Source organism: Gorilla gorilla, chromosome 10 (assembly GCF_029281585.2).
Source record: "Gorilla gorilla gorilla isolate KB3781 chromosome 10, NHGRI_mGorGor1-v2.1_pri, whole genome shotgun sequence".
NCBI classification, from domain to species: domain Eukaryota; kingdom Metazoa; phylum Chordata; class Mammalia; order Primates; family Hominidae; genus Gorilla; species Gorilla gorilla.
Window position 1 is genome coordinate 128,531,641 of NC_073234.2, and position 280,503 is coordinate 128,812,143.

Here is a 280,503-nt window from a genome sequence, read left to right on the forward strand (position 1 = left end):
AGGTCTCACAGTCAGTAACTGATTTGCCTTCCAAGGGTTCGAATCCTGGCTCTGCCATTTGGTAGCTGTCTGGACTTGGGTAAGCCATTCAACCTCTCTGTGCTTTGGTTTGGTTTTCTCATCTGTTGAGTGAGGATGACATTGCATTTCAGTCACAGGATTTTGAAAGAATTAAAAGAGTTAATGAAGATAAAAGTCTCAGGACAGTGACAAGTACCTAATACACGTCCAGAAAGTGTTTGATATTCTGATTGTTGTCTTTTGAGGCGTGGCCCACACGTCACCTCTCCTGGGAAGGCTTCCAGGATGCCCTTCCACTCCGGTAGAGATTTTCTTTCCTTTCTCTCTGCTCCAGTGGCTCCAGGTTTGTACATTTTTCTGATTTTAAATGAGATAATATGACAGGCAGGGCCTGTCCCAGAACAGATCCGTTCACACACTTATTTCTCCCTGTGAATTCATTGTTGACCTGCCCAAGACCTCTTAGAAAGGCCAGGCACCAATGGGAGTGCCCCTGCAGACTGAGTGCAGGAGCCAACGCCCAGACTGGCGGGACCAGGAGTGCCCTGCCTGGCTCCGCCAGCAGCCCAATGGTCTGCTTCCCAGTCTCCCTTCTTGACTCCCCACCCAGCACCCCAGACAGGCTGATGAGGAACTCAGAGCCCTGGAATTCCTTCCCCAGCTGGTGGCTGCCTGGTGAGTCTCTGACCCACCAGAGATGGGGTCTCAGTTAATCCCATCTGGGAAATGGATCTAGCAGAACAGGCTCCAAGGCTTAGAAGTATTGCAACATCCTCAGCGGGGCATGAGGGGTAATCCAAGGTTAGATCCAGAACAGTAATAGCCCCAAAGGAGTCATCCCACTGTGATTTTTTTTTTTTTTCCCAGCTGGAGGGCAGGGCTCGATCTTGGCTCACTGCAACTTCCACTCCTGGGTTCAAGTGATTCTCCTGCTTCAGCCTCCTGAGTAAGTGGGACTACAGGCACCCACTACCATGCCTGGCTAATTTTTGTATTTTTAGTAGATTTCTATAGTTTGTATTTTTATATCACCATGTTGGCCAGGCTGGTCTTGAACTCCTGATCTCAAGCAATCCACCCACCTCAGCCTCCCAAGTACTGGGATTATAGGCGTGATCCACCGTGCCTGGCCCACTGTGATCTTTATCAGTTACCCCAGATTCTCTCCAAAGAAAATATACCACCTAAGGTGGTGGGGGGAATGGTACTTAAGGTATTTGCTATGTAACTGAAGCTTTAAGACGGGAATCCTGCCCCCCGCCCCACACCGCCCCCCACCACACACATTTAGTGGAAGCTACTGTTTGAGCCTTTTTCTTCTGTGAGCCTGCAAAGACCGCAGACAGGCCTCCAGACCCCCAGGACCCCTGTTGGAACCCCCTGATGATGGAACCTAAGGGGCCTGTTCCTCCAGCCCCCATGGGATGCCAGCCAAACTGCCACGCAGCCATCTTGGCCCACCTTCCAGAGCTAAGCAGGAAGTCATATACCCAAACACCCTTCCCCAGCTCCCCATGGGGAAATACCAAGGATATAGACTGTGCCAGCTGGACCTCCAGCAAGCCAGCGCTGTCACCTGTCCAATATCTGGAGGGTGACCCCACAATTTGCCTGGGGCAATGGCCACAGTCCCCAAACTTTGCACATGTCCCGGCCATTTCCTGTTGTTCTGAGAATCTCTGACCTGAAACTAGCAGGGAGTTGGAGGTTGCCTAGGGCAGTCCATGCCAAGGGACCGAAGCGGGAAAGGCAGACCAGAGTGTGTGACCTGCGCAGGACCATCCAGCTAGGCAGGGAGAGGGCAGGCTGGTGATTCTCCCAGGGTTATTATGAGAGTTAATCTCGAGGGCAGCGTAAGGCACTTAGCATCATTCCTGGCACATAGTAGGTGCTCAAGAAATGGCCAAACCCCAACCCCAAGCTCCTTAAAGGTAAATTCATAACCATCTCTTGCAATACCCATGAGATACACACAGCAGGTGTTTCTTAAAGACTTAAGTGGGAAGAAATGCTGAGCTCAGGGTTTACCAGAAGAGGGTTTAGCATCAAGCTGACCTAGGATTGAACCCTGGCACCTGTACTTCCAAGCCAAGTGTTCTTGGGCAAGTGAGTTACTCTCTCAGTGCCTCAGTTTCCTCATCTGTAAAGTGGGGATACTAATAGAATCCACCTCTAGGATGAGCATGAGGCTGGAAAAGAAATAAGTGCCAGGTGTTTAGCACAGCCTGGCATACTACAAGCACTCAATAAATGTCATGGCCATTGTGGGACGTCCTGTGCCTGATACTGAGCCCCATTTGGTGGCTTAGCTCTGAGGCTGGGTCCTGGGGACATTGCCCAGGTAGAATGCAGGCCCAGCCCCAGATTCCAGACATGGATGAAGGCCCACACTTCAGTAGCCAGGGCAGTTCCAGATCTCTGAGCTGGGGGAATCTGAGGATTTTCATCCTGGCTGAGAAATCTGATAGACAGCTTCCAAGATCAAGGCTCCGGCCTCCCCTGTGGGCCCTCTGTCCAGGACAGGCTGAGTCTTTGCTTGATCTGAGATGCTGGGCCCTCTGACCAGGACTGGCTGAGTCTCCACTTGATCTGAGATGCTGGGCCTGTGGCCCAGGGAAGGCTCACAGACATGAAGGAGAGAGGGCTCCTCATCCCAGAAGAGGAATCGGGCCTGGGCATGGTGGGGGTGTCCTGGAGCCCGCTCCCATCGGCACTGGATTCGACTGTGCACAGAACTTTCCAACTCCATGTTTAGCCACATCACATGGGAACTTGAAATTGACTAGGGTAGGATTTACAGTATGGAAACTGGCAAATGCTACATTTGTTTTTGAGAGTCAGTTTACCAATACGCTACTGGGCACAGGAATCCCCAGTCACATAACTCTAGACACCGTTCCTGAATTCAACACCCTTAAGACTTTTCTCGTATTCTCCCAATCTGCTCCCCCAACACACACTGCCTTTGCTCGATCAGTCATTTCCCTCAAGAAGGCCTTTACAGGGCCAGACATGGTGGCTTACCCCTGTAATCCCAACACTTTGGGAGGCCAAGGTGGGAGGATCGCTGAGGCAAGGAGTTTGAGACCAGCCTGAGCAACATAGCAAGACCTCGTTGCTACAGAAAATTTTAAAATTAACCAGGTATGATGGCTTGCACCTGTAGTCCCAGCTACTCAGGAGGCTGAGGCAGGAGGATGGCTTGAGCCCAGGAGTTCAAGGCTGCAGTAAGCTATGATAGCATCACTGCACTCCAGCCTGGGCAACATAGCAAGACACCGTATCTTAAAAATAAATAAATAGGCTGGGTGTGGTGGCTCACACCTGTAAACCTAGCATTTTGGGAGGCCGAGGCAGGAGGATCACTTGAGCTCAGGAGTTTGAGATCAGCCTGGGCAGCATAGTGAGGCCTCATCTCTATTATAGAATTCTTTTTAATTAAATAGGTAAATAAGGCTGGGCATGGTGGCTCATCCCTGTAATCCCAGCATTTTGGGAGGCTGAGAGGGACAGATCACTTGAGCTCAGGAGTCAGAGACTAGCCTGGGCAACATGGCGAAACCCCGTCTCTACTAAAAATATAAAAATTAGCCAGGCCTGGTGGCATGTGCCTGTAATCCCAGCTACTTGGAAGGCTAAGGCACAAGAATTACTTGAACCTAGGAGACATAAGTTTCAGTGAGCCGAGATTGCACCAATGCACTCCAGCCTGGGTGACAGAGCGAGACTTTCTCAAAAACAAATAAATAAATAAGTAAAAGTCCTCCCAATAGGTTAATAAAGATTATAAGAGATGGTGGTGGGGGGAAGTAAAGCACAGGCATCAGTGTAAATGAATACTGTATGGCTCTTTCAAAAATGTTCTCAAGGAAGATTAAATGACAAGAAAATACTAAAAAAGCATAAATGGTGAGGAAAAGGTGTATACAACCATATACACAGTATGAGTCTGAGGCCATAGAATATTCTATGTATGAATATATAAGATCTTTTGTTGAACAAACGTGTATTCAGCGCCTACAATGTACTAGATGGTAGGGATATAGCGAGGTTCAAGTGAAGGATAAGATGGCCCCGCGCTGCTCTCCTGGGGCTCTCAGTAAAATAGGAAAGCAGACAAAAGTAACACAGCTCAATAACAAACTCCCAGAGAGTAAAGAACGATGTGAGGATGATGGAGCAGACATGGGGGTACAGCTGGAGCTGGAGGGATTCCTTACACAAAATAGCATGTACTTTTTTTTTTTTTTTGAGGTGAAGTCTTGCTCTGTCACCCAGGCTAAAGTGCAGTGGCACGATCTCGGCTCACTCTGTTGCAGCCTGGGTGGCTGGAGTGATCTTGGCTCACTGGGAGGTGGAGTGGCACCTCTGCCTTCCAGGTTCAAGTGATCCTCCCACCTCAGCCTTCCAAGTAGCTAGGATTATAGGCATGTGCCACCACGCCCAGCTAATTTTTTGTGTTGTTGTTGTTGTTGTTGTTGTTGTTGTTGTTGAGACAGACTTTCACTCTGTCGCCCAGGCCAGAGTGCAGTGGGGCAATCTCGGCTCACTGCAGCCTCTGCCTCCTGGGTTCAAGCAATTCTCCTGACTCAGCCTCCCAAGTAGCTGGGATTACAGGGGTCCGCCACCACACCTGGCTAATTTTTGTTTTTGTTTTTGGTTTGTTTTTGTTTTTGTTTTTTTTGAGACCGAGTCTCGCTCTGTCGCCCAGGCTGGAGTACAGTGGCGTGATCTCGGCTCACTGCAACCTCCACCTCCTGGGTTCACGCCATTCTCCTGCCTCAACCTCCTGAGTAGCTGGGACTACAGACGCCCACTGCCACGCTTGGCTAATTTTTTGTATTTTTAGTAGAGACAGGGTTTCACCGTGTTAGCCAGGATGGTCTCGATCTCCTGACCCTGTGATCCACCCACCTCGGCTTCCCAAATTGTAATTTTTGTATTTTTAGTAGAGACGGGGTTTCACCATGTTGGCCAGGGTGGTCTTGAACTCCTGACCCCAGGTGACCCTCCTGCTTCGGCCTCCCAAAGTGCTGGGGTTATAGGCATGAGCCACCACACCCAACCCCATGTGCTTCTTTTATCATCAGAAAAGGATTCGTGGTCCCTCCGGCTTCTAAAAGAACCACTGTCCCAAGCCATGTGCTCCACAGGCCATGTGGCAAGAGGGGGTGGCTGCTTCCAGACCCCTGATCTCTCCAGACTTGTGGCCTCTCCCACGGCCCCAGGTACAGGTGAGTGGCTCTCACCTCTAATCCCAGGACTTTGTGAGGCTGAGGCAGGAGGATTGCTTGAGCCCAGGAGTTTGAGACCAGCCTGGGCAACATAGCAAGACCCTGTCTCTACAAAAAATAAAAATAAAAAGTTCGTTGGGTGTGGTGGCACACATCTGTAGCCTCAGCTACTCCAGAGGCTAAGGCAGGAAGATCTCTTGAGCCCAGGAGTTTGAGACCAGCCTGGGCAATGTAGTGAGACCCCGTCTCCATACATAAATAAATGGAATAGTTGTCCTTTATTTGTATATCCACAGTCTCTGAGAAGCCCTTACAGAGGAGTGTGGAGGCAGAGATGCTCCCCCAACCCCAGGCCCCAGTGGCACCGCTGTGTGACCTTGGTCTCTTGTTCCCTTATTTCGTGGCAATTTACATGCTTCTCTTACCTTCTAAATGTCAGGGACAGTGTCTGATTCATGTTGAGCCTCCCACACAGCTAGGCACATAAGAAAGACTCACGACACGCACACCGGGCTAAACAGAATTCAGTTCCCCTGGAGGGCTGGAACCCGGCCTCTCTTCATGTGATAACAGTCATATTATTTTTTCTTCCTCCCTCCCTACAGTGCCTAGGAGGGCAGCTTCGTCATTGCCAATTTACCACCTGCCCAGTGTACCTACACCTTCAAACCAGGAGGCCTGTGTCCCCTCCTGGGAAGTGGCACCTTCCATTCTGAGGCCAAGACCAGGGCAAAGCAGACACGGGCCCTGGCCTAGGCTGGGGTGACGGGTTGTTCTTTGTCTCAGGAACACAAAGCCCTGTTTGTGATTGCTGGGCACGATTCTGGGCAGGGAGCCACGTGGGACAGGAGGCAGCGGTGGCAGGAGTGGGCAGGAATTCCCAAACCCCCTCCTGCGGGCTGGCTGCCGAGGTTCCCTCCTCCCAGGGCCTGAAAACAAGGTGTCTGTCTTTCAGTCGGCACCCCCACTTCCTCCTGCCTCAGCCCCACTCCCCAGAGTTCTCCCCGCACCCCACCTTGGAATGGAGAAGTAGAAATGGGGAAGGCACGGAAGCGTGAGATGGGCGGGTTGGGGGATGTTTCCAGAGCTTGTAGGTTTTCAGCCAAGGGCAAGGCCGGCTGAGCTGTGTCCTGCTGTCACTCAGCATCCCCACCCTCCAAGAGGTAGGGGCAGAGGCATGAAGGAGGCTGAGCTGGCAAGAAACTGGGACTCCCACCCCAAAGCATGGCGGGAGGGCTTGGGAACAGCACCCCATTGAACAGAGAGGAATGCTGAGGCCTGGGTAGGCAGGGGTATTAGCTGGCTGCAGAGCTGAAGCCACAGCCCCAGCCTTCTAAGAGAAGTGGTTCGTGCAAGGACTTTCTTCCCTTCCTTAAGCCATGAGCAGCTCCAGGAGAGGGAAGTTGAATGATTTTTTTTTTTTTTTTTGAGATGGAGTCTCTCTCTGTCACCCAGCCTGGAGTTCAGTGGCATGATCTCGGCTCACTGCAACCTCCTGGGCTTATCCCTTCCTCAAGGAGGCCTCCCTGCCCCTGTGCATGCTCTCTAGGCCTCTCCTCCTAACCCATCACATATCTGTAGGGTGATTTGATTGCTCTGACTTCTCCACTGGCCTGTAAGCCCGGGAAGTCAGGTTTTGTCTTGTCCCCTGCTATATCCTTAGCATTGAGCACAGTGTCTGGCATAGGGTAAGATGCTTAATAAATATTTGCAAAAACCACTTCTAAAAGAACATAATGGCTGGGTGCGGTGGCTCATGCCTATCATCCCAACACTTTGGGAGGCTGAGATGGGTGGATCACCTGAGGTTGGGAGTTTGAGACCAGCCTGACCAACATGAAGAAACCCCCTCTCTACTAAAAATACAAAAAATTAGCCGGGCGTGGTGGCACATGCCTGTAATCCCAGCTACTCGGGAGGCTGAGACAGGAGAATCACTTGAACCTGGGAGGTGGAGGTTGCAGTGAGCCAAGATTGTGCCATTGCACTCCGGCCTGGGCAACAAGAGCGAAACTCCGTCTCAAAAAAAATAAAAATAAAAATAAAAATAGAAATTGCTGGTGTGGTGGCTCACGCCTGTAATCTCAACACTTTGGGAGGCTGAGGCGGGAGAATCACTTGAGCCCAGGAGTTTGAGACGAGCCTGAGCAACATAGCAAGACCTCATCTCTACAAGAAATTTTAATAATTACGGCCACACACGGTGGCTCATGCCTGTAATCCCAGCACTTTTGGAGGCCAAGGCAGGCGGATCACCTGAGGTCAGGAGTTTGAGAGCAGTCTGGCCAACATGGTGAAACCCCATCTCTAACGCCTGTAATCCCAACACTTTGGGGGACCGAGGTAGGAGGAGGCCGAGGTAGGAGGCTCTCCTGAGGCCAGGAGATCAGGACCAGCCTGGGCAATGTAGTAAGACCCCATCTCTACAAAAAAATTTTTTAAACTTAGCCTAGCACGGTGGTGCACACCTGTAGTCACAGCTACTGAGAAGGCTGAGGTGGGAGGATTGCTTGAGGCCTTTAGCCTGGGTGACAGAGTGAGACTCTGGCTCTAAAATAAATAAATAAATAAATAAAACTCAACAGTTAAAAACAATCCAGTTAAGACATAGGCAAGAGGCGTTTCACTGAACTGAACATATATTTTACTGAGGAGGATATACAGATGGCAAACAAGCACATGAAAAGATGTTCAACTTCATTAGCCTTTAAAGAAATGCAAAATAAAAACACAATGTGCTATCACTACATGCCTATCAGAATGGCTGAAATAAAAAAACAGTGATCACAGCAAAGATACAGAGACACTGGATCATTCATTTTTTGCTGGTGGAAATGTAAAATGTGCAGCCCCTATGCAAAAGAATATGAGAGGTTTTTTTACATTTTTTAATTTAATTTTTTTTTTTTTTGAGATGGAGTCTCACTCTGTCCCCCAGGCTGGAGTGCAGTGGCGCGATCTCAGCTCACTGCAACTTCTGCCTCCTGGGTTCAAGCAATTCTTCTGCCTCAGTCTCCCAAGTAGAGTAGCTGGGATTGCAGGTGTGCACCACCACACCAGGTTAATTTTTGTATTTTTAGTAGAGATGGAGTTTCACCATGTTAGCCAGGCTGGCCTCGAACTCCTCCTGACCTTAGGTGATCTGCCCGCCTCAGCCTCCCAAAGTGCTGGGAGAAGTGCTTGGCTCGCTGTGTTGCAGCCTGGGTGGCTGGGAGAACGGCGTGAGCCACCATGACCAGCTGGCAGCTTCTTTAAAAACGAAATGTCACTTACCATACAGCCCAACAATTTCACTCTTGGGCATTCATCCCAAAGAAATAAAGGCATAGGCTCACACAAAAAGTAGCACATGAATCTTCATGGCATATGTATATATTCTTTATATATATAATTTATTTATATGTATATATATTTTATATATGTATGTATATATTTTGGAGACATGGTCTCGTTCTGTCGCCCAGGCTGCAGTGCAGTGATGTGATCACAGCTCACTGCAGCCTTGACCTCACAGTCTCCTGCCTCAGCCTCCCAAGTAGCTAGGACCACAGGCCTGTGCCACCAAACCCAGCTAATTTTTCTTTTCTTTTCTTTTCTTTTTTCTTTTCTTTTTTTTTGTAGAGACAGGGTCTCTCTATGTTGTCCAGAATGACTATGAACTCCTGGGTTCAAGAGATCCTCCTGCTTCAGCCTACCAAAGTGCCAAGATTACAGGCATGAGCCACTGCACCTGACCCAGCTTTACTCTTAATAGCTTTATTCTTAAAAACTGGAAATGACCCAAATGTCCTTCAGCCTGAATGGTTAAACAAACTGTGGTACACCCATACCAAGGCATGCTGCTCAGCAATCCAAAGGAACAAACTATTGATACATACAACAACCAGGATGGATCTCAAGAGAATTACGCGTAGTGAAAAAAGCCAATCTCAGAAGGTTACATACTGAAAGATTCCCTTTCTCTCCCCTCCCCTCCCTTCCCCCACCCCTGCTCCCCCCTCCCCCTCCTTCCTTTTGAGACAGGGTCTTGCTCTGTCACACAGGCTAGAGTGCGCTGGCGGGATCATGGCTCACTGCAGACTCTGTCTCCCAGGATCAAGTGATCCTCCCACTTCAACCTACCGAGTAGCTGAGACTACAGGCATGCGCCACCACGCCTGGATAACTTTTGTATTTTTTTGTAGAGACAGGATTTCATCATGTTGCCGAGGCTAGTGTCAAACTCCTGGGCTCAAACGGTCCTCCTGCCTCGGCCTCTCAAAGTGTTGGAATTACAGGCGTGGCCACCGTGGCTGGCCAATTCCATTTCTCTAACATCCTTGACATGTCAAAATTATACAGATGAAGAACAGAGGAATAGTTGTCAGGGCTTAGGGAGGGGAGAAGCGGGAGACCAGTATGCCTCTAAGTGAACCTTGTGATGAACGGTTCTGTATTTTGACTATAGTGGTTGTCACATAAACATACCTGAGGCAAGGCTGCATAGAACTAAATATACACACACACACATACCCATGAATGCATGTTAGAATGGTGAAATCCAAGTGAGTTCAGTGGGTTGTATCAATGCCAACTTTCTGATTGTGATATTGTACTATAGTTATGCAAGATGTTACCACTGGAGAAAACTGGGTGGAAGGGATATGGGATATGGGATCTCTCTGTATTGGTCCTTAAACTGCATGTAAATCTACAGTTATCTTAAAAATTAAAATGTAATCTAGGCCGGGTGTGGTGGCTAACGCCTATAATCTCAGCACTTTGGGAGGCAGAGGCAGGCGGATAGATAGCTTGAGCACACAAGTTCAAGACCAGCCTGGACAACATGGTGAAACCCCACCTACAAAAAATCCAAAAACTAGCTGGGTGTGGTGGCACCTGACTGAGGTCCCAGTTTCTTGGGAGGCTGAGGTGGGAGGATGGCGAGTCTGGGAGGTAGAGGTTGCAGTGAGCCAAGATCGTGCCACTGCATTCCAGCCTTGTGGTAGAGCCAGACCTTGTCTCAAAAAAAAAAAAAAAAAAAAATTAAACCATAATCTATACTACAACACAACTATTAAAATGACCTTTTTTTTTTTCTTTCGAGACAGAGTCTCACTCTTATCACCCAGGCTGGAGTGCAGTGCTGCAATCTCAGCTCACTGCAACCTCTGCCTCCCAGGTTCAAGTGATTCTCCTGCCTCAGCCTCCTGAGTAGCTGGGATTACAGGCACATGCCCCCATGCCCAGCTGATTTTTGTATTTTTAGTAGAAACTGGGTTTCACCATGTTGCTCAGGCTGGTCTTGGTGACCTCAGGTGATCCACCTGCTTCAGCCTCCCAAAGTGCTGGGATTACAGGCATGAGCCACCACACCCGGCCATAAAATGACTTTTTAAAAAACTGACAATACCAACTGCTGGTGAGGATATGGAGCAACTAGAACTCTCTTAATGGAGCAGCTAGAACTCTTGTACATTGCTAGTGTGAATATAAAAATAGTACAGCCACCTTGAATAACAGCTTGCAGTTTTTTATACAGTTAAACATACACTTACCATACGACACAGCAATACCACTCTGACATATTTACACAAGTGAAATGAAAACTTATATTTGCACAAAAACCTGCACATGAATACAGCCTGTATTTGCAAGTGCCCAGAACTGGAAGCAACTCACCTGTCTTTCATCTAGGGAATGAATCAACAAACTATAGTATTCATAATATAATGTACCCAGCAATGAAAAAGAATGAGCTACTGATACACGTATCAATATGAATGAATCTCAAATGAATATTACTAAGTGAAAGAAGACAGACTCAAAGGGCTACAAAGTGTATACCGTGATTTCATGTATGATATTCCTGCAAAAGGTAAAACTCGAAGGACAAAGAATATGTAGAAGTTGCCAGAGGCTGGCGTGGAGGGAAGGGTTGATTATAAAGGGGCACAAGGGCTTTTTGGGGTGATGGAAATGTTTTGTATGTTGATTGTGGTGGTGATTACATGACTTTATGCATTTGCCAAAATCCATAGAACGGTATATGGAAAAAGTGACTTTTACTTTTTGTAAAAGATACCTTTATCTTTTAAAAAATTAAGAAAAAAATGAAGCCAGGCAAGGTGGCTCACGCCTGTAATCCCAGGACTTTGGGAGGCTGAGGCGGGCAGATCGCCTGAAGTCAGGAGTTCAAGACCAGCCTGGCCAACATGGCAAAAACCCATCTCTACTAAAGATACAAAAAACTAGCCAGATGCGGTGGCGCGCACCTTCAATCCCAGCTACTCCAGAGGCTGAGGCAGGAGACTCGCTTGAACCCAGGAGGCAGAGGTTGCAGTGAGAGGAGATCCTGCCACTGCACTCCAGCCTAGGTCACAGAGCAAGACTCCATCTCAAAAAAAAAAAGAATGAAGAAATGAGATCATATCTTATTGTAACTTCACATCAGTTTGTGCAGAAGGACAGCATGTCCAATTTAATTTTTAAAAATGCTCAAAGATAAAATGTACATTATTTTAGTTCTTTTTAATTTCTTAGATATTGATTGATTGATTGATTGAGACAGGGTCTTGCTCTGTTGCCCAGGCTGGAGTGCAGTGGAGTGATCATAGCTCACTGCAACCTCAACCTCCTGGGCTCAAGTGATCCTCCTGCCTCAGCTTCCCGAGTAGCTGGAACTATAGACACATGCCACTACCCCCAGCTAATCTTATTATTTTTTTGTAGAGATGGGGTCTCTCTATGTTACACAGGCTGGGCTGGAACTCCTGGGCTCAAACAAGCCTCCCACCTTGGCCTCCCAGAGTGCTGAGATTACAGGCATCAGCCACCGCACCCGGCCCTAGTTCTGTTTTTTAAAACATGCTCTAACAAAATCCTTAGGAGTTTTTTAAGCAATGTAGGATTACAAGGAACTATAGGTTTTTGAAACAGCATTGCTCTACATTAAGAAAATACATTTCTTTGAAAGGAAAATAAATTATTTAAAATGGAAAATAAAATGACCGGAAGCAGGGAGGACAAGATGCTAGTGTTTGTTGCTTTGAATTGAAGAACCCAAGGGTACTTTTTATATTACTCTTGGTACTTTTCCCTAGTACCATCCACCCCCCACAGGGCTGTCTTAGGGATTAATTTAGATACTATAGAGTGCTGAGCATAGCATCTAACCCACAGTAAAGCCCAAACTATTGGCCAGGTGTGGTGGCTCACGCCTGTAATCCCAGCACTTTGGGAGGCCAAGGCAGGTGGCTCACTTGAGGTCAGGATTTCAAGACCAGCCTGACCAACATGGTGAAAGCCCATCTCTAATAAAAATACAAAAATTAGCCAGGCCTGGTGGAGTTCACCTGTAATCCCAGCTACTCGGGAGGCTGAGGCACGAGAATCGCTTGAACCTGGGAGGCAGAGGTTGCAGTGAGCCGAGATCGAGCCTCTGCACTCCAGCCTGGGTGACAGAGCGAAACTCCATGTCAAATAAATAAATGCCCAAACTATCTCAGCTTCTCCCATCACCCCATCCCCCAAGTCCAGACCATCCCTTCTAAGCTGGTCTCCACTAGGAGGTCCTGATGGTCTCCCTTTCCCTAACCAGGCTGGGGGCTCCCTGAGAAATAGCCAGAGGAGCCCCATCACCAAGACAGGGAGTGGCGCCTCAAAGGGCTGGGAGTGAATGACTCCACCCAGGGCCTGGCTAGCAGTGCGTGCCCAGTAATTATTCTTTCGAGCCATTAACTGAGTACACACAAGCGTGGCCCAGATAGTGAGGCTATCCCACCCAGCCAGGAAGAGGCTTGGCCAAACGTGGGGCACTAAGAGAGGCAATTTCTTGGCCAAGGGAGCCCCATCCTCTCCATTGCACCCCCGATTTGATGGGGTGTTACAGGCCTCTCCAGGAGGGGCAGAGGTGCTCCTTTCCTCGCAGGCCCCTCCCTCTCCCTTCAGGCGGCAGCTAGGCGATGGAATGTTGTGTGGTCGGTTGCCAGGCAACCAGAGCCTGCTGGTGGCTGCCTTCTGGGCCGAGCTGAGCAGGCTTCCACACCACGCTCCACAGAACCCCCAGGGTCTCCTAAGCTTGTGCAAAACTCCAGCTGCTGGAAAGAAAGCTGGGGCAACTGCCAGAAGGATGGCGGTGCCCTGGGAGGAATATTTCCGACTGGCTTTGCAAGAGAAACTGTCTATGTGAGTGGGACGTAGAGGGAGGGAGGGCTAGAAGGAGGGCGGGAATGCGTGGGCTGGCCCATCCCTTCTTCCTCACCTCCTGGGTCCTGGCTTTGGGCAGATCATAGTGGGGGTTATTGTTCCCACTTCACAGAGGAGGAAACTGAGGCTCAGAGAGAAACCGAGGCATCACCATGGTCTCAGGGATCGTTCCTGATCCCCCACCCCTAGCTGACATCCGGCTGAGATTAAATCATTCAAACCAAGCTGGGAAGGAATTATTCTATGAAATCCTGCTCCCCAATCCACCCCCAAAACTGCATTTTCAGGAGGAACAGAGGAAGCTTGTTCTGTGTCTCCTTCATGTTCAGCAGCATGGCCTCAAGTCCCAACCTCAGTATCAGCATCTGTAAAATGGGGAGGGGGGTTTTCTCCTGGACCACGGCTGGGAAAGCCTTGCTGATTACACATTAGTCATTCTTTCTGCTCTCCCTTTCTCCCGGGGCGCTGGACTCCAGAACCCCACTGCCTCCTGGGCCTCTCCCTGCAGAGGTCTCAGGCATCTCGGGCTTGGCCGTAGTAGGGAGCTGCTCTCCCCCACCCGACCTGCTCTCCTGCGGCCTGCCCTGGCAGTAACATCCTTCTGGCTCCTGGGGTCACCTCTGACCCCTTTCTCACTCTCCTCCCCACTCCATCAGTTCTGCTCTCACCTCCTGCCACTGCTGCCCTGCTCAGAACCACACTATCTCTGGAATATCCCGTGGCCCCACCACTGGTCTCCCGCAGCTGCCCACTGTCCTTGCCCCTCAAAGCAGCCAGAAGGGCCCCTCCTCTGCCCAAAACACTCCCTCCGCTCCCACTTCACTTAGAGTCAAGGCCAAAGTCTCCACTCACCATGGCCCACCGCAGTTGGATTCTCAGCTCCTCCCTGCTCCCAGTTCCCATCTTTTTCCTCCTCCCTCCCTCCTCTGCAGCCACCCTAGCCACACCAGGGTCCTAGAATCTGTTCCCTGGAGATGTCCACGTGGCTTGCTCCCTCTTCTCCTCCAGGTCTCTGCTCAGATGCCACCTCCTCTGTGTTGAAAGATTCCTTTAGTCCACTTAATTTTTCATCTCAGTGCCTACCATGTCCTGGCATTCTTTATTATTATTATTATTTATTAGCTTGATTTTCTGTGGCTCCCAGAACAATGCAAGCTCACGAGGGAACAGGGATTTTTGTCTGTCCTGTTTACAGCTGCACCCCCAGTGCCTACAAGGGTGCCTGGCCCAGAGTAGGTGCTCAGGACAATTTGTTCAATGAATAAAGAATTCAACCAGGTGCGGTGGCTCACACCTGTAATCCCAGCACTTTGGGATACCAAGGTGGGTAGATCACATGAAGTCAGGATTTCGAGACCAGCCTAGCCAACATGGTGAAACCCCGTCTCTACTAAAAATACAAAAATTAGCTGGGCATGGTGGTGTGCGCCTGTAATCCCAGCTACTTGGGAGGCTGAGGCAGGAGAACTGCTTGAACCTGGAAGGCGGGAGGTTGGGTTAGGGTTAGGGTGCCACTGCACTCCAACCTGAATGACAGAGCAAGACTCCATCTCAAAAACTATATAATAATAATAATAATAATTCAACCAGATGTGGTGGCTTATGCCTGTAATCCCAACACTTTGGGAGGCTGAGGCAGGAGGATTGCTTGAGTCCACGAGTTCAAGACCAGCCTGGGCAATAAAACAAGACCTCATCTTTACAAAAATAAAAAAATAAAAATTAGCCGGGAGTGGTGGCACATGCCTGCAGTCCCAGCTACTCAAGAGACAAGATGGGAGGATCGCTTAAGCCCAGGAGTGAGCTATGATGATTAGACCACTGCATTCCAGCCTGGGTGACAAAGCAATACCCAAAAACAAGTCTCAAAAAAAAAAAAAAAAAAAAAAAAATTAAACAGCCAGCAGATGGCTAATGGGGCACTCCAGACACACTGGTGAGATGTGGGGCCCTGAAACATGCTTCCTTCACCCCCGCCTCCTACTTGAGCCTCTTCAGAAAGCTGCCAGAGCAGGCTGAGGATTATGTCCCACCAGTGCTGCGTCTCCTGGAGAAGAGGCAAGAGCTGGTAGATGCAGACCAGGCCCTGCAGGCCCAGAAGGAGGTGAGCCCCCACTACTGTAACGAGGTGGTGAGCTGGTGGATGGGAAGTGATGGAGCCAATTTATTAGTGACAAGGTCTGAGACAAGTCATTTCACCACTCCAAGCCTTGATTTCCTCATCGTCAAATGGGGATCAAATGCGACCAGTTGTTGGTGCAAATAAATTTGTGTGCATTGAGCATGTGCTGGGCACTGCATTAAGACCTGGAGGTCTTACGATGGTCCGTGTCCTTGTGGGGCTCACAGTCTAGACAGGAAAACAGATAAGTGTTCAGGTGGTGACTGCTACAGGGAAGAAGCATTGGGCAGGGGCTGTGGAAGCCCAGAAGTCCCTACCTCCCCGTGGGGGTGGTCAAGGAGGGCTTCCTGGAGGAAGTGATGTCTTGGGGATTGCTGACGGGCAAGTCGGCTTATCCAGCAAAGGTGAAAGAGATGAGGAAGGAAAAACAGGCAGAGGAAAACCATACACAAAGACTGGTTGGAAGGCAAGAACCAAACACAGGTGGTTGAGTGGCTGGAAGACAGAGTATGGGAGGACAGAGGGTAAGATGAGGCCTGAGGGAAGGGCAGGGACACTGGCATTCGAGGGCTGGAGGAGGGTGTTTGGGCTTCATCCCTGGGTGATGGGATCCCCGGATGGGTTGAGCAGGGAGCAGCCACAGATCAGGGACAACAGGTGGAAGGGGTTAGGTGTGAACCTAACAGCATGGGAGGACCCGGACCCCCGAACCCACACAGACAACCCACTCCTCACCCCCAGGTGTTCCGCACCAAGACGGCAGCCCTGAAACAGCGTTGGGAACAGCTGGAACAAAAGGAGCGGGAGCTAAAGGGATCGTTCATCCGCTTTGACAAGTTTTTGCAGGTAGGTGGAGCCTCCTGGGGGGGAGGCGGGGCCTATGGGTAGCAGCTCACACCCCTATAGGGGCCCGGCAGGTAACAAAAAGAAAAGAAGTGGTTTTCGTCATGCAAAAGGAAACGGCGGGAAACACACACGCACTGCCTGAAGCAACCAATTAAAAAAAAAAAAAAGCGGGCGGGGGAGTGGGGTGAAGAGCCAGCTTCCGAGCCAGGCCTGCTGGCCGCCCCTGGTTTTGCGAGCGAATGTCAGGGCAGGATGGAGGTGCCGAACTCCCCGCCAGCTCCTGAGTCCTGAAGGTCGTCTTCTCCCCACCGTACTCCCCAGGACTCCGAGGCCCGGCGCAGTCGCACGCTGCGGAGGGCGGCGGAGGAGAGGCACCAGGCGGGTCGTCGGGAGGTGGAGGCGCTGCGTCTGTGGACCCAGCTCCAGGAGCTACGGCGGGAACACGCGCGGCTGCAGCGCCGGCTTAAGCGCCTGGAGCCCTGCGCGCGCCTGCTGGAGCAAGCGCTGGAGCTGCTGCCCGGGGTGAGTCCGGGGCAGGAGGCTAGGAGCTCGGCGCCACCGCGTGGCGCTGAGTGGCTCAGGGACGGCTTCGGACCGGCGAACTACTGGTGCGCTGAACTACTGGAGATCTTGGCATGCATGCCGAGAACTATCACTTATGGAGCGTTCACTGTAAGCAAGGGATACGCTTTGGGTTTTGTGGTTGTTAGTTTTGGAGTTTTTTTGAGACAGTGTCTCGCTTTGTCACCAGGCTGGAGTGCATTGGCGCGATCACGGCTCACTGTAGCCTCGACTTCCTGGGCTCAAGGGATCCTCCTGCCTCTGCCTCCCAAGTAGTGGGACCACAGGCGCACGCCACCACGCCTAGCTATTTTTTTTAATTATTATTTTTAGTAGAGACGGTGGTCTCTCTATGTTGCCCAGGCTGGTTTCGAACTCCTGGGCTCAAGCGATCCTGCCACCTCGGCTCCCAAAGTGCTGGGATTACAGGTGTGAGCCACCGCCCACGCTTTGTTCTTGAATCCTCCCCAAAGTCCAGTGAAGTAAGTCCTGTTATTGTCAACTGTCCACCCCATTTTACAGATAGGAGAACTGAAGATTCAGAAAGCTAACTCTGGCCGGGCACGGTGGCTCACGCCTGTAATCCCAACACTTTGGGGGGCCAAGGCGGGAGGATTGCTTGAAGCCAGGAGTTCGAGACCAGTCTGGGTAACATAGAGTGACACCTGTCTCTACAAAAAATTAGCCGGGCGTGGTGGCGTGTGACTATAGTCCCAGCTACTTTGGAGCAGAGATGGGAGGATCGCTTGAGCCCAGGAGTTCAAGATGACAGTGAGCTATGATCGCGCCACTGCACTCCAGCCCAGGTGACAGAGCGAGACCTTGTCTCTAACAAATGGAGGTTGACATTTAAGTCACTTTCCAGAAAGATTATTCCAATAATAAGGAACGCCGGCGGCCAGGTGGGATGGAGAGGGTAAGGCACTGCAGGCCCATGTGAGTCCCTTCCCCGCCCCCGACTCTAGTTCCAAGAGGTTCCGGAGCTGGTGGCGCGCTTCGACGGCCTGGCCGAGACGCAGGCGGCGCTGAGGCTCAGGGAGCGCGAGCGGCTCGCGGAGCTGGAGGCGGCGCGAGCGCGGCTGCAGCAGCTGCGGGACGCCTGGCCGGACGAGGTGCTCGCACAGGGCCAGCGGCGGGCACAGCTGCAGGAGCGCCTGGAGGCTGCCAGGGAGCGTACGCTGCAGTGGGTACGACCCGCCCTAGGTGGGGGGCGCTCCGGACCCCAGGCTTCCACAGCCGGGCGGGGAGGAGCGCCAGGGCTGATGAGGACCGATGGGGCAATGCTTACCCCAGAGGGTCCGCTGCACTAAGGAGGGGAATCTCAGGCATCACCGAGCCCTTTCGGGCATGAGGCCCCGCCCCATCCGCCGGCACGAGGCTCCTGCACCCCACTCCCGAGAGCACCTGACTGCCTGACTGGCAGAGGTGGATGGGAAGAATGCCGGGCGCGGTGGCTCATGCCTGTAATCCCAACACTTTGGGAGGCCGAGAGGGGTGGATCACCTCAGGTCATGAGTTCGAGACCAGCCTGGCCAACATGGTGAAACCCTGTCTCTACTAAAAATACAAAAATTAGCCAGGTCCACTGGCGGGCGCCTGTACTCCCAGCTACTCGGGAGGCTGAAGGAGGAGAATCGCTAGGCTCTGGGAGCCGGCGGTTGCAGTGAGCTGAGATCAGGCCACTGCACTCCAGCCTGGGCGACAAAGCTAGACTCCATCTCAAAAAGAAAAAAAAAAAAAAGTGGCTGGGAAGAGGGGGCAGCCCGCCTTGGCCCAGTTGCCATAATTGGGAGTGGGGCGGGTGTTCTCCAGGAATCCAAGTGGATTCAGATTCAGAACACAGCAGCGGAGAAGACTCTGCTCCTGGGACGCAGCAGGATGGCTGTGCTCAACCTGTTCCAGCTAGTGTGCCAGCATCAGGGGCAGCCTCCCACCCTGGACATCGAGGACACGGACGGACAGCTAGAGCACGTGAGGGCCCCTCTTTATGGCACCTCCAGCCCCCAAACACTCCCTCTTTGGAAAAATGAGGTACCTAAAACCCCACAGTTAGTGACACCTTCTCTGGGTTAAGCATGGCCCTCTAAGGTCAGAGCCCTTGCCCCAGCCGTGGCTCGACTGTCGGGCAGACACCCGGTCTAGGAAGGATTCCTGGGTGCATCTTGGCTCTGACAGTGGCCAGAAGAAAGCCATGCCCCTCTCTGCGACAAAGCTAGACTCCATCTCAAAAAGAAAAAAAAAGTGGCTGGTCTCAATGCCCTCCCTCTACCAGGAAGGCCAGGGTTTGTGCTGAGTCCCTCTTTTCTCGCAGGATCCAACAGCCCACACGGGTCAACACCTGTAAAAAATCATGAGGTCCAGACTCGCTCTTCATTAATCTCTGGCCCTCTGGCTCCCTGCTTCCTGCACAGAGAGGCCTCAGCTTCCGCAGGGAGGGTGAGGGTGGGGTTAGGCTGAGTTGTGCGGTGTAGAATGTGTCATAGGCTTTTTTTTTTTTTTTGAGACAGAGTCTAGTTCTGTCACCTAGGCTGGAGTGCAGTGACACGATCTCGGCTCACTGCAACCTCTGCCTCCTGGCGATTCTTCTGCCTCAGCCTCTCGAGTAGTTGGGATTACAGGCACACACCACGGCACCCGGCTAATTTTGTATTTTTAGTAGAGCTAGGGTTTCACCAGGTTGGCCAGGCTGGTCTCGAAATCCCAATCTCAAGTTATCCTCCCGCCTCAGCCTCCCAAAGTGCTAGGATTACAAGTGTGAGCCACCACACCCAGCGTGACATAGGTTTACAATGGAGGGAGATTTCAGACTTCACACACTTCTTTTGTTTCTAGTGGGTATACCCAAAGCATGGTCCCTTTGAGAACTGGAGGCAAAGTAAAGGTGTAGCAGGATGAGCCGCAGACAAAACTCCTCAGACACCAGATTAAAGAAGGAAGAGGTTTTTATTCGGCCGGGAGCTCGGCTCTTAAGACTCGAGTCTGCCAATGCTCCCAGCCGAATAAAAACCTCTTCCTTCTTTAATCCGGTGTCTGAGGAGTTTTGTCTGCGGCTTGTCCTGCTACAAAGGGAGGCATCCCACCTTTCCCCCAACCGATTCCCATTCCTGTTCTACCCAATGGCCAGGATTCCAACCGAATGCCAAGATCTGGGTCCTGGGAATCCGCTTCGCCCCTCCTAGTTGGTTGGATGCATCGATGCCACTGTTCTTCCAAGCCTGGCCTCTTACCTTGTGGCACATGAGACTAGCAGAAACACAGGCTTGATGTAAACAGGCAAAAGTCAGTGCCTTTTCTTTTAGTCCAACTGGAGTAGTGGAAATTAAGAAGAAACAAAATCTGCAACCGGTTGTAATTAATTAGTTGTAAACACCACTGCACTAGGACCAGACCATCTCTTTTCAAAATCAACTCTCTGCCCCTCAAGGAGAAAGGCTCCATGGAGGGACATTATGCCTTTTCCCACCTCCCCTAACACTCCCTGGCCTCCAGGCCTGGGACTCACACTGTCCTGCGGCTGCCAGAATTCAGTAACAGCTTCATTTGTTCATTGCATTTTCATTATTTTTCCAGTTGCCCCCTAGTTATGACAAGGGGTAACTATTTTTTTCCATTTTTGGTGGAGATAAAAAGTTTCCTTCTCAGCTGTTGATACGGTGATGAATATGAGGGGGAACCCACAGATGGTTGTAAGTTCACCCTCAAGTTCTAGTTTTTACAATGGATCCATGGTATTTATTAAGTTCATATTCATAAAGAAGTTAATTAAAACAAAAGGAGAGCCACCCACGGAGATAAGAGTAGGTCACAAACCAATGAATATGACTGATCCAGTTACAAGAAAATAAAGCTGATTGATGTAAATGAAAATACTAATTGGATAGTGCAGGTGACAGCAGCGAGGAAGCTGTGAAGGTGTCTGCTCACGCAGCAGTTGGGAAGGTTGGCCTGAGGCTTTCAAAACCCAGAACGGTTTAGGATCTCAGTCACCACCTCTGGGAACCACCATCATCACTGTTCTTTTAATGAGGGGATCTCCAGTCCCCGCCCTGCCTTTCAGCCTCCCCGCGTGTTGAGGGGTGGGGGCTGGACAGTGACTCTGGGGCTGGGATGTGACTTCGTGTTGGGCCCCCCCAGGTGAAGCTGTTCATGCAGGACCTCTCCGCCATGCTGGCCAGCCTGGGTCAGGCTGAGCCTGCAGCCCCTGCCTCCTAGCCCTGACCCAGGTGAGCAGCGGGAGTGGGGACCCCTGAGAGACCCTGAGATAGGAGGGCCCACATTTCCAATGGGGTGTGGACTGAGTGGCTCTTCCTGAATCTGTTTCCTCATTGGGAAGATGGGAGGGCTGTGCCTGTTCAGAGTGCTGTGGGCCTGCCATGAGGGGCACATAGCAAGCACTCCATAAATGCAGGCCCTGATGAGGAGGTGATGGGAAGGTCAAGGAGCTATGTGTGGGGCAACTGCCTCTAAAATGAGATCAGACCAGGCCCTCCCTGCCAGGGTGGTTGGGGCATGAAAAAAGCTCTTTGTCAGGTCTCAGAACAGGGTCCATGCTAGATGAGAGATCACCAAGGCCCCCTCCACTATGGACTCTGCCAGGTGAGGGGCCCAGCCTGAGAATCCAGCTGCTGGGGCTGCCCTTGACCTTCTCAGAACCTCAAACAGGGGGTGGGTGGCAAGAAGACAGAGGACAGGCCAGGTTCTGACCTCCAGGTGTGGAGGGGCCGCGTTAACCTCTTCATAGCCAGAGGGGAGCAGCTGTGTCCTTGCCCCCTGGGCTGGGCATCCTGTTCCCCTCCCCCAGCCCACTCCCAGCTGCAACCATGTCCAGTGGGAGGAAGGGGGACCAACTCCCGCCTCTGGCACCTGGTTTGTGCTCTGAGCTTCACTTTCCTCATCGCTAAATGGACAAGGCAGCAGAACTCACCCTCGGGAGACCCGCAACTCCTCTGCCACGTTAGCTGGGATTTTAGTACCCGGGTCTCTCCATTCCAATTCCCCAAGTAGACCGCACTCCTGGCCACCAGCAGTGCTCAATAAAGATTTACTACATTAAAAATTCCATCGCCAAACCCTGAGGCACTCAGGGCTCTGACCGGTGCAGCCATGACCTCTGAACCCAGAACACATGGAAGCAGCAGCAACTGAGTTGCCAACTCAAGTCTTGGCCTGCCTGGCTTTGCTGGCGAACTCCTGCACACCCTTCAAGGCCCTGCTCAAATGTCTCTGTCTTAGGCTGACACAGCTGCTGCCCTTCTGTGGCCATACAGTGCTCCTTTTCACAGATGATGGCTCCTGCAGGGAGTGCCCCCAGTGCCCAGCACAGGGCCAGGCACACAGTGGTGCACGGGAACGTCTGCTGATGCCCACCCTAAGGCCAATCAAGGAGCCACGGGGCTGGGTCCTGGTCCTCACATCCTCTTCCGCATCTTGCCCTTCTTGGAGCGGGCACCCCGGCCGAAGGCGCCCTGCTGCAGCTCCTGGACGCGGCGGCGGTTGCGGGCAGAGAGCTGCTTGAGGCCACCACGCTGCAGGAAGCGCAGCTTCTGGGCCCGGCGCCGCTGCTTCAGGATCTGCTGCTTGGTCTTGAGTTCCGGGCGGACTCGGCCTGCAGGGGTGCCTGGGGCGTGGGGCCGGGATGCACCTGCTGGGACAGGGATTCAGGGAGCTTAGCTGTTGGGATCACTCCCAAGATCCCCTCCTCCCAGAAGCTCGCAGACTCCTCCCCTGCCCCTACTCCTGTTCTGTGCTTATTGCTGTGGCCCAGTGTCTGTACACAGTAGGTGGCTAATAAAGTTTTAGGCAGCCTCATGGAGTGGTCAATAACACGGGGCCAGAACCGCTGGGGTTCAAATCCCAGCTGTGACCTCTTGGACCGTGGGCAAGAAGTTAACGGCTCTGTGCCTCAGTTTCCCCATCTGTGAATTATAAATCACAGCACCTCCCTCATGGGTGAAGAGTAAATGCATTTCCATGGTGTAAAGTGGTCAGAATTTCAAGGCCTGTCCCATAGTGGGAGCCTTTTGGGCATGACTATTACTATTAAAAATTCTCCAACCAAGGAGTGTATGTCTCCACAGCACACCTACGGCACGCCAGGCTCTGAGGCCTCCCATAGTAACCGATACAGACCTCAGCCTCTGTCTCCATGGACACCATGCTCTAGGCTTGTTAGATGAAAAAAGAGTGTAGATGAACCTTCCTTTAGGTGGGAGAGGAATCAAAGAAGGCCAGAGAGGGAGAGGGACTTATCTGAGGTCACACAGCAAAGCAGCAGCAGCAGCAGAGGTCAGTGACCCTTCCCCAGCCCCCCAGGTGGGCATCAGGTAGTCCATTCTTCTAGTTCTCTGGGAGGCAAGCACCACCCTCCCTGGCTCCCACTAAGCCCTGTGTCCTCCTCCTCCTCTTCCCCATTCATAACAGCAGCCTCCCCAGGGCTCCTAGAGGGATGACCATTAAGCTGGTCCCAGCTGTCTCCAGTGGAGCCAGGGTGCCTCGCAGGACCTATCACCTCCAATGAGGACAGCAAAGGAAGAACAGCTGCTTTTTCCCAAAGCCCACAGGTCGCCCCCGTCTCCCCAGCCCCTGCACGCCCACTGCACGGCAATGCTCGCAGCAGAAGCTGCTGTTTCACCCAGGTAAAAACAGGCTGAGAAGTGAGGTGTGGGTGGTCCCCACCCAGCCATGCTGACAAGGAGACACTCCCACAGATGGGAGAGCTGGAGAGGGAGGAGCCACAGAGAACAGGCCCAGGCAAATGCACGCAGGCTCACAGAGACACCCAGGGGAGGCAGTGACCAGCCCCAAGAGGTGGAGGGACACAAGCAGGGGCGAAGGCCATCTGAGAGAGACCCAAGACATGGTCCCAAATTCCCCTCTCCCCAGGGAAGACTCCAGGTGGGAGCCTTGGGCAGCTGGGTGACCCAGGTTCAGTCATAGCCCTCATAAGGCACCTGTTTCCTGGCCTGTAAAATGGGTATTCGCAGTCACCTTGCCTCCCAGGTCATGTGTGGCCTTCCAGGACAGAGCCTGCCTGCACCCAGCAAGCGGGAGCCCCTCCCTGATAACAGCCCTTAAGCACAGGCTCTGGCAGACAGAGCCGGCTTCAAATCCACCTTAGCTTGTTACTGGCTGAGGGACCCAGGCCAGATCAAAGAGGTCCAAGTCCTCAGATGACCAAATGTACCACTTGCCAACCCACATTTCAAGGAAGTATCTTCCTCAACATCCCCTGTGATCGCCTCCTCCCAGAACCAAAGCTGCTTCTGACTGCGTCTTTGGTGACATGAACTTCCCCACAGCATTGCTAAAAAGAACGTCACTCCTAAGGATGCCACAGGGAATCAATTCATGCTCACTGTCAGGTCGAACCACATGCAAATGCCATTTTTGCAGGTGAAAATGGCCTGCATTCGCACAAGGTTCCACCTCCCGAGTTCTCTAGGATTTTACACAATCGGCTTAATTAGGTGAACAGGGCATCTACCAGAAGTTATCCCTGTAGCTTCATCTGTGAAGTGGAAGGGGGTCGGGGACAAGGCACCTGAGGGGCATGGCGCTTCCCAGCGCCTGTCAGGCGGTGTTCGTGACCATCAGAGGCCGGGACAGTAAGAAGGGGGAACCTGTGGGTGTGGGGGTTGGGTGGGGGGGCGGATCATGGAGGGACCCAGGGTTTTGGCAGCATACCCCAACACACCCAGCTCTGGGGCTCTGCAGTAGCCCCTGCACCTGTGCCTCAGCGTTACCCTAATCTGACCATAACTGCTCTGCCTACCTGTGCACCCACACTCCCCACCCTGGCTCTCACCTTGGCCACGGTCTCGCTTCCCACCTCTTCGCTCTGGGCCTCGCCTGTCAGATGACCCTTCTTCGTCCGAGTCACGATCATCAATTTTCTGTTTCTGTTTCCACTTCTGATAGCTGGGAAACCTCGTTAAGGAAGCTGCGTGAAGCCCCTGGGATGGGAGAAGGCTCCTCCCCACACTGCCCCAGCAGACAGAGTTCCGTTATCCCAGCCGCAGCTGAAGCTGCTCGGCCCCGCCCCCAGCACACAGGTCCCACTTATTGGAGATGCTGTTGCTGAAGCTGCTCGGCCCCGCCCCCAGCACCAGGTCCCACTTATTGGAGATGCCGCTGCTGAAGCTGCTGGGCCCGCCCCCAGCACAGGCCCCACTTACTGGAGATGCTGCTGCTGAAACTGCTCGGCCCCGCCCCCAGCACACAGGTCCCACTTATTGGAGATGCTGTTGCTGAAGCTGCTCGGCCCCGCCCCCAGCACCAGGTCCCACTTATTGGAGATGCCGCTGCCGAAGCTGCTGGGCCCCGCCCCCAGCACAGGTCCCACTAGTTGGAGATGCTGCTGCTGAAGCTGCTAGGCCCCGCCCCCAGCACCAGGTCCCATCTATTGGAGATGCGGCTGCTGAAGCCGCTCAGCCCCGCCCCCTCCTCCAGGTTCCACTTAATTGAAGCTGCTGCTGCTGAAGCTCCTCGGCCCCGCCCCTCCCCAGCCACGCCCCTCAGGATACAGGTCTCGCTTGTAGGAGCTGCTGATGTAGCGGCCGCTCTCTGTCTTAATCTTCTTCTTGTCTTCCTGTCCTGACTGTCCCACAAACCGCTTCTTCTTACGGTCCCTGCAGGAGAGGGAGTTGGGACGGCTGCCGTGGAGGGAAACCCTTGGAATGCCGGCTGCCGCTCGGGGCCTGTCTCCTCACCCGACCCTCTTGTCAGGTTGTTGGAGCATTAAAGGAAAGCAGTGCAGCCATGTCTGGCATGCAGTTGGCGCTCAATAAAGGCTTCTTCCCTATCCCTCCTCACCTCTCCCTGCAGTCCAGGTCTCAAAAGGGAGTGCGGAGGTCAGAGCACTGCTGCCAGCACTGGGGCCTGGCTCAGGGACAAGGGCCTCCTGGAGGGTTTCCAATCCCCTCCCCCTGCCCAGCTGTGACCCTGGGTTGAGTCACATACATTCTCCAGACGCTAGAGTCCTGAACGAATGGGTCCTGAGCCCTGTCTAGAAAGACTTGCCAGCAAAAAGAATAAACGGGGTCAAGATCTCTGTGGTGTGTGATCAAATCAAGGGGACAGCACAGCCAGGGGCCATCACACCTGCTGTGAGTGGTCACATGGGGGACAGCCAGGCCATAATCTGGGCTGTGCAGGATCAGATGGGAGTGAGGACTTCAGGGAGCTCACCCTGCCTGCCGGCATGGAGGGGCAGCTCACTCGATCACTCACCCTGGGCCTGGAGGGACGGCTCACTTGCTCACTCACCCCAGGGAATGGAGGGGCGGCTCACTCGCTCACTCACTTCAGGGAATGGAGGTAGGGGAGGCTCACTCGCTCACTCACCCCAGGCATGGAGAGGCAGCTCACTCTCTCACTCACCCAGGGCCTGGAAGGGTGGCTCACTCGATCACTCACCCCGGGCATGGAGGGAGGGGCGGCTCACTCGATCACTCACCCCAGGCACGGAGGAGCAGCTCACTCGGTCACTCACCCCGAGCACGGAGGGGCGGCTCACTCGATCACTCACCACTTGAGCTGCTGCCGGCCCCTCGTCAGGTTCTGGGCTTCATCCCCCATCAAGTCCAGGACAGCGCCAGCTGCCTGCTGCTCGAAGGCTCCCCCTTCCCCGCTGATGCTCAGGCTGCAGAGGGAGAGTGGGAGACATAATTGGATTGATGGGACCCAGCGGACCCGCCTGCCCCACCCAGGACCCAGCCAGCCACTCACCCCCGCTCGCTGTCAAAGTCCCTGGGCCGGTAGGGGATGTAGAATTCCTGGTCCCGCTGCCGGGCCTCCTCCCTCCGCCTCTTGGCTCCCCTGTTGGGTCCTGACCGCTGCCGCTTCTGGCCCACGACCTCTGAGAAAATGTCCTGGCAGAGCACAGACCAAGGCCCAGTGTCATGCCTGCTGCCCCCTGGGGAGTTCCCCCAGCCTCCCTACCCACCAGCCTGGCCACAGTGAGGGGCCAGTGGCTTCTCGGGGACTTTCAAAGCTTCATTTTGCCATTTCTTAGCTGGGTGACAGTGTCTCCTGTGGGACCCTCAGTTTCCTCATCTGCACACACAGCGCAACCCCTGCCTCAGGGACCAGCAGAGGCAGGACAGCTGGGTGAGGAGGAGAGTGCCGGCCGGGGGAGACCCAACTCCCCATTCCATCTCCGCGCCCCAGGCTGTGTGACAGCCGGCCCTGCCCCTCTCTGCGCCTGGCCTGCTCTGAACAACGTGGACTAGGCCAGGGGTCTCCAACTGGTCTTCTTGGCTACTGAACCCTCTGTCCAAACAAAACATGAGAGAGGGACATCCTGGGGGACACACAGGCCCAGGACCCGCCCACCAGGTGAATGGGACACTTCATGGTCCTCCCTCTGAGTGGAGACCTACACGTCTCACTGCAGAAGCCCTGATGTGTTTGGTGGCTGGTGATGCCCTGGACCACACTGAGGGTGTCATGTCGTGCACAGCTCCTCAGGCTAAAGATCTGGCCCCAGAGTTTTAAACGAGGGATGGTGGACAAGAACCATGCCCCGACTCTGCAGATGGGAAGCTGACTGCATCCACCTCCATCCACTACTCAAAGATCCTAGGACAGCCTCATGGGCTGCTGGGACTTAGCCACCCCTTCCCCATACCCCAGGTCCAGGGTCCCCAGGGTGGAACCTGTACCTCCACACTCTCTCCCACCTCCTCCTCCTCCTCCTTCTCAGGCTGCTTCTCCTGCAGTGCTGGGCGGCTCGGGGCTGGGCCCACTGGGCCCTCCTGCTGCTCCTGCCGCCCCTGCTGTCCCTGCTGGAAGCGGGCGATGGCCTTGCGGTCCTTCTGCCGCTTGGCACGCATCACCTGGCTGCACAGGTCTCGGCTGGAGGCGTTGATCTCAAAGATAGTCTGTGGAGGGGACACCCAGTCCTTTGCCCACTGGCCTTCTACCCCTAACCCCACCCTTACCACTTGGTGGGCTTCCTATGGGCGTTCTTCCCCAAGTCTTCCCCAGTGTCCATTATCTGCACTTCACAATTAGATAGACAGACCCAGGCCAGGTGCAGTGGCTCATGCCTGTAATCCCAGCACTTGGGGAGGCTGAGGCGGGTGGATCACTTGAGGTCAGGAGTTCGAGACTAGCCTGGCCAACACGGCGAAACCCCATCTCTGCTAAAAATACAAAAATTAGCTAGGTGTGGTGGTGGGCACCTGTAGTCCCAGCTACTTAGGAGGCTGAGGCAGGAGAATCACTTGAACCCAGAAGGCAGAGGTTGCAGTGAGCCGAGATTGCACCACTGCACCCCAGCCTGGGTAACAGAGAGAGACTCCATCTCAAAAACAAAACAAAACAAAAACACAAAGAGACCCAGGCCAGGCACCGTGGCTCACGCCTGTAATCTCAGCACTTTGGGAGGCTGAGGCAAGAGGATCACCTGAGCCCAGGGGTCTGAGACCAGCCTAGGCAACATGACCTCATCTCTACAAAAAATAAAAAAATTAGCTGGGTGTGGTGGCATGCACCTGTAGTCCCAGCTACTCAGGAGGCTGAGATAGGAGGATCATTTGAGCCCAGAAGGTCAAGGCTGCAGTGAGCCATGATTGCACCATTGCACTCCAGCCTGGGTGACAAAGCAAGACCCTGTTTCAAAAACAAACAAACAAAAACCCAGAGAGGGTGAGTAACCAGCCCATGGTCACATGCTAGGAAAAACCATAGCTTGTCAACCCAAGTCCATTTGACTTCAAAACCGGTGCTCTTAAACATGACACTCTCTCCAGCTCCTCTCCTGATCCTAGCTGGCTGGCAGGCTTACTCACTCCTCAGTAGGTCTTTCCTTTTGTGCATCCCCTTCCATATGCACAAGACGGGGTGCCTAATGGGAGTCAACAGTTGGGAAGGAGGGAAAGAAGCTCAGGAAAGCCAGCTCTTCAGGCCTCTAACAGACCGGAAGCATGTCACTTCCCCTTGTGAGCCATCTGTAAGTGCTAGGGAATGGCTGCCCCACAGGACCTGCTGTGGGCCAGCAGGGATGGTTCCAGAACAAGGTGCATCTCAAGAGAGGCTGTCAGAGCCAAGGCTGCAGGTTAAGAAGCTATAAGCTCAGATGAAAATCCCTGCTGGGGTCCTGCTGGGGGTCAGGAGTGCAATCTGAGTCCTGGCACCACCGTTGTCACTGTGTGACTCCAGGCTCTGGGCTCCACAGAGCCAGGACTCAGAGCGTGGTCTCCACCCGGCCCCACTCACCGCCCGGGAGCGGTAGTTCTTTATGCTGTCCACCAGCCTCAGCCGCTGCAGCTCCTCCTCCTCAAAACGCGAGCCTGGTAGGAAAGCAGCAAGGTGTGAGGCTGTGGGTGGGGTCAGCAAGGGCCACCTGCCACCCCCTGCCTTGTAGAAGGACTCACTGAAGAGGGGGTGCAGGCCCAGCCCCACAAGGTCCATCTCCTTGGCCCTCTTGATGGACTCGGGCGAGGGCGCTGGGCGTGAGCGCACATACTGCTGCTGGGCGTTGTCGGCAACGCGGGCCAGGCCCCGTAGCTCCAGCGATGCCTCCAGGGTGCTCTGCAGACCACTGTCCTCCTCGTCCACCACACTCTGTGGCACCCGACCCAGCATGCCATCCACACCGGCCACACCTGCACCCCACACAGCACCTTGTCAGAGGTCTTTCAGCCTGGCCCGCCTGTCCACTGCCCGACCACCACTCCTGGGCCTCACCCTGACCCCTGAATCACAGGTAAATGGCTACAAAATAATCACTGCAAAGAACACCAGCACTCAGGGAGGAGCTAGAGAGCCAGACACTTGAATACACTGACAGGGGTCAACAAACTGCGGCTGGCCGGCCAGCTGCCTGCTGCTTCTGGAAATAGCTCTACGGGAGCACAGCTCACTACTCGCTTATGCATGGTCTCCGGCTGTTTTTGCACTACAAGGCCAGGGTTGAAGAGCCACCCTGGATCACACGGCTCACAGAGCCTAGAATATGTACTATCTGGCTCTAAAAAAAAAAACTTTGTTGGCCGGGTGCGGTGGCTCATGCCTATAATCTCAGAGTTCCAGGAGGCTGAGGCAGGAGGATCACTTAAGGCCAGGAATTGGAGACCAGCCTGAGCAATGTAGTGACACTCCATGTCTACAATAAATTTTAAAATTAGCCAGGCATGGTGGTGTGCCCCTGTAGTCTCTCAACTACTCAGGGGGTGACACAGGAGGATCGCTTGAGCCTGGGAGCTCACGGCTGCAGTGAGCCGTGATAGTGCCACTGCACTCCAGCCTGGGTGACAGAACAAGACTTCGTCTCTCTTAAAAACAAAAAAACAAAAACAAAAAACAAACAACAGCAACTTTGCTGACTCCAGCATTAGAAATTCAATTTCCACAGCAACGCTGTTCTATAGATAAGAAAACTGAGGCTTAGCGAGGTTCAATTACTACCAGGACTGTCAAATGAGTCAGTTGCAGAGACAGGATTCAATCTAGGCAGAGTCCATACTAACAACAGCGATACTTATGGTAATAAGTAACAGCAACAGTTAAGAGCAGAGGATGCCGGACACAGAGGCTCCCTATGTGTAAGCACTGTGCTGAGTCCATCATCATCATCTCCTTTACCTCACACCAAACCTATGAGGAAAGTACCTGTTTTCTTTTGTCGTCATGTTCTAACTTTTTACTACAAAATATATACAACAGTAAGCCAAGCATGGTGGCTCACACCTGTAACCCCAGCACTTTGGAAGCCAAGGCAGGAGGATCGCTTGAGTGCAGGAGTTCAAGACCAGCCTGGGCAACATAGTGATACTCCATCTCTACAAAAAATTAAAAAATTATCCAGGCATGGTGGCACCTGCCTGTATTCCCAGCTCCTCAAGAGGCTGAGGTGGAAGGATTGCTTGAGCTTAGGAGGTCAAGGGTGCAGTGAGCTGTGATTGTGCCACTATACTCCAGCCTGGGTGACAGAGTGAGCCCCTCTCAAAAAATAAAATAAAATAAAATAAAAAAGCAAAACAATGAAAGAAAAAGAAAAAGCTGAGGGAAGAGCATGATGGACCTCATGGGCCCATCACCCAGCGTTAATTACCAACATTTGGCCAATCTTGAAAGAAAGGCCCTGATGAGTCCCTTTTAGAGATGAGGAAACTGAGGCTCCTGGAGGTTTAGAGATTTGCCAAGGGGCACATGGTAAGGGTCAGGGTCGGAAACCAAACCCTGCACTGGGTCAGGAGCCTGCCCTCTTCCCATCTCTCCGGATTAAGCAGGTGCTGGGCCCTGCTGACCCCCGGCTAGCTCTGGAGCAAATGCAGGATGTCTCTCCCTAAAAGCTAACTGCACCAGGGGTGGTTTCTGCCTAGACATTGGGGTAGGCTCCTTCCCTCCCTCTGCCCCTCCCACGCCCATGCACAGCTCTCAACCCAGGAGGCTGCAGATCTGTAGAGCCTGTACAGGGCTGCGTGCTGCCTCTGGCCCTGAGCAGGCCCTGGGCGCAGGGTCCATTTCCTCCTGCTCCTGCCTGTCACTGGGCCCCTGGGGCTGCCGGGTGGGGCTGTGCTTGCATCTCCCTCCCTTGGCCCTTGCACTCTCAGCTTTGCCCCCAGGAAAATGCTTTGAAATGCCCTTTAGGCGCCCCTTCCAATTCACCCCTGCGTGGCGCCCAACTGAGGCCTCCACCTCCAGTGACTGCACAGGCCGCCCCCCACCCTGGCCAGGCCCCGCAGCCCTTTCCTGTGCCCTTGCATCTGACCCCAGACTTTCCGCTGCGGTGTCTGCTTTCCAGCTGCCTCCAGGCATGGGCTGGGACACTGCAGGGCCACATGGTCACCTGAGGGGGCCGTGGCCTGGACAGAGACCACCACTGGCAGCCAAGAGTGAACAGCCGAGGCAGAGGGGGCCCGGAGCTCTGAGGGCTGCGCTCTCTGCTGACCACTGGCTAGGCTGTCCGGAGGAGGCCGCCTCAGCTCTCTGAGCTTGAGTCTCAGGGCTCTGGGGGGGCCTGAATCTCAGCTCCCCACCTCCCTGCTGTGTGCATGCGGGTAGGCCTGTCTCTCATCTGTGAAGCAGAGGTGATGACAGCCCTCCCTCTAGCACAGATGGACAAACGAGACAAGATGTGTCCAGGGCCCGGGAACCAGCAGGACTGCAGGTGGAGGCCCATAGTTGGAGGCCCACAGATGGAGGCCATGGTGATTGCTATTGTCTGTCCCATGCATTCCCATTCTAGGATGTATACCGAAATGTCCTGTGGGCGGCTGGGCACAGTGGCTCACACCTGTAATCCCAGCACTTTGGGAGGCCGAGGCAGGCAGATCACCTGAGATCAGAAGTTCAAGACCAGCGTGGCCAACATGGTGAAACCCTGTCTCTACTAAAAATACAAAATTAGCTGGGCGTGGTGGTGTGTGCCTGCAGTCCCAGCTACTAGGGAGGCTGAGGCAGGAGAATTGCTTGAACCCGGGATGCAGAGGTTGTGGTGAGCCATGATTGCACCACTGCACTCCAGCCTGGGCAACAAGAGGGAAACTCTGTCTCAATAAATAAATAAAAAATGTCCTGTGGGCTTGGTCTGAATGAGCCTCAGCCTCTCTCTCCCTCCGCTGCGCTCCCCTGAAAACTCATCAAGTATAGGGTCACACACTAGATGCCTGCAGGGGCTGGGCAGGCCACACTGACAGGAAGGGGAGGCAGGCAGGGGCTGCAGGGGACCAGGAAGCCTGTCTAACGGGGGTGCCACAGCTTAGCACCCAGATCCAACCGTTTCCCAGTAGATACCACAAATCTGGATTGTTGTGGGAAATCCTGAGTTTAAAATAGAGGGGTTAGCCAGGCACAGTGGCTTGCTTGAGCCCAGGAGTTGGAAGTTGCAGCGAGCCATGATCGCACCACTGCACTCCAGCCTGAGCAAGAGTAAGACCCCGTCTCATTAAAAAATAGAAGGAATCAGCCCGGCGCAGTGACTCACGCCTGTAATCCCAGCACTTTGGGAGGTGGGCGAATCACTTGCGGTCAGGAGTTTGAGATCAGCCTGGCCAACATGGTGAAACCTTGTCTCTACTAAAAATACAATAAAAAATTAGCCAGGCATGGTGGCAGGCGTCTATAGTCCCAGCTACTCGGGAAGCTGAGGCAAGAGAATGGCTTGAACCTGGGAGGCAGAGGTTGCTGTGAGCCAAGATCGCACCACTGCACCCCAGCCTGGGCAACAGAGCGAGACTCTGTCTCAAAAAATAAACAAAACAAATAAAATACAATAAAATAAATAAAAGGAATCATCTTCTGCTGGGGTCAAACCCAGCCCCACCTCCTCCCACAGCCAAAACAGGGCCCATGAACTCCACGGGGACCCCTATCCCCACCCAGCCTCCACTCACCTGAGGGCTCCTCGAGGGGTCGGGAGAGGGTGAGGGAGCGGCCTAGGAACAGGTGCAGATCCAGCAGGTAGGGGATTTCATCAGGGGCCACCAAGGAGTAGGCTGTGCCACTTCGGCCAGCCCGAGCCACACGGCCTGCAGCAAGGAGATGTTCAAGCTTAATTAAGCAAAGAAGGACCCAGACCCAGCATGAGTTCCACAGGCCAGACCCTGAGCGGGTGAGCCTGGCCAAGCCTCGAACCTCACACAGCTGCTGTCCCCACCTACGCACAGGGAAGTTTAATCCCGGTCCCTAGGTTGATCTGTGAGAGTGTGCCTGAGCTGACACAGTGCTCTGGGAGACTAGCAAAAATACAGCAAGGCCCTGCTCATGAGCATGATCAAAACTCTTCAGTGTCCCCACTTTTGAGAATTCCCCGCAAAGACGCAAAGATTCACACACAAGGAGGTTTAGTGTGGCCCTGACTAGGACAGCCCCAAGTTGGAAACTAAAGTCTCAAGGATAGAGGACTGGATAAGTGAATTAGCTGATGGCCACACAGTGGGAATTAAACAGCTCAGGAAAAGAGTGGGCAAACTGCAGCCTACAGGGCCAGGCTGGTGGCTCACGCCTGTAATCACAGCACTTTGAGGGGCTGAGGTGGGAAAATCACTTGAGGCCAGGAGTTCGAGAACAGCCTGGGCAAAATAGCAAGACCCCATGTCTACAAAAAATGAAAATTAGCCAAATGTGATGGTGTGTGCCTGTAGCCCTAAGTACTTGGGAGGCTGAGCTGGGAGGATTGCTTGAATCTGGGAGTTCAAGCTTACAGTGAGCTATGATCATGCCACTGCACTAGAGCCCAAGCAACAGAGTGAGATCCCGGCCCCCTGCTTGTCTGTGTAAATAAAGATTTATTGGAACACAGCCACACTCATTTGTTTATATATTATCTATGTAAATGAATAGGCAGCAGTCACACGACAGCAGCAGAGATGAACAGTTAGGACAGAGACAGTATGGTCCACAAAGCCTAACGTTTCATGTCTAGCCCCTTACAGAAAAGATGTGCCAACCCATCACAGAATGACATTTCATAGTAAACGAAAAACATTCGTGATGTATGGTGATGTAAAAAGAAAAAAACAAAAAGCCAGTTATAAAAAAGAACACCCAATATGATTGCAATTTTGCATGAAGTACCTAAATCCCTACATAGCATTACATTTTGGTTTGTCTCCGTATCTTGGGAAAACAAGGTGTTATGACATTTGGAGATTTCATTTGAGGTTGTCTGACCGGCACTGTTGGTCTTGTGAGGCACAAGAAATTCCCTTTGGGGGCGTCCTGGGGACCTCCCTAGCGATATGCAGAACCAGCTCTCCACACAGCAACAGAAACTAGGGGACAGCAGACAGCAACAAGGGGGAAGTGCACCCACCACATGACACTTATGAATTAAAAGAAGGCAAAGAAAGTAGAATAACAGTTACCAGGGGCTGCGGGAGGGGAATAAGGAGATTTTGTCTGACGGATAGAGCTTCAATTTTGCAAGATGAAAAAGTTCTGGGGCCAAGCATGGTGGCTCACACCTGTAATCACAGCACTTTGGGAGGCTGAGGCAGACGCATCACTTGAGGTTAGGAGTTCAAGACCACCTTGGCCAACATGGTGAAACCCCTGTCTCTACTAAAAACACAAAAAATTAGCTGGGCCTGGTGGCGAGCACCTGTAATCCCAGCTACTCGGCAGGCTGATGCAAGAGAATAGCTGGAACCTGGGAGGTGAAGGTTGCAGTGAGCCGAGATCACGCCGCTGCACTCCAGCCTGGGGTACAAAGCAAGACTCTCAAAAAAAAAAAAAAAAGTTTTGGGGACAGATGGTGGTGACGGTTGCACAATGTGAACAGACTCAATGCCACTCCACTGCACACTGGGAAATGGCAAAATGCTGAATTGCATGCTATGTCTACTTTACCACAACTTAAAATAGAAACATCAGAAGAATGGACACACACCAAAATGACGGCCATGTCATCAGAGAGCAATGGGGGACAGTGATCTCTGAAATGAGACCACAGCTGTTCCGTGACTCACGAAGGGCTGCGTCTCAATAAACCCAATAGCCGTCAAAAACACACACACGGCACCTAACCCACTAAACATTGCAGCTCAGCCAGCCTGCCTTGAGCATGCTCCAAATACTTCCATTAGCCTACCCTTGGGCAAAATCATCCCACACATAGCCGATTTTAAAATAAAGTGTTGAATATCTCATGTAACTTATTGAATACTGTACTGAAAGAAAAAAATAGAACAGCTGTATGGGTGCTATTGTAAAGTCAAAAAAACCATAAGCTGAATAATTGGGTTGTTTTTTTTTTTGGTTTTTTTGAGACAAGATCTTGCTCCGTCACCCAGGCTGGATCGCAGTGGCACGATCGGGAGTTTGAGACCAGCTTAAGCAATATAGCAAGGCTCTGTCTCTAAAACAAAGCCCACAGCCACCCCATGTGCAGTGTCAAGAGTTAAGCCTTGTACCCTCGGCTTCTGCCAGGATCCGGCACCCCTGCCTGCCCCAGGGCCAGCCACGGGCTGCTTACCCACGCGGTGCAGGAAGAGCTTGCCCTTGGCGGGGAAGCTGTAGTTGATGACATTGTCCAGCAGCGGGATGTCCAGGCCTCGGGCGGCCAGGTCAGTCACAATGAGAGTGGAGCACTTGCCAAGCGTGAATTTGGCGAGGTTGATCTTGCGGGCTGTCGGGTCTAGGGCACTGTAGATGTGGGCGCAGCTCACCCGCTGGGTCGTCAGCAGCTGCTCAGAGCAAAGATGGTAGCAAAGTGAGAAGGAGACTTGGAGGAGAAAGGAAAGGAAGCCAGACCATGGCAGGGGACGGGCACTGAGGTGCAGAGACAAGACCACGGGTTCTGGAGTCTGGCACCCTTGGTCTGAATCCCAGCTTGCTGGGTGATGCCAGTTTGGGGAGGAATGGAGCTTACAACACCTCCCACCTCTCTGCAGGGTTGTCTGAGGATCAGAGATGATGTGTGCAGAGGGCCCTCTCAGGGAAGCTGCAAATGCCACCTCAGTGCACAAGCCTTATCCGGATTCTGCTACAAACAAGCTGTGTGACCTTGGGCAAGTTATCAAACTTTTCTATGCCTCATTTTCCTCATCTGTAAGAATAACTGCCCCTTCTTTGTGCCTTATTATGAGGATCACATGAGTCAGTATACACTGTGCTGAGAACAGAGTCTCAACATGGAACACTCATGAGAGTGCTAGCTGTTCTTTACAGATTACTATTTAAACTGGGCATGGTGGCTCACGCCTGTAATCCCAGCATTTCGGGAAACCAAGGCTGGAAAATCACTTGAGACCAGAAACTCGAGACTAGCCTGGGTAACACAGCAAGACACCATCTCTACAAAAAAATAAAAATAAATAAAAAATGAGCTGGCATGGTCAGGCATGACTTGTGCCTACAGTCCCAGGTACTTCGGAGGCTGAGGTGGGTGGATTACTTGAGCCCAGGAGGCAGAGGTTGCAGTAAGCCATGATCATGCCAGTGCACTCCAGCCTGGCCAAAGGAGCAAAACTCTGTCTCTAAAAAAACAACTGTTTAAAAATTACTATTTTGGTCTTATTCACTGGTGACCCCAGCAGCTGCACAGAGGGAGCGTTGTTAACTGTGTGTGGAGTAAGTGAAACCCAGTGAACCATGTCCTCAGATAACAGACCCAGGTGTAGCTGACAGGGAGGCAGGCACCGACGGAAAGGGGCCCCGCTGTCTTCCGGGGCACAGCAACTCCCCAGGCTCTGACCCAGGCGGGGGTCACACAGGCATAACACATATGAAAAAAATCTTTGAGCCACTCACACATGCTAACAGCGCTTCACACAGCTTGCTACATGCAGGTCATGCCTCAATCTTAAGAAGTCAAACAAACAACACACTAAAAATCTACAGGAAAATAATAGGATGGCAGGGACAGGCTTCAAAATAACCCGGATGTAAGGGGAACTAACGGATGAAGGTCAAGACCAGCTATCAGCTGATAACAGTTGTACCTAGATAACGAGTACCCGGGGTTCATCATATTATTTTCTGATCTTAGAATTGGTTTGAAATTTTCTCACAATAAAAAGTTTAGGCCAGGCACTGTGGCTTACACCTGTAATCCCAGCACTTTAGGAGGCTGAGACGGGCAGATCACTTGAGGTCAGGAGTTCAAGACCCACCTGGCCAACACGGCAAAACCCCGTCTCCATGAGAAATACAAAAATTAGACAGGCATGGTGGCGCCTGAAGTCTCAGCTACTCAGGAGGATGAGGCAGGAGAATCACTTGAACCTGGGAAGTGGAGGTTGCAGTGAGCTGAGATCGTGCCACTGCACTCCAGCCTGGGCGACAGAGTGAGATACCATTTCCAAAAAAAAAAAAAAGAAGAAATGTTTTCATAATCCCAGTACTATGGGAGGCCAAGGTGGGAGGATCACCTGAGCCCAGGAGTTCAAGACCAGCTTGGGCAACCGAGTGAGAACCTGTCTTTACAAAATATAAAAATAAGTAACAAGTTAGTTGGGCATGGTGACGTGTGCCAGAAGTCCCAAGTACTCGGGAGGCTGAGGTGGGAGGATTGTTTGAGCCTGGAAGGTCAAGGCTGCAGTGAGCCATGATTGTGCCACTGCACTCTAGCCTGGATGACAGAGCGAGGCTCCGTCTCAAAAAAATAAAAAATAAAAATAAAAATGACCATCTTGAGCCCAGGCCCAGGCTCCTGGTCCGCTCTCGTGCTGCCCTCTAGTGACTGCACAGGGAACTGCAGCTCCAAACTCCAGCTGAAGGAGGTGCTCGTCCCACTCAGGACCCTGCTCACCTCAGTGAGGTACTCGGCGTGGTGCTTCGTGGCCACAAACACCACGGTCTGGTCCTGGGGCCGCACCACGTTGCGCAGCAGGTGGAGCAGCACGGCAGCCTTGGTGTCCTCCCGCACGAGGAAGAAGGAGGTCTGTGGGGAGAGGGCATCACGGGTTGGCTTACGGGGTCCTGGCCCAGGGCCTGCAGGGCCCACCTGGACACACCCTCCTGGGATGGGACAGGTGCAGCCTCACCTTCAGCTGCTCGTTGAGCTTGGTATCCACGTCAAGCCGGATGAGCACGGGCTCCGTGAGGCCTGCAGGAGACATGGGGGAAAGTGGGGGAGTCGCAGAGGGACTGGACCCCCAGGCCCCAGCCCGACCCCCAGCCCCCATCTCCACCCCCAGCTCACGCACCAGCCCGGGCAAATTCCACCAGCAGTTTGGGCAGAGTGGCGGAGAACAGCACCGTCTGGTGGCCCCCGGGGAGGCGGGCGATGATCTCCTGCAGCTGCTCTGCGAAACCCATTTCAAAAAGCCTGGAAGGGTAGAGGGCAGGACTGGGTCAGAGGGGGCCTCCACTCCCTGGAGTTCCAACCGCAGCCATCCTTGTCCCCACAACTTCTGCGGTGTCCCAGGGCTTGCCTCACTCTAACTCAGCCCACTCACACTTATCACATGACTTCATCCTAAACAACAATAACCTTGAAATCTGGAATCTGTCTTGGTCATGTTCTTACAAACTCATGCTGAAATAAATGACAGCAGCCCAGGCTGGCTGCAGAGGCTCACGCCTGTAATCCCAGCACTTTGAGAGGCCAAGGCAGGAGGAGTTCAAGAACACCCTAGGTGAGACCCCATCTCTACAAAAATAAAAAATTAGCTGGGGCCGGGCGCAGTGGCTCAGGCCTGTAATCCCAAGCACTTTGGGAGGCCAAGGCGGGCGGATCATGAGGTCAGGAGATCGAGACCATCCTCGCTAACACAGTGAAACCCCGTCTCTACTAAAAATACAAAAAAATTAGCTGGGCGTGGTGGCGGGCGCCTGTAGTCCCAGCTACTCGAGAGGCTGAGGCAAGAGAATGGCCTGAACCCAGGAGGCGGAGCTTGCAGTGAGCTGACATCATGCTACTGAACTCCAGCCTGGGCAACAGAGTGAGACTCCGTCTCAAAAAAAAAAAAAATTAGCTGGGCATGGTGGCGCATGCCTATATTCCCAGCTACTCAGGAGGCTGACATGGGAGGATCCCTTGAGCCTGGGAGGTCGAGGCTGCAGTGAGCCATCATCACACCACTGTACTCCAAACTGGGCGACAGAGCAAAACCCTGTCACCATCAATCAATCAATGATAGCAGTCCCTCCCCACTTCCCCCACATCCCCCTCCCCAACTCTGCCAGGGAGGGTTCTAAGTACTTTACAAGTATCAAGTCTTCTGGTCCTCACAACACCCCTGTGAGGTACGTGCTACTTTATCCCCATTTTGCAGTTGAAGCAGCCAAGGCCCAGAGATGTCCAGTGATTTGCCCAAATTCACAGAGCTGAAGTCGCAGAGCTAGGACTTGATCCCACTCCTGTCTGGCTCCTGAGTCCATGCTCTCAACTTTGTGCTTTTAAAAAAATCTCTTTGAAATCCCATGTTAGGGGCCGGGTCCCGTGGCTCGCGTCTGTAATCCCAGCACTTTGGGAGGCCGAGGCGGGTGGATCACCTGAGGTCAGGAGTTTAAGACCAGCCTGGCCAACATGGTGAAATCCCATCTCTACTAAAAATACAAAATTAGCCAGGCGTGGTAGCGTGTGCTTGTAACCCCAGCTACACAGGAGGCTAAGGCAGAAGAATCACTTGAACCCGGGAGGCGGAGGTTGCAATGAGCCAAGATCATGCCATTGCACTCCAGCCTGGGTGACAGAGCAAGACTCTATCTCATAAATAAATAAATAAATAAATAAATAAATAAATCCCATGTTAGATGTCCTATTATTCATTTCAACACTCCTGAAATGCAAAATTATAAATATTGGTCAGAGAGCCCCAGAGATGAGCTCCAGCACCACTTATGAGGAGGTCTGCAGCCCACATCTGGGAAGACACTGCTTCGATCTCGGCCACACAGGGCTCTCCTGGCAGAGCCTTCCTCTGGTTGACCTCTCTGCCTCTGCTTTCCCAGTTCAGACACAAGTGCTCAGGGCTGGACCTGCAGCCTTACCTGTCAGCTTCATCGAACACCACGTATTCCACACTCTGCAGCTTCAGGCTCATTTCCACAGCCACATGTACCAACCGTCCGGGCGTGGCAATAATTCTGGAAGAGGGTGCACAGGCCAGGTGACCCCAGGGCCAGGGCCACCACCACAGTTCTCTTACACCCCCACCACTGGGAAGGGACCTCAGGGAGTCATCCCCAATCCACAAACTCACATGTCGGGATTTTCGTGCAGGGCTGCAAACTGGTCTTCCATCCTAGAGAGGAGAGAAGGGGTTAGCTTGATAGAACAGGTCTCTTTGGTTTCCCTTCCCATAACCAAATGTCCAGGCAAGGCTGCACACCCCATCCCCAGGAACACAGACCCGAGGCTTGGAACTGAGAAAAGGCCAGTGCTGAGGTATGAGGCAAAGGCATTGCCCTGACAAGAGATACAAGCTGAAATATGCAAAAGAATGGTTACAACACAGTTCCTCCGAAGAGATGGGCTCAACTACAGACCTCAATTCACTCCTTCTGTTGTTCCAGATAGCAACAAAGCTGCCTTCCACCCACAGTGCCCCCAGCAACTAACCCTGGAACTACCAGCCCCAACTAGAACCCAGGTTCCCTGGATCTCTATCAGCTCCCGTCCTTAAACCCTTTGGGCACAAATCCCTAATTTTAGCCCTCCTCTGCAGCACCCTTGAGATACCTGTAGGAGCCAGGGTAGTCCTGGGCCAGGACTAGCCCAGGGAGGCCTTTCTGACAATCACAAACTTCAGAAAGAATAAATGACAATGGAGACAAAGGCACTGAAAAGCAAACTCTCCGAGAATCAAGAGTGTTAATAGCGGCATCCTTAAACTTTCTCCCTTAAAGGGGCTGCCCTTTAAGGGATAAACTGTGGGATAAGGCATGGAATGAGGCAGGAGACTGGATTCTGATCCCAGCTCTACTATGGAATCATTGCCTGACTCTAACCTGTCACTTCCTCATTTTGCCCATCTGTAAAACAGACGTGGCACCTACTACCTAGGAAGGGTGGTAAATGAACATCAGGAGATACTACATCTTATGAATCTGAGCTATTACAAACATCCCTTGATTCCTGTGCTTTCTGCTTTCTAACAGCCCACAGCCAGGCGTTACGCCTGTAATCCCAACACTTTGGGAGGCCAAAGTAGCAGATCACTTGAGCCCAGGAGTTTGAGACCAGCCTGAGTAACATGGCGAGACCTCATCTCTACAAAAAATACAAAAAATTAGCTGGGCGTGGTGGTGCACACCTGTGGTGCCAGCTACTGGGGAGGCTGACGTGGGAGGATCACTTGAGCCCAGGAGGTTGAGGCTGCTGTTAGCTGTGATTGCGCCACTGTACTCCAGCCAGGGTGACAGAGCGAGACCCTGTCTCAAAATAAACAAACAAAAAACAAAAACAAAAACAAGCCCACGATTATGCATCTTAAAATAGATACACCTGTCTGTCCTGTGAGCTGACAACTCTATTTCAGGAGCATCAGAACTTCTGAGTGGCAGTGCTTCTGTGGGCAATTTATTTTAATATTTTATCGTATGATTTCCCTTGTTGGTTTTTTTCTTAAGCCAGTCAAATTTAGCAGTGAAGGGGGTTGTATACCAACTTTAATGATACTAATGTTGGTAAGTTCTGATAACCTGCTACCACTGGACCAGCCTTCTTGGGTTTTTGTTTTGTTTTTTCTTTTTCTTTTTTTTGAGATTGGAGTCTCGCTCTGTTGCACATGTTGGAGTGCAGTAATGCCATCTCGGCTCACTGCAACCTCCACCTCCTGGGTTCAAGTGATTCTCTTTTCTCAGCCTCCATTGTAGCTGGGATTACAGGCATGCGCCACCATGCCCAGCTAATTTTTGTATTTTTAGTAGAGACAGGGTTCTGCTATGTTGGTCAGGCTGGTCTCAAACTCCTGTCCTCAGGGGATCTGCCCACCTCGGCCTCCCAGAGTGCTGGGATTACAGGCATGAGCCACTGGGCCCGGCCTTGTTGGGTTTTTTGAATGAGCACAGAAGCTGCTATTATTAATAAGCAACACAGCTTAAATCGAACTAATGTCCTGGAGACACAGAGATGTGCCTGCATGGTGGTGACCCTGGCATGGGGTGCAGGGACCTTACCTGTCTCCACCCAGGATCAGGGCAGTCTTGAGGCCAGTGAACTTGCCTAGCTGAGAAGAGAAAGTGATTGAGAGAGGGCAGGGGTGAGATGACAGCACACTCGTGGCCTCTGTGTCCGGTCCCAAGTCAGCCCTCGCCTCCAGCCTCTCCCCAAGCTCAGACACACCTCCTTCGTGAACTTCAGGGTCTGCAGGGCCAGCTCTCGGGTCGGCGAGAGGATGAGGGCGCGGGCCCCGGTCTGGGCACTGTGGGTCTTGAGCCGCTCGAACATTGGGAGGAGGAAGCAGGCTGTCTTGCCACTGCCCGTCCGGGCCATGGCCACCACGTCCTTGCCATCCAAGATCACCGGGATGGTCTGGAGAGGCACAAGCAGGGAAGTCAAGGTCAGCTCCTCCCCAAACACCACGTGATCCAGAGCTTCAAGGCCCTGAGGAGTGGGCATGCTATAGATCTCAGTGAATGGGCAGGCACCCGTCACCCAGCCCTGAGCCTATTCTTGCCCATTCTTTCAAAAGCCTGTTAGCATGCCTCCAAGGATGAGCGGCTCACTACCCCAACTCTTTCCATTGCTGGAACACCCTTCTTCGGAGGAGCCAGACTCTACCTCCCGTCTAGTCCTCCTCCTCAGAACCCCAGAGAAATGGCTCCCACTGGCGAAATGTCTAAGAACAATAATCACAAGCCCCCGGTGATAATAGGTGGCTGGGAGCTGCCTGAGCTGAGGTTCAGCTGTGGGCAGCCTCCAGGAGGCTCAACTGGCAGAAAGGCCCAGAGTCTCTGCTCGGCTCGGCCCAACCTTCTCCACCTAGGAAGTGGGCACGCTAGCTGGGGCTTCAGCAGAGTAAAGGGGGCAGGAGATGTGACAGGTGGGACAAGGGGTGGCTGTCAAGGGGCCAGAGAGGAGGGCCATGTCACTCCTCCCTCGCCCTCACCCGTCGACCGCCCCACCCCTCACCTTCCTCTGGATGGGTGTTGGCACCTTGTACCCCTTCTTCATGATGCCTTTGAACACCGGGTAGCTCAGGCCTGGGAGAGACATGAAACGGTCAGGGGGCCAAGGGAGTCCCCACAGCACCAACCCCAGAGAACTTTACAGGACAAATGACAGCTTCATCAACAATAAACAGCAAGGGAAAAAAAAAAAAGCAATAAAGCACAAACTGAAAGGTGAAGTGAGACTTAGGAGACAGATCTGACTGGGGCACCTGAACCTCATCTGATTCTCTGATGTGAACCCACTCTTGATGTCATGAGACAGCAGGGATCTCTGAACACTAATGGGGTCTTAGGTGACACTAAGAAGCTGTGCCTTCGTTTTAGGCATGGTAAGGTCCTGCGCCTCTTGGAAGTGTGTGTGGACACAATGAGGATGTCTGGAATGAACTTCAGAATCACCCGGATGGTGGGGAGGGACTCTTGTCCCTCTTGGTGATGAGGGCATGGATGGGAGCTCACTTTGTTGCCCAAGCTGGACTTGAACTCCTGGCCTCAAGTGATCCTACCTCTGCCTCCCCAAACGCTAAGATTACAGGCATGAGCCACCGCACCCAGCACTCATCTTGATATTTAAATCCTTGCTCCAGCTGCTACTGATTTGTAAAGAGTAACAGAGTCAGGCTTTATTTCTGGCCAGCCAGGTGTCCCCACACCACCCACCCATTCCATCCTTTCCCTCCTTCTGAAATGCCCCTCTGCATGCAATAAGTCCCCAACTGTCTTTGCCTGTTCCTGCATCTGCATTGCCTTTCCTGAGGCCTGTTCTAACTGCCCTCTCCTGTGTCAGGCCTGCTGCCCCACTAGAAGGCCCTGAATGACTGGGAGACCAGATCTGCTACCCCGGTCTACCCAACCACAGTGCTGGGCCCAGAGTGGACATCAGTGATGGAGTGCAGAGGCGGGGTTGACCTCCAGCTGCCGCTCCCGCAGAGTCCCCGATGCCAAGTTGCACCCACCCATGGACTGGAAGCCTCCAGACTTCTTCTTCTTCTTGTTCTGGGCACGCACCATCTCCCGGGTGTCAGGCTCCACATCCGAGGTGCATTCCGAGGTGGGGAAGGTGGGCAGGGGTCTGCCAGGTCCCAGCTGGGAGGGAAGAACAGAGAGGTGGTGTCACTCCAGGCACAGTGGGACCACAGGGGGCAGGGAAGGGGGCTGTGCTGTTGCCCTCTCTCCCCCATTCAAGCCAATGATGCTTCCGCCAGATCACGTCACTTTTTTGCTAATAAGTTCTCCTTTGGCTGGGCCAGGACAGAAGTTTAGAGTGGGGTCTGCAGATAGACTGTCTCGGTTTGAATCCCAATCCCAAAAGTAAGTACACGTTTTTGGTTTTTTGTTTTTTTAAGAGACAGGGTCTTACTCTGTCACCCAGACTGGAGTACAGCAGTGCAGGCATGGCTCACTGCAGCCTTGAACTCCTAGGCTCAAGTGATTCTCCCACCTTAGACTTCTGAGTAGCTGGGACTACAGGTGTATACTACCACATCTGGCTAATTTTTTTATTTTGTATTTATTTATTTTTTTGGTAGAGATGAGGTCTTACTACATTGCCCAGACTAGTCTTGAATTCCTGGCCTCAAGTATTCCTCCCTTCTTGGCCTCCCAAAGTGTTGGGATTACAGGCATGAACCACCACACCCAGCCCCTAAATACTTTAAAGAGCCAATCGAAATGCCTACTATATGTGAAGTACTAGACTTTTCCAAGATCTCCTGCCCCCTACCCCCACCCCATCAGCCGCCAACCAATCTCCTTTCTGATCTCTGGTCTGTCTCGTGCCTGGCCTCCTTTCTGCTCACCCAGGACCCACTTGTCCTGGCACAGCTAAATCCAATCCAGACACCTCCTCTGGGGAACCTTCTTGGACTACAGGGCTGTCCCCTTTCTCTTAAAAATAGCATTAATGGCCAGGCGTGGTGGCTCACACCTGTAATCCCAGCACTGGAAGGCTTAGGTGGGTGGATCATTTGAGCCCAGGAGTTCCCAGACTAGCCTGGGCAACATGGTAAAGCCCCATCTTTACCAAAAAAAGAAAAAAAAAAAGCATTTACGGAGCAGCAATTCATAAGAGTGGCTGAAACTTACAAGGTATCTACTATAAGCTAGGTGCTGCTCTGAGAATTATACAAATTAACCCACTTAATCCTCACAACAATCTGATGAAGTGGGTACTATTGTTCTGTCCATTTTACAGAGAAGAAAACTGAGGCACAGAGATAAAGTGACGTGCCCAAGGTCACACAGCCAGCAGGTAGTGGGTGAGGGATGTGAACCCTGGCTTCAGAGACTGTGTTCTTTTCACTGTGACCCTCTAAGATTGACTACAATCCTCTAGGGCAGAGCCATGGCCTGTCTTGAACAGTCTGTGAGTTTAGAACGGTTTTTACTTTTTAAAGGGTTGTAGAAAAGAAAAAGAAATCCAACAAAAAAGACAGTGATCTTATACGGCCCAACAAAACCTAAAAAAAAGATTTACCATCTGGCCCTTGATAGGTCTGCCAACCCCTGCTCTAGGTACATGAAAACAAGGTGCCTGGGACACACAGGCGCCTGCAATAGCTACTGAATGTATGTATGAACAGCATGTCCTTTAGTCTTCTTTTTTTTTTTTTTTTTTTGAGACAGTCTCGTTCAGTCACCCAGGCTGGAGTACAGTGGCAGGATCTTGGCTCACTGCAGCCTCCACCTCCTGGGTTCAAGCAATTCTCCTGCCTCAGCCTCCCAACTAGCTGGGACTACAGGCACACGCCACCAGGCCCGGCTAATTTTTGTATTTTCAGTAGAGATGGGGTTTCACCATGTTGGCCAGGCTGGTCTCAAACTCCTGACCTCAAGTGATCCACTCACCTTGGCCTCCCAAAGTGCTCGGATTACAGGCATGAGCCACCACGCCCAGCCTCCTTTAGTCTTTTCAACACTTTTTTTTTTTTTTTTTGAGACAGAGTTTCACTCAGTCTCCCAGGCTGGAGTGCAGTGGGGCAATCACGGCTCACCTAGCTCAGGTGATCCTCCCACCTCAGCCTCCCAAGTAGCTGGGACTACAGGCACACACCACCATGCCCGGCTAATTTTTGTATTTTTTGTAGATGCAGAGTCTCGCCATGCATGTTGCCCAGGCTGGTCTCGAACTCCTGGCATCAAGTGATCCTCACTCCTCGGACTCCCAAAGTGCTGGGATTACAGGCATGAGCCACGGCACCGGGCCAACAATCTTTGAAACATATATAATCATTTACTTGCCTTCTACGGATGTAGAAATGGGCACAGAGAGGTTAAGCAACCTCTCCAATGTCCCACAGCCAGTGCAAGGTTGGGCCACATTTGAACACAGGGCAGTGCCGTGAGAAGCCCTTGGTCTGAACTACACTTAGACTCCTCTTCTTTGGTAATAACCACCTCTGCCCACCTGTGCTGTTCATTACCTTTAGTAGTTTCTCTACATTTGTTGAGCACCTACTGTGTGCCAGGCACTGGCTAGGCTGGAAGATGAGAGAGGGACGGTGGGATGAGGTCTCTTCTAGTTCCTGCCTTGGAGTGTGATCCTTTCTCTTCATATAAATGCCCACTTACTCATCTTGCCCTGAGCCTACCTGGTGCCAGGCACCCGCTGGGAACAGGACTGTGGGAAATAATGGGCACAGCCCTTCTGCCCCATTGGTGCTCATACCCATCCCCTCATGTGCATACACGTGACATTCAGTAATGGAAACGGCACAGGCCTTGGAATCAGACAGTCCCAAGTTTGAATCTCCTGGCTCTTGTACTCACAAGCTGTGAGGTCTTGGTCAAGCTTCTTTCTCTCTTTTTTTGTAAAGATGGGATCTCCCTCCCTTTTTTTTTTTTTTTTCTTTTTTTGGAGACAGAGTCTTGCTCTGTTGCTTATGATGGAGTGCAGTTGTGTAGCCACAGCTCACTGTACTCTCCGCCGCCCAGGTTCAAGTGATCCTCCCACATTGCCTCTCCAGGAGCTGGGACCACAGGTGGGCGCCACCAAGCCAGGCTAATTTTTATTTTTTGAGACAGAGTCTTGCTCTGTCACCCAGGCTGGAGTGCAGTGGTGCAATATCGGCTCACTGCAACCTCTGCCTCCCAGTTTCAAGCGATTCTCCTGCCTCAGCCTCCCGAGTAGCTGGGATTACAGGCACATGCCACCACACCCGGCTATTTTTGTATTTTTAGTAGAGACAGGGTTTCACCACGTTGGCCAGGCTGGTCTTGAACTCCCGACCTCAGGTGATCCGCCTGCCTCAGCCTCCTAAAGTGCTGAGATTACAGGCGTGAGCCACCGCGGCCATCCTAATTTTTTAATTTTTTGTAGAGATGGGGTCTGCCTATGTTGCCCAGGCTGATCTTGAACTCCTGACCTCAAGCAATCCTCCCACCTCAGCCTCCCTAAGTGCTGGGTTTACAGGCGTGTGTAGCCACTACACCAGGCCTTTTCTATTTCTTAACCCTCTAGGCCTCAGTTTCCTCCTGTGGAAAAATGAAGATGACAGTTGCTGGTGGTGTTAGCACAGCGTTGGTGTGAGGATTAAATAATAAGGCTCATACAGCTCTTAGCATGGAGCCTGGCACATAGTAAACGGTCAACAAACACAAACTGGCCGGGCTCACGCCTGTTAATCCCAACACTGGGAAGCAGAAGTGGGAGGACTGCTTGAGGCCAGGAGTTCGAGACCATCCTGGGCAACATAGGGAGACCCCCGTCTCTACAAAAAATTTAAAAATTATCCGGGCGTGGTGGTGCATGTCTGTGGTCCCAGCTACCAGAGAGGCTGACGTGGGAGGATCGCTTGAGCCCAGGAGGCGGAGGCTGTAGCAAGCCGTGGCTACACAACTGCACTCCGGCCTGAGCAACACAGCAAGACTATGTCTCAAAAAAAATTGTTTTAATTCGTTTCCCAGAGGTTTGGAGGCGTCACACTGTCTCAAGCCACGCAGTCCGGCCTCCCCTTAATTCAACCTCCCAAGAACGCTCCAAACTCTCAAAGTCAGATCTTCTGCACCCGCACTTTTCATTGGGCGAAAGGGAGCCAGGATCCGCCCCACGAGCAGGAGGCAGCCAATGAGAGACGCGCAACCAAAACCCGGCAGGAAGGCCCGCAGGCTCCAGCCGCGGGATCCCAAGGCTCTGGCCGCGGAACCCTGAGCCTGACAAGCCCCGAGACACGTGCTCAGGCCGGCGGTCCCAAGACCGGTCCTCGGGCCGGCAGCCTCCCTCCCCACACTCTGCGGAGCCCAATCCCCAGCTGGGGAAACTGAGGCCTCGGGGCGCTGCCCGGAGCCGGGTCTCGGGCCCCAACATGCGTCCCAGCCCCACGCGCCTACCTTCCGGGCCCGGGCGTCATCTTCCGCCTGGATCTCAAACTCGCCGTCCTCCGAGTCGCTGCCGCGGGCCTGGGAGGCCGCGCCTCGGCGCTTCCGGAGCCCTTTCTTCTTCCTCCACTGGGCCATGGCAGCTCGCGACCGAGGTCCGGCCGCCGGCCGCTTGTCGGCCGCCATTCGGGCCGCGCGCTGGGAACGCAGAAGGGGGCGTGGCCTGAAGAGCGCACCAACTGCGTGGGGGGGGGGGGTAGGTGCGTTGACCACGTGACCTCCGCGGCGCTTTCGCCAGTGCCTGCGGCCCTCGGCGGCCTAGTACACACGCCCCTGAGTGAGTGGCACCAGAGGCGCCTCTCCATATTTAGGGACCTCCTGGGCCTCAGGAGCGTGGCGCCCGCCTCTGGGCGGACTCCCCCCATCCGCGGGCGCGAATGGTCCGGGCCGCGTCCGCAGTTCTGCTGGCTGCTCCCTGGTTGCTGGGTGCTAGGTGCTGGGTTCTGGGTTTCTGGATGCGCGGGCCGCTCACACGTAGCCTGTGCCGGCTCCTCGGGTGAGTCCGTCCGCGCGCGGTGCCCCGGGACGGCCTAGGCTGCCGGGGGTCCGGGGCCCCAGGCATTCCGGGCTGCAGATTGACGGGGATCCCGGATGCACCGCGCGCCCCCGCGCCCTCACCGACGGGTCCAGACCTGGTGGGAAGAAGGTGCGGGGAGGGGTCCCTGAGGATCCCGATGCCTACGAGCCAAGATGCTCAGGTAGGAGAACAACTCAAAAATGCAGGGACCTCGGGCACTTTTTAATCGGGTCATTGATTTGGGAGTCGCAGAATGTGGGGCGGTGGGGGCGGCGGTGATCTCCCGATAGCAGTGTAGCCAAGTACACAAGCTCTGGACTCAGATTTCACTTCCACCGTTTTAGCTTTATAGGTGTGACCTACACATGTGACTTCACCTCAGTTTTGTGATCCGTAAAATGGACAAATTCGAAGCTACTTCACAGTGCTGTTGAGAGGATTAAATGAAACAATGCTTGTAAAGCTCTTTGCAGGAGGTAGGCATGGGATCCACGCTGGCTGTCATTGCCCCCACCCCCATCAGTACACATAGGATATAGGAAGGTGCCTGTCTCCCCTACCACCATAGTGTGTTTTCTGGTTGGTGCCTAAATAGGCACAGGTGTCATCTCTCCTTCACCGCCAGAGTCAGTCTGTAAATAATTGCCAGTAGCCCCCCTTTCACCACCATTATGACAACTAAAAAAAAGCCAGAGAAATTTCCAAAATGCCCCCTGAAGTTGACAGCTCCCCTTTGAGAGACTGGTTGAGAGAGGACTAAACCCTTGGGATGAGAACTTCAGACACTACCGGTCTTCCTCCATTAGCACTGCTGTGGCTCAGGGGTGCTACTCTGACCTCCTCTCACAGGGAGCCTCGGAAGCAGGGCCTGGCCGGCAGAGCAGACCTGCTGTCACCAGGGACCACAGGCAGCATGAAGACCCCCGTGGAGCTGGCCGTCAGTGGGATGCAGACCCTCCGCCTTCAGCACCGCTGCCGAGGTGGCTACCGGGTCAAGGCCAGGACGTCATATGTGGATGAGACTCTGTTTGGCAGCCCAGCAGGCACCCAGCCTACCCCACCAGACTTCGATCCGCCCTGGGTGGAGAAGGCTGACAGAACCAGAGGCATGGGCAAGGAGGCATCGAAGGCCTTGGGGGCAAAGGGGAGCTGTGAGACCACCCCCTCAAGGGGCAGCACCCCGACCCTCACACCAAGGAAGAAGAACAAATACAGGTAATGGGGTAGGGAGATGCAAATCCTGTACTCAATGCAGCCACCTGGATTCCAGTTACAGCTCTGGTGTTCACCTGCTCTGTGACCTTAGGCAAGCATCTTGACCTCTCTGACCCAGTTTACTCATGTGGAAAATAGGACCAATTATTCCTACCTAGGGGGATTGTTGATGTTTTAAATGAGAGAGGGGTCTGCAGTGCTTCGCACAGTAACCTAATACTTAGAAAGCTGTCAATAAATGGTAGTGTTGATGGTTGTGATGGTGAACTCCCTATCCCCAAATGTCACAAACTGGGCATCTGAGGCCCAGAGGAGTCAGCTGAGGCATAAGATCACAGAGAAATTTGCATAAGGTTATTAATATTAATGTGTTCGATCCTTGAAATGACATAGATGTGGTGTTTCTGAAGTCATTTTGAAAATGGGTTTTGGCCACGTGGGGTAGCTCATGCCTGTAATCCCAGAACGTTTGGAGGTTGAGGTGGGATCACTTGAGCTCAGGAGTTTGAGACCAGCCTGGGCAGCATGGTGAAACTGTGTCTCTATAAAAAATGCAAAAATTAGCCAAGTGTGGTGGTGTGCGCCTGTACTCCCAGCTACCCGGGAGGCTGAGGTGGGAGGATCACTTGAGCCCAGGAGGCAGAGATTGCAATGAGCCGAGATCACGCCTCTGCACTCCAGCCTGAGTGACAGAGTGAGACCCTGTCTCCAAAAAAAAAAAAAAAAAAAAAAATTGAAAATGGATCTTGCTGCATTTTTATGAACAAGTTAGAAAAATAGGAACTAATGCAAATTGTTATTGTTGTTAATTAATTAGATTAGAATTAGATTATTTGGACTGTTTCAGATTAATATCAGCCTGGAGGGAGGTGTCTAGTGGTGAGCCACAGGGCTCTGTCCTGTTTATTGTTATCAGTGGTTTGGACAAAGACACAGAAGATTAGCACAGTAGTTGGCTAGGGCCACCATGACAAAATACCACAGACTGGGTGGCTTAAACAACACAATTTTTTTTTTTTTTTTGAGATGGAGTCTCGCTCTGTTGCCCAGCCTGGAGTGCAGTGGCACGATCTTGGCTCACCACAACCTCCACCTCCCGGGTTCAAGCGACTCTCCTGCCTCAGTCTCCTGAGTAGCTGGGACTACAGGCACACGCCACCATGCCTGACTTAATTTTTTTTTTTTTTTTTTTTTTTTTGAGACGGAGTTTCGCCCTTGTTGCCCAGGCTGGAGTGCAGTGGAGCCATCTCAGCTAACCTGAACCTCTGCCTCCCAGGTTCAAGCGATTCTCCTGCCTCACCCTCCCTGGTAGCTGGGATTACGCCACCATGCCTGGCTAATTTTGTATTTTTAGTAGAGACGGGGTTTCTCCATGTTGGTCAGGCTGATCTTGAACTCCCGACCAGGTGATCCACCTGCCTTGGCCTCCCGAAGTGCTGGGATTACAGGCATGAGCCACCGCGCCTGGCCACAACACAAATTTATTTTGTCACAGTCTGGAGGCTGGAAGACCAAGATCAAGGTGTTGGCAGGTTTGGTTTCTCCTGAGGCCTCTCTCCTTGGCTTGCAGTTGGCCACGTTCTCACAGTGTCATCATAGGGCCTTTTCTCATTTTTTTTTAATCCTTCAATTACATGCAAGGGCCTTTTCTGTATACACACACACCCCTGATGTCTCTTCCTCTCATAAGGACACCAGTTCTATTGGATTAGGATCCCCTACCCTTATAATGTTATTTAGCCTTAGTTACCTTTTTTTTTTTTGAGATGGAGTCTGGTTCTGTTGCCCAGGCTGGAGTGCAGTGGCACCATCTCGGATCACTGCAGCCTCCACCTCCCGGGTTCAAGGAATTCTCCTGCCTCAGCCTCCCGAGTAGCTGGCATTACAGGTGTGTGCCACCATGCCTGGCTAATTTTTGTATTTTTAGTAGAGACGGGGTTTCACTGTATTGGCCAGGCTGGTCTTGAACTCCTGAGCTGAAGTGGTTCTCCTGCCTCTGCTTTCCAAAGTGCTGGAATTACAGGTGTGAGCCACCATGTCTGGCCAGCCTTAATTACCTTTAATTAATCTAAATAATTAAGGCCAAGTGTAGAGACATTTGGGGTTAGGGCTTCAACATATGAATTTGGGTGGGCACAATTCAGTCCATAAGAACTGGCCAGCTAAAGTTAGGGTTCATTCTGAGCCACAGGGACATATTTGAGATGAGAGAAATGAAATGAGAATGGGAATGATGCCTATTATAAAAACAAGAATCAGTTATTGCCAGTTCTATAGACAAGGCAGGGTCAGGTGGAGATTAGCAACACTGATACCTACAACATGGCTGAAAACACTGAGGTAAAGATAGGCTGCATTAACGGAAGTATGGTGTCCATGAAAAGGGAGGTGACAACTCCCTGCTCACCTGGAGGGTGGAATTTTCTTCTGGATGCCAACAGGTAGAGGGTGTCAAGTGAGGGGTTGCATAAGAGGTAGAGAAGTTATTGAGCAAAAACCTTGGCACCAGACATATACAGGCATTAGCCAATGTGGTTTGAGCAGCTAAACCAAGTGGCAAAAGCTTGCCCTTTCAAAGACTTGCAGTTTGGGGATAGAAGCACTTTCAGTCCTGGCCAAAAAAACTATGGGCGTGGAATCTTGCACGTATGCCATGAATATCTGTTGAAAAAAAAAAAAGAAGGCCAGGCAGGCTGACTCAGGCCTGTAGTCCCAGCACTTTCGGAGGCTGAGGTGGGAGGATCGCTTGAGCTCCAGAGTTTGAGACCAGCCTGGGCAACATAGTGAGATCCCTGTCTCTACAAAAAACAAAAATATTAGCAGGGCATAGTGGTGCATACCTGTAGTCCCAGCTACTCTGGAGGCTGAAGTGGGAGGATTACTTGAGCCCAGGAGTTCGCAGCTGCAGCGAGCTATGATTGCATCACTGCACTCCAGCCTGGGTGACAGAGTGAGACCCTGTCTCTTTAAAAAAAAAAAAAAAAAAAAAAAAAAGGCCGGGCGCAGTGACTCTTGCCTGTAATCCCAGCACTTTGGGAGGCCGAGGTGGGTAGATCATGAGGTCAGGAATTCAAGACCAGCCTGGCCAACATGGTGAAACCCCGTCTCTACTAAAAATACAAAAATTAGCTGGGCATGGTGGCACATGCCTGTAATCCCGCCTACTCAGGAGGCTGAGGCAGGAGAATCGCTTGAACCCAGGAGGCGGAGGTTGCAGTGAGCTGAGATCGCACCACTGCACTCCAGCCTGGGTGACAGAGCGAGACTCTGTCTCAGAAAAAAAAAGAGAAAGAAAGAAAAGAAAATGGGCACGGTGGCTTACTCCTTCAATCCTAACACTTTGAGAGGTTAAGGCAGGGGGCTGCTTGAGTTCAGGAACTCAAGACCAGCCTGAGTAACATAAATCTGATCTCTACTAAAAATCAAAAACAAAAAAATTAGCTGGGCTTGGTGGCACTGTGCCTGTAGTCCCAGCTATTAGGGAGGCTGAGGTGAGAGGATTGCTTGGGCCCAGGAATTTGAGGCTGCTGTGATCTGTGACTGTGCCACTACACTCCACTTGAACAACAGAGTGAGAACGTGTCTCGCAAAGAAAAGAAAAAGTGGAGGCTATAAAGACTAAGGTTATACTAATTGTGACTCTTGATTGCAAGTGACAGAAAACTTATTCAAACTGGCTTCCCCAGGAGAAGGCATTTGGGGCTCCTGTAACGGGCTCAAACTGTGGCTGGAACTGTCTGTCTCCACCTTAGTGCTGCTTTTCCCTGCATGCCCTTCAATCTCCAGTAGGAAGGAGATAGCCACAAGCTGCTTTGGGCTGACATCCTATCAGCTTAGCAAGAAGTAAAGTCAGGTGGCAGAAAGACATCTCCTTCCTAGTAGTTTCTGCAAGGTCCTAAGGAAGATTCTGATTGGACAGGCTTGGGTCATCTGGCCATTCCTGAACCAATCCATGTGGCCAGGAGGATGGAATATGCAAATTGTCCAGGCCTGGGGCACATGTCTGGGAATGGGGTCAGGATGCAGGGGCAGTGGATGTTTCACAGGGAAAATCAGCAGAGACTGGGGGCAGTGGTGCTTCAGGAGGCTGTGGCTTCGCTGTAGGTTTCAGACTGGGAGACAGGGACTCCTGGGATCTGCAGGCAACCCTCCTCTGCTGCTGCCATCCCAGGGTGGGTGGGAGAGCTGTTAAAATTTTGAGGGGTTGTTCATCCCCCAGCTCATGGCGTTTATCTTCCGTTTGCCAGACCCATCAGCCACACCCCGTCTTACTGTGATGAGTCGCTGTTTGGCTCCCGATCTGAAGGCGCCAGCTTCGGGGCCCCGCGGATGGCGAAGGGGGATGCCGCAAAGCTCCGTGCTCTCTTGTGGACGCCACCAGCTACCCCCAGGGGTAGCCACTCGCCCCACCCCAGGGAGGCACCACTGCGAGCCATTCACCCAGCTGGTCCCTCCAAGACAGAGCTGGGGCCAGCGGCAGACTCCCAGAAGTTATCCATGGATGGGTTACACTCTTCACGCCCCCTGAGGCGGGGACTTTCCCATTCCCTCACCCACCTGAATGTCCCCAGCACTGGTCATCCAGCCACCAGTGCCCCCCACACAAATGGGCCTCAGGATCTCAGGCCTTCCACGTCAGGGGTGACCTTCCGGAGCCCCCTGGTTACTTCCAGGGCTCGCTCAGTTAGCATTTCAGTGCCATCTACCCCACGACGAGGTGGGGCCACCCAGAAACCAAAGCCCCCTTGGAAATGATACTCTTTCATCAGGGTTGCCTATGGGGCCACGGCAACAGGTATGGCCCCTTGCCAGGGTAGGAGGACATTCATCACCCAGGGAACCCCAGGTATTAAAGAAGCCCCTGTGGGGGCAGACAGACATAGCAGGGGTGGGCAGTGCCTCCCTTTATCCTGACAATCTCTGGTCGATTCTTGCCTTTTTCTCCCGATTGCGGATTTGGGGGCCACCTCTAAGTTGCCTCTCTCCAGCCCTGTCTCAACCATACTCCAAATTAATGCCAACCCAGGGGCCTGGCACCTCCCACATCATCCATTGTGTTGCTGCCAAGTGCGAATAAATGGTGTGATTGCTAACCTGGAGGGTCCCCTCTTCTCCCTTCAAGCCAAGCTTCCTGCTCAGGATTAGTTTCCAGCTGAGTCTGCAAGCCCTAGAGGAGTTTTTCCAGGCTGTCTATGAAGCCTGGGGAACACAATGGCAACTGGGAGATTTGTGAGTGAACACTGTTTCATCTTAATATGCTTCTGTATTTATTTTCATGTACTAAATAGATCAGCTCATCAAAGCCATGAATGTCACCTTTTTTCCCCCTTAGGGTAAAGGCCATTGTTAGGCCTGAGTTGATTTAAATAACAAAGTTAAATACAACAGATAGTACAAGGATGTGGCAGACAACATGACAGTGGTGAGTGGGTAACTGAAGTTTGGGAACCTGGGGCTTCGGGAAGCACTGGACTCTTCCTCCCATCGGCTTCTGGCTGATGCTACTAACTTGTGGTTGGCCGGCTCTTCCTTAGCTCAAAATACAGACAATAGTATTTTTTTAGTTTTGTTTTTAAGTTTGTGTGTGTGTGTGTGTGTGTGTGTGTGTGTGTTAAGGTGGGAAATAAAACACAATGGCTAGGACTTTGCCAAGTGGAGGGTCCAAGAAAGCCAGACAGTGACATGTGCGTCTGCAGAGCACTTAGGATGCAGCCCAGGACTTAGGAAAAGCAACAAAGCCTTTGCGCAGCTGGAATTGCACCCAGATTGGGCAGTGTGGGCTGGGCTCTGGGCCTCTCCTTGCCCCCGTCTTCCTGTAAGGCACCTCCAGGAGGCACCAGGATTTTAGGGAGTCCAGTTGGAAGCCACATCATCTGGTTGGTACGTCTGCCTTGGGGCAGGGAAGAGTGGACACTGCTGGGGAAGGAGACCTGCAGTGCCCAGGACCAGTGACACACAGAAACACCTGTGGGGACAGGCAGGCCAGCTGCGCTCTCATGCAAACATGCTTTGTTTTTTGTTTGTTTGTTTGTATGTTTGTTTGTTTTTGGTGTTTCTTTTGTTTTGTTTTGTTTTGCTTTTTAAGACACGGGGCCTCGTTTCCTTGCCCAGCCTGGAGTGCAGTGGTGCAATCATAGCTCACTGCTGACTTGACCTCCTGGCTCAAGCCATCCTCCCCCTCAGCCTCCTGAGTGGCTGGGACTACATGCATGCGCCACCATGCCTGGCTAACTTCTTTTAAAAATTTTTTTGGACCGGGCGCGGTGGTTCATGCCTGTAATCCCAGCACTTTAGGAGGCCGAGGCGGGCAGATCAGGAGGTCAGGAGATCGAGACCATCCTGGCTAACACAGTGAAACCCTGTCTCTACTAAAAATACAAAAAATTAGCCGGGCGTGGTGGCGGGCGCCTGTAGTCCCAGCTACACGGGAGGCTGAGGCAGGAGAATGGCGTGAACCCGGGAGGCGGAGCTTGCAGTGAGCCGAGATCGTGCCACTGCACTCCAGCCTGGGCGACAGAGCTGGAAAAAAAAAAAAAATTGTAGAGAGGGATTTCATTCCTTCCAGTAAGAAACAAGAAAAAAAGGGAAAAAAAAGAGACACGAGTCTCCCTATGTTGTCCAGGCTTGTCTCAAACTCCTGGCCTGAAGTGATCCTCCCGCTTCAGCCTCCCAAAGTGCTGAGATTACAGGTGTGAGCCACCTGGCCCAGCTGCAATGTGCATTTTAAACATATAGAATGTTTAAGCTTCCTGGAACTTTCACTAACAATTAGTTACTCACACTCACCTCAGTTTTTCCTGAAACATCCATCTCTCTTTTGCCTTCCCATCTTCCTCTTTGTTTCCACAGACATAGGCCAGAAATAACCTCTCTTTCCTGGCTGGGCATGGTGACTCACGCCTGTAATCCCAGCACTTTGGGAGGCCAAGGTGGGTGGATCACTTGAGGTCAGGAGCTTGAGACTAGCCTGGTAAGCATGGCAAAACGCTGTCTCTACTAAAAATACAAAAATTAGCCAGGCATGGTGGTGCATGCCTGTAATCCCAGCTACTCGGGAGGCTGAGGCAGGAGAATCGCTTGAACCTGGGAGGCAGAGGCAGTAGTAAGCTGAGATCCAACCAGTGCACTGCAGCCTGAGCAACAGAGCAAGACTCTGTCTAAAAAAAAAAAAAAAAAACAAAACCTCTTTCCTCCTCCCAACTACAGTAAAATCTGGCAGTAGCCCAAGGTGACACTAAAGGGTAACGGACACCAGGCTGTGGTGTATGTAAGGCAGTTGGGGGTGGTGAGGACGGGGGCGACTTACTTTACCATCTAATGGGGGCTGCTGCTGCTGAGCCCTAGAAGATATGCAGACCTGGGGTATCTGGATGATTAGATTTTTTTCCAGAAAAGGGAGAGTGTTGGATTTCTACATGGTAGCCCTCAGTTTTTTAAATGCTGACAAATAATTTAAAGATAATTGTTCAGGCCGGGTGTGATGGCTCATGCCCGTAATCCCAGCACTTTGGGGGACCCAGGCAGGAGGATCGCTTGAGGCCAGGAGTTCAAGACCAGCCTGGGCAACATAGTGAGACCCTGTCTCTACCTACCTTTTTTTTTTTTTTTTTTTTGAGACAGGGTCTTGCTGTGTCACTCAGGCTGGAGTGCAGTGGCACAATCTCAGCTCGCTGCAATCTCGACCCTCCCAGACTCCAGTGATCCTCCTGCCTCAGCCTCCCAAGTAGCTGGGACTACTGCCGTGTGCCACCATGCCTGGCTAATTTTTTAATTTTTTGTAGAGACAAAAAATAAAACATGGGGTTTTGCCATGTTTCCCAAGCTGGTCTCAAACTCCTGAGCTCAAGTGATCTGCCTGCCTCAGCCTCCCAAAGTGCTGCGATTAGAGGTGTGAGTAACCACTCCTGGCCTAAAAATTTTTTACATTAAAAAAAAAAAGTTGTTTTAAAAAATTGTTCAGCTCCCTGGAATGTGAGGCTGAGGGCTGCTGTGACCTCAGGACTCCCTCTGAGCTTTCACAGTGCTGGAGCAGGGGAAGTTGCAGGCAAATTAATCCCAGAACAGGGTTAGGGGCAGCCTGAAACCTGAGGCCCTGCTCCTCCTGGAGTTCCCTGCCTGCTTCTTTGACCGCTATGGGCAGCTGTGACCCACACCCCGCTGCCCTGGTGAGTGATGTGTCCATCATGGCCATGGCAGCTTCCGGGCTGCAGCTGGGGTCTGGTTTCCCACTAAGGCTGAAGTAAGGAACCATAATCTCTGGGCTGACACCCCAGGCTGCGCGCTTCTCATGGAAACACCATCTGTGAGCTGGACACACACAGCCCACAGCCCACAGCCCTGGGTAAAGAGATTTATTCGTAGAGCGTTCCCTTCAATGTGGCTTCAAATACTTTTTAATTTATTAAATAAAAACATGAAAGCCGTGAATTTAGTGCTCTCCATCCCGGGCCTTCCTGGCCTGGTCTCTGGGAAGATAAGGGTCAGGAGTGGGCTAGGTGGAGAGCTCATTTCTTGCCCTTGCCCTTCTCCTTGCCTTTCTGCTTGCCCTTCTCCTTGTGCTTTGCTTTGCCCTTGCCCCGCTTCTTCTTGGATCTGAGCAGGGAGCGCACCAGATAGCCCTTCCATAGGGCCTGGATGAGCGTGGCCGCCCTTACCATGCGCACCATCTCCTGCTCCGCCTCCATCCTTTTCTTGGAGTTGATCTCCCGCTCTTCCCGGATCTGCGCAAACTCTCCCACCAGCACTTTGTGCCTCCGCCTGAGCTCCTCCAGCGAGATCTTCTCCTCCCTGTGAACAGCGTCCAGATCCTCCAACTCCTCCTGGGGTGAGGGGTGGGGCTGGGGTCACCACACATAGAGTGCCTCCTCCCACCCTCCTCCCTGAGGCCCCCCTACCCTTCCCAAATGGTCTTCTGCCCCAGCGATGCCCCTAAGCTAAGCTGTTCAGCATCTCTCGGTCCCAGTGACATGGATGGGGAGAGGGGATGGGCTCCATCCTAGCTCTAGGAAGGACCCAACTGAAATAATTTCAGGAACAGGAAAAGAACACGGGCTTGTGAGTTGGGCAGACTTAGTTTTAAGTCCCAGCTCTGCCACACCTCAACTGACTTCACCTTTCAGGCCTTCGTTTTTCCTCATCTGAAACATGGGGACGATTCCAAAGCCAGGGGCTGTTTCTAGGATTAAATGACCCGATGGACACAATGTACTGGACATGATGCCAGGCACATAGTGGGGACACAAGAAATGGAGGCTGCTGCCATGAAAGCAGTCTGTTCCACAAGACACCAGAGGAGAAGGAACTTTCTCAGGCCTCAAACGGAGTCCCAGAGTTCTTCCTTATGTCTAACCATAGCCTCTCCTGCTGTCATTTACACCTGTTTTCCTTCCTTCCACTGATGTTTTCCCAGCATCTACAAAAAGCAGAGCACTGCCAGAGGACACAGAGCTGGGTGGACAAAGTCCCTGCCTGCAACCAACCCACAACCCTCATGGGACCCAGAGAAATGAGAGCCCCAGCCTGCAAAGCTCCCCTCTCCAGGCCCTGATGGTTGCCCAGGATAAGGTTCTGACTTGCCCTTCTCTGAAGAGCACACCTGGCTTTGGCTCACTCCAGCTCATATTACCTCCAGTGCTCCCCAGTCCTCCCTGGCCCCTGGGTTGGACCCATGGGCCACCAATGTTATCCCAGTGCTGGGTGAAGGGTTTGGGGATGTCTCGATTTGAAGGTTACCACCCCCTAAGCACTTCCTCCAGGCCAGACCCTGTGCTGGGCACACACACTTGCAGCCATGGTGTCTCACCGAATCACCACCATGGTCCCAAAATGGGAATTACTGCCTTTGCTAATCAGATGCAGAAACGGGCTTGGGAAGGTCAAGTACCTTGCTTAAGGCCACACAGCTGGCACATCTCAGGTGCTCAATAAAAACTGGCTGAGTGACTGAGTGACGCAGTGGAGGCAGGCTCCCATCTGAGTCTGTGGGAAGGAGCCCCACCTTGTAGGGGTGCTGGCAGGAGCCCATCCAGAGGAGTATGGGATGTGGACACTAGATGGAGCCACGATCATTAGGCCCAGTGTCAGGCCCTTCTAGCCAGTCGCTTTTTTTTTTTTTTTTTTTTAATTAATAGAGACGGAGTCTTGCTCTGTTGCCCAGACCGGTCTTGAATTACTGAGCTCAAGCAATCCTCCCACCTCAGCCTCCCAACGTGCTGGGATTACAGGCATGAGCCACCGCACCTGGCCTTGCAGCTTCTGGCTCTTTTCTTTCCCACCTCTGCCCCAGGCTGGACAAACCGTTTAAACAAAGGGAAGTGCTCCCTGCAGAGAGGCTCAGAAGTTTGCCCACTCCATGGACCATCCCAAGGCTACTCTTCCCATTCATCCCATTCCTAGAAGGTCTTGGGAAAAGCATGCGAGAGAGAGACTTATTCAGCGACAAATACCTGCTTCTCACCCATCTCTGTATCATATTTCTGGATCCAGTTCTCGATTTCTGTTTCCACTTTATATTTCTTCTAGAAAAGATACAATTTGTCATTGTTTGATGGAATATATTAACAATCAACAGCACTAAGCACTCTCTGCATCACTAGGCTCTGTGGCAGGTGCTTGACATGCCTTGCCTATTGAATCCGCACAAGGAGGTTCCCTTTTCTCCATTTCACAGGGGAGGGAACTGAGGCTCAGACATGCTATCTTACTTGCCCAAGGTGACAGAGCTAATGGGTGGCAGAGCCTGAATTTGATGCCAGCAGCCTGGTTCCAGGACATCCTAGGCAGAGAAAGCAGCAGGTGCAAAGGCCCTGAGGTAGGAACAAACTTGTGCTGTTTAAAGGACAGAAATCAGCCTGGCGTGGTGGCTTATGCCTGTAATCCCAGCGCTTTGGGAGGCTGAGGCAGGCGGGTCACTTGAGGCCAGGAGTTTGAGACCAGCCTGGCCAACATGCCAAAACCCCATCTCCACTAAAGATACAAAAATTAGCCAGGCATGGTGATGCACACCTGTAATCTCAGCTACTCAGGAGGCTGAGGCAGGAGAATCACTTGAACCCAGGAGGCAGAGTTTGCAGTGAGCTGAGATCATGCCACCACACTCCAGCCTGGGTGACAGAGCGAGACTGTCTCAAAAAATAAAAATTAAAAAAAAATTAAAGGACAGAAATCAAGCCAGTGTGACTGGAAGGGAGTGGCGAGGAGGAAAGTGGTCCCCAAGAAGGTCCAAGGAAAAGGCTGTGTCACAGAGGGAGTGTCAGCAAGAGGAGGCTGTATTCTCAGGAAAGGGTGAGGTGAAGCCACTGGGTGATTTAGAAGCAGTGGAGGGACATGATCTAATCTTGTTTTTAAAAGATTATTTCCACCATAAAAAGCAATGAAGCACTGATCCATGCTACAACATGGGTGAACCTTGAAAACACGGTGCTAAGTAAAACATGCCAGACACAACGGCCACAGAAGATTCCATTCATATGAAGTGTCCAGAATAGGTGAATCCACAGAGACAGAAAGCACATTAGTGATTGCCAGGGACAAGGGGAATAAGGGAATGGGGAGTAACTTCTTAATGGATATGGAGTTTTATTTTGAGGTGATAATGTTTTGGAACTAGATAGAAGTGGTGGAAGTGGGGGTGGCACAACGTCGTGAATGTACTAAATGCCACTGAATTGCTCATTTTAAAATGGTTTTATATTATGTAAGTTTCACCTAAATTAAAAATAAGCAGGCTGGGCCAGTGGCTCATCCCAACCATTTGGGAGGCCACGGTGGGAATGGGAGAATTGCTTGAGGCCACAAGTTCTAGATCAGCCTGGGCAGCATAGCAAAACCCTGTCTCCACAAAAAATAATGCTTTTTTTTTCTTTTGAGATGGAGTTTCGCTCTGTCACCCAGGCTGGAGTGCAGTGGTGTGATCTCGGTTCACCGCAACCCCCACCTCCTGAGTTCAAGCAATTCTCATGCCTCATCCTCCCAAGTAGCTGAGATTACAGGTGCATACCACCACGCCCGGCTAATTTTGTATTTTTAGTAGAGACAGGGTTTCACCACATTGGCCAGGCTGGTCTCGAACTCCTGACCTCAGGAGATCCGTCTGCCTCAGCCTCCCAAAGTGCTGGGATTACAGGCGTGAGCCACTGCTCCCAGCCAACAATAATAATTTGTAATTAGCCAGACGTGGTGACATGCTCCAGCGACCCATGAAGGCTGAGATGGGAGGATCACTTGAGCCCAGGAGTTGGAGGCTGAAGTGAGCTATGATCACGCCACTGCACTCTGGCATGGGTGACAGAGTGAGACCCTGTCTCAAAAATAAATAAATAAATAAATAAATAAACCCCTTAATCCTACAGAGCAAGAGCGCTTAGCTTGGGCACCATGGGTAGGCCGGCTTCAGGGGGACTGGGCTCCCCGGGGAACTGTCCACCAGGATGTGTAAGTGCATCTGTGCCTTCTTTCTCGGGGAGAGGCCCGTGGCTTCCATCAGATGCTCAAGAGTGTGACACTAAGAGACTGGAGACAAGTATTAAAAAGGGTGTCTTTTACGAGGAAAGAGATTTGGAAGTTGGGTGTGTGCTAGGCCTGGGTCTTGGCTGAGATGATGAAGGAGAAGGCAAATGAAGGTTTTGGGTTTTTTTTTTTTAAGAGACAAGGTTTCACTCTGTTGACCTGGCTGGAATGCAGTGGCGCAGTTAAGAGTTCACTGCAGCCTCCAAACTCCTGGGCTAAAGTGATCCTCCTGCCTCAGCCTCCCAAGTAGCTGGGACTATAGGCACACATCACAGCGCCTGACTAATTTATCTTTTATTCTTTGTACAGACAGGGTCTTGCTGTTGCCCAGGCTGGAGTGCAGTGGTGCAATCACAGCTCACTGCAGCCTCCGCCTCCTGGGTTCAAGCTATCCTCCCACCTCAGCCTCCCAAAGTGTTAGGATTACAGGCATGAGCCACCTTACCCGGTCAGAAATGATATTTATTGAACACTTACTATGCACCAGCTCTCTCACTACCATCTCATGTAATTCTCATGTAACAACCATTAAGACCAATGTTAGCATTTTCATTTCTGAGGTGTGAAATCGGCAGCTGGGCAGGAGTTGAGTAATTAGCCTGAGCTTTACATGCTACTTCTTCATTCCTTTGCACGGCACCCAGCCTCTGACGATGTGGGTATTATCCCTGTGGGGTCTGAGGAGTTGAGGAACTTGCCCAAGGTCACAAAGCTGGCATGTAGCAATGCTGGGACAGGATCCCAGTTTGTCCCCTGTCCCCAGGCCTGTGTGCTGCCCCTTCCTGCCTCCCAGGAGACACTGGCTTGGATTTGGGCCTTCCCTGCTCCTGTGCCCTTCCCCTCCACCAAGCCACTTCCTGAGTAGCTGGTGCAGTCCCGCCCTGCCCAACACTGCTGGACCTCCAGGAGTGATGAAACAGTCCCACCCATCCCCCCCACCAGGGGCCCCCTCGGCCCATCCTCGCCGCTTCCCGGGGCACCTTCCTCAGCGCCTGCTCTGCCTCCCAGTTCTCCATGACCAGGTTGTAAAACTGTGACTGCAGCTGCAGGATCTCCTGCTGGATCTTGGCCACCCTGGCCTGTGATGCCCGGAAATCGGCCTTCTGCTGCTTCTCAGCCTCCTGCTTAGTGCGAAGGAGGCTGTTCTCTGAGAACTTGAGCACCTGGTGCAGGTGGTTTTTCAGTTCTTGGATCACAAAGTTCTCCTTTTCCACCTGAGCCAGGAAGAGAAAGGGCTCCGTTAATACCTCCATGCCCAGCCGGGCACAGTGGCTCACGCCTGTAATCCCAACACTTAGGGAAGCTGAGGTGGGTGGGTCACCTGAGGTCAGGAGTTTGAGACCAGCTTGGCCAACGTGATGAAATCCCGTCTTCTAAAAATACAAAAATTAGCTGGGTGTGGTGGTGCATGCCTGTAATCTCAGCTACTTGGGAGGCTGAGGCAGGAGAATCACTTGAATACGGGAAGTAGAGATTGCAGTGAGCGGAGATATCACACCACTGCACTTTAACTTGGGTGACAGAGTGAGATTCCATCTCAAAAAAAAAAAAAAACTCTCCATATCCACTGACAGTCACCAGAAGCTGGCACCACTGCATCCTCCCTCAGGGCCAGGCATGCCACCTGGGTTATATCTCTCTAATCACACCCCCAACCCCACAATGGAGGTCAGGGACAGCCTGATTACAGACAAGACAACTGAGGCTCATGGAGGTGGCTTCATCTGTCTGGGGTTTCCCAGCTGAACTGGGGCCTGAAGCCAGGTTTGTCTGACCTTGAGCCCACGTTCTTGGCCACCACTTTCTATTTCCTTGCACGAGTGAAGGGTACAAGCTTGTTGGATTGAGGCCGCAGGGAAGGACTGGGACAGCGGCGATGCTCCTCCTGGGGACACAGCAGGGGAGGCCCAGCTGGCAGAGACACTTAGTGGGGTGCATGAAGGTGTGCGATGAACACAGGCTGCAGGGATTGCCACCGGGCTCTTTCTTGAGGGCCCATGTCTGGCTTGTCCCCTGCCTTGGGTGGATTCTAGAACAGGAATGGGGGTGGAGGATGAGACAGTTTTGTAAAGAAGCTCTCAAGGCTTCTCACTACACTAGAGTCTCCCTCTGAGCACAGCGGTGCTATGGCTGCTCACGCCACCATCTTGGGCTTGGGTCAGCTGGTAGCAGGCCCGCCGGGCATCTGCTCACTTCCTGCACACTGGGGGCAGGGAGGCAGTGCCTTTGGGGCAAGCCCATCCTGCAGGCAAGGCTTTAGGCACCAGGCGCTGGGAATATGATCGGCAGTCAGAGCTCTCCTTGTAGACTCCCCACACATGCCTGATTGGTGTCTCCCCTCACTGTACACTGAGGTTCAATGACATGAAATTTGCCCACCTGGCAAAAATGGCATTTGACCCCAGGTCGGTCCAAGGTGAAGCCCCAAGCTGGTTCTAGCACCTGAATGAGACCAGCAGGGCCACCTGTGTCCCTCTGCCTATTCCTAGATGATGCCCCTCCCACCTTACTAGTAACCTCCCTGCCCCAGGGCTCAGCAGCCTGTCCTCTGTCCACTCAGCAAGTATACATCATGCCCCTCTTTTGGACAGGCTCACTGGGGACACAGTGGCAGGCTGAAAGAGACAAGGTCCCCCTTTTCTTGTGGAGGAGCCAGACCCCTCAAGACCACACAAATCACACACAGATATGTTATCCACAAAGTCAGGTGAATGTTATCCACAAAGTCAGGTGAATGCTTTAAAGGACAAATTCAGTGAGAAGTGCCCAACCCAGCACCAGGGAGGGGGCTAGTGAATAGTTTCCCAGGGCCTTGAACCTTTCATCAGTGGTGGGGGATAGAAACAGAAGGGCCTGTGGCAGTGCAGCCTGGCTACCCCCATGTCTGCTCTCCCCAGAGAGGCTGTGGGGTAGAATGTGGAGCATAACACAGCCCCAGTGACGGGTGGTCGGTCCTTCCTAGCACTTCTCTCTGCTGGGTGTGGCTACAAGATATGCATGGAAGTTCTGTGTGCCACCTCCACATGTGTCCTTAAGGGGCAGAACCAAGCCCTCTCCTCCCCTTTCCTCCTTCCTGCTGGCTAGACCAGGGGCCACATGATGGGGAAAGCTGGAGCAGCCATCTTGGCCCACAGGCTGAAGTCCCATGTTGGGGACAGCAGGGAAGTCACATAGAAGACCTCTGACAAGTTGGGGAGCAGAGATGCCACACCAGCTCCGGTGTTTCCACTACAGAGAAATACACTGCCGTCTTGACTAAGCCACAGCTATTTTGGGTGTCTCTGTTATAGCAGCCAAATCTGTACTCATACACCATCTCACAGGGTTTTTGTAAAGATTTAGAGAGAAAATGTATGTTAAACAAAATACACTGTATGTGTGCAATATGACAATTATTATTAGGGTTTGGGATCATGCTACTGTTTCCCTTTTTTTTTTTTGAGACAGGGTCTTGCTCTGCAGCCCAGGCTGGAGTACAGTGGTGCGATCTCAGCTCCCTGCAACCTCTGCCTTCTGGGCGCAAGTGATCCTCCCACCTCAGCTTCCTGAGTAGCTGGGACTACAGGTGCACACCACCACGCCCAGCTAATTTTGTCTTTTATGTAGAGACGGGGTTTTGCCATGTTGCCCAGGCTGGTCTCAAACTCCTGAGCTCAAGTGATCCACCTGCCTTGGCCTCCCAAAGTGTTGGGATTACAGGCGTGAGCCACCACACCCCCATTTCCCTTCTTAACAATTCTTCTAACTGGTGTGGTATGCCTATAATCCTAGGTACTCAGGAGGCTGAGGCTGGAGGATCCCTTGAAGCTAGGAGTTTAAGACCAGCCTGGGTAACAGAGTAAGACCCCTCCCCTCCCCTCCCCCCCCTTCCCTTCCCTTCCCTTCCCTTTCATTGAGACAGAGTCTCACTCTGTCGCACAGGCTGGAGTATGATGGTGCAATCTAGGCTCACCGCAATCTCCACTTCCTGGGTTCAAGCGATTCTCGTGCCTCAGCCTCCCGAGTAGCTGAGATTATAGGTGCACGCCACCACACCCAGCTAATTTTTATATTATGAGTAGAGATGGGTCAGGCTGGTCTCGAACTCCTGACCTTAGGTGATCCACCTGCCTCAGCCTCCCAAAGTGCTGGGATTACGGGCATGAGCCACTGTGCCCAGCTAATTTTTTGTAATTTTTTTTTTTTTTTTGTAGAGATGGGGTTTCACCCTGTTGCCCAGGCTGGTCTTGAACTCTTGACCTCAAGTGATCCATCTGCCTTGGCTTCCCAAAGTGCTGGGATTATAGGTGTGAGCCACCACTTCCAGCCAGACACCCCATCTCTAAAAAAAGAAAAAAAATTAATTAGGCAGGCATGGTGGCATGTGCCTGTAGTCACAGCTACTTGGGAGGCTGAGGCAGGGAGATTGCTTGAGCCCAGGAGTTCGAAACCAGCCTGGGCAACATAGTGAGACCCTGTCTCTACAAAAATGTAAAAAATTAGCCAAGAGTGGTGGCGCATGCCTGTAGTTTCAGCTACTCAAAAGGCTAAGGCAGGAGAATCGCCCAGGAGGTCAAGGCCGCAGTGAGCTATGAACGTGCCAATGCACTCAAGCCTGGGTGACAGAGCAAGATCTTGTCTCTAAAACTAAAAACTTCTAGAAACCAAATTCCTTGATTAGGCCTCAAAGGCCCTGTGTGATCTGTCTCCTTCCCCTGCTTTCCCAGCCCATCTTTGTCCCTTCCCTCTAGCTCACTGGCATTCTCTGGGTTTCTGAACTAGCCAGGCTTATTCCTGTCTCATTACTGAGGTGCACTCTACCCTCCACCTGGAACAGGGGTTGGCAAACTATGGCCCACAGGCCGAATCCAGCCAGCCACTTGTATTTGTAAGTAAAGTTTTGTTGGAACACAGCCCATTCATTTACATATTGTTTGTGGCTGTTTTTCCCCTATAACAGTAAAGCTGAGTTGAGTAATTGCAACAGACCATCTGGCCCACAAAACCTAATGTATTTACTATCTGGCCCTTTGTAGAAAAAGTTGGGGCCAGGTGCGGTGGCTCACACGTGTAATTCCAGCACTTTGGGAGGCTGAGGTGGGAGGATCACTTGAGACCAGGAATTCAAGAACAGCCTGGCCAAAATGGCAAAATTCTGTCTCTACTAAAAGATACAAAAATTAGCCAGGCGTGGTGGCACGTGCCTGTAATCCCAGCTACTCAGGAGGCTGAGGCACAAGAATCACTTGAACCTGGGAGGTGAAGGCTGCAGTAAGCTAAGATCACGCCACTATACTCCAGCTTGGGCATAGAGTAAGACTGTCTCAAAAAAAAAAAAAAATAGTTTGCTGATCCCTAGCTTGGAAGGTTCTTCCTCACTGCACTTGCTTGGGTCACGCCCTCGCATTCTTCATATCTTGGCTTCAATGTCCCTGACCCTTTTGGTGTTAAGTTCTCCTGTGACACTCCCTTTGAGAAGTACATTGTACTTCTCAAAACTGTAATTAAATGAATTCTTTAATTCCTACCTTCCTTACTGTGAACTCCATGAGGCTGGAACCACATGGGCTTATTTATAAGACCTGGCACCTAGTAAGTACTTACAATAATTTGTGGAGTAAATGAATTTAAAAAAAAAAAAAAAAGCTATTTAGGTGAGGTGCAGTGGCTCACGCCTATAATCCCAGCACTTTGGGAGGCCAAGGCGGGCAGATCACTTAGGGTCAGGAGTTCAAGACCAGCCTGGCCAACACGGTGAAAACCCATCTCTACTAAAAATAAAAAAATTAGCTGGGCATTGTGGCAGGCACCTGTAGTCCCAGAGACTCGGGAGGCTGAGCCAGAAGAATTGCTTGAACCCAGGATGTAGAAAATGAAATAGAGGTTCCTCTTCAAAGGGACTTTCCTCCCAGTCTAATTCAGAATAGGTAGTAACCTCTCTTAGAACCAAAATTTACTCAAAGACCTGTGTTAATATTCTTCAATTCTGCTAGCTGTAATAAAGAAATCAATAGGCCGGGCGTGGTGGCTCACGCCTGTAATCCCACCACTTTGCGGGGCAGAGGTGGGCGGATCACGAGGTCAGGAGATCGAGACTATCCTGGCTAACACGGTGAAACCCCATCTCTACTAAAAATACAAAAAAACAAATTAGCTGGGCATGGTGGCGGGCACCTGTAGTCCCAGCTACTCGGGAGGCTGAGGCAGGAGAATGGTGTGAACCCTGGAGGCGGAGCTTGCAGTGAGCCGATATCGCACCACTGCACTCCAGCCTGGGTGACAGAGCAAGACTCTGCCTCAAAAAAAAAAAAAAAAAAAAAAAAAAGAAATCAATATACTCTGTTCTTAGCTCCCACATTTTAGCTTAGATATTTGCCTTGGCATACCTGAACCGGTCCAAGCAAGCATTAGGTCATAGCCTATTCCTCTTCCTTATTTGGAGGTGTTTTTGCCTCTCTCAGCATTCCAGGAGTTACTTGCTCTCTTCCTTTGTTCCCCTCTGCCTTTGCCTCTTTTGGGAAGTTCTAAGTTGCTAGCCAATAGGGTTGAGTACAGAATGTGAGGTCCTGTTCCAGCCAATGGAAACTGGACACAGCAGTAGGGTGGATGCGTCAGGTTATAAATGACCCCGTCTCTTTTGTTCGTGTGTGCTCTTGTGGCAAGACTGCTAGCAAGCAGCACCCTTTCTGCAGAGAGTAAACTAGCCTTGCTGAGAGATCCTTTGTCTCAGTGTTGATTTTGGCGACACTGAGCACCCATTCCCAACACAGGAGGCGGAGGTTGCAGTGAATCAAGATGTTGCCACTGCACTTTAGCCTGGGTGACACAGCAAGACTCCATCTAAAAAAAAAAAATCACTGGGGAGGCCGGGCATAGTGGCTCATGCCTGTAACCCCAGCACTTTGGGAGGCCAAGGCGGAAGGATCTCTTGAACCCAGAAGTTCGAGACCAACCTGGGCAACGTAGCAAGAGCCCATCTTTACAAACAATCAAAAAATTAGCCAGGCGTGGTGACACACACCTGTAGTCTCAGCTACTTGGGAGGGTGAGATGGGAGGATTGCTTAAGCCTGAGAGATGGAGGCTGCAGTGTGCTGTGATCATGCCACTGCACTCTAGCCTGGGCAACAGAGTGAGACCCTGTCTCAAAAAATCAGTCAATCAATTGGCCAGGCGCAGTGGCCAGCACTTTGGGAGGCCAAAGCAGGAGGATCACTTGAGGTCAGGAGTTCTAGACCAGCCTGGCCAACATGGCGAAAACCTGTCTCCACTAAAAATACAAAACTTAGCCGGGCGTGGTGGCATACACCTGTAATCCCAACTACTTGGGAGGCTGCGGTGGGAGAATCGCTTGAACCTGGGAGACAGAGGTTGCAGTGAGTTGAGATTACACCACTGCACTCTAGTCTGGACAACAGAGCGAGACTCCATCTTAAAACAAAAAAAAATCAATCAATCATTGAGGAAAAACCCAACCAACAAAAGATTTGTGTGGCTTCTTCAGTAATTTCAGCAATACTATGAAACAATACCTCTGCATTCCTGTTCTTCATTCTCTCCGCCAATTCCTTTTCAAGAGTATCAATGATTTGTTGGTTATTACTATTCTGTCTACTGATATCCTGTAAGAACTGGGCCTTATCCCTCGCTTCCATGGGACTAGTGAGTAGTTTTTCAAACAGGAAACCACGGAACTCTATCAGGCTGTCAATAAAATTCTGGGCTTCTGCACTTCTACCCTGTGTCTGCATCTGCAGGAGCCTAGTAGCCTGGGGGTTGCTGAGCAAGAGTCTCAGGACGTTCTTGGTGGAGTCTTTGATCTGCTGTGTAAGTGGTGAGAGGCTGGATTTCTGCAGCTCTATGGAAAGGAGGCGGTCTCTGAGCCACCCTTTCTCCTCAGCCTCTTTCTGCTCCAGAAATTGCCTTTCTTTCTCTTTCAGGCACCTGATGTTTTCAAGGAAGACCTGGCAGAGATCCTCATGCTCTCTCACTGCCCTCATGACGTCCTCCCCCAGCATCCCCTCCATATCCTCTCTGTTGGATGCCACATACGACAGCAAGGTCACCAGCTCCACCTTGCAGATCGCCTCATCCAGGATGGACATGATCCTTTTGGCCTCAATGGTGGTGAGTTTTGTCCTAGAGAGAACCAAGGGTTTTAGTGGGTCAGCTGGCCTTTTAGATGGGTCTGTCTTTGGCCCTATTCTGTTGATGGCAGGGGCCTGATACAAAGGGGCCATGGCGAGAATGTCTAAAGCCATCTTGTGAGCAGCCCTCTGTGCCTCTGTAGGTCCGCAGAGATGGAGACTTCAGTAGACTACTTGGGTCTCGTGCATTTATTGTCTCTGGCCATCCTGCAAAAGGAAGAAGTAGGTGTGAGTGCAGCTGTGCTGACATCTGTGTGGTTAGTGTGGCTGCAGAAACCACAACTGTTGACATCAAGAGTTCATCTTAGGTCCTCTGTCGCTTTTACACGGAACCTTTCACTGGAAGCAGTTTTCAGCTTTGTGAGGGTGTTAGGGCCACAAGGGCAGGAAGACCAAGTGTGGAGGCATCTCAGGCACATGTGTCAGGCAGGGACCAGCCAGGCATACAGACACCATTCTAAGGATTTAAAACCAGAGACTGGTTACATCAGTGATGGGAGAGTTGAGAGGCCAACCAGGGGAAGACAAAGCCATCCCGCAATTGTCAATGGCAGGAAGCCACCACATGAAGAGGTGGTGAGCCTGGGGCCCAGGGTCACCCAGGGGAAGTTTGAACCACAGCCATCAGTTCCCAGAGGAGCTAGAGACATTGCCGGAAATGCAGATTAAAGAAGGGTGGCGGTGGGGGGAGGAGAAATACCCTGGTTTCTTTCTACTGCCCTTGGCCAAAACCAGCAGGAAACCAACTGACAAGGAGCCTGGGCGACGGAACCACAGGCCTCAGCCTATGTCTGAGCAGGACAGGGACAGGGCAGAATGCGGTGTAAGTCTAACAGGACTAGGAATGGCACATTTTCACTGATTTTAAAGTTTTTTTGTTTGTTTATTTGTTTTGAGACAGAGTCTTGCTCCGTCGCCCAGGCTGCAGTGCAGTGCCATGATCTCGGCTCACTGCAACCTCTGCCTCCTGGGTTCAAGTGATTCTCCTGCCTCAGCCTCCTGAGCAGCTGGGACTACAGGTGCACACCACCACGCCTGGCTAATTTTTGTATTTTTAGTAGAGACAGGGTTTTGCCATGTTTGCCAGGCTGTTCTCAAACTCCTGACCTCCCGTGATCCACCTGCCTTTGCCTCCCAAAGTGCTGGGATTACAGGCCTGAGCCACCACGCCTGGCCATTTTTAAGTACTGATTTTAAAAATTGGTGGGTGAAATATAACTTTGAAATACAATTTAAAAAACTGTTTCACTAAACGTAATGTTGTATTCTGGATTGGGTTCTGGAGTGGAAAAAGGACATTAGTGGAACTGGAGAAATCCAAATCCAAATCCAAATCTAGTCTAAAGTTTAGTTAATAGCATTGTACCAACATTAATTTTGTAGGCGCTCTGTTACCCTGGCTGGAGTGCAATAGTGTGACCATGGCTCACTCCAGCCTCGACCTACTGGGCTCAAGTGATCCTTCTGTCTCAGCCTCTCAAGTAGCTAGGACTACAGGTGCTCGATGCCTAGCTAATTTTTTAACTTTTTATAGAGATGAGCTCCACTATGTTGCCCAGACTGATCTTGAACTCCTAGGCTCAAGCAGTCCTCCCACCTTAGCCTCCCAGTGTTGGGAATACAGACAGGAGCCACCATGCTGGGCCTAATTTTGTGGTTTTGACAAACACATCAAGGTTATCTAAGATGTTAACATTAGGGGGAGCTGAATGGAGGGCATACAGGAACTCTCTGTACTATCTTTGCAACTTTTCTATAAATCTACAATTATTACAAAGTAAAAAGTTTAGTTAAAAGACTGTTTCAGGCCAGGCATGGTAGCTCACACCTGTAATCACAGCACTGTGGGAGGCCGAGGGAGGTGGATCATCTGAGGTCAGGAGTTCAAGACAAGCCTGGCCAACGTGGTGAAACCGTGTCTCTAATAAAAATACGAGAGAATGCCAGGCATGGTGGTACGCACCTGTTACTCAGGTTAACCCCAGTTACTCAGGAGGCTGAGGCATGAGAATCTCTTGAACCTAGGAGGCGGAGGTTGCAGTAAGCCAAGTTTGCATCACTGTACTCCAGCCTGGGCAACAGAATGAGACTCTGTTTCAAAAGATAGATAGATAAATAAATAACTGTTTCAGAAAAATTTATAGGGCAATCAGAGATCAGTAATTTATATTGCTTTCATAGTACAATGGCTAAAAGTACTAGCTTTGCACAGCCCCACTTGGGTTCAAATCCTTCCTGGGGGTCTCTCGGCTGCTCATTTAATCCTCCAGAGCTTGGGCTTCCTCAGCTGTAAAACAAGAGTCCTCAGGATGAATGAGAAGCTTCCAGCACAGGGCCTGCACGCTGTAAAAAATGTTCAATAAATAACTAATAGCATTAACCCAGGAAAACAAAAATCCCAGGTCCAGGACTTTAATGATTTCTGATGCAACTGTTGAACGAACACCTACTGCCTTGGCCAAGCACAGGGGCTCACGCCTGTAATCCTAGCACTTTGGGAGGTTGAAGTGGGAGGATCGCTTGAGCCCAGGAGTTCAAGACCAGCCCAGGCAACATAGCAAGTCCCCATCTCTTAAAAAAGGAAAAAAGAAAAAAAAAAAAAAAGAACACCTACTGCCCAGGATGTCTGCTCACCCCCCAACACCATGTCTCAGATGGACACCCCCCATAACATCCCCATCCCTCACCCTGATTCTTCTTCATCTCTTCCCCCTTATCCTGTTTGTTCTCCAGGTTAAGTATCACCATCTGACATCCCTATATGCACCTGTTTATTTGTTTATTGTCTGTCTTTCCCCCTCTCCTAAGAAGTAAGCACCAATGAAAGCTGTAAGTTACTACTTACAGGTTACCTGTGCCACTTTTATTTTCATATTGTCTGTAGACGTGAGAAATGTTTTGAAGAAAGAATCATTAGGACTTGAGTGAAAGAGTTTTGAGTTTGGGTGACTGGTAGAGAAAGATGGGGCCCTTAAGAAACTATGGCAGAAATTGGGAGAGGAGAGGACATTTGGAGGGGAGGACAATGAGCTCACTTTTAAACTCATTGAGCTCTAGCTGCCATACTGCAGTGGACAATGGTGTCTTGGCCTTCCCATGATCCAGGGAGTGCAGTGGCACGATCATGGCTCACTGCAACCTCGACTTCCTGGGCTCAAACAGTCCTCCTGCCTCATGCTCCCGAGTAGCTGATACTACAGGCATGTGCCACCATGCCCAGCTAATTATTGTATTTTTATTTTTGTAGATAAAGGGTCTTGCTGTGTTGCCCAGGAGAAGGAAGTGACACTTGAAGCCACAAAAGATAACTTCAACTCACCAAACCAAAGAACACACCAAGAGAATGGCAGGGAATCAAAGAAACACCCAAAGTGACTAAGAACGAAAAAGAAAGGCAGGCCAGATCAGGTGCTAAGGATGTTTAGTTCCTTGGCAAGGCAGAATGTATTCAGTATCAGGTCAGGTATCATGGTTCACGCCCGTAATCCCAACACTTTGGGAGGCTGAGGGAGGAGGATTTGTTGAGCCCAGGAGTTTGAGGATGCAGTGAGCTATGATCAGGCCACTGCACTCCAACCTGAGCAACAGAGTGAGATCCTGTCTCTTAAAAAAACAAAAAAACAAAAAACAAACCAGAAGCCCCTTTGGGAGCAGAGGATTGGGAATTATCTTCAATCACTTTGATTCACACACACTTCCTGCTCCCTAATGAATCTCATGAGATCCTTTGAGGCTTTTCCTGAAGACAAAGTTTTAGGAGGCTGGGCATGGTGGCTCACAGCTGTAATCCAAGCACTTTGGGAGGCCAAGGAGGGAAGATTGCTTGAGCCCAGGAGTTCAAGATCAGCGTGGGCAACAAAATGAGACCTCTACAAAAAGTTAAAAAAAAAAAATTAGCTCGTCATGGTGGCAGGTGCCTGTAGTCCCCGCTATTTGGGGAGCTGAGGCAGGAGGATTGCTTGAGCCAGGGAGGTTGAGGCTGCAGTAAGCCGTGATCGCACCACTGCACTCCAGCCTGGGTGACAGAGCGAGATCCTATCTCTCCTCTTTTTTTTTTTTTTAAGCTGGAGTTTTGCTATTGTCACCCAGGCTGGAGTGCAATGGTGTGATTTGGGCTCACTGCAACCTGTGCCTCCCAGGTACAAGCAGTCTCCTGTCTCAGCCTCCCAAGTAGCTGGGATTACAGGCGTGCACCACCACGCTAGCCTAATTTTGTATTTTTAATAGAGACAGGGTTTCATCATGTTGGCCAGTCTGGTCTCGAACTCCTGACCTCAGGTGATCTGCCCACCTTGGCCTCCCAAAGTGGTGGGATTACAGGCGCGAGCCACCACGCCCAGCCTAGATCCTATCTTGTAAGTGGAAAAAAAGTTTTAGGGACAGCCATGGAGATTTCTCAGCCTCTCTGAGGATGAAGGATCTTTGCCCATGGCTACAGGATGAATGTGAACAAGGTAGTTAATTAATGCAATCCTCTCCATTGTACCCCAAAGCTCTCAGGCATAAATCAAAATGCCTGAATTCTTCAGAGTGTGCAGCTGGAAACGCAAGGTTACATGAAATGTTTCCAATTTGCTTTCAGCCAAATTACCTCTTTTGCTTTAAAGGGCAAACTTGTTTTCTTTGATTATGATGACACCCATCAGTTCTTGACAGCTCATTTGGGTGAACAAGAAAAAGCCCGTGGAACTAGGATTGAGGGGAAATGCATCTGACTCTGACGACAAAAATGACTGGAGAATCTCTTTTCCTTGAATCCTAATATGATCATTTCATGTCCTTTTTAATGCCACCAACCTTAATATTTAAATCATTTCCAACTTAAGCATCTCCATTTAAAATTCCTGCCCTGAGAGTGAAGCAAATTGTTAATGGATGGGAAACTTTAATTGGATATTCCCTTTATTTGTCATTAATTCTGCTGATGAACTTTATAAATGGAAATATATCTTTATCATGCAAATTATACCTCGTCTTCATTCAAACAGGCTTGTTGGATATTTTATTAATTTCGCTCTTAGAATATTTTGAGGAAAAAAAGATTTGAACTAAATTATATATTTTTTCCTCCTGGAGAGAAGGAAAAAACCCAACACTTACAACTACCCTACAAATCCAAACTGGCAAGTGGAAAAGTCAGAGGGTGCTAAAAAAACAAAAAAAACAAAAAAAAAACAAACAAAAAAAAACCCCAAAACAACTGGAGTGTGGGAAATGGATTTCTCTCTCTCTTTTTAAATTCACTCTTAATTTAGGTTCGGGTTACATGTGCAGGTTTGTTATATAGGTAAATTTCATGTCATGGGGGTTTGGTGTACAGATTATTTCATCATCCAGGTAATAAGCATAGCACCTGATAGGTAGTTTTTCCATCCTCATCCGGATCTCATTTTAAGGAATACCATTTTAACATTAGCTAAGTAAGTTCTTGAGAACTTACTGTGTAGCAGACACTGTTCTGAATGCTATATACGAATTAATTCCTTTAATCCTTGCAACAACCCTACGAGGTAGGTGCTATTATTACCTCTATTTCACAGATGAAGAAAGGGAGACAGAGAGAGAGGTTAGATGATTCTAGTTAGTTTACAGCTAGGAAGTGACAGGGCCTGCACCCCATCAGCACTATTCTGTCCAGTCTCTTGATTTTAAGATTGATTTCTGGCCGGGCGCAGTGGCCCACGCCTGTAATGCCACCACTTTGGGAGGCTGAGGCAGGTTGATCACTTGAGGTGAGGAGTTTGAGACCAACCTGGCCAACATGGTGAAACCCTGTCCCTACTAAAAATACAAAAAATTAGCTGGGCATGGTGGTGGGCACCTGTGGAGGCTGAGGTGGGAGAATTGCTTGAACCTGGGAGGCGGAGGTTGCAGTGAGCTGAGATTGCAGCACTGCACTCCAGCCTGGGTGACACAGTGAGACTCTGTCTCAAAAAAAACAAAAACAAAAAACAAAAAAACTAAGGTCTTGCTACATTGCCCAGGCTGGTCTTGAACTCCTGGGCTCAAGAGGAATTTTCTTTTTAGCCTCAGAAAGATCTCACTACCCTCCAAACCTCTAGCTTTCTTCCGAACTCTGTATGTTTTATCTGAGCCTTTCAAGTCTAGGGAGGGGGAAAGTGAGGGGCTAGAAAGAAGCAACAGATTCATGATGAAACCTGCTATCCCAACCAACTACTATACAGTAGGTGCTCAATAAAGAAATCACTGTTGCAGTTGGGCTCGGTGGCTCACACCTGTAATTTCAGCACTTTGGGAGGCTGAGGCAGGTGGATCACCTGAGGTCAGGAGTCTGAGACCAGCCTAGGCAATATGGCGAAACATCTCTACTAAAAATACAAAAATTAGCCGGGTATGGTGAAACATTCCTGTAATCCCAGCTACTTGGGAGGCTGAGGCAGGAGAATCACTTGAACCAGGGAAATGGAAGTTGCAGTGAGCTGAGATCACACCACTGCACACTCCAGCCTGGGCGACTGCGTGAGACTCTGTCTCAAAAAAAAAAAAAAAAAAGAAAAAGAAAAAAAGAGAAAAGAAAAAGAAATCACTGTTGAATAAATGAGATGGCAAACCCAGATTTACCAACAGGCTTGTCTCCTCACTGGGAGATGCTGGCATAATAGGATAATGTTGTTTTGCAAAATATATATGTCCTGAATTGGAGCCAGAAAAGAGAGTCATATTTTCATGATAGAACTGTAGGCCAACAACTGGCCTATGAATTCTTTTGCATCCCTTTACTCAGGGCTTGGAATTTTTTAAACAAAAGTTTTAAATGAAATGAATTTTTTACTTTTTCATAGTTGAGTGGTTTTTTTTCTTCTTTCTGTGACTAATTTTGAACTATTACCCAATCCTCCTCTCTTGTTCTTTTTGAGAACCTGTGTTTTATGGTTTACAACTGGTCTGTAAAAGATTCCCAGGCTAGGGCTGCAGCAATGAATGCTGGAGGTATTGACAGTTGGGACCCTGTTTGTAATGCTGGTGGGGTGGCTGCAGGCTCCAGGATTATCTGGTGCTTTGGAGACAGAGGACATGGGATAGTGACTCAGATTGGGAGGGAACATGCCCCCCGGGACAGATTTCTATGTTGCTGGTTATGATGAAATACTTTCCACTGGCCACAAGCTATATAGCCTTGGGCAAGTCCACTTGATCTTCTGGGCTTTCATTTCCTCATTACTGAAGTGGAAACAAAAAACACATTTGGAATGCAATTCCAGTGTCTCACCACTTCCTGGCTGTGTGGCTTTGGGTAAGTCGATGAACCTCTCTTAAGCCTTGACGTTCTACCTGTGAAATGGGGACACAGCACTGTTGAGGGAATGAAATGAAATCCTTGCTCAAAAGTGTTAAGCTTTTATGACTTTTAGTACTACTTCAAAAATTATGTTAATATCAACACTTTAATGTTTCTTAAAATAGATGTACTTTTCCACAAAATAATATGGTATATATTTTTGTATCAAAGGCTTTATAAAAAGTCAAAACAGAAGCAGTTTTTACTCCTTTTTACTATTTTGTTTTTAATTTTGCTGGTTTCTACATTATTCATGTTCTCCTGTTAGTGACCAAAGAAGACCAAGTTCCCTTAAATCACTCCCCATTGTCCAGTCTCCCCTCCTTATCAATCAGTTCATCAGGAATTTTAATTCCTCTTTTGGTGACAGTGTCACTTTAGAAATGCTTATTTCTGGTTATATCTAAGTGTAGACAGCATCACTTTGGCAGTTTCAGACAGAAGGAAGAATTTCCTAGTAGTGAATTTAGATTATTCTATAATCAACTTCTCCAACTTGAAAAAAATATTTAACTACTACACACCTATCAGAATGGACAAAATCTAGAACACCGACAACTCCAAATGCTGGTGAGGATGTGAAGCAGAAACTCTGTCATTGCTGGTGGGAATGCAACATGGTGCGGTCACTTGGGAAGACAGTTGTTTTCTTACAAATTTAAACCTGCTCTTACTGTACGATCCAGTAATTGCACTCCTTGGTGTTTACCCAAAGGAGTTGAAAACTCATGTGCACACAAAAACCTGCACACACAAAAAGCTTGTGGATATTTATAGCAGCTTCATTCACAACTGCCAAAATTTGGAAGCAACCAAGATGTCCTTCAGGAGCTGAATAGATAAACAGTGGGGCATCCAGACAATGGAATACGGGATTATTCAGTGTTAAAAAGAAATGAGCTGTCAAGCCACGAAAAGACATGGAAGAAACTTAAATGCATATCAGTAAGTGAAAGAAGCCAATGTGAAGAAGCTGCATATGGTATCACTCCAACTATATGACATTCTGGCAAAGGCAAAACTATGGAGATAGTAAAAAGATCAGTGTTGTCTAAGGGCTAGGGGAAGGGAGGGATGAATAGGCAGAACAGGGAGGATTTTTAGGGCAGTGAAAATACTATGTACCTTACTACAATGATGGATACCATCATTATACATTTTGTCCAAATTCACAGAATGTACAACACCAAGCGTGAACCCTTATCCCTTATGTAAACTATGGAATTTGGATGCTGATGATGATGTGTCAGTGTAGGTTCATCAACTGTAACAAATGCACCACTCTGGTGGGGGAGGTTGACGGTGGGGCAGGCTGCGCATGTGGGAATAGGGGGTATATAGGAACTCTCTCTACCTTTCTCTCAATTTTGCTGTGAATGTAAAACTGCTTAAAAAATAAAATCTTAAGGTTGCAACCCTTTACTGGGCAGTGAAATCAATTTGCCAACTGGGGCTAGCGTTAAAAATAAATGAAACAGGGTTGGGTGCGGTGGCTCACTCCTGTAATCTTTGGGATTACAGGACTTTGGGAGCACTTTGGGAGGCCGAGGTGGGTGGATCACCTGAGGTCAAGAGTTCGAGACCAAGCCTGGCTATCATGGTGAAACCCAGTCTCTACTAAAAATACAAAAATTAGCAGCGCATGGTGTTGGGCACATGTAATTCCAGCTACCGGGTAGGCTGAGGCAGGAGAATCGCTTGAACCCAAGAGGCGTAGGTTGCAGTGAGCTGAGATTGCACCACTGCACTCCAGCCTGGGCAACAGAGAAAGGCTCTGTCTCAAAAACAAAACAAAACAAAAAACAGCCTATCTCAAACCCCTCCTGCTCTCAGGCACTAATGTATAATGTTCCTTTTGTCAGAAACCAACCCCCCAGGAATAATTTCTCCCTAGATTAACAATTTCTCATTCTTTAGGTCTTAGCTCAATGGCTACCCCTCCTCAGACTGGAACAGACAGCACTTTACAACCTGTGGAAACTCTCTCACCTTTCCTGCATAGTACTAATCACACGTGTAATTTTTTTTTTTTTTACAGCTCTATTGAGGTATAATTTACATTACCATAAAATTCACCCATTAAGTGTAAAACTCAGTGACTACTTTTGTAAATGTATCTGAAGTTGCCACATCACTACAATCCAGTTTTAGAACATTTCTATCACTCCCCCAAATTCCCATGAGCTAATCTGCAAACAATCTCTGTTTCCACTCACATTTTTTGTTGTGGTTGTTTTGTTTTTGAAACTGAGTCTCGCTCTGTCGCCCAGGCTGGAGTGCAGTGGCACAATCTCGGCTCACTGCAACCTCCACCCTCCTGGTTCAAGCAATTCTCGTGCCTCAGCCTCCCAAGTAGCTGGGATTACAGGTGCGTGTTACCACGCTTGGCTAATTTTTGCGTTTTTAGGAGAGACGGGGTTTCACCATGTTGCCCAGGCTGGTCTTGAACTCCCGGGCTCAAGTAATCCACCTGCCTTGGCCTCCCAAAGTGCTGGAATTGCAAGCGTGAGCCACTGCCCCTGGCCTCCACTCATATGTAACTTTCCTGGATAGTTCATATAAATGGGATCATGCAGTATGTAATTGTTTGCATCTGACTTTTTGCTTAGCACAGTGGTTTTCAACCTGGGGCAACTTTGCCCTCCAGAAGACATTTGGCAATAATCGGGAGATGCATTTGCTTGTCACAACTGAGAGAGGCTACTACTGGCATCTCGTAGGTGGAGGCTTGTAATATTGCTAAATATCCTACAATTGGCAGGATAGTTCCCCACAACAAAGAATTTTCTCACCCAAAACGTCAATAGAGCTGAGGTTGAAGAATCCTGACTTTTTTTTTTTTTTTTGAGACGGAGTTTTGCTCTCATTTCCCAGGCTGGAGTGCCATGGCGTGATCTCGGCTCACTGCAACCTCTGCCTCCTGGGTTCAAGTGATTCTCCTGCCTCAGCCTCCCAAGTAGCTGGGATTACAGACATGCGCCACCACGCGCAGCTAATTTTTTTTTTTTTTTGTATTTTTAGTAGAGACGGGGTCTCTCCATGTTGGTCAGGCTGGTCTCAAATTCCCTACCTCAGGTGATCCGCCTGACTTGGCCTCCCAAAGTGCTGGGATTTACAGGCGTGAGCCACCGCGCCCGGCTGCCTTTTTTTTTTTTTTTTTTTTTTTTAATAGACAGGGTCTTACTCTGTCACGCAGGCTAGAGTGCAGCAGTGCAACCATGGATTACTGTAGCCTTGACCTCCCCAGGCTCAGGTGATCCTCCCACCTCAGCCTTCTGAATAGTTGGGACTACAGGTGCATACCACCATGCCTGGCTAATTTTTGTATTTTTTGTAGAGATAGGGTCTCACTTTGTTGCCAGGCTCCTAGGCTCAAACTCCTAGGCTCAAACTAGGATCCTCCTGCCTTGGCCTCCCAAATTGCTGGGATTACAGGCGTGAGCCACTGGCCCAAAAACCCTCAACTTAACATGTTTTTGAGGTTCATCCAGGTTGTAGCAATTATTAGTATTTCATTCCTGAATAGTATTTTATTGCTGAATAGTATTCCATTCTATGGAAATATCATGAGTTATTTATTTATTCACCTGTTGATGACATTTGGGTTGTTTCCAGTTTTGGGCTGTTAAGGGTGATGTTGCTAAGAACATTTATATTTAAGTCTTTGTGTGGACTTATGTTTTCACTTGGGGGGAGGGGTAACTTCCTAAGAGTGGAATTGCTCGGTTATGTGTAAGTTTATTTTTTGTTTTATTTATTTATTTATTTTTGAGACAGGGTCTCACTCTGTCACATAGACTGGACTGCAGTGGCACGATCTCGGCTCACTGCAACCTCCACCTCCTGGGTTCAGGTGATTCTCCTGCCTCAACCTCCCAAATGGCTGGGATTACAGGGACCCGCCAGCATGCCCTGCTAATTTTTGTATTTTTAGTAGAGACGGGGTTTTGCTATGTTGGCCAGGCTGGTCTCGAACTTCTGACCTCAGGTGATCCACCTGCCTGTGCCTCCTACAGTGCTGGGATTACAGGCTGAGCCACCGCGCCCAGCCCTCAGCCTCATTTAATCATCACAAGAAACTCTCTGTCTTCAGTAGGTACAATGAGATCACATCTTAAGGATGCAGATGGGAGTTAAATTCCAAAGTTAGGATAAAGGCAAAAGTGGTGTAATAAAAATTACCTAATTTATTTATTTATTTGAGACAGAGTCTTGTTCTGTTGCCCGGGCTGGAGTGCAATGGCGCGATCTTGGCTTACTGCAACCTCGGTCTCCCGGGTTCAAGTGATTCTCGTGCCTTAGCCTCCCGAGTAGTTGGGATTACAGGTGCGCCACCATGCCCAGCTAATTTTTGTATTTCAGTAGAGATGGGGTTTCACCATACTGGCTAGGCTGGCCTAGAACTCCTGACCTCAAGTGATCTGCCCGCCTCGGCCTCCCAAAGTGCTGGGATTACAGGCGTGAGCCACCATGCTCGGCAAAAACAACAACAACAACAACAACAAAACAAACAAACAAACAAACAAAACTACCTCATTTAAACACTGAAGTGAGATTGCCTGCTCACCGAGGAACGTATGGCCGTTGGGTGAAATGGGAGGGGACTTATAAACTCCCCTCCCACCCACAGCTCCCATGTTTGACTTGAAATAAGTTAACTACGATATGACTCTGCTTGACTGTTGTCCTCCTCGTTTTAGGGATGAGGGAGTGGGGCCATGAAGTGGGCAGGTAGAAGGGGCAGAATGGAGGCCGGCTCCCTGCAGGTTGTGGAGCGAGAGGTCCAGACTGAGGCAGGAGCTGAGGGACAGGGTCCTGAAGCTGAGACGAGATCGCAGCGGGGGCTTCTAATTCCTCAGGGAGCCAAAGGACAGAGGGCTGAACCCTATTCCACATCTCCCCCGATCCGCGACCCTTTCCCAACTGGCTACTCACCTGCTCTGACCGCTCCAGGTTTCCCTAGCCACAGTTACCGCCGCGGTCCCTGCGTTGCTAGGTTACCCGCCAATCTCAGAAGGCGAGACTCGGTGTCTGACTGACCTTTCTTTTCACCATTCAATTTATTGTTCCGCTCAGTTGTCCCCACCTCCTGAAGTCTGACCAATCAGAAGCACCGCCATTTTGACCTTTCACCAATGGAAAGACTTGGGACTCCCTCTGGGTTGGACTCAACGAGTAAGGCGGGGAACAAGGGAGGAGAAAAGGGCGTGGATTCTTCGTCCCGCCCCTTCTTAAGGAGGCGGGCAGGGAGTACCGCATCGACTGCGGGCGAGACCTGCGGAAGGACGTGATGATTGGCCAATCAGAGTTCATCACGATAGCCCAGTTAGCCAGTAGGACGCTGTGAAGGGGAAATGGGGCGGGGCCAGCGGGGTTGAGAGGACGGTAGGCGGCGGATAGGAGAGCTGGCGCAGCTGCTCTGGTGGCAGTGGCTGAAGTGGCGGCGGCTTCGGCGGCTGCGGCGGCTGCAACAGCTTCGGGCTCGGGGTTTTGGCGGCGGCGCCGGCGGGCTGGGCTGCGCGGTGCGGACCCCGGCGCGCGGTCCGGGTTGCTGGGGCGGCGCGTGTAAGAATCCGAGGGATGCGACGGCTTGGCCCGAGGGAGAGGGCAGGGATCAGGGGTCAGAGGACGCGGAGTAAGGGGTTGCGGCGCAGCACTCTGGTGTGGGAGGTGGGCCTTACGGGCCCAGAGGGGGCGCGGGGAAGTCTCCACCGCGCTTCTCTCCGTCCAGCCCGGGCCGGGGCTTTGCACCCTCTCTCCTCGCCCCCGACTTCTTAGGGCGACCCTCACGTGGGCTCCCAGCCAGGGGCTGGGAGCACGTGGAGCTGGAGCCAGCTCTCCTGCCTCCTTCTTCCTCCCTCCCTCGCTCTTCTCCCTGGCGCCCTCAGGTGACCCCACAGGAGTCTCGTGCCTGGGTCAGGCTGCCCCAGCGGACAGCGGGATGGTAACTGAACCTCTTCCCCTAGGCCCTTTCCCCAGGGCTGGCCAGTTGGGTCCTCTGTAGAGGCAGAAGCAAAGCCCACGGAGGGAACACTGGACCAGGACACAGGAGTCCCGGGTTCTAGCCCTACTCCTGCACTGTGTGACCTTGGGCAAGTCTCTTCCCCTCTCTGGGCCTCATTTTTGTCTGTCTGGAAAAATGACGTGTTTGAATTCAAATCAGGGGACTGGTTCTAGTCGTAGGTGTATATAGGGTAATGGTTAAGCAGGCAGGGTCCCTGATTCAGACTGCCTGGGTTGAAACTTATAAAAGGCAAGTTAACCACTCCAAGCTTCAATTTCCTCATTCCTAAAGTGGGGATATTAGCTAAGATAGGATTTTTCAACAGCAGCTCAGTTGACATTTTGAGCCACATAATTCTTTGTTTCGGGAGGTCTCACCTGTGCATTGAAGCAAGTTCAGTGGCATACCTGGACTCCACCCACCAGCAATCCCTCCACTCCCAAGTTGTGACAGTCAAGATGTCTCCAGACATTGCCGATGTCCCCATGGGGGCAAAAATCACCCCAGTTGAAAGCCAGTGGGCAAAGGCAGTACAGGCAGGCAAGCAGTCATATATTAAACAGTTAAACAACCGTGTTGAAGCATTTGAATGCGAGGACTTTAATCTATGGTGGCAGATATCATGAAAATTATGCATGAACCACCCCCCTGCCTCTTTTTTTTTAGTTCATCATTAATGGTAGTGTATTTTATGTGTGGCCCAAGACAGTTCTTCCAGCGTGGCCCAGGGAAGCCAAAAGGTTGGACAGCCGTGAGTTAAAACATAGAAACCACTAGCCATTATGATAATGGTAACATTAAGAAACCTCTTCTCTGTGAGTTAAGTTAATAAATTCTCCTGCCTTCGAAGTAAACATGGGAGATAATTGTCAAAGCTGAGTAATGGATACAAGGAAGTTCACGTATATATTCTCTGCACTTTTGAGAATGTTTGAAAATATCTGTGGTAAAAAGTTAAACCAAAATGACAATACAACCATAATTCTTAAGACTGCCAAATAGTAGTGTCTCATCTGGGATTTCCTCTTCTGCCTCTCCACTGCTGAGATTTAAAAGCAAAATAAATCCCCAGATCTGGAGGAAACTTAAAAAAAAAAAGACTCACAGGAAGTGTGCTGGGCAGAGAGCTACGGGCTTAGCAGCAAGTAGAATGATGTTTACTTTCGCTGCCTTGTTTCAAAACGTTGTACTGTTCCCTGTGGATGCACAAGGATTTGCTTGGAGTTGTTCCAATGATTCGAGGAAGAAGTCAGTTGCTCAGCTGCCATTGACTAGGTCAGTTGGGAGGCAAAGTGGGTTGAGCCCAGAGCCCACAGCTTGAGGAAGGAACCTGCTGCTGTTTGCAAGTTCAAAGGTCTGCAGTCAGATCTGCTGAGTCTTTTTTTTTTTTTTTTTTTTGGTCCTTCTCAGCGGAAATGGGAATGTGCATAAATAGGAGCTGTAACAGGCTAGCTCGGAGTGTTTTACTTATTTAGTTATTTTTAAATTTTTAGTTTATTTTTTGAGATGGAGTCTCACTCTGTCGCCCAGGCTGGAGTGTAGTGGCGTGATCTCAGCTCACTGCAACCTCTGTCTCCTGGGTTCAAGTGATTCTCCTGCTTCAGGCTCCCCAGTAGCTGGGATTACAGGCGTGCACCACCACACCTGGCTAATTTTTGTATTTTTAGTAGAGACCAGGTTTCGCCATATTGGCCAGGCTGGTCTCAAACTCCTGACCTCAAGCGATCCATCTGCCTCGGCCTCTCAAAATGTTGGGATTACAGGCATGAGCCACCACTCCCGGCTGCTCTGAGTGTTTTAAATTGGGAGTTAAGGATGAGCACTTTTACTGTATTAAAAAATAGTCACCAGTTAAAAAAAATACTCTTTTCCCCTTCCTCGGACACCTAAATCTAAGAGAACAACTCCTATATAAAAATGATATAAAAATCATACATTTTGGAAGTATGTTTCTAACTGTTCTGAGAGGCTGCATGGTAAAGCTGAAGTGAAAGATGTATTTTAAATCTGTATATATGGGCAAGTATATATTGGTGATTGAAGCTAGGTGCCGCCTAAATACATGGCCCAGACTTTGAGGAATTATAGTGTAATGGCTGGGAATACAGGTTTGGAGTCACACCGTAGAGCTGAAAGCTTGGCTTTTATTTAGCTGTGGGTCCTTGGGCAGGATACGTAATCTGTCTGTGCCTGAAGTACCCACCACACCCATCCCGTAATGGGGGGATAATAAGCCTGCCTATCTCATGGGGCTATTAAGAATTTTCAGTTAACTTTTACTTATGAAGTGCTAGTAGGGTCCCTCATACATAGTAAGCACTCATTGAGTATTAACTATTATTATTATTACTATTTTGAGACGAGTCTCGCTCTGTCGCCCAGGCTGGAGTGCAGTGGTGCGATCTCGGCTCACTGCAAGCTCCGCCTCCCGGGTTCACGCCTTTCTCCTGCCTCAACCTCCTGAGCAGCTGGGACTACAGGCGTCTGCCACCACGCCCAGCTAATTTTTTGTATTTTTAGTAGAGACAGGGTTTCACCATGTTAGCCAGGATGGTCTTGATCTCCTGACCTCGTGATACGCCCGCCTCGGCCTCCCAAAGTGCTGGGATTACAGGCATGAGCCACCACGCCTGGCCGAATATTAACTATTATTTTAATGGTTGTATTTTTTTGTCATTTAATTAAATTAAATTAATTAATTTATTTATTTGAGGTGGAATCTGGCTCTGTCGCCCAGGCTGCAGTGCAGTGCACCATCTCGGCTCACTGCAACCTCTGCCTCCTGGGTTCCAGTGATTCTCCTGCCTCAGCCTACAGAGTAGCTGGGATTACAGGCGCAAGCCACCACACCCAGCTAATTTTTGTATCTTTAATAGAGGTGGGGTTTCTTCATTTTGGCCAGGCTGGTCTTGAACTCCTGAGCTCAAGTGATCCACCCGTCTCTGCCTCCCAAAGTGCTGGGATTACAGTTGTAAGCCACCGTGCCCAGCCTTTTATTTTACTTTATTTTTTAGAGACAGGGTCTCACTCTGTTGTCCAGGCTGGACTGCAGTGGTGTGATCATAGCTCACTATAACCTCCAACTCCTGGGATCAAGTGTTTCCGCCACCTCAGCCTCCCAAGTAGCTAGGCCTACAGGCATATGCCATCATACCCAGCTAATTTAAAATTTTTTATTTTGTAGAGATGGAGTCTTGCTACATTGCCCAGACTGGTCTTGAACTGCTAGGCTCAAGCAGTTCTCCCACCTTGACCTCCCAAAGCGCTGAGATTACAGGTGGGAGCCACTGTGCCCAGCCTATTTTTTTCTTTGAAGTCTTTACAAAACTTACAAATAAATGTAAAGAGAAGTGGAGGTAGGACATATTAGCCCTAATGTCACTCTCCAGACAGAATTACCCTTAACTTTTCAGTATTTGTTCTTGCAGGGTTCCCTCCCTCCGTATTTTAATGCTGTTATACTGTAATAATGCTTTTATTCTGTTTTTATTTATTTATTTATCTTTATTTTATTTTTTTGAGACAGAGTCTCGCCGTGTCACCCAGGCTGGATGGCTCTATCTCGGCTCACTGCAACCTCTGCCTTCCGAGTTCAAGCGATTCTCCTGCCTCAGCTTCCTGAGTAGCTGGGATTGCAGGCACGTGCCACCCCGCCCAGCTAATTTTTTGAATTTTTAGTAGAGATGGGTTTTCACCATGTTGGCCAGGCTGCTCTCGAACTCCTGACCTCAGGATCCGCCCGCCTCGGCCTCCCAAAGTGCTGGGATTACAGGTGTCAGCCACTGTGCCCGGCCTAATTCTTTTATTTTTTAAGAGACAGGATTTCACTCTGTTGCCCAACCCAGAGTGCAGTGGTGCAGTCATAGCTCACTGTAGCCTTGAACTCTTGGGTTCAAGTGAGCCTTCTGAGTAGCTGGGACTACAGGTGTGCCACCTGCCCAGCTAATTTTATTTATTTATTTATTTTTGTATGTTAAATATTTATTTTATTTTTTTCTGTGTGTATGCTTACCCAACCGGCTTTTTTTTTTTTAATGTTTTATAGAGACAAGTTCTTGCTATATTGCCCAGGCTGGTCTCAAATTCCTGGCCTTAATTGATCTTCCCACCACAGCCTTCCAAAATGCTGGGGTTACAGATGTGAGCCACCCCACCAGCCAATTTTTTTAAAAATTGAGTTTTAATTTACCATTTTATTATTTTTTTAATTAAGATATAATTTACCATTTTATTATTTATTTTGAGACAGGGTCTCTGTCACTTAAGCTGGAGTGCAGTGGCATGATCTCTGCTCACTGCAGCTTCCACCTCCTGGGTTTAAGCAATTCTCATGCCTCAGTTACCCGAGTACCTGGGATTACAGGCACCTACCACCAAGCCCAGCTAATTTTCTGTATTTTTAGTAGAGATGGGGTTTTGCTATGTTGGCCAGGCTGGTCTTGAACTCCTGGCTCAAGTGACCCACCCACTTTGGCCTCCCAAAGTGCTGGGATTATAGGTGTGAGCCACTGCGCCTGGCCCTAGTTCACCATTTTAAAGAGTATACTTGAGTGGTTTTTATTCACGAGGTTGTGCAACCATCACCACTATCTAATTTCAGAATAGATTCATCAGTCATGGCTGTATTTTAATAATTATCTTTTATTTTTTTAATTCCCAAACCCTAGAAGATGCCTCTAATGGAGGAGTTTCTGAGCAGCACCCCTGGCCCAGTGGCTTTGAGAGGGAGCTCAAACCAGAGACTATTTCAAGCCCTGGATATCACATCCTGAGGGCCACAGGAGAAGAGAACATGGCTGTGAGTTTGGATGACGACGTGCCGCTCATCCTGACCTTGGATGAGGGTGGCAGTGCCCCACTGGCTCCCTCCAACGGCCTGGGCCAAGAAGAGCTACCTAGCAAAAGTAAGATGGTGGCGTGGGCTGGGGGGGACCCCAGCTTTTCTGTTTCAGAGGCTGAGAGGTGATAAGCGCTTTGTGGTCTGATAGTAGGGGTGTGTAACTTGTTGCCTGGCCCCACATTTGAGCCCCAAGTTCTGATACAGAAACTACTCCTGGGAGGCTGTGTGTTTCTCCTTCCACACCCCCAGCTTGGCAGTGTTTCTGGGGGCCTAGCTGCCCCTCTTGGTGCCCTCATTCCCTTCTCCACTGCCTGCCTTGCACCTGAGGTACCTTGGCCTGCCTGTGGATGCTTGGCGGGGACCTCAGGCCAACCTACTTTGGCTGCCTTACCTGCCCCATTCCTTGTTAAAAAAAGAAACAGATTTCAACACCAGCCTCCGTCTGTCCCCATCTGAAACCGTTGGCAGGAAAGCAGCACTGCCCTCGTCTCTTTGCTCCATCTCAGTCCCTCCTTGCCCAGGACAGCGGGGAAGAGGGCAAGTGTTTTGTCATGATCCATTGATTTGAGGGCTTGGGGTTTTGCTTTGTCTTCCTCTGAACCAAAGCCTAACACAAAGTGAACCCAAGTGCGGCAAGGAGCTTTAAATTTTTTAAATTTTAAGTGTGTTTCTGGCAGAATGAGAGGCCTTGAAAACCTTTCTGGTTCTCATCCCGAAGCCATTTGTTTCAGTTGCTCAGGCCTTGGGCTCAGGAGAAGCTTAAAATAACTCGCCTTTTCTGGAGGGTCCTAAGACATCGGGAAGCAGTGCTTTAGGGTCTGCTTAGCAAATGGATGTTCCACCGTCTCCCAGTGCTCCCCAGTCAGGGCAGAGATGTTTGGGGCCAAGGAGAGACAAGCCAGGCTCTCCCGTCTCGTTTGTCCAGGGAGAATGCAGTTGAGTTGCAGGGAGTTTGGTGGCCTCCCCTGGGAACTGATGAAGGAGAGCAGTGTTTCCAGGGATGTGAGTGTGGTGGGGAGCCCTGGCTGCCTAGAAACAGGCCTCTCTTTGCTTCACTGTGTTCACCCTCATCTAGGGTGGCAGAGCTGGATTGCCCAGAAGGATTCGAACATAAACTTGATTTTTCCCCAAGTGCCACTCAGGGATGAGAAAGCAGTGGCTCTGATTTCAGACTATCTGTTTTCTTTCTGAAATCCCTTTGCAAGGCTAGGCAGTATTATCCCTATTTACAGAGGAGGAAACTATGGGTCAGAGAGGTCAAGTAACTTGTCTGAAGTCACACGGCCAGGAAATGGTTGAGCAGAGATTTGAACCCAGCATCGTCTGACTCCAGAATTCCTTCCCCTTCTCCTCTTCCTTCTTTTACTTCTTCAGCTGCTCCTCCCTCTCCTTTTTTCTTCATCACCCTTAATAAATATGAGCACAGGCCAGGCATGGTGGCCCCCACCTTTAATCACAGCACTTTGGGAGGCCAAGGCAGGAAGATCACTTGAGCCCAGTGACTTTGAGTTCAAGACCAACCTGGGCAACATAGCGAGACCTCGGCTGTACAAAAAAATTAAAAACTTAGCCGGTTATGGTGGTGCATGCCTGTAGTCCCAGTTACTCAGGAGGCTGAGGTGGGAGAATTGCTTGAGCCCAGGAAGGTTGCAGTGGGCTATGACTGCACCACTGCACTCCAGCCTGGGCAACAGAGCAAGACCCTGTCTCAAAAAAATAAAAGGTGAGTACAGGCCTTTAGCATTTATGTTATCTCCTCATATAACCTCAATATAGGGTTGTTATTATTATCTGTATTTTACAGAGGAGGAGACAGGCTCAGAGAGGTTAAGTGACTTGTCCAAGGTCACACAGCTAGTAAGCAGTAAAGCCTGTCTTATCTTTCCTCCCACACCACAGTGGAAGGTGCTTTGGGGAAAGGGATGAAAGTGATTGTGGCTCAGTTTCAGCTTTAGAGAGGAATGCTGCCTAGTGAGGGAGGGTGGTTGGCCTACTAAGGGTGTGGCTTGTGTCTGGAAATAGCCAGGCTTAAGATTCTAAATGGGAATCCTGGCTGTCATCGTGAGTGTCACTTTTAAGTCCCTCCAACATGCCCGATCTGATGGTGGGGTGTCCAGCTTTCCTGTGGGATGAAAGGGGCAAGAGAGCAACCCAGTCCTGTGTCAAGATCAGGCTTTGAATGTTGATGAATAGGAAATAGGCCAGAGACACAATAAGACTCCCCTTGGCTAGGCCACTAGCAAGGCTGCTTTTATCTTGGCAAAGTCAGTGGCTTGCTTTGGTTTGTTTCTCAAGAATAAAGAAATGTATAACTAACTGCTGGGGTCCAGGGACATTGTTTTTCCTGCACAGCACATTAGTATCTTAGTTTCTTCTCTCAGCTTCTTACTGGGTCATTTTTTAAAACCTCAGTGACTTGTGGGTGTAATTCACCAAGCCTGGCTGGGAAGAAGGGTAGGACCTGTGCAAGTAAACATGAGTTTTCAGAGGAGGCCTGCTCTGCCTTAGCATAGTAGGCCTTTGATATTTCATGCTTGGATTTTGGCCTTGACCTTCTACCCCAGCCTCCCCCATCCCTGCTGTCTGAGGAGCAGTCTTTCAGTCCTTTTTTTTGAGACAGTCTCGTTCTGCTACCCAGGCTAGAGTGCGGTGGCACAATCTTGGCTCATTGCAACCTCCGCCTCCCGTGTTCAAGCAATTCTCCTGTCTCAGCCTCCCAAGTAGCTGGGATTACAGGTGTGAGCCACTACACCCGGCTAATTTTTTTGTATTTTTAGTGGAGACGGGGGTTTTACCATGTTGGCCAGGCTGGTCTCGAACTGCTGGCCTCAAGTGATCCACCTGCCTCGGCCTCCCAAAGTGCTAGGATTATGGGTGTGAGCCACCACACCTGGCCCTGAGCAGTCCATCTAAAACACAAGCCCAACCTGGTTGTTTCCTTGTTTTAAAGCTTCCTGGGACTTTCCCATCCCTCTGTGGGGGTTGGGGAGGGCAAGCTCTTCAGCTGGCAACGAAGCCTTGCGTGTTTTAGTGCCTTCTTGCTTGACCAGTCCCATTTCCTGCCTCAGTCCACAGCATCATACTGCATTTAGTTCGGTGAATCCCCTGTGCATTCTTAAACCTTTCCACCTTGCTGGCAAGTCAGTCTAGAATCCCTTTCTCAGCCTCTTGTTTGCTCGTGGCCTCCAGTTCTGTCTTGAAAATCCTGCTGATAACACCATCTCTTTGAAGCCTTCACTGAACTTCCCCTTCCTGACAGAGCTAATTACTCACTACCCTTTTCTGCTTCGGTATCTTGATTAGGCTTCCATTATTACAAGTAGATTATGGTGGGGTAATTACACGTAGATTATGGTGGGGTAATTACACATTTAACCATCTGATCACCTACTAGGCCCTGAGATCCATTCATCTTTTTTTTTTTTTTTTTTTTTTTTTTTGAGATGGAGTATCACTCTGTCACCCAGGCTGGAGTGCAGTGGCACCATCTCAGCTCACTGCAACCTCCACCTCCCAGGTTCAAGGATCCTCCCACCTCAGCAGCTGAGACTACAGGCATGTGTCACTACGCCCAGCTAATTTTTTGTATTTTCAGTAGTGCCTCTTTCCTTGGCTCCCAAATGGTTACCTTCTTGCTGTGTCCCCACGTGATTGTCCCTGAGTCTGTGTGTCTGTCCTCTTCTGATAAAGACACCAGTCCTATTGGATTAGAGCTCATCCATATGACCTTGTTTTACCTTAGTCACCTTTAAAGGCCCTTTCTCCAAACACAGTCACATTCTTTCACCATGTTGGCCAGGCTGGTCTCAAATTCCTGACCTCGAGTGATCTATCCGCCTTGGCCTCCTGAAGCGCTGGGATTACAGGCATGAACCACCATGCCTGGCCCATCCATTTGTCTTTGTATCACATAGCTCAGTGCCCACAATATGCAGGTACTCAAAAAATAGTGGTCAGAATCAACGTACTTGGATTTCTGGGGCCTCGCAGCTCATGGGAGTGGCAGTGTAAGGGCCCGAGTTAGAGGTGGGCAGCCTCCCTCCTGCCGCCTCTCCTCACCATTGCTTTGAGTCCCATTGCTCTCAGCACAGCTGAGTGTCCTGGTGGCTGCCATCATTGACCTTTGTCTTTGGTTGCTGTAAACCTTTGAAGTACTAAGGAGTTGGCAGAATGCAGATGCAGGCCATCCGCAGAGTTGGCAACGACATGAGCATGGGCTACTGGGAACGAAGCAAGCTTTCTAAGGCTGAGTCACCATCAAGCCTGGCCTTTGTTTTGGCCCAGCAGCTGCTGAGGCCTTCTCAGCACTGTACCTCCACGCTCCATGTCTGCTTGGGCACCCCTAACAAAACACCATGGACTGGTGGCTTAAATGACAGAAATCTAATTTCTCACAGGTCTGGAGGCTGGAAGTCCAAGACCAAGGTGTCAGCAGGTTTGGTTTCTTGCGAAGCCTCTTTCCTTGGCTCGCAAATGGTTATCTTCTTGCTGTGTCCCCACGTGATTGTCCCTGAGTCTGTGTGTCTATCCTCTTCAGATAAGGACACCAGTCCTATTGGATTAGGGCTCTTCCATATGACCTTGTTTTACCTTAATCACCTTTAAAGGCCCTTTCTCCAAAGACAGTCACATTCTGAGCTACTGGGGGTTAGGACTTCAGCCTATGAATTTGAGGGGGACACAGTTGAGGCCATCACACTCCTACCCATTCTTCAGAGGCAGAGACTGAGGAATCTGGCTGTGCTGCCTGTGACCTTTAACCCTATGTGAGGGCCTTATCCCTGCAGGAAACTGGAGGGTTTGGGTTTTTCTCCTTATATGGGCAATTGTGGATTTAGTCCAAGACTCAGACATCTTTGGGCTCTAAGTGCGGCTGCTGCAGTGCTAATGAATGACTCACAGGCAGCATGGTGTCAGGTTGATAAAGGAGGCAGGTATGAGCAGAGGTATTTAAAGCCTGGAAACTAGGAATAACCTTGAAAACAGTCAGCGGGGCCACTGTTAGAGCAGTGTAGAGACAGACCACAGTCCACACCGCGTGGCAGGCGGTGGTCTCACCCACCACATTCAGGGAATCAGGACGAGTCTGAATGTAGTGGGCAGTCCAAGGAATTTCCCAGGGTAACTCTGGTCACACTCAGCTCTGCCTTCTCCCTGCCTTTAAAGCCAGCCGCTGCCTAAGATGGGCTGGACCATGTGCCTTTTCTGAGTGAAGGAAGGATTGGGCTCGCGGGGGCTGGCTGAGGTCTGAGCAGGATGCTCGGTCTCTGCTTTGGTGCCGGGTTGTTTATGGTTTTCAGGTGACAGGTCCTGCAGCTAAGGCCCAAGGTCACAGCGCAGAGAGCTGACCTCTCCCTCCTTCACGCCGATGCCTGGCACATCATCGGGAGTTCCCTAGGACACAGTGCAGCCTCAGCAATGTGGAGGATCCCTGCCCCCTGGCAGGGGCCCCCATGTGGCACCCTGGTCCCCTTTTCAGGGTCTTCATGCAGCCAGGGCGAGTTGGCACCAGGCTCAGTCAAGGTGGGCCAGAGCTGTTGGCTGCATGGCCGCCGTAGCCAGGAGGAGTTGGGAGAGATCCTCGCCGGCTGGCACCAGAGGATAGTCCACCCCGAGGCGTGCGCTCCATCACTGATGTCTGTGCCGTGGCTCTGCCTCTGGCCAGATGGCCCCAGCATACTTGCCAAAGAGTGAAGAAGCCCAAGGGGCTTGCACAGCTTTTGTCACTTGTGATACCATGGTGAGTGGAGTGGTTGAGCTGAGTATAGTGCTTAGCTGCTCCAAGCCTCAGCCTGCTCATCTGTAGAATGTGACCATGATGGCATCTACCAGTAGAGTCGTCGTGGGGGATTGAGTGAGAGCATGTGTGTGATCACATGGTCAGTGCTCAGCCGGTCGTAGGCATTATTATCATGGCAGAAACTGGGCTTCCTTGGAATATCCTCCATGAGCAGAGGTCCTGAACCCAGGCCACGATTCAGATCCTTCTTGCCTCACTCCTGGCACAGCAGGTGGCCCCTGCCAAGCTGGGATGCCTCCGTGTAGCAGCTGGAGACCAAGCAGCAATTAGATTTTCACAGGCTCCCACCGAGCTTGGGCATTTGGCTCCGCTGGAGTCATTCCCCTGGCTTTTTCAGGGCCTCACCAAGGCAGAGCGTCGGGTGTCACCAGACCAGCAGTGGTGCCGATTAAAATGAGTAAGCATCCAGCATGCTGGGCGGGAGCCTTGCAGCCGAGCCTTGGAGCTTTCACTTCCTCAGCCCTCCACATCTTCATGGGGGGGATCCTGTCTGTTGCCTCAGGCCCCCTGCCATGAGATGCCATCTCTTCCCGTCCCCCTTTCCCCGCACACAAGACGCTGCTGCTCTAAATGGCAGTCGTGGCAGCTGGGTGCAGGCTGGAGCACCTGCCGCTCTCCTCCCCACTCGCCTGGGGGAGGGCTGAGTTCACGTTTCCTCTGAGAGTGCTTCATGAGCCAGAACCGTGAACTTCTCAGCTTCCCCATCGGGGAGGCAACATGGGAGGGCTTGGATGGCTCACAGCAGCGTGCCGCTGGGGGCATCTGGTTGCAGTGCCCTCTGCGGGGAGGTTTCAAATGACAGCAAGGTAGCCCAGGAACAAACCTGGAGTGACATCAATCTTGAGACAGCCCCCACGCCGCCTTCCTGCTCCAGGAGCCCTGGGCGGCTCTCCATTCTTGCCCTTGGCTAGAGTGAATCCTCTGGTTCGGACATCCTCTGACTGTCACCCTTCTCCCCGCAGTCAGGTATGCCTGGGGAGAGGATGTGCCTGGGTCAGGGTATGTGCAGTCATAATCATGGCCTGTGGGTGTTGAGCCCTCGCCGTGTGTCAGGCGGTATCCAAAGCACTTTTGTGCTGCTATCATTTGGTCCTCCCTCCCAGCAGATTTGGGGGGCCGTTACTTTCAATATCATCTTAAAGAAGAGGAAACGGAGGCTCTCAGAGGTTGAAACTTATCCAAGGTCACAAAGCCACTTTGACTTCCTTTGAACCCATGTCTGGTGACTCCAGAACCAGTCTCTTACCTAGTATGCCCCCCTCCGTGAGGTAGAGCTCTGTGGAAGAGGTAGCATTTTAGGCTGAATTTCTTTGTTTCCCAAAAGGAAGTTGGTTTCTATCTTTATCCTTTTTTTAAATTAAACTTTTATTTCCTCCAAGGCAATTATTCTAAATGGAGTTCCATACCTGGAGCTCCCTTTCATATTGTAAAAATAGCACAACTGATGGCGTTTCACGGTGAAGCTGTGTTGGATCATCCCAGAGAAGCTCCGAGACAGGGCAAGTGAACACCAGACCACAAAGGACAGCTACGGTGTCACCATCTGTGGAAACTAGGCTTTTCCCCCATGCACGCCTTTTCCTGATTCTTCCTCTGCATAGAGACATTTGGCTACTTTTTCCATTATGGTGGTTAGAACAAGAAAATTTGGGCGGAAAATGGGAGTTCTCAGGAGCCAAGATTTGGGCCTGGGAAAGGAAGGATGAAGAGGAGCAGTTTGGAGCGGGGCATGAGGTTAGACTCTCAAGGCCAGGTGGGCTTGCTGAGGGCAGTGACCCTCTGAGGTTGTTGACTCCCAGTGGCAGGTGACCCCTTATCGGGACTTGCCTGGTAGAAGTCCCTGGACTGAGCCAGATAACCAAATTGGGACCATTGGTGCTTGTGTTGCCTTTTGTACCGGGTACCCTTTACGCCTTGTTTGCTTTTTGTTGGAGATATTTATCTCCTTGTAAAAAGTGCAGTTCTTTCCCTACCCCAGTCATGAGGCTCTGGCTCAGAGGAGGTACAAGATCGTAGCAAAAAATTTTGAGAGCTGGGCCGCCCTGGGGCCTGCCGACCCAGGGGCATACTGGGGCCAGTGTGCACTCTCTGAAGGGACAACTGTGACTTATTCTGGCTAATCATTGTCGTGTAGGATCACAGGCTGATTGCTAGCACATTTGCCAGTTTTTCAAAAGAAATTAGAACCTATATTTTTAATCAAAAGTCTTTTGATTTGTAAATACTGGCAACCAATTCATATATGTCTTCAATGTAGCCAGCTGAGTGAAATCTGGTCAGTACGCTGCCCCTGCTCTCTCTGATGTAGAACATACCGATTCACCCTTTGTTTTCTGTTCAGAGCAGACTACTTCAAATTAAGGAAAAGAGTACAAAACCAACAACAAACTCTCCATGGCCCCTGAGGTTATCTTCCTCTTCTAGTGGCTTCCAGTGGGAATCAGAACAGGTCAGGCAGTCTCCTCTTTGCCACTAAATGCTTTGCCCAAAGAAAGACCAGATTTCATTTGGCTTTGGGATCAAAGCTGGGGCTGGAGGGTGGAGGTGTCAAGCCAGGCCAGGCAAAGGGAGATTTGAAGCCAGAGCAGGTGGGCGCATCTCCCAGGAAATCCCGCATCATTCTTTCCTGGTGATTCTTTCCTTCTTTGTTATGGTTCACATGAGTCTATGGAGTGCTCATTCTACATTCTCCCTTCTTATCTTCATCCTATGCAACTTTAGACCGCGACCGTTTTTTAAAAGTGATTTGATTTGGGCTGTAACCTTTTTTTATTGTTGTTAGCTTTGACTTTGAAATGTGTAATAAAGATTCAAGTGAGCATTAGAAGTTTTTTTAAAAGTAGTGGTTAAAAAAAAAAAAGAAGTGATTTAATAGCTGGTCTTCTTTTTTCCTTAAATCGTCACTTTCTTGTCAACTGAAAAACTAAGTCGAGTTACTAAAATGGCCGCACATTTAGGACTTAGAACAGCTGCCCTGGAAGTTAGAAGAAGTGTGTCAAGTATAGTTATAGCTTGGTCTGGTTGGCAGTGAGATGAGTATAGAACATGCTGCTTTTGTGGTGTATAACTCTAGAAGGGTTTAGGGGAGGTGGACATGGCTTCCCAAGAAGGTGGAAGATGGGGGCAGGAGGAGATGGCGTGCTTCCTCTTGGTGAGGGGTTGGGGTAGCATCCAGATTGGCTTTAGAGATCAGATTAAGCTTGAGTGTGCTGAGTGTCTAAGGAGATGAACAGGAAGTGAAAGACTCTCCCAGAAGAAAGGAACAGGGGAGGAAAGGTATACATGTGCTGGAGTGGGTGGCATCTGAGTCAGAGGGTTGGGGAGAAGGGTTGGATCCAAATCTTGAGGGTCTCCTTGCCTGCACTCCTAGAGCCATACTGAAGAGGAGCTGGACCTTCATCCTGGGGTGGTGGAAAAGCCCCGGGCACTTTAAGCAGGGGAATGACCATTGTTTTTCAGGGTAGTGTCTGAACATTCATTCATGCTGCCCTGGCAAGAGCAGTTGGCAATGATGGCAAGACCGGGCAGTGTGGGGGTGGCCCAGGGACACGGGGTGCCTGCTGTGTTTTGCCTGAACTGTGTTTTAAGAGGCTGCATAAGCAAGCAGTTGCTGTGCACGTACAGCTTGGCATCTGAGTCTCCCACCCCCCGGCACCCCATGTTTGTTACCTGCCTGGTGCCTGTAGGCATTTGGGTTTGTAGCCCCTGGTTGAATTCTGACGGTACAGCCGTTTGGCTGGAGACCATGCAGCTCAGCCAGGGGAGTAGCAGAAGATCAACTATGGACAGGTGTGACTTAGGAAGAGGTGGAGTTTGGGGTGCTGGGGAGAGGGACCGAACATCCCAGGGAGGGGAAATGACATAGGCTGAAGTAAGGAGTGGGGTTGCAGTGAGTCGAGATTGCCACTGCACTCCAGCCTGCCTGGCTGACAGAGCAAGACCCTGTCTCAAAAAGAAGTAGGAACTCTTCTGAGACTCACACGCTGGACGGGGCCAGAGACTAGCATGCTGGGGGCAGATTGGATTTGGGTGTGGTTACATGCACTCTGGGGTCAGACCCACTGAGTTTGAATCCAGCCCTGACTTCTCCTGCTGGGACTTTGGGCAGATGATGTAACCTCTCTAAGCTTTGATTTCCTCATCCGTAAAATGACACTAATATTAGTATTACCTTTTAGGACTGTTCTGAGGTTTATACAAGATAGCATGCCTCACACAACTAGCACAGTGCCTGGCTTATACAGAATGAGCATTGGGTGGATGTCAGCCATTATAATTAGGGTCAGGGGTCAGAGCAGGCATATCTGTTTTACAGAGCGCCTAAAATGCTGATGGCAGGAGTTTGGACCTGGTTGAGTTGGGCATGGGAGCTGCTAAATGTGTTTGGGCCAGAAAGTAAGTGATGACAGAGCATCTTCCTGCTGACATCTTGCCAGCTCGGGATGCTGTCTCTAGCCAACTTGATAAGCCCTGAGCTTAGAAACCCTGGGGTGGGTCAGCCCTGAATAGGGGTTGCTTTTCCCTCTGGAGACTGAGAGGTGGATGGAGAGGAAACTGCCAGGCTATTCTGCAGTAGTAGGAGCCAGATTTGGCATTTTTCTCTCTGTGTCTGTCTCCCTGACCAGTCACTGAACTTCCCCAGGTCCCGGAAGCTCAGCTCAGTAGCTCAGTTCCTACTTCTTTTTTTTTTCTTCTTGAGTCAGAGTCTTGCTCTGTTGCCCAGGCTGCAGTGCAGTGGCACAGTCTCGGCTCACTGCAACCTCCGCCTTCTGGGTTCAAGCAGTTCTAGTGCCCCAGCCTCCCCAGTAGCTGGGATTACAGGTGTGCACCACCACACCCTGTTAATTTTTTTGTATTTTTAGTAGAGATGGGGTTTCACCACATTGGCCAGGCTGGTCTCAAACTCCTGACCTCAAGTGATCTGCCCACCTCAGCCTCCCAAGGTGTTAGGATTACAGGCGTGAGCCACCATGCCTGGCCAGTCCCTACTTCTTAAAAGGCACTCAGGAAGCATCTGGACAATGCTGAACAGATGAGGACTTTCATAGGCTCACCTGGCCTGGGGTCCGGCCCAGGAGGGTGCTCTTTGATGAGAAACATCCCAGCGGTATTGGGCATGGAGGAAGCAGCTAGTGAAAGAAAAGCAGAGCTGATGGGAGGAAGATGTTTGACTGTGCCCAGCCCTGCCACATATCTCCCACTTTGCCCTCCCTAATCCCACCACACCCAGCTCTTAGGATCAGAAAGTACGTTGAAGTTCCAGGGCCACTCTCCTGAATAAAAAGTGTGGCTTCTGTTTCCGGCAGATAAGTTCCTGCTTTTTTCCAGTGCACTGACACAGTACCCTGAACAACCCATCTCGGGTTGATCAGGAAGTTCTTAGTCTGTTCAGACGGCAGCCTACCTCTCTCATTTTATCATCCTCCTTCACGATAAAGCCCTGATGTTCTGCCTTTCCCACTTAGTGGAGAAACCTATCCTCATAGCCACACTTCCGGTATTGAGGAATTGGCATCTTGGAATACAGCTTGGGTATTTGGATGACAAATTATTAAAAATATTCTGATCTCTTTGCCCACATATTTTAGCTGTAGAAGCAAGCAGAGAGCATCATGTTACTGCAGCAGCAGTGCCGCTTTTTTTTTTTTCCTTAAAAAACATGATTTAGGGGTCCTAGTTTTGGTGGCTTCCTGCTTCAGCAGCATTTGGAAGACTTGCAGATATCTAGACTTGCAGATATGTCCTGTGAGTGCCACGTGGGTGTGACCCCTGCTCCTTGGCCTGGCAGCAATCCAGTAGCTGTATATTAGAGTGTCCTTTTTGCTACCTTAAATGACCAAGTCTTCCCCAGAGCCATTCTTGCTGTCTCTTACTATCCACCTGCCTCGGCCTCCCAAAGTGCTGAAATTACAGGCGTGAGCCACCACTCCTGGCCCTTCCTGTTTATTTGGCTGAAGGCCTTGAGAGCCTTCCCTAACCCTTGAGGATAGTGGTTGTGTTTCCACAGTCTCTCATTCTCCAGGTATGCTGTTTATACCTCTTTCTCTGCTCTTCACGGCACAGAGACCCACTCGCTCCCCAGCACCAGGATGTAATCGATTTGATGATTGAATCAGAGTTTGCTTTGTGCCATGATGGATTGTGAGAAAATGGAGTTTTGATGAATTAGGTAATTTAAAATACGGGTGGGAGCCAGGCGCAGTGGTTCACCCTGTAATCTTAGCACTTTGGGAGACCAAGGCGAGAGGATCACTTGAGGTCAGGAATTTGAGACCAGCTTGGACAACATAGTGAGACCCCATTTCTAAAAAGAAGTTAAAAAAAGTTAGCCAGGTGTGGTGGTGCACACCTGTAGTCTCAGCTCCTTGAGAGGCTGAGGCATGAGGATTGCTTGAGCCCAGGAGTGAGACTGCAGTGAGCCATGATCACACTACTGCACTCGAGCCTGGGCATAGAGTAAGACCCTGTCTCCAGAAATACATATATACATATATATTTCAAAATAAAATATAGGTGGGAGGGCTAAGTTTGGCAAAGAATCCTTTCGTAGTATGAATAATACCCATTCTGTTCATCCAGCATCAAGCAGGGTTTTGTGAATCCTGCTCCCCCCAGCTAGGGCTTACCTGGTTTGTGAGTTTCTTTCTTGTGTCTCCCTGATGCCTGTTTGAGATGACTGGGCAGGGCAGGGCAGGAAGGTAGAGGCCTAACCCAGTGTAATGCCTGGGTGTTAATGGCTGTTGTTTTAGGTGCTGATGTTTTACACAGCTGTGCCTCTTTCTGGTAGTACAAGTTTTGCAAAGGCAGGGACCACGTCTCTTCTACACATATTCTGGGCACAATAATAGACATAATAGAAGTTGCATATCTGGGAGTGAGTCACCGGTTTCCAAAAACATCCAGGGTCCCAGGTGACTGTCACAGCTAAACCAGCCCCTGGAGCCACTGGAGGGTGACAAGGAGACTCATTCACATGTGATCAGATCAGAAGTAGCCCAGCAGGGCATGGCGTTGCTGCCCCTAGGAACAGCCTACTTTTTGGATGTTTGGGTCTCTGCTTCCAGCTTTGAATGCCCCAGGAGCCCACACATGTCCTGTAATAGCCATATTAGCCCTGGGTGCTCAATCCCAACCTTCCTTCCATCTAAGCTTCCCTGTTGCCGCCCTACCATTTGTAGACTGCCTGTCTCTCTTTTTTATCTCTCTTTTTGTTAGATTGGGATTTTATTATTTTTTTTTTCCTAATTCTTTCAGCACTTGCTGAAAACCAGCTTGGGCAGAGCGACCTGTGCTTAGTGCTGGCTAATGGCTTGGAGCTGCTCCAAGCTGCCGGCTGCGCTGCCTTTCACTTGTGGGTGGTCGTCGACAAGCATGGTGTCTTCTCTCTGTGACTCTCGAGGGGCCTCTCTTCTTGCGGGCTCGGCTGTTCACACTTGGCTGGCCTGCCTGGTTGTTTGGAATTGCAGTTTTTACTGCACAGCCTCGAGCCAGTCTGGTAGCTTCAACAGGGCGCAGATTTTATGAGTGCTAAAGTCCACTCAGCCTCCAGCCTAGTTGGCCCATTTGATTTTGTTGCATGTTGTTTTTTGCTATTTCCTCTTGGAGACCAGACGCCGTCCAGAGTGTATGGGGACACAGAAGTCTATAAATGGAGGTGGCTTGGGAGATTCTTAGGCTGTGATGAATGTGTGTCTATTGAGGAGTGATGGTACCTGCTGGTGTCTACAACGGTTGAACATTTTCTGAGTGTCGCTCAGTCTGCAAAGGATGGGGTTGAATTTCTGGCATCGTCTCTTGATAGCTGAACATCCTTGAATGAGGAGCTGAGCTTGTTTTTTCCTAAGTTGCAGTTTCTTCATCTGTAAAATCAGTATATGATTGTCTACAGTCAGAGTCTCAGCCCATGAGTAGGTAATTGAAGGACTTTCTGCATTGAGGATGTGAACCTTTCCTCCGTTCTCACATTCTTCTGGTTCCTCTTAAGGGATGTGAGTTGGTAGTTTGCATTTTCTGAAGTGTTGTACCAGTTGAGGGACAGTAGTTAACTTCCTTGACTACCATTCCTGTTGTGTTGCAGGGAGAATTAAAAATCAAGCAGCTCCATCTCCTACCCATTCTTTTTTTTTTTTTTTTTTTTTTTGGAGACAGAGTCTCACTCTTGCCCAGGCTGGAGTGCAGAGGCACAATTTCGGCTCACTGCAACCTCGGCTTCCCAGGTTCAAGTGATTCTCCTGCCTCAGCTTCCCGAGTAGCTGGGATTACAGGCATCTGCCATCATGCCTGGCTAATTTTTGTATTTTTGTAGAGATGGGGTTTCACCATGTTGGCCAGGCTGGTCTTGAACTTCTGACCTCAGGTGATCTGCTCACTTTGGTGAGCCTCCCTAAGTGCTGGGATAACAGGCATGAGCCACAGCTCCTGGCCACTCCTGCTCATTCTTTAGGGTGGCTTCTTGATTTCCATTGTATTTTCCTTTATTCACAATGCTCCTTTTGGGCTGCCTTCCCCACCAACAGAAAGGGAAACTGAAGCAAAAGGACGGGAAGGCTGAAAGCAGTGCCTGGCCATTAACTGCATAGGAATTCAGGGCCCTGGAGAAGTGGCAGGCCTAGGCCATCAAGCTCTCTGTGGGATGTAGCTGTCCCCCAGCTGTCACTTCCCCAAGGTGCCCATGCTTGCTTCATGGCCGCCTCACCTCTTGTTACTCTTCTTCTGAACAAAGCCACCTGCAGCAGCAGCAGCAGATCCAGGTGCTGGGGCGTGGCCAGTGTTCATGGAAGCCTGGTCCAGCCAGCCCCCAGGTGTTTCTGGTTAAGGACTAGAGCGGACCTTTGATCTGTGCTGAGTGGATGCCATCAGCTGACACATCAGTAGCCTTCATGCAGCTTGAGTCTCAAGCCAAACTTGTTCTTCCGAGCACTGGCTTTCTGCTGACCTCTTGCAGGGGAACCAGAGCGCACCAGTGCACAGTGAAAAATGCCTTTAATCTCCATTTGCTCTTCTCCGGCTCCCTTCCCTGTCCCTGGGTGTTTCACAATTAGCATTTCAGATGCTTCCAAGTGAATATGGAACAGATGTTCGCACAGGTGCTGTACTCTTCACTGGGTAAACAGTGGCATTTGCGTGCCTCTGTGTGTGTGTGTGTGTGTGTGTGTGTGCGCGTGCGTGTGTGTGTATGAGACAGCAGGAAGCATAGGGCCTTTACAAATGTTTTTTAAAGCATCTGAAACACTTTACACATGATGGGTACTCAATAAATACTTTGTGAGTGAGTGAGCAGTGGCAGGGAAAGCCCTTTGTTTCATAATCAACCCAGTGGCATGGGAGCAGGAAGTACAATTCCAAGTTGGGTCTTGAAATTCATGGACTAAAGAAGAAGTCATGTCCTGCCTCACCAAGAAATTACCCGTGGACATCTGGCAAACCGTGGGGCATGCTGTAGGGACAAGACACAGTTCTCCATCTCAGGAAGGAGGATTAGACAATAAAAATGACCATGGCGGCCCCTGGCAATTTAATCTGCCTCACGAATGTGAGCTGGCCACGGCTGTGCTGGGAAAAGGAACTTGCGGTTTTGCCCATGCAGAATGTTTGCAGATGGGTTAGGGAGTTAGCCAGGACTGACCTCCTTGGGTGTGTTTTTCCAAGTAGCACACCTGATCAGGTTGCTCCACACCATTAGTCCCCAGTGGCTCAAGTCCAGGCCCTCAGCATGGCTTTCCGCCTGGCCTACAACCCCAGCCTTGCGGAAACAGTGGAGGGAAAGGCGAGGGCTTGGCTGCCCGTCATTTCCTCCCTCTGTGACCTTGGGCAAGTCACTCAGCTTCTCTGGGCCTTAGTTTCCCCCTCTGTAAACTGGGGATAATAATCAAGTCTTGTTTGTAGGGCCTTTGTACACTTAGAAGAATTAATTAACGTAAAGCCCTTAAAACCGTGTCTGGTGTGTGGTAAATACTGAATGCGAATCGTGGCTGTTACCTTTGCCCACTGCGTCATCCTGGTCACTGGTCTCTGGCACTTTAAGCTTCAGAATTACAGAACCCTCTGCAGTTTCCCAGACGTGCCCTGCTGTTGAAGTCTCTGTGCTCTCTGAATGACTATCCTTGTTTCTGGAATGTGCCACTCACCCCATCCCCATCCACCCTGTGAATACCTCCTCATCCCTCATCCTTGAAATGCCAGCCCTGGCATTCCCCTGAGTTCCTCCCTGCCACTGGCCACCAGCCCCCACGGAGGGCCCTTGTCATCCCAGCCCATTTTAGATCTCAGTGCACCAGAGTCACGATCTTTCATTACCTACTGATGGAGAGTTCCATGAGGGTGAGGGCCATGGTTTCACCTTTTCTAATCCAACACCTAGCACAATGCCTGGTATACAGTAAGTGCTGAATAAATGTCTCCTCAAATTAAACCATATGTGTTTGCATGTAGGTGGTCAGTCTTTTAAAACTACATCTGGCCGGGTGCGGTGCCTCACACCTGTAATCCCAGCATTTTGGGAGGCTGAGGTGGGTGGATCACTTGATGTCAGAAGTTCAAGACCAGCCTGGCCAACATGGTGAAACCCCATCTCTACTAAAAATACAAAAATTAGCCGGGCCTGATGGCAGGCGCCTGTATTCCCAGCTATTTGGGAGACTGAGGCACAAGAATCACTTGAACCCGGGAGTTGGAGGTTGCAGTGAGCCAAGATCGTGCCATTGCACTTTAGCCTGGACGACAGAGTGGAACTCTGTCTCAAAAAAAAAAAAAAATACTACATCCTCCCTTTTTCTCCCCAAAATTATCACGTGATTTATTAAGACTAGAGGCCAGGCACAGACTCATGCCTGTAATCCCACTCCATGGGAAAGCGTGGCTCATCCCTATAATCCCAGCACTTTGGGAGGCCGAGGTGGGTGGATCACCTGAGGTCAGGATTTTGAGACCAGCCTGGCCAACTCTGTGAACCCTGTCTCTAATAAAAATACAAAAAATTAGCTGGGTGTGGTGGCAGGCACCTATAATCCCAGCTACTCAGGAGGCTGAGGCAGGAGAATCACTTGAACTTGAGAGGCGGAGGCTGCAGTGAGCCGAGATTGTGCCACTGTACTCCAGCCTGAGCAACAAGAGTGAGACTCCATCTCAAAAATAAATAAATAAAAATAAAAATAAAATAAAAAAAGATTAGAAAGGTGTTCTCAAGGCAATGTTTGCAACCTTAGGATGTCTGCTGTGTGTTCCTCATGTGGACAGTTAGGAAGTGGGCATCTCAGGCTGCAGTCACTGCCCCCGATGATTTTGATGTGCTAATTTCCCAGCCCCTCTCCCTGCCTACATTCTCCTCTGTCCCCTAACTCCCAAGAGCCTGTTTCTGGTCTGCACCCCTCCTCCCTTTCCATGTCTTTCACACTCCGTTTATAGAACTGCTCTGCGCTTCCTTGCCCCATCCCCTGCCAGTTCCAGGCTCCCTAGGCCTGGCCTCATGGATGACAGTGAACCCCTCTGGACTTGGCCACTTAGGTCCCTTTCAGGTGGCTGGAAACAGAGTTGGAGGAGACACAGGGCATTATCCTGACCACTTTCACACCAGAGTCCCTCCCTCTAGAACAGGGCTTGACCCGTGGTACTGCCCCGTTGAGCCTTTCTTTTTCCCTTTCCTCCTTTGGCTTAAGCCTTTGGCAGGACAGATTTTGGGCTGGAGGCCAGCAATTCAACTGGGAGGGCTCTGTGCCAGTTCTTGCCTTTCTGGAGGTCGGTACATTTGCCCAGGGCTCTGCTTGGGTTTGGAGCCTTTACTAACGTGTGTCAATAATGCGGGTCCATCTTCCATACCATCTTGCAACCAATTATCAGAAAGAGAAGGCCTGAGCAGGGGGATGTGCGTTTTGCTTTCTTTCGGCGTAGCATCTCATGCTAGATTTTTATCTGGGGGCCTTTGAAGAGCCAGCCGGCACAGAAGCATGGTGGCAACGCTGTGCCTGGAAAACTCATCAGTGTCACTCTGGTTTATTTTCCCCTCCTCTTTGAGCTCTTTCCCATGGTGTGGGGCTCTCAGTGACAACTGGCAAGCGGCGGGGCGGTTGCTCATTGTCATTCTGGTAGGCGCTGGTTTCCGGAGGGCTCCGAGTGCTTTGTGAGTATTCACATTTGTTTCTGAGATGCCGGGAGCACGGTTGGCACTGGTCCCAGTTTCTGGATGAAGAAACTGAGGCTCTGGGGATTAAGATCGTGAACTGTGGGGAGGGGAGGAGGCATAGCTGGAGTGAACTTGGGTGTCCAGGGTTCTGTTTCATCTCACAGAGGATGTGCGAGGGTGTGTGTATGTGTGCATTTGAGAATGTGTGAGGTTGTGTGTGTTTAAGAAAATGAGAATGAGGCTGGGCACAGTGGCTCATGCCTGTAATCCCAACACTTTGGGAGGCTGAGCTGGGTGGATGACTTGAGCCCAGGAGTTCAAGACCAGACTGGGGAACATGGTGATGAAACCCTGTCTCTACAAAAAAATACAAAAAATAAGCAGGGCATGGCAATGCATGCCTGTAGTCCCAGCTACTTGGGAGGCTGAGGTGGGAGGATTGCTTGAACCCAGGAGATAAAGGCTGCAGTGAGCCATGATCGCACCACTGCACTCCAGCCTGGGCAACAGAGTGAGACCCTGTCTCCAAAAAAAGAAAGAAAGAAAATGAAAAGGAGAGAGGTTAGAAAAGGGATAGGCCCCTCAGTATCACCCTTCCCGAGAACAGTCATTCTCTGCTTTTTCTGATCAGAGCTCCCTCCCAGGAGGGGCCCTTTTATCCAAAGCAATCTCTGGCCCAGGCAGCAAAGAAAGGCCCCAGTGGTTTACGCAGCCGGGCTGCCCCCTGCGCCTGCTGGGTGAGGGGTGGGTCGTGGAAGCCTTCCCCTCCTGCCTGTTCATTCCTGCTCCTCCCCAGTGCATCTTTATAGCTGGCATATGGAAACTGTTTCTATTTATCTGGCACCACCAGGACGCTGCTGCATGCTGTGCTCCAGCAAACGGAAACCTTGGATTCCCTGCAGGGTCATTTCCGATGTGGCGTGCAAAGCAGCCAGCTGTTTCGAGGGAGTGTCTGGGCCCTGTGACATCAGCATGTGGGAGTGTTACCGTGTGTGCAGACAGGTCATTCTGGTTTGTCTGCCTGTCCTCTGCACCGGGATGTCTCTCCTGCTTCGAGTCAGAGTTTGCGTTGTTGTTTTGTATTCTCATGCCTGTCAGTTCAGCTGTTTCTTTCCACTCTTTCCCGTCCTCTGAGTGGTTTTACGTTCTCTCCTCCGGGCTGATTGCCAGGATTCAGGGAGGGAGGTTAAGGGGCTGGTGCCACATAAATCTTTAGTGGCCAAAGTCTGCAGGCCTGCAAGGCTGCGCCTGTCCTCTTGGTCTGGTTTTCCCAAGATAGCTGTCTGCCCAGGGCACCAGAAGGGCAGGACAAAATGTTTCCCTTCGTGGAACTTTCCCCAGAGGCCCAGAACAGAGATGCAGAATACAGTCTTCCTGGTTGCCAAGAGTGTTCCTGGTCAGCCTCCTCTGGTCCTTTCTGAAACCAGCGTGTGGAGCTTGCTGGCTGTGGGAGCCAGGGAGACTGCAAATCCTGCCCGCCTGCCCACGCTGCTGCTCATCTCCCTCCCTCCTATGTCCGGCCGGTTGCCTCCCAGGAAAGGTAAACATGCAGAGGCAAGGGCTAGCTGCCGGCCTTCTGGAGGAGGCAGTGGAGGGCCAGCTTCCTGACAGCCCCGCGGTGAGGTCGTCCTGTCTTCTCAAGCTGAGCCCCTGCGACATGCCTCCGTTCCTGCCTTTCCAGCTGGCCTGGAAGAACCCGTTCTGCTCTGGGCAAGAACAGTGCCAAGGTCAGAGGCCAAAGGTGTTGCTTCTTCCGTGGTCCGTAATGAGCACCAGTTGGAGAGGGCCAGCCCCGGCACACAGAGGAAGGGGCTGGACTGGGGTGATGCGGGGTGAGCCTGCCCGGTCGCTTTGTTGGCTAGGACGCTTCCTGTGCTTTCTGTGCCTGGTACTCCAAAGATGCGAGTGCCAGTCATTGACCTGGAGGTTCTGCCCAGGGTCTGTGAGCAGTAGGAGGTCAGAACAAGGCACCAGGCCACTAGAGCAGGTGGGTGCAAACAACTGTTGGCATTCGAGGCTGCCCAGGTAGAGGTCCTGGAGTGAACCCAGTGGGCACGATGGGCTTCAGTGGGGCAGAGTGTCCTCTAGCTTCACACACAGTGCTGATGACTCAGGCCAGCTGGGGGCCCCTGTACATGCTCTTACTTCCCACGTGGAGGGTATTCATTTCGAGGAAGCTGGGCCTGCCGGGATTGGTTCCCCAGCAAGCAGGAGCTCATTCTCCCAGAAACCACTCCATCTGCACTCACATCCTGACTCACCAGGCTCACACCCTGACTCACCAGGACTTGCCTGTCAGCCTGTCCTCTTTGATCTGCCCCTTCTGCCCCCTGCCTTCCCGCTTTCTGGGCCTGAAATGTCCTCAGAAAGCTGCCGAGCCTTCAAGCATACCTTCTGCGGGAACAACGCAGCACTCCCATTGTCCCTTCAGCCACTTCTGTAACCTCTTAAGTGGGAAAGAGGGTTAGACAGCAGACAGGGCAGGGGATTAGCACTCCACGAGGTGGCCCAGCCCCACCCGGCCCCTGCCGTGCCCTGGTCTTGGCTGGTACAGCTGCACTGCTGCGTGAAGGCCACGTACAAAAGGAAGAGAATGGAACTGTGGCTCCTTGCCTTCCATTTGCACCCTTTCTATAATCCCTAAATATGTAGCCCAGTCGCTCATGCCTTGATGTGAAGGAGGCCCTTTGCGATCACCTGTGGCTTTCTTGAAAAGTCCCTGAGTGGCCAGTGTCACCCCAGGCCTTCCATCCCTCTCTCCGTGTGGAGAAATGAGCGATCGTGCTTTGCCTTTTGGGACCACATGAGCACTCCAAGTCCTGTTTTCTGAGGTTGAGTGGTTAGAAGCACAGAACAAAGTCCGTCCTGGGAGGGGGAGAATTCACTGTTCTTTCACCTTAGCTCTTGAGTCTTATTCTCCCCTTTCCCTTACAAGGTTCTACCCTGAATTACTCTTAACACAAAACAGCCCCTCTTCCGCAGATCCTTAAAAGAAAGGTTTTTACAAATACAAACTTACCACGTCACACCCCTTCCTAACACCCTTTGGCGCTGCCCACTGCACCCCGGGTGGAGCCCGCCCTCTTGCCCGAGGCCTGCCAGGCCCCACGGATGGCTCCTTGCTCTCCGCCCTCCAGGCCCTGGCCATCCTTAAGTGCCCCATGGGGGTGTGTGGAATCTTCAGGGCTAGCAAGACCTTCTATTTCACTTCAGTTCAGACATGTTTGCTGACCACTTACACATTGTGTACAACACTGTTCTGGGGCCTGGGAACACCACAGTGACCAAAACAAAAGTCCCTGCCCTCTTGGAGCTGACATTCCAGGCGGGGAAACAGGCCCACGAGTAAACAGATACCCTGTCAGGTGGTGACAGCCCCAGGAGGAAGCCTCAGCGCTTTGAGGGGACGGAGTGATGTGGTCTCACCTTATAGGGGAGGCCAAGGGTAGCCTCTGATAAAATGTTTGTGGAAACTGGAAGGTGTGAGAAAGCAGCCAAAGATCGGGGAGGCAGAGGCCCCAAGGCAGAGTGTTCCAGGCACGTTTCAGAACAACAAGGAGGTTAGCATGGTGGCAGCGAGGGGCAGGCAGGACGAGGTGACTTGGAGAGGTTGCGGGTCAGGTTCCACGAGACCCTCTGATCAAGGGAGGCTGGGGCACGTTTGGGGCAGAGGAGTGATACCATTTGGCTTAGTGTTCTTTAGGATTATTGTTATATAAAACAAAAAAGTTACCTAAAAACACACACACGCACACACACACGATAGAGGATTTCTCTGACTGGTGTCAAGAATAGGCCACAGAGGGTAGAACAGAGAGTAGGAAGACAGAGAAGGGATTGTGCTAGTCTAGGGGAGAGCTGTTTTGGGCCACAGTGTGGCAGGGGAGCTGGTGAGAGTGAGGTCTCGTGGGCCAGGTGCAGCACCTATTTGTGGGCCTTTCAGCTGATTGTGGGAGAGGAGGAGCCTCCTGATTCCTGAGGCCCCTCCTGCCCCAAGATTCTCTGTTGGTGCAGCTGTTCCATTCAGCACCGGTATGGCCAGGAAAATGTGGTCTCAGTCACCCCAGGGCCTTCTCCTGCCCCTAGTCACTTGTGGCCCATAAGAGTGCATCCCAAGAGCCCTGGCCAATGGAGGGACCGTCTGTGCGAGAACCGGCCACGTGTTCTCTTTGATTTGGGTCATAGATGCTAAGCCTGTTTCACAGCTGTATGCTGTCCATCAGAAGAGACAGTGGCCAGCGTACCCCACGGCAGACAGTGGGTCAGCGGAGCCACCCCCTACATTTCTCTAGTGAGAGATGAGTGGCAGATGATTGTATGAAGGAAAGCTCTGGATGGGGAGCCAGGAAGCCTGGATGCTAGACCTGCCGCTGTAACTAATTGGCCCTATACCATGGGGACATCACGTTCCCTGCCCTCAGTTTCCCCATCTCTAAAAGCTGGGCAATGAATTAGGTGGTCTCTAGGATCTGCTCCTGACCTGACAGTCGTTGCTTCTAAGACAACAGCAGAAAGTGCCTACAATTCACGCAGGAGAGCTACGCAGCAGCGCTTCCCATACTCTGCAGCAGAGGACCTCTACTTCCATAAAACACAACAAAAACGAAGTACTAGGAGAAGGAAGTGCCACACAGTGCCACCTGTGGTGATGGCCTCTACACGCTGGCTCTGGTTCCTGGATGGTTCTCATCCCCGACCATGGCACACCATTAATGGACTGTGTAGACCATGTGGAATAACACCGCCCACAGTTAGGGTGGTTCCAAGCACAGACCTCATTTATTCTCCAGCTCCGTCACTTTCTAAATGTGGGAGCCTCCGGGCAAGCTGACCAATCTCTGTGCTTCTCTCCCATCACCCCTCTTCTGAAATGGGGATACTGATGGTATCCACCTCCTAAGGTTGTTGCGAGGATGAAGTTATTTCACATATAAAGTGCTGAGAGTAGTGCCTGCCTCACAGAATTTGTTCCGCAAGTGCTTGTGTGTGTTATTTTAGCTGAAGCTGAGCTGCTGAGATTGGGGCTAGATTTGGAGGCTGCAGTTAATCGGGAGGTGGGAGAGGGACGCATGTGCTAAAAAAAGATGCCATTGCCCTCCCTAAGCAGCAAGGAAGTGTTTGTGGAAGGCTTTTGGTGCCAGCAGGATCTAGGCAGCTGGGCCCTGCTCAGATTGTGGCACTGCCAGCTCTCTGGGGCAGCTCCGCAGTTTGGAGCTGCTTCTGAAGCCATCTGCACCCACCTGCCTGCTCCCCTTGAAGTCACCACATACCTGTAAACATGTAGATGCCACAAGCTGCAGGGGCAGCTAGTTCAGCTGCTCACTGGCTGGTGAACCTCTTCTCTATTGAAATGTCCATAACCAATAGCTATGGAGCCTCTTTTTGAGGCCACATGGTGATGGGGTATTCACTGCCTCTGTAGACAGGTGCCCCTGGAGGGCAAGGGCTGCCTAGTTCCTACAGTCCCCACTAAGGGCCCAGCACCTAGGAGCTGACCTTGGGCAGGGACAACCCTGGGAATGTCTGCTAAACAAAGGAGTAGATGAACAGGCCAGTTGTTGGTCTTAGAATATTTTCATTAAGAATTATTTCCCGGCCAGGCGCGGTGGCTCATGCCTGTAATCCCAGCACTTTGGGAGGCCAAGGCAGTTGGATCAGTTGAGGTCAGGAGTTTGAGACCAGCCTGGCCAACATGGTAAAACCCCGTCTCTTCCAAAAAATACAAAAATTAGCCGGGTGTGTTGGTGCACGCCTGTAGTCCCAGCTACTCAGGAGGCTGAAGCACAAGAATTGCTTGAACCTGAGAAGTAGAGGTTGTAGTGAGATGAGATTGCACTGCTGTACTCCAGCCTGGGCGACAGAGCAACTATGTCTCAAAAAAAAGAAAAAATACATAAAAATTAAAAAATAAAAATAGAAGAATTCTTTCCGGCCAGGTGCAGTGGCTCACACCTGTAATCCTAGAACTCTGGGAGGGTGAGGCAGGTGGATTGCTTGAGCCTAGGAGTTTGAGACCACCCTGATCAACATGGCAAGACCCCATCTCTACAAAAAAAAAAAAAAAATTAGCTGGGCATGGTGGCACATGCCTATAGTCCCAGCTACTCTGGAGGCTTAGGTGGGAGGATGGCTTGAGCCTAAGAGGTTGAGGCTGCAGTGAGCCATGATAGTGCCACTGCACTACAGCCTGGGCTCAATAAAAAGAATTATTTCCAAATGGAGGCCAAGGGGAGAGGATCGCCTGAGTCCAGGAATTTGAGTCTAGCTTGGGCAACGTAGTGAGACCCTGTCTCTAAAACTAAAGCCCTCTGTGCCGGTCCATCATTTCTAGTTATTACAAAGCCCTTTCAAATCTGGCAGAAACACCCTGTGAAGTCCATTCCCGAGTTCTCGTTCCACCACTGGCAGCACTGCTACGTGTCTGCCCTCACCCACCAGCCATGTGTGGTCTGTGGCCACGGGGCGCATGTTTTGTCTCTGTGGTGCTTGCTGTCCCATGGTGGGGCTCCAGCCAGCTCCCTGCATCCTTGGTGCTCCATGGTCACCTGTTGCCTTCGGTGGCCAGCCCGTGAGGCTTAGGCCACAGCCCCCCTGCTGTTAGGAGTTTGGTACAGGAATAGGGAAAAGGGAGAGGGATGTAGCAGCAGCCAGCTCTAAAGATCCTCTCCCGTTGTTCCAAGGAGTCAGTCTTTTTCTGCAGGCAAGCCATGGAAGGATTTTAGGTAGTGGAGTGACACCGTGAGACTTCGGCCTTACCTGATTGATTCATCCTGCCTCAAGGCGTCTGGGTCAGGTGGTCAGGAAAGGCCTGGACAGTGAGAGTGAGTCCAGGTTGCTGCAGGCTTTTAGGTGAAAGACAAGAGGCCCCAAAGACCTCTTCAGTAGAGATGAGAGGGATGAGACCTTTCCAGACCTGGTGAGTTACAGGCCATGAGGAGTGAAAAAGAAGATTGGGTTAAGATTTCTGGCTCTGAGGACTGTCCTCCCAGGGCAGCCAGAAGTTTGGTCCTTCCTGTCTCAGTGGTCCTTGTGGATTTCAGTTGAATGGAACTGTCCTTTGTGGCTTTGAAGGGTTATGTATCGGGGAAGAGGGACTATCTCTCACCCAAACCAGGACACCTAAAGATTAGCAAAGGTTACCTGCTCCCAGGAGAAACCTGTTGCTGGGAGTGTCAGTGAGGCTTGTTAGCAAGGAATGGCCTGCACCGTGGGACGCGTCGGGCCACCTGGTCCCAGGGATGCTGCGGTATAAGTGGTAAGGGATAGGGGAGGTTTTGAGGAGGACCAGACGTCGTCTCCCCACCAGGAATGGGCTGAGAGAGCTCCTGAGCACAAGGAGGAAGCTCCTGTCAATTCGAGGAGACCCCTGTGTGAGAAGAAGGGCGGGAAGGCTCCAAAGGGGGTCTTCACGGCAGCTGCTCACATAGACACTCGTGTCTAGTGTCAAGTGGGAGGGTGGCACTAATGGCTGCTGCCATCTGTGCCAGCTAGCAGCTGCCTGCCCCGCTCCATCATTGTTATTTATGTTACCTAGGACTCTTCTGTGTTGCCGGTGCCAGCCCCTGCTGGGGCATATGGAGGTCATGGAGGACAGGGCATGGGCTCACGAGGACGCAGCTCCATCCAGCTGCTTGCCTGTGGCTTTTTCTGCTCAGGAGTCACGTTTTGGCTCGGGCTTCCCTGATCCACATGAGCAGATTGAGGAAGGTGGTTTGACCTTCTTCTGTCTCTGCCTAGGGCTTAGTTCTTTCAGAAATGAGCATTGGGATCAGGGTAGGGAATGCTGCTCTGTTGCTATTGGGAAGAGAAGGGTCAGAATTACCAAGTTCAAACTGCACCCAGATGTCCCACCTCCTACTTGCAATTCCACTGTAGTGATGGAAATGCTAGTGTATTTTTGGTCCTTTTGGCACTAACTACCCTGTCATGCTTTTGGAGTTTCTGATTCTTGAGAGGCAAGTAGTCTACCGATTGGGAGCTAGGCAGCCTAGTTTGGGATCCCAGCCCCGCTTCTCACTAGAAGCATGACCCGGGGAGGTTACTTAGCCTCTCTGCATCTTAGTTTCCTCAAGTCTGAGGTGGGAATAGTAATATTACCTACTTCGGAGGGCTGTTGTAAGAACTAAGTGGGTTAACAGATAGATACAATGTATTTAGATAGGTATCAGTTATCTGTTGATAATAATATTACCTACTTGGCAGGATTGTTGTAAGAACTAAGTAGGTTAATAGATACAATGTATTTAGATAGGTGTCAGTTATCTGTTGCCCTTGTATCAAATCACTGCCCCAACATAGTGCCTTAAGATAGCAACATTTATTTTGCTTGAGTTTGCAGTTTGAGCAGGGCTTGGTGGAGTTGCCTTTTTGCTGTTGTATGTAACATCTGTTTGGACAGCTTAACTGGGGCTGGAGGATCTATTTTTGAGATGGCTCCTTGATGTGGCAGAGAAGTTGGTGCTACCCCTTGGCTGGGTGCTCAGCTGGGCTGTGAACTGGAGCCTTGAGTCTTCTGTCTCCACCAGCTGCTTGGGCTTCCTTACAAAATGGTCGCTCGGTTCCACAAGTAAGTGCCCCAAGAGAATAAGGTGAAAGTATTTTTATAACCTCAGAAGTCATGAGGTTCCCTGTTCTCTGTTAGTCATAGCAGTCATAAAGGCTCACCTGATTTCAAGAGGAAGAAACACAGCTTCTACCTGTGTGTGGAGAAGCGGCAAGGTTCCAGAAGAGCATGGAAGGTGAAAGATAATGCGGTGGCCATTTATGGAAAATAAAATCTGCCGCAGGATAGGTTTTGGCATACAGTAAACCTCAATAAATGTTTGCTACCAGTAGTTTAAAATCATCATCTGCATTCCTCATCCCCAACTCCTCTTCCTTAGAGAGGCGGTAGTATAGTGCAGTGGTTAAGTGCATCTGCTCTGGAGGCAAGCTGCTAGGGGCCAAAGCCTGGCTCAGCCCTTATAGCTGTGTGATCTTGGACAGATTGTTTAGCCTCTTGGCAAATTTCTTGAAAGATAAACAAACCACCAAAGCTTTCTCAATAAGAATAGAAAACCTGAGTGGCCCTATATGTACTGAAGAAGGTTAATATGTAATAAAAACTTTCCCAGAAAGAAAACTTCAGGCCCAGATAGCTTTCCTGGTGAACGGTATACATTAGGGAAGAAATAATACCAATTTGACACAAATTCTTCCAGAAAATTGAAAAGGAGGAAATATTTTCTAGCCCATTTTATGAGGCCAGCGTTACCTTGATACCCAAACCAGCAAAGACCTCACAAGGAAAGAAACCTTGGACCAACATTCTACATGGATGTAGGTGCAAAAAATTTAAACAATTTTGCAAATGCAATAATATATAAAAAGGATAATACATCATGACTAGGGGGACTTAGCTCAGGAATGCAGGGTTGGTTTAATGTTCAAAAATCAATCACTGTAATTCACTATATTAACCAAAGGAAAAAGAAAAACCATATACAGGTTGAATATCCCTTATCCAAAATGCTTGGGGCCAGAAGTATTTCCGATTTTTAATTTTTTTCAGATTTTGGAGTATTTGCATTATACTTACTGGTTGAGTATTTCTAACCTGAAAATCCAGAATGCTCCAGTGAACGTTTTCTTTGAGTGTCATGTTGGTACTCAAAAAGTTTGGAATTTTGGAGCATTTGGATTTCAGATTTTCGGATTAGGGATACTCAAGCTGAAATCATCTCGAAGTAGACACAGAAAGTGTTTGACAAAATCCAACACCCATTCATGGTAAGATCTCACAACAAACTAGGCATAGAAAGGAATTTCCTCAGACTGATAAAGGATATCTATGAGAAACTTCTAGCTTACATCATACTGAGTGGTGAAAAACTGAATGCTTTTCCCCTAAGATCAGGAATGAGACAAAGATATCCCTTCTCATCATTTTTATTCAGTATTGTAAGGGAGGTTCTAAACAGTGCCATAAGGCAAGAAAAACGAAAGTCATCTGGATTAGAAAGGAAGAAATAAAACTGTCCTTATTCTTAGACAACATGATCTTCTGTATAGAAACGCCCATGACATATTTACAAAAGAGGCCACTAGACCTTTTAAGTGAGTTTATCAAAGTTGCAGGCTAGAAGGCCAACATATAAAAATCAGCTGTATTTCTGTATCCTAACAACAAACAATTGGAAATTGAGATTAAAGGCAACTTCATTTGCAACAGCATCGGAAATGTGAAAGACTTAGTGATAAATCTAACAAAAGATGTGTCAGGTCTGTATACTGAAAGCTGTAAAATATTACTAACAGAAATTTAAAAAGATCAAAATAAACTGACAGATATACCATATTCATGGGTTTTTAAGATGTCTCCCCAATAGATCTGACATAATTTCAATCAAATCCCAGCAGGCTTTTTTTTTTTTTTAAGTAGAAATTGACTAATTATTATTATTAATTAATTTTTTTTTTTTGAGACAGAGTCTCAGTCTGTAAGCCAAGCTGGAGTGCAGTGGCGCAACCTCAGCTCACTGCAACCTCCACCTCCTGGGCTCAAGTGAGTCTCATGCCTCAGCCTCCTGAGTAGCTGGGACTACAGGTGCATGCCACCATGCCCGGCTAATTTTTTGTATTTTAGTAGAGACGGGCGGGGTTTCACTATGTTGCCCAGGGTGGTCTCGAACTCCTAAGCTCAGGTGATCCACCTGCCTTGGCCTCCCTAAGTGCTAGGATTACAGGCATGAGCCACTGTGCCTGGCCTGTTATTATTATTGAGACAGGATCTTGCTCTGTCACCCAGGCTGGAGTGCAGCAGCTATGATCATAGCTCACTCTAGCCTCGACCTCTCAAGCTCAAGCCATCCTCCCACCTCAGCCTCCTGAGTAGCTGGGACTACAGGTGCAAGCCACCATGCCCAGCTATTTTTTATACTTTTTGTTGTGAGGTCGTAGTATGTTACCCAGACTGGTCTTCAACTCCTGACCTGAAGTGATCCATCCACCTCAGCCTCCCAAAGTGCTGGAATTATAGGCACATGCCACTGTGTCTGCCTAATTTTTTTACTTAAAAAAAAATTTTTTTTTGTAGAGATAGGGTCTCACTATATTCCCCAGGCTGGGTTTCTATTGATTGATTGATTGATTGATTGATTGATTGGACTCTTGGATTAGGGACAAAGAAACTGACTAATTCTAAAGTTTATATGGAAGTTCAAATTTTTTTACTTTTTAAATTTTTTTTTTTTTTTTTTTTTTTTTTTTTTTTTGGTAGAGGTAGGGTCTCACTATATTCCCCAGGCTGGGTATGCATGTATGTATTTATTTATTTATTTGGACTCCTGGATTAGGGACAAAGAAATTGACTAATTCTAAAGTTTATATGGAAGTTCAAAAGAACTGGGCTAGCCAAAACAACTTTGAAAAAAATATGAACAAAGTTGGAGGATTAACACTACCTGATTTTAAGACTTATAAAGCCTCAGTAACCAAGACGTCGAGGTATTGATGTGAAATCTTTGTTTTTATTTTTCTTTTTTAAAGACAGTGTCTTTCTGTGTTGTCCAGGCTGGCTTGAACTACTGGGCTAAGGTGATCCTCTCGCCTCAGCCTCCTAGGCACTGGGACTACAGGCTTATACCACTGTGCCTTGATGTGGAATCTTTTTTATTTTAATTTTTTTGTAGAGACAAGATCTCACTGCATTGCCCAGGTTAGTCTTGAACTCTTGGGCTCAAGTGATCCTCCCCACCCTAGCCTGATGTGAAATCTTTATGACCAGGGGTTAGGCAAAGATTTCTTAGATATGATATCAAAAGTATTAATCCATAAAAAGAATAAATGGATAAGTTGGCCTTCATCAAAATTTGTAAAACTTCTGTTTTAGTGACCTTTGAAAGGCACTATTAGAAAAGAATGAGAAGACAAACCACAAGTGGGAAAATATTTGCAAATCATCATGTATCTGATAGACTTGTATCCAGAGTGTATAAAAGAGCTCTCAATTTAATAATAATAATAAAAAAGAAAAAGGTGAAAGATCTGGACACTTCAAAGAAGATAGACAGATGGTAAATAAACATATGGAAAGATGTGCAACATTATTGTTAGGAAAATGCAAATTTCAAGCATGAACATGAAAAACAATGATATACCACTACCCATCTTTTGAAACGCTTAAAGTTGGCCAGGCGCAGCAGCCCATGCCTGTGATCCCAACACTTTGGGAGGCCGAGGCGGGCAGATCACCTGAGGTTCAGAATTCAAGGCCAGCCTGGCCAGCATGGTGAAACCTCATCTCTACTAAAAATATTTAAAAATTAGCCAGGCATGGTGGTGCGTGCCTGTAATCCCAGCTACTCAGGAGGCTGAGGCAGGAGGATCACTTGAACCCAGGAAGTGGAGGTTTCAGTGAGCTGAGATGGCACCACTGCACTCCAGCCTGGGCGACAGAGTGAGACCGTCTCAAAAAAAAAAAAAAAAAATGCTTAAAAAGAGTGAGCATATCAACAGTTGGTGGAGATGTGGAGGAACTGGAACTCTCATAGACTGCTAGTGAGAATGTAAAATGGTACAATCATTTTGGAAAACAGTTTGGCAGTTTTGTAAAAAGTTAAACGTGTGATCTAGCTATTTCACCTCTAGCTTTACCAAAAGAAACAAAAAGTGTACGTCCACACAAAGCTCTGAATGAATGTTCATAGCAACTTTGAAATAACCCAAAACTGGAAACAATCTTAACTGTTCATCAACAGGTGAATGGATAAACTGTGGTATATTTATTACTCAGCAAAGAAACAGAATGAACTGTTGGTACACAGTGCAATGTGGATGAGTTTTTAAATAATTATTCTGAGTGAAAGAATCCAAGCAAAAAAAAAGAATATATACTGTATTATTCCATTTATATAATACATCATGTAAATATATATATTATATGTAATAATAGATGCAGACTCATCTAATAGTAACAGAATGCAGCTCAGTGGTTGCCTGGGCATGGATGGGCAAGGAGGCACGGGAGGGTGATAGATATGTTATCTTGATTGTTGTGATGATTTTATAAATATGCATGTAGGTCAAAATGTATCAAACTGTATTGTTAAAATATATACTGTTTATTGTGGCACAACTTAGCGAAACGGTTTTTAAAAATGGGTAGGGTTGGCCAGGCACGGTGGCTCACATCTGTAATCCCAGAACTTTGAGAGGCCCAGGCGGGTGGATCACTTGAGGTCAGGAGTTCAAGACCAACCTGGCCAACATGCCGAAACCCTGTCTCTACTAAAAATACAAAAATTAGCTGGGCATGATGTTAGGCACCTGTAATCCCAGCTGCTCGGGAGGCTGAGGTGGGAGAATCACTTGAACCTGGGAAGCGGAGGTTACAGTGAGCCGAGATCACGCCATTGCATTCCAGCCTGGGTGACAGAGTGAGACTCCATCTCAAAAAAAGGAAGAAAGAAAAAACAAGGGTGGAGTGGCTGGGCACAGTGGCCCACACCTGTAATCTCAACACTTTGGGAGGCCAAGGCAGAAGAATTGCTTGATTCCAGGAGTTCGAGACCAGCCTGGGCAACAAAGGGAGACTCCATCTCTATAAAAATACAAAAATTAGCCAGGCGTGATGGTGCATGCCTGTAGTCCTAGCTGCTCAGGAGGCTGAAGCAGGAGGATCTCTTGAACTCAAGAGTTTAAGACTGCAGTGAGCCATGCTTGTGCCGCTGTACTCCATTCTGGGTGACAGAGTGAGATCTTGTGTCTTAAAAAAAGCAGGGAGCTGGGGAAGTAAGTTGCATGTGGCTGGACCTCATTGCTCATTATCGGCAATTCAAGATCAGAAGGACCTTTTGCAACCCAGCAGGCCTTTGAGCCCTGTCAGTTTCCTGTCCCTTGCATGGTTGTAAGCCTTACACATTTGCTTTCTGCCAACTGTGCAAATCCCAGTATCAAAACATTACATTTTTTTTTTTTTTTTTTTTTTTTTTGAGACGGAGTCTTGCTCTGTCCCCCAGGCTAGAGTAGTGATGCGATTTTGGCTCACTGCAACCTCCGCCTCCCAGATTCAAGTGATTCTCATGCCTTAGCCTCCTGAGTAGCTGGGATTACAGGCACCTTCCACCACGCCTGGCTACTTTTTGTATTTTTAGTAGAGTTGAGGTTTCGTCATGTTGGCCATGCTGGTCTTGAACTCCTGATCTCAGGTGATCCGTCCTCCTTGGCTTCCCAAAGTGCTGGGATTACAGGCGTGAGCCACCGTGCTCAGCCCAAAACATTAGATTCTTTATCTTCCTTCAGGTGGATCATTTACAATGTGGATTTACAGATTTCTCTCAGATTCACTTCTTCCCAATGAATGCGTCATTTCTTGGTGCCATTGTTTACTGTGTGTAAACTACTGAATTTCAGGATTATTGTGACAAACCCAACTCAGACTCAATGGGATCTGTTTATCAGCTTGGATTTTGGAAATTAAGGGGTAGATTTCAGGCACAGCTGGATTCCAGAGGTGCAGCTGGTGTTAGTGTTATCTATTGGTTATTGTTTTGTTGTCTGCTGACTTCCTTCTCAGGCAAGTTTTCCCCATGCGGTGGCAGAGGCAGCCGCCAGCAACAACAGGGAAAGAGCCCCTCCTTCCTAATTGGCCCGGGAACAGTTTCAAGTTCAGCTGTCACTGGCCGGACTTGGGTCAGCAGCTATGCCTGAACGCCCAAGGGAGATGAGGGGCTTATTGCCAGGCCCAGGTCACCTGCCTGGGAACCAGGGGTGGAGTCGGCCAGAGCCAAACAATGTGGACAGAGAGCAAGGAGGGGATGTTCTACAGAGACAGATGGCCCAGTGTTGCTGGGAGAGGAGGGCGTGGCTGTCAGCAGGGAAGAGCAACAGATGGCCCTGCACCAGGGGACAAATCCAGTTGTTTTTAATTTTTAACTAAGTAGGATATTAATATGCTTCCAAAAGTCAAAGGATTCAAAAAGGGTCCGTCTACCCTATTCCTTATAGCCCTTGTAGGGCGACTGATTTCATTGACTTCTCATTCTTCCCTCCTCTGTTTCTTTTGGTAAAGATAAGTCGATGTATTTATGTTTTCTTGTTTCCTCCCTTTTGTACACATTAGAGAGCATACTATTTGTACTCTTTTGTACTTGCTTTTTTCACTTATCAAGAGAAAGGAAAACATTTGTAACCAGCTGTGCTAATTCTTGCCGTTATCAGTACACAGCATGGAGGTTGATTTGAAGATGACGGGATGTCCATGTGAGCATATGAAGGGACTGCCAGGCTTTTCTTCTGCCAAATGGTGTCTTTATGCTCTTAAGCCTGGGTGCCAAGTGAATCTCTCTCCTCTTCCAATGCAGATGGCGGCAGCTATGCCATCCATGACTCCCAGGCCCCCAGTCTCAGCTCTGGGGGTGAGAGTTCCCCCTCCAGCCCTGCACACAACTGGGAGATGAATTACCAAGAGGCAGCAATCTACCTCCAGGTGAGTATCTCCAGTCAGGCCCTGGCAGTTGTCTGCACCTGTTGGTGGGGTGGGGCAGCCAAGACTCTGTTAGGTGCCCAGAAATTCAGTTCCAGCATCAGTTCATGCTGCTGCTGCTTGTGTGTGAGCTTCAGGTTCATAAGATGGGCTGACCTGACTGTGCTCATAGGGGAAAACTGCTGTGCACCAGCTTGTCTTCAGACCCCTGTTTAGGGCTGTGCCAACCCCCACAATTTCCAGAGTCTGTCCACTCGGCCTTCCCTGCCACCCTCCCTCTTCTCAGGGCACACTGAGAGGCCACGTTCTCAGGAGGGAATTCTTTACATACTGAATGCTATAGGTTTATTCCTGTTTAACTTGTTGCTGCTTTCCTGTTTGCTATTTTAGGAATTTTTTTTTTTTTGAAAAAAATATTTTTGGCCAGGCGTGGTCGCTCATGCCTGTAATCCCAGCACTTTGGGAGGCCAAGGCCTGCAGATCACTTGAGATCAGGAGTTCGAGATCAGCCTGGCCAACATAGTGAAACCCTGTCTCTACTAAAAATACAAAAAATTAGCTGGGCGTGGTGGTGGGCGCCTGTAATCCCAGCTACTCGGGAGGCTGAGACAGGAGAATCGCATGAGATGGAGGTTGCAGTGAGCCGAGATCGCACCACTGCACTTCAGCCTGGGTGACAATGCAAGACTCTGTCTCCAAAACAAACAAAAAATTTTGTATTTTTGTGTGAAAGTAATACATGCTTATTACAATAAATTTAGATACAAAGAGGAATGAAGAAACATTCACCTAAGGCAGTCACTGTCAACATTATTTCCTTCCAGGTTTAAAAAAAATGTGTTATAAGAATAATATATCTGTTTTCCAAAAAAGTCATATGGTATGTGCAATTTTATAGTCTGCTCTTTTTTCCATAGCATAAGCTTTTTTTTTTTTTTTTCTTTTTTTGGAGACAGTCTCACTCCATCACCCAGGCTGGAGTTGAATTTCAGTGGCTTGATCTCGGCTCAGTGCAACCTCTGCCTCCCGGGTTCAAGCGATTTTCCTGCCTCAGCCTCCGGAGTAGCTGGGACCACAGGCATGTGCCACCATGCCCGGCTAATTTTTGTATTTTTAGTAGAGATTGGGTTTCGCCATGTTGGCCAGGCTGGTCTCAAACTCTTGACCTCAGGTGATCCGCCCACCTCAGCCTCCCAAAGTGCTGGGGTTACAGGCATGAGCCACCACACCTGGCTATTTAAATAGATTTAAATTATATCAGGTAAATTATTCTAATTTACTTAACCTGATAATCTTGAATATTTTCCCTTATTGTAAATTATAGTCCAAGGACAATCTGTACATAGCACCCCCCACCTCCTTACATCTAGGATTATTTTACTAGGAAAGTAAAAGAAATGGAAATGGAATTACCGGGTAGAAGGAATCAACAATTTTTAGGGCCTTGATGTTCAGCATGGAATCCTCTGCACAGGAAGTATTTCCTCTTTACTGACAGCCCCACTGGCGGTGACATTTTAACCTTAATCTTACCAATCTTGTCACTATCAGATTTCAGTTTCTGGTTTGCATTGAGTAAGAGTTTGGATGAGGAAATAGACTTTTTCTTAAATGCATTCGAATCATAATTTTCCCTAATCTTTCTTATGTGAAGCAGCTCTCCACTGCAAGTATTTGTTTTGTCATTTAAAAAGGATTTAGTGAAATTCAAGCCTGGGCAACATGGCAGAATCCATCTCTGGAAAAAATACAAAAATTAGCCAGGCGTGGCATGTGTACCCTCTAGTCCTAGCCGCTTGTGAGACTGAGGTGAAGGGATCGCCTGAGTCCGGGAAGTTGAGACTCCAGTGAGCCGTGTTTGTGTCACTGCACTTCAGCCTGGGTAACAAAATGAGACCCTGTCTAAAAAAAAAAAAAAAAAGATTTAATGAAATTTAGACATTTGTTTGGTGGTTGTTCAATCATCTGTTTCTCATATGTTCATGCAGCATCATATACACCTAAATGATCATGTTTTGTTTCAAATTAAGGCAACAGAATGTTTTAGGGAAATTGTCCCAAGTGCAGGCATACTTGTTATGATCTAGCAGGGACATCTTATGCACATCGCCTTCTCTGAGGCCGGATAAGAGCGTGGGATAGGTCAGAACACAGACTCAGAATGGTTGAAGCCCTAAGGATCCTGATCATTCCTTCCTTTCCTAAGCAGGTGAGGACATTGGTAATGAACATAGGAACTTTAAGGGGGCACCTGCTAATCTTTGTAACAAGCCTCTGAGGCTGTAGTGATCATCTCCCACTTTACAGATATGGCAGCTGAGACTCAGAGGGGCCAAATGATGCCCAAGGCCACCCAGCTAGGGAGTTGCAGAGCTCCACATTTAAACTGTTTAGCCTCCAGATGATGTTTTTTATTCTGTGTGCTGTTGCATCACTTACGAACTGACCTTGTGCATCTCCTTGAAAATGGGCCATGTATTTGTGGGAAAAAGCAGTTATGGAACAGCTGGTGTTGTATGATCATTTTAAATTGATGTCATACAGCAGCATGTGCATGTGGGTATGTATGTGTACAGATATCCATACATATCTCAAAAGTTGTTTAAATATTAAAGGTGATTATCTCTGGCTGATGGAATTTTTACTAGCTTACAAATTTATATTGTTTAAATTATTTTACCAAAAATGCATTATTTTTTAAAAAATTAAAGAAAAACTTGGATTTCACAGTCATTCACGGCTGTTTCTAGAGGATGAGATGGCCTGTTTTTCTTGAGACAGACTCTCACTCCGTTGCCCGGGCTGGAGTATAGTGGTGCGATCTTGGCTCGCTGCAACCTCCTCCCAGGTTCAGGTGATTCTCCTGCCTCAGCCACCCAGGTAGCTGGAATTACAGGCACCTGCCGCCACACCAGGCTAATTTTTGTATTTTTAGTAGAGATGGGGTTTCACCATGTTGGTCAGGTTGGTCTCAAACTTCTGACCTCAAGTGATCCACCTGCTTAAGCCTCCCAAAGTGCTGGGATTACAGGCATGAGCCTCTGTGCCCGGCTCAAGATGGCCTGCCTTTTCACGCTTGCAGCCAAGCTGCGGGTCCTGCAGTGAGCCAGGTTGCTGGTGTGCATGGATAATTGGCCCTCGCTGCTTTGAGGGTGTCTGGTGCCTGCAGTTTCCTCTCTTCCCACATTTTACCTGTTAACTCACTCATCCTCTGGAGCCACGTGCTCAGCAGTCCTGACGCCTTTGAAACAGTACTCATTTCTGTGTGGACTTGGACCCTAGGGAGCGGAGAGCAAAGGCCTAGAAATCGCTACAACTGGCCTTCCTTATTTTTCCAAATCTAGTTTATGATCAGCAGCCAGGAAACAGGGCCGATATTCTCTGGGGTTTTCATCAGAATCCAGGGCCATGGGTGATAGATATTTCCATCTGTTGGTGGAGACCTCATTACCCCCATCTCTTCTGGGACAACTCCAAGTCCTAGAGTTAAAATCTGAGCCCCATGTCAGTGGTTCTTCTAGCGAGACCTTCATTCCTGGTTATTTGTTGGAAGAAATTGCCCAAGAAATACATTTTTTTTTTTGGTTATTGAAACCAGAAGCTCCCCAGGCCACTGTGTGTGGCCCCCTGCCCACTGCTGTGGTCATGGAGGTGGTAGTGAAAACCACAGCCCTGCACAGAGCACAGAACTGTGTTCAACTTACCCTCTGTTGACTGCCAAGGTGTTTGCTCCCTTTGACATGCCTGCCCCTGCCAGGTTTGCTGCTGGGTCTGTGGTTTGTCTCAATTTTTTGCTAATGGGGCGAGCAGTTTATCCAGCTTCAGGGAAGTGACTCACTCACAGTCACTCTGCAAACTGCAGGCAGGGCCTTTCCCAGAATAAGTTTGTGAGAATGGGCTGAGCATGGTGGCTCATACCTGTAATCCCAGCACTTTGGGAGGCTGAGGTGGGCAGATCACTTGAGCTCAGGAGTTCGAGACCAGCCTGGGCAACATGGTGAAACACCATCTCTACTAAAAATACAAAAATTAGCCAGGTGTGGTGGTGCACGCCTGTCATTCTAGCTACCCGGGAGGCTGAGGCAAGAGAATTGCTTGAACCCAGGAGGCGGAGGTTGCAGTGAGCCAAGATTGCACCACTGCACTCCAGCCTGGGTGACAGAGCAAGACTCTGTCTCAAAAAAAAGAAAAAAAAAAGTTGTTACATAACATATAAGTATATCAAAATATCACATTGTACCCCATATACAATTATTATTTGTCAATTAAAACAAAGTAGGGTATGGGGAATCCTGAATTAAGTAAATGTATAGTAGCAATACGCCACTGTGCAGCTCTTTTTGTTTATTTTTTTGGAGACGGGGCCCAGGTTGGAGTATAGTGGTACAACCTTGGCTCACTGCAACCTCCACCTCCTGGGTTCAAGTGATTCCCCTGCCTCAGCCTCCCAAGTAGCTGGGACTACAGGCGCATGCCACCATACCCAGCTAATTTTTGTATTTTTAGTAGAGACGAGGTTTCACCATGTTGGCCACGCCGGCCTCGAACTCCTGACCTCAGGTGATCCACCCGCCTCAGCCTCCCAAAGTGCTGGGATTACAGGCATGAGCCACTGCACCTGTTTTGGGTAGCTCTTGATGGGTGTTAAAAGGGTCTGACTAGGCAGGGTTATTGGCTTCTTTTTTTCTGGTAATGTTCATATAACTTATGATAATAGCAAATACCTGTAGTGAGCTGACTGTGTGGCAGACACCACCCTAAGTGCCTCACAAATGTCCTCACCTTTCCTCTTCACAACAGCTCCAGGAGGAAGCACTAATGTTAGTGCCTTTATCGTTGAAGAAGCTCAGCCTCAAGGGTGAAGGAACCTTCCCAGCATTCCTCAGGGAAGGAGTAGAAAGCCAGGGTTCAGCACGTGTGGTTCCTCCCAGGCCCCTGAGCTCTTTACACTCTGCTGGGCACTCCTAGAGGGAGAACTTGGCCTCTGAGGGGATTGGACATGCCTGTTTCTCTTTACCTCCTCTCAGGACCTTTTTTCTTTTTCTTTCTTTCTTTTTTTTTTTTTTTTTTTGAGACCAGGTCTTGCTCTGTGGTCCAGGCTGGAGCGCAGTGGCACGATCTTGGCTCACTGCAGCTTTGACCTCCCGGGCTCAAGTGATTCTCAGCCTCCCAAGTGGCTGGCACCAGGGGTCTCAACATGTTGCCCAGGCTGGTCTCAAACTCATGGGCTCAAGCGATCCTCCTGCCTTGGCCTCCCAAAGTGTTGGGATTACAGGCATGAGCCACCGCACCCAGCCCCTCCCCTCTTTTTTAAGAGATGGCGTCTTGCTGTGTTGCCCAGGCTAGACTCGAAGTCCTGGCTCAAGGGATCTTCCCACCTTGGCCTCCGGAGTAGCTGGGATGTCACCACACCTGGCTGTCTCTGGACCCTTTTAGTCTTTGGTTCCTCCGAGTGGTTTTTAAGAAGCACCAAGTCTCTTGAGCCCATCAGCAGGCAGGAGTGAGACCTGACCACCGTGAGTTTCGCGAAGATCATTTTGATTTTCCAGCATCTTCTGTCTCTGGCCTGAATCTCTCCTTGCCTGCCTGGGGCCTTCCTTTCCTCCCCTGCCCGCGGCTCCTCTTTGGCGTTGGATGGGTCTCCAGGCTTACATGCCCACACTACTCTCATCTTTTCAGGAAGGCGAGAACAACGACAAGTTCTTCACCCACCCCAAGGATGCCAAGGCGCTGGCGGCCTACCTCTTTGCACACAATCACCTCTTCTACCTGATGGAGCTGGCCACGGCCCTGCTGCTGCTGCTGCTCTCCCTGTGCGAGGCCCCCGCCGTCCCCGCACTCCGGCTTGGCATCTATGTGAGCGCACATGCTCCTCATATGGGGGGCTGGGAGCCACGGCTTTCAGGGCAAGCGACAGAACTCCAAAAAGGAACATTCTGGGAGGGCAAACACTGCAAACGGACTTAAAACAGAGAGATACGAGGCGGTCATAGAGGCCTTGGGAGCAGAAATGCCTGGGTGTCCCTGCTGGAGTGAATGGCCTTCACCCAGTCTCTCTGGGATTCTGCCCACCAGTAAATTCCAGGGAGGGGAAGTGTCCCAGGCCCTGCTCAGGACCAGTGCCCACACCTTGGCTCCGGGTGGGGAGGGCACCCAGTGAACAGTCCCACTACTCTGTCTCCAGCCTCAAAGGAGAAGGCAGTTCGTTGTGGTCACCATGGGAGGCGGGGGATGTTTCCTGGGCAGCTCCAGCCCCGCAGATGTCCCCACACCCAGGCCCAGCCATCATTCAGTGGGGGCCAGAGCAGGTGTGGAGCTGTGCTTGTCCCCTTCTCAAGGGGTGTGTGGTAGGCATGGAAGCAGGGAAGGGAGCCTGTGCCTGTTGAGTTAGGAAGCGCTCATCCAGCCTGGCCTCCAAGGCCCTCCATGACTCAGTTTCCCTTCCTGTTTCTCCTTCTTCATACCTGGAACTCACAGCTCCAGCCAGTCTGTGTTTCTTTCTGTGCACACCTCCCCCACACCGTCCCCTGTGCTGGAGTCCTTCTTCCTGTCCCTTCACTCTGTCAATTCCTGCCCACTGGAATGTCCACAGGCCCCGGACCTCCCTACCCCCAGGAGGAGGAGCTCTCCTATGTCTGTTTCCCAGAAGCACTTGACTTCCCTGCTGGGAAGGTTTTCCATCTAAGGGTTTTCCATGTCTTGTCCTTTTGTCCAAAATGAGGATGAGAGTTTTAGGGGCTGCTCTCTGCTTGACAGTCCTTGTTTCTTTGACAGTCGGATTTTATTTCTTAAGTTCCTAGTTGATGCTTTCTTAGTGTCTTTTATAGATCTTTTGTAAATTACATGAAATCCCTCTTAGAACAAGACTAGATATTAAATTTTATCTTATCTTGTTTTTCTTTTTTTTTTTTTTTTGAGACTGAGTCTCCCTCTGTTGCCCAGGCTGGTGTGCAGTGGCACCATCTCGGCTCACTGCAACATCTGCCTCCTGTGCTCAAGCGATTCTCCTGCCTCAGCCTCCTGAGTAGCTGGCATTACAGGTGTGCGCCACCACGCCCAGCTGATTTCTTTTTCTTACTTTTAAACTTCAGGCTCCTTCCTGATTTTTCTTCATTTGGGCCAGCATGTCAGTTTCATGGATATCGAGTTTATGTTTAGTTGTTCTGGGGAAAGTTCCGTGACCAAGGCTCTGTCTTTAGGCATGCAAGGCCAGGTTTTTGTAACTCTGATATGTGTTGGGAGGATGTCCTGGGGCACTCCCAGGTCCTGGGAGGGTTGGGCAAAGAGGAGTGGCCATGGGCTGGGCTGGCCATGACACATCTCCACACCCTCTGGTCTCAGGTCCACGCCACCCTGGAGCTGTTCGCCCTGATGGTGGTAGTGTTTGAACTCTGCATGAAGTTACGCTGGCTGGGCCTCCACACCTTCATCCGGCACAAGCGGACCATGGTCAAGGTGATGTGTCCGCCCATCTGTCCCTCCCCTTGCAGCCTTTTCTCCCATGTCACCTTCAAACCTGTCTCTTTGGTACAATTCAGAATCCACCATGGGCCCAGTCCATGCTCAGAGGTGTAACCCTAGGGTCCCTGTCCTGACCGTGCCCTCAGCCTTGTGGGTGCCCTGGATGTCGTGGTGATGCCAGCAGTAGCTAATGTGATGGGGTGTTTGGTACCTGCCAGGCACTGGCGCAGTCACCTTCGAGAGAGATGTGCTGCTTTCCGTGTTTTACATTCATCTAGAGACATGGGGCTCACACCCAGCTCTGCCCACTGCGCCCGGCTCACCTGTCCCTAGTGTTGCGCATATTCTCTCTGTGCCACAGAGAGTGGCATGAGTAGGAGCACATCAAGGTGGCATTTTGTAGTGTGTGGAGCATGTGCGCTACTCTAGGAGAGTGTAGCCAAGTAAGCAGAGCTGAAGAGGAGCTGCAGGCCCCAGGATCCCTGATGTGAGTGGCAAGGGCTGATCGAGGGGTCCTGGCAGAGTGGCGGTTTTGCCTCCTCAGTGGATACCAGCAGTCACACAGCCCTTCCATTCTTCTGGTGCCACACACCTGTGCCAGCAGCTGGAGTTTTTTTTCTTCTGGGGCTGCCTGATGTTGGCAGGAAGTGTGAGAGAGGGCTGGAGAGAGGAGAAGGCCTCCCGTGGCCAGAGTGGGCACTGCCTCTCCAGCCCCCCGTTCCAGGTATGCAGGATGACGGCTGGGCTGCAGGGGCTGACGGTGCTCCATGCCTGCCACCCGCAGACCTCGGTGCTGGTGGTGCAGTTTGTCGAGGCCATCGTGGTGTTGGTACGGCAGATGTCCCATGTGCGGGTGACCCGAGCACTGCGCTGCATTTTCCTGGTGGACTGTCGGTATTGCGGTGGCGTCCGGCGGTAAGGCCTGGGTGGGGAGCTGGGCAGTCACTATCCTGGCATGGCCTGACCTCTGGGCCGGTGCGGCAGGAGCTTGTGAGTCAGTTAGTGATGAGGTCGACCCTGCATGCTGGTGGAGTACACGCAGACTCACTCTCCCTCTGCCATTCCATCCACGCCCAGGAGAAAGCGGTATTTCTACCGCAGTGTAGGTTTGCTGCCTCTGGGTCCAGGGCTTTTTCCCATCTTATCCGCAGCCTTCCAGAGCTGCTTCCTCGCTCTAGGCATGTTATCTACCCAAATGCAGGCAGCTCAGCAGCGTCCATGTGACACAAGCAGACTCTCCTGTCACCTCCATCGAGGCTGTAGGACCAAACTCAAACCAGACCAAGCCTCGACTGAGATTTATTTTGGGAGACTCAATCTGGAAAATTCCTTGGCTGGGCTACTGTTGCTGAGAGTGGGTTTGCAATTCATTCTCTGTGCCCATCTGCAAAGCTAGAAACAGGACTCGGTGTCCTTGAAACAGGCCCAGTGTCCCAGGACTAAGTGGCCTTGAAATGTCTTCATGCCTTCCACATCCTGCTCATGGAAACTGACCTTTGCACCCAAGGTCGTGCCCTTGGCCTTCTGCTGCTCTGTTCCCTGCTTGCATGGCACTCACCCCCTTGGGCCCTCACTAGGTGGAGGTGGCTGTGTGCTACGCCTGCCCTAGTTCTTCCCTGCCGTCCACTGAGTGGGGGTCTCAAGCCACTTTAGGAAAAAATGAAGCATGATGTCACACCAGAGTGCGGCAGGGTTTAGTATTTCGAGTCAGAAGCACTAGGCCCCCATCTCAACAAGGAGGAGTCCCAGACAGCCCGCCCCAGCTGGTGCCTCCCCTGAGCTGGCCCATCTCTCCCCAGCAACCTGCGGCAGATCTTCCAGTCCCTGCCGCCCTTCATGGACATCCTCCTGCTGCTGCTGTTCTTCATGATCATCTTTGCCATCCTCGGTGAGTTCCCGCCTCTCAGGCCCAGGTGCGCTGGAAAAGCAAGTTCACGGTGGATGAAAAATTATTTTGGGCCTGGCTCAGTGGCTCACGCCTGTAATCCTAGCATTTTGGGAGGCCAAGGTGGGTGGGTAACCTAGGTCAGGAGTTTGAGGCCAGCCTGGTCAACATGGTGAAATCCAGTTTCTACTAAAAATACAAAAATTAGCTGGGCGTGGTGGTACACACCTGTAATCCCAGCTGCTTCGGAGGCTGAGGCAGGAGAATTGCTTGAACCCGGAAGGCCAAGGTTTCAGTGAGCTGAGGTCGTGCCACTGCTTTCCAGCCTGGGCAACAACAGAGTGAGTGAGACTTTGTCTCAAAAAAAAAGAAAAGAAAAGAAAAATTATTTAGACAGTGCCTTAGTCCTTTTGGACTGCTGTAACAAAATGCCATAGACTGGGTGGCTTATAAACAACAGAAGTTTATTTTTCCCTTTCTGGAGGCTGTGAGATCTGGAAGTCCAAGATCAAAGGCCAGCCGTGGGTGTCTGTTGAGGGCCTATTTCCTGCTCCATAGGTGGTGCCTTCTGGCTGTGTCCTCACGTGGTGGAAGGTGGGAGGCAGCTCTCTGAGGCCTCTTTTTTTTTTGTTTTGTTTTGTTTTTTTTTTTGAGACGGAGTCTCACCCTGTCACCCAGGCTGGAGTGCAGTGGCACGATCTCGGCTTACTACAACCTCTGCCTCCCAGGTTCAAGTGATTCTCCTGCCTCAGCCTCCCGAGTAGCTGGGACTACAGGCACCCACCACCACACCCAGCTAATTTTTGTAGTTTTAGTAGAGATGGGGTTTCACCATATTGGCCAGGCTGGTCTCCAACTCCTGACCTTGTGATCCACCTGCCTCCGCCTCCCAAAGTGCTGTGATTATAGGCGTGGGCCACCGCGCCCGGCCTCTGGGGCCTCTTTTATATGGGCACTAATCCCATTCGGGAGGACTTCACACTCATGACCTCTTCACCTCCCACAGCCGCCACCTCCTAACACCCTCAACTTGGGGATTAGGATTTCAACGTAGGGATTAGGGGCAGGGGACACAAACATTCAGACCAGAGCAGGTAGTTTTATAAATTCAGAAAGATTTTAAAAGTATGCCAGGCATGGTGTCCCACGCTGATTGTCGCAGCATTCTAGGAGGCTGAGGCAGGCAGATTGCTTGAGTCCAGGAGGTCAAGACCAACCTGGGCAAGATAGGGAGACCCCATCTCTACCAAAAAAAAAAAAAAACAATATACAGGAATTAGCTGGGTATGGTGGCATGTGGCGTGCACCTGTGGTCCCTGCTACTCAAGAGGTGAGGCAGGAGGATCACCTGAGCATGGGGAGACAGAGGTTGCAGTGAGCTGTGACAGCGCAACTGCATTCCAGCCTGGGCAACAGAGCAAGACTCTGTCTCAAAAATAAACAAGTAATAATAACATGAACACCCATGGACCTACCATCCAGCTTAGGAAATGAAGCCTTAGAAATAAAATGGAAGGCATGTTTGTGACCTTTAGTGATCGTGATTCCCGCTTTCCCCAAAGGTACCCCCTGTCCTACGCTTATCATTCCCATGCACGTCTTTATATTTTACTTCACATTTACGTTTCCCCAAGTGACAAAGAAATGATAATGCTTTGCATACTTAAAAAAATCTCTAAGTGGTTATATAATATGGGTGTCCGCTTCTACACATTGCCCTTTCGCTCAGCACTGTGTTTTTGAAATTTATTCCTGTTGATACATGTAGATGCTGTTTATTCATTTTCACTGGAGCGGAGCAAGTATGCCAAAGCTTGTTTATCTGCTCTTCTGTCGGACGTTTTTCTTATCACAAATCCCACCGCAGTGAACACTCCTGTGTGCTTCCCAGTGCTCACGCTTGAGAGTTTCCCGAAGGCGCTTGCCTGGGCCCTGAGAGACGGCAAGCTTCAGCTTCACTGGGTACAGCATGGTCACAGGCTGCTCACTCAGGAGGGCTTAGTTTTTCAGGTGGGGCTGACTGTGACAGCCACACAGAGTCACAGGGCGTAGACATCAGAAGCCGTGGCACTCAGCTGGGAAAGCCAAGGTCCTTTCACCAGGACTCCTCAGATGGCGAAGACAGTGGAACTCCAGAGCCCTGACTCTGAGGCTAGAGCCAGGGCCAACCCCTCCCGGCCCTCGTGACTTCCTTGTCCTGAGTTGAGTCATGGCTCTCACTTCCTCCCACCCACCACCCCACTCTTGGTAGAATTCTGTTTGTGCTTCTCCGGGGGTAGGGGCTGATTTCCCCTGAGGGCAGAGTTCCTCCCTTTTCCCACTCAGGATTTCAGGGACTCAGGGAATGGTCCATTCCTGGAGGGAGGAAGTGAATGGCATTCCCACCCTGGGACCCTGGCTGCAGGGGAGCAGTGGATCCCTTTGGAATTTAGTCAGCTGTCATGTTCTCAGAACCTAAGATTGCAAAACAGCAGCCTGGATTCCAGATCCAGCCTACAGATGGTTTTTGTTTGGTCTGAAAACTTTGAGCCAGCATTTTAAAATTAGATTTTACACAAAAATACAGACTTCCAGCCTTTTGAAAGAACAGAGCCGATAGTGCCCGGCACATTGCTGTAGGGCAGCAAGCGTCTGGTGCCAGCAGCCCTGCTCCCTTCCAACAGAGCATGTGTTCTCGGGGTGCTGTGGTCCCCAGCAGTCCCTGCTGCTCTTCCTGACCTGCTGCATTCATTTGCATGTATTTGTCCAGTGCTTTTGGCACCAGGTTTTGGGACCTCTGCTCTAATCCTTTTGTTTATCTGTTTCCACCCACTTCTAGGTTTCTACTTGTTCTCCCCTAACCCTTCAGACCCCGTAAGTAATCGGCACATTTGTCCGTCTCTTCTTTTATGGAGGGCTTTTCCCTCAGACAGGGTCACTGGCGTGACTCTGTGGCCATATGGGGAAGGGGGGGCCTGCCTGGTTTCTCATCATAGCTTGTGTGTGCACCGCACCTGGGAGTTCCCATCACTCAGACTTGACCGCTTCCTTCCTTGAGAGCTGGGGATCCCCTTTTCTGCCCTTGAAAGGAGTGCCGCCAGGATCAGGTTTGGACCATTGGAATATTTTGGCAGAGGAGCAGTGGGGGAGAGCCAGGCTAATGGCCCAGACATGTGACTCCCTAGAAAAAAGTCCCCCCAAGTCAATAGTCTGCTTCTGCCAGAAGCATCAGGTGCAGGAAAGGGGAGGCCTCTGGACTGCATGTTTGCTCTTTCCACTGCCTCCCTCAGGGATTCCTTGAGAGATGCAAGAGCGGTCAAGGCAGGGCATGCCAGGTGGCCCATCACAGCCTGTTCCTGATGGCCGTGTGCTCTTGGCTGGTCCCGACCTCTCTGCCCTCTCTTCCCTTGCAGTACTTCAGCACCCTGGAGAACAGCATCGTCAGTCTGTTTGTCCTTCTGACCACAGCCAAGTAAGTGCAGGCTCTGCCTTGCCTTTGGTCCTCTGCTGCCGCCCTGGGGTCTCTTTCTCTTTTCTGCAAAGTATATTCCACATCCCAGCACAGGCAGGTGCTGTCGTGCTACCGGGAGACAGGGTTGGCCCACTGAGCACAGAGCCCAGGGATGAGAGTAGGGGAACCGGGTTTGGAGGCTGGGAAGGCAGACAAGGAGCTGTCCTCTGCAAGGCATGTGCTCTGAGAGGATGGAGACAGGCAGATACAGCACGCCGGGTCACCCTCTGCAAATACAGTTTCCCAGATGTGATGATGCCCTCCTACTCCCGGAACCCCTGGTCCTGCGTCTTCTTCATCGTGTACCTCTCCATCGAGCTGTATTTCATCATGAACCTGGTGAGTGACTATGCCTCAGGCTACGCTGAAGCAGCCTGCCCCTACCCATGCAGCACTAGGCACCGTGAGAGTGGAGAAGTGGGGACTGCCTTCCGCCTCTCAGGGCAGAACGTTGGGGCAGGAAGTCCCAGATTCATAGTCAGGTGCGGTGTTGCAGGGAATGCCCTGTCGGGACTTCAGGAGTTCAGCCAGTTGCTGGGGGTGGCGTCCTCACCAAGGCAGTGCTTCTGATGCTGGTAGTGCTGGATGTTAAACCCAGGCAACCCTGGGACCTTTTCATTCTTACATCAGAAATAAGCAGTTGACCCTCAGTGTCCACAGGGATTGTTTGCAGGACCCCCTGTAGGTACAAAGATCCACAGATGTTCAAGTCCCTTGTATAAAATGGCAGAGTATTTGCAGATAATCTGTGTACATTCATCCTCTCATATATTTTAAATTATCCTACATTACCTATAACACCTAATACAATGTAAAAGCTATGTAAATAGTTGTTATACTGGGCTGGACATGGTGGCTCACGCCTGTAATCCCAGCATTTTGGGAGGCCAAGGTGGGTGTATCATTTGAAGTCAGGAGTTCGAGACCAGCCTGGCCAACGTGGTGAAACCCTGTCTCTACTTACGAAAATTAGCTGGGCGTGGTGGTGGGTGCCTGTAATCCCATCTACTCAGGAGGCTGAGGCAGAAGAATTGCTTGAACCCAGGAGGTGGAGGTTGCTGTGAGCCGAGATCATGCCGTCGCACTCCAGCCTGGGCAACAGCACGAGACTCTGTATCAAAAAAAAAAAAAAAAATTGTTATACTATATTGTTTAGGGATAATGACAAGAAAAAGAAGGCTGTACATGTTCAGTACAGATGCAACCATCCTTTTCTTTTTGGAATATTTTTGATTTGCAGTTGGTTGAATCCATGGATGGAGAACCCACAGATAAAGAAGGCCAAGTATATTATAATAACCATAAAAGCTGGCATTTGGTAAGCCTTAGCCACTTGGCACTATGCAAAGTGCTTTACATATGAGGATGAAATAATTTAATAAATAAACACAACCGTGGAGGTAGTGAGTATGGTTCTCCATGTGCAGATGAAGAGACTGAGGGTCAGAGTGACAGTGTGATTTGCCTATGGCTGCATAGCTTGGAGTGGCCAGGCCAGGCTCATCCCAGAGCCGTGTTCCTAACCACTCTGTTCAGTTGCACTCATGTGCCAGAAATGTCTTGTGTATTTCTACCTCACTTATCAGGAACCATCAGAAAATCCAGTATAGAACACATTCTGTGAAGGAGAACGTAAAGCCTCTGTGCTCAAAGAACTTGGAGGGTATTTGTGGAGGTGTGGACAGCCTCCAGGAGTGTCCCAGCCATCACAGATCACATCCGACACCAGGCTGTTAGGCTGGTGCCCAGACCACACATCCATGGCAGGGCTAACGGGGAGAGGCTTCCGATCGAGTCTTGTGTTTATTTTTATGCTTCCGCAGAGCATTCTCACACCAGTCACCACAGTCAGGCCCAGTATAGAAATGAAAATCATCTTTTCCAGGTAGACTTGTGAAATCTAAAAAATTTTAAGTCCTTTTCTCTTTTTAGAGATGGAGTCTCGCTCTGTCACCCAGGCTGGAGTGCAGTGGTGCAATCTCGGCTCACTGCAACCTCCGCCTCCCAGGTTCAAGCGATTCTCCTGCCTCAGCCTCCCAAGTAGCTGGGACTACAGGCACATGCACATGCCACCACACCCGACTAATTTTTGTATTTTTGGTAGAGACAGGGTTTTGCCATGTTGGTCAGGCTGGTCTCGAACTCCTGACCTCAGGTGATCTGCCCAACTCAGCCTCCCAAAGTGCTGGGATTACAGGTGTGAGCCACAGTGCCTGGCCAAAATTTAAGTCTTAAAAAGGAGAAAATGTTTCCTTTTTTTTTTTTTTTTTTTTTTTTGAGACAGAGACTTGCTCTGTTGCGAAGGCTGTAGTGCAGTGGCGCGATCTCAGCTCACTACAACCTCCGCCTCCTGGGTTCACACCATTCTCCTGCCTCAGCCTCCCGAGTAGCTGGGACTACAGGCACCCGCCACCACGCCCGGCTAATTTTTTTTGTAGTTTTAGTAGAGACGGGGTTTCACTGTGTTAGCCAGGATGGTCTCAATCTCCTGACCTTGTGATCCGCCCGCCTCGGCCTTCCAAAGTGCTGGGATTACAGGCGTCAGCCACCGTGCCCGGCCTGAGAAAATATTTTCTTGTTTTAATTCCTCAAAACCAAGAAGAAATATGTTGAGTACTTCTTTGTATTTGATTTAATTCATAATATATTTAGAGCTGTGAAAATTTAGGGCAGCAGTCAACAAAGTACGACCTGCTGGCTAAATTTGGCCCGTGGCCTGTGTTTGTAAATAAAGTTTCACTGGGACACAGTCATGCCCATTTGTTCATGTATAGTCTGTGGCTGATCTGATGATATGACCACAGGTTAGTAGTCGCAGCAGAGATCATTTGGCCTTCAGAGCCTAAAACAGTTGCTGTCTAACCCTTTACAGAAAAAGCATGCTGACCTTTGATCCACAGGGAAAAAATGGGGGACCAGTTTGAGGGAAAGGACCAGAGAGTTTCCCTTAAAACATTTTTAAAGACAGAGAAAGTGTTTCTAAAAAGGATTCTTTCAAGTTCTTCCCCCGCCTTCCATCCCCCTCTGATAAACTAACTTTTGGTATTAGCCAACTCTAGAACGTTATTTCCTTGCATGCAGAGCCTCTCATTTCCCTTTTTCCTGGGCCACACGTGAAGCAGTGACTCACAAGGAGAAGTAACAAAGGGGCAGGAGGAGGAAGGGTCCTTCTGGATCGGAGGTCAGGAGGGCAGTGGGCAGGCAGCCTCCACCTGCCTCTGGCTGGAGTCGGACTGGGCTCAGAGTCCAGATGCGCCCCTCTTGCTACTCTCTCCTCCCCTGGCTTGCCCCTGCACAGCCTGGGACAAGCTGTAGCTGGAACTGGGGAAAGGAGTGTGGGAAAGTGGAGGGGAACCTGGGAAAGATGGAGTAACAATGCCTTCATGTATCTGAAGAGGGAAATTTACAAGCGGAACAAAGGGCCTTCCTCTGTTGAGACTTGGGAGACTGACTTCCTACCCCATGAGGTGCAGGCGAGAGGGTCTCCCCAGGGCCTCTCTGGGGTGACTGGGTAAGAGCCTTGCCTAGATGATGAACTCATACCCCCCTGCACTCCCTGCCCCAACCACTCAAGGTCCTGAGCTAGGGCTCTGTGCTTCTCTCCCACAGCTTCTGGCTGTGGTGTTCGACACCTTCAATGACATTGAGAAACGCAAGTTCAAGTCTTTGCTACTGCACAAGCGAACCGCTATCCAGCATGCCTACCGCCTGCTCATCAGCCAGAGGGTAGGAACTATGGGCCAGGGAGGGGCTTGGTCCCTGTCCTCCCTCCCTTGCCCAGAGCAGCCCCTAAGCATGGCCAGGCCAGCCACTTTAGAAACCAGGAACCCTGCCCTTGGAAGAATGAGCAGAGCTGGAGTGGATCTGGAGTGGGTGCCCCAAGGGAAGGGGAGTAGTCTGGGTTCCACACTGCTCTTCCCTCTCCCCCAGAGGCCCGCCGGCATCTCCTACAGGCAGTTTGAAGGCCTCATGCGCTTCTACAAGCCCCGGATGAGTGCCAGGGAGCGCTATCTTACCTTCAAGGCCCTGAATCAGAACAACACACCCCTGCTCAGGTAAGAGCAGATGCCTGGTAGGGGCAGCATGGCCAGACAAGGTGTTCACGTCTAGAGTGAACGGGGACATGTGAAGGCCCTGGAGGTGGGCAGGCCTATAGGCTTGTCAGAGACTTCCTCCACAGATGTTTATCCATGTAGACTTACAGACTGGATTCATCAGGATGCCTTTTGCAAGTGACAAAAGTCCAACACAAATCCAATTCAAACTGACTTGGGAAAAAAGGAGCTCATGAAGTGGACTGGCCCAGCTGCTGGCCCTTGAACCCCCAGTGGGGTGGGATAGTCCCATGTGAGCCAGGTGGACAGACAGGGGTGAATATACTTCCCCCATCCCCTGCACACACCTGGCTCGGCCGCAGAGAACTGACCCGAGATCTCCAGGGGCAGGATTGGTCTTCCAGGCTGTTGATGACCAAGCCCTGTCCACAGCAGCCTGCTGTGGAGCTGAGAACAAGCCCTGTTTGAGCTGAACTTGCAGTCCCAGGTGTTGCATTAAGGCCCCTGCTAAAAAGCGAAGTTTCCATCCTCCTAAGAATCCTAGTGCTCCAGCAGCTGCCTCTCCAGGGCACTGACACTGTCCGTAGTTAGTGCCGTCGGTGGAGACTTAAGTGGATTACGTATTTGTAGTACCTCAAGGTCAGAGGAGATCCAAACGCTTGCAGGTAAAGGATCCCCCAGCACTGCTGTGCTGGGACTCACATGGTGTCCCCTCTCTTCCTCCCACCCTCACCCCATAAAGGTGTCCATAGGCAGGCAAGTAAGAGAAGCAAAGCTCATTGGAACTATGTTCTGATATTTTGTCCCTTTTTATTTTGCTTTTGGCAGCCTAAAGGACTTTTACGACATCTATGAAGTTGCTGCTTTGAAGTGGAAGGTGAGTTCTCCTCTGAGACCATAGAAGGAGTAGACAGACAGGTCCCCACGTGGGGCAGTGAGGAGCAGGGGCACCCCGAGATCCAGCTGTCTCCCTGCTAGAGCAGCTCAGCCCCCAGCTTGGCATGGTACACTTCAGGGATCACAGGTGGCCCCCAGCCCCCAAATCTGCCCTTACATTTGTGATACAGTGTCATCGTTACAGCACCGAATCTCACTTAGATCCCATTGGTTATTGTGTGACATCAGGCGGGTTACTGAGCCTTTCTGAGGCTTGTCTTACCTGGGAAGTGGCGTAAGGATAATCCCTACTGACAAAGCTCATTTCAGAACTATACTAAAATAAGGCCTCTGCATGGCACATTGTAAATGCTCGGTACACACTGGCTGGCTGTGTTGTCATGTAGATCCCTGAAGGTTAACATCGTTCCCCAGTTTAGCAGGGTGAACAGGAAAGGAAGCCAGCATCCTGGCTCCAGGGCAGGGCTCTGGTCCCTGGCCCTGACACCCTCCCTCTTGGTCCTGTTGTCTACCAGGCCAAGAAGAACAGAGAGCACTGGTTTGATGAGCTTCCCAGGACGGCGCTCCTCATCTTCAAAGGTAAGTGGGTTTGAGTATGGCAGGTGTTGGCAGCTGGGGGCCGATGGAGGTTTTCAGAGACCACAGATAAGCGTCTGAGGAGAGGTTCAGAGGGGGTGTGTGTGTGTGTGTGTTTGTCTGAATGTCTGTGTGAAGAGACAGTGTGATTACCCCAGCAGGGACGTAAGGGTGGTAGGAAGCAGATTGGGAGAGAAATGGGTAACTTAACCCAACCAAAATGGGTAACTTAACCCAACCAAGACATTTGGGTTATTTTTCTTTTTTCATACAAAAGCAAAGATGTTCATTGAAGAAACTGGAAAGTGAGATAATTAGAAGTAAATGGAAATTTACCACCCAGATAACCACTGTTAGTTCTCTGATGTGTTTCCCTCTGTGCCATTTTTCTATGCATTTTTAAAACAATAGGGTGACATTATATATTCCATTCTGTAATCTGCCTTTTCATCCAATAACACATATGTGTGTGTGTATATATATATGTGTGTGTGTATATATATATGTGTGTGTGTGTGTATATATATATATTTTTTTTTTTTTGAGACGGCATCTCGCTCTGTCGCGCAGGCTGGAGTGCAGTGGTGCGATCTCGCTCACTGCAACCTCCGCCTCCCAGATTCAAGCGATTCTCCTGCCTCAGCCTCCCGAGTAGCTGGGACTACAGGCATGTGCCACCATGCCCAGCTAATTTTGTGTGTGTGTGTTTTTAGTAGAGATGGAGTTTCACCATGCTGGTCAGGCTGATCTCGAACTCCTGACCTCGTGATCCACCCACCTCGGCCTCCCAAAGTGCTGGGATTACAGGCGTGAGCCACTGCGCCCGACCCCGATAATATATTTTTGCCCTCCTCTTATGGCAGGATGTATACTTTGCATGACCCCTTGAATAATGCTTGTGTAGTGTAAAGTTTGAAAATTTGAAATTGGGTGCTCGTATTATTTACCTGACAATTGCCCCTTAATTTCATGCCAGTTTCAGCAGTGATCAGGAGAGCTTTGTCCTGCTCTATCTCGGTTCCAGGTTGCTCAGGCTCCCCCCAGAGCAGCTGTAGTCAGTGCAGTCTTGTCTGGGGGTCTGAGCAGAAGCGTGGGTACCACTCTTTGAGCAGGACCCTCCTTTCTTCACCTCTGGGGTAAAGACCATGCTTACCTGCATGCACGAAGAGTGTGGTAGGTGGTTGCACCTGCCCAGAAAGAGATAATAATAATAAAGGATACGGTAGGGGGAACAAGTGCGTAAATTTACATTTTAACTTGTCTTTTCTTCAAATAGGTATTAATATCCTTGTGAAGTCCAAGGCCTTCCAGTATTTCATGTGTAAGTGTGAAATATCTCCACTGTAGGCCACTTTCCCCCTGAGTCCTTTGCTCTTCTAGAAGCGGGAGAGGCAAGAGATTGGTCCTAGAGTCCTGTGTTTGACTTTTTATTGTGGGGAATTCCCAGCATGTATAAAAGCGGAGAGAACATTACCACGCGCATCCCCGTGCCCATCACCCATCTGTATCTTCACTCCGGCTCATCATCCTCTCTAGACCTAGATTTTTGGGAAGCAAATTCCAGAACCACAGAGTTGACTGGTCGATATGTCTCTTGAGTTTGTTTTAATCTATAGGTTCCTCTTCCTCACCTCATTTAGGTGAGGAAGCAGGATTTGGGTTTTGTATGTTCCTCTGTTGCCTTTTCCTGGAATTTGGTAGTTCTGTCTAGAGCCATGCTGTGCAGTGTGGAAGCCACTGGCCACATGTGGCAATTTACATTTAAGCTAATTAAAATGAAAAATTCAGCTTAGCTGTCACATTTCAAGTGATTAATAGCCACAAATGGCTAATGACTACCAATTGGATGGTGCAGATTAGAAAATTTTTATTGTCACAGAAAATTCCCTTGGACAGTACTAACCTAGAGGCTTGATCCAATTTGGTCTTTCCAAGGAGCTCTGGTTCCTTTTAGTAGGAAATGGTGTTAGAGACACAATTCGAGGTGCTGGGTGCTCATTGCTTGGGTTGGTCATTGTTTCTAGGCCTTTCCATGGACAGAAGTAGGGTTTTGTTTTTTTTAAAGATAAACTGTTGTGCGTTCATGCTAATACTTCACATTCAGGCCTACAGCAATTTTAAGATTAAGAATCTAGATGTGTGAGACTGATTTCATCAATCTTACACGTCTAGATTCTCAATCCTTTTTTTTTTTTTTTTTTTTTTTTTTTGAGACAGAGTCTCATTCTGTCGCCCAGGCTAGCGTGATCTCTGCTCACTGCAACCTCCGCCTCCCAAGGTTCTAAGTGATTCTCCTGTCTCACTCACCTGAGTAGCTGGGATTACAGGTGTGTGCCACCACGCCCAGCTGTTTTTGTATTTTTAGTAGAGATGGAGTTTCACCATGTTGACCAGGATGGTCTCGAACTCCTGACCTCAGGTGGTCACCTGCCTCAGCCTCCCAAAGTGCTGGGATTACAGGCGTGAGCCACGTGCCTGGACTAGATTCTCAATCTTAAAATCCAGGTTGTCTTTGAAGACAATCAGACACCAACAAAGAAAAAAAATAAATATCCAGGTTCCCAACTACACTGGCACAGTTATTCATTTGCTTTGTCTCACAGTCCCAGGATAACAATTGCAAAGCAATCCCAATGATATAATTACTAGAAACATCATTCCAATGATGTACATTCAGATTACTGTGGGTTTTTTTGTTTGTTTGTTTTGAGACAAAGACTTATGTCTGGTGCCCTAGTGGCACAGTCATGGTTCACTGCAGCCTTGACCTCCCAGGCTCAATCCATCCTCCCACCTCAGTCTTCTGAGTAGCTGGGACCACAGGTGCATGCCACCACACCTGGCTAATTTTTTAATTTTTTGTAGAGACGGGGTAGCCTCATGTTGCCCAGGCTGGTCTCAAGCTCCTGGCCTCAGCCATTCTCCTGCCTTGGCCTCCCGAAGTGCTGGGAGTACGGGTGTGAGCCACTGTGCTTGGCCTTGTGTTTTAAGGTCACGTGGGATAGTTCCTCTCCATGTGGACATGTCACCAACTGGATACACATTTGGATTTCTTTTTTTTTTTTTTTTTTTGAGACAGAGTCTTGCTCTATCTCTGTCACCCAGGCTGTGGTACAGTGGCACGATCTTGGCTCACTGCAACCTCTGCCTCCCAGGTTCAAGCAATTCTCCTCCCTCAGCCTCCCAAGTAGCTGGGATTACAGGTGCCCACCACCACACCGGCTAATTTTTTTTTTTTTTTTTGAGACAGAGTTTCACTCTGTCACCCAGGCTGGAGTGCAGTGGCGTGATCTCGGCTCACTGCAAGCTCTGCCTCCCACGCTCACACCATTCTCCTGCCTCAGCCTCCCAAGTAGCTGGGACTACAGGCGCCCACCACCACGCCTGGCTAATTTTTTTGTATTTTTAATAGAGACGGGATTTCCCCACGTTGGCCAGGCTGGTCTCGAACTTCTGACCTCAGTTGATCCACCTGCCTCGGCCTCCCAAAGTGCTAGGATTACAGGCATGAGCCACCGCGCCCGGCCTACACATTTGGATTTCTTTATGCCATGTTATTTTTTATTTTTGGGGATTGCTTTTGGCATTTAATTTTGTTTTATGGCCGGGCATGGTGGCTCAGACCTAAAATCCCAGCACTTCGGGAGGCCGAGGCGGGTGGATCACTTGAGCCCAAGAGTTTGAGACCAGCCTGGGCAACATAGTGAGACCCCTGTCTCTACAAAAAAAAAAAAAAAAATACAAAAATTAACTGGGTATGGTGGCTCACACCTGTAGTCCCAGCTACTTGGGAGGCTGAGGTGGGAGGATCACCTGAGCCTGGGGAGGTTGAGGCTGCAGTGTGCCATGATCGCGCCACTGCACTCCAGCCTGGGCAACAGAGTGAGACCCCCCCATCTCAAGAAAAAAAGCCCCAAATTTTGTTTCATAATTATGTAAATTAGGCCTGGGCATGGTGGCTCATGCCTGTAATCCCAACACTTTGGGAGGCCGAGGCAGGCAGATCACTTGAGGTCAGGAGTTCGAGACCAGCCTGAGCAATGTGGTGAAACCCCATCTCTACCAAAAATAGAAAAAATTAGCCATGCACGCCTGTGGTCCCAGCTACTTGGGAGGCTGAGGCAGGAGGATCACTTGATCCTGAGAGGCAGAGGTTGCAGAGAGTTGTGATGGTGCCACTGCACTCCAACCTGGGTAATACAGTGAGACTCCATCTCAAGAAAAAGCAAAAAAAAATTACGTAAAATACTTACATGATTCCAAGTCAGATCTACCAAAAAAAGTATATTGAAGGAAGTTTAGTTTATATCCCTGTCACTTCCCACAGTGGGCAACTTTTATGTATGGCTTCTCCTTCCATTGTTTAAAACCTGTAAGTTGGATACCTATCAATATATCTGTCTTAAACAATAGCATATTTTATGCACTTTTTTCTGCCACCTGGCTTTTTGCAGTTAACAATATGCCCTGGAGACCGTAATATGTAGAAATGAGGCTGGGTGTGGTGGCTCACACCTGTAATTCCGGCACTTTGGAAGGCAGAGGCAGGTGGATTGCTTGAGCCCAGGGGTTCAAAACCAGCCTGGGCAATGTGGCAAAACCCCATCTCTACAAAAAATACAAAAATTAGCTGGCGTGGTGGTGTGCACCTGTGTTCCTAGGTACTCAGGAAGCTAAGGTGGGAGGATTGCTTGAGCCCAGGAGGTGGACGTTGCAGTGAGCCAAGATCACGCCCCACTGCACTTCAGCCTGGGTAACAATAAAACCCTGTCTTAAAAAAAAAAAAAAAAGTAATATGTAGAAATGTACCGCTCATTTCTTTTCTTTCTTCTCTCTTAGAGAGAGGGTCTTGCTCTGTCACCCAAGCTGGAGTGCAGTGGCACAAGCATAGCTCACTACAACCTTGACCTCCTGGGTTCAAACGATCCTCCCACCTCAGCCTCCTGAGTAGCTGGGCCCACAGGTGCACACTACCACACCTGGCTAGTTATTTTTATTTTTTGTAGGGATGTGGTCTCCCTGTGTTGCCCAGGCTGGTTTCGAGCCCCCAGGCTCACGCAATCCACCTGCCCCAGCCTTTCAAAGTGCTGGGATTACAGGTGTGAGCCACTGTACCTAGCCTGTGTTTCTTTTTTATGGTTAAAGTATGCCAGTTGATGAATGTATCATAGTCTGTTCAACCAGTCCCCTACTGATGATCATTGAGATTGTTGCCAGTGTTTTGCTATCACAATAGTGCTGCGGTGAGTAGCTTTCAGATACATCTTATATTTTTGCTAGTGCATCATTGGGATGGTTTCTGGAAAGTGGGATTGCTAGGCGAATGGCTTAATGCATATGCAGTTTTTCTAAAGAGTTCATGCAATTATTTTAAAATTAGAAGTCTCTAGGGGAAAACAAGTGTTTTCAATACTTGAATGCCTGGTATATTGTCCATCTTTTACCTCAATTTGGAATAATCTCTACATCATAACTGGTATTCATACAGTGACAGAGGGAGTGTTTTTAGAAATTTATAGCTGTTTCTAGGTGAAAACACTGGTTGATTTAGCTCCCTTGGTAAGAGCACTGAGCAGAAAGAAGTTCCCTATCAAATGGGTGTGTGGAGCAGCCCTGTTCTCCCCATCCCGTAGAGCTCCAGGAAGTTAACCAGGGACTGCAGCTGCGACCTGCAGATTTCTAAGCCCCCATGTTATTTCTCTGTCTTTTACGGGCCTGTGTATTTCAGACTTGGTGGTGGCAGTCAACGGGGTCTGGATCCTCGTGGAGACATTTATGCTGAAAGGTGAGCCCCGCTCAGGGACTGGCCGTGTCCTGGCCGGCACACCTGGCTTGCCTGTGAGCTGCTACTTCTCTGTCTTACAGGTGGGAACTTCTTCTCCAAGCACGTGCCCTGGAGTTACCTCGTCTTTCTAACTAGTAAGTTTCCGACATGGCTTTGCTGGACTGCTTGTTTTAAAATTGTCTGGGAGAACTTTCATTCAGTGTAGAACCTCATGGTTCTTCTCTAAAACAGGAAGCTATAAAGAGATGGAGTAATCAGTCTGATTCCATCTCGTCCCCGTTTAAAACTCTTTCGTGGTTGTCCGCTGGCCTCTGGATGGAGCCCAGATCCTAGGCGTGTGTGACCCTCCACTCGGCTCTGCAGCCCTGCTGTTTGCCAGCGCCGTGTCCCCCGCTGCACGCTGTTGCTCTCCTCAGCAGCCTCTGCTCCCTGCTGCTCTTGCCTGCGCACAGGGGTTTCCTCTGCCTGGTGGTGTCTCCCTCTAACCTCTGCCTGACTTTCCTGCTCTTTCTATCAAGTCTGAGCACACTGTGTTGTCATTCCCTGTTGGCGTCTTTCCTCCCACCTAGCTGATAAGCTCTGTGCCCCCAGGGTTGCCCTGCACTGGTCACTTTTGCACACCTGGTACCCAGTGCAAGGCCCAAGGTAGAAGGGGTAGTCAGGACACACCTGTTGGATGGACATATGGTTAGCTGGGCCCTGCCCAGAGACAGGCAGGGAGGATTTCTCTTTCTTTTCTTGGGCAGGATCTTTCTCTGTCGCCCAAGCTGGAGTGCAGTGGTGTGATCATAGCTCACTGCAACCTCAACCTCCTGGGCTCAAGAGATCCCGAGTAGCCTCAGCCTCCCAAGTAGCTGGGATTACAGGCACACAGCGCCACCATGCCTGGCTAATTTTTGTATTTTTTGTAAAGATGGGGTCTCACTATGTTGCTCAGGCTGGTCTCCAACTCCTGGGCTCAAGTGATCCTCCTCTCTTGGCTTCCCAAAGTGCTGGGATGATAGGCATGAACCCCTATGCCTGGCCAGTTTCTCTTAAGCAGATTACCCAGTTGGCCACCATCTAGGCCCTCTCCTGGAGCACCTGCTCTCACGCTGGGACATGAGTGAGGCCTGGGCTCAGCCTGGAGGGCATATGGCCAGCAGGGAGGCTGCAGACTGCGGAGGAGCCTCAAAGAGGAGACTGAGCATGGGGGAGGATGTGGCGGGGCTGCTGCCGATGGATTCCTTCTGTCCGCAGTCTATGGGGTGGAGCTGTTCCTGAAGGTCGCCGGCCTGGGCCCTGTGGAGTACTTGTCTTCCGGATGGAACTTGTGAGTGGACAGCATGTTTCTGACCCAAAGCTGAGACTCTGAGGATGGCCCCAGACCCTTCTCTGCACACCCTGATCCCGGGCCATTTCTGGAATCGCAGAGGGAAGGTCTGAGGATGGGCTGAGGCCTATGTCTCCCTCAAGCAGCCCTGCCCACAGCCCAGGAACTCCCCAGGGTCAGGCCCTTGTCTGAAGCCTCTCAGACCACCCACGCCAGTCCTTCTAGAAACGGCCTCTTGAGGTGCCATAGACTGATTGGCTCTTCCTGACTCATTAAACTTTTTTCTCTTCCATAAAAGCCACAATGCCCACAGAAAAGAATGCTCCTCCCCCTTCCTTGATCAGCAGTAATGAGACCCATGTGGCCCTTCTCCCTATTCCCCAGAGCGTTGGAGGTCACTTCCCTGCCCTGTTCAAGTTAACCGGCCTGTGAAGTCAGGCTGCACTCATGAGGTCTTGGGCCGCGAGGGTGAGCAGGTTAACACACACAGTGGGCCACAAGGGTGAACGGGTTAACACGCAGAGTGGGCCACGAGGGTGAGCGGGTTAACACGCATAGTGGGCCACGAGGGTGAGCGGGTTAACACACAGAGTGGGCCACGAGGGTGAGCAGGTTAACACACATAGTGGACCACGAGGGTGAGCGGGTTAACACACAGAGTGGGCCGCGAGGGTGAGCGAGTTAACATGCAGAGTGGTCCGCGAGGGTGAGCGGGTTAACACGCAGAGCGGAGTTGGGAGGAGCCAACAGCACGTGTGTGCCCTGTGTGTCTGGAGAGGAGAGAGGGTCCTCTGGCTTGGGGCAGGGCGAGCTGTTCTCCCGATGGGAATCTCACTGGAAGGGCCTGCTCTCTTCCCTCAAAAAGTTCCTTGGGGTCAGGCTGGTCTGCAGTGTGTAACCAGATGTCTGTTGAGCGGAAGACGAGGCCTGTCTCCAGGGCTGCGGAGGCCAGGGCTGCAGAGGCTGGTGCTTCTTTCCTTCTTGTCGTTAGACCAGCATGGGGCCCTTTGAAGGGGTTCCCGAGCATTTCTGGCCTTGGGGTCAGAGCACTGAGGCCTGACCCGTGAGACGCATGCTGGGACAGGGCCTGGCCACCTTGAAACCCCAGGGTGGCAGGAAGTTCTTCCCACAGCCGGCTGGTTCCTGTTGGTGTTGCTGTGTCTGGGCTCTGTGGGAGGGTGGCTGTGCACAGGGCCAGGGAGGGAAGCTGGCGCAGGTAGGCTCAGGGCCACAGGGTGGACCTTGGCCTCTCCCCTACTGCAGGTTCGACTTCTCCGTGACAGTGTTCGCCTTCCTGGGACTGCTGGCGCTGGCCCTCAACATGGAGCCCTTCTATTTCATCGTGGTCCTGCGCCCCCTCCAGCTGCTGAGGTGATGGGCAGGGCAGAGCCGGAGACAGGGAGAAAGAGAGGGAGGGCGGGAATGCCCCAGGATTGATCCGGGAAGTGACCCAGAATGAGCCAGAAGGTTCACAAGCCAGAGTCACAGATGTCATCCCCTGGAGAATCACCATGGGGTCAACATCCCCACCCCTGAGGGTGTGCAGGCTGCCTGTGCCCCTCCCCTCACTGCACCAGGTGCCTCTGGGCAGAGAAACCCAGCCCATGACTCATGTGCACCCCACTTGAGGTGGCATTGCACCAGCCACAGGAGCCCATATGCTCAAGTCACAGATCACAGAGCCACAGGTCTGAGGGTTGGAAGGGCCTTTCAGGGGCCCTGCGTGCTTTTCTGGCTCGGCGTCTAATGGAGAAAAACCTTCGTGTGGGTCCCACTGGTTTCCCAGGGACACTGGAGAAAGTCCCAGACGAGCCTGCCCCACTGACGGTGTCTCTTCCTAATGAGGGGTCCCGAGGTCCTGTTCCCTCAGAGCCTGGGCTTGCCTCCTGACCCTCCAGCTGCAACCCCATCCACGTCCGCCCCATCCTCTCCCAAGGCGGGACAGGCGGGGCAGGTGCAGGGAGGGGTGGTGGCGTCTATGGAGGAAAAGCCTACCCCCTTGGCGTGTGGGGGTGGCCTGGGGCTGCTCCTGAGTGTCCGCCTCCGTCCCGCCCCCTGCCACCCTTCTTCACTGGTGAGCTCCATTGCCCCCGCTCCCCGGGGCACATGGGCTTCTCCCCACTCTTTCCCAGGAGCAAGGCCTTGCTCCTGTCTGAGCCTGCAGCTCTACTGCAAGGAGATGTGGCCTGGCCCTGCTCCTCTTCGTGGAAGGACCCCGCCCAGCCGGTGTCCTGGGGCTGCCACCATCCCTTCCCTCGTGCATGAGTCACCTGAGCCCAGCTCAGGGTTGGTGGCGCCCAAGGGAGTGGACGCAGGTGGAGGAGAGGCCCTCACCTGTCTTCACCGCGTGGCGTGTGGAAGGCGGGGCCGGCATGTTCTGAGGGCGGGGGCTGAGGCGTGCACCTGTGTGTGGAGGTGACGGGTGTCCTCCTCGCTCAGGTTGTTTAAGTTGAAGGAGCGCTACCGCAACGTGCTGGACACCATGTTCGAGCTGCTGCCCCGGATGGCCAGGTACTGCCAGCCCCCACCCTGGCCTGCAGGTCCAGGTGCCGTGTGGCAGTGCCCCGTGGGGGCGGGAGCCGAGTGGCAGTCGGGGGAAAGGAGTTCCACAAAGGACTGCAATCGAGGGCCTGACGGGGCTCCAAGGAGCCTGGAATCTTGACCACCACAGGTCTCCTGGGCACCATTTTTCTCCACTGACCTGTCTGACATATTTAGTAGGGAGGGCAGGGAGCTGTCAACTCGCTTACCACCTGTGTCTACATTCACAGGTAAGGGGTCACCTGTGAGTCTACCTTCACAGGTAAGGGGTGAATCTCTGGGAAAGGGGCATTTGTTCATAGCGTCCTGACTTGAGCTGTTTTTCACCCCAGAGCTGCCCCACGAGGCCCCTTCCCCGCAGGCACTTTCCAGTTGGTGAACCGACCAGGGGCATGGCCCTGCAGTCAGCCCCACGGGTCCGAGGAGGCCGGGGCTGCAGAGGAGCTGTTCCCTCCTGCCGGCCCCGCGTCACCCTGCCCCTGTCGCCCCACAGCCTGGGCCTCACCCTGCTCATCTTTTACTACTCCTTCGCCATCGTGGGCATGGAGTTCTTCTGCGGGATCGTCTTCCCCAACTGCTGCAAGTGAGTAGGCCCCACCCAGCCCCAGGCAGCCTGCATTTCCCGGGCAGAGGGCTGGCCAGGGCCAGGATTGGTGTCCTTGTGGCCTTGGGGTCCTCGGGGATGTTCCTGTCTAAGCAACCACCTTGCTTTGCTTTCAGGGCTTAGTTGAGTGCGGTGAGCTAAATGAGGGGCCTGGACTCGGGGTCCCTGTTTCTCCATCCCCCAGGCAGGGTTGGGAGCTGTCAGTTCACCCTCTGCCGAGGGCTGGAGGCCACCCCCACAATAGCCTGGGTCCCGAGGTCAAGTCCCATGGCTTCCTCCCACTTCTCTCCTGGAGTGGCTGGGGACCTGGGCCAAGACCAGTCTTCTAGGGACAGCATCGTAGGATAAGACAGACGGACACGTGCAGGAAGGTCATGGTGCTCAGGGATGGGGAGCAGAGAGTGAAATCTCCCATGAGCACTCCCTTTCTCCTGAGCCGCCACAGTGAAATCACTGCACACTGCCGTTCATTCATCCTCAATTCAGAGAGTCCTCTTACATTTGGTCTTTACAGCCTCAAGCACCGATGAAGAAACAGTTTTACAAAGACACTGGTAGCTTTGAGACCCAGTTTGAGTGTCAGGCTTGGTCTGGAACCAGAAGCCTATAGCAGTGGGTCCCAGACTTTAGAGCCCATTGCAGTCACCAGGGAGCTTAGTGCAAGCTCCAGACCTCACTCTTGTGTCTGATGCGTGCGTGTGGGAGGAGGCTCCCTGGTGGCCCAAGCACTAGACTTTTATAAACATTAGCATGGATATTAACAGAACAGCCATAAAAGATTGCAAGGAAAGTGGCAAATAAGAGCTCCTCAAAACAGGGCCAACCTTTTCAAATACTTGCTCAGGCCAAGTATTGGGGAAGCCCCAGTAGGGAATTCCTTCCCTGGGACTGTGGCCTAGTGTCCAGCCTCAAGAGCAGATCCTAGATGGGGCAGGTGCAGAGGAGGCCCTTGCCTCTCCTCCCTCCCCTGCAAGCAACGGTGAGAGAGAAGGCCCTGCCTGCAGCAGACAACTTCCAGGTGACAGAGGTGGGTCAGGCTGGCCAGGGGCTCCCGCCAAGCCCAGCAGGCAGGAATAGCCAAGGGCATTCCTTCAGCAGGGACCCAGGCATGAGGTGGAGAGGGTTAGGCAGGAAACCAGGCTGCGGGCAGAACAGAAGGATCCTTGGCCAGAACTCGGTTTGTTTCAGACTTCTGTCCTCTCTGGAGGTGACCGATCGCCTTGTGACCCTCCCTCCTTTCTCCCTTGTGCTCCGGCCAGCACGAGTACAGTGGCAGATGCCTACCGCTGGCGCAACCACACCGTGGGCAACAGGACCGTGGTGGAGGAAGGCTACTATTATCTCAATAATTTTGACAACATCCTCAACAGCTTTGGTGAGTGGGAAAAATCACAGGGGGCACATTCCCTGGGGACCCCACCCTTGTCACCACGGGTACCAGAGGTGGTGTAGCAAGTGTCTGGGCCTCTCCCTCCAGCACCGAGGGCCACACTTTCTGGAAGCCTCCCTGGCCCAGGTGGAGGACTTGGTCTGCCCAGCCTTGGCAGTACAGTCCAGGCTGGATCCTGGAGCTCACTCAGTTGCCTGATTCCACTCTTTCCTGATATTTTCTCAGTACCGGGGAGGACAAGAGTTGCAAGCCTTAGCTGGGCGGGGTCCCCTCATCACAGTGCCACTTGCAGAATGGGACCCAGCCACACCACTGCTGCTGCAGCTGCACTGCCCCCCCTGGCTCAGACTGCACACAGCCCTCTGCCCACTCCCATGAAGAGGCGAACACAGCCAAACCGCCTCTCCAGAAAAAGGGTGTGCCCCCATGACACCCCAGATCTGCACCCAGTAAGATCCAGATAGTCTGATGTGGCACAGGCTGCTGAGGCAGAGGGTGTGTTCTCTTGGGGGCAGGCCATGATGTCCTGTGGAGCCAGCGCCCTAGGAGTGCCTTGCCTGGTCTTTCCTGGAGCTCACAACCCAAGCGGTCATATGGTGACCCCCTCATCTTAGCACATGGCACCCAGGATAGGTGGCAAGAGGCCACTTGAAATTGACTTTGAAGTGGGGTCTCATCAGGATGCTTCTTTCTCTCTTCCCTCGGCAGTGACCCTGTTTGAGCTCACAGTTGTCAACAACTGGTACATCATCATGGTAAGAGCTCAGGCAGCTCTGGGGGTATCTTCCCGCCAGCCCTGGGGTCGGCCCTGGGTCTCCCCCGACCCAGAGTATATAATTCTTCCCGTAGCTTGCAGGGCTTGGGGTCTTGAGTCGTGCTGTGTTGGTGTTCAGTGGGGAGGCCACAGGATGGCTGGGCCCCAGGAGCCACCCCTCCCAGCGTTGGCTGGACTCGGCTGTTACTCCCATCTCCCTGTATGTCCCCAGCAGCCAGGAGATGCCACTTAGACTCTGGGTCTCTGTCCTGTCTCGCCCACTGTAGAGATGACTTTTCCCTCTAGTGACAAAGTGGCGAGCATTGCTGATCTCTTTATTCCATTCCTTAAACTTTCCCGACTCCCAGCCCTACTGGGATAAAGGCTGCCCTGGTTCTGGATCCAGTCGTCCAGGGGAGTGGCCAGGGCTCCTTCAGCAGTCAGGAATTAGTGTTAGGCCCAGAGGGGCAAGCTTCCTCTCCTCCATCTCTCACAACCAGCCACAAATCACAGTAGGGTCTGCGAAGAGCCGGGGCCATGGAGCAGCCTGTGTAGACGGGGACCTGCCCTGCATGGGCACCCCCTCACTGGCTGCTTCCCTTGGTCTCCAGGAAGGCGTCACCTCTCAGACCTCCCACTGGAGCCGCCTCTACTTCATGACCTTTTACATTGTGACCATGGTAGGTCCCGGACCACAGAACGCTCTTTGTCCTTCGTCTTCCACATCACCAGCTGCCCCTGCTCTTCAGCCTGCAGCGTCAGGGAGTGGGGCCGGGTCCCATCTGGCCGGGCTCTGTTGGGCGTGGGCTGCGCAGCCACGGACACCTACCCACCCTCCTCCCCTGCCTCTGCCCCTCCCTCCCTATCCCTGGCCAGGTGGTGATGACGATCATTGTCGCCTTTATCCTCGAGGCCTTCGTCTTCCGAATGAACTACAGCCGCAAGAACCAGGACTCGGAAGGTCTGTGCAAGGATGATGCCTTGGGCATTTGATATCTGCCGCCTACCCAGCTCTGTCTGTCTGTCTGGGTGGCTGTCCAGCCAGCCATCAGGCTGTCATTTTTCTGCTGTCTGGTTGTCCAGCTTATCTATCTGGCTTGTCTTTCTAGATCTTGTATTTGCATTGATTTTCAAATATTTAATGTCAGAAAACATAATCTAACTTTAAAATAAGACAGAGCATGTCATAGTTGGAGAAAAATCAAGAAGTAGAGAAAGGCTTATGTGGCAGCAGCAGCCCCTGCCCTGCCTTTCCCTCCCGTCCTCCAGAGGCTTCTCCTTCTTGGCTATTTCTTCTGTTAGTCATCTCCACGTTTCTCAATAATAGGTTCACACTACAGTTCTTGATTTAAATGGTGTAAATATTGCTTATGGCACAGGCGAATCGTATTCCTGCTGCAACTGGATGGTGCTGGCTTTAGTGACTGCCTCACTCTTCCCAGATTGCACAGCTTTCTGCGTACTGACCCTCCCTTCTTCCCAAATTCTCCATCAAAACTGTCCGCACTTGATCTCTTGAGCCCAGGAGGTCAAGACTGCAGTGAGCCATGATCACACCACTGCACTCCAGCCTGGGCAGCGGAGTGAGACCCTGTCTCTTAAAAGAAACAGAAAACCCTGTGCCCACACTTGTTACCTCTCATCCTCAGATCTCTGTGCTATCAGACCATCTGACCATTTTCTCTGTGCTTAGAGGCCCCTTCCTGAAACCCTCTGGCCCGGTAACAGCTGCCAGCTAGACCTGCACTCCTGACATCACAGCAGGGGGAGGGGAAGGGAAAGGAGGGCCAACGAGGAGAGCAGGACACCAATGCAGTGTCGGTTTAGAGAGAGAACCTTAAGACCCCCTGCGGAGGGGGGCAAGGAGGTACGAGACCCAGCCAGGTTGGCAGCTGCAGCCCCGGGCCCTTCCCACACCTGCCTTCCATCCCTGCAGTTGATGGTGGCATCACCCTTGAGAAGGAAATCTCCAAAGAAGAGCTGGTTGCCGTCCTGGAGCTCTACCGGGAGGCACGGGGGGCCTCCTCGGATGTCACCCGGCTGCTGGAGACCCTCTCCCAGATGGAGAGATACCAGGTGAGGAGCCCAGGCCCCGGTCCGAAGGAGGGAGGCAGGTTTCAGTGTGGGTGGCATAATCCCTTCCCTCAGATATTGGTAACATTTTGAGTGACACAGTTGCAAAAGCCAGAGAAGTAGGAGACGCCAACTGTGGCACCAGGGGTGGGACCTGAATATCTGCAGCCGAGCCCTGCAGCCTCTGCTCTTCCTTAGCAACATTCCATGGTGTTCCTGGGACGGCGATCAAGGACCAAGAGCGACCTGAGCCTGAAGATGTACCAGGAGGAGATCCAGGTAGGAGCCTGGCCGACCACGCTGCAAATCCTCCCCCAAGCTACGTCCTGGGAGGGGCAGGGAGCTGCTCTCTGGCCTTCTGAGTAGAGGGAGAAGGCTGGTAGAGAGATGCAGACCGTCCATCGGGACCACTGCTGGGGTTGTGTGGAACCTGAGCGGGGCTCACTTAGCCTTGAACCCTTGACTCGTGCCCAGCAGAGGCAGCTCTCCAGCCTGCCTGCCGCCATATGTCCCTGCCCCTTATGAATTCTCCAGAACCTCCTCTCCATGTCTTACTCTGAGTCAGCTGCAAACTCAAACATGTGTACCAAGAAACACAGTGAGCAAAGAGGAAAGAGCGGTGACCATGGTGAACTGGCAAGGATGTGCCTGTCCAAAGGAGACAGTCTCCTCCCAGGTCCAGGATGTGCCTGTCCAAAGGGGACACAGCCTCCTCCCAGCCCCAGTGAGTGCTGCCCAATAGGAAGAAGGCCCTACTGCGGTCGGGCCGCTTGGTGTTTTGTTTTGAGATGGAGTCTCGCTCTGTCTCCCAGGCTGGACACGATCTAGGCTCACTGCAACCTCCGCCTCCTGGGTTCAAGCGATTCTCCTGCCTCAGCCTCCCGAGTAGCTGGGATTACAGGCACACGCCACCACACCTGGCTAATTTTTGTATATTTAGTGGAGACGGGGTTTCACCATGTTGGCCAGGCTGGGAGTGCTTGGGATTTTTCATAATTGGGTGTTTTTTGTTTTGTTTTGTTTTAGAGATGGTATCGCTCTGTCACCTGGGCTGGAGTCCAGTGGCGCGATCATAGCTCACTGTAGCCTCCAACCCCTGGGCTCAAGTGATCCTCCCCACTCAGCCTACCCAAGCAGCTGGAACTACAGGTGTGCACTGTGACATCCTAATTACCTTATTTTTGTAGCAGTGAGGTCTTGCTGGGGTCTCAAACTCCTGGCCTCAAGCAATTCTTCCACCTTGGCTTCTAATTTAAGAAAAGGCAGGCCAGGCATGGTGGCTCATGCCTGTAATCCCAGCACTTTGGGAGGCCAAGGCAGGCGGATCACTTGATGCCAGGAGCTCGAGACCAGCCTGGCCAACATGGTGAAACCCTGTCTCTACTAAAAATACAAAATTTAGCCAGGCCTGGTTCCGTGCACCTGTAATCCCAGCTACTGAAGAGGCTGAGTCAGGAGAATTACTTGACTCCAGGAGGCAGAGGTTGCAGTGAGCCAAGATCATGCCACTGCACTCCAGCTTGGGTGACAGAGCTAGACTCTGTCTCAAAAAAAAAAAAAAAAAAAAAAAGGCAGAATCAGATGTTTTTCTTTTTTTTTGCATGACCTCCCAATCTTTACATATTGGCAGCTAAGGACAATATCTCACAAAGCACCATGTGGGCTGGCATTTGGCACGGTGCCTTCCAGACCATGGGCCACCAGCCCATGAGCCCTGCAGGGTCTTCTCAACCACCTCAGGGTTGCCAGGGCTCCGGGGAGCCTCTCCCACACCAGCTATGGTGGCTTTGCTCTGTTTTCTGGCATTCTAATAGCTTGAAGCCCTTCTGTTTCACTAAAACAGTGACAACCAGGGTCCATGCCTGAAAAGTGGGGGGTGCTGTCCCCAAAGCAGCTTACACATTCTCCGGGAACACAAGAGACTCAGGCAGTGTTCTTTGGGCTGATGTGTAGTGGCTCACTGAACTTGGTGTCACAGAAACATGGAAATAATAGAAGCTTTTGACCTTGGGCAAGTCACTCCATGCCTCCCTGTCTGTGCAAGGGGACGACTGTGCAGCAGCACCCGTTCAGGTGTGGTTGGAAGGAGGTGTGCTGCCCTCGGCCTCTGCCCTTCTGCCTGTTCATCTGCTCCAGGCCTCAGTTTCCCCCTCTGTAAAACAAGGGGGCCAGAACTAGGCCATCTTGAAGCTCTAAAAGTCTATGGTTCAGTCTTTTAAAAAGTAGGGTAGGGTATGGTGGTGCACACCTGTATTTCCAGCTGCTTGGGAGGCTGAGGCGGGAGGATCACTTGAGCCCAGGAGTGGAAGGCTGCAGTGAGCCGTACCTCGCCACTGCTCTCCAGCCTGTGCCAAACAGTGAGTCTCTGTCTCCTAAAAAAAAAAAAAAAATGTGGGGTATACTTAATTCCTTAATTACCTGAATACCTCAGTCCCTGAAAATGTCAGAGTTTATAATCATGGCCTTAGGCAGGTGAGGTATTCAGCACAATACAGCTCTAAGCCTCGGTGTCTCGGGTGTGAAACAGGGACACAATTCCTGCCAAGCTCAAAAGGGGTCACTCAGGGGGCCCTTTAGTGAAGGACAAAAGGTTATGTTCACAAACAAGGGGTGAGGGTTGTTCCTGCCTGGGCCTGTTAGAGAGCTGTTATGCGCAAGCCTCCAGACACTAGGGAAAGATTTCATTGTCATTTTTGCCTCTGGGGCCATATTCAAAATTCCCAGCATTTCTGGGCCTGTGACGGGGGTTTCAGTACTAGCTGGGTGAGGCTGGCAGCCCTGCCCCCTCCAGCCTGGATGCTGTGAGCTGTGTGACCTTGTGGGGTGGGCGGGGCAGGGGGTGGGGTGCAGCCCTCAGCACCCCTTCTGCTCTCTTCTCCAGGAGTGGTATGAGGAGCATGCCCGGGAGCAGGAGCAGCAGCGACAGCTCAGCAGCAGTGCAGCCCCCGCCGCCCAGCAGCCCCCAGGCAGCCGCCAGCGCTCCCAGACCGTTACCTAGCCCAGCGCCTGAAAGCCGTCTCTTCTATGCAATAACACAATAGTATTACTCTACTGCGATGTACGGAACTGCGGTGTGTGTACACATACTCACGTATATGCACGTATTTATATACAGGAAGAAAGAAGACAGACAAGATGGGGCTTGGTTTATAACCACCTTGCCCTGTCTTCCTTAACTCCAGAAGCCAGTTTGGTGAGGGGTGGGGTGCGGCCACCAGATCTGAGTTCTTCCTACTGTGGAAGGCTCCAGAAGGCCCTTCACAAGGAGACCCCTCACCTGGATCCAGTCGACTGCGGGGCTTGCCCCTCATGTGGGCTGGCCTCCATCGGCCACGTCCAAAGCTGTCACTGCTACTGCTTCAGGCTCACGTCCCCCCGACCTGATGGCGTGTCCGCCCCCTCTCCCTGCGGCCCATGCCACAGGTTTCTGTGTTTTGCTTTAGGGACAGAACCACTTAGGAAGGAAAGAACTCCCGGTCTCCAGGGTGATATTTCAGTGTCTGTGATAATGTCACGCAACACCTCTTCGGGGACCAGTGCCCAGGATCTAATGGGAAGCAGAATTGGGGCAACTGTGCCCATGTGGCCAGAGCTCAGTTAGCCAGTGCCGGGCGGCCGCAGATTACACTGACCAATCTCCACCCTTGGCTCTGCAAGCCTCCCACCCAGCCTTCTCTGGCTTAATCCTTGTTGGCGAAAACCTTTCCACAGTGGCCTCCTTGGGGACCCAGAACCCGGAGGAAGGGGCATGAGGCAGGAAGTGGGGCCGATGTCTGCAACCCAGACCACTTCGTGGAATGGGCTCTTGACCAAATCCCTTTTTTTGCGATTTACCCATTCAAGCAAAACAACGTTTTGGTTAACTAAGGATTGTGCTAAAGCTGATACCAGGTCCTTCACACATGTGCACTAGGAACAGGAGCAAACAGCACAGAGAGATGCTCCCTGTGGGACGCAGCAGCCCCATGGCCCCGGCCCAGTTCCCAGCCACCCTCCCTGGCTCTGCTCACACCAGAGATTTCCATAGCAGGAGCTGTTGGTGCAGAAGTAGGTTCAGATGAACCTCAGTTAACGTCGCCACCCCTCCTCCCACCATGGTACCCTGTAGGAGCCCTGTATGACATCTGAGCGTGGTGGAGGTAGGAGGGTTGCCAGCTGCAGTGACCCTGCCACAGAGGCAGGGTCAGTGCAGAGGTTGCTTTGGTTCCGCTTCCCCGGGCCACAGAACGGAACACAGCACAGGTTCTGCAGCAGGAGCCGCAGTGGCAGGATGGAGTGTGCGAAGGGCAAGGAGTGCACTGCTGGGCATTCCTGGCCAGCCCCGGCCCTCTGGTGCCTGCTTCCTGTGACTTCAGAAGGCAGGTGGACAGAGGCTCCCTCTGGCCTTGTCCTTTTCCCAGCCACAGAACGGGCAGGGTGGCACCCGACCCCAGGGGAGCAGTACCTGATCCCCCAACCCCTCCTCCCAACCACCTCCAAGGCCAAGCTGGGTCCCATAGCCAGCACGGCATGGTTCTCCCCTTCCCCCCTTCCAGGGTCAGGGGAGTTGGACAAGTGGCAGGTGTTTGTTTTTAAAGCACAGCCCTTTGGGAAAGCAACACATTATTGAGACTCACTGTGATTACCCTGGGAGTCAGACTGGCTTTGTCCTCTTCCTCTCTGGAGGGCCATGGGCCATCAGCGGGAGCTCCATCGAGCCCCAGGCCAGAACCCCCTCCCTTTCACAGAGAGGGAACTTTATTGCACAATTGGGTGCCTTTTAGCTTTTGTGTGTTGAAATGGGCATTTTGGAAGCAAGGGTCAGGGGACAGCTTCTAAAGGTGTGAGTCTCTGACCTGAGCATCTGGGCCTTGCCTCGGCCCTTCTTCCTCCCCAGGGGTGGAAACCTGGAGGGGCCAGCAGCACCCCGGGGTCTGCCCAGGGGAGTCAAGGCCCCGAGGTGGGGGGGCCTATTCCAGGAGGAGGGGGATCTCGGCCCTGTCCAGAGCGAGTTAATGTGTCCATCTGCCCAACCCTGTCCTGAGAAAGGACCTGGTTTTGGCCAGGACCCGACAAATACCCAATGGCAGCAGTGTCAACAGACGGGAGTCCAGCCAGGGTGGGTGCCCTTGTCATTGAGGTTAGGGACAGCTATCCCCAGGTTATGCCTGGCCCCACCCAGCAGGGAGTTGGGGTCCCCCCCACAGGCTGTGAGCTCTGTGGGCCCTGGGATGTGATCTAGCTCAGATGCCCTCTCGTCCTTGATGTCACAGTTGAGTGCACCCAAGTGGCACCCACTGGCGGCAGGGGCACAGCCTGGTGGTGGCGGTAATAGAACTGTGCCCCTCCTCAGCTCCTCGCTTCCCCTCCCACATCCCCAGCCTTACTCCACCATGCGGACAATCATTTTGTACGGATCACGGGAGCAATGCTGTACGGTTTTGTACATTGGTGGTTTGTTTCCTAGGAAACCCACTGTGTCTCTCGATTTCTAGCATATTAATAAAAGAGCCTCTGCTTTGTAAACATGGCTGCTGCCTCTTGACTTCTGTGGCTTTGGGTATTGTCGGGAGAGTGGTCCCATCCAAGGCCATGGCCATTCCTGATCCTGCCTCAGCCCCACCCCGAGCTGTGCCCTGGGGTCAGCCACTCGGCACTGGCCCCAGGTGAGGAAGAACTGGTAAAAGTTGGGGGTGTCATTTTCTCTACACTTGAAATTTTGAATTTTTTTTTTATTTGGAAAAGAGACAGTTGAATCCCTTTTCTTTACCAGCATAAGGCAGTCAGGCAAACCTAAGAGTTGCTTATTTTGGCAACATAAGGCGGGGTCATTGCATGACAGGAAGAAGGCACAAGGTCCCCTCATCTGTCCTTTCCCAGCTCGCAGGCCTTGGAACCCCGCCCAGGGCCCCCCTGAGGGAGGCACAGGCACAGTCCTACCGACTCCTGCCTGGCAGCTGGAGGAGCCCAGGTTCCAGCACAAAGGAGTCTGTGGACAGTCAGGGGCAGAATCCTGGAGGGAGCGCCTGAGCCACCATCCCATGTGGCAGCTGCTGGCGTAGCAGTGCCTCGGGCTGGCATCGTTTTGGGAGCAAGTGGGTTCAGTGAAGTGTGTTGCCACGAATAGCACCCGCTGCTTTTGGCTTTATTAACGTGGCAAGGAGAAATTCAAAATTAAGTATGTCTCAAATTCTGTTTCTGGCAGATGGTGCAGCTCTGGAGCTCAGCCCTCGGTGGCCTGATTCCCAGGGGTCCAAGCCACCCTCGTTCTCTGAGTCAGGGTTGGGCAGCCACTTGTGTCCTGAGAAGGTGCCAGAAGGCCTGAAGCCCAGGCAAGGGGAACGGGTAGTGCCTGTGCCTCGGGGGTACCTCCAGCATGGCCTGGAGCACATCCAGCCATCCCCTTCCCCCAAACTCCAGCCCTTCTCAGAGGGGCTCTGGGGGTCATTCAAGGGGGCCTTCTAGCTTCTCTCTGGAACCCTTTGTCCAGAGCAAAGCCAGGTTTCCAAGGTCCCCACGGCAAGGCTGTTGGGTGCTGGCAGCAAGAGGTACACAGCAGTTCTCCCAGCTCACAGCAGTGACCTCAGATCTCCAGCAGCAAGGGCCGCACTCTCGTGCCCACAAGGGCCTTGCAGAAATCCTCCGGTCCCTGGGCCTCCCCCGGCAGGAGGGGCGGGGCTCCTGCCTGCAGTGAGGCCACAGCACTAAGCGGCTTCAGTCACATGCTTTTCAGGTGAATCACTCCAAATTCAGTGAGGAGGGCCACGACAAGGAAGTTCAGGTAGAAGAGGAGCAGGCAGAAGCCATAGACTCTGCTGAGCTGGAAGCACTGCAATGGGACTGAGACCAGGGAGAAGACGAGGCTGAGCCCCAGGGCGCCTGCCAGGACCCACACCAGCAGTCCGTCTGGCTCCAGCTGTGGAAGAATGAGGGGAGAGAGGCTGAGTCACTGCCCGTCACAGGCCCCGACCCGTCTGTGGCCAACACAACAATGCAGCCTCAACAACAATGCACCCTCAACAACAATGCAACCTCAACAACAATCCAGCCTCAACAACAATGCACCCTCAACAACAATGCACCCTCAACAACAATGCAATCTCAGCCGAGCACAGTGGCTCATGCCTGTAATTCCAGCACTTTGGGAGGCTGAGGCAGGTGGATCACCTGAGGTCAGGAGTTCGACCTGTATTGGCCAGGAGTTCGAGACCACTGGCCAATACAGTGAAACCCTGTATCTACTAAAAATACAAAAATTAGCCAGACATGGCAGTGTGCTACTGGGGAGGCTGAGGCAGGAGAATCACCTGAACTCAGGAGGTGGAGGTTGCAGTAAGCCGACATCGTGCTACTGCACTCCAGCTTGGGTGATGGAGTAAGACTCTGTCTCAAAAAATAAATAAATAAAACAACAACAACAACAACAACAACAATGCAGCCTCAACAATGTTTGAGGGCACCAGCTGGGGGCCAGTTAAGGAAGATTGGCCTGCAGCAGCCCGGCCTGCCCTGTGGGATGGCATGCCCCACCCTGAAGTTACCCAGACGTGGCCCCAGAAGTTTCCAGACGCAGAAACAGCAGGGACAAGGAACCTTCTCTTCCAACTTCAGCCAGGTCCACCTGCCTGGGTGCCTCTCCCCTGCCTCGAGTCAGATGTCATTATAATTCCCTCTGTTTTTAACACTGAACTCTAGTCAACGACATGCACAAGTGGATGTTCACCACTTACTGTGAAGTGCATCAAGAAACGACATGGATGCGTTAGGCCGGGCAGGGTGGCTCATGCCTGTAATCCCAACACTTTGGGAGGCCAAAGCGGGCAGATCACTTGAAGTGAGGAGTTCGAGACCAGCCTGACCAACATGGTGAAACCCCGTCTCTATTAAAAATACCAAAATTAGCCAGGTGTGGTGGCACATGCCTGTAATCCCAGCTACTCGGGAGGCTGAGGCAGGAGAATCACTTGAACCTGGGAGGTGGAGGCTGCAGCAAGCCAAGATTGCACCACTGCACTCCAGCCTGGGTGACAGAGCAAAACTCCATCTCAAAAAAAAAAAAAAAAAGAAGAAAAAAGAAAAGAATAGATGGAGGCATGGACAGACAGGCATGGACAAACAGACAACAAAGCAAAGGCAGCCAAACATAGAGTCTGGGTGGTGGGAATATGTGTGTCTATCATACAAGTCTTTTAACTGTTCTATGTTTGAGTTTTCATAATAAAATGGAAAAAATCTTTATAAGGCTTTTTTTTTTTTTTTTTTTTTTTTGACATGGAGTCTCACTCTTGTCACCCAGGCTGGAGTGCAATGGCGCGATCTCGGCTCACAGCAACCCCTACCTCCCAAGTTCAAGTGATTCTCCTGCCTCAGCCTCCCGAGTAGCTGGGATTACAGGTGTCTGCCACCACGCCTGGCTAATTTTTTTGTATTTTTAGTAGAGATGGGGTTTCACCATGTTGGCCAGACTGTTCTCGAACTCCTGACCTCAAGTGATCTGCCCACCGTGGCCTCCCAAAGTGCTGGGATTACATGTGTGAACCACCGCACCCAGCCCATAAGGTTTTTGAAGAAATGGCAGCTATAAGTATCTACTGAGTGCCTGCTCTATGCCAGGCAATGTGTGAAGGGCCTAACAAGCACTGTCGTCTTTGATCTAACAATAGTCTTGTATGGTGGGTAGTAGGATGGACTCCATTTTACAGATGAGGAAACCAAGACCCTTAGACTTGACTGACTTGTCCAAGGTGCTCAGCAGCACTGGGCCTGGCACCTCTGCCTGACTCTGAACTTGGGAGGATGCCGCCTTCTGGGTGAAGGAGGGGATGGATGAATGATAAAGGAGTGGCAGCAGCAGAAATGAATGAGCGAGAGCCAAAGTGTCAGGCACAAGACAGGCTCCTCTGCGGGAGGAGGAGCTCACAGCAACTCCCGTTCTCTAGAACTGGGGAGGAGCCTGCAGATTTCAGCTGCAGGTTTTTATATGTGTAGTAGGATAAGTAGTGCCTCACCCCCAACAAATTCACGCCCATCCAGAGGCTCAGCATGTGGCCTTACTTGAAATAGGGTCTTTGCAAATATAATAAGCTAAGGGTTTCAAGATACAATCATCTTGGACTTAGGGTGACCCCTAAATCCAATGACTCATGTCTCCGTAAGAAGAAGAGAGAGACGGCCATGGAAACACAGAGGCAGAGACTGCAGAGATGGGCCCACTGGGCAAGGAACGTCAGGAGCCAACAGCAGCTGGAAGAGGTGAGGAAGGATCCTCCCCTGGAGCTTGGAGGTGGCACTGCCCGGCTGACGCCCTGATTGCAGACTTTTGGCTTCCAGAACTGGAAGAGACTCAATTTCTGCTGTTGTCAGCCCCCTGGTTTGTGGTCATTTATGGCAACACTAGGGAACTAACACTATCTATGGTATACATGTCACACACGGTTGCTGACATATTTTCAAGCAGTACAGAAGAGTAAAAGGGATTGAAATGTCCCCTCCCCACTTCTCTTCCTTCCACACTTAGCAGGTATCCAACACACAGTGAAGACGACATGAGGTACTGTGTGGGGTGTTTCTAGGCACCGTGGCGTTTCGTCTTCCCAGCCACCTGCATCCTCCTCATCTCCAACCCACAGATGAAGAAACTGACAGAGTAAGTGACAGAGCCCAAATCTAAGTGCAAGCTCTTAACCAATGCCTATCCTCCTCCCCATGGGATGTCATATTACACACGCCTGTGGACACACACACCTCTAGACATGTACATCAATTCTGAAAACAGAGATGGGACCGTACAATAGGTAAGTGTTTCAAAGCGACTTGTGGTTTTCAACCAACGGGGTACACCATGGACATCCTTCCATGTTGATGTCTCATGCCCTTTAACGGCAGGAGCGTTTCCTAAACTCAGCACAAAGGCGGTGGACACGCGCACACACACACACATTTCCTAAACTCAGCACAAAGGTGGTAGACACACACACACACACACACACACTTCCTAAACTCAGCACAAAGGTGGTGGACACACACATTTCCTAAACTCAGCACAAAGGCAGTGGACACACACACACACACACACACACACACACACATACACGCACTGGAGAAAAGAGGAAATAGGTCCCCTGAGGAGCCAACCCTAAAGCCTCATTACCTGGAACTACCCTAGAATCTATCATGAAAGGGAACCTATTAAACCCATAAAGAGGGACAACAAAGTTTGCAGAGGGTGTTTATCTTTCAGAAAAGAAAATTTCAAGCCCTAAGTAGCTGTTTGCTTGTGGGCATGGCCAGTGTGAAAGAACCACCCTGCCCCCGGCTAACAGGCTCTGCCGAGAGCCTATTCAACAACTCGTGCCTCTGGGAGAAACGGGTGACTTTATTCAGCTTCATAACACTCAAAGAGCTTTCCCATGGCAAGGCTTAAAACCAACCCCCAGGCCACCTCTTCCTCCCCAGCCTACGTCTTCCTTGCTGAGTCTCTGGACTCAAGTCCTCCAGAATAGAGATGCAGGGATGGGACTGCCAGCGGCTCAGGGGTCCAATCTGCCTCGTGTGCACAGGGTTTTGTTTGCATGTGAGGCAGATTTTCGAATAGAAAAAAATTCACTTAGGAATCTTGATTTCTTCTCTAGAGGACCTGGAATATCTGGCCACATGCTACCTACCCAAATCACCCACACATCTCTGTCACCTCCCCTGTGGGCAGTGCTGGGATATGGTGCTCAGTCTGGCCCTTCCGCCTGCATGCTTATCCAGGAAGCTCAGCTGGTGTCATCAATCTCATTTTATAGGGGAGGAAATTGAGGCCCAGAGATGTCCTAACTCCATTTTTTTCCTTTTTTTCTGAGATGAAGTCTCACTCTGTCGCCCAGGCTGGAGTGCAGTGGCGCAATCTTGGCTCACTGTGACCTCCACCTCTTGGGTTCAAGTGATTCCCCTGCCTCAGCCTCCCAAGTAGCTGAGATTACAGGTGTGCACCACCACACCTGGCTAATTTTTGTATCTTTAGTAGAGATGGGGTTTCACCACGTTGGCCAGGCTGGTCTTGAACTCCTGACCTCAAGTGATCCTCTGCCTCAGTCTCCCAAAGTGCTGGGATTACAGGCATGAGCTACCACACCCGGCCAAGATGTCCTAGCTCACTCAAAGTCATACAGCCAGGGACTTAAGTGATGGGACCCAGATCCAAAGCCAGGGCCTTCCTGCCCCTTCTCCATCAAGCTACATCTTGGTTATATACACTTGTAAACTTACAAGGAATACTCACCTTCACTTCTGTGTGGCTTCGGGAGATCTGGAGCAGGCAGCCCAGCCCCACACCCACGAGGATGTCTGCAGCCCAGCTCAGGAAGCTTTGCTGGAATGGCCTGCACATAACCCAACCACATAGCCTGTTCCTCCTACTGTGTTCATCCCCAGGGCTTGGGATGCCACTGCAGAATGAACTTGGGCCAGGCGCAGTGGCTCATGCCTGTAATCCCAGCACTTTGGGAGGCCAAGGCAGGAGGATCACTAGAGGCCAGGAGTTTGAGACCAGCCTCGGCAACAGAGTGAGACCCGTCTCAAAAAAAAATTTGGTGGGGGTTGGAGGTAGAGAAGTGCAGTGGTGTGAACACGGCTCACTGCAGCCTCGACCTCCTAGGCTTTGTGATTCTCCCACATCAACCTCCCAAGTAGTTGGGATCACAGGCATATGCCACCACACCTGGCTAATTTTTTAATTTTTCTGTAGAGACAGGGTCTTGCTATGTTGCCCAGGCAAATCTCAAATCACTGGACTCAAGTGATTCTCGTGCCTCAGGCTCCCAAAGTGCTGAGATTACAGGTATGAACCACTGTGCCCAGACTTACAAAAAAAATGAATTTACTTGGCTTTCTTTATGATGTATGCCCAACTCCCCCAAACACCATATCTGAGGAGACCCTATCTTTTCAGGCCTTTAAGAAGATGGGTGTTGAGTAAGTGCTGCAGTCAGTCTCTAAGGATCGAACACCTTAGGGTGCCAGGAATGCTTGGCGCATGTAAGCACTCAGTAGGTGGGGAAACCAAGGCCAGGAGAGATGAAGGGACTGCCCCCAGTCCCTAGAGGGAACTGGTGATAGTGTGTGGGCCGAGGCCATCTCTAGGGGTCATTCAGGGCTCCCTCCTTCCCAGCCAACCTGGGAGGTCAGGCGAGGCTGCAGCCCGAAAGCCAGGAGTAGGCCTCAGTGGGCGCGAAAGGGCCACCAAGGGCCTTGCTCAGCCTGGGAGTTAAAAAGGCAGGCATCACTGTCTCCCCAGTTAGCCTGTTTTGCTGGCCAACTGCTCACACTGCAGCCCCTGGTGAGGCTCTATCATCATGGAGCCTGGAGAGAGCAGCCCTTCAGGCACTTTGTGATCATCTTTCTTTCTTTAGCAGCCAATAATATCCACTGCTGGCCGAATGCCTGCCGTGTGCCAGGCACTGTCTGGAACCCACAACCATGTGGTTTCAAAGCTCTTTCTCTTCATAGCCCCAGGCTGGCTATATCCGTCTTTTCTATATAGACCAAAAGTTGGCAAACATCAGCCCTCCGGCCAAATTTGGCCCACTAACTGCTTGTATAAATAAAGTTTTATTGGAACAGAGCCATGGCCATTCACTTATGCATTGTCTGTGCCTGTTTCTGCACTATAGCAGCAGAGTTGAGTAGCTGCAAAACTACCTGCATGGCCCCCAAAGTCTAAAATATTTATTCTTTGGGACAGGTGTGGTGGCTCACGCCTGTAATCCCAGCACTTGGAAGCTGAGGCTGGCAGATCACTTGAGGTCAGGAGTTTGAGAACAGCCTGGCCAACATAGTGAAACCCTGTCTCTACTAAAAATACAAAAATTAGCTGGGCGTGGTCATGGGCACCTGTAGTCCCAGCTACTCAGGAGGCTGAGGCAGGAGAATTGCTTGAACCCGGGAGGCAGAAATTGCAGTGAGCCAAGATCACGCCACCACACTCTAGCCTGGGCAACTGAGCCAGATTCCATCCCCGCCCCGCAAAAAAAAAAAAAAAAAAAAAGAATTCTCTGGCCCTTTTAGAAAAAGTCTGCCAACCCTAACATAGACCATGACATGTTGCTATGAGCAAGAGAGAGAGGGTCTTCCATAGGACACATAAGCTCATCCTGTGGGCACCTGCTTATCACACCACTCACTGTCCTAACAATAATAGCTGCTGTCTGCTGAGCCCTCACCAGGGGCCAAGAATTTCATTCACCTCACTGGATCCTTACAACATCCCTCGGAGGTTAGCACTCCCCAAATCCCTATTTTAAAGCCTTGGAGCCTGAGGCTCAGGCAGCCACATTACCTGCCCCAGGTGTTACACCGAGAACCAATCCCCAGGGTGGGGCATGGAGCACCCCCCACCCATGGCTGTGACACCAGTGCTAAGGCCAAGAACAGACCACAAAGGATACTGAAGATGATGCCGCCAAAGCAGGCGGAGAACGCCATCCGCGGGTAGCCCTGGCGAGCCAGTGTGAAATCCGAGAAGGCATCTGCACAGGAACAAGAGGGGCCTGCAGTGGTGAGTCGCTTCCCCCACCCTCCCTGGTCATCCATGCCTTCATTCTCACCCACGGTCATTCAGGCAACAAACACAGATGGATGCCCATGTGTGCCTGGGCACTAGCTGGTGGGGTGCTGTGTGAGGGGGCACAGCATCTGGGAAGACACACTTCCCTCCTTAATTCCTTTACCCCACTCTTTCACACCAGGAACAACTTTGCAGGTGTGAAAAACGCGGCTACCAGCTGGGCACAGTGGCTCACACCTGTAATCCCAGCACTTTGGGAGGCCAAGATAGATGGATCACCTGAGGTCAGGAGTTCGAGACCAGCCTGGCCAACATGATGAAACCCTGTCTCTATTAAAAATACAAAAATTAGCTGGGCATGGTAGTGGACGCCTGTAATCCCAGCTACTCGGGCGACTGAGGCAGGAGAACTGCTTAAACCTGGGAGGCAGAGGTTGCAGTGAGCCAAGATCACACCATTGCACTCCAGCCTGGGCGACAGAGCAAGCCTCCATCTCAAAAAAAAAAAAAAAAAAAAAAAACAAACTACGGCTACCAATTTTTCAAAGTCTCATCTGCTGCTAACATGTACAGCACCTCCACGTGAATAAGAAGAAGGTGCTCAAAAAGGTAAGTGGAAGGAGGGGCTAGATTTCAGCTCCCTCATCCTCTTGTCTGGATGCTCTGGAGCAGTGCATAATCTGGCCAACCACACCCGGCTGCTACAGCTAGGGAAGGGTGTATGTATGTAAGTGTGAATGCCTGCATGTCACACACCCGTGTACACATCAAGCACGGCCGGCTGCAATGGGCTCCATGTCCTGCCTGAACTCTGGGAGCCACCGACCATCCCCGCATCAGAGGGTGGGGAAGCGGCAGGGGCCTCTATAGAGTTTCTTGGTCCAAAGCAGTCAGGGCCATCTCACCCCGATGCTGGCCACTCCACAGTGACAGGGGACACTGCACAGGTGCAGAGGGCAGACACCCTGGACACTCCTGCCCAGATGCGACTCTGGCTGGGGGAGGAAAGAGCTAAGATATGGCCGCACTCACCCCCACTCAACCCCACCCAGCCCTGAGTCACCTCCAATGCTGTTCCCCCAGGCCAGCAGCGTGAGCCCCAGCACAGTGTTGCTCAGCTGGAAGACCACGCCCAGGGACCGCAAGATGTTCACCACCTCTGTGGCGGCCGCGTTGATCCACAGGGCGCTGGTCAGAAAGCCCAGGAAAGCAAAGAGCTGCGGAGGGAATGGTTTGCTGTGGGACCAAGGCCAGCCCCAACAGGAACACGGCCTCAGTTCCTCACCTGTGAAATGGGATGATAACAGTATCTACCTCATGAGCTTATTATGAGTATAAAACATGTTACTATATGCATTGGTGCCTGTGCACAGTTAGTGCTCAATAAAACGTGAGTTCAATATTATTTTCCTTTTTCCTTAATCAACTCCCTTTCAGGCCGGGCATGGTGGCTCACGCCTGTAATTGCAGCACTTTGGGAGGCCGAGGCGGGCAGATCACCTGAGGTCAGGAGTTCGAGACCAACTTGGCCAACATGGTGAAACCTTGTCTCTACTAAAAATACAAAAATTAGTCAGGCTGGTGTCACACACCTGTAATCCCAGCTACTCGAGAGGCTGAGGCGGGAGAATCGCTTGAACCCGGGAGGCAGAAGTTGCAGTGAGCCTAGATCGTGCCAGTGTACTCTAGCCTGGGCGACTGAGTGAGACTCTGTCTCAAAAAAAGAAAAACAAAAAATAAAAACAAAAAAACCTCCCTTTCATATACTAAAAAAAATTATTATTTTGTCTGGAAAGGGTTCCTTATCACTTTCATCAGATTTCCAGTCTATGAACCAAATACCACCCATCATCCCAATAAGTATCCCTGTACTCATTAGCGGTCACTCCCTAGCCCCACCCCACCAGCCCAACCCGACCACTACTCTGCTCTCTGTCTCTCTGAATGTGCCTCGTGGACATTTCACATCAATGGAATCCCACAATGTGTGATCCTCTGCTACAGTCTTCTCTCACTCAGCATCATGTTTTCAAGGGTGATCCATGTTGTGGCACACGTCGGTACTTGAAAAAATAGTGAAAGACAATTTTCCCTAAGTAGTAAAAGGCAACTTCCCTAAATGATCCATTTGCTGAAAATTCAACACCCTTCGGTTGGTACATTCATTGAGCTTCCAAAAGTAAAAACTAAAATTTTAAAAAATCATTAAGCACTAAACAATGAAAATCTTAAGTAAACTTTTTTTTTAGCATGATGTCTCACTCTGTCGCCCAGGCTGGAATGCAGTGGCGCGATCTCAGCACACTGCAACCTCTGCCTCCTGGGTTCAAGCGATTCTCCTGCCTCAGCCACCCAAGTAGCTGGGATTACAGGTGCCCACCACCATGCCTGGCTAATTTTTGTATTTTTTAGTAGAGACAGGGTTTCGACATGTTGGCCAGACTGTCTCAAACTCCTGACCTCAGGTGATCCACCCGTCTCGGCCTCCCAAAGTGCTGGGATTACAGGCGTGAGCCACCACGCCCAGCCAAAATGAAAATATTAAGTAAACTTTTTTTTTTTTTTGAAACGGAGTCTCTGTCACCCAGGCTGAAGTACCATGATGCGATCTCATCTCACTGCAACCTCTGCCTCCTGGGTTCAAGCAATTCTCCTGCCTCAGCCTCCCGAGTAGCTGAGATTACAGGCGCCCGCCACCACGCCCAGCTAATTTAAGTAAACTTTTAAGGAAAAAGTCTCTGGACAAACCCCTAAATATTCTTTAGAGTGCCTAGACTAGGGAAAATGGAAAAAGACACCCACAAAGGCCATCCCATTCTATCCCTGGAGTGTCTTTAGAAACCCAAGGCTGGGCGCAGTGCCTCACGCCTGGAATCCTGGCACTTTGGGAAGCCGAGGCAGGAGGATTGCTTGAGGCCAGGAGTTTGAGAGTAGTCTGGGCAACATAGTGAGACCTCATCTTTACAAAAAACATACAAAAATTAGCTGGGCGTGGTGGCTTGTGCCTGTAGTCCCATCTACTTGGGAGGCTGAGGTGGGAGGATGGCTTCAGCCCAGGAGGTCGAGGCTGCAGTGAGCTATGATTGTACCACTGCACTCTAGCCTGGATAGCAGAGGGAGACCCTGTCTCAAAAAAAAGGAAATCACATATTGTAGGATTCTATTTATATAAAATGTCCATGATAGGCAAACCCATAGAGACGCGGAGTAGAGTCGTGGTTGCCAGGGGCTATGTGGGGGGTGGGGAAATGGGGAGTGACTTATGGGCATGAGGTCTCTTTTTGGGGTGATGAAATTCTCTAAAATTGATTGTGATGATTCCACAACTCTGTAACTATAATAAAAAACATTAAATTGTATACTTTAAATGGGTAAATTGTATGGTATGTGAATTACATCTCAACAAAATTAAGCTATTACCAAAAAAAAAGAAAAAAACCCTGTACAGATACAAAAACTCTCAAAAGCAGCTTTAAAGTTCGGTTACCTGTCTTTGTGTGACTCCTGATCAAACTGGTCAAAGTGCCTCAGAGATGCAGACAGGACATCTGCATGGGAGACCTCAGCATCCCTCCCCCCCTATCTCGGAGAACCCGGGCTTCTTACCCAGTGAAGCCTGGGGGGCTGGCTGTCAGATGTGGCAAAAAAGGTCACTGAAGCCAAGGCTGTGCCTGCAATCACCACCACGACCCAGACGGGAACGAGGCCGTCTATCTCATAGACACCATCTGCAAAGGGAGAGAAAGGGAGCTGGTACCTTCCCAGCACCTCAACACCCACTTACAATGGACTATTTGGATGTCAGGTAGACACTTCCTATCTGCCCAGCCCTGTCCTAGACACTTCATGGGGACAGAAAAATTTTAAATGCAGCCCCTGCCCTCAAGTTAGTCACATTTGAAAGAAAAAGAGAGACACACAAAAAAGACTCTCTCCAGCCTGTTGCTGTGGAACTAGGATAGGAAGAGCTATAACCACTAACACCATCACCCTCTTCCACCTTCATGGCAGACATCACTAATCAAGCACAATACTTCCATCCAACTGCATTTCCAGGCAGCTCCCTCCAGCCAGGCATTACCAGTAGATGGCATCGCTCCATGAGATGAAACTGACAGTCAAACCCAGCCTCTTCACTGAGAGGTACCCAAATAAGTCCACTCTCCATTAACAAATATGAAGGTTCCAGAGGCTTCATATTAAACACCAAAGGGAGACACCCTAAGGTGAGAACACTCTAGAATTCTCCACACATCACCCTTTTCACCACTAGGAGTTGGTACTGGTCTTAAAGACGATGAATAGTTCAAATGTTCATATACCTGCATCAAGACCCTTCTTTTGTTCTTTTTTTAGTCTAGCTCATGGCTCCCAAATGACAGTGGGCTTAAAAATTATGCGAGGAGGCCGGGCGTGGTGACTCATGCCTATAATGCCGGCACTTTGGGAGGCCACAGCGTGCAGATCGCTTGAGCCCAGGAGTTCGAAACCAGCCTGGGCAACGTGGTGCGACCCCATCTCTACAAAAAATACAAAAATTAGGCCGGGCACGGTGGCTCACACCTGTAATCCCAGCACTTGGGGAAGCTGAGGCGGGTGGATCACCTGAGGTCTGGAGTTCGGGACAAGCCTGGCCAAGGGGTGAAACCCCGTCTCTACTAAAAATATAAAAATTAGCCGGGGGTGGTGGCACACACCTGTAGTCCCAGCTACTCAGGAGGCTAAGGCAGGCGAATCACTTGAACTCAGGAGGTGGAGGTTGCAGTGAGCTGAGATCGCACCACTGCACTCCAGCTTAGGTGACAGAGCAAGACTCCATCTCAAAAAAAAAAAAAAAAAAAAATTAGCTGGGCGTGGTGGTGGGTATCTGTGGTCCCAGCTACTTGGGAGGCTGAAGTGGGAGGATCACTTGAGTCCCGGGAGGTGGCAGTTGCAGTGAACCTAAACTGCATCACTGTACTCCAGCCTGGGCAGCAGAGTGAGATCTTGTCTCAAAAAAAAAAAAAAAATTATGTGAGTGGGCTGAATACACAAAATCGTGTACACAATATGTTATGAGTGATTGTCAAGGGGAATTTTTTTTTTTTTTTTTTTTAGACAGGGTCTCGATGTATCAACCAGGCTGGAGTGCACTGACACAATCACAGCTCACTGCAGCCTCAAACTCCTGGGCTCAAGCCATCCTCCCTCCCACCTCAGCTTCCTGAGTAGTTGGGACTGTAGGTGTGTGCCACTGTGCCCAGCTCCTGAGATAATTTTGCCAGCATGGGGTTTCTAGCTACAGTGCCAGCTTTGGATCCAGACACCTGGGCTGGAAGTCCTTTCCATGTATTTGCCACTCCTGTGCTAGAGAAATTTTAGGAGGTGGCTGGGGCGTGAAGACACTGAGGATCTGAGCTGAGTGTTAAGCAGTGAGGGGTGCAAGGGCTCTGTGGGAAGAGGGGAGTTGGGTAAGATGGAATCAAGCAGATCAGGAATAGCACAGAAAAGGCTGTAGGAGGCAGTTGGCTCAGAGTCTCAGAGGCCTTGGCTGGGTGCAGTGGCTCACGCCTATAATCCCAGCACTTTGGGAGGCTGAGGCAGGAGGATCGCCTGAGGTCAGGAGTTCAAGACCAGCCTGGCCAACATGGTGAAACCTCATCACTACTAAAAATACAAAAATTAGCCAGGTGTGGTGGCGCGTGCCTGTAATCCCAGCTACTCGGGAGACTGAGGCAGGAGAATCGTTTGAACCTGGGAGGCAGTGAGTACAGTGGGCCAAGATCACACTACTGAGCAATGACAGCCATGGACTTTTCCCAAGAAGTACTGGGGAGCCATGGAGGTCTTTGAGTGGGGGAGTGACCACAACATATGAAAAGCAGCACTTTACAAAGATGGCTCTTGGGGGACGCCTAGAGACAGGGGGAGGCTGGAGGCTGCTGCTGGGGAGGCTCACCTTGAGTCACAGCACCCCTCAGGCTGGGAGCCAGTCCAGGGGTTTTCTCTAGACAGTGCTCAGCCCAGACGGGGGTCAAGAGTGCTTTAGCCAGAACCAGTCTTTCCCCAGGGTGGAACTGCTACCACTAGATGGTGTTAAGGCCATGTGGTGAAGATACTACATGCTGCAGAACCGTGACTCAGGAAAGGGATTCCTTCTTCAGCTCTATCATTGTATCAAGGAGAAAGTTTCCATTTGGTGCTAATAGGACTTGAACATCTCAAATACCTGCTGTTCTCCCTAGTACAGGCTTCCAGCTCATGGGCTTGACTCAGGAGGACCGAGTAAGGTGGTTTACTTTTTTTTTCTTTTCTTTTTTGAGACAGAGTCTCACTCTGTCACCCAGGCTGGAGTGCAGGGGTGCAATCTCAGCTCACTGCGGCCTCTGCCTCCTGGGTTCAAGTGATTCTCCTGTCTTACCCTCCCAAGTACCTGGGATTACAGATGCCCATCACCATACCTGGCTAGTTTTTGTATTTTTAATAGAGACAAGGTTTCATTGTGTTGGCCAGGCTGGTCTCGAACTCCTGACCTCAAGTGATCCTCCTGCCTCAGCGCCCCAAAGTGCTGGGATTACAGGCGTGAGCCACCATCGCTGGTCGGTGGTTTACTTTTATTGTGTTTATTTTTGCAGTTACCTTAAATTTATTGGAAATGATGCAATTCTACTACAGTTTCCTATTGATGCAGGTGACACGGTTTCCTTTTCAACAAATTTGCCTTAAAAAAAAAAAAAAGTCTGAAGCTGGGTACAGTAGTGCATGCCTGTAGTCCCAGCTACTCAATGGAGCCCAGAAGTTCAGGACCAGCCTGGACAATACAACGAGCTGATTTAAGAAAAATATCAAATGTGGCCAGGCGCAGTGGCTCATGCCCATAATCTCAGCACTCTGGGGGGCCGAGGTGGGTGGATCACCTGAGGTCAAGAATTTGAGACCAGCCTGGCCGACATAGTGAAACCCCGCCTCTACTAAAAATATAAAAATTGGCCGGGCATGGTGGCGGGTGCCTGTAGTCCCAACTACTCAAAAGGCTGAGGCAGGAGAATTGCTTACCCCAGAGGTGGAGGTTGCAGTGAGCCGAGATCGTGCCACTGCACTCCAGCCTGGGTGACAGAGTGAGAGTCTGTCTCAAGAAAAACAAAGAAAAATATCAAATGTAATAGTATAGAGTAAGAGAAAAATTGAGAAGATGGTCTGTGAATGACTGATGTGTGGGAATCACTCTTTTAAGAAGCCACAACACACACAAAAATTAGCCAAGCATGGTGGCAGTTGCCTGTAATCCCAGCTACTCAGGAGGCTGAGGCAGGAGAATCACTTGAGCCCTGGAGGCAGAGGTTGCAGTGAGCTGAGATCATGCCACTGTACTCGGGTCTGGGTGACAGTCAGACTACGTCTCAAAATAAAATAAAAATAAATAAATAAATAAATAAAGATGCCACAACGCTTGTGAAAGCAAGTCCCTGGATTTGCCCTGGCCTGAAAGGCAAGGCTTCCCCGCTCCGTAGAGAATGGATGGAGAATGGAGGGCTGTGATGAACCAGACGGCCCTAGTGGGTGGCCCTTTTCAGCTCTGAGTCACTCTCTATCAATCATCTCTCCTCCTATCTCCTTCCCTCCATGTCTGCATCCTCCCACAAACCGGGGGAGAAATTCACAGGGAATGTGGCAGGGAGGCTGTTTCATCCCGATGGAGTTTCATCCCGACACTGTTATAGCACACAACACCATGCCCAGCCGTGCATCTGCACCAGAGTCCTACCCCCACCTCCAGGCGATGCCCCTGGGCTGAGGGGGAGGAGCCTAGATGATAGGAAACAGACAGCATGAGATACTAAAGTTAGACAACAGGAAGAAATCTGGGTAGCAGAAGTTAGAAGACGTTGGACAAGCCTGAGCGTTTCCTCAGCCAGAGCAGGACAAGAAAGAAAAGGACATTCTGGGGCAGATGGGGAAAATTCAAATGCCAGTGGGGACCAGCCAGGTCACACAAACGAGGGAAGGGGCACCCAACAGGCAATGGAGGGGAGTGTGATGATTTAGGCCGCAGGCACCCCATAGGGGGTGCCCCTTCTCTGCTCCAGCCAGTTTTGCCTTCAGGAATGTGGCCCAGATCTTGAGAAGCCAAAATCCAGATTTTAAGGTAAAATCCCCCAATTTTTAAATGCAGGCAAACAAGCCAGAGGGCTGGATTTGGCCCTGGGGTCACCTGTTTTGCAGCCTCCATCTGGGGCCAGCAAGATTGGATCAACTGACTGCAGGAGGTCCCCTGGGTGAACTTCCAGGCTGGTGTCCCTTATGGCACAAGCGCATAGTAAGCGCCTGCTGTATATCCAGGTTTCTGCCTCTAGCCCAAACCTCCCTCACGTGGTTGAGAAGAAAACTCCACTGGCTGTGCACGGTGGCTCACGCCTGTAATCCCAGCACTTTGGAAGGCCAAGATGGGCGGATCACTTGAGGTCAGGAATTTAAGACCAGCCTGGCCAACATGGTGAAACCCCGTCTCTATGAAAAATACAAAAATTAGCTGGGCGTGGTAGTGCACGCCTGTAATCCCAGCTGCCCAGGGGGCTTAGATGGGATGATCGCTTGAACCCCAGAGGTGGAGGGAGGTTGCAGTGAGCTGAGATCGTGCCACTGTACTCCAGCCTGGGTGGAAGAAAACTCCAGAACGTGGGAAGGAGTAGGAAGGTGGGTTGGCCTGGGGTAGGCGATACTCACAGGTCCCCGACTGCAGGGTCAGGACCACAACCAGGGGGCTGATAACCAGATGCAGACAGTTGAGGGGCCGTTTCCAGTTCCGGTCATCCTTGTCCGGGTCCACGACGGGGACTGTGAGGAGCAGCAGGAACTCCACAGGCAGCTGTCAAGGGGGCAAAAGTGGGAGGGTGTCGGCAGGGAAGTCTGAATCCCAGCCGGCCACAGATGGACTTCAGTGACTCAACAGCTTGGCCGTTCATTGCTGAAGCACTGACTGTGTGCGGGTTCCAGGCTAAGTGCCTGGTTGCCTCTGGCTACTGGGACAAATGACCACAAACAGTGACTGTCAATAGCACAAATGTATTCTTGGACAGTTCTGGAGGGCAGAAGTCCTGAAGTCAAGTTGTCAGCAGGGTTGTTCCTTCTGGAAGCTCTAGGGGAGACTGAGGGTCCTTCCAGCTTCCAGGAGCCGTCTGCTTTCCAGGCCCCACATCATTCCACCCTGTGCTCCTGTCGCCACTTCTCAGTCTCTGACTCTGACCCTCCTGCCTCCCTCTTTCCCTGTGCCAACCCCTGTGATGACACTGGGCCCACTGGATAAGCCAGGCTCATCTCAGATCTTTAATGATGGCCGGATGCGGTGGCTCACGCCTGTAATCCTAGCACTTTGGGAGGCTGAGGTGGGTGGATCACGAGGTCAGGAGATTGAGACCATCCTGGCTAACATGGTGAAACCCCGTCTCTACTAAAAATACAAAAAATTAGCCGGGCGTGGTGGCGGGCGCCTATAGTCCCAGCTACTCGGAACGCTGAGGCAGGAGAATGGCGTGAACCCGGGAGGTGGAGCTTGCAGTGAGCCAAGGACGCACCACTGCACTCCAGCCTGGGCAACAGAGCGAGACTCCGTCTAAAAAAAAAAAAAAAAAAAGATCTTTAATCACATCTGCAAAGGCCCTTCTACCATAAAGGTAACATATTCCAAGGTTCCAGGGGTTAGAATATGGATGTCTTTGGGGGGCCACTAGAGGGCAGAGCCCCAGGTCAAGCCATCAGCCAAGCACCATGCCTCAGTTTCCCCATCAAATCCCAAGTCATATATTCTGAGAGGGTCTCAGTGGACCCCAGGGCCTCCCCCTCATAGAGCTGGAGAGGGTAGCGTGGCCACTGTCTTGCTGCTGTCACAAGGCTGTGAGCCCGGCTCCAGGACCCTCCTACCTTGAACACCTTGAGGGCTTTCCAGTATGCTGATTTCCTTCTCCACTTCATGTAATCCAGGGGATTGAGGGCCCGGACCAGGATCTGAGCCGTGGTCTCCTGGTAGAAGAACAGCGGCCGGTACTCGTCACCTGTGTGCAGGGCGTCGGGTTGTGAGGTGTGCCTGTGGCTGACTTGCTCTCCAGGAAACCTTCCCCGCTCCATCCCACCAGTCCTCCCAGCCCTAGGGGAGGAGGCAAAGCCCAGTACTCGGCAGAGGGCAGACAACCCTGGCCCTTGACTCATCTGAGCTGCAGTGAGAGGTGGGGCCGATTTGGAGCCTCATTCCTGGAGCCCAGGTCTTGGAGGGCCCCATCTTTCCACCCCCAGCCTTTCCCTGTTACCCCCACCCTGGCTGGGCACAGGGCACGGACTCACCGTAGTCATAGCTGTTGGTATTAGAAGATACCCGGTCCTCCTCGGAGTCTGAGAGGATCTCTGCAGGAGAGAGGCCCAGCTACATACAGAACCCAGACCATTCTCGAGGGGGCACGCTGGGACAGAACAGGTTTAGGGGTGCAAGTGTTCAGGCCATCTTATTTACTTAGTTATTTGGGACAGGATCTTTCTCTGTCACCCAGGCTGGAGTGCAGAGGTGTGATCACAGCTCACTGCAGCCTAGACCTCCTGGGCTCACTCGATCCTCCCACCTCAACCTCCCTCCCTCCCGAGTAGCTGAGACTATGCCCAACTAATTTTTAAAAATTTTAGAGATGGGGTCTTGCTATGTTGGCCTGGCTGGTCTCAAATTCCTGGCCTCAGCAGTCCACCCGCCTCAGCTTCCCAAAGTGATGGCATTACAGGCATGAGCCACTGCGCCCGGCCATGTCCAGGCTGTCTTTATTTTGGATTTCTAGCAGTCTGCATGCGTGCTCAGGGATTCTTACACAGTGAAAGTCTAACTCACCAAACATGGCCAAATGTAAGCATGCAGCTATAATGCTAAAGTTAATAGGGGCATTTGAAGGCACAACTCAAACATTTATTGACTTCAGTGTTGTCCTTTTCAGAATCTGGAACCCATACTATTTTTCTCTTCTCAGGAGGTCTGTGGATGCTGAGAGGCCTGGGACCTGTAAGGAGGGGCCTGAAAGGAAAATGGCCCTCCTCGAGTGAGGAGTTAGCTCTCGCCCTGATTCTGCTGCTGAGTGTGTTGTGTGTGTTATCTATGTATGTGCATGTATTTGTTTATGTGTGTGTGCATGTATCTGTACGTGTGTTGTGTATGTGCATGTATTTGTGTGTGTGCATGTATTTGTGTGTATTGTGTGAGTGCATGAATTTGTGTATGTGTATGCTGCATGTTTGTGTGCATTGATGTTTTTGTGTGTTGTGTATGGCATGCATGTATTTGTATGTTGCATGTGTGTGCATGTATCTGTTACATGTGTGTTGTCTATACACATGTGTGTGCTGTGTGAGCATGTATTTGTGTGTTGCATGTGTGTGCACATATTTGTATGCATGTGCATGCATCTGTATATGTGTTGCATGTGTGCATATATTTGTGTCTGTTGTATGTGTGCGCATGTTTGTATAAGTGTGTTGTGTATCTGTATGTTGTATATGTGTGCATGCATGTATATGTGTGTTGCACATGTATGTGCATGTATTCGTATGTGTTGTATGTACACATTTGTGTGTGTGTTGTGTATTTGTGTTGTGTGTGCGCATGTATTTGTGTTGCATGTGTGTGAGCATGTATTTGTGTATGTGCACATGCATGCATCTGTATATATGTTGCATGTGTGTGCATGTACTCCTATGTGTGTTGTGTGTGTGGTATATGTGTGTGCATGTATTTGTATGTGTGTGTGCATATATTTGTATGTGTGTTGTGTGTATACACATATATGTATGTGTTGTATGTGTGCATGTATTTGTGTGCATGTACATGTGTGAGTTGTGTATTTGTGTATGTGTGTACATGTATGTGTATGTGTGCATGTATTTGTATATGTGTGAGTTGTGTATTTGTGTATGTGTGTTGTGTGCATGTGTGTGTAGATGTATTTGTGTATATGACTGTATTTGAATATTATTGATTTCTTTGTATTTATTTTTTATTTCTCAGTGTCCCTGTCACGGCAGCGTTTGTGTTTTACCCTTAGAATGGTGGGAAACATCAGGGCAGGGAGCAGTGGCGATTCTTAGAGATGGCCCTGGCAACTGCATAGAGAGAAGGAAGGAGTGCACTTGAGCCTGCAGGCGATGCAGAGGCTCATGGGTACCAGTGGAAGCATGGAGGCGGGACCTCAGCAGAATGAGTAGAAAGAGCATGAAGAGATGAGCTTGGTGGGGACAATGGCCTCAAGAGACCCTGGGCAGCAGTGAAGGGCACAGAGGCCCCCAGACCCCACTGGTCCTCTCTGGGGTCCGATGCAGACTCTTACCTGGAGTAACTGGCATGGGGCAGAACAGAGATCCTCTCCGTTGCCATTGGTAGATCCAGGTGCAGAGAATCACAGTGACCACATAGAACACATACAAGCCCAGGTAACCTGCAGACGGGGTGCACGCCGTCACCAAGTGGTGTCCTGGTGCAGGTCTAGAGAACAAGAGCTGGCAGTTCTGTCACTGGTGCGTGTTAGTGGTGGCAATCTGTGTTAGCCCATCCAGGTACCAGTGGGTAAATGGCCTTTTCCTTGAGCTCCCCACTCCTTCCTCCTGCCTTCCAGGACCATCTCCCTTCCTGTCTCCCTTGCAATCAAGGAGGTAATACCCAAGCACAGCGAGAGACCTCCAGGTCCCCATTCAAGTACTAAGGCTCGGTGTCCTGCTCTGTGCCCTGGGAGGAGGCAGCCCTGCAGCTCTGGCTACAACTAGGTTCAGCCAATGGGAGGCCAGACAGGAAATCAGAAGCAGCGGGAGAGACTTTGGAGTCTTTCTTCCTACTCCCTCCCTGTTGCGTGTCTCTGGCAGGGCTTGCAACTCTCTTCAGTATAGCTCCAGGCCTTCAGCCCTCCAACTCTCACTGGGCTCCACCACCCCCTTCCCTGCCCCTGCCGCCACGAGGGATGAGTGCGTTCGCAGCTCCCATTGTTGCTGGCCCCTGAGTATCTCGAATCTCGGTTTCCCTTGCTGGTTTCATTTTCCTTCTGTACAAATTGTCCCTCCATTCATACCCCTTGAGCCATCTGAATGGAACACGTTTGCTGTCACGATCCAGGTGGCCCCAGTTAGCGTCCCATCTTTACTGCTTGTTAAAATTGGAAATTATGAAACTTTCTTTTTTTTGAGACAGAGTCTTGCTCTGTTGCCCAGGCTGGAGTGCCATGGCACAATCATGGGTCACTGCAGTCTCGAACTCCTAGGCTCAAGGGATCCTCCTGCCCTAGCTTCCAGAGTAGCTGGGGCCACAGGAATGCACCACCACCATGCCCAGCTAAGTTTTTTCTTTTTTGTAGAGATATAGTCTCGCTATCTTGCCCAGGCTGGTCTCAAACTCCTGAACCAAAGTGATCCTCCTGCCTCAGCCTCTCAAATTGCTGGGATGATAGGTGTGAGCCATCACGCTTGGCCAAAAAATTGTGACACTTTTGAATACTCCCTCCCCAGCCCCCAGCTCTGCCGGGCCTCTTTGGTTATGTGACCCACATGTTCCCATTTTTGCTCAAGCCAGCTTGAGGAGGGTTTCTGTCACTTGTGGTCAAATCAAAGCCCCCACTGACCACCCCTCACACCTCTCTGTCCCAGGCACCTCCTAAACCTCCTGCCCATCAGCCCTGGGATCTCACGCCTGAGCCCCAGAGCTGCTCACCCAGAGCCCATGCCAGCGTGACCCTGCCACGGAAGAGCATGAGGAAGGTCAGGAACACAGCCACCATGTAGAAAATGATGTCCCTGAAGAAGGGCCTGGAGGCAGCCATGAAGGGGTGTAGGATGGTGATGCCTCCGGCCACCACTGTGGTAACCAGCACGCCAGCACCTGGGGGGAGGAGGCCAGAGCTCAGCCACCCTGCACCCTCTCCTGCTGCTTTCCCCGCCCCCCTCACTGGGGCTGCTCTCACCAAACAGTGCCCCAAGGGCCAGGCCAGCTGTGTGTGGGTCAGAGAAGGCCACCAGGGCACTGAAGATGTCAGGTGCACCATTCCCAAATGCCAGGAAGGTGACGCCATGTGGGGAGCATGTCAAGGCGGGCCAGGATCGCAGCTGCAGCCCACCCAGGCCTTCGACCCTATCCCCCAGCTTCCCCACACGGGGATAGACATGACCCTATCTCCCAGCCTCCCCACAACTGCCCTCCCTCCAGGGTGCAGGACACTGGACAAAAGGATACTGCCACGTTGTGGGAGAGCTTCAGTGTGGTAGAAATGGCCGACAAGTTGGGGCAGAAACTATGGAGAAAAAGCGGACGGGAAGCATTTCCGTAGTGACCGGCCCCGGACCCCTATCCTTCCCCCAAACTGAGGGTGACCAAATGTCAGCCTCCTGGGACCCCTCCTCCCATTGATAAGCCAGACCGGAGCCCAGAGCCAAACTCACAACTTGGCTGCGGTGACTCCCAGAATCAGAAACAGGTAGAGCAGCCAGGAAACCTGGGTGGGGAGCCGGCGAGGAAGGGAGAGTCAAGTCCAGCTGGGGACACCAGCCCCTCTCACCAGCCCCCCAGGGCAGGGCCTCACGTAGAGAGTGACAGCCAGAGGGAGGAGGCTGGGAGGGAAGTGGCAGAAGATGCCTTCCAGGTAGTCCAGGTACCCCCCATCACTGTGGCAGTCAGGGTTGGTCCGGATGAAGTCACAGCGGTCAGAGACATTCAGGCCACACACCTTGCGACACTGTAGGAAGACAAGGAGGGGGACATCAGGGGCAGAGACTTCCCTGAGAACTGGACTAGGCCCATCTAAGCAGCTACACATAATGTCCCTTCAGCCTGGTCTCCAAGGCCACCATACCCTCTGGGTGCCAACTATGGATGCACTTTTAATTTTAAAAATAAACGTCTGCTTGAAATTGACATAAGTAATTCATGAATACATATTTGTTTTTTAAAAAAACCAATACATAAAGATTTCTAAATTCCGCTTTCTTATCCCTGCCCTCCGTAAATCCCCCTCTCCAGTGGTCCCACCATAATTAGTTTGAAGCACATCCTTACAGACATTTCTCAGATCAATTACATTTGTATATATACCCTATTACACACTTTGTTTTGTTTAACAGAAATGGATCCATCCCAAATCTCTTGTTTCTATAATTTGCTTTTACCATTATATATATATATATAAAAATATACCTTAATACACAGAATTTGAAACATACTATAGTGATTTCTATATGCGAAGCATAGTGCTAAGAGCTTAAAATGTATCTCAATTAATCTGTACAATAATTCTATGATGGCTGGGGGCAGTGGCTCATGCCTATAATCCCAGCACTTTGGGAGGTTGAGGTGGGAGGATTGCTTGAGCCCAGGATTTCAAGACCAGCCTGGACAACATAGCAAGACCCCATCTCTGCAAAAAAATAAAATAAAAAATTAGGTAGGCATGGTGATGTGCACTTGTAGTCCCAGCTACTCAGGAGACTGAGGTGGGAGGATCACCTGAGCCCAGGAGTTGAGGCTGCAATACTGCATTTAGCCTGGGGAATAGAATGAGATCTTGTCTCAAAAAAAAAAAAAAAAATGTATCTCAATTACTCTGCACAACAGTCTGCGAGGAAGGAACTATTATTATGCCCATTAAACAGTTAAGGAGACTGAGACAATGTCCATGTGCACTCAGTGGGAGGGTCAAGGTTGGAACCCAGGCAGTTTTAGGCTCTAGAGCCCATTGTTCTCCCCTGCCTCCCCATAGAGTCTTTCACTGCAGCAGAGTATTTCATACTATGGGTGATACATCACTGAGGTAAACATTTCCCTACTGGGCATTTGGGTATGCCTAGTTTTTCAATATAGCCAATGAACTTCCTCACACATGACTCTCTGAGCACATGTGAGAAAAATGTCAGAGAAGATTTGAGAAGTGCAAGTGCTGAGTCAGAGGGTATCCTGGTCTGGGTTCCTCCAGAAGCTGACTCAGAGACAAAGATTGAGATGGGCATAGTATGTTTGGGAGACCTGAGGAACACAAACATAGAGAAAGGGAAGTGGGCCCGGGTGTGGTGGCTCACGCCTGTAACTGTAGCATTTTGGGAGGCCAAGGCTGCAGGATCACTTGACCTCAGGAGTTCGAGACCAGCCTGGGCAACACGACAAAACTCCATCTCTACAAAAAATACAAAAAAAACTAGCCGGGCTTGGTGGCATATGCCTGTAGTCCCAACTACTCAGGAGGAGGAGGTGGGAGGAGCACGTGAGCCTGGAAGTTCAAGGTTGCAGAGAGCTATGATTGTACTACTGCAGTCCAGCCTGGGTGAGAGTGAGACCCTGTCTCAAAAGAAAAAAATAAAAGAAATAGGAGAAAAGAAGTGGTACAGAGAAGGGATAGCTGCCAATGAAGGCTGGGTTGAGCCAGTTACCACCACCATGAGCTTAATCAGGAGGCTAGGGAGCTGGGATATTTATACACCAACTCCCATCAGCCATTGGGTGAGGACTGCTAGATGGAGGTTTTAGTTCCCCAGCACCTCTAGCCTACTATGCTTATAAGCGGTTCTAGAACAATAAACTGGCAACTGGAAGTCAACAAAAGCCCACCAAAATAGTACAGTCCAAAAGAAATGCTCAAGGCCCTGACAAGGGATCTTCAACATTGCTGGATTTTGCCAAAATGCCCTGGCCAAGCTCTACCTACATACACTCCCACCAGGAATGGGAAATAAGCAATTCTCATAAGCCTGCACCCACATTGGCTATGAGCAGCCTTATTCAGATCAATGTGATAGGAATGTCATTGTTAAACTGCAAGTCTGGCCAGGTGTGGTGGCTCATGCCTGTAATCCCAGCACGTTGGGAGGCCGAGGTAGGCGGATCACTTGAGGTCAGGAGTTCATGACCAGCCTGGTCAACATGGGGAAACCCCACCTCTACTAAAAATACAAAAATGAGCCAGGCGTGGTGACATCCACCTGTAGTCCCAGCTACTCAGGAGGCTGAGGCAGGAGAATCGCTTGAACCCAGGAGGCGGAGGTTGCAGTGAGCCAAGATCATACCACTGCACTCCAGCCTGGGTGACAAAGTGAGACTCCATCTCAAAAACAACAACAACAAAAAAAAGCTATGACAGTAAATTTTAGGTTATGTGTATTTCATTATAATTTTTTAAAAGCTTTGTCAAACCACAGTTCCACCTCCTCCACAAGCCCTCTCTGAACTCCCACTAACACCAGACTGGAAGTGAGATTTCTTATCTCTGAGCCTCTGGCCTTCTCACCAATTTTTGCTAAGAGCTCTACCCACCCATACAGTATCCCCTGAGCAGAGACTGAAATCCCCCAGCCCTGCCCCAACCCCTCAATCTTTCTACAGTGCCCTGTCCTCAGAAAGCACATGCCAGCTGGGAAGATGAAATCCGTGGCCAGGTAAACTGGCTCACACCTGTAATACCAACACTTTGGGAGGCTGAGGCAGGAGGATCGCTTAAGCCCAGGAGTTTGAGACCAACTTGGGTAACATAGTAAGACCCCATTGCTACAAAAAAATTTAAAAATGAGCCAGGCATGGTGGCACACGCCTGTGGTTCCAGCTACTTCGGAGGCTGAGGTGAGAGGATTGCTTGAGTCTGGGAGGTTGAGGCTACAGTGAGCTATGATGGCACCACTGCTCTCCAGCCTGGGTGACAGAGCAAGCCTGTCTCAAAAAAAAAAAAAAAAAAACTTCTTTTTTTGAGATCAGGACAACCCGAGCATAATACCCACTCAGCCACTCAGCTCTACCTTTTTTTTTTTTTTTTTTTGGAGACAGAGTCTCCCTCTGTCACCCAGGCTGGAGTACAATAGCACAATCTCGGCTCACTGCAACCTCCACCTCTCGGGTTCAACTGATTCTCCTGCCTCAGCCTCCCGAGTAGCTGGGACTACAGGCGCCCACCAACACGCCTGGCTAAGTTTTGTATTTTTAGTAGAAACGGGGTTTCACCACGTTGGCCAGGCTGGTCTCGAACTTCTGACCTCAAGTGATCTACCTGCCTTGGCCTCCCAGAGTGCTGGGATTACAGGTGTGAGCCACTGCGCCCAGGCCCTTTTTTTCCTTTGAGACAGAGTCTCACTCTGTCGCCTAGGCTGGAGTACAGTAGAGCAATCTTGGCTCACTGCAACCTCCACCTCCTGGGTTCAAGTGATTCTCCTGCCTCAGCCACCTGAGTAGCTGGGACTACATGCACACAACACCACACCTGGCTAATTTTTGTATTTTTGGTAAAGATGAGGTTTCACTGTGTTGGCCAGGCTGGTCTTGAACTCCTGACCTCAAGTGATCCACCTACCTCAGCCTCCCAAAGTACTGGGATTACAGGTGTGAGCCTCCATGCCCAACCAGCTCTACCGTCTAAGAGCTGTATCTGTAGCAATTCCCTTCCTCTCTTTGAGCTTCAGTCTCATTTGTAAAATGGGACTAATTATACCAACCCCATTGATAAAGGAATCAAATGAGATTACAGGTGTTCAAATTTGCCCTCCTCAGAGACTTTCCATGTAAAGTAGTTATTACCCCTATCTCCACTATTAATACCCAGTTTTCTGCATTCACAGCAGTTATCACAATCTTTATTTTGTTCATTTCCTTGTTTACTGAATTTTATTATTTTAGAGACCAGGTGCTTTGTCACTCAGGCTGGAGTGCAGTGGGGCAATCATGGCTCACTTCAGCCTCGAACTCCTGGGCGCATGTGATCCTCCTGCCTTTGCCTCCCAAGTAGCTGGGACTACAGGCATGCACCACCACACCCAGTTAATTTTTTTAAAAATTATTTTTTGTAGAGATGGAGGTCTTGCTATGTTGCCTAGGCTGGTCTTGAACTCCTGGCCTCAAGCCATCCTCCCACCTCAGCCTTCCATTGTGCTGGGATTATAGGCGTGAACCACCAAACCTGGCCTTAATTTTTTTTTTTTTTTTTTTTTTTTTTTTGAGACGGAGTCTCGCTCTTTCGCCCAGGCCAGACTGCAGTGGCGCTATCTCCGCTCACGGCAAGTTCCACCTCCCAAGTTCACGCCATTCTCCTGCCTCAGCCTCCCGAGCAGCTGGGACTACAGGCACTCGCCACCACGCCCAGCTAATTTTTTGTATTTTTTAGTAGAGATGGGGTTTCACCGTGTTAGCCAGGATGATCTCGATCTCCTGACCTTGTGATCCACCCGCCTCGGCCTCCCAAAGTGCTGGGATTACAGGCGTGAGCGACCGCGCCCAGCCCTGAATTATTTTTGTCTGCATTCTTGTATTTGCCCTGAGCCTGGCCTGTAGTAGGGGCTTAATACATTTGTGTTAATGGCTGCTTGAATGACTAAGTGATTTTGTGTAGCCTTTCCAACACTCCTGCGAGGCAAATGGAATGATTCCCCTTTAACATATGGGTAAGCCAAGGGTCAGCAAACTTCGGCCCCTGGACCACATCCAGCCCACCATCTGGTTATGCACAGCCTGCAAGCCAAGAATGATTCTTACATTTTTAAATGGTTGGGAGACATAAATCAAAAGAAGAATTTTCCATGACATGTAAAATTATATAAAACCCAAGTTTCCACTTCCATAAATATTTACTGGGGCACAGCCACACCCATTCGTTGATGTACAGTCTGTGGCTACTCAGGCACTGTGAGAGCAGTGAGTAGTTGTAGAAACCATGTAGCCCACAAAGCTGAAAATATTTACTGTCTAGCTCTTATTCTATTCTTTCTTTCTTTTCTTTTCTTTCTTTTTTCTTTTTTTTTTTTTTTTTTTGAGACGGAGTCTTACTCTGTTGCCCAGGCTGAAGTACAGTGGTGAGATCTCAGCTCACTGCAACCTTTGCCTCCTGGGTTCAAATTATTATCCTGCCTCAGCCTCTGGAGGAGCTGGGATCACAGATGTGTGCCACCACGCCTGGCTGATTTTTTTATTTTTAGTAGAGATGGGGTTTCACCATGTTGGCCAGGCTAGTCTCAAACTCCTGGCCTCAAGTGATCCACCAGCCTCCGCCTCCCAAAGTGCTGGGATTACAGGTGTGAGCACTGTGACTGGCCTCTTTTCTTTCTCTCTCTTTTTTTTTTTTTGAGACAAGGTCTCACTGTTGCCCAGGCTGGAGTGCAGAAGCATGATTATAGCTCACTGCAGCCTCAAACTCTTAGGCTTAAGGAATTCCCCCGACTTCAACCTCCCAAGTGGCTGGAGCTACAAATGTGAGCCCACAACCTGGCCCTACTATCTGGCTCTTTACAGAAAGTCTGTGCCCCAGGCTGGAGTGATGGTGTGCACATCCCAACCCAGGCTTGGGAATCTCCATCAACTATTCCCACCAAAACATGCAGATGCAAGTCTCAAGTTTCTGTCCTGAGCTTCCCTTATCCCATCCCCAGCTCCCACCCAAAAGCAACAGTCAGGCTGGGCTCCTTCCATACTGGGAGGGGGAGGGTTTCAATCTTGCCCTAAGCCTGGGCCTGTGGCTTTGCTGGGGCCCAGGAATTTCCCAGGGAGATAAAGTCACCCAAGGGGTTTCTGACAAAGAGGGTCCCACCCAGCACAAGGAGGAAGGACACTAGATGGGGGCCAGGGAAGCAGGCGGGCTGCCATTTCCTCCTCTGGGAGGAACAATAATAATCATATTGGGAGGCAGTACAGCTCCCTCTACTGAGCCCTCCTCTCTCATGAAACTGCCTGGTTGAAATTCTAATTTGCATCCTTCTAGGTGAGTGATCTTGGGCAAGTAAATTAACCTCAGTGTTCTCCTCTGAACAATGGGGGCAATAACACCCACATGCCTAGACAGGAATGGGATAAGGACATGGAGGCCAGGCATTGTGGCTCACATCTGTAATCCCAGTGCCTGAGCCCATGAGTTTGAGACCAGCCTGGCCAACATGGTGAAACTCCATCTCCACTAAAAATATAAAAATTAGCCAGGCATGGTGGCATGTACCTGAGTTCCCAGCTACTCAGGAAGCTGAGGCAGAATAACTTGAACCCGGGAGGCGGAGGTTGCAGTGAGCCGAGATCACACCATTGCACTCCAGGCTGGGCAACAGAGTGAGACTCTGTCTCAAAAAAAAAAAAAAAATAGGCTGGGCGCGGTGGGTCACACCTGTAATCCCAGCACTTTGGGAGGCCAAGGCAGGTGGATCACCTGAGGTCAGGAGTACGAGACCAGCCTGACCAACATGGTGAAACCATCTCTACTAAAAATACAAAAAGCCAGGCATGGTGGCAGATGTCTATAATCGCAGCTACTTGGGAAGCCAAGGCAGGAGAATCGCTTGAACCCAGGAAGCAGAGGTTGCAGTGAGCTGAGATCGCACCATTGCACTCTAGCCTAGGCAACAAGAGCGAAACTACGTCTCCAAAAAAAAAAAAAAAAAAAAAAAAGGTTGCATTATCATCATCTAAGTTTTATTTATTTATTTATTTATTTATTTAGAGACAGGTTCTGTCTATGTCACCCAGGCTGGAGTGCAGTGGCGTGATCACAGCTCACTCCAGCCTCAACCACTCAGGCTCAAGCAGTCTCCTACCTCAGCCTCCTGAGTAGCTGGCACCACAGGTGCACATCACACGAGGCTAATTTTTAAATTTTTTGTTGAGAAGGGGTCTCGCCATGTTGGCCAGGCTAGTCTGAAACTCCTGGGCTCAAGTGATCCTCCCGCCTCAGCCTTCCAACGTGCTGGGATTACACAGGTGGGCCACCAAGCCTGGCCAAAAATTTTTCTCTCTTAAACAATACTTGAATTCATCCCTTCCTTCCATCTCCACCAGCACAGAGAACAACTGCAGAGGTTCTCATCTGGCCTCCTACCCCCAATCTTACCAGAGGGGCTCTTTCTAATGTGCTCCCTCCTCCAGCTGCTGAAGAGCCCTCCTTTGCCTGTTTTTGGTCCCTGTGTTCTGCCCTTGTCAGTCTCCAGTAAAGCTCGTCTGGTCAGCTGTCAGGTCCTGGAATGCCCAGACCCTCCTGGCATTGGTCCAGCTTTTGTACATGCTATTCCTTCTGCCTGGTGCCACGATTATTTTTCCTCTATTTAATCCACGTTCACCACCCAATTCTTGGTTCCCAGGACACTTCTTGCAGGAAGCCCTCCCTGACTACTCCCAGCCTAGCTGGCCCTCCCAGTTACTTTTTTTTTTTTTTTTTCCTTTTTTGAGATGGAGTCTTACTCCATCACCCAGGCAGGAGGGCAGTGGTATGATCTCAGCTCACTGCAACCTCCATCTCATGGGTTCAAGAGATTCTCCTACCTCAGCCTCCCGAGTAGCTGGGATTGCAGGCGCCCACCACCATGCCCAGGTAATTTTTGTATTTTAGTAGAGATAGGGTTTTGCTATGTTGGCCAGGCTGGTCTCGAAATCCTGGCCTGAAGTGATCCACCTGCCTCGGCCTCCCAAAGTGCTGGGATTACAGGTGTGAGCCACCGCACCCAGGCAGGATCATAGACTTGCTTAATATCTGCCCCTCCCACTAAAGTCTCACACAGTGCCTGGCAGAGTAGGCCCTCCTAACAGTTGTGGCGCACACCGTGCTGGGCATCATCTCACCCATTCAGTCTTCATCAGAGACCCAGGAGGTTGGCACAATTGTTTCCACTTCACAGATGAGAAAACTGAGGCACAGAGAGGCAAAGTGGCTTGCCCAGGAGCACACAGCCCACCACTGAGAAGTGGCTCCAAACTCAGCTCCGCCTGAAAGTTACTCGCTGAAGCTCCTGAGGAAACTGCCCAACTGGGCAGGGGCAGCCTCCATTTCCTGCCCTCTCACTATCTTCCTGCCCTCCCTCCTCCCTGTCCTCGGGGTCAGCCAGGGAGGACACAGGGAGTCACCCCATCTCCCTGATGGCAGAGTGAGTCAGCAAGGTGGGTCCCCCAAATCTGGCCTCCAAAATCACATTACTGTGCAGTCTGTCTCGCTCTGCCCTCCCCGAGCTGCACACCCCTCCCCCAGGTCCCTCAGGACCCCTCCCCAGCTCTCTGCTCAAGAGAGACAGAGTAAGGTGGGATTGCTCTGCGTCTGGGGGAGGGGGGGAGTGAATTCACTTCCTTCCAGTCCTTCGCACCCTCTTTCCTATGTCACTAACTCAGTCCCAGGAAACCCAGAGAGGTGCACACAGAGGTCAGGCTGGACAGGAAAGGGTAACCAACTCAATACCTTGGAATTCTCATAAAAACTTACATCAGATCACATCCTCTTGTGCTCTAAAGCCTCCCATGGCTCCCACCTTCCTCCCACTGACAGCCAAGTCTACAGTGGTCCCCAGGGCCCCTGTTCTCTCCTGCCTGATCTCCCTTCCTTCTCCCTTGCTCACTGTTCCAGCCACTTTGCAAAATCTGTCATTCTGCTCCTGCCCCAGGGCCTTTGCATCTACTGTTCCCTCACTTCCCCTGGATCTTCATAAGCCATTCAGGTCTCAGTCTAAATGTCATGTCCTCAGAGAGGCCTTCCATGATAGCCTAAGCAAAGCAGCGCCCCCCTCCCCTCACCCTGTGGAATGATTTGTCAACTTGCTTCTCACCCATGACCCCACTAGAGTATAAGCTCCAGGGGGGCAGGGACCAGGCTCTCTGCTTCCTGCTATCCCCTCAGCACATGGCACAGGCCCTGGCACATAGTAGGTGCTCAATAACTATTTGTTGCATTAATGACTACTTGAAAAGGACCTAAGGTAAGGGGCTGGGGGGGGGCCTTTCCCAGCCTGCAGGCTCCCTGGATGGTGGGGACTTCCAGAAAGGCAGCTGCCCCATCTGTCCTGGGAGGCGGTGGACTAGAGGGGAAGGGGATGGATTTAGCATGAAGCAGCCAAGAGTTCTCATCCTGGCTCTGCCACTTTCCTCCTGGCCACCTTCACCTCCCTGAACCTTGGAGTCTTCATCTATAGCACAGAGATAATCACTCCCACCTCACGGGGTTTGGGGGAGGACTTGTGGGCACAGGGCTGACCTAAGTGCTCAATAACTTGGAGAGATTATCTGGCACAATTATCTGGTATGATCTCCCAGTTTTCCTGCCCCCAAGGAGCACGCTCCAAGAGGGGGTACTCAATTTTATAACCACAGTAACCACAAACCACTTTCCCATCTATCTGTAAAATGGGCTTAATTGCCTGTTGCCTGTTTCACAGGGTGGACTTGAAGGCACTTTGCAGCCTCATAAAGTTGCTGTGGGCATTGAATGCTCTCAGCCCATCAGTTTGAGTTTGGGATTCCTGCTGAAGAAATGGTGAGAACTCCAGTCCCTGGCAGCTACAGGGCACTCCAGGGGGTCATCTTGAGCAGTCCCCTGCTTTTGTTCCTTCACTCCAGATCTGCTGTGACCTCCTCTTCTCCCCTTACAGACATCAGAGCGGAAAGATGCAAGTTCTCTGTAGCCTGTCTCAACAAGCTGTGCCCTTCCTGCCCTGGGAGGAAGGCCTCTTGCCTCTAACTCCAGCGTCGTCATTGGTCCTCCCTCAGTGCTCCCCATTCAAATCACAGCACCAGCACACCCTCAGCAGATCAGGCCAGAAACCTGGAGCCATCCACGACTCCTCTCTTTCTCCCACCACTGGGAGAAAGAGAGAGGGTGGGAGTTCAATACCAGCCTGGCCAACATGGTGAAACCCTGTTTCTACTAAAAATACAAAAAAATTAGCCAGGTGTGGTGGTGTGCACCTGTAATCCCAACTACTCGGGAGACTGTGCATAAGAATCACTTGAACCCGGGAGGCGGAGGTTGCAGTGAGCTGAGATCGTGCCATTGCACTCCAGCCTGGGTATAGAGTGAGACTGTTCTCGAAAAAAGAAAAAAAAAAAAATTGAGTCAGTGGACTGGGAAAAGCAGACCCACCCTCGATCTGGGTGGGTGCAATCTAATCAGCTACCAGCACAGCCAGAATAAAAGCAGGCGGAAGAATGTGGAAAGACTAGACTGGCTTGGTCTTCTGGCCTGCATCTTTCTCCCATGCTGGATGCTTCCTGCCCTCAAACATCAGACTCCAAGTTCTTCAGCTTTGGGACTCTTGGACCTTCAGCCACAGACTAAAGGCTGCACTGTCAGCTTCCCTACTTTTGAGGTTTTGGGACTCAGACTGACCTCCTCGCTCTTCAGCTTGCAGATGACCTACTGTGGGACCTCACCTGTGATCATGTGAGTCAATATTCCTTTAAAAACTCCCCTTTACATATACGTCTATCCTATTAGTTCTGTCCCACTAGAGAACTCCGACTAACACAGATTTTGTGACCCTCTGCTTAAAACCTTCCATTGGCTCCCCACTATCGCAAAACAATTCTCACCTCCTAGCCGCAGCTTGTAAGGCCTTTTGTAATCTGCCCGCCATTACCTCTCCATCCTCCTCTCTTAACATTCTTCCCCTCACTTGCTCTGTTCCATCCATTCTAGCCTCCCTGCTGTTCCGGGAACACACTAAGCTTGTTCCTGCTCCAGAATCTTTGTACTTGCTGTTCCCTTTGCCCAGAATGCTCTTCCCCGGGGTGTCAATGTAGGTGGTTTCCTCTCTCCATTCGCTGGCTTGCCTCAAATATCACCCCCTCACAGAAGCCATCTGTGACCACCCAATCTGAAATAGTTGGAAAAGCTCACACCCTCCCCCATACCACTTTAGCTATTGTGTGCGGGGCACTTAGCACATCGCCACCTGAAATGTATATGCTTACTTCTCTTTTTTTTGTTGTTGAGACAGAGTCTTGCTTTGCCGCCCAGGCTGGAGTGCAGTGGTACAATCCTGGCTCGCTGCAACATCCACCTCACGGTTTCAAGCGATTCTCTTGCCTCAGGGTTCTGATGATTACAGGCACCTGCCACCATGCCCGGCTAATTTTTGTATTTTTAGTAGATATGGGGTTTTGACACGATGGCCAGGCTGGTCTCCAACTCCTGGCCTCAAGTGATCCTCCTGCCTCAGCCTCCCAAAGTGTATACGTTTACTTCTTGATCTGTCTGTTCAGGAGACTGTCAGCTTCCTGAGAGTAGTGAATTTTGTCTCTATTGTTCCCTGGTATATCCCAGGCTGCGGTCAGTGCCTGGCACATAGTAGATGCTCAATAGATATTTATCAATTGGAGGAACACAGCCCCACTCAACCCCAGGTTCCTACCGGGATACTCACGTCTACCACGGGGGTCTGGTTCACACCTGAAGCTGGAAACTGGGGGCTAATGTGAGCTCCTGTAGACGAGCCCCTAGTCCCAGACACTGTCTCCGCCATTAGCAGCACACAAAGCACACTCAGTGCCCAGCGCAGATTCAGCCATCTGCCGGCCATCTGCCCCAACGGGGCCTGGCCCTTACTCTCCACTTCCCTTTCTGCAGTAGCTCAGTTCCAAACAACTGGCGGCTCCGGTGGCCTGCAAGGTGGGAGTGAGAAGGGGGGACAACATCACTGAAAACCCATGGACACAGCAAAAGGGGCTGGAAGACTCTAGTTAAGGAACTGCCTTCCTGCCTCCAGGCAGCAAAGTTAAGCTGACGGAGAAACCATGTTCTGCACAGTCTCGCTGGAGGGGCCCAAGGCCCTGCCCATTCAGCGTGCAGATGAGATACGCCCTTCTTCCTGAGAACCCATGAAAACCTACCCAGTCCCACCTGGCCCCCAGCCTGAGGCCAGAATGCCAGGGCTACAAGGGACTAGGGACTTGAGCCAAGATTCAGTCTCAGGCTTCTGGGGCCAGCTGGGTGAGATACATGTGGAAGTGGGCAGTGGGCGGGATTGCAGAAGCCATCAAAACAAAACAAAACAAACTCTACTTCTAGGGGTGGACTTGGCCTCTGGGCCACCAGTTTGAGACGTAGAGAGGCTTGCCCACCACATTTTACAGAGCCCACTAAGCAATGCTGTTGTTCTGTGTCTTACAAGGAGCCAAGCTTTACATGGATGACCTCATTCTATCCTCACGACATGCCAAGAGGGGGTAGCATTAGCATTCCATTTTACAGATGAACTAACTGAGGCACAGACAGGTGAAGCCAGGCTTGTTTCCCCCCTGCATCACGCCTCCCTCATGCAGTCCTCAGAACAATTCTGGAAATGTCACCCCCCCCCCACCCCCCACCCCGCCCTGCACAGCAGGGAGAGGGGCTCAGAGGAGTTTTTTTTTGTTTTTTGTTTGTTTGTTTGTTTCTTCAGATGGAGTCTCACTCTGTTACCCAAGCTGGAGTGCAGTGGCGCAACCTCAGCTCACTGCAACCTCTGCCTCCCGGGTTCAAGTGATTCTCCTGCCTCGGCCTCCCGAGTAGCTGGGATTACAGGCACACACCACCATGCCCAGCTAATTTTTGTATTTTTAACGGAGACGGGGTTTCACCATGTTGGCCAGGCTGCTCTCGAACTCCTAGCCTCAAGTGATCTGCCGGCCTTGACCTCTCAAAGTGCTGGGACTACAGGCGTGAGCCACCACACCCAGCAGAGGAATTCCGTAACCTGCCCAAGGTCACACAGCAAGAGGGTCACAGAGCCCACAGCCGCTCCGACAGGGAACTTAAGGGCAAGAAGGAAGTTGAGTTGCTCAAAGACCGCGGGTTAGCAGTGGGGCCGGGCTGGTCACCACCACGTGCCTCTTCCCTCAAGACCAGGGCCAAAAGGGCTTCAATATATTTCAAAGGAATTAAACTGGAAAAACAAAAGTCCTCAGCAAACTAAATTTCCTGTTTTGGCTTTTTCATGTGTTCTACGATGAGTATGTCTTATTTTTGCAATCAGGAAACCAAACCCCATAAAAACGTTTTTTTCTTTAAGTCTGCGCAGGAGTTTCTCAATGTACTGGCAGCCTGAGGGGAGGGAGAGGAGGGAGGGAGGGGAAGAGAGGTCAGAAAGGCGCCTGTCCCAGCCAGGTTCCTTACCTGTCCACGGAAGACACGGCCCTTCCTCTTCTATGGTTCTCCCGAACCCCTCCAACTGGAGTCCGAGTTACTCTATTTGGCACCAAATTGAAACAGGACACCCCTGGTTTCAAATTCGTCTCGGCCACTTACTATCTGTGTGGCCTTAAGGAAGTCACTTCACCTCTCTGGGCCTCTTATTCCTCATGTGTGAAATGGACACAAATGCTGGCCGACGGGGTATACAATAAGAGCTCAATAAATGTTCGCGTCCCTGATGTCCCCAACACCTGAAGATCAGCATGCGTCTCGTCTCTCTTTGCTGCCGATTTATTTTACTGATTCACTGGTGAGCATTTATTGAGCGCCTTCTGTACGCGTGGGCCGATGCCCAGCGCTCGGATGGTCACCGACCTGCTAAGGGACAGGGGCGGGAAATCGGGGCTGCGCTTCCCAGGAAAGAGACCTCAGGAACATCTCCGTGCTCCGTTTCCCGTCCGGACGGAGGTTGAGAAGTCGAACTCGGGGCGCCCGGGTCCTCCGGCCGCGCGGGGAGGCGGCTCTTTCTTACCTCGGGCCGGGCCTGGGACCAGCAAACTCCGAACCTCGACCTCGCAGGGCCTCGCAGCCTTCCAGGTCCCTGGCCGCCGGACCGACCTTGCGCCAGCGAAGCCGCCAGTCCGGGTGCCCCGCCTGCTGCAGCGTCCGGGTCCCTACTCTTCCCGTCCGGGCCCGCCCCGGCTCGCCCCGCCCCGGCTCGCCCCGCCCCGGCCTCGGCCACGCCCTCAGGACTCGCCCCCTCGGGACATGCCCCAGAAGGCTCGCCCCGCCCCTGCCCTTAAAGGTACAGCTCCCGGGGAGCTTCCTAGGGTCTTCCCACTCTCCACCGTCCTCTCCCTCCGCTTTGAAACTGAGATACAAGCCGATGGGTAAGGACTGCAGGAAGCCGGAGAGGGACATTTAGAGGGTGAAAGTAGGAGGTTCATTTCCCGAGGGTAGAGGGACCAGAGGGTGTCAAGCTGCTCCTGGTAATGAATGGTGATAAAGAGGTTTGGGAAAATCCCAGGTGGAGAAAGTCCCACCCTGCCCACGAAAGTTCTGGCGGTTTCACCTGAAATCCTTCTGAGATTCTAATTGGGTTCAACATTCCCCTCTAGTAGCATAGCTTTTTTTTTTATTATTTAAATTTTAATTTTTTAAGCCAGGGTCTCACTCTATCGCCCAGGCTGGAATGCAGTAGCAGCTGTCACGGCTCACTAAAGCCTCGACCTCCGAGGCTCAAGCAATCCTCCCACCTTGGCCTCCCAAGTAGCTGGGACTGCAGGCAAATGCCATCTTGCCCGGCTAATTTTGTTCATTTTTTGTAAAATGTTCTTACTATGTTGGTCAAACTGGTCACGAACTCCTGGGCTTATACAATCCTCCCGCCTCAGCCTCCCACGTAGCTGAGACCACAGGTATGTGCCACCAAACCAGGCTAGTTTTTAAAATTTGTTATAGAGACGAGGTCTCTATATGTTGCCCAAGTTGGTCTCAAACTCCTGGTCTCAAGCGATCCTTCTGCCTCTGCCTCCCAAAGTGTCAGAGCTGTGTAAACCAGAGCAACTCCATCTCGAATGGGGCTGGGTAAAATGAGGCTGAGACCTACTGGGCTGCATTCCCAGACGGTTAAGGCATTCTAAGTCACAGGTTGAGATAGAAGGTGGGCACAAGATACAGGTCATCATAAAGACCTTGCTGATAAAACAGGTTGCAGTAAAGGAGCCAGCCCAAACCCACCAAAACCAAGATGGTGACAAGAATGACATCTGGTTGTCCTCACTGCTGCACTCCCATCAGCGCCATGACAGTTTACAAATGCCATGGCAACGTCAGGAAGTTACCCTATATGGTCTAAAAAGGGGAAACATAGATAATCCACCCCTTGTTTAGCATATCATCAAGAAATAACCATAAAAATGGGCAACCAGCAGCCCTCAGGGCTGTTCTGCCTATGGAGTAGCCATTCTTTTATTCCTTTACTTTCTCAATAAACTTGCTTTCACTTTACTCTGTGGAATCACCCTGAATTCGTTCTTGCGCGAGATCCAAGAACCCTTTCTTAGGGTCTGGATCAGGACCCCTTTCCTGTAACAAAAGTGCTTGGATTACAGGTGTGAGCCACCATGCCCACCTTTTTATCTAATATTTAAAATTTGTATTTAATTTTTTCCCTTTTCTTTTTGCTAACCTCTGTATTGTTCCAATTTTAGTATATGTGCTGCCGAAGGGGGCACATAGCATCGTTTTTAAAAGAACGTGGCAAACAAATCAAGACCGAGGAGTTAGTGATCTGCTGATGGATGTACCAGTATCTCCCCCTATTTCCAGTTTCCCAGCCTCCTGGGGGAGCTCTGTTCATCCTGCCTTTTCTTCTGTTGGGGGGATGGGGGAATGGGAGGAGGCGGGCATGGGGGCTGGACCTGGGGTCCTTAAGGCTGGAGTGTGTCCTCCCAGGCCACTCCTGCCTGCAGCCCCACTTCTGCCATTAGCATGCATCTAATCACCCCATCTCTTATCCTTAGGGTAGGACCTGCTTCCTCGTCATGGGCAGGACCCAGGCCCAACGCCAAGCCTGGCATTCAAGGCCCTTCAGCATCCAGCCCTAGCACACCTTTCTGAAATCGTCTTTCACCCCTACCTCCACCTCCTGCCCAGTAGTGTTCCCTGTTCCCTGAACGTATCGGCCTCTTGCTCACAGCCACCTGCCTCTGCTCCTTCCGAGCCCCCTGCCCTGATGACACCCTATCTCTTTTCCACCTGACAAACTCTTACTCGTGTTGTCAGGCTCAGCTCAGAGGTCACCGCCACTAGGGGGTCTTCCACCCTCCTCCCGACCCCTCCACATGGCCACAGGGCTCCCCACCTTCAGAACACACCTCTAATTCCCACCTCTGGGCAGGTGACATTGTGATCTGGAGCACGATGTGTTTGGAATCGCAGAACATCAGGTTTCTGTAGGACCTTCTATAAACACTTAGAGCCTCTCTTTGAGCCTCAGTTTCCCCCTTGGTGAAATGGGAGTGATACTAGTACCAACCTCCTGAGGTCCTTCCAGATGTTTTTTCTTATCTTTTTTGAGACAGGGTCTCCTTCTGTCACCCAGGCTAGAATGCAGTGGTATGATCTTGGCTCACTGCATCCTTGACCTCCTGGGCTCAAGTGATCCTCCCGCCTCAGCTTCCCAAGTAGCTGTGACTACAGTCGTGTGCCACCATGCCTGGCTAGTTTTGTTCATTTTTTGTAGAGACAGGGTCTCACTATGTTGCCCAGGCTGGTCCTGAACTCCTGGGCTCATGCAATCCCCCCACCTTGGCCTCCCAAATTGCTGTGATTACAGGCGTGAGCCACCATGCCTGGCTGAAATAGGACACTGTGAAGAGCCCCAAACCCCATGCTGGATGCTGAGTCAACACTCCCTCAGTGGAAGGATTTGTTGTCCCTATTAATTATTCCATTGTTGGCTGGGCGTGGTGGTTCGCACCTGTAATCCCAGCACTTTGGGAGGCTGAGGTGGGCAGATCACCCGAAGTCAGGAGTTCAACACCAGCCTGGCCAACATGGCAAAAACCCGTCTCTACTAAAAAATACAAAAATTAGCCAGGCATGGTGGCACAAGCCCACAATCTCAGTTACTTGGGAGGCTGAGGCACGAGAATCGCTTGAACCTGGAAGGTGGAGGCTGCAGTGAGCCCAGATCATGCCACAGCACTCCAGCCTGGGTGACAGTGAGACTCCATCTCAAAGAAAAATAAAAAATAAAAATTATTCCATTGTTACAACAATGCATTAACTTACCTTTCTGTGTCCCCCACAGGCTGGGAGCACCTCGAAGCAGCACCAGGCCAGGTTCATCCCCATGTCCAGGCTGCCAGCACAGGGGCGTTCACAGTAGTGTCTGTGTGTCACAATCTCCAAGCCTGCTCCGGGGTCAGCCTGCTCCGGGGTCAGCTTTTCCCCAGGTCATCTGCTGCTTGAGAAGTAACTCCAGAATTGCTGAGTTTGAAGTCCTCCTTCCCCAAGGGGCCTGACCCTGGTAGCTAGGGTGAGGCTTAGATATCACCATTCTAGGTCAGCAGAGCAGGTGGGTTACTACCTCCCTGTCTCCCAGGACTGGGATAGAGCAGGAAGCAAGGGGTGTTGGGGGAGAGTATGAGTATCTGTTGAGAGACTCCTGGAAAGATCCAGGCGGGGAGAGGAACCCCTAGGGACAGAGAAGAAAGATAGATGGGGCCTGGGATAGCCCCTGGTTCACCCTTGCTCTGGTAGACAGTGGTTAGGGTTAGGGCCTATTCCCCAGACTGAGAAAGGCCATTTTGACATGTTAGGAGCAGCCTTAGAAGTCATCCAGATCCAAGCTCAAGTCCCAGCTCTGCCATTTACTGGTTATTTGGCCCTGGACCAGTTATTTTGTCTTTTTGAGTCTCAGTTCCTTACCTGGAAAATGGGGATGAAAACAGCACCTATAGGGCGCACTCATCAGGCTATAGTGAGGATTGGGATTTTATATGTCGGCTGGGCACAGTGGTTCACACCTGTAATTCAGCACTTTGGGAGGCTGAAGTGGGAGGATTGCTTGAGGCCAGGAGTTCGAGACCAGCCTGGGCAACATAGCAAGACCCTGTCTCTACTATTATAATTTTAAAGAACAAGGAGATTATATAATAAAACCCATAGCATAGTGCCTGGCACTTGTTAAAGTTGAATAAATTGAAGCTGCTATTATTATTATTATTACTTTTTTTTTTTTTTTTTGAGACAGAGTCTTGCTCTGTCGCCCCAGGCTGGAGTGCAGTGGTGCAATCTCGGCTCACTGCCACCTCCGCCTCCCGAGTTCACGCCATTCTCCTGCCTCAGCCTCCCAAGTAGCTGGGACTACAGGCGCCCGCCACCACGCCCGGCTAATTTTTTGTATTTTTAGTAGAGATGGGGTTTCACTGTGTTAGCCAGGATGGTCTTGATCTCCTGACCTCGTGATCCGCCTGCCTCGGCCTCCCAAAGTGCTGTGATTACAGGCATGAGTCACCATGCCTGGCCAAGCTGCTATTATTATTATTTATTATTATTACTGAAGGTAAAAGGACCTGACACAATGTCTGGCAGAGAGTAGATTAAATGTCAATTTACCGCTTGAGTCCAGAAGGTCAAGGCTGCAATGAACTGTGATTGTGCCCTTTCACTCCAGCCTGGGTGATAGAGCAAGACTCCCTCTCAAAAAAAAAAATTGAGAAGGATTTTGTGCTTGTATCAGTTACCTATTGCTGCATAACAAAACATGCCAAAATTTAGAGGCCTAATACAATAGCATTTCATTATCTGTCAGGGTTTCCATGGGTCAAGAATTTGGGAAGTCAGGAGGCCAGGGCAGGAGGATTGCTTGGCCTTAAAACAACATAGGGAGGCCAGGCATGGTGGCTCACACCTGTAATCCTAGCGCTTTGGGAGGCCAAGGAGGGTGAATCACCTGAGGTCAGAAGTTCAAGACCAGCCTGGCCAACATGATGAAACTCCATCTCTACTAAAAATACAAAAATTAACTGGGTAGGGTGGCGGGCACCTGTAATCCCAGCTACTCGGGAAGCTGAGGCAGGAGAATCACTTGAACCTGGGAGGCAGAGGTTGCAGTGAGCTGAGACCATACCACTGCTCTCCAGCCTGGGTGACGAGCGAAACTCCATCTCAAAAACAAATAACAACAACAAAAACAACATAGGGAGATCTTGTCTCTTATATACTTAAAAAAAAAAATGAGGGAAGGACTCAGCTAGGCAGTTCTGGCACAAGTCTCTCCTTTGGTTGCCCAGATGTTTCTCGTTCTTCCTGTCGCCTCAGGGCTTCTGCATGGGATTGTTCCATGCAAGCCAGTTTCTGGGCTTCCTTAGAGCATGGCCGTCCCAGGGCAGACATACTGCTTACATGGCATCTCAGGGTGCCAGTGCTGGGGTTCCAGGCATCAAAGCAGAAGCTGTATTGCCCTGTATGACTTCATTGTGGAAATGACACTGTGCCACTTCTTGTCACTTCTACCATCTTCACAGGCCCACCCAGATTCAAAGAGAGGAAATGTAGACCACTCCTCCCACCCCCCAGTGGGAGGTTTGTCAAAGTCACATCATAAGAAGAGCATATAAGGCTGGGTGCGTGGCTCATGCCTGTAATCCCAGCACTTTGGGAAGTCAAGGTGAAGGGATCACTTGAGGCCAGGAGTTCGAGACCAGCCTGGGCAACATACCAGCATCCCCATCTTGACAATAAATACAAAAATTAGCCAGGCATAGTAGCACTCACCTGTGATCTCAGCTACTCAGAAGGCTGAGGTGGGAGGATCGCTTGAGCCCAGGAGTTTGAGGCTGCAGGGAGCTATGATTCTGCCACTGCACTCCAGCCTGGGTGACAAAGCGAGATCCCAAATACAATCTCCCTCCATGCCTTCCTCTACAGAGGTGACCAATGGTGGGATGTTAGGCAGCATGATGGGCAGCAGAGGGGAGCTGTATTTAGGGGATAGGAAGAGCAAGGACCCTCAAATCCCATTGGGTGGACATTTTCCTACAGCATCACATGTGGGCTGATCGTGTCCTCAGAATCTTTGAACAAACCCCAAACCAATAAAAAGTAAATTACTATTTGTGTTTTGTTTGTTTGTTTGTGACAGAGTGTTGCTCTGTCACCCAGACTAGAGGGCAGTGGCACAATCTTGGCTCACTGCAACCTCCGCTTCTCAGGTTCAAACAATTCTTGTGCCTCAGCCACCTGAGTACCTGGGACTACAGGCGCTTGCCATCATGCCTGGCTAATTTTTGTATTTTTAGTAGAGATGGGGTTTCGCCATGTTGGCCAGGCTGGTCTCGAACTCCTGGCCTCAAGCAATCTGCTCGCCTTAACCTCCCAAAGTGCTGAGATTACAGGTGTGAGCCACTGCCCCGGCTGTAAATAACTGTTGAAGACTTAACATTTATTTTGAGTATGCACATGTTTGTCTCGTTGAATAGACCAATGGGGTGAGAGCTACAATGATCTCCAGTTCACAGACGGGAAATTGAGGTTCAGGGAGATGAAATGGCCTGCCCCAGAGGCACCCACTGAGAAATGGCGGAGACTGGATTTGTACCCAGGTCTGAGTGATCCCAACTGAGTCCCCCTCACCACCACAAGGAGAGTGCCCTGCTGCACCTGAAGGTAAGGCCAGATCTGCCTGACACTTGGCATCCTGTTTAGGAGGCCCAGGGTGCGGGTGGCAGCTCTGGGCACAACACAATTGCCTGGGGACATTGTGAGCAGAAGTAGTGCGGCTTCATGGGGAACTCAAAAGAGGAAAGAGAGAGAATCAGAACTTTCAGTGTTAGTCTAAGAGGCCCAGAGACTTGGAAGGTTCCTTAAGACAGCACGAGTCTCACCTGCAACTAATGCTTGTTCTCTCCCAATCATGGCAGCTCAGGAAAACCTTCATGCAGCACCTGCTCGAAAGCCCCCGGAGACAGGGTGCTCGTTACCTCTCAGGGCAGCCCAACTAACAGCAGCACACAGGAGAAGTTGTGAGGGAGTTTTTCATTGTCATTGCCTGCAGGCATCTCCATTGGAATAATCTTCCTGGACAGTGACTTAGCCATCGGGTGCCATGGCTCACACCTGTGATTCCAGCACTTCGGGAGGCCAAGGCTGGAGGATTGCTTGTGCCCAGGAGTTCGAGACCAGCCTGGGCAACAGAATAAGACTGCTCTCTATCAGAGAAAGAAAGAAAGAAAGAGAAAGAGAGAGAGAAAGAAAAAGAAAAAGAGAAAGAAAGAAAGAAGAAAAAGAAAGAAAGGGAAAGAAAGAGAGGGAGGGAGGGAAGGAAGGAAGGAAGGAAAGGAGGGAGGGAGGGAGGGAAGAAAGTGACTTGGCAATTGATAAATGTCAATCTTTTTTTTTTTTTTTTTTTTTTTTTGAGATAGAGTCTCACTCTGTCGTCCAGGCTGGAGTGCAGTGGTGCGATCTCAGCTCACTGGAACCTCCACCTCCCAGGTTCAAGTGATTCTCCTGCCTCAGCCTCCCGAGTAGCTGGGATTACAGGTGCCTATCATCACACCTGGCTAATTTTTGTATTTTTAGTAGACATGGGGTTTCACCTTGTTGGCCAGGTTGGTCTCAAACTCCTGACTTCAAGTGATCTGCCCACTTTGGCCTCCCAAAGTGTTGGAATTACAGGCATGAGCTACTGCTCCTGGCCATAAATGTCGATCTTAAGAGCCTTGAAAACACATGTACCCTTTGCACCACCAATGTTGCTCTGGAGCTTTTCTAAAGTAAAGAAGAGAAGACTTAAGCATCAGCATGTTTACTACAGTGATCTTCACAATTGTGCAACAGTTGAAAACAGCATAGGTGTTCAACAACAGGGGATTAAGCAAATAGTTCACGGGACCTCCTATGAAATATTTTGCTATGCAGACATTTAACACCCTGTTTCAATGACATTAAAACTACACAAAGTGGCTGGGCGCAGTGGCTCATGCCTGTAATCCCAACACTTTGGGAGGCCGAGGAGAGTGAATCACCTGAGGTCAGGAGTTTGAGACCAGCCTGGCCATCTCTACTAAAAATACAAAAAATTAGCCAGGTATGGTGGCACGTGCCTGTAATCCCAGCTACTTGGGAGGCTGAGGCAGGAGAATTGCTTGAACCCGGGAGGTAGAGGTTGCAGTGCACTGAGATTGCGCCACTGCACTCCAGCCTGGGCAACAGAGCAAAACTCATCTCAAATAAATAAATAAATAAAAATATTAGCCAGGTGTGGTGGTGCATGCCTGTAATCCCAGCTATTCTGGAGGCTGAGACAGGAGAATCACCTGAACCCAGGAGGTTGCAGTGAGCCAAGATCACACCACTGTACTCCAGCCTGGGCGACAGAGCAAGACTCTGTCTCAAAAACAAACAAACAAACAAAAAACCAACCAACAAACAAACTACATAAAGAGGCCGGGTGCAGTGGCACAAGCCTATAGTCCCAGCTTACTAGGGAGGCTGAAGGAGGAGGATAGATTGAGCCCAAGAGTTCAAGATCAGTCAGGGCAAAATCTTGAGACCTGCATCTCTTAAAAAAACTACACAAAGTATATATAATAAATAAAAAAACAGATTTGACACTCATTTATAAGTATAATCCCAAGTGTGTGTGTGTGTGTGTGTGTGTGTGTGTGTGTGTGTGTGTGTGTGTATGTTTACTTTTCTTTTATCTTTTATTTTTTTGAGAGAACGCCTTAAGCCTCCCAAGGCAACCTCCTACCTCAGCCTCCCAGGTAGCTGGAATTACAGGTGCACGCCACTATGCCTGGCTAATATTTTTGTATTTTTAGTAGAGATGGGGTTTCATCATGTTGGCCAGGCTGGTCTCAAACTCCTGACCTCAAAGTGATCCACCTGCCTTCGCCTCCCAAAATGCTGGGATTACAGGAGTGAGCCACCACGCCTGGCCCCTAAGTGTATATTTTAAACATATATTTATATCTGTGTGTGGGAAACAGTCTAGAAAAATATATGTGGAATCAGTTTTCTCTAGGATAAAGGAATTAGGCCTATGTGGTGGGTTACACCTGTAATTCCAGCACTTTGGGAGCCCGAGGCAGGAGGATCACTTGAGCCCAGGAGTTCGAGACCAGTCTGGGCAACATAGCAAGACTCCATCTCTAAAAAAATTTTAAAACAAGCTGGGTGTGGTGGCACCTGCCTGCAGTCCCAGCCTCTCGGGAGGCTTGGGTGGCAAGATGTCTTGAACCCAGAAGTTTGAGGCTGCAATGAGCCACGATTGCACCACTGCGCTCAAACCTGAGTGACTCTGACTCTTAAAAAACATTTTTTAATAGTCTGAAAACCACATTATTTAACATAAATAAATAAATCCTGCCCTCTAACCCTGTAATGGATGAAAAGTATCTGTCCCCTCAAAATGCAGGTGTTGAAACCCTCCCAGTGTGATGGTATTGGGAGGTGGGAGCTTTGGGAAGTAATTGGGTCATTCAGGTGGAGTCCTCAGGAATGAAATTAGTGCCCGTATAAGAAGACACCAGAGAGGTAGCTAGCTCTCTTCATCATATGAGAATACAAGAAGTCAGCAGTCTGCAACCTGGAAGGGGCCCTTACCAGAACCCCACGATGCTGGCACCCTGATCTTGGCTGTCCAGCCTCCAGAATCATGAGAAAGAAATTTTAGTTGTTTCTTTTTTTTTTTTTTGAGATGGAGTTTCGCTCTTGTTGCCCAGGCTGGAGTGCAATGGCACAATCTTGGCTCACCACAACCTCCACCTCCTGGGTTCAAGTGATTCTCCTGCCTCAGCCTCCCGACTAGCTAGGATTACAAGCATGTGCCACCACGCCCCGCTAATTTTGTATTTTTAGTAGAGATGGGATTTCTCCATGTTGGTCAGGCTGGTCTCGAACTCCCGACCTCAGGTGATCCACCCGCCTCGGCCTCCCAAAGTGCTGGGATTACAGGTGTAAACCACTGCGCCCGGCCTAATTTTTGTTGTTTCCAAACCACCCCATCTATGGTACTTTGTGTAAACCAAAAATAAATTTCTTTCTTTCTTTTTTTTTTTTTTTGAGATGGAGACTTACTCTGTGGCTCAGGCTGGAGTGCAGTGGCATGATCTTGACTCACTGCAACCTCCGTCTCCCAGGTTAAAGCAATTCTCCTGTCTCAGCCTCCTGAGTAGCTGGGATTATAGGCGCCCGCCACCATGCCTAGCTAATTTTGGTATTTTTAGTAGAAACGGGGTTTCACCATGTTGGCCAGGCTTGTCTCGAACTCCTGACCTGCAGTGATCTGCCCGCCTTGGCCTCCCAAAGTACTGGATTATAGATGTGAGCTGCCGTGCTCAGCCCAAAAATAAATTTCTAAGCACCCCCGCAACTGTCTGAATGGACTTCCTTCTTGGCCAGGGCACTCTTAAAATTTAACCTGAGAGACTGGTTGAGTCCATGAGGGGAAGTGGGGGTTGACATGCCTCATTATACCTCTCCAGCATTAACATCAACATAGACCTTAAATCTGATAAGAAGCATTTGTAATCAGTTCTCTCTGAAGGCCTCATCTGCATGATAAAACTTTGGTCTCCACAACCTCTTATTGCAACCCAGACATTTCCTAGGTATTTTTTTTTTTTTAATTTTGTATTTGAGACCAAGTCGCTCTGTCTCCCAGGCTGGAATGCAATGGCGCGATCTCAGCTAACTGCCAACTCCGCCTCTTGGGCCCAAGTGATTCTCCTGCCTCAGCCTCTCGAGTAGCTGGGACTACAGGCAAGCATCTTTTTGTATTTTTAGTAGAGATGGGGTTTCACCATGTTCAAGACCCGGCTGGTCTTGAACTCCTGACTTCAGGTGATCCACCCGCCTCGGCCTCCCAAAGTGGTGGGATTACAGGCGTGAGCCACCTCGCCCGGCCTTTGAGTACTTTTCTATGGGCTGTTACCATTGTTGCCATTAACAAAATCATTAAATCAGTTTTGGGAAGACTGCACATTAGTCTCATTTTGGGGTCTCCTATATGTAGTGGATAAGAATTAAGTCTTTGGGGCTTGGCATGGTGGCTCACTCCTGTAATCCCAGCATTTTGGGAGGCCGGGGCGGGTGGATCACCTGAGGTCAGAAGTTTGAGACCAGCCTGGCCAACATGGTGAAACCCCGTCTCTACTAAAAATATAAAAATTAGCCGGGCATGGTGGCACACACCTGTAGTCCCAGCTACTAGGATGCTGAGGCAGGAGAATCGCTTGAACCCGGGAGGCGGAGGTTGCAGTGAGTGGAGATCACACCACTGTACTCCAGCTTGGGTTACAGAGTGAGACTCTCTCAAAAAAAAAAAAAAAAAGAATTAAGTCTTTGGATGAGCTCAACCCAGGTTCACTGCTCACTTCAGTTTGACCTTGGCCAAGTCACATGTCATCTCCCTCCATCTTTAAATGGGACTAGGGATTTCCTGGGTCTCTCCGGTTGTTGTGAAGATTAAATGAGGAAGTACACGTAAGGTCCTGGGACACATACATGCTCAATAGCTAGAGGTTAGATATTGTTCTCAGGGGTGGAACTTACGGGAACACAGATTGCTCAGTGGTCAGACGCAGCACACCCTTGATGACTGGTCACATATTGTGGGAAAAAGCAAGAGAGATCAGATTGTTGCTGTGTCTGTATAGAAAGAAGTAGACATAGGAGACTCCATTTTGTTCTGTACTAAGAAAAATTCTTCTGCCTTGAGATTCTGTTAATCTATAACCTTACCCCCAACCCCGTGCTCTCTGAAACATGTGCTGTGTCAACTCAGAGTTAAATGGATTAAGGGCGGTGCAAGATGTGCTTTGTTAAACAGATGCTTGAAGGCAGCATGCTCCTTAAGAGTCATCACCACTCCCTAATCTCAAGTACCCAGGGACACAAAAACTGCGGAAGGCCGCAGGGACCTCTGCCTAGGAAAGCCAGGTATTGTCCAAGGTTTCTCCCCATGTGATAGTCTGAAATATGGCCTCGTGGGAAGGGAAAGACCTGACCGTCCCCCAGCCCGACACCCGTAAAGGGTCTGTGCTGAGGAGGATTAGTATAAGAGGAAGGCATGCCTCTTGCAGTTGAGACAAGAGGAAGGCATCTGTCTCCTGCCTGTCCCTGGGCAATGGAATGTCTCGGTATAAAACCCGATTGTATGCTTCATCTACTGAGATAGGGAAAAACCACCTTAGGGCTGGAGGTGGGACCTGCGGGCAGCAATACTGCTTTGTAAAGCATTGAGATGTTTATGTGTATGCATATCTAAAAGCACAGCACTTAATCCTTTACATTGTCTATGATGCAAAGACCTTTGTTCACGTGTTTGTCTGCTGACCCTCTCCCCACTATTGTCTTGTGACCCTGACACAACCCCCTTTTCGAGAAGCACCCACGAATGATCAATAAATACTAAGGGAACTCAGAGGCTGGCGGGATCCTCCATATGCTGAACGCTGGTTCCCCGGGTCCCCTTATTTCTTTCTCTATACTTTGTCTCTGTGTCTTTTTCTTTCCTAAGTCTCTCGTTCCACCTTACGAGAAAGACCCACAGGTGTGTAGGGGCAACCCACCCCTACAACATATGAGGCACAGCAATGACCACAGAGGGTCATATGATCTGAAGGAAGGGAGGGTCAAAGGCCATGCACTGGGGCAATGCTGTTACAGCAGTGGGACCCACTTAGCACTGAGTGGGTGGTTGCTGACGTGGGTCTGCATGTGATACGGTTTGGCTGTGTCCCCACCCAAAATCTCATCTTGAATGGTAATCCCCATAATTCCCATATGTCAAAGGAGAGACCAGGTGGAGGTGATTGAATCATGGGGGGTGGTTCCCCCATACTGTTCTCATGATAGTGAGTGAGTTCTCATGGGACTTGATGGTTTTATAAGTGTTTGGTAGATCCTCCTGCATTCATTTCTCCTTCCTGCCGCCCTGTGAAGAGGTGCCTTCTGCCATGATTGTAAGTTTCCTGAGGCCTCCCCAGCCATGCCAAACTGCGAGTCAATTAAACCTCTTTTCTTTATAAATTACTCAGTCTCTGGCAGTTCTTTATAACAGTATGAAAATGGACTAATACAGGGTGCTTTCTGCCTGGGGAGCTCTATCTTTTCAGCCTGCCTGGTGGCCTTGGATGGTAGGGACCTCAAAAACTGGCTGGAAGTGGGGGGTGGCCCCTGGACAGGGGCTGGGGAAAGGAGGTAGACAGACCAAGATACTGAGATGTGAAGTCTGCCCTTTGTCTGTGACTGCAAGCATGCTGAAGGTCTAAGGAGGTGGCACTAGGGGCCAGTGTGGAGAGGCTTTCATTTCTTCCAGGCTCAGAGAGGGAAGGTCACTTTCCTAAGGTCACACAGACAGCAAATAACGGAGCTGGATTTAGAACTCAATTCTGTCTGACTCCACAACTCCATGCTCCTGCTGAAGTCAAAATAAAAATACAGCTCTCCCTCTCCCTCTCCCTCTCCCTCTCCCCACGGTCTCCCTCTCCCTCTCTTTCCACGGTCTCCCTCTGATGCCGAGCCGAAGCTGGACGGTACTGCTGCCATCTCAGCTCACTGCAACCTCCCTGCCTGATTCTCCTGCCTCAGCCTGCCGAGTGCCTGCAATTGCAGGCGCGCGCCGCCACGCCTGACCGGTTTTCGTATTTTTTTGGTGGAGACGGGGTTTCGCTGTGTTGGCCGGGCTGGTCTCCAGCTCCTAACCGCGAGTGATCTGCCAGCCTCGGCCTCCCGAGGTGCCGGGATTGCAGACGGAGTCTCGTTAACTCAGTGCTCAATGGTGCCCAGGCTGGAGTGCAGTGGCGGGATCTCGGCTCGCTACAACCACCTCCCAGCTCCCTCCCTTGGCCTCCCAAAGTGCCGAGATTGCAGCCTCTGCCTGGCCGCCACCCCGTCTGGGAAGTGAGGAGCGTCTCCGCCTGGCCGCCCATCATCTGGGATGTGAGGAGCCCCTCTGCCTGGCTGCCCAGTCTGGAAAGTGAGGAGCGTCTCTGCCCGGCCGCCATCCCATCTAGGAAGTGAGGAGCGCCTCTTCCCGGCCGCCATCACATCTGGGAAGTGAGGAGCGTCTCTGCCCAGCCGCCCATCGTCTGAGATGTGGGGAGCACCTCTGCCCTGCCGCCCCCTCCGGGATGTGAGGAGCGTCTCTGCCCGGCCGCCCCGTCTGAGAAGTGAGGAGACCCTCTGCCTGGCAACCACCCCGTCTGAGAAGTGAGGAGCCCCTCCGCCCGGCAGCCACCCCGTCTGGGAAGTGAGGAGCGTCTCCGCCCGGCAGCCACCTCATCCGGGAGGGAGGTGGGGGGGTCAGCCCCCCGCCCGGCCAGCCGCCCCGTCCGGGAGGTGAGGGGCGCCTCTGCCCGGCCGCCCCTACTGGGAAGTGAGGAGCCCCTCTGCCCGGCCAGCCGCCCTGTCCAGGAGGGAGGTGGGGGGGGTCAGCCCCCCGCCCGGCCAGCCGCCCCTACTGGGAGGTGAGGAGCCCCTCTGCCCGGCCACCACCCCGTCTGGGAGGTGTACCCAGCAGCTCATTGAGAGCGGGCCATGAAGACAATGACGGTTTTGTGGAATAGAAAGGGGAGAAAGGTGGGGAAAAGATTGAGGAATCGGATGGTTGCCGTGTCTGTGTAGAAAGAGGTAGACATGGGAGACTTCATTTTGTTCTGTACTAAGAAAAATTCTTCTGCCTTGGGATCCTGTTGATCTGTGACCTTACCCCCAACCCTGTGCTCTCTGAAACATGTGCTGTATCCACTCAGGGTTGAATGGATTAAGGGCGGTGCAAGATGTGCTTTGTTAACCAGATGTTTGAAGGCAGCATGCTCGTTAAGAGTCATCACCACTCCCTAATCTCAAGTACCCAGGGACACAAACACTGCGGAAGGCCGCAAGGTCCTCTGCCTAGGAAAACCAGAGAACTTTGTTCACTTGTTTATCTGCTGACCTTCCCTCCACTATTGTCCTGTGACCCTGCCAAATCCCCCTCTGCAAGAAACACCCAAGAATGATCAATAAAAAATTAAAAAAATAAAAATAAAAATAAAAATACAGTGATGACTCTCTAAATTTAGCGTTTTATTTGGGAAGGAAGAATTACAATTTGGGGCATGCACATAGATTGGGTGGTTTTCAGTATGTTTGAAGAACAAAGAGCAGGTTGGACGTTTTATAAAAAGGAGAAAGGGGCTGGTCATGGTGGCTCATGCCTGTAATCTCAGTGCTATGGGAGGCCTAGGCAGGAGGATCATTTGAGCCCAGGAGTTTGAGACTAGCCTGATCAACACAGTGATACCCCACTCTACCAAAAATAAAAATAAAAATTAGCCAGGCATTGTGGCGCGTGCCAGTAGTCTCAGCTATCTGGGAGGCTGAAGCAGGAGGATCGCTTGTGTCCAGGAGGTTGAGGCTGCAGTAAGCTATGATCACACTACTGCAGTTCAACCTGGGCAACAGAGCAAGGCCCTGTCTCAAAAAAGAAAAAAAAAGGGAAACGTATTGTCTTGAAAAAAAGTTCATTGGCACTAGCAAAGTTTTGGGGAGCTGGAAGCTGTGATTGGTGAGTCACAGGGGTGGGTAAAGCTACTCTTAGAGTTGCAGCAGGGTGTTTCAGTAGCTATGAGATAAAACTGGTCTTAGGGTAACAACAGGCAGTTTCAGCAGATGGGCTTCTGCAAAATTTAATTCTTGGAGCAGGTGCCATGTGCTCTGAGTGCCTTCTCTGCCTGGATATGACAAGAATGACTCACTTTGTATATAATCAACTGTCACACTCCTAACCATCACCCCACACCGCTGCCTGGTGAAAATGCTGATTGCCCTTGCTTCTGGCTGGTGATTTATTTTTTATTTGTTTTTTTTGTTTGTTTTTTTTTTTTTTTTGGAGAAACACAGTCTCATCATCTTGCCCAGGCTGGTCCTGAACTCCTGGGCTCAAGTGATCCTCCCGCCTCAGCCTCCCAAAGTGCTGAGATTCCAGGCACAGAGCCATTGTGTCCAGCCTGTTTGGCAAATTTTTTTTTTTTCTGAGACAGAGTCTCTCTCTGTTGCTCAGGCTGGAATACAGCGGCACAATCTTGGCTCATTGCAACCTCCACTTCCCAGGTTCAAGCCATTCTCATGCCTCAGCCTCCCAAGTAGCTGGGATTACAGGTGACTGCCACTACGCTTGGCTAATTTTGGTATTTTTAGTAGAGACAGGGTTTCACCATGTTGGCCAGGCTGGTCTTGAACTCCTGACCTCAAGTAATACGCCTGCCTCGGCCTCGCAGAGTGCTGGGATTACAGGCGTGAGCCCCTGCAGCTGGCCAGAAAATAATTTAAGTCTTGATCGTCAAATGTGGGAGCAATGCAGCTCTTGACCATCAGCACAGCTGAGGACCACTGTGTGTCCCTTGTCTGGGGGGACTCTGGCTTCCTTTCACCCTCCAGGAGAGGCTGAGGAAGGAATGATTTCTGGGGAGCTTCTAGCAGTGCAGGGGTCACCAGGCCAGCTGGGTCGGCTGGGATTTGCCTCAGCAGTCCTCAGATCACAGCCTGTCCTCTGCCCAGCTGTGACTCCCCAGTGTCCCTGGCCATCTCCAGAGGCCTCCACCTACTCCTTCAAGGCCGGGCCCCTCCCTCCTTCCCTTGCTCCCTCTGTTCCTGACCTCCAGGGACACAGACGCCTACCCAACCTTGCCCAACACTTGGCCCTGATCTTGTCCCGCCCCAGCTGTCAGTTATCAGGCCTCAGAGGAGGGGACAACACCTCCCACCCCAAAACCCCAGCTGCCTGCTCTTCCCCAGCTTTCATTCGTGATTGTGCAGGAGGGGACGGGGAGGGAAGGAATTATGTCAGTATCGTGAAAGAAAATGAGGCAGCTACAGCTAAGGCTTTCTAAAGTGGGAGTCGGGAGACCGTGGGAGGATCGCACTCACACTGGCTGAAGGTCAAATCGCAGAATGTGCCAGTCGGTTTGGCTAACAACTGAAGTCAGAATCCACCGCCTTCAACATCTCTTAGCTGGGAGTACCCTAATGAACTAACCAATCAGAATGGGCTTGCAATAGAGGATTTCCGCCCAGCCAATGAACTGCCTCCGAAAACAACTTTTTGTGGAAATCCCTTATAAAAAACCTCCCCTGCCCTTGCCTTACGGGATGCTATTCAGGGCTGCCCTGAATAGTCCTATCTGATTCAGTGTACGCCAGTCGTAGTTCTTTGTTTCCTATATAAATGCTATTTCTTTTGACCTCCGTGTCAATCTCTTTTTTAGTTAACAGCGTAGACCAGTTTTTGTTCTTTTTTTTTTTCAGACAGAGTCTCACTCAACATGTTGCCCAGGCTGGAGTGCAATGGCGAGATCTCGGCTCCCTGCAACCTCCACCTCCCAGGTTCAAGCGATTCTCCTGCCTCAGGCTCCTGAGTAGCTGGGATTACAGGCTCCATCCCGCCCAGCTAATTTTTGGTATTTTTAGCAGAAACGGGGGTTTCACCATGTTGACCAGGCTGGTCTTGAACTCCTGACCTCAAGTGATCCGCCTACCTTGGCCTCCCAAAGTGCTGGGATTACAACAGGCGTGAGCCACCACGCCCAGCCCCTAAAGATTCTTTAAAACTCCAGCTGAGGCCGGGCGCGGTGGCTCACGCCTGTTGTAATCCCAGCACTTTGGGAGGCCAAGGCGGGTGGATCACTTGAGGTCAAGAGATGGAGATGATCCTGGCCAACATGGTGAAACCCCGTCTGTACTAAAAATACAAAAATTAGCTGGGTGTGGTGGTGTGTGACTGTAGTCCCAGCTACTTCGGAGGCTGAGGCAGGAGAATCCCTTGAACCCAGGAGGTAGAGGTTGCAGTGAGCTGAGATTGCACCACTGCACTCCAGCCTGGCAACAGAGCAAGACTCCATCTCAAAACAAAACAAAACAAAAACCCAGCTGAGGGTTCAGGGCCCTGGTTGGTGCATGCCTTGTGTGGAGTAGCACACGTCATTTCCAATGTACTCAGCCTGCTGTTCTAACTCAGCACTTGTCCTTATCCGACATTGCATCTCAGCTTGTTTATGTGCTTATTGTCTTTTTCCATTGTCAGAATGAAAAAGCTCTGCGCATTCTACATGTTTAAGGAGCACCTACTGTGTGCCTGGTCCTGGTGTAGACACTGAGGACGCAGCACTGAATATCACAGCCCTAAACCCCTGCCTCATGGAGTTTAGACTCAATTTTGGGGAAACAGAGAATAAAAAAATTAATAAGCCAAATAAGTAATGAGTTAGATGGTGTTAGATGCTATAGAGAGAATAAATTATGGCGGGTGGGGGGTGGTAAGGTGTGCAACTTGGGAGTTAGGGGAGAAGACTGAATTTTAAATAGGGTGGTCAGGGCCAGGCTTGGTGGCTCATGCCTGTAATCCCAGCACTTTGGGAGGCCATGGTGGGGAGATTGCTTGAGGCTAGGAGTTTGAGACCAGCTTGGGCAACATAGCAAGACCCTTTCTCTAAAAAAAAAAAATGTTTTTTTAATTAGCTGGGTGTGGTGTGTGTGCTGTAGTCACAGCTACTTGAAAGACTTTGGTGGGAGGATTGCTTGAGACCAAGAGGTCAAGGCTGCAGTGAGCTATGACTGAGACACTGCACCCCAGCCTGGGAGGCAGAGTGAGACCATATCTCTAAAATTATAATAATAATAATATTAATAGAGTGGTTAGGAAGGGCCTTCCAAAGAAGGTGACAGCAAGTGCAAAGGTCCTGCAATAGAACCATGCTTGGGATGTTTTAAGAACATCAAGGAGGCCAGGGTGGATGGAACAGAGTAAGTGATGGGGAGATGATGGCAGATGAGTCAGAGAAAAGGAAGAGGAGGTCAGATCTGTAGGCTCCTGGGTTATGGTAATGACTTTAGTTTTTAGAGATATGGGGAGCCATGGGAGGGTTTAGAGCAGGGGAGCTGCATTATCCAACTTGAGTCTAACATGATCCCTCTGGCTGTCATGATGAACATTGATTTAGCATCCATGACAATTCTCAGCTATATCAGTCATTACTATAATTGCAAAATGGTTTTTCTTTTCTTTTCTTTTTTTTTTGAGACAGGGTCTTGCTCTGTCACCCAGGCTGGAATGCAATGGTGTGATCATAGCCTGCAGCCTCGAACTCCTGGGCTCAGGCGATTCTCCCACCTTAGCTTCCCCGGTAGCTGAGACTACAGGAACACATCATCACACCCAGCTAATTTTTAATTTTTTTGTAGAGACAGAGTCTCAAACTCCTGGCCCCAAGCAATCCTCCTGCCTCAGACTCCCAAAGTGCTGGGATTACAAGTATGAGCCACTTCGCCTGGCTGCAAAATGATTTTTCTAACTCTATCATTTTATTTATTTATTTATTTTTCGAAATGGGGTCTCACTATGTTCCCCAGGCTGGTACTATCATTATTTTGATATTGATAGTTGGCATTCTCCAAAAAAGAAGAACAGAGTCATCCTGGGATCATTCTCTCCCTCCACCCCCTGGCCAATCACTTTCCTTTTACTTATTTATCCTCAGCACTCAATAGGTTTTTATTTAAGTCAGTGTTTCTAAATACATTAGTATTGTTATTTTTATGCTCAAACTGTCCCAATTTTAGCCAGTAGGAGCTTCTTCAAGCTGGTTGCTGGCCTTTCTGACATGTTCCCATTATTCTTTGAGCACCTCCTTGCTTTGGGGCAAAACGAGATGTTCCAGGCCCACTTTGCACTTTCTCTGACCCTGGAGTCAACCATTTCTCCTAGAGCCCTGGATCCCTTCAGTGGAAATGAGGATCTGGGCACTGGATGCTTTCATTGTTTCTTTTTATATTCTCTTTTCTTTCTTCCTTCCCTCCCCCTCTCTCTCTCTCTTTCCTTCCTTCCTTACTTCCTTCCTTTTTCTTTCTCCTTTCTTCCTTCCTTCTTTCCTTCCTTCCTTCCTTTCTTCCTTTCCTTCCCTTCCTTCCCTTCCCTTTCCCTCCCTCCCTCCCTTCCCTCCTTCCTTCTTTCCTTCCTTCCTTCCCTCCTTTCTTTCTGTCTTTCTGCCTTTCTTTCTCTTTCCTCTCTTTCTTTCTGTCTTTCCTCTCTTTCTTTCTCTGCCTCCCTCTCTCCCTCCCCTCCCCTGCCCTCCCCCCTCCCTCCCTCCCTTCTTTCCTTCCTTCCTTCCTCTCTTTCTTTCTCTTTCTTCTGAAACAGTGTCTTGCTCTGCTGCCCAGGGTGGAGTGCAGTGGCGCAACCATGGCTCACTGCAGACTTGACCTCGCAGGCCCAAGTGATCCTCTTACTTCAGCCTTCTGAGAGGCTGAGACTACAGGTGCATGCCACAATACTGGCTGATTTTTTTTTTTTTTTTTTGGTACAGACAAGATCTCACTATGTTGCCCAGATTGGTCTCAAGTTACTGACCTCAAGCAATCCTCCTGCCTCAGCCTCCCAAAGTTCTGGGATTACAGGTGTGAGCCACTGTGTCCAGCCTACACTCATTGTTTCTGGGGTGTCATTGCCGCTGGTGTCACTCAGTGGACAGAGCCAGGAATGACGTAGATATGTTTCCAGATTTTGACATATAAATATGAAAAGTCATGAGTTCCTACTGATACCTCTAAATCCAGCCTAATATCATAGTATTCTTCCTGGGCTTGTAGCTTTCCATGTTTGTATTTTTCTTTTCCTATGGTGATACACACCTGGATCCCAAATCAGCACTATATTTATTAATTTGCTTAATCCTAAAATACAAGAGAATGGTTTCAAACTTGTTATACTACTGTGAAAAAAACAAACCTATGACATAAAATTTAAGATTCAGGCTGGGCATGGTGGCTCACACCTATATCCCAGAACATTGGGAGGCTGAGGCAGGCAGATCACTTGAGGTCAGGAGTTCAAGACCAGCCTGGCTAACATGGTGAAACCTCATCTCTACCAAAAATACAAAATTAGTGGTGGGCACCTGTAATCCCAGATACTTGGGAGGCTGAGGCAGGAGAATTGCTTGAACTCAGGAGGTGGAGGTTGCAGTGAGCCGAGATCGCACCACCACTGCACTTCAGCCTGGGCGACAGAGTGAGACTCCATCTCAAAAAAAAAAAAAAAAAGAATTTAAGATTCAGTTGTCCTTCCTTCCTCCCTCTCTCCCTCCTTCCTTCTCTTCTTCCCTCCCTCCCTCCTTCCTTCTCTTCTTCCCTCCCTCCCTCCACTCCTCCCTCCCTCTCTCCCTCCTTCCTTCCCTTCTTCCCTCCCTCCCTCCCCTCCTCCCTCCCTCCCTCTCTTCCTACCTTAGATTGAAGGTATGCAGTTGAAGAACTGTGTTAAAAAGTTACTTGGGGCCAGACACAGTGGCTCACACCTGTAATCCCAGCCGAGATCAGTTTAAAAAAAAAAAAAAGGTAGTTGGGTTACTTCTCCCCAGACCCCCATTCCTTTTAGTGTGCTTATGTTTATTTAAATACAATCAGGATTATTTGTTTCTCTTTGTGTTCATCTTTAGGGGTTTTCTCCATTCTATTGAGTTGAATGGATTTTTTCGTTTGTTTGTTTTCAGAGACAGGGTCTCACTATGTTGCCCAGGCTGGTCTTGAACTCCTGGGCTCAAGTGATCCTCTCACCTCAGACTCCCAAAGTGCTGAGATTACAGGCATGAGCCACTGTGCCCAGCCTCTTCATTCTTTTTTTTTTTTTTTTTTTTTGAGATGGAGTCTCACTCTGTCACCTGGGCTGGAGTGCATTGGTGTGATCTTGGCTCACTGCAACTTCCGCCTCCTGAGTTCAAGTGATCCTCCTGCCTCAGCCTCCCGAGTAGCTGGGACTACAGGCACCTGCCACGATGCCCGGCTAATTTTTGTATTTTTAGTAGAAACGGGGTTTCCTCATATTGGCCAGGCTGATCTTGAACTCCTGACCTTGTAATCCACCCGCCTCGGCCTCCCAAAGTGCTGTGATTACAGGCGTGAGCCACCGCACCCAGCCTCGTTCTTTTTTATAGCTGCGTAGTATTCCATTTCCCAGCTGTTGTGTGGTTTATTTAATGAAGCTTCTATGTATGGGCTTGAGAGTGTTTCCAATAGTTTAAAATTACAAACAATGCTCCAATAAATAACCTTATGGATAAATACTTAGAGGTGGGATTGCTGGGTCAGAGGTAGATGCCCTTGGTGTTTTGTTAGACATTACTGTTCCTGTCTTTTGCATACCCACTAGCAACGTGCATGTGCCTGTTTCTCCAGGCTCACCAACAGGGTATGTTGTCAAGCTTCTAAACTTTTTTTTTTAATCTCATAGAAAGAAATGATATCTCAGTGTAGTTTATTTAAAGTTTTTTTTTTTTGAGAGGGAGTCTTGCTCTGTCACCCAGGCTGGAGTGCAGTGGCGCGATCTCAGCTCACTACAACCTCCGCCCCCGGGGTTCATGCGATTCTCCCACCTCAGCCTCCCGAGTAGCTGGGATTACAGGCATGCTGTAATTTTTTTTTTTTGTATTTTTAGTAGAGATGGGGTTTCACCATCTTGGCCAGGCTGGTCTTGAACTCCTGACCTCATGATCCACCCGCCTCGGCCTCCCAAAGTGCTGGGATTACAGGCGTGAGCCACTGCGTCCGGCCCTAAAGTTTTTGTTTTTGAAAACATGTACTCTTTATCTAGTTTCTCCCAGTGATAACAACTTACGTAACCAGAGTATAAATATCAAAATCAGGAAATTGACTTTGATATGGAACTTTTTTTTAACTTTTTAAAATTTTTTGAGACAGGGTCTCACTCTGTTACCTAGGCTGGAGTGCAGTGGTGCAATCTCAGCTCACTGCAACCTCCGCCTCCCAGGTTCAAGCAATTCTCGTGCCTGAGCCTCCTGAGTAGCTGAGATTACAGGCGTGTGCCACCATGCCCAGATAATTTTTTTTTGGATTTTTAGTAGAGATGAGGTTTCACCATCTTGCTCAGGCTGCTGTTGAACTCCTGAGCTCAAGCGATCCTCCCACCATGGCCTCCCAAAGTGCAGGGATTACAGGCATGAGCCACCGAACCCGGCCTGATATGGTACTTTAAATTACACATCCCAGAACTTTGGGAGGCCATGGTGGGAGGATCGCTTGAGCCCAGGAGTTTGAGACCAGCCAAGCAACAAAGTAAGACTCCATCTCTTCAAAAACTCAAAAAAATTAGCCAGGTGTGGTGGTGCATGCCTGTAGCCCAGCTACCTGGGAGACTTAGGTGAGAGAATCGCTTGAGCTTGAAAGATTGAGGCTGCAGTGAGCTATGATTGCACCACTGCATCCCAGCCTGGACGACAAAGTGAGACCCTGTCTCAAACCCAAGAAAACAAAAATCAAAAAACTAAATTACAGACCTTATTTCAGCAGTCTTTACATGCACTCTATTTTCACTGTATATTTCTTACTTCTTCTCCTTCTCCTTCTTCTGGACAGAGTCTCACTCTGTCGCCCAGGCTGGAATGCAGTGGCATGATCTCGGTTTACTGCAACCTCCACCTCCCAGGTTCAAGCGAATTTCCTGCCTCAGCCTCCCCAGCAGCTGGGACCACAGGCACATGCCACCACCTGGCTAATTATTTTGTATTTTTAGTAGAGATGGGGTTTCACAATGTTGGTCAGGCTGGTCTTGAACCCCTGACCTCAAGTGATCTGCCTGCCTCGGCTTCCCAAAGTGCTGGGATTACAGACATGAGCCACTGCACCTGGCCTCTTCTTTTTTGAATCGTTAAGTATAGAGTTTGTTTTCACCCGAAGCTTGAGGTTGGGCACTCAGGAGCCTCGCTTCATGTTACCCCGAATGGTACATTCAGGGTATATGCTCTCTCACCATATATTTCTCTGAATGTTTATTTTCAGTGTAGCTTTAATTTGCATTTCTCCTATAGTGAATGAAGCGAGCATTTTTCATAAATATAATGGTCACTTCTACATCTTTGTTCATGAATTATTTGCTGATGCTTTTTGCCCATGTTTTCTGTCTGGTTTTCACATTTTCCTTCTTAAACCTTTTCCTTCCTTTCTTTCTTTCTTTCTTTCTTTCTTTCTTTCTTTCTTTCTTTCTGTCTTTCTTTCTGTCTTTCTTTCTTTCTTTTTCCTTCCTTCCTTCCTTCCTTCCTTCCTTCCTTCCTTTCCTTCCTTCCCTTCCTTCCCTTTCCCTCCCTCCCTCCCTCCCTTCCTTCCTTCCTTTTCTCTCTCTTTCTCTCTCTCTCTCTCTTTCCTTTTTGACAACGTCTTGCTCTGTTGCCCAGGTTGTAGTGCAACTCACTGTAGCCTCGACTTCCCAGGCTCAAGCAATCCTCCCCCCTCGGCCTCCCAGTAGCTGGGACTGAGGCAGAAATTAAAATAATAATAATAATAAGTACTACATGTATTCACTCCAAGAGAAGTAAGAGCTAAGGCCCAGAATGTGGCAAGGCAAGGGTTAAAAAAGAAGAAGAACAAGTTTTCCTCTGCTTATCAGCTCACTTCAAGGACAGTTATAAGATAACACTGTCCGCTGTCCGAAAAGCCAAGGCCAGAGGACTGGGCTCCAGACCCCGCCCTCCACCCCACCGCCCGCCTCCAGAGCAAGGTTGAAGGAAAAAAAAGAGAGAAAGACAAATTCTTTTATTGCTATTCCTTTCCTTGGTCTCTTAAGCATGACTATGTTTTACAAACCTCTCTATTTAGCCAGTTCTTGTTTTACTTTTGATGCAGCTACAAGGCCACCAGCTATGCAAGGCCACAAGTTATGCACTATATGATTAACTACTTTTGTTTTACCTTTCTAAGCTTGCTTATAAAAACCCCACAATATCTTTGTTCTAGGCTCAGCTTTTTGGATGTGAATCCACTGAGCCAGTGCGTACCTTGAAATAAACATCCTCCTGTTCTCTCATATTGGTCTCTCCGTTCCTCAGTTTCCCACAACAGGACTACAGGTGTGCACCACCAAGCTCAGCTACTTTTTAATTTTATAGAGACAGAGTCTTGCCAGGTTTCCTAGGCTGGTCTCAAACTCCTGGGCTCAAGCATTCCTCCCACCTTGGCCACCCAAAGTGCTGCGATTACAGGCATGAACCACTCACCTGGCCTTCCCTCTCAAATTTTAAGAGTTCCTGATATATTATATGATATATGTTGAGATATATATACATATATGTATGTATATATATGATATATGTTGCAAATAGTTTCTCCTGGTCTGTCAGATGTCTTTTGACTTTGCTTATTGAGTTTTTTGACATGAAAAAGTTAAAAAATTTATACAGTCAAATGCATTAATCTTTCATTGCATCTAGGTTTTTTTGGTTTTTTTTTTTCTTTTGAGACAAGGTCTCATTCTGGTTGCTCAGGCTGGAGTGCAGTGGTGCAATCTCGACTCTCTGCAGCCTCGACCTTCCGGGCTCAGGTGATTTTCCTACCTCAGTCTCCCGAGTAGCTGGGACTATAGGCGCGCCTCACTGCGTCCGGCTACTTTTTTGTATTTTTAGTAGAGACGGGGGTTTCACCATGTTGCCCAGGCTGGTCTTGAACTCCTGAACTCGCCCGCCCTGGCCTCCCGGAGTGTTGGGATTACAGGTGTGAGCCACCGCGCCCGACGGCTCTAGGTTTTGAGTAGTAGTTAGACAGCTTTTTCCCACACACATGTGAAAAGGGTATTTGAGGGACAATAGGAAAAGTTGGAATAAAGACTCTGCATTAGATAACTGTATTAAATAAATGGCAAATACCATTAAATAAATCTGGCCGGGCGCGGTGGCTCACCTCTGTAATCCCAGCACTTTGGGAGGCTGAGGCAGGCGGATCACCTGAGGTCAGGAGTTCAAGACCAGCCTGGCCAACATGGCGAAACCTCGTCTGTACTGAAAATACATAAATCAGCTGGGCGTGGTGGTGCGCGCCTGTAATCCCACCTACTCAGGAGGATGAGGCAGGAGAATCGCTTGAACCCGGGAGGCGGAGGTGGCAATGAGCCGAGATCGCGTCACTGCACTCCAGTCTGGGCGACATATGGAGGTTTTGTCTTGTCTCAAAAAAAAAAAAAAAAAAAAAAAAACAAACTTGGGGAAGTGTGCTAAACTGGGTTTGCGTAGGTGGAAGGGGCGGCCGGCCTCTTTAAGGTGGGTCCCGCCCCGTAGGCCTCCCCTCGCGCCGGCCCCTCCCACCCCGGAAAGGCCCAGCCCAAGCCCGGCCCCGCCCGCCCTCGGCCCCGCCCATGGCAGAGCGCAGTCACGTGACCCAGGCTGCGGGGCGCAGCATTGCGTGGTCATGGTGGGCCAGATGTACCGCTCTCCCGGCAGCCACCTGGCCCGGGCGCTGACGCGGGTGCTGGCGCTGGCCCTGGTGCTGGCCCTGCTGGTCGGGCCGTTCCTGAGCGGCCTGGCGGGGGCGATCCCAGCGCCGGGGGGCCGCTGGGCGGGCGATGGGCCGGTCCCTCCAGCCTCCCGCAGCCGCTCGGTGCTCCTGGACGTCTCGGCGGGCCAGCTGCTTTTGGTGGACGGACGCCACCCTGACGCCGTGGCCTGGGCCAACCTCACCAACGCCATCCGCGAGACTGGGTAAGGGTTGGCTTATCCCCACGCGGGGCCATCGGGGGAGGGGGATGCGTGGGCGCCGGACCTCGCCTGTTCCCGGGACCGGCCTCTTGCCGGGTGGGAGCGCCCGTTTCTCTGGGGGTCAGCTACTCCCGAGGCTGCAGCACCGCCCTGCGGGCCAAGTCCCCTGTTTGGGAGCGGGCTACTGCGGCATCCCTCACCTCATGGGGCCAGTCCCTTGCCTTCAGCCAGTGGTGACAGTACTTCTGTCCCCAAGAAGCCACTTCCCTACCACCGAGGCCGCAGTGCCTGCATCTGGATCCAGGTCCATGGCTGGTGGGTAACTTCTATCCTCACGGGGACCTGCTCCCTTCCCTAGACTTTGCCTCCTCACCCCATGGAGGCCAGCCCCCTGTCCCCAGGCCTGAGGGGTGATGAGAACTCAGCAGGAGACTAATTCTTACCTGCTTGGCTGTGGTTTGCTCGTGGGTGCCAGCACCCTGCCTCCCTTCCAGTGCCAGGTCAGCAGGACTGAACCTGGGTTCCAGGCTAGTCCAAAAGCAGAGGGTCCCTAAAGTCACATAAACCCAGTTAGTATCCTGCTAGGGCTCTGCTCCTCCCTTGTCTTCTGTGTCCTGGTCCAAGGGGAAGTCCTTGGCTGGATGCCGTGTTTGGCAGCCATGCTCACCATCTTTATTGCTGGGACCCAGGCTGTCATTCTGATGTGTGAGTCTCACCTAACTCCTCCGCCTGTCTGGGCTCCCGTTTCCCCATCTGTGGCCCAGATTTTGAGGATGTGCTCCTCTAGTTGGGTGGTCATGTGCTGCAAGTTCTGTACAAGGGCTTGTGCCCATTCATTTATTCATTACCCTGATGGTTGGCCTTAGGGACACAGCTGAGCAGCTGTCTCTACTCAGTGGGAGACACAGACAGCGATAGAAGAGAAATCAGAGTCAGTGGGAGTGGGAAGGATCAGCTTCAAAGCCTTGTCAGCAGGGCCCAGACGCTGGATCAGGCTGTGCTGGGGGATCCTAGGGAACCCGGGGTGCATCTGTCATATCCTAGTGTCCAGATGATGCTAGGGAACCCTAGCACTAGGATGTGCCCAGGATGTGGTCTGTGCTCAGACCACACTGCCCCCTCCAGCAGAAAGGGTCTCCTCCCACTTTAGCCCCTATCCATTTTACTGGCATCCATTGACTTCTGCAGGTGTTAGGGAGACACAGGATGCCGAGGACACCCCCATTCTGGTGGCACTTGGGGGGTACATCAGATAGATGTGAGATTTGGGGGAGATATTTGCGCAGACACAGGGGCACTGGTTGGGGTAAATCTGGGAAGGCTCCCAGAGAGAGGAGGCCACAGAGTGAGCTGGCATCTGTGGAGGGAACTGAAGCTTTGTGGCTGGCCTCGGGGACCGCCGGGACTCTTGGATCTGGTGACCTGTTCTTTGCTGACTCACTCATGTTTTTGGCCCTGCAGAGCAGAATCAAGAGGACATGACAGAACTGTTCAGGGGAGGAGGGGCAGGAGCGAGGCCCAGCATGGGGAGGGGGCTTTGGCCTCTGGAGGCCCCTCCTGGGCTGTGTTGCTCTTGACTATGGTAAACATGGAAGTGGAGAGAAGGCTTCCTTGATTGTGCTGGATGGAAAGTTCTTCCAGGCTCAGCCCCTCTGCTGTGTGACCTTGGGCAAATCCCTTCACCTCTCTGAGAATGTTCCCTCATCTCAAGGTAGGGCCAAAAGGGTCATGGAAATTCACTGGGGTCACAGAAAGCACTGTTTATTTATTTTTATTTGTATTTTATTTTTTGAGACACAGTTTCACTCCGTTGCCCAGCTGGAGTGCAGGGGCACAATATTGGCTCACTGCAACCTCCCCACCCTGGGTTCAAGCGATTCTCGTGTCTCAGCCTCCCAAGTAGCTGGAATTACAGGTGTGTGCCACCATGCCCGGCTAATTTTTGTGTTATTAGTAGAGATGGGGTTTCACCATGTGGCCAGGCTGGTCTCAAACTCCTGACCTCAGGTGATCTGCCCATCTCGGACTTTCTGGCTTGTTTTCAGCACCCTCTCTCATCCCCTCCTCTTACGCTCACATGCCCCTTTCCCTTTGAGTTTGCCAGCCCTTGAGGCTCTGATGCAGGGAAAACCATAAAGCGAGCCCCATTTTACAGGCAAGAAACTGAGGTTCTCAGAGACAGCTGCTTGAGGACTCAGGGTCAGATGAAAGAAAGCCATAGGGGGTGTCCTGGCTCCTGATCAGCAGAATCTCTGATCTGTGGGGGACTCTGTGTCTTATTTTGGAGGGTGGGGGGCAGGGATTTGATGCCTCTGTTCACTCAGAATTAGGATCCCTCCTCCTTCCTGGTGAAATCCCCAGATTTTGCCACTGGGGATCCTGGGATTATCAGGATAAATTCTCCCTACACCAGAATCCTTCGTCTTTTTTATTTTTTAAAAAAATTTTTTTTTTTTTTTTTGAGACAGGGTCTCACCGTGTTGTCCAGGCTTGAGTGCAGTGGTATGATCATGGCTCACTGCGGCCTTGAACTCCCAGGCTCAAGAAATCCTCCCACCTCGGCCTCCCAAGTAACTGGGACTATAGATACGCACCCCCATGCCTGGCTAATTTTTAAATTCTTTTTTTTGTAGAAAGAGGGGTCTTGTCATGTTGCCCAGGCTGGTCTTGAACTCCTGGGCTCAAGTGATCCTCTCACCTTAGCATTCCCAAATGTTGGGATTACAGGTGTGAGCCACTGTGCTCCGTACCTTCTTTCAGTTGTGCCATATCTTGACTTTGGGCTAACACCCCCACACAGCCTGGAAACGTTTATGATTTGGTGCTTGGAGATCAGAGATGTCACTAGGAGCAGAGCCTGCCTCAGTCTAGCTCTGGCCTTGGTCCTGGGGAAGCTGTATCCTCCAACCTTACTTTGTCTTCCTTCCCTGATCTGATCCCACTGACCAGCACCTTATTGACGAATTTGCTTAAAGTAAATCACCATCCCGTTGAGAGAGGAAGTGAATCAAAATTAGAGGGAATTAACAAATTTAGTAAATGGGGAAGCATCCCAAATCCACCAACCAACAGGCAAAAACAGCCCAGTAAAATGGATAAATAAGGCCCAGCTGTTTCTTTGAACAATCACAAGAGATGAATCTATACCATCAAGAATGAGAAAGGAGGACAGGCACTGTAGCTCATGCCTGTAATCCCAATGTTTTGGGAGACCGAGGCAGGAGGATGGCGAGGGGCCAGGATTTCGAGACCGGCTTGGGCAACGTGGTGAAACCCTGTCTCTGCAAAAAAAAAAAAGTAAAAAATTAGCTGGGTGTGGTTGCGCATGCCTGTGGTCCCAGGTACTCGTTTGAGCCTGGGAAGTCGAGGCTGCAGTCAGCTGTGATTGTGCCACTGCACTCCAGCCTGGGCAACAGAGTGAGACCCTGTCTCAAAAAAAAAAAAAAAAGGCTGAGATAGGAGTGATAGACACAGATATGGGCGGCATCCCACATAATGGAGAGCATCCAAGGCCATACTAGACTGCGGAAGTGGGGTGCTGATATTTGTGAGATATTTGTGGCCCCCTGCTCATATCAGTGGTCTGACTTTTTCCAATGTGGCCTCTTTCAAGAGGCACCTTGATTAGACTCTTGAGTCATCTTAGAGACATTAGCTGCCCCTGGCATGAAATCGCAGTGTGGCCCATAGATTTTCCAGGAAAAAAAAAAAAAGATTGAGGAAACAGACCTACTGCTGCCAACGTTTAATTTTTGTCAAGCAAGTGCATTAAAAACAAAGGAGAGCAATATTTGTCAACCCCTGTCAGCGTTTATCTCATAAAAGATTGGCAATTTTAGAGCAAACAAGCAGAAAGGACATACTCTCTGAATAAGGAGTAATCTTCTTTTGATTTATTATTTTTTTTTTTTTGAGATAGAGTCTGCTCTGTTACCCAGGCTGGAGTGCAGTGGCATGATCTTGGCTCATTGCAACCTCTGCCTCCTGGGTTCAAGTGATCCTCCTGCCTCAGCCTCCCTGGTAGCTGGGATTACAGGTGTGCGCCACTACACCCAGCTAATTTTTGTTTTGTTTTGTAATTTTAATAGAGATGGGGTTTCACCATGTTGGCCAGGCTGGTATTGAACTCCCGACCTCAGGTGATCTGCCCACCTCAGCCTCCCAAAGTGCTGGGATTACAGGTGTGAGCTATTGTGCCTGGCCGAAGAGTAGTCTTTAATAAGCACATCTAGTTATAGACACACTCTAAAGTGTTTTTCTGGCCGGGCGCCGTGGCTTGTGCCTGTAATGCCAGCATTTTGGGAGGCCGAGGCAGGAGGATTGCTTAAGCCCAGGAGTTTGAGACCAGCCTGGGCAACATGGTGAGACCCTATCTCTGCAAAAAATATAAAAAATTATCTGGGCACGGTGGTGCGTGCCTGTAGTTCCAGCTACTCAGAAGCTGAGACGGGAGGACTGCTTGAGTCCAGGTGAGGCTACACTGAGCTGTGATCACGCCAGTGCACTCCAGCCTGGGTGACAGAGTGAGACCCTATCTCAAACAAAACAAAACAAAACAAAACAAATTTCTAGCAGTTTAGAAAGAAGGGATGGGATATGGGAAGTAAAAGCCTCCCCCTACCATTCTTCCTAGATATAAACATTTTTAGCTTTTTTGTTTTTTTTTTTTTTGAGGTGGAGTCTCGCCCTGTTGCCCAGGCTGGAGTCAGTGGCGCGATTTCGGGTCACTGCAAGCTCCGCCGCCCGGGTTCACACCATTCTCCTGCCTCAGCCTCCCGAGTAGCTGGGACTACAGGTGCCCGCCCCCACGCCCGGCTAATTTTTTGTATTTTTAGTAGAGACGGGGTTTCACCGTGTTAGCCAAGATGGTCTCAATCTCCTGACCTCGTGATCTGCCCGCCTCAGCCTCCCAGAGTGTTGGGATTACAGGCGTGAGCCACTGCACCCGGACTTTTAGCTCTTTCTTCCAGAATTTTCTATGCATAAAGAGGCCTAAACCTTCTTGCATCCATATAAATGTAGAGGCATATGTGGTGTGTGATGCATTTACACATGGGCTTAGTTCGTGCCTACCATTTGGACTTCTCGACTTTTTTTTGAACTTCATCTCTGACCTCTTTGCTCATCAGCACATGCAGTCCGCTATGGCATGTGTGATTATTGTATCAGGCCCCTAATGATGGGCATTTCGGGAAGGCCCATCTTTTCTGGCTTTGAAGAGAAGTCCTGCTGTGAAGAAGGGCCTTTATGCCCATCTCTGCAGGGCTGTATGAGCATCCGGCCAGGGAATGGGTTCCTAACCACTGCCCGTCTCCGGGGCCTCAGTGCCGAGGCCTTGGCTGAGCCCACCCTTGCTAGAAGGGGCAGCTCACATCAGGTGTGCCCTGGAGGAGGCCACTGGCTGCTCAGTTACTACTGGGGCTCGCGGCTGGCTGCACAGCTTTTTTGGTTTTACGCAGTTTGTCCGAGGTCTCCTTTGATCCACTGCCAGCTTTTATCACGAGGGGATCTGCATACTGGGCCCTGTTATAATCTTCCTCCCATCATCACACTCACCGGGTCTCCTCAAACTCCTACCCCATCAGATTCTTTTTCTTTTTTTAATGAGACAGCATCTTGCTCTATTGTCTGGACTGGAGTACAGTGGTGTGATCATAGCTCACTGCAGCATGGGCTCAAGCGATCCTCCCATCTTAGCCCCAGCCTCCTGTGACTATAGGCAAGCACCACCACACGTGGTTAATTTATTTTGTATTTTTTGTAGAGAGGGGAGTCTTGCTTTGTTGTCTAGGCTGGTCTCTTACTCCTGGTCTCAAGCGATCCTCCCACCTCGGCCTCCCAAAGCACTGGGATTACAGGCACGAGCCACTGCGCCATCTCCTCTCAGATTCTTGATGAGACAAATACTTAGTGAGTGCATAATGTGTGTTCTCTCCTGGCACATGCCACAGCAGTCCTCTGAAGGGGGAGTCACTCTGCCCATTTTACAGATGAGAAAACCGAGGCCCTGAGAGGTAAAGCAGTTTGCCTAAAGGTACACAACCAGTAAGGGATCTACCCAGGGATTCAGACCAAGTCAGAGGGACCCACAAGCCCAAACTCTTTGTCTTCCATTCTCCTTGAAATTTAAAAACCTAATTTTTTTCCCTTGTTTTTTTCTCTGTCCTTATCTGTGATGCTATGTGAATAATTAGCCCGAAGTTCATGGCTGTCATCTGCATTTGATAAGAACTATACCTCCTTGCCCCCAACACTCCCCCACAAACCTGAGTTGAGTTAGAGGCGCAGAGCATTCACTCAAGAATGTTAGTCTCAGCTCTGCTGCTCACCTGCTGTGTGACCTTGGGCAAATCACTTCATCTAACTGTATTATGTGGGAGCCTCGGTTCCCCACATCTGTAAAATGGGGAGAATAAAACCCATGTCATACGGTTGTTGGAAGAATTTTTTTTTTTTTGACAGAGTCTCATTCTGTCACCCCGGCTGGAGTATAGTGGCACAATCTTAGCTTACTGTAACCTCCCGGGTTCAAGCGATTCATGCCTCAGTCACCAGAGTAGCTGGGACTACAGGCACGCACCACTACACCCAGCTAATTTTTGTAGTTTTAGTAGAGACGAGGTTTCACCATGTTAGCCAGGCTGGTCTCAAACTCCTGACCTCAAGTGATTGCCCTCCTCAGCTTCCCGAAGTGCTGGGATTACAGGCGTGAGCCACCGAGCCCTGGCCATTTTTGGAAGAATTTAGAGTTACATAAAAATGTAAGTACTTACCACAGTTTCTGGGGCTATTGTAATTCCCTGTATCAAGGCCCCACTACAGATCCCCACAGCCCCACCCTGCTGGCCCCAAAGTACTTTGCTTTGGAACATTCAGAACTCAGGCTTCCTCCTTTTACTTTCTCTCTTCTCTTCACCTGGCAAACTCCTATGTAAACTTCAAAACCCAGAACAGCTGTCACCTCTTCTGTGATGCCTTCACAGATTGTAGTCAGATAATTGTAGCAGCAGCAGTATACCTCCTCAGGACAACCCCTTGACACTTTATTCGTTTTTCCGTCATAATGGTTACCCCGTTATGTCCTTATCTGTTTTCATGCCGTTCCCCTCTGCTGCCACTAGCATTTTGAAGGCCAGATGAACATCATTCATCCTTAGATACCCTCAATGTCTGGCAGCCAGTAGGCACTCAAAAAGGCTTGCTTACTGAAGGTATCAGATGTGGGCATTTTTGAGTCTTTCCCTCTCCAGAGTCTTCTCCAGGGCTGAGCTATTCCTGTCCTGGAAGTGTTCGATGGCTTTTTAGCCAACTTCCCACAAGACAGCCCTGGCCAAGCCTGCCTCTCCCTGTCTTGTAGCCTCTTCAAGGTCTCTTTAGTGTCTTCCTGTTGCCCTCATTTTCTTAATAGAAATTGCCTTTAAAAATGCTTCCCCCCGCTAGTTATAGAAATGACATGAGTGAATATTTTTGTGTCCTTGGAGCAAAAATGATATCTAGCACCGTGAAGGAAAAGATTGATCTGGTCACACAAAAATGAAAACGTCTATATGGCAAGAACAAATGCAAAAACCAATTAAAACACAAACATATTTTCTCTTACTATTATTTTAGAGAGAGGGTCATGCTCTGTCATCCAGGCTGGAGTGCAGTGGAATGATCATAACTTACTGCAGCCTCAAACTCTTGGGCTCAAGTGATCTTCCTGCCTCAACCTCTTGAGTAGCTGGGACTACAGGCACACCCCACTGCACCTGTAACTTTTAAATTATTTCGTGTAGACAGAGTCTTGCTTTCCCAGGCTGGTCTTGAACTCCTGGCCTCAAGTGATGCTCCTGCCTTAGCCTCCTAAGGTGCTAGGATTATAGGCATCAGCCACCTGGCCTCTCCCCACTCCCCTCCTTCCCTCCTCCTCCTCTCCCTCCCTCCCCCTTCCCTCCCCTTCTTTTTTCTTTTTCTAGACAGAGTCATGCTCTGTCACCCAGGCTGGAGTGCAGTGGCGCCATTTTGCTCACTGCAACCTCCGCCTCCCGGTTCAAGCGATTCTCCTGCCTCAGGCTCCTGAGTAGCTGGGACTACAAGAGTGTACCACTACACCCAGCTGATTATTCTATTTTTAGTAGACATGGGGGTTTCACCATGTTGGCCAGGCTGGTCTCAAATTTCTCGAATTCTTGGCCAGCCAAATTGCTGGGATTACAGGCATGAGCCACTGTGCTTGGCCCCATATTTTCAATATTAGTGACAAGCAGAGGGCTAATGTGTATACAGGGCATTTCAGCAACCAATAAGAAAAGATTTTAAAAAACCCAGTAGAGAAAAATGGATAAAGGACATGAAACAGAGAAATATAAATGACCAATAAAAATAAGAAAATATATGTAACTCAACTAATTTAAAAATTGGAAGCATGTTGGAACTTTTGCAGCTATCACCTTGGTGAAGATGAAAAAGTTTGCTAGTAATCATTTTAGTGAGGGAGTGGGCAAACAGAAGTTTGCTCATTGTAGAGACTCAGTCTGTGACCTGCTATGGTTCCAGGACTGGCAGTGTTGGCATTACCTGGAGGCTACTTAGAAGTGCAGAGCCCGGGCATAGTGGCTCATGCCTGTAATCTCATCACTTTGAGAGGCCGAGGCAGGTGGATCACTTGACGTCAGGAGTTCAAGACCAGCCTGGCCAACATGGTGAAACCCCATCTCTACAAAAAATACAAAAATTAGCTGGGTGTGGTGGCACACGCCTGTAGTTCTAGCTACTCAGGAGGCGTAGGTGGAAGGATAGTTTGAGCCTGGGAGGCCGGAGGCTGCAGTGTGCCAAGATCATGCCACTGCACTTCAGCCTGGGTGACAGCAAGATGCTGTCTCAAAAAAAAAAAAAAAAAAGAAAAAAGAAAAAAGCCCTGGTGCAGTGGCCTTAAGCTACTGTAAAGTAGCTTAACAAAGTGCCTGTAATCCCAGCACTTTGGGAGGCTGAGGTGGGCGGATCTCTTGAGGCCAGGAGTTCTAGACCAGACTGGCCAACATGGTGAAACCCTGTCTCTACTAAAAATACACAAATTAGCTGGGTGTGGTGGCTCACGCCTGTAATTCCAGCTACTCTGGAGGCTGAGGCAGGAGAATCACTTGAACCTGGGAGGCAGAGGTTGCAGTGAGCTGAGATCATGCCAGTACCCCCCAGCCTGGGAAACAGCCAGACTCTGTCTCAGGAAAAAAAAAAAAAAAAAAAAAAACAATCTCAGACCCCATCGCAGAACTGATCAGAACCCGCCTTCTAACCAGGCCTTCAGGTAACCTGCATATATACATCAGAGGCTGAGAAGTGCTCCTTCAGAGGAGTGGGAGCCAGCCTGCCTGGAAGCGAGTCCTGCCCCTGCCAACTCTGTGACCTTTCACATGTATCCGCTAGTATTGGGCAGCAGTGCTGTGTGATAAACCAGCCCCAGTCCAGCAGCTTAAACCAACAACATTGATTCTCATGGATCCGTGGGGCTGCTGGGGCAGCTCTACTTCATGCTGCAGCTCTACAGACCTGGTGTGCTTGTGTGGCTCTCATATCCCTGGGACCAGTGGGCTGGCCGGGGCTTGTTCTTCCCATGGTGATGGCAGAGGCACAAAGGGGCAAGTGAGGCTTCCTGAAGGCTAATCTTATAACCAGCATGCTGTCACTTCCACCCACATCCCATTGGCCAAAGCAGGTCACGTGACACAACCAAGCCCAAATGAAGGAGCAGGGAAGGATACTTGGCCATTGGTGGAGGACTGTAGTCTCGTGGCAAAGGGCATGGACATGGGGGTGGGGATGGCATGTGACATAAGTCTGTGTTTTAATTTCCTCCTCTTCTGCAAGAGGGACAAGATGGGGATGTGCCCACCTTGTAGGATTATAGGGGACTCAATGAGTTAATAGACATGAAGGTGACTAGAACATGGCGTGGCACAGAGCTAACATGTCATCCTCAATGGATGTTGTTAGCTGGTGTTATTGTGGGTGAGGGAATATAGATAGGTCCTGCATTTTTGGGGGAGGCTGTTTGTCAATATCTATGAAAATTAAAAATACGTGTACCCTTTGAGCCAGTAGTTCCTCTTGGAGGGATTTAATCCGGCAAGCTCACAAAGATGGACAGACAGACATTCACGTGCATGTCTACTGACCACTGTGTCGTTTTCATAGTTTAAGCCTGGAGATGCCATGTGTCTAGCTGGGGGCCTCTGTTGCTGACTGAGTGTCCCCTCCTTCCCCTCCAGGTGGGCCTTTCTGGAGCTGGGCACAAGTGGCCAATACAATGACAGCTTGCAGGCCTATGCAGCCGGTGTGGTGGAGGCTGCTGTGTCGGAGGAGGTAAGGGCCAAGGTGGAGACATGGGGCTCCCACCCTGCCCCAGCCCCACAAGCATGTTCCCCAGTGTGCTTTTGAGATGTGTGCAGAGTAGGCCCCCGACTCCTGCCACAGCCCTTCATCTATCTGGGGAGAAAAAGTGGACATGCATTCTTTAGAAAATTACACTGGGGGCCAGCCACTGCACCTGGCTCTCACCCACTTCTGATATTGTCTGACTTCTTATAAAGCTCAGTAACAAGTAAAGCAAAATAGTATGTTGTTCAGGGACTCATCACATGCAGTAAAACTAGCTTAACAAAAGTAAGGGAGTAGGCACAACTCGAATGCCCAACTACTGATGAATGGGTACATACAATGTGATCTATCATACAATGCAGCATTATTCAGCTATAAAAGGGAATGAAGGACTGACACACACCAGAACATGAAAGAACCTTGAAAACATGCTAAATGAAAAAAGCCAGTCACAAAAGGGCACATACTGTATGATTCTATTTATATAAAATGTTCAGAATAAGCAAATCTACAGAGACAGAAAGCCAACTAGTGGTGCCAGGGAATTGGGGGGAGTGGGGAGTGGGGAGTGGAGAGTGACTGCTGATGGGTATGGGGTTTCTTTCTGGGATGATGAAAATGTTCTGGAGTTAGAGAGTGGTGATAGTTGCACAACCTTATGAATACTTTAAAAACCATGAATTGTACTTTTTTTTTTTTTGAGACAGAGTCTTGCTCTGTCACCCAGGCTGGAGTGCAGTGGTGTGATCTCAGCTCACTGCAACCTCTGCTTCCCAGGTTCAAGTGATTTTCCTGTCTCAGCCTTCCGACTAGCTGGGATTACAGATGTGCACAACCACGCCCACCTAATTTTTGTATTTTTAGTAGAGGTGGGATTTCGCCCTGTTGGCCAGGCTGGTCTCAAACTCCTGACCTCAAGTGATCCGCCCACCTCGGCCTCCCAAAGTGCTGGGATTACAGGTGTGAGCCACTGTGCCTGGCCAAATTGTACATTTTTAAATGTGAATTTTATGGTATGCTGACTATATCTCAATATAAATGACTGAATGAAAGGGAATGATAGCTACCACATTTGGGGTGGTGGGTGCCTCTAGGGGTAGAGGAGGCGGGGGCTTAGGGGATGCTCAATGGTATCAGTACCATTCTAGGTTTTAGTTTGGATGTTCATTTTATTATCATGCTTCATAACTTAGAATATGTTATATATTTTTTCTGTGTATCAGATAGTACCTAGTGTAATTTTCTTTTTCTTTTCTTTTTTTTTTTTTTTTTTTTTTGAGACAGGGTCTCGCTCTGTCACCTAGACTGGAGTACAGTGGCGCGATCTTGGCTTACTGCAACCTCTGCCTCCCTGGGTTCAAATGATTCTCATGCCTCAGCCTCCAGAGTAGCTGGAATTACAGGCATGCACCACCATGTCTGGCTAGTTTTTGTGTTTCAAGTAGAGATGGGGTTTTGCCATGTTGGCCAGGCTGGTCTCAAACTCCTGACCTCAAGTGATCTGCCCACCTCGGCTTCCCAGAGTGTTGGGATTACAGGTACGAGCCACCTGGCCTAGGCTAGGCAGACATGCTATCAGGCATTGATGACCACTTTACAGAGACAGCTTGTCATGTGTACTTCACAGTAAACATCTGATATTTTCCAGGAAATCCATAAATTACTGACTTTTCCATTGATGGCCTAACCAGTGGCCCAAAGGCAGAGCACCTGCCTGTAATCCCAGGATGTTGGGAGGCTGAGGAGGGAGGACTGCTTGAGCTCAGGAGTTGGAGGCTGCAGTGAGCTAGGATTGTACCACTGTACTCCAGCCTTGTGATAGAATGAGACCTTGTCTCAAAAAAATGAAACAAAACAAAACCACACAAAAAACAAAACAAGAAGTAGGCGAGGCTGTGGAGTGACAGCTGTCTCCTGTGATGCAGATGGAGGCATGCATTGGGTCAACAAGTTGACATCAACTTGTGGAGTTGAACCTGCATGTGCCTTAGGGTCCAGCAGCCCTGCTACTTGGGTGTATACCTTAGAGGTGACCCACGGACGTGCACAAGGTGCTCAAAGCAGTCCCAAAGTGGGAGTCCTTAAAACACCATGGGCAGGTGAATGGCTGACCAGGTGGAGGTGCACAGTGCAGCATGACAGAGCAGTGGAAATGGGTGAATCTGAGATGCCTGGAGGCGAGGGGGAAGAGCACATCACAGAGGACAGCATCCAGTGGGACACCCTTTTATAAAACTCACGCTGCTCCTTCTGACACCCAGTCGCAGTTGTGGGTGGCCCTCTGGGACCTTAGTGTCTGGGGAAGTGGTCAGATGCTGGGCCAGGGCTGTTGTGGGTGCTCAGTGGTGAATGAGACACGGTTCAGTCTTTCAAGGGGCTCACGGCCTGCTGGGGACACTGAGGCAAGGCCACAAGTGGCTCTCATGTCAGGAATCCCAGGCCCATGTGCCAGGCACTTTGCCCACAATGTCTCACCGAGCCTCCACCCTAAACCCCGGAGGGAAGCATGTGCACCTCCCCTGGATGGATGGGCAGGCTTGGGCCCAGAGAGGTGAAGCTACTTTCACAAGGTCAGCCAACCAGTCCACAGAGGAGGGACCATTCAACCTCAGCTCTGTCTAACCCACGTTTTGCTCCTAACTAGTGTGCCCTGCTGCCTCCCCCTCCAGCCTGTGGGCTTCTTGTGGGTGGTAATATGTCTTGTCCCCAGCTGTGTCCCCTGATCCCAGCCCACAACCTGGTATAGGACAGGCAGTGGGGAAATGCTGTGGAAGTCATGGAGGCCTGCATGGAGGAGGTGGTGTCTTAGTGGGCCTTGAAGGATGAACAGGATTTGGATGTGTTTCAGTGAGAAGGTGATGGATTAGCAGTCATGAAGCCATCAATCCTGAGGCAGTGAGTGCTGCCACTCACTCACGGGGATGACCAGGCTACGTGGTCTTTTGTCCCCCAGCAGGCGAGCCTGGACTCATGCAGGTGGCATCTCGGTGGGAAGTGCAGAGGGCCTCATGAAGTCTGGGTGAAACTGGCACGGCATTATCTTGCCCAGTGGAATCAGCAGGGGTATTCTGTTTTGTTCCCTGCTGTGTCCTCAGTGCTTAAAAAGGAACATAATAGGTGCTCAAAAAAAAACCATTCATGGATTGACTAACTGAACACACATATAGATTGGGGTCCCCAGTAGCAGAGGTGGTGCCATCAGTTATAGGCTTTGCAGGCGAAAGGCTCTCAGGGCAACTTCCAGGGGCCTGGGGTCCCTATCCGAGGCAGAGCTGGGCAGGGAGAGGAGCCTCCAGGGAGAGGACAGCATGAGCAAGGACTCAGGTGGCCACACCCGCAGCCTCCGCTCTGGGGCAGCCTGGGTGGGAGGCTCTCAGGGAAGAGAGCACCCCAGCTGCCCGCCCTTGCCTCGCCCGCCGCCTACCCCACAGCTCATCTACATGCACTGGATGAACACGGTGGTGAATTACTGCGGCCCCTTCGAGTATGAAGTCGGCTACTGCGAGAGGCTGAAGAGCTTCCTGGAGGCCAACCTAGAGTGGATGCAGGAAGAGATGGAGTCAAACCCAGACTCAGCTTACTGGCACCAGGTGAGTCCGGCTGCCACGCTTGGTGGGAGGGGGCTTCCAGCTGGCCAGCCGTCTTGTCCCCTGTTGTCCTGGCCAGCCTTGTGGCATGTCCAGCTGCCCAACCGCCTCTGTTTCCATCATCATCTCCATCCCTCCTAGCCGACCTGCCACTCATCCATCTGCCCAGTCTCCATCTGTCCACTTGCTGGAACTCCAGCCATCCATCCTAGCCTACCTACTGTTAAATAATGACCAAAAACAAATAGTCAATTGTTAGCATGGTGTTTTGCTTGTGTACATATGGTGTTTTGCTTGCATACAAGGGAGGTTGCTTGGTAGATTGATTACATTGGATGCAAGTAAAGACAGTATGAGAAAGAGGGGAAGGGGAAAACCAGAAAATCCCAGAAAGTCTGGACACAGTGAATTTTGTTTTCCTTTCCTTGAGTGAGCTGCTGATCAGCTGGCAGCTAACGGAGAGGCCCAGGCAGGCGCTCTGCCTTTGGGCCACTGGCTAGGCCATCATTGGAAAAGTCAGTTATTTATGGATTCTCCGGAAAATGTCACGTGTTTACTGTGAGGTACACACGGCAGGCTGTCTCTGTAAAGTGGCCATCAATGCCTGTTAGCATGTCTGCCTAGCCTAGGCCAGGTTTGCACCATTTTCCTCTGTAGAACTTCTCACTGTTCACCCACCCACTTACTCACACCCTAAGACAGACTCTTCTACCACCAACCCATCTACTTGTCCATTCCATACATCCACCACCCATCCATCCACCCATCCATGCATCCATGCATCCATCCATCCATCCATCCACCCACCCACCCACCCACTCACCCATCTACCTATCCATCTATTCACTCACTCATCCATCCATTCATTTACCCACGCATTTACCCACCCATCCATCCATCCTCCATCCACCCATCCTTCCACCCACCCACCCACTCACTCGTCTACGTATCTATCCATTCACTCACTCATCCATCCATCCATCCATCCATTTACCCACCCATTCATCTATCCATTCACGCACCCATCCATCCATCATCCATCCATCCACCCATACATACATACATCCACCCACCCACCCACTCATCCACCCATCCATTCACCTCCCACCCATCCATACATACTGTCAACCCACTCACCCACCCATACATACATACATCCACCCACCCATCCATCCATCCAACAACCCACCCATCCATCTTGCAGATGCTTTCTAAGTGCCCAGTGTGCCTGCCCAAGGCCCCATGAGGGACACACTGATGATACTTTATGGCTATAGGATGTTGAGGCAAAACGATGACAATGGGGAGAAGTCAGATGCATGAGACAGGTGCCTGAGGCAGCAATACAGTCAGTACTGAACTCAGAACAGGAGCAGTTGGCAAGAGGCCAGGCCAGGCTGGGAGGCGTCCTAGAAGAGATGGCTTTTGAACTAGGCTCTTAAGTGGGGCTGATTTGGGGTTAACACAGGGCAGAGACAGAGAGTTAATTCATTGAAAGCAGGAGAGTGCTCAGCATGGAGGGGTGGGTGGTAGTTTGGGGGAGTCAAGGCTGGCTGGAGTCTGGAGGGTACCCCCGGGCCTCCTGCCCTGTCTGAACCCCCAGGCCAGAGCCCCTCCCGTTGAAGGAGAAGGTGTGAGCCTGGAGGAGAGGCCTCACCCTCCCTCTGCCCCCGCCCCCTCCCCAGGTGCGGCTGACCCTCCTGCAGCTGAAAGGCCTGGAGGACAGCTACGAAGGCCGTGTGAGCTTCCCAGCTGGGAAGTTCACCATCAAACCCTTGGGGTTCCTGTAAGTGCCACCCCCAGAGTGAACAGGGTGGGAAGAAGGGCCACACACTCATAGTCGGACAGACCTGGGTTCCAGCATCAACCCTGCCACTTCCTGGCTCTGTGGCCTCGGAACAGTCAGCTGACCTTCCAGAGCCTCAGCTTTCTCCTCTGCAAAATGAGTACATAACAGCACTCACAGCAGGCGTGGTAACCCTCTGGTGCCCTGGCCCTCCTCAGCCTGCTGCAGCTCTCTGGGGATCTGGAAGACCTGGAGCTGGCCCTGAACAAGACCAAGATCAAACCTTCTCTGGGCTCCGGCTCCTGTTCCGCCCTCATCAAGCTGCTCCCTGGCCAGAGTGACCTCCTGGTTGCCCACAACACCTGGAACAACTACCAGTACATGCTGCGTGTCATCAAGAAGTACTGGCTCCAGTTCCGGGAAGGCCCCCGGGGTAGGTGGGTGTGGATGTGTCTGGGGGATGAGCAAGTGGGTGGGCACACACGTGGGGAGTGGTCCTAGGAGGTTTGGGCCTTGGAAACCCTCCCAACACATGGAGTCACTGCAGGGGTATTCCAAGAGTTCATTTTGGTTTTGTTTTTTAATTTTTGAGTTGGGGTCTTGCAGTTGGGCAACAGCCCAGGCTGGAGTGCAGTGGCACAGTCATGGCTCACTGTAGCCTTGACTTCCCAGGCTCAGATTATCCTCCTGCCTCAGCCTCCCAAGTATCTGGAACTACAAATGTGTACCACCACACTCAGCTAATTTGTTTATTTTTTTATTTTTAAGAGATGGAGTCTCACTATGTTGCCCAGGCTTGTCTCAAACTCCTGGGCTCAAGGATCCTCCTGACTTGGCCTCCCAAAGTGCTGTGATTACTTATGTGAGCCACCACGCCTAGCCAGTTCATCTTGTTTTACATGTTTATTGCCTTTTTTATTTTACCTATTGCTGCTTAACCAGTTACCCCAAAATTTAAAACAACAACAGCTTAAATAACCGCTATTTATTTTTTGCTCCTGCCTCAATGGGTCAGCTAGGTGGTTTTGGTTTTCTGGGCTGGACCAGGCTGATCTTGGCTAGGCTCACTGATGCATCAGCAGTCCGCTGGCAGGTCAGCTGGGGTGGGATGGCTGGACTGGGATGGCCTCTTCTCCTGTCTGGGGTTGATTGTCAGCCAGGGTGATGGGGACAGCTGGGCTATGTGGTCTTTCATCATCAGCAGGTGAGCACAGGCCTGTTCATGTAGCACTGGGGCAGGATATGGTAAAGGCCTCTTGAGACCTTGGTGAAACTGACACAGCATTCTTTTCTTTTTATTTTGAGACAGAATCTTGCTCTGGTGCCCAGGCTGGAGTGCAGTGGCATGATCTCAGCTCACTGCAACCTCTGCCTCCCGGGTTTGGGCAATTCTCCTGCCTCAGCCTCTCGAGTAGCTGGGACTACAGGCGTGCATCACCATGCCCAGCTAATTTTTGTATTTTTAGTAGAGACAGGGTTTTCCCATATTGGCCAGGCTGGTCTTGAACTCCTGACCTCAAGTGATCTGCCCACTTTGGCCTCTTAAAGTGCTTGGATTACAGGTGTGAGCCACCGCACCTGGCTTGACACGGCATTTTTTTTTTTTTTTTTTTTGAGACAGAGTCTTGTTCTGTTGCCTAGGCTAGAGTGCAGTGGCACAATCTCAGCTCACTGTGACCTCTGCCTCCTGGGTTCAAGTGATTCTCCTGCCTCAGCCTCCCAAGTAGCTGGGATTATAGGCGCGCACCACTGTGTCTGGCTAATTTTTGTATTTTTAATAGAGATGGGGTTTTGCCATGTTGGCCAGGCTGGTCTTGAACTCCTGACCTCAGGTGATACAGCCGCCTTGGCCTCCCAAAGTACTGGGATTAAAGGTGTGAGCCACCGCACCTGGCTGACACAGCATTCTTTATCCAAATCAAGTCAGATGGCCAGCCCAGGCTCAAGAGATGGGAGAATAGGCTCCACCATTTGCTATGAGGAACTGCAGAGTCACATCACATATGGCTTGGATGCAGGCATGGGAAGAATTAGAGCTATTTTTGCAAACAACCAATTGCAAGGATTGCATGAATACATTCTTCCTGTCAAATGTGAAAACTGGCTGGGCACGGTGGCCCATCCCTGTAATCCCAGCGCCTTGGGAATTCGAAGCAGGAGGATTGCTTGAGCCCAGGAGGTTGAGGCTGCAGTGAACAGTGATCACGCCATGACACCCCAGCCTGGGTGACAGTGCAAGACCTTGTCTCTAATAAAGAAAAAAACAGTTTTACAGTCAAGGCCAAAGTCCTCCATAGTGCCACATCCTTCATCCCAGGCCCCAGCATCAGCCCCAGGGATACCACTGCCAAATGTTTGCAGTACCTCCTTCTTGGCCAAATGTAAAAACCTGATGGGACCAGGAGCTGGTGAGGATGTGGGGAAGTGTCCAGCCTTATTCATTGCTAATGGGAGTATGCGTTGACACAGCTACTTTTAAGAGGAATCCAGCTGGCATCTAATAAAATTCAAAATCTGTCACTCCAGTGATCCGGCAATTCTCTGACTCCAATCTGTCCCTAGAGAAACATTTCAGCTTCTGCATGGGGAGTGTGTATAAGCAAGTCTGCTGTCACAGTGGTTTGGTAACAACCTAATGTCCATTCATTGAAATTTAAGTAAACTCTAAATTGACATTTATACAGGAAATCGTATACACTGTAAGTGTACAACTTGAATTTCTTGCATGTGGAACACACCTTCGTATAGCATCCATCTGGAGAAACAGAACATTCCCAGCCCCTAGAAGCTTCCCTCGTATCCCTTTCCAGGCACACCCCCACCCCAGCATCATCTCTATCCTGATTTCTGTTTTTTGTTTGTTTGTTTGTTTTGTTTTTAAACAGTCTTGCTCTGTCACCCAGACTAGAGGGCAGTAGTGCAATCTCGGCTCACTGCAACCTCTGCTTCCTAGGTTCAAGTGACTCTTCTGCCTCAGCCTCCTGAGTAGCTGGGATTACAGGCACACACCACCACACCCAGCTAATTTTTGTATTTTCCGTAGAAATGGGGTTTCGCCATGTTGGCCAGGCTGGTCTTGAACACCTGACCTCAAGTGATCCAACCGCCTGTCCTGATTTCTCACAGAATAGGTTAGGTTTGCCTGGTTTTGAATGTCATATGAATGGAATCATGTAGTGTGTGCTCATTTGTTCTGCATGTCTGTGAGATTCATCTGTATTACTGTGTGTAGCTGTAGATCTATCATTCTCATTGCTATATATCCATTAAAATTTTAATAGCTTTTAAAAACATACTGTATAAGTCATACAGGTATGTTATAGAACACTGGAGAATCCACCAAAACACTCTCACAATGAAAATCACTCGAACACTCCACAACCCAAAAGAGAACATTTCTGTGAACGTTTGGTTATGTTTTCTCCTAAACTTTAAAAAATGTACCTTGCCTGGGCACAATGGCTTATGCCTGTAAACCCGGCACTTTGGGAGGCCAAGGCAGGTGGAACACTTGAGGTCAGGAGTTCGAGACTGGCCAACATGGTGAAACCCCATCTCTACTAAAAATACAAAAACTAGCTGGGCGTGGTGGCGCACACCTGTAATCCCAGCTACTCAGGAGGCTGAGGCCCCAGAATTGCTTGAACTGCGAAGGCAGAGGTTGCAGTGAGCCAAGATGGTGCCACTGTACTCCAACCTAGGCAACAGAGTAGGCCTCTGTCTCAAAAAAAAAAAAAAAAATTTTCCAAGGGTGGGCTTCATGCATGGAATGGGGTGCTATACCCATCATTGTAGTATTATACAGAATAGTTTCACTGCTCTAAAATGTTTGCTTTCTGAGTTTTTTAAAAATCATAATTAAGATTATGCTGCATGAATTATTTGCGACTTCCTTCTTTTGCCCACTAGGCTGCCTTGGAGAGTTGCCAGTACTGCCATGTTTGGTCCACTATGCATTTTGTTTTTCAAATTACTTATTTTGAGACAGGGTCTCACTGTGTTGCCCAGGCTGGTCACAAACTTCTAGCCTCAGGTGATCCTCCTGCCTCAGCCTCCCAAAGCACTGGGATTTCAGGTGTGAGCCTCTGCGCTGGGTCCCACTATGCCTTTTTCCTTTTCTTTTTTTTTTTTTTCTTTGAGACAGAGTCTCACTCTGTTGCCCAGGCTGGAGTGCAGTGGCACAATCTCGGCTCACTTCAACCTCCGCCTCCCAGGTTCAAGCAATTCTCCCACTTCAGCCTCCTGAGTAGCTGGGACTACGGGCATGCACCCCCAACCTGGCTAATTTTGTATTTTTAGTAGAGATGGGGTTTCACCATGTTGGTAAGGCTGGTCTCAAACTCCTGGCCTCCTGACCTTGGCCTTCCAAAGTGCTGGGATTACAGGCGTGAGCCACTGTGTGCGGCCTACTGGTCCCTTTGTTTTAAAGTGCAAAGACTTAATGTGGAAGAGATAATTCAGGCCAGACGCGGTGGCTCATGCCTATAATTCCAGCACTTTGGGAGGCCGAGGCTGGTGGATCACTTGAGGTCAGAGTTCGAGACCAGCCTGGCCAACGTGGTAAAACCCTGTCTCTACTAAAAATACAAAAATTAGCTAGACATGGTGGTAAATGCCTGTAGTTGCAGTTACTCGGGAGGCTGAGGCAAGAGAATCACTTGAACCTGGGAGGCAGAGGTTGCAGTGAGCCGAGATGCCCCCACTGCACTCTAGCCTGGGCAACAGAGCAAGACTCTGTCTCAAAAAAAAAAAAAAAACACACAAAGGATAATTCAGAGAGCTACACCCAGAACTCTGGAGCACTGGAGGGAAGAGGTCTGGGTAGAATCCCTGCTCAGCCATTTAACTGTTTGGCCTCTGCTAAGTTACTTAGCCTTTCTGAGTCTCAGATTGCCTTATCTGCAAAGTGCAGATGATAATTCCCTGCCTCCATGCAGGGCGGGTATAAGGAGTCAATTTACAAGATCACAGGGGTAATGAGCTTCCAGCGTAAGCGTGAGGTCACAGTAGCCCTGCCGCAGACAGTGCATAAAACCAGACTAGCACTTGTCAAGGGATGGGTTTCAAGTAGAAGGAGTTCTAGGGTAGGGGTGAGGGTACCTGCCGGGGGTGGGCCTGTAATCCCAGCTACTCGGGAGGCTGAGGCAGGAGAAGCGCTTACAACTGGGAGGCGGAGGTTGCAGTGAGCTGAGATCGCCGCACTGCACTCCAGCCTGGGCAACAAGAGCGAAACTCTGTCTCAAAAAAAAAAAATGTCCAGTGAACAAAATATTTATCTGTTTGTCTATCTATCTGAGTATATATATTTAACACATACACACATACCCACGCACACACAGAGTTGTCCCTTGGTGTTGGGGAGGGGGTTGACTCCAGGAGCCCCTGTGGAAGCCCAGGTCTCTTCTATAATACGGCCGACTGTTTACCTATAACATATACATATCCTCCCATATCCTATAATCATCTCTAGATTACTTATAAGACCTAATACAATGCTATGTTAATAGTTGTTATACTGTATTTTAAAAATTTGTTTTATCTTTTAGTGTTATTTCTTTTATTTATTTATTTATTTATTTATTTTTTTGAGATGGAGTCTCTATCTGTCGCCCAGGCTGGAGTGCAGTGGCGCGATCTCGGCTCACTGCAAGCTCTGCCTCCCAGGTTCACGCCATTCTCCTGACCCAGCCTCCCAAGTAGCTGGGACTACAGGCGCCCGCCACCACGCCTGGCTCATTTTTTGTATTTTTAGTAGAGACGGGTTTCACCGTGTTAGCCAGGATGGTCTCGATCTCCTGACCTCGTGATCCGCCTGCCTTGGCCTCCCAAAGTGCAGGGATTACAGGTGTGAGCCACTGCACCCAGCTGTGTTGTTTCTTTTTAATCATGTTTTTTCCCCAGTATTTTTGGTCCCCAGTCGATTGAATCCAAGGATGTGGAACTCACGGACATGGAGGGCCAACTATATAAGTTTTGCTGCTAGCTTTTATTTTTACTTGCACGCATATGCACTTTTCTATGCCCAATGACCTCATTTGCTAAATGACAGAAAGGACACAGTGGGGGCTTCCTCGGAGGCCTGCCTGTGCCCCTGTGCCTGTGTCTTGTTAGGTAGGGTGCAGGAGCCTCCACCTGGGCCTGTCTGACCAGCATCCCTGGCTCGCTCTGCCCGCACAGGTGACTACCCACTGGTTCCTGGCAACAAGCTGGTCTTCTCCTCCTACCCCGGCACCATATTCTCCTGCGACGACTTCTACATCCTAGGCAGCGGGCTGGTGAGTCCCTTTCTCATGTCTCCTCTGTTCCTGGGGTGTTCGTCACACGGCGGCTCTGAGCTGGCAGGATTGATTCCTGCAGCAAGTGGGGACCAGGCTGCAGCCCAGTGCTGGGTGCCATGTAGGAGCCAGGGGTGCAGTGGAGGACGAGGTGGACGCTGCCCCACCTGCCATTCAGAGCCCAGACTCGCCCTTCCCCTGCTCTGGGGACTTGGACCACCACAAGGGCGTGTTTAAACGTAGACCCCCAGGCCCCGCACAGGGCCTCCAAAACCTGCAGATGGCCTGGGACTCTGCATGTAACCCTGGTTGTCAGGAAAGGCTGGACTTGGGGATGTTTGGGACTATCCCTGACCTCAGTGACCTCACTTGTTTTTGTGTATTCAGGATAACTGTGCCCCCCCACCCCCACATCCCCACTGCTTCCCTCTCCTCCTGCCTCCCTCTTGCTTTCCTCAGAGCCCCTCTGACCTGACCAGGTTTGCTGAATAGAGGCTGTTTACAGTGTGTTGTTTTCATCTTTTTTCCTGGCTGCAGTCCAGACTTGTTTAGAAATCTGTCCCTGGCACCCCTCGCTGAGAAAGTGAACCCTTTGATCTCCAGGGCAACGAGACAGAGGAGAAAAAACATCACTCTAAAAAACACCCTTAGCGCAGAGAACGCCAGCTCCCTGCGGGGACGGGAGGGTTGGGGACTCTTCTTCTTGTCTGATCCTTGCTTTTTTCTGAGTGTGCAACGAGGCAAGAGAGGGCCAGGCGGTGGGTGAGGGAACCCCCATGCTGTGGCCCAGGTGGGGAAGGGGACTGAGGCAGCTGGGGAGGGACACATGAAATGGTTCCACCTGGTTACCAGGAAAGGGTCTGGGCAGGAAACTTCCCTTCCATCAGGGTCCCTAACTGTTTTTGTGCCATAAACACCTTGGGCAGTCCAGGAGGCTGTTGGCCCTCTTCTCAGAATAGTGTTTTAACTTTTATTATTTATTTATTTTTTTAATAGAGATAGGGTCTCTCTCTGTCACTCAGGTTGGAATGCAGTGGTGTGATCGTGGCTCCCTGCAACCTCCCACCTCCTGGGTTCAGGCGATCCTCCCGCCTCAGCCTCCTGAGTAGCTGGGACTATAGGCACATGCCACCATGCTCAGCTAATTTTTAAATTTCTTGTAGAAATGAGGTCTCACTATATTTCCCAGGCCAGTCTCAAACTCCTGGGTTGAAGGGATCCTCCTACTTCAGCTTCTGAAAATGCTGGGATTATAGGTGTGAGCCACTGTGCCTGGCAGATTAGTGTTTTTAGACACATAAACCAAAATGTATAGGATTATGGAGGAAACCAGTTATAGTGAAATATGGTTATCAAAATATAAGTAAACTTTTAGTATATATGTGCTGCTTTATTAACACACTGAATAATAAGATCCAGCAGCAGGTGTGATAAATACCATAAGTTAGAAGAAGCAAGGTGCATGAATGATACTTTAAGGTATGTACAGCCTTGTAACTGATGGAAAAACATCTGTGATTTATGACAGTGACAGTCCCAGTGACTGCTAATACCACTGTGGTGTGTCACGTTAACAGTGGAAAGAAATACCAAATTTCAGGATTTTTCTTTTTTTCAGAGATAGGATCTCACACTGTCATGCAGGCCTGAGTGCAGTGGCATGATCACAGCTCGCTGCAGCCTCTATCACCTCAGCCTCAAGCGATCCTCCCATCTCAGCCTCCCAAGTAACTGGGACTATAGGCGCCTGCCACCATGCCTAGCTAATTTTTTTATTTTTTGTAGAGACAGGTTTTGCCATGTTGCCCAGGCTGGTCTTGACCTCCTGGGCTCAAGCAATCTGACCCCCTTGGCCTCCCAAAGTGCTGAGCCACTGTGTCCAGCCTTTTTTTTCCTCTTTAAAGAGAAAAAAAAAAATCACATTTATGGATACGGCTATCTTTTAGCTGTTCTCAGCTTTTTGGTGATGGTGGTGGTGGTGGTTTGTGTGTGTGTGTGTGTGTGTTTTTTTTTTTTTTTTTTAGATAGGCTCTCTCTCTGTTGCCCAGGCTGGAGTGCAGTGGCACGATCTCAGCTCACTGCAACCTTCGCTTCCAGGGTTCAAGTGATTCTCATGCTTCAGCCTCCGAATAGCTGGGATTACATGAGTTTTGTTTGGTTTGGCTTTTAACTCACAAGAACTAAGCTTTACTTTTCAAATATGCTGAAGGCAGCCAAGGGTTCCAGGAGGAAATGGAGAAGGGAGAGGAGGCAATCGGAGGCAGCGGTGGGCATCCTGCCTGCCCCTAGGCTGGAGGGAGACTGAGGGCCTCTCCTGTTATAAGGCCTCCTAGTCCTCTGACTGCTGCATCTGCCAGGCTGACAGCCTCAGGCCTGCAACTTTTCCTGCAGAACTGTGGGAAAGGGGTGGGAATGGGAGGTTGCCCAGCTTGGTGAGGGAGTGGGTTCATGGGAGCGGCTCTTTGGGCCTCTCAGGGGCTGTTCACCAGGACAAAGCTAGATGCATGATCCCAAATCCTCCTCCGTGCTTGTCCAAGGAACTGGTGGGGAACATGTGCCTCAACTGGATATGAGTTTTTATTTTTATTTATTTCTTCTTTTGTTACCCAGGCTGAAGTGCAGTGGCATGATCTGGGCTCACTGCAACCTCTGTCTCCTGGGTTCAAGTGATTCTCCGGCCTCAGCCTCTCCAGTAGCTGGGATTACAGGTGTATGCCACCACACCTGGCTAATTTTTGTATTTTTAGTAGAGACAGGGTTTTACCGTGTTGGCCAGGCTGGTCTGGAACTCCTGACCTCAGGTGATCCACCTACCTTGGCCTCCCAAAGTGTGAGCCACCATGCCCGGCAGATTAAGTAAGTATTTAACACATGTAATCTCAGCACTTTGGGAGGCGGAGGTGGGCGGATCACTTGAGGTCAGGAGTTAGACCAGCCTAGCCAACATGGAGAAACCCTGCCTCTACTAAAAATACAAAAGTTAGCCAGGTGTGGGTGGGGGCACGTGCCTGTAATCCTAGTTACTAGGGAGGCTGAAGCACGAAAATTGCTTGAACTTGGGAGGCGGAGGTTGTAGTGGGCTGAGATTACACCACTGCACTCCAGCCTGGGCAAGAGTGAGACTCTATCTCAAAAAAAAAAAAAAATTTTGGAGCCATGACTGATGAAGTACTGCCACTTGGTGGCAGCATGCCTAGGCTGTGCAGCAGCCCCCTTGACCTTCCCACAGGTAACACTGGAGACCACCATTGGCAACAAGAACCCAGCCCTGTGGAAGTATGTGCGGCCCAGGGGCTGTGTGCTGGAGTGGGTACGCAACATCGTGGCCAACCGCCTGGCCTCGGATGGGGCCACCTGGGCAGACATCTTCAAGAGGTTCAACAGTGGCACGTGAGTGGGCTTCTGGCCCTGTGGCTTCCCCTGCACCAAGAGATAGACCAACCTTCCCTTTAACACTCACACTCCTGGGGACCAGATGTGGCATCCGGGCCACACACCCCACGCCCTCCTTTGTTTCATACATGGGGAGACTGAGGCTAGGGAAGGAAAGGATTTGCCCCTCCCCTGCAGGCTCCTCAGCCTAGGAAGGGGTGCCTTGGTGGCAGTACAGGAAGAGCACTTGGAACCTGAAGACTCTCAAGGGGACAGTGGGGAGGGCTGTTTGAGGAGGTGGACGTGGGTGGGTGGCAGGGCCTGTGAGCCAGAGACACTGGAACTGGGCAGTGCAGATCTTACAGCGTCCGGCAGAGGAGCTGACCTAGGGAGCCATAGAATATTCTGGAACAGTCAAGCAGCATGACGAGAGAGGGGTTTGTGGATATCTGGTCATGCTGCAGTGTCAGGGTGTCAGTTGAATGGCCGGACAACCCCAGGCCCACTTCCTGTAATTCCTAGCTGAGTGGGACACTGCAGGGTGGGGAAAGCTGGGGAGGTGGCTCCAGGCTCTGTTCAGTCCTCCCTTCCCCTGCCCGGCAGGTATAACAACCAGTGGATGATCGTGGACTACAAGGCGTTCATCCCGGGTGGGCCCAGCCCCGGGAGCCGGGTGCTCACCATCCTGGAGCAGATCCCGTGCGTACCCTGGGAGGGAGGGGTGGAGGCTCGGGGCAGAGGGGACTGCCAGGATGAAGGCCCAGAGCCGTGCTGGCACTGTGCAGGAAGTGAACGATCTCAGGAGGGTGTGGCTGGAAGAGAATGTGTCCCTGGTGGGGGCTGAAGTTCAGGACTTAATCTATCCTCCAGGCAATGGGGAGCCATCGGGGCTCCCCGAGCAGGGCAGTGCCCATGGGAGCCCCTTTTCTGATCACCTCCACCCCATCTCTCTTCTCGGTCTCAGCGGCATGGTGGTGGTGGCTGACAAGACCTCGGAGCTCTACCAGAAGACCTACTGGGCCAGCTACAACATACCGTGCGTGCCTTCTCACTCCGCTCCCCGTCACCCTCCAGGGCATCCACCTCACTCCTTGCCCAGCTCCTTCCTAGGCAATATTTTAAAACCCCCAGAACGAAGAATCCCAGCCTACCCCCTTTTCTGGCCAGGAGAGCCCAGACAGTTTGGCAGTGTAGTTGCATGGCTTAAGTCAGCATCCATGTGACCTCTGGTTCTAACACCCAGAGCAGGGTGGTGTGGGGTGGCCAGGCTCAGGGACTGGCCCCTGCCAGGGTCTCTGACTGGATCTGCCTTACTGGGCTGTACAGCTGTCACCTCCTGAGGCTCACTTACTTTACCTGCATTTTCTCATTTGACTCTTAAAACTGCCACATGTGGTCACTAGAGTTCCTGTTCCCATCTCACAGATGATGAAACTGAGGCCCTGAGAAAGTACCTCACTTTCCCAAGCTTCCCCTGTTGGCGAATGGTGAAGGCAGGATTTGTTTTTTGTTTTTTGTTTTGAGACAGAATCTTGCCCTGTCACCCAGGCTGGAGTGCAATGGTGGAATCTCAGCTCACTGCAGCCTCCGCCTCCTGGGCTCAAGTGATTCTCCTGCCTCAGCCTCCTGAGTAGCTGGGATTACAGGCGCCAGCCACCATCCTTGGCTAATTTTTCTATTTTCAGTAGAGACAGGGTTTCACCATGTTGGCCAGTCTAATCTCAAACTCCTGACCTCAAGTGATCCGCCTGCCTTGGCTTCCCAAAGTGCTGGGATTATAGGCATAAGTCACCACACCCGGACTGAAGGCAGGATTTGATGCCATGCCTTTTGGGCCCCAGAGCCCAAGCTTGGCCACCCCACCAAGCCACCCCCCAGCACAAATGGAAGACATTATTGTTATCCCGAATGTTATAGTTGGTTTTGTTGTTGTTGTTGTTTGTTTGTTTGTTTTTAGAGACAGAGTCTCGCTCTGTCACCCAGGCTGGAGTGCAATGGTGCGATCTCAGCTTGCTGCAACCTCTGCTTCCCGGGTTCAAGCGATTCTTGTGCCTCAGCCTCTCGAGTAGCTGGGATTACAGGCATGTGCCACCACGCCGGCTAATTTCTTTTTTTTTTTTTTGAGACGGAGTCTCGCTGTGTCGCCCAGGTTGGAGTGCAATGGCTTGATCTCGGCTCACTGAAACCTCCACCTTCCAGGTTCAAGTGAGTACATGCCTCAGCCTCCCGAGTAGCTGGGATTACAGGCACACACCACCGCGCCCGGCTAATTTTTGTATTTTTAGTGGAGACAGGGTTTCACCATGTTGGCCAGGCTAGTCTCAAACTCCTGAGCTCAGGTGATCTGCCCGCCTCGGCCTCCCAAAGTATTGGGATTACAGGCGTGAGCCACTGCACCCAGCCTGAATGTCGTAGTTGTAAGTAATAATGTCCTGGTGTGACTGCCCCTCCCCTCCCTGGCCACAGCCTTGGCTGAGTGAGGCCAGTGGGGGTCATGGGTGACCATCCTTGTCCCCGGCAGTTCCTTCGAGACTGTGTTCAATGCCAGTGGGCTGCAGGCCCTAGTGGCCCAGTATGGGGACTGGTTTTCTTATGACGGGAGCCCCCGGGCCCAGATCTTCCGGCGGAACCAGTCACTGGTACAAGACATGGACTCCATGGTCAGGCTGATGAGGTAGGTGCCGGTTGGGTGGTGGGTTGGGGAGAGGGAGGCCGCAGGAACACAGAACTTCCTGTGCGCTTTTTGTACCAACTCATTCAAACTTTGCTGCCAGCCCCAGAGGGCCAGCAGGGGGTGGTCAGATGTTGGACACCAGTGCAGCAGCTCGGTGGCCGCGCTCCCCTTGGGCCCTGTCACTGTCCTCATAGCTAAGGGGAGGATGCTAGACATCTGTTGAGTGACCTGTACTGCTAGGCACTATGCTTGCTACCAGGAGCAACAGGTAGAAAACCTGTGCCCCACTGTCCTGTCTCTTGGGCGGTGCAGAAATCCATCAAGTTCTTGCACTGGTGTCAATGTGTAAAGATGGCTGTGTTCCAAGAGAGGCTATCCAGGAACAAACGGGTGCCTCACCTGGCTGGGGCGGTGGCATGGAGGCCTTCCCTGAGGATGAGTGCCTGGGCAGAGAGCTGAATAATGAAGGCAGAGTGACTTAGATGTGGGGGTCTGGGCCCCAGGCAGAGGAACTGTCGGGGGTAACTTGCGGTGGGAGGGGCTCATCAAGTTGAAGGCTGGCAGCTGTTAACGGGGCTGCCTGTGAGGATTTTGGCCCCCGTCTTAGCCTCTCCTTCCTGGGATGACTGATGTTCCCTCCTTTTCCCCATCCAGGTACAATGACTTCCTCCATGACCCCCTGTCACTGTGCAAAGCCTGCGACCCCCAGCCCAATGGGGAGAATGCTATCTCCGCCCGCTCCGACCTCAACCCGGCCAATGGCTCCTACCCCTTCCAGGCCCTGCGTCAGCGCTCCCATGGGGGTATCGATGTGAAGGTGCTGCCTCCTCCCTAGGGCCTGAGCTGTGGGTGGGGGAAGTCACCATCACCAGCTTGGGGGAGGGGACAGGTTGGGGCAAAGCTGATGGCGGGGCAGGAATCACAGTCGGAATTGGGCTGTGGTTGGGGTCACAGTAAAGGTGACAGTATGGGCTGGGCATGGTGGCTCATGCCTGTAATCCCAGCACTTTGGGAGGCCCAGGTGGGCAGATCACTTGAGGTAAGGAGTTTGAGACCAGCCTGGCCAACATGGTGAAAACCCATCTCTACTAATAATACGAAAATTAGCTAGGCGTGGTGGCGGGCGTCTGTAATCCCAGCTACTCAGGAGGCTGATGCATGAGAATTGCTTGAACCCAGGAGGCAGAGGTTGCAGTGAGCCGAGATCACGTCACTGCACTCCAACCTGGGTGACAGAGCAGAGACTCAAAAAAAACAAAGTGACAGTTCAGAATTGGGCTCTGGGGTCAAGGTCAGGGTGGGAGGCTGGGTGCCTGGATTGGGGCAGGCCAGGACCCCTGCTCAGCTGCGGCTCTGCCCTGTCCCCAGGTGACCAGCATGTCACTGGCCAGGATCCTGAGCCTGCTGGCAGCCAGCGGTCCCACGTGGGACCAGGTGCCCCCGTTCCAGTGGAGCACCTCGCCCTTCAGCGGCCTGCTGCACATGGGCCAGCCAGACCTCTGGAAGTTCGCGCCTGTCAAGGTTTCATGGGACTGAAGTTCTGTCCCTGCTCTGCTGCTTTCGCCCCTGCTGACCCTCGGCAGGGTCACCCCCGTCCCAAGGCCACCGGACTTCCAACTCCAGCCCCTTCTGGGGGCTTTGTTCTCTGATCTGGGGTCTGAGTCATCTCCTCCTAGAGTGGGTCACGAACCTGATGGGGCTCAGAACTGACCCCCTCTCTCCCCCGAGGTGGGTGGGCACCGTGGCGTCTCTTCTGCCCTGCCCTAAATCTCTCACTCTCTGTTTCTGTCTATTTCCTACTGCTGCTCTCTCAATCTCATTCCCACCTCTGGGGCCCCTTCCTTGTGCTTCTCCTTCCTGAGGGCTTGGGAAGGTCCTGGGGTCAGACTCTGGGGCTCCCATGGGGTGGGAGGAGCCTGTTCCAGCACCCTTCTCCCAGCTGCATTCCCACGGGTGGCCCTGGAGCTGGTGAGCTTTGTCTGGGCGTTGTCTTCGGCTGGCATTGCTCCTCCCAGCTCTGGCCCCTCTGCTCCCTCAGGAAGCAGTCCCCTCGTCTCCCTTTCTGGGCAGCTTCCTTGAGGACAGAAACTTGAAAACAAATACAAACCAAAGTTTCTGGCCATCTGTGGCTGGAGGGTTCTGAATGTCCTCTCTCCATGTCAGGCAGAGGGTCAGCCCCCACACTTCTGCCTCAGGCTCCACCCCACCCCACCCCAGGCCTGCCCCTCACCTCAGGGCCATACCCACAGCGCCCTGATGGAGGAACCAGACCGCAGGCTGTGCCACCATTAAACAAGAGTGGCTGTGGCCCCATGCTGTGCTTCTTGGGGTGGCAGGGAAGGTGGGGTCAGCGCCTTTTCTCCTCTCAGGTTTGGGTTCTGCGCCATCTCCCATGCAGCCTCCTGTGCAGCCCTCTGTCTGTCCTTCTGTCCATTCATTCATCTGCCAACATACTCACCCATCATCCATCTGCACAGCCTTCCACCCACCCATCCGTCTTCCATCCATCCATCCATCCATCTACCTATCCATTTATCATCCATCCACTCACCCATCCAACCACCCATCCAACCATTCAGCCATCTCCATCTGTCCATTTTCTTTCTTTCTTCTTCCTTTTTTTTTGTTTTTGTTTTTTCTGAGTGGGAGTTTCACTCTATTGCCCAGGCTGGAGTGCAGTGGCACAATCTCTGCTCACTGCAACCTCTGCTTCCCGGGTTCAAGCGATTCTCCTGCCTTAGCTTCCCGAGTAGCTGGGGTTACAGGCATGAGCCACCATGCCTGGCTAATTTTGTATTTTTAGTAGAGACAGGGTTTCACCATGTTGGCCAGGCTGGTCTCGAACTCCTGGCCTCAAGTGATCTGCCCGTCTCGGCCTCCCAAAGTGCTTGGATTACAGATGTGAGCCCCCGCACCTGGCCTCATTTGTCCATTTTCCATCCACTTACCCACCCACCCATTTACTCATCCAGCCACTGACTCATCCATCCACCTATGAGATCAGACAGGGAGGGATCCTTTTTCGTATTGGTCTGTATACCACAGCATGGCTTACGAAGTTCTTATCTATCTATCACCCATCCACCCACCCCCATTTATCTACCCACCCATTCATCCACCCACCCATCCAACTACCTATCCATTCATCCATCCACCCATCTGCCAACCCATCCATCCATCCACCCACCCACTCACCTATCCACCCATCCACCTACCTATTTGTCACCCATCCACCCATCCATCCATCCAATCACCCATCCAACCATCAATCCAACCATTTTCATCTGTTCATTTTCCATCCATCTACCCGTCCACCCATTCACTCCTCCATCCACCTACCTATCCATTTATCACCCATTTACCCATCCATCCATCCTTCCAACCATTTATCCACCCATCCAACCATTTCCATCTGTTTTTCCATCCATCTACCCATCCACCCATTCACTCATCCATCCACCTTCCTATCCATTTATCATCCATCCACCCACTCACCCATCCATCCAACCTTCCAACCATTTATCCACCCATCCAACTATTTCCATCTGTTCATTTTCCACCCATTTACCCATCCACTAATTCACTCATCCATCCACCTACCTATCCATTTATCATCCATCTACCCACTCACCCATCCATCCATCCTTCCAACCATTTATCCACCCATCCAACCATTTCCATCTGTTCATTTCCATCCATCTACCCATCTACCCATTCACTCATCCATCCACCTATCCATTTATCACCCATCTACCCATCCATCCACCCACTCATCCATCCATCCATCCATCCACCCACCCACCCATCCATCCATCTACCTATAAATTTATCACCCGTCCATCCACACACGGATCTGTGCAGATTCATTAATATCCACCCATGCATCCATATTTGTCTATTTTCTATCCATCAGCCATCCATTCATTCCTATCCATCCATCCATCCATCCATCCATCCATCCATCCATCCAGATGTTTATTGAGCACCTGTGTTCTGGGTCCTATTTGGGAGCCTTGTTAACCACCAAGACCTTCCTAAGCCATATTGTGGTATACAGACAGATACAAAAAAAAGGCTGTCTCCCTGTCTGATCTCATGCAGCCTGCCTTGGAGACAAGACTCTCCCAGTGCTGTGTGCTTGGAGAGAGGAAAGCACACAGCCCTGGAGTCAGAGACCTGGGTTTCAATTCTGTCTCCACCTCTTACTAGCTAGCTATGGACTCCTCTCTGAGCCTCGATTACCTCATCTGTGAAATGGGGTAATGGTGTGAGCAGCGTTTCCCTGGGGGATGTGATGCAGCCCACATGGGGCCTCATGCCCTCAGCATCTCTTTATTAGCAAACACTTATTGAACCCCTAGTACATGCCAGGCACTGTTATGAGGTCCCGGGGATACTTTATAACAAAAGGGACAGAAGCGTTCCTGCTCTTGTGAAGTTTACATTGACTAGATAGTAAACAAAATAAATGAAATATGCAGTGTGTCAGTGCTGGTAAACCCGTGGAGAAAATAAAGAAAGGTTGGGGTCTGGGGTTGGGAATTGACTTGTGGTTTTATCTTATTTTCCTTTTTATTTATTTATTTATTTTTTGAGACGGAGTCTCGCTCTGTTGCCAGACTGGAGTGTAATGGCACAATCCCGGCTCACTGCAACCTCTGCCTCCTGGGTTCAAGTTATTTTTCCTTTTTGTAGAGACAGAGTCTCACTGTGCCAACCAGTCTGGTCTTGAACTCCTGGGCTCAAGTGATCCTCCCACAGGCGTGAGCCACTGCGCCCAGCCCTGAGTGACTCTTAAACTTCAGTTTGAACTTGGGGTCATCCAAAAAGTACCCTGAGGATGGGGTTCCCTCCATGCTCTGGAGCCAGCCCCAGTAATTCCTCTTTGATCTATGATACGGGCTTCAGCATATGCTTTTGTTGGAAGAGAGGGCTCCATGTTTGAGGAGGGTTTGCATGACATTGACTTCAAGTCCACCCACCCTTTCCCTCTCCCAGAGATGGGTGTCCAGTGTCAGCTCACACACCCCCAGGGGAGGGGGCCTCACTTCTTTGCTTCCATTGGGTCTGTGATGAAATAATTCTGACTTAGTAGGAAGGACTTCATATCAGAATGAATTTGGCCTCCCCAGCTGCTTCTGCCTTCAGCGGAGGCAGCCTTTGTCCCACCCCAAGTCCCTCTTGTTTAGCCACCTGCTTCCTGTGGTACAGGGATGCCCCTGTCCTGGCATGCAAGACTAGCTGGAGTCAGCCTCCTGGCCTCACTCTGGGGCCCCAGTTGAGAGCTGGGGTTGAGAGCAGACTTGGGGTGGAAGGAAAGCAGGAAAGGAGACAGCTGATGATGGGAAAATGCACAGGATCTTTGTTTCATAAATATATTTTATTTTTCAATGAAAATGTTTGCACATTAGAAAAATTAGTAAGGGTCAGGGGTGGGCTTCCTGGGAGGATGGCTGAGATGGTTCCTCAACCCTGGATGGTGGCCCTGTTTACCTTCACTGGGAACAAGTTCTGGGGCGAGGTCACAGCTTTGAGGAATTCCTCACTGCTGTGATTCAGGTCTGTCCTGTCCACTCTGCTCTGGGTACCTGGTGTGTTACTTGTGGGCACTTGTCACGCCAGCAAGTTGGCTAAGGATGGGCACAGAGCAGTCACACAGATACCAAAAAGGTCCAATTCATAGCCTCGCTGGCTGCCGACCTTTGGCCTCTGCATAGTGGGCTCCTGATAACAAGAAGTTAACCTGCACCCGGGCCACAGGTGCTCAACCAAACATACGACGAGGCGCTGGATAAAACTCCAGCCCCTCCAGGGGTCTCTTGGGCTAGGAGAGCACAGATCGGTAAGGGGTCCGTCCTCACTTGGGCAACCCATTTGTCATGCCCAGCTGTTCCTTGAGCGCCCGCAGCTGGGCCAGGCTGATGTTGCTGCCCCCGCAGACGATAACCACGAGGGATGGCAGCGGGGTTCGGAGATTCCCCTCCAGTTGGAGCTTCTGGATCACGTGGCTGTAAACAGCAGCCAGGGCTGCCCCGCAGGCGGGCTCCACCAGGGTCTTCTCATCATCTGCCAGAGAAGGGGCGTGACAGGGGCGTGGCCTGAGTTTCCCAGGGTGCACAGGAGCTGACAGGCGATTGGCAGGACCTGGGAATACTGAGCCAATCAGCTCTCAGCCCTGGCTGCAGCCGCAGGTCCTGAACCAAACGTCCGGTCATCAGCCTGAATTGGCCCTTCCAAGCCTGAGCCAGGGCCTGGGTTTCATCATGAGTGCTAACACTGATAGAATGAGTGTGGTTGCGTGAGCACTGTGTTGAGAAGGATTCTGAGGCATCATCTGAGCAAGAGTTCCATGGTTGATTAGCCAAGTGTGCAGCAGGTACAGAAGCATAAATGGTACTATTTTTTTCTCTCTTTTTTGCCATCCCTGCCCTAGACGGAACCCAGAAAGAGTCCAGCCTAGTTACAGACTCACCTCTGAATGAATCAAACTCTGAGCCCCATGTTTTCCTTTTTTTACCCTGGCTACCAGGAAACTCAGAAGCAACATTTTAAATATTCACTTATTGTTTTCTGCTGCTATGGTTATCAGGCTTACTTTTCTATTTACTTTTCCATTATGTGTGGCTTTTGCTTTTCTATTTCTACACGGCATTGTATTATCTTCTATTAATGGAAAATTCTAGGCAGAGATGGAAGACAGAACTGTGAAGGAAATTTGGGGTGAGTGGGATCCCCAGTGGCATACCAAGTGGACAGCCACTTAGCACCTGAGTCAGCAGGTCAGGTCATGGGAGGACCTGGCACATACCCACGAACTTCTCAATGGCGGCCACAGCCTCCTGGTCCGAGATAACTTCAGAGAAAATGGGGTGTTCCTGAAACAGCTTCAGGGCCTGAGCCCCCACAGTCTTCACGCCCAGGGCCTTGGCAACACTGAGAGAAGTAGGAACCCAGAAGAGGATGGGAGTGGGGGAAACAGGAGAGAGATGGGGGCAGGGAGGGAGAGAAGGAGATGGATGTGAGACAGAGAAGGCAATGCATCCGGGGGCAGGGGGACAGGTGTCACCTCTGCAGCTGTAAAACACTGAAAAGCCTCAGGGATCCCCAAACCAAGTGTGGTCTTCTAATAAGGTGCAGAGTGTTTGAACTGACATCATATAGGATATTCTTTAGTATCATTTTTTTAATTTTTTTGAGACCGAGTGTCACTATGTTGCCCAGGCGGGTTTTTTTTTTTTTTTAGACGGAGTCTTGCTCTGTTGCCCAGGCTGGAGTGCAGTGGTGTGATCTCAGCTCACTGCAATCTCTGCCTCCCGGTTTCAAGCAATTCTCCAGCCTCAGCCTCCCGAGTAGCTGGGACTACAGGTGCCCACCACCACACCCGGCTAATTTTTGTATTTTTAGTAGAGATGGGGTTTCACTATGTTGACCAGGCTGGCCTCGAATTCCTGACCTCAGGTGATCCACCCCCCTCGGCCTTCCAAAGTGCTGGGATTACAGGCATGAGCCACCATGCCCGACCCCAGGCTGGTCTTGAACTCCTGGGCTCAAGTGATCCTCCTGCCTCGGCACAGCATCATATTCTGATCAACACTAAGTCAGGAGCAAATGCCTAAGAGGACCCTTGTTGTTCCCTGATAGGACTCCCTGCTTTTGCTCTGGGTTACAACTGCTACCTGGTTAACCCTCTTGAAGCTTAGCACCACTCTGCCTGCCCACATCCTGCTGTGTCCTTCAAGGCTCAGGATTAAGGCCACCTCCTCCAAGGAGTCCTCCTGGAAGAGTACTGAGTCCCACGACCCTATGTGGAATTCTCAAATAGTCCTCCCCCCTAGTAACAAGCGCCCTGAGTACTTCTTGAGAAAGTGTTAGGTGCCAAGCACTTCACAAGCATTATTGAATTCACACAAGAATTCTGCTGTTGTTAATTGGTTTGATTTTGGAAAGGGGAAACTGAGGCAGAGAGTATACAGTCACTTGCCCAAGGTCACACACCTAGGGAGTGCTGGAGCTGGGGCTGCAAGCAGGATCTGTGTAACTTCAAGACCTGCACTGGTAACCAATGTGTTGACGCTGTCCCCAGCCTCCTGGGGTGACCACTAGCTCTATTCCCAGCTCAGCTGCCCCCTCTCCCTTCCCCAGGAGCATCTTGAGGGCCTGGGCCACCTCAGCCCTCAGCAGCACGTGGTTTACAGTAGGCGCTCAGCCATGACGTCTTCAGTCCCTACAGTGTGGGACACAGCAGCTCCAGATGCCAGGCTCAGGAATCTGGAAGAAGTTCTTAACTGGCTGGACTCAGTCTTCCCTATCTGTAGTGGAGACTATTGTCTGCCCCGGTGTCTTTTCTAGCTGCACTTATGGGCACCTTGTGTAAAGACATTTCCCAGCCTCCCTTGCAGCTGGATGTGGCCATGTGACTAAGTTCAGGCCAACGAAAGGTAAGTGGAAGTGTTGTGTCTGTCTTTGAAGGTTGGAGCATAGCCTTCTGCCCTTGCTTCCCCATCCCTGCCAACTGGAATGTGGGTGTGATAGCTGGCACTCAGGCAACCATTTTGGACTGAAAGGCTACATGCTAAGGATAATGGGGAAACAAACTCAAGGGACCTGGGGCCCTGACTTTTCATGGTAAAGTTCAATGTCATTTAAGTCACTGTTATTTGGGCCTTCTGTGTAATGGGGCCAAAACCTAATCCTAATTAAATACTATCTACCAGCGGGGTGCGGTGGCTCACGCCTGTAATCCCAGCACTTTGGGAGGCTGAGGTGGGCAGATCACCTGAGGTCAGGAGTTTGAGACTAGCCTGGCTAACACGGTAAAACCCCATTTCTACTAAAAATACAAAATTAGCCAAGTGTTGGGGCAGATGCCTACTCATGAGGCTGAGGCAGGAGAATCGCTTGAACCTGGGAGGCAGAGGTTGCGGTGAGCTGAGATTGTACCATTGCACTCCAGCTTGGGCAACAAGAGCAAAACTCTGTCTCAAAAAACAAAGACAAAACCAAAAAAACTATCAAAGGTTTGGGGCTTGGATATGAACTCCTTAGGAGCAAGACTTGTGTTTATGCACCACTCTCTCCCCAGATCAGCCAGTGTCTTACACACAATAGGGGCTCAGTAAATGGTTGGCAAAGTAATGAGGCATGTAAAACCTTGCCACAGAGGACTCAGTAAATGATTCCTATGAGACCTTCCTTCCTTCCTTCCTTCCTTCCTTCCTTCCTCCCTTCCTCCCTCCCTCCCTCCCTCCCTTTTTCCTTTCCTTTCCTTTACCTTCCTTTCCTTTCCTTTCTTTCTCTTTCTCTCTTTTTCTTTCTTTCTTCCTTTCTTTCTCTTTTTTCTTTCTTTCTCTCTCTCTTTCTTTCTCTTTCTTTTTCTTTCTCTCTTTCTCTTTCTCCTTTTTTCTTTCTTTCTCTCTTTCTCTTTCTTTCTTTTCTTTCTTTCCTCTTCCTTTCTCCTTCCTTCCTTCTTTCCCTCCCTCCCTCTCTCCCTTCCTTCCTTCCTTCTTTCCTTCCTTCCTCCCTTCCTTCCTTCCTTCCTTCCTTCTTTCCCTCCCTTCCTCCCTTCCTCCCTCCCTCCCTTTCTCCCTTCCTTCCTTTTTCTTTGTTTCTAGACAGGGTCTTGCTCGGTCACCCAGGCTGGAGTGCACTGGCATGATCATGGCTCACTACAGCCTCAGTCTCCTGGGCTTAAGCAATCCTTCCCACTTTAGCCTGGGACTATGCATGTGTGCTACCACGCCCAGTTAATTTAAAAAAAAAAAACAAAAAACTTTTTTTAGAGGTGGGACTCTCTCTATGTTGCTCAGGCTGGTCTTGAACTCCTGGCCTCAAGTGATCTTCCTGCCTCAGCCACCCAAAGTGCTGGGATTACAGGCACAAGTCACTGTGCCCAGCCTCATATGAGGCTTTTCACACGAGGAAGTGTGACATGTTGGAGTCACACAGACTTGGGTTTGAGTCCAAGCTGTACCACTCACTGGACGTGACCCTGGGCAAGCGATCAAAGCCTCCGTTGCCTCATCTGTGAAACAGGCTGACATCAGGATCTATCTCAAAGCCAGCCCTAAGGGGTACTCCCCAGTGCTTGCTGGACACCCGAGGGAGGCACCCCAGCTGCTCACCTGGTGATCTTGGGCAGGGAGACAAGTTTGCCTGCGGTGGTGGCAGCGTGGAAGCTGTGGGCGCCAAAAGTCTCCATGGCGATGACAGGCACGTCCCCCCAGCCCACCTCCTGCAGCCCCTGGACCACTCCACACAGCAGGCCCCCGCCGCCCACTGATAGCGCGATGGCCCCAGGCTTTTCCCACAGTGTCTCTTTCAGCTCTTTCACGATGGAAGCGTGGCCTTCCCTGGAGGGTGGGGAGAGGGGGTGGCAGGTCAGGGCTAGGCTTCCTGGAGACACCAGCTCAGGTTTGCACCGGCCTTATCCCAGCTGATGGGGCCTGGAGCTAGTTCCCTCCCCACCCCCAACCTTGGCTTCTAGCTGCCAGCCTCTTGTCTCTACCTGAGGACCTTCTCTGGCCACCTGAGCTACCTGCAAACAGAGTCAGGAGATGGCAGCCCCTTAAGGCAGCCCTCAACCAATGGCTACGAGTCGGTGTACAAACTCCCCTGCTCCTTCTCCCAGGGGGCGGGAAACTGCTGTGCGCCTTCTGCACTGGCTCCCAGGGTCCCCGAGGGATTAAGCTCCAGCCACCCACAGTGGCCACCTGCCTTTGAAAGCCCCCTTCCTGACATTTTGGACTGGATGATAGAAAAAGAAAAAAGAAACAGCAAGCCCCCTTCCTTCCCTGGCTCACTTCCCCAGTCCCCCACTGAATCACCTCCCAAATAAACTCCTTTCCCTGAAACCTTTGTCCCCAAGTCTGCTTCCAGGAGGACTCAACTGCAGACACTTGGGCATCTGTGTGCTTGCATGTTCAGCCTTGGGTGTGTTGCATGTGCAGCTGTGGATAATGGGCATTTGGTGACATGTGTGCACTTGCTGCTGCACCTGGGTGTAACATGTGTTTCTTCTTTTTTTTTTTTTTTTTTTTTTTTGAGATGGAGTCTCACTCTCTTGCCCAGGCTGGAGTGCAGTGGCGTGATCTTGGCTCACTGCAACCTCCACCTCCCAGGTTCAAGCGATTCTCCTGCCTTAGCCTCCCTAGGAGCTGGGATTACAGGCGTGTGTCACCAAGTCCAGGTAATTTTTGTATTTTTAGTAGAGATGGGGTTTCCCCATGTTGGCCAGACTGGTCTCAAACTCCTGACCTCAAGTGATCCTCCCACCTTGGCCTCCCAAAGTGCTGGGATTACAGGCGTGAGCCACTGTGCCCCGCCTAAGTGTGCTTCTACATGGTGGTGTGCGCACACATGTGCAGCTGCTGTGCGTGAGGACGTGATGATGTGCATCATAGCAATGCCTGCCCAGTGATATAGGGCGGTGGCTGCCACCCCCACCAAGTGACCTTGAACTCCACATACCAGATGAGGGGGTCATCAAATGGGGGAATGTAGACCCAACCCGGGTTGTTCTTCGCTAGGGCCTTGGCCAGCTCGAAGGCTTCATCCAATAACTGCAAAGTCACAGGGGAGATAGGAGGGGGTGAGGCACAGGGGGCACCCTGTCCAGCCACCAGGCGCCCTCTCTCTTCCCTGCCCAGCCAGCAGGCGCCCTCTCTCTTCCCTGCCCTGGGTCGGCACTCACCTCACCCACCACCTTGACTGTGGCACCTTCATTCTTGAGGCGCTCAATGGTGAGAGCAGGTGTGGTGCTGGGCACCACGATGGTGGCAGGGACGCCGAGTTGCCTGGCCGCATATGCAGCCGCCATGCCTGCGTTGCCCGCTGCCAGGGTCGGGGGTGGAGAGCGTGTCAGTGTCGGAGCATCTGGGAGCCCAGGCAGGACTGCTTACCCTCTAATGGGGGCTCTGGAGTTCCCCCCTCACCTCCCCACCCTGGACGACTGCTGGCCTCCCCCTGGAATTCCAAATTGGTGGCTGCTGCCATTGTTTTCAGTGGCACATTGCTGGGGAAACCAGGGCTCAGAGAAGCAGAGTGTCTGATCCCAGGACACACAGCAGAGGACAGGATGGGGAAGCAGATCACTTACCCGAGGAGCAGACAAAATGTGCACAGCCTTGCTTGGCCCACTGTGGAGACAACAGGAGAGGCACTCAGGCCCACTTCCCAGTCATTGCCTGTGCTCTTCCTCCCCACCTGGAATACCTGCCAGGATTCCAGTGGACACGGACGTTTCCTTCACTCAGAATTTGTTCTACCCTTGTCTGAGACTGCACCTCCCATCTCCAAAGAGACTGGCTCAGGAAAGGGTGGAGGAAAACAGGCGACTGATGGCTCTGGGATCAGTGCCAAGGAACCCTCCTGGAAGGGCACCCCTCAACCAGAGGAAGCCCTAATGGTGGACGCTCAGTCCTTGCGGGGAGTCAGCAGGCTTATCCTACAACGCCTTTAATTTCACACAGCACTGGCCCTGCCCTGTCGAGGAAGGAGGACCTGCCACCCCTGCCCAGATAATGCTGACCCGGTCCTGTACCCTCTTGCAGAAATGCCCAATGCCCCGGATCTTGAAGGAGCCGGAGGGCTGGGCACTGTCCATCTTGAGGTAGACGCTGGTGCCGGCCATTTTGGACAGGGCCATGCTGTCACGGATGGGGGTCTTCACGTGCAGGGGTTCTCCAGACATCATTGCTGGGAGAAAGAAAGGAAACCCAGAGGGTTAGGAGAGCTAGCCCGGGTGCCGGCACTGCCAGAGTGATCCCTTCCTTCGCCTCCCAGCAAGCCAAGCAAGGCCTCAGATGAGACAGCATCCTGGAGACCTGGGCTCTAATCACAAGTGGGCCACCTACTCGCCATGTGACATCAGACAGAGAATCACGCCTCGGCCTCAGCTCTATCAGGGATCACGCTCCACTCCTGACCTCTCACACATTTGCTGGGAGGCTGAAGAGAGAACACTCAAACCTTGGAGCTTTCAAAATGCATGAGGTGAGGCCGGGCACAGTGGCTTATGCATGTAATACCAGCACTTTGGGAGGCCAAGGCTGGTGGATCACAAGGTCAGAAGTTCGAGACCAGCCTGGCCAACAAGGTGAAACCCCGTCTCTACTAAAAATACAAAAAATTAGCTGGGCGTGGTGGCACACGCCTGTAACCCCAGCTACTTAGGAGGCTGAGGCAGGAGAATCATTTGAACCCAGGAGGCGGAGGTTGCAGTGAGTGAGATCACGCCATTGCACTCCTGCCTGGGTGACAGAGCAAGACTCTGTCTTGAAAAAAAAAAAAAAAAGAAGAAGAAGAAGAAGAAAGAGAATTAGCCAGGCATGGTGCCAGGCACCTGTAATCTCAGCTACTCAGGAGGCTGAGGCAGGAGCATCACTTGAACTGAGGAGGTGGAGGTTGTAATGGGCCAAGATCGAGCCACTGCACTCCAGCCTGGGCAACAGAGTGAGACTGCATCTCAAAAAAAAAAAGAATAGTCTATCTATCTATGCGAAAAATTCAGGGACACCCACACACACAGATAATCCATCCACACACACATACTCCATCCACACACACACACACGATCCAGCCCCACACACAATCCATCCACACACACATATAGTCCATATGTTTCTTTTATTTTTTTAAAAATTTTTTTATTTGAATTTTTTTTTTTTTTTGTTCCACACGTTTCCATGTGCACAGAGCATTTCAGGAAACATGCGTGACAGGCTGGCCAGGGTGGGGCCTCTGAGGAGAGCTGGCCCTCGGGATCATAGCACCCACCTTTTGCACAGTTTGAATGTTTTACCATGTGCCTCTATTACTTACTTAAATGCATACATTTAAAAAAAACCTGGGCTGGGCACGGTGACTCACACCTGTAATCCCAGCACTTTGGGAGGCCGAGGCGGGTGGATCACGAGGTCAGGAGATCGAGACCATCCTGGCTAACATGGTGAAACCCCGTCTCTACTAAAAATACAAGCTACTCGGGAGGCTGAGGCAGGAGAATGGCGTGAACCCGGGAGGCGGAGCTTGTAGTGCGCCGAGATCGCGCCACTGCACTCCAGCCTGGGCTACAGATCGAGACTCTGTCTCAAACAAACAAACAAACAAAAACAACCTGGCAGCTGGCTCTTCTGACATGCAGTTCCAAGTATCTTGGCTTAAATGGACGATCCCAGGACCCAGCAGAATGCCTGACTCATAGTAGATGTTCAATAAATATTTATTTAAAACAAACAAACAAACAAACAAAACTAACTTTTGGGAAGCCCAATATTCAGTTAGGAAAAGCTCTTTCATAATTATTAATTTTGTCATAATTATTATAGCAGTGACTAATCACTTAGCTTTTAAATTTTATTTATTTATTTATTCATTCATTCATTCATTCCAGTAGAGATGGGGTTTTGCTATGTTGGCCAGGCTGGTCTCCAACTCCTGGCCTCAAGCGTTCTGCCCACCTCAGCCTCCCAAACTGTTGGGATTACAGGCATGAGCCACAGCACCTGGCTTGCTGTTGTTTTAAGTCACATTTTGGGGTAGTTTGGTACACAGCAACAGAAAGGGGAATATTAACATAATTTGCCCAAAGTCACACTGTGAGTGAGGCAGGGAGGCAGGATTTGAACTTGGGCAGTTGGCTCCAGGGCTCAGGCTCTCTCTGCGACCCATGGGTGTGGCTCAGGCTCCTGCTTCTGGATGGGCTCTGAGGGATGAAGCAGCTGGGGTGGCCCGGGGTCTAGCCACAGCCACGTCCACCCACCCAGCCTTCCCATCTCCCCTGCCTTCTGCTGAGAGTCTCAGGGAGGATTTGATTCTCCTCAACTTGGGCCGGGCCAGAAGAGATCAGCTGACGATGGCCGAGGGGCTCTCTGGTTCCCCCTCCCTCCACCATCCCAGAAGGCCAGGCAAGGGTGGCTAGCCAGAGACCCATCTCCAATGCCACCTTGTCCAGCCCCCTGTCCTGGGCACTCCTAGCTTGGACATCCATCCGCCGCTCCCAGAATGAGCCAGACATCCCTTGGTCAGAGGGAGAATGAGGGGTGGGGATTCCAACTGCCCCGCCAGACTTAGCATCCCCTAAATAGGTCACCCCTTGTCCATCTGAATTAACTGACATTAGGGGCCTGGGAGGGGAACTTGAACAGACACCCTCTCTCCGCTGGATCTCTTGAATAAAAATCAGAGACTGGGGCAAACTTCAAAACAGGACGTTCCCATATCGGCATGAACTTTCAGCTCCTGGAGGTTAATCCCCAAACAATGGGATCCCGGTTTTTATTTAGTTATTTTTAGAGAACCTCCCTCTGTCACCCAGGCTGGAGTGCAGCGGCGCAATCTCGGCTCACTGCAACCTCCGCCTTCTGGGTTCAAGCGATTTTCCTGCCTCAGCCTCCTGAGTAGCTGGGATCACAGACATGCACCACCATGCCCGAATAATTTTTGCATTTTTAGTGGAGACAGGGTTTCACCATATTGGGCAGGCTGGTCTCGAACTCCTGACCTCAAGTCATCTGCCTGCCTTGGCCTCCCAAAGTGCTGGGATTACAGGTGTGAGCCACCGCACCCAGTTCTGACTGACTCGACATTAAAGGCCGGTGTAGGTCACCAAGGCCTGGCCTCAGGGACAACCGGGGTGGGAGTCAGAGGAGCCGGCCACGAAGACCCTTTTCAGGTGGGTTTGGGGCGCCTCTCTTGCCGTTTGTCCCAGGCGGTGCCATGGGATGCCTTCAGGTAAAAGGACAGGGCTCCCTCTGCAGGCAGCCCCTTCTCTGCCGCGGCTTTCCGTGAAGTGAGCATCCGTTAACTGCATCCAGCCTGCCCCAAGGATCCCTGTCCCAAGGATCGCAAGACTTCAGAAGAGGTTGTGCCTGGGGAGGAGGAGGCAGGGACCCCTGAAGCCGCTGTCTGCCCACTCCGGCAGTCGGAAGCCGCCTTCCCTCTCATTTGGTTCACAGTAAGTGCTCAGTCGGTATGAACTATTATGAAATCTGGGCTGGACACCTTAAGTGCAGGTCATCCTTTCACCGTCACAACCACCTGAGGAGGAAGGCGATATGCTCATCCCCATTCTACAGATGTGGAAGCTGAGGCACAGAACTGGACACAAACTCAGTGTTTAGGCCCAAATGGCTCTTTTTTAAAAATTTGAGACAAGGTCTTGCTGTGTCACCCAGGCTGGAGTGCAGGGGCGCAATAATTGCTCACTGCAGACTCGACCTCTTGGGCTCCAACAATCCTCCCAACTCAGCCTTCCCAGTAGCTGGGACTACAGCTGTGCACCACCACACTATACTAATTAAATTCTTTTTTTAGGTCAGGAGTTCGAGACCAGCCTGGCCAACATGGTGAAACCCCATCTCTACTAAAAATACAAAAATTAGCCGGGCGTGGTGGCACACGCCTGTAGTCCAAGCTACTCGGGAGGCTGAGGCAGGAGAATCACTTGAACCCAGGAGGTGGAGGTTGCAGTGAGCCCAGATTGTGCCATTGCACTTCAGCCTGGGTGACAGAGTGAGACGTCTGTCTTAAAAAAAAAAAAATTTTTTTTTTTTTAGAGATTGGGGGGGGGGGGTCTCACTCTGTTGCCCAGCTCAGTCTCGAACTTGTGGCCTCAAGCAACCCTCCCACCTCAGCCTTCCAGTGTTGGGATTACAGGCATCAGCCACCATGCCCAGCCTTGACGGACTCTTTCTATGTCTCCCTCTTCCCCTGGGAAACCACAGGCTAGCCCGGGACACTCCAGTCCTGAGGTGGGACTGAGGATGGGGCCACTTACCCGGCAAAGGTGATGGGTCTGAGCAGGAGTCAGAGCCAAGCCAGCGAGGGAGGGAGGGATCAATTGAGTAGATAGCCCACGAAGAGAGGGGGCTGAGGACGGGTGGACAGTCTTCTGAATGGTCCCAGGGGCTACTCGGTCCTGGGCTTTATTCCCCCGGCACCTCTGGGCAGCCAATGGGGCCCTGGGGCTGGCTACACCCCCCCTCCCTCCAGCCAGGACCCACCCCCCTGGCTCGAGGCCACTGGGGCTGTCAGAAGGGAGGTGGAATCTGGCCAAGCTTTCTTCTTTGGCAGCTTCCTCCTGCCTTTCCCACAACCCACTCCTCCTCCCTCTTTCCACTTCCCCTTTCCATCCTCAGTTTCGTGAAAGGAAAATAAAAAATTGGGACCCCCAACTCACTATGCCAAAAGAAAAAGAATTAAGCTAAAAGCTGAGTCATGTAAGAAACTGCCTTTCCTTTAGTTCCTAAGCAGATAGCTTCAGATGAAAGGTTAAATATTGGCTCGGCATTTTGGGAGGCCGAGGTGGGTGGATCACCTGAGGTCAGGAATTCGAGACCAGCCTGGCCAACATGGTGAAATCCCGTCTCTACTAAAAATACAAAAATCAGCTGGGTGTGGTGGCACGTGCCTGTAATCCTAGCTACTCAGGAGGCTGAGGCACGAGAATTGCTTGAACCTGGGAGGCAGAGGTTGCAGTGAGACGAGATCTCACCACTGCACTCCAGCCTTCACAACAGAAAGAAAAAAAAAAGGTTAAATATCCCCACAGGTCGCTACTCTATGTTCACCTTATCTTATGTAAAGTGCTGATTTATTGAGATCAAGACAAATACATAATTGGTTACTTCCCTATCTGCCCCTCTTCTCTTACAAACTGTGGATTTGGTAATGTGGCCATAGCCTCCTTCTTTCCTCTCCAGCTTGCTTTTCTCCTTTAAATACTGACACCCTAAAGTCATCTCTGGAGAAAAGCACAGACCTGTCTCCCAGGTGCATTCTTAACCTTGGCGAAATAAATTTCTAAATGGATTGAGTCCTGTCTCAATCTTTTTGATTCTTTTTGATTTATAGATTGGAGACTCATGAAAGGGACCCTGGGTGGAGGTGACCCTGACCTTTGACAAGTCTCCTACTGGTGCTTGGTGGGTCTTGCTCTGTCACCCTGGCTGGAGTGCAATGGCATGTTCTTGGCTCACTGCAACCTCCATCTCCTGGGTTCAAGCGATGCTCCTGTTTCAACCCCCCAAATAACTGGGAGTATAGGCATGTGCCACCACACTCAGCTAATTTTTTGTATTTTTAGTAGAGATGGGGTTTCACCATGTTAGGCAGGCTGGTCTTGAAGTCCTGACCTCAAGTGATCCACCCGCCTCAGTCTCCTAGAGTGCCGGGATTACAGGCGTGAGCCACCATGCCGGCCTTGAGCGATCTTGATTGCCCTCCAAAATAGGACAGTTTGCTGAGGCCTGGGAGCTCCCCACCTCCAGAGAACTCCTGATCTCCCACAATTGGTTGATATCTAAGCTTGATTTCCCTGAACAGCTCCTTTTCTGCGTTTTACTCACTTCCAACAAGGAAGGTGAGTTTTCCGGCTTCCATGATGATGGCAAGCAGGCAGCTCCTTTCTGGAGTTTCACTTGTGTCCGGCAGGGAAGGCAAGTTTGAGTTTTCCCTGCTTCTAGGATGGTAGAGAGCGGTCTTCAGCCTGGGCCCCATGACTAGAAGTTAGGGTTAACAACCAGCTGGTCTTAATTTCTCCCTACTTTTAGAGCGCGCAGTAATCGTATAAATTGCTTGATTGTTTCCCTTGCTTAACTGTTTTTGTTTCTGTTGTTGTTTTGTTGTTTCTGTCTTTTCCCCATTGGACTGGACCAACTCCACTTGACTTGGTCAAATCTGAAGGAAAGTTTCATATTATGGCGAACAAGGTCTCATGAATTGGCTAAATATCCACAGCTGGAAAAAAAAAAAGGAAAAAGAAAAAACAGCCAGCAAAAGAAAAAAGAGAGAGAGAGAGAAGGATTTTGATTGCCTGAGGGGCATTATTTACATAACAAGGCCATCTTTTGCTAGCCAAGCCAAACTGAAAGAGGCTACATGGCTGTCACCTCACGCTAGTTCAGTAGCTAAGATTCTGTCCCTTTTTTACCACCGTGGCCTGGGCTTGGTTCCTAAATCAAGTCCTTTCTGGTTTGATGTTTGTGTTACTTTTGAAATATTAGCAGTTTGTCCCAGCTAAAATATGGCGATGAGATTTAAAAGGATTTTTTAAAGAGCTCAATGGTTAAAAGCTTAATTAAAGGCGAGTATCTAAGATGTGTGTGTGTGTGTGTGTGTGTGTGTGTGTGTGTGTATTTATTTATTTATTCATAGGGCCTTAATGCATTTTTTTCTCTCTTGGGATCTGGTTTTTTTTTTTGAGATGGAGTCTTACTCTGTCGCCCAGGCTAGAGTGCAGTGGCATGATCTCAGCTCACTGCAACCTCCACTCCCTGGGTTCAGGTGGTTCTCCTGCCTCAGCCTCCTGAGTGGCTGGGATTACAGGCGCACACCACCACGCTGGGCTATTGTTTTTGTATTTTTAGTAGAGACAGGATTTCACCATGTTGGCCAGGCGGGTCTTGAACTCCTGGCCTCAAGTTATTCACTGGCCTTAGGCTCCCACAGTGCTGGGATTACAGGTGAGAGCCACCCCACTTGGCCAGGATCTTGTTTTTTGAGAAAAAGTTTTCTTTTTTCTTCTCAGTTGACTGAATTCTGTTTTCTCCAATTTACTTCTGCCTGTCTCCTTTCTCTTGCCACCCTCTACAGCTCAAGGAAGCTAAAATAATTTCTAACAGCTTGGGACTCCCTTAAGGAAAACAGAGAAGGTGCCAGACTCCTTTTTGGGGAGAAACCTCTGTTTTTCCTTATGGAGCCCTAAGAATATAAACAGGTAAGTTCCTCTCAGATCTTCAACTGCTTGCTTTTGTTGTGTGTTACCTGACTTCTTTTCTGACTAAAATCTTTATTACAACAGGGGCTACTCTTGAATGTTTAAAATAGGAGAGGGTCTGGATGTGTGGGCCTAGTTATATATAAAAAACATTTTTTTAAAGATAAGAGAGAGTATGGTTTAGACACTTAGAGAAATGTCTTTGCAACAAAGTACACTGTAAAAGCATCACACGGCCTAGGTCCACCATATCATTCTCTTTGGAGACCCGAGATTCAGTGTGGGCTCTGTCCAGAGCTCCGAGTTCCAGTTAAAAGATAGAAACTAAATGTAAAACTACCTATCTAAATAAAATATATTTATTTGATAGATTTCTATAACTTAATGTTTGATTTGATTTGCTTTTTTTTTTTTGAGACTCTGTTGCTCAGGCTGGAGTACAGTGGTGCGATCATGGCTCACTGCAGCCTTGACTTCCCAGGCTCAAACAATCCTCCCACCTCAGCCTCCCAAGCTGGTCTTGAACTCCTGAGATGGGAGGAGGCCGAGCCATCCTCCCATCTGAGCCTCCTAAAGTGTTGGGATTACAGGTGTCAGCCACCATGCCAGCTGTGGCATCCATTTTAAATCTGTCTAACACACCCAGACTCTCTTTTCTCTCTTTCTCTACTTTGAGATAAACATTTTGCTATCTGATTTTCATCTAAGAGTTGTTTATTTAGTATGTAAATTTAAGGCTATCTAGCTGGCAGTTGCCTAGGGTAATGAAACAGGTTATCCAGAAATTAGAGGTTGGGCTGGGCGTAGGGTGACCAGCACTAATTCCAGCACGTTGGGAGGCCGAGGTGGGAGGATGGCTTAAGCCCAGGAGTTCGACACCAGCTTAGGCAACATAGTGAGACCCCATCTCTACAAAAAATAAAAAATTAGCTGGGTATGGTGGCGTGCACCTATAGTCCAAGCTACTTGGAAGGCTGAGGTGGGAGGATCACTTGAGCCTGAGTGGTTGAGGCTGCAGTGAGCCATGCCCACACCACTGCACTCCTGCCTGGGCAACAGAGTGAGACCCTGTCTCAGAAAAAAAAAAAAAAAAAAAAAAAAAGAAAGAAAGGAAAAAAGAAAAAGAAATTCGAAGTCTTAAATAGGAGGAAAAAAAAGGAAGTCTTATGAATTTATAAGATCTACCTCTGTCTGTGTCTAATACATGTATCTAATGTTACTACTAAAAATAGACAATAGAGCTCTAATGAAGTGATTTAAAGAAAAAAGTACTTAAATCAGATACTTTATCAGAAAAATAGAGACTGTGAGCCCAAATGCTTTCTCAGGATTCACAAAACTTGGGACACCAATTCACTCTGCCAAAATTGAGCTGGAAGCTGAGTCACGCAAGAAGCAGCCTTTCCTTTCATTCCTAAGCAGAGAGCTACAGTAGAAGCTTAAATATCCCCCACAGCTACTCTGTGTTCACCTTATCTTATGAAAAGTGCCGATTTATTGACTTGAGACAAACACATAACTGACTATTCCCCTACCTGCTCCTCTTCTCTTGAAACATGTGGATTCAGTAGTGTGACCGTACCCTCTTTCTTTTCCTTCCAGCTTCCAGCCTGCTTTTCCCCTTTAAATATTGAAGACCTAAAATCATCTATGGAGAAAGGCAAGGACCTGTCTTCTGGTCGTGCCCTTGCCCTTAACCTTGGCAAAATAAACTTTTAAATCGATTGAGAACTGCCTCAGATACTTCCTTTTTTTTTTTTTTGAGATGGAGTCTCACCCTGTTGCCCAGCCTGGAGTGCAGTGGTGAGATCTTGGGTCGTTGCAACCTCTGCCTCCTGGGTCCAAGCAATTCTCCTGCCTCAGCCTCCTGAGTAGCTGGGATCACAGGCGCCCACCACCATGCCCTGCTAATTTTTTGTATTTTTGGTGGAGACGGGGTTTCACCATGTTGACCAGGCTGGTCTCGAACTCCTGACCTCAAGTGATCTGCCCACCTTGGCCTTCCAAAGTGCTGGATTACAGGCGTGACCCACTGCGCTTGGCCTGATACTTCTTGATTTATAGTTTCTTCACTTGCAAATGGGGACAATATCTATTTTCCAAGGACCATTAGGAAAATGGAATAAGGATTGTGTGAGATAACACACTTAAAGTTGCTAGCATGTGCTTGGCACATAGTAGGTGCCCAAGAAACAATAACAGTAATAAAGCTAGAACGTCTAACAGCCACTGAGCCCTCAGCAAGTACCAAACCACAGAGGACGCAGGTACTGTTATTATCCCCATCTTACAGAAAGGGAAACTGAGGCACATGAGATTGTCATTTGCCCAAGATCACCCAGGCAATAAGAGGGAGGAGCTGGCCTCAGAACCCAGGCAGTCTGCTCCTAAACCTGCAATCCAAAACAGGCTGGGTGCGGTGGCCCACTCCTGTAATCCCAGCACTTTGAGAGGCTGAGGCAAGTGGATCACTTGAGGTCAGGAGTTCGAGACCAGCCTGGGCAAAATGGTGAAACCCCATCTCTACTAAAAATACAAAAATTAGTGGGATGTGGTGACGGACACCTGTAATCTCAGCTACTCGGGAGGCCGAGGCAGCAGAATTGATTGAACCTGGGAGGAGGAGTTTTCAGTGAGCTGAGATTGCACCACTTCACTCCAGCCTGGGTGACAGAGTGAGACTCTGTCTCAAAAAAAAAAAAAAAAAAAAAAGTTTCTTACCCCATCAATATACCCCATAAGTATATACACCTACTGTGTACCCACCAAAATTTTTTAAAATTTAAAAAAACTAAAAACCTCCAAGCAGAGCAGTTCTGTATTGCCTTCCCCCTTCATCCTTTTATGACCTTTGGCATGAAGGGGTGGGGGGGGGAGGGTAAGACCCCAGGGGAGCAGCGTTCAAATCCTGGCTCTGTTGTTTCCTAGCTGTGTGGCAGTGGACAAGCTATTCTCCCTTCTGGAGCCTCGATTTGCTTATCTGTGAAATGGGAATGATAATGGTACCTCCCTTCTAGGCTTAGGTGACTTGACAATGCATGTGTGAGAGGGGCCTCGAATTGACTGAGTGTTTGGTAAGTTAGCAGCCATCGTCGTCGTCATCATCATCATCATCATCACAGAACTGGAAGGTCTTGCATCTGAAAACTCTCCATGCCCCATGCCAAGCCTCTTGTTTGTTCCCAGCTGTGCGGAGATCTGTCTGTCCACAGGGCAGCACACACATACACACACACACCATACACACGCACAGAGGTCTGTCTGGCTGGCTCTCTCCCTGGCCCCCTCAACAAAGCTCTCTTGTCAAGCTGGCCAGGACGAGAATATTGATGAGACAGAGGGCAACCAGGATACAAACAGCCTGCTCAGCCGTCGTCCTCTGTGGGGCAAGCTGTCCCCTCTCGCTGGCCCCCTCTGACCTTCCATGGTGCTCCCAGGCTCCCTCCCCAGTGGAGCATCCATGGGTGAGTTTTGGGGATGAGGGGTGGCAAACCTAGGGGGAGGCGGGGATGGCGAAGTTCACTTGGAGACAGAGCCTCCCTCGTGTGCACCTGAGTGTATACAGCTGGTGCTCCCATTGCTGAAGTACCTCCCAGTGCCCGATCCCATGCCTTATGTTTCCCAGGTGGGGTCTCTCATAAGCCCCAGACAACCACAGGAATGGGCATTTTGATTCTCAAGGTACAGGTGACGAATAGGCTCAGAGGTTGGGTAAAAGTGTCCCTGGGAGCACCAGGTAGTGAATGGCAGTGGAGGAAGGTCAGCTCAGGAATCCTGAGTCCTTTGAGGACACAGGGTCAGTGGAAAGGGTTGAGCAGGAAGAGGGTGGGAGAGCTTGCCTGCCTGGTAACCTTCAGAGGTCTCAGATTTAGGGTTTTGATGATATCTCCACATGAAGTTACCCACGAAGTCAGGGAGTTCAGACTGAAGGAAGACAGCAATTCACTATCTTACACCACCAAATTAATTTACACTCCAGTGTCATGATTGAATATGGGGGCGGGGAGATGGATTTGGAGCTGCAAGTGGTAGGGACAAGATGACGAACTCTCTAGACCTCTGCATATTGTTCCATTTGCTTCACCAAGAATGTATCAGGCTGGGCATGGTGGCTCACACCTATAATCCCAGCACTGTGGGAGGCCAAGGTGGGAGGATCACTTGTGCCCAGGAGTTCGAGACCAGCCTAGGCAACATGTGAAACCCTGTCTCTACAAAAAATACAAAAATTAGCCGGGCATGGTGGTGTGCGCCTATAGTCCCAGCTACTTGGGAGGCTGAATTGGGAGGATCACTTGAGCCTGGGAAATGGAGGCTGCAGTGAGCCAAGATTGCACCACTGTACTCCAGCCTGGGTGACAGAGCAAGACTCTGTCTCAATTTAAAAAAAAATGCATCAAAGCTGAGTGTGGTGGTGTGCACCTGTCTACTCAGGAGGCTGAGGTGGGAGGATCGCTTGAGCTCAGGAGTTCAAGATCAATCTGGGCAATGTAACAAGACCCTGTCTTAAAAGAAAAAAAAAAGAATGCATCAGTGTTGTGATCTGAAAGGCATCAAATTAAGAAAATGGATGATATAAGAACCAAAAAAGGGGAAAAAGACAAAATATATATCACTGTCTTTGATATCCCGTCTGGGAATACGCTTTTTAAAATAACAACTCGACTGAGATATAAATCATGTAGCAATACAATTCACCCATTTAGAGTATGAATTTCAGAACTTTTTCATCACCCCAAAAAGTCTCTCCCTATCCTTCCGTCCCCACTCCAGGACTCTGGCAACCAGTCTGTACTCTGTCTCTGCGGATCTGCCCTGTTTTTTTTTTTTTTTTTAAACGGAGTCTTACTCTGTCACCCAGGCTGGAGTGCAGTGGCGCAGTCTTGGCCCACTGCAACATCCACCTCCCAGGTTCAAGTGATTCTCCTGCCTCAGCCTCCCGAATAGCTGGGATTACAGGTGTGCACCACCATGCCCAGGTAATTTTTGTATTTTTAGTAGAGACAGGGTTTCACCATGTTGGCCAGGCTGGTCTCGAACTCCTGACCTCAAGTGATCCTTCGCCTCGGCCTCCCAAGTGCTGGTATTACAGGCGTGAGCCACCGTGCCCAGCTGCCCTGTTCTTGTGTCATTTGGTGTAATGGAATCACACAATGTGTGGGCTTTTGTGTCCAGCTGCTTTCACTGGTGGCACGTTTTCACGATTCATCCACATCGCAGCACGTACCAGTCCTCCATTCCTTCTCATGAATAGTATTATTCCATCCTATGGATAAGCCACATGTTGATTATCTGTTCATCAATTCACGGACATTTGCTTTCTGAGTACATATTCATTTTTTCTTTTTGAGACAAGATCACACTCTATTGCCCAGGCTGGAGTGCAGTGGCACCATCACGGCTCACCACAGCCTCAGCCTCCCAGGCTCAAGTGATCCTCCTGCCTCAGCCTCTCAAGTAGCTGGGACTACAGGTGTGCACCACCACGCCCAGTTAATTTTTGTATGTTTTTATAGAGACGGGGTTTCACCATGTTGCCCAGGCTGGCCTTGAACTCCTGGGCTCAACAAATCCACCCGCCTTGGCCTCTCAAAGTGCTGGGATTACAGGCATGAACCACTGAGCCTGGCAACCTCTTAATTTTTAAATATACAACAATAACAACAAAAAACCCTACACATGCCGTACATGTGTGTTTCTTTGTCCCGTCACGTGGATGGGCTGACTGAGAACCTAAGAGGACTAGGGGCTTGCCCTAGGTCACTCTGGGGAGAATGGGGGCAGAACCAGTTAGAGAGGCCACGTGATAGGGGCATTCTGACCAGTCCACCAGCTGCTGGAGGGGTCTCAGGGAAAGGCTCGAACCTCAGAGGGATTAGTTCATACCTGTGATTGTAGTATCCCAGGCTTGTTCATTTCCAGACAGCAAGCAAGTCACTTCCCTGAGAGGCTGTGTAACCTTGTGGTGGACAGCATGGGCTGTGCAGTCGGACAGGCCCAAGTTCAAATCCAACCTCTGCCATCAACTTGCTATGTGACCTTGAACAAGTCACTTAACCTTTCTGTGCTTTGGTTTCTTCAACTAAGAGTAGTTTCCACCTCTGAGATTTGTTATGAGGCTTAAGTAGCTTAATTGATGTAAAGCTGTAAGGACAGTTCCCAGCACATAGTCAGCACTCAAGAGGTGATGGCTGGACCAGGCGCGGTGACTCACGCCTGTAATCCCAGCACTTTGGGAGGCCGAGGCGGGTGGACCACTTGAGCCCAGGAGTTGGAGACCAGACTTGGCAACATGGCAAGACCCTGTCTCTACAAAAAATACAAAAAAAATTAGCCAGGCTTGGTGGCAAGTGCCTGCAGCCCTGCTACTTGGGGGACTGAGGTGGGAGGATCGCTTGAGCCCAGGAGTTCGAGGCTGCAGTGAGCCGAGATTGTACCACTGCACTGCAGCCTGGGGAACAGAGTGAGAGGCTTTGTCTCAGAAAAAAAAAAAAAATAGAGATGGTCATTTTTATTTTCTGGTGCTTAAGAGGGCATTAGGGCATTCATGTCTGTAGCTCTGGGTGCTGGAGCACAAGGGTGCTCTTCTCTTACCTAGTTTTCCCTTAAAAGGTCTTGGATGACTGGGTGAGCCTGTAGTCCCAGCACCTTGGGAGGCCGAGGTGGGCAGATCACCTGAGGTTGGGAGTTCAAGATGAGCCTGACCAACATGGTGAAACCCCATCTCTACTAAAAATACAAAAAATTATCCGGGTGTGGTGGCTCATGCCTGTAGTCCCAGCTACTCAGGAGCCTGAGGCAGGAGAATCACTTGAACCTGGCAGGTGGAGCTTGCAGTGAGCCGAGATCGCACCACCGCACTCCAGCCTGGGTGACAGAGGGAGACTCTGTCTCAAAAAAGGGAGGGGAAAAAAAAAGAAAGAAAAAAGTCTTGGGAAGCAACAAGGAAAGTGCAAGTCACCTTCTGCTCATTTCGCAGATGGACAAACTGAGGCCCAGCTCCATCTAAAACAAGCCTGAAATCCTAGGAGGAGGATGGTGGAGTCCCGCCAGGGAGCTTTGTCAAGTGCCTCTGTCATCTCCACTTCCTGGATCAGTTACATCATACCCTCCAGGGAAGTGTCCCGGGGGATGGCCAGATCAGCCTGTCCTTTGTGGCAGGAGGTGGGGATTCTGACGGTTGTTTTCATAGCTCGGGAGGACAGGCAGCTCTCACCTCTGTTTGCCCTCCCTGGCCAGTGCAGCCAGCTCCTGAGTCTCGTGGTTAACTAAGGTCTCAGACCTCAGGCTGAAACTGCTACCCTGCTGTGTGACCTTGGGGTGGTGGTCACCTAAGTTCCCTTAGCCTCAGTTTCCTGCCTGGAGAGATGGGAACGATGATAGCTACTAGGTATTGTGAGTCTTATAGATAATGGCAGCCTAGGGCCAGGCACCGAGTAAGGACTCAAAGAATAGCAGCTGCTATTTTAAAATTTAATTTAATTAATTTATTTTTTTGAGATGGAGTCTCACTCTGTTGCCCAGCCTGGAGTACAGTGGCGCGATCTTGGCTCACTGCAGCCTCGGCCTCCCAGGTTCAAGCGATTCTCCTGCTTCAGCCTCCCAAGTAGCTGGGATTACAGGTGCATACCACCCTACCTGGCTAATTTTTGCATTTTAAGTAGAGATTAAGAGATTAAGTTTCACCATGTTGGCCAGGATGATTTCGAACTCCTGACCTCAGGTGATCCGCCCACCTCAGCCTCCCGAAGTGCTGGGATTACAGGCGTGAGCCACCGCACCTGGCCCCAAACGTCTTGATGTGTCTTTCTCTGTCACATGCACTGCACCTGCTGCAGCAGGAAGGCCAGGTGGCCTTACCTTCAAAATACCCAGAATGTGACCACTTCTCACCAAGGTCTGCTGCCGCCACCCTGCTTCAAGCCCCTGAGTCCTGTGCCTGGACCCTTGCAGGAGTTCCGCAGTGGGGTCCCTGGCAGCTGATTCCCCACACAGCAGCTGGAGGGATCCTATTCTGCTGGAGTCAGGTCACATTGCTGCTCTGCTCAAGAGCCTCCCATGGCTCCCTTCTTACTTGGAATAAAAGCTGAAGTCCTGACGGTGCTTCAGCCTCCAAGGCTCTGCGTGATGCGGCTCCATTCTCTTTCTGTCCTCTTCCTCCCCGACTGTCCCCTCCATTCATTCTACTGCAGCCACACTGGCCTCTCTGCTGTTCCTGCTGCACTTGGGGCACCCTCCTGCCTCAGGGCCTTTGCACCTGACCTTTCCTGCCTGTCTCTGTCTTCCCCTAGATATCAGGGTGTCTCACCCCCTTACCTCCTGTAAATATTTACTTACATGTCACCTTCACAGAGAGGACTTCCCTGGTCCCTCTATTGAAAACCACACAGCCTGTTTTTGTTTTTTTTTGGTAGCACTTGCCATTATCTTACCCGCCATTTCCCTGGTTAGTGCCTGTTCCCCAACTCCAACTGCACCCCACTAGACTGTGAGCTCCAGGAGGGCAGGGTTTTTGCCTGTTTTGTTTCCTGCTGAATTCCCAGTGCCTAGAACAGTGCCTGGCATAAGGTAAGTGCTCAATAAACATCGGTTAATTCATTACCAAGTGAAATGATCAAACAAAATATCTGAGAAGCATAAGAAGAAGAAGAGGAAAAATGCTAAATGATCACCCGTGCTGTGCAGGCATGGGGCTGGGGAGCATTGCAGTAGCTCTGACAGTGGGCTCTTGTAATGATCGTGACTGATGAGCTCTGGGAGACCTTGCTCA

The 280,503-nt window shown here is 50.6% G+C and overlaps 8 protein-coding genes across 30 annotated transcripts; 4 read left to right on the plus strand and 4 right to left on the minus strand.

Annotated features, from left to right (window-relative positions):
• Positions 1-13,254: 13,254 nt before the first annotated feature.
• CFAP73 (cilia and flagella associated protein 73) lies at positions 13,255-21,192 on the plus strand. The gene is made up of 7 exons (XM_019039107.3): positions 13,255-13,421; positions 15,441-15,546; positions 16,306-16,410; positions 16,732-16,932; positions 17,937-18,158; positions 18,784-18,942; positions 21,106-21,192. The coding sequence occupies exons 1-7, from the start codon at positions 13,366-13,368 to the stop codon at positions 21,181-21,183; spliced, it is 927 nt and encodes a 308-aa protein (XP_018894652.1). The 5' UTR covers positions 13,255-13,365; the 3' UTR covers positions 21,184-21,192.
• On the minus strand, positions 20,681-49,087 carry DDX54 (DEAD-box helicase 54). Of its 4 annotated transcripts, none has more exons than XM_019039106.3 (20): positions 48,811-49,087; positions 44,439-44,568; positions 43,442-43,512; positions 42,653-42,841; positions 42,487-42,536; positions 40,569-40,610; positions 40,357-40,452; positions 38,568-38,689; positions 38,406-38,467; positions 38,171-38,302; positions 35,894-36,104; positions 33,312-33,446; positions 29,349-29,579; positions 29,191-29,264; positions 27,633-27,851; positions 26,698-26,840; positions 26,498-26,611; positions 25,494-25,598; positions 24,776-24,888; positions 20,681-22,615 (listed from the first exon to the last, which is right to left on the minus strand). In XM_019039106.3, the coding sequence occupies exons 1-20, from the start codon at positions 48,982-48,984 to the stop codon at positions 22,380-22,382; spliced, it is 2,649 nt and encodes an 882-aa protein (XP_018894651.3). In that variant the 5' UTR covers positions 48,985-49,087; the 3' UTR covers positions 20,681-22,379. The 4 variants fall into 4 exon arrangements, with proteins under 4 accessions (XP_018894651.3, XP_004053980.3, XP_063550447.1 ...); XM_004053932.5 differs by having other exon boundaries at positions 20,681-22,612; positions 48,811-49,037; XM_063694377.1 differs by having other exon boundaries at positions 20,681-22,612; positions 27,651-27,851; positions 48,811-49,025.
• Positions 49,070-55,896, plus strand: RITA1 (RBPJ interacting and tubulin associated 1). Of its 2 annotated transcripts, XM_063694380.1 has the most exons (4): positions 49,421-49,556; positions 49,720-49,851; positions 50,225-50,590; positions 54,838-55,896. In XM_063694380.1, the coding sequence occupies exons 3-4, from the start codon at positions 50,289-50,291 to the stop codon at positions 55,343-55,345; spliced, it is 810 nt and encodes a 269-aa protein (XP_063550450.1). In that variant the 5' UTR covers positions 49,421-49,556; positions 49,720-49,851; positions 50,225-50,288; the 3' UTR covers positions 55,346-55,896. The 2 variants fall into 2 exon arrangements, with proteins under 2 accessions (XP_004053983.1, XP_063550450.1); XM_004053935.4 differs by lacking the exon at positions 49,720-49,851 and having other exon boundaries at positions 49,070-49,556.
• Positions 55,897-58,960: 3,064 nt separating this feature from the next.
• Positions 58,961-83,765, minus strand: IQCD (IQ motif containing D). 5 transcript variants are annotated; one of them, XM_019038957.4, is made up of 6 exons: positions 83,458-83,765; positions 78,454-78,515; positions 70,608-71,429; positions 64,078-64,311; positions 61,036-61,107; positions 58,961-59,409 (listed from the first exon to the last, which is right to left on the minus strand). In XM_019038957.4, exons 3-6 carry the CDS (start codon positions 71,334-71,336, stop codon positions 59,095-59,097), a joined length of 1,350 nt encoding a protein of 449 aa, XP_018894502.3. In that variant the 5' UTR covers positions 71,337-71,429; positions 78,454-78,515; positions 83,458-83,765; the 3' UTR covers positions 58,961-59,094. The 5 variants fall into 5 exon arrangements, with proteins under 5 accessions (XP_018894502.3, XP_018894501.3, XP_063550449.1 ...); XM_019038956.4 differs by lacking the exon at positions 78,454-78,515; XM_063694379.1 differs by lacking the exon at positions 78,454-78,515 and having other exon boundaries at positions 70,608-71,679.
• A 17-nt stretch (positions 83,766-83,782) lies between these two features.
• TPCN1 (two pore segment channel 1) lies at positions 83,783-161,075 on the plus strand. Of its 13 annotated transcripts, XR_010129428.1 has the most exons (30): positions 83,901-84,087; positions 87,711-87,803; positions 89,194-89,430; positions 122,626-122,750; positions 128,427-128,603; positions 130,089-130,202; positions 130,993-131,123; positions 132,008-132,096; positions 134,912-134,946; positions 135,486-135,544; positions 135,823-135,922; positions 139,193-139,309; positions 139,514-139,638; positions 140,467-140,515; positions 141,051-141,114; positions 142,388-142,432; positions 146,840-146,896; positions 146,977-147,030; positions 148,136-148,208; positions 149,472-149,579; positions 150,648-150,719; positions 151,243-151,332; positions 152,613-152,728; positions 153,452-153,498; positions 154,109-154,177; positions 154,374-154,458; positions 155,434-155,573; positions 155,769-155,849; positions 156,597-156,719; positions 158,452-158,600. XR_010129428.1 is itself a non-coding variant. In XM_004053937.5 (29 exons), exons 2-29 carry the CDS (start codon positions 87,713-87,715, stop codon positions 158,566-158,568), a joined length of 2,667 nt encoding a protein of 888 aa, XP_004053985.1. In that variant the 5' UTR covers positions 83,783-84,087; positions 87,711-87,712; the 3' UTR covers positions 158,569-161,075. The 13 variants fall into 13 exon arrangements, 12 of the variants coding, with proteins under 12 accessions (XP_004053985.1, XP_063550446.1, XP_055215155.1 ...); XM_004053937.5 differs by lacking the exon at positions 156,597-156,719 and having other exon boundaries at positions 83,783-84,087; positions 158,452-161,075; XM_055359178.2 differs by lacking the exons at positions 154,109-154,177; positions 156,597-156,719 and having other exon boundaries at positions 158,452-161,075.
• A 185-nt stretch (positions 161,076-161,260) lies between these two features.
• Positions 161,261-197,658, minus strand: SLC8B1 (solute carrier family 8 member B1). Of its 2 annotated transcripts, XM_055359187.2 has the most exons (16): positions 196,926-197,658; positions 195,196-195,433; positions 183,660-183,812; positions 183,520-183,572; positions 183,313-183,371; positions 183,045-183,149; positions 182,795-182,962; positions 181,428-181,535; positions 179,413-179,472; positions 178,996-179,126; positions 177,802-177,943; positions 172,705-172,826; positions 170,162-170,315; positions 168,980-169,060; positions 166,816-166,880; positions 161,261-162,465 (listed from the first exon to the last, which is right to left on the minus strand). In XM_055359187.2, the coding sequence occupies exons 2-16, from the start codon at positions 195,349-195,351 to the stop codon at positions 162,268-162,270; spliced, it is 1,755 nt and encodes a 584-aa protein (XP_055215162.1). In that variant the 5' UTR covers positions 195,352-195,433; positions 196,926-197,658; the 3' UTR covers positions 161,261-162,267. The 2 variants fall into 2 exon arrangements, with proteins under 2 accessions (XP_055215162.1, XP_063550448.1); XM_063694378.1 differs by lacking the exon at positions 195,196-195,433 and having other exon boundaries at positions 197,476-197,634.
• Positions 197,659-223,622: 25,964 nt separating this feature from the next.
• Positions 223,623-256,507, plus strand: PLBD2 (phospholipase B domain containing 2). The gene is made up of 12 exons (XM_055359191.2): positions 223,623-223,972; positions 234,217-234,310; positions 237,757-237,915; positions 239,598-239,698; positions 239,917-240,131; positions 245,876-245,973; positions 249,203-249,363; positions 249,949-250,044; positions 250,310-250,381; positions 251,867-252,019; positions 252,674-252,836; positions 253,388-256,507. The coding sequence occupies exons 1-12, from the start codon at positions 223,683-223,685 to the stop codon at positions 253,553-253,555; spliced, it is 1,770 nt and encodes a 589-aa protein (XP_055215166.1). The 5' UTR covers positions 223,623-223,682; the 3' UTR covers positions 253,556-256,507.
• An 873-nt stretch (positions 256,508-257,380) lies between these two features.
• SDS (serine dehydratase) lies at positions 257,381-268,917 on the minus strand. 2 transcript variants are annotated; one of them, XM_004053941.3, is made up of 8 exons: positions 268,794-268,917; positions 264,558-264,712; positions 264,114-264,153; positions 263,709-263,848; positions 263,486-263,577; positions 262,141-262,368; positions 258,828-258,952; positions 257,381-258,085 (listed from the first exon to the last, which is right to left on the minus strand). In XM_004053941.3, the coding sequence occupies exons 2-8, from the start codon at positions 264,708-264,710 to the stop codon at positions 257,877-257,879; spliced, it is 987 nt and encodes a 328-aa protein (XP_004053989.2). In that variant the 5' UTR covers positions 264,711-264,712; positions 268,794-268,917; the 3' UTR covers positions 257,381-257,876. The 2 variants fall into 2 exon arrangements, with proteins under 2 accessions (XP_004053989.2, XP_055215167.1); XM_055359192.2 differs by having other exon boundaries at positions 257,387-258,085; positions 264,546-264,712; positions 268,794-268,912.
• Between the last annotated feature and the right edge of the window lie 11,586 nt (positions 268,918-280,503).

Excerpts from the sequence above, each read along its gene's own strand:
- CFAP73 (XM_019039107.3), top strand. The coding sequence starts at position 13,366 with ATGGCGGTGCCCTGGGAGGAATATTTCCGACTGGCTTTGCAAGAGAAA. Across the intron at positions 16,411-16,731 it reads GCTTTGACAAGTTTTTGCAG|GACTCCGAGGCCCGGCGCAG; the intron begins GTAGGTGGAGCC and ends CGTACTCCCCAG. Across the intron at positions 18,159-18,783 it reads GGGAGCGTACGCTGCAGTGG|GAATCCAAGTGGATTCAGAT; the intron begins GTACGACCCGCC and ends GGTGTTCTCCAG.
- DDX54 (XM_019039106.3), bottom strand. The coding sequence starts at position 48,984 with ATGGCGGCCGACAAGCGGCCGGCGGCCGGACCTCGGTCGCGAGCTGCC. Across the intron at positions 40,611-42,486 it reads CTGATCCTGGGTGGAGACAG|GATGGAAGACCAGTTTGCAG; the intron begins GTAAGGTCCCTG and ends TCTCCTCTCTAG. Across the intron at positions 26,612-26,697 it reads GACTTTGACAGCGAGCGGGG|CCTGAGCATCAGCGGGGAAG; the intron begins GTGAGTGGCTGG and ends CTCCCTCTGCAG.
- RITA1 (XM_004053935.4), top strand. Across the intron at positions 50,591-54,837 it reads AGGAAGAAGAACAAATACAG|ACCCATCAGCCACACCCCGT; the intron begins GTAATGGGGTAG and ends TCCGTTTGCCAG.
- IQCD (XM_019038956.4), bottom strand. The coding sequence starts at position 71,336 with ATGGCTTTAGACATTCTCGCCATGGCCCCTTTGTATCAGGCCCCTGCC. Across the intron at positions 64,312-70,607 it reads TGAAGAACAGGAATGCAGAG|GTGGAAAAGGAGAACTTTGT; the intron begins GTATTGTTTCAT and ends TTCCTGGCTCAG. Across the intron at positions 59,410-61,035 it reads CAGAGATGGGTGAGAAGCAG|GAGGAGTTGGAGGATCTGGA; the intron begins GTATTTGTCGCT and ends CCCTCACCCCAG.
- TPCN1 (XM_004053937.5), top strand. The coding sequence starts at position 87,713 with ATGGAGTCTTGCTACATTGCCCAGACTGGTCTTGAACTGCTAGGCTCA. Across the intron at positions 89,431-122,625 it reads AGAAGAGCTACCTAGCAAAA|ATGGCGGCAGCTATGCCATC; the intron begins GTAAGATGGTGG and ends CTTCCAATGCAG. Across the intron at positions 122,751-128,426 it reads AGGCAGCAATCTACCTCCAG|GAAGGCGAGAACAACGACAA; the intron begins GTGAGTATCTCC and ends TCATCTTTTCAG.
- SLC8B1 (XM_055359187.2), bottom strand. The coding sequence starts at position 195,351 with ATGGCCGGCAGATGGCTGAATCTGCGCTGGGCACTGAGTGTGCTTTGT. Across the intron at positions 166,881-168,979 it reads CTTTGGCGGCATCATCTTCA|ACATCCTCGTGGGTGTGGGG; the intron begins GTATCCTTTGTG and ends GCTGGGCTGCAG. Across the intron at positions 162,466-166,815 it reads GAAGCCACACAGAAGTGAAG|CTGGAGCCAGACGGACTGCT; the intron begins GTGAGTATTCCT and ends ATTCTTCCACAG.
- PLBD2 (XM_055359191.2), top strand. The coding sequence starts at position 223,683 with ATGGTGGGCCAGATGTACCGCTCTCCCGGCAGCCACCTGGCCCGGGCG. Across the intron at positions 240,132-245,875 it reads GTTCCGGGAAGGCCCCCGGG|GTGACTACCCACTGGTTCCT; the intron begins GTAGGTGGGTGT and ends CTGCCCGCACAG. Across the intron at positions 249,364-249,948 it reads AAGAGGTTCAACAGTGGCAC|GTATAACAACCAGTGGATGA; the intron begins GTGAGTGGGCTT and ends CCTGCCCGGCAG.
- SDS (XM_055359192.2), bottom strand. The coding sequence starts at position 264,710 with ATGATGTCTGGAGAACCCCTGCACGTGAAGACCCCCATCCGTGACAGC. Across the intron at positions 263,849-264,113 it reads ACATTTTGTCTGCTCCTCGG|CGGGCAACGCAGGCATGGCG; the intron begins GTAAGTGATCTG and ends CGACCCTGGCAG. Across the intron at positions 258,953-262,140 it reads TCCCTGCCCAAGATCACCAG|TGTTGCCAAGGCCCTGGGCG; the intron begins GTGAGCAGCTGG and ends TACTTCTCTCAG.